Here is a 288,358-nt window from a genome sequence, read left to right as displayed (position 1 = left end):
CTTGGCTCCACAGTTTAGCTAGTGTGAATTGTGCTGCTATAAACATTGATGTGGCTGTGTCCCTGTAGTATGCTGTTTTTAGGTCCTTTGAGTATAGTCTGAGAAGAGGAATAGCTGGGTCAAATGGTGGTTCCATTCCCAACTTTCCAAGGAATCATCATACTGCTTTCCAAATTGGCTGAACTAGTTTGCAGTCCCACCAGCAGTGTATGAGTGTACCTTTTTACCCGCATCCTCACCAACACCTGTTGTTTGTCTTCATAATGGCTTCCATTCTTACTGGAGTGAGATGGTTTTGATTTGCTAGAGATGATGTGCATTTTTTTTTGTATATTTGTTGATTGATTGTATATCCTCTTCTGTGAAGTGTCTGTTCAGGTCCTTGGCCCATTTATTAATTGGATTATTTGTTTATTTTGGTGCTTGTCTTGTTGAGTTCTTTACATATTCTAGAGATTAGAGCTCTATTTGATGTGTGAGGGGTAAAAATTTGTTCCCAGGATGTAGGCTCCCTGTTCACCTCACAGATTATTTCTTTTGCTGAGAAAAAAAAACTTTTTAGTTTGAATCCATCCCATTTGTTGATTTTTGGTTTTAATTCTTGTGCATAGGCATCTTATTAAGGAAGTTGGAGCCTGGCCCCACGAGATGAAGATTAGGGCCTACTTTTTCTTCTATTAGAACAGAGTCTCTGGTTTAATTCCTAGATCCTTGATCCATTTTGATACCACTCTTCCTGCTTAGAATTGCTTTATCTATTCTGGGTCTCTTATTTTTCCAGATTAATTTCATGATTGCTTTTTCTATTTCTATGAGGAATGCCTTTGGGATTTTGATCGGAATTGCATTGAGCTTCTATAGTGCTTTTGGTAATATGGTCATTTTAATAATATTAATTCTGCCTATCCAAGAGCAAGGTAGATCTTTCCATCTTCTAAGGTCTTCTTCTATTTCTCTCTTTAGGGTTCTGTAGTTTTTATTGTATAGATCTTTCACTTCTTTTGTTAAGTTTATTCCCAAGTATTTTATTTTATTTTTTTTAGGATATTGTGAATGGGGTAATTTTCATCATTTCCCTTTCAGAGGATTAGTCACTGATATACAGAAAAGCCTTTGATTTATGGGTGTTGATCTTATATCCTGCCACTTTGCTGAATTCATTTACTAGTTCTAGAAGTTTCCTGATGGAGTTTTTTTTGGGTCTTCTAGGTATAGAATCATATCATCAGCAAATAGTGCTAGTTTAAGTTCTTCTTTTCCTATAGTTATCCTTTAATTTCTTTCATCTAATTGCTCTGGCCAGTGTCTCAAGAACTATGTTGAATAGAAGTGATGAGAGAGGGCATCCCTGTCTTGTTCCAGGTTTTAGAGGGAATGCCTTCAGTTTTTCTCCATTTAGAATGATGTTGGCCTGAGGCTTAGTGTAGATAGCCTTTACAATATTGAGATAAGTTCCAGATATCCCTAGTTTTTCTAGTGTTTTGAACATAAAAGGGTGCTGTATTTTGTCAAATGCTTTTTCTGCGTCTATTGAGATGATCATATGGTTCTTATCTTTAAGTCTATTGATGTAATGAATTACATTTATTGATTTCCGTATGTTGAACCAACCTTGCATCCCTGGGATGAATCCCACTTGATCATGGTGCATGATCTTTTTGATATGTTTTTATATTCGATCTGCCAGAATTTTATTGAGGATTTTTGCATCTATATTCATTAGAGATATTGGTCTGAAGTTTTACAAAGGAGCAGTGATACTACCATGCATTTTATCCAATCATAATGGAATGAAATTGGAAATCAATGATAAAATAAGGAAGAAAAATTCCTACATCACATGGAGAATGAACAATATGCTACTGAATGATCAATGGGTTACAGAAGACATCAAGGAGGAAATTAAAAAATTCTTAGAGGTAAATGAGAACACAGACACAACATATCTAAATCTCTGGGACACTATGAAAGCAGTACTGAGAGGAAAATTCATTGCATGGAGTTCATTCCTTAAAAGAAGAAAAAGCCAACAAATAAATGACCTCACACTACATCTCAACGCCCCAGAAAAAGAACAAACCAGCAGCAAAAGCAGTAGAAGGCAAGAAATAATTAAAATCAGAGCTGAAATCAATGAAATCGAAACAAAAGAAACAATTGAAAAAATTGACAAAACTAAAAGTTGGTTCTTTGAAAAAATAAATAAGATTGACAGACCCTTAGCCATGCTAACGAAGAAAAGAAAAGAGAGAACTCAAATTACTAGCATATGGGATGAAAAAGGCACTATCAAATAGACACTACAGAAATACAGGAGATAACTAGAAATTTCTTTGAAAACTTATACTCTAATAAAATAGAAGATAGTGAAGGCATCAATATATTCCTAGAGTCATATGATTTGCTCAGGTTGAGTCAGGAAGATATACACAACTTAAACAGACCAATATCAAATGAGGAAATAGAAAAAGCCATCAAAAGATTACCAATCAAGAAAAGCCCAGGACTGGATGAAAATAGAGCCAAGTTTTACAAGACCTTTAAGGAAAAACTAATACCAATACTCTACAATCTATTTCAGGAAATAGAAAAAGAGGGAGTACTTCCAAATTCATTCTATGAGGCCAATATCACCCTAATTCCAAAACCAGACAAAGACACCTCAAAGAAAGGAAACTTCAGACCAATGGTTTTTTATTTTATTTCTTGCATTATTCTTGCTCAGTTGGTAGAGTGCTTTCCTCAAATGCACAAGGCCTTGATTTCAATCCCCAGCACCACAAAAAAGGCTACCACGTTCAACAAGGTGCTAAACAACTCAGTGAGACCCTGCTTCTAAATAAAATGCAAAATTGGGCTGGGGATGTGGCTCAGTGGTTGAGTGCCACTGAGTTTAATTCCCAGTTACCCACCCCCCAAAAATTGTGGCTTACTTTTTCTTGTATTAGGTGTAGGGTCTCTGGTCTCATTCCTAGGACCTTGATCCACTTTGAGTTGAATTTTGTGCATGGTGAGAGAGAGGGGTCTAGTTTCATTTTGTTGCATATGGATTTCCAGTTTTCCCAGTACCATTTGTTGAAGAGGCTTTTCTCCAATGTATATTTTTTGCACCTTTGTCTAATATGAGGTAACTATATTTATGTGGGTTTGTCTTTGTGTACTCTATTCTGTACCATTGTCTCATATTTTTCCAAATGAATTTCAAGATTGCCTTTTCTATTTCTATAAAGGAAGACATTGAGATTTAACTGGAATCACATTGAATCTGTATAGTGCTTTGGGTAGTATGGCCATTTTGACAATATTAATTCTGCCTATCCAGGAGCATGGGAGATCTTTCAGTCTTCTAAGATCTTCTTCAATTTCTTTCTTTACTGTTCTATAGTTTTCATTGTATAGATCTTTCTTTTTTTAGAGAGAGAGAGAGAGAAAGAGAGAGAGAGAGAGAGAGAGAGAGAGAGAGAGAGAGAGCATTTTTTTAATATTTATTTTTTAGTTTTCGGCAGACACAACATCTTTTTTTTGTATGTGGTGCTGAGGATCGAACCTGGGCCGCACACATGCAGGTGAGCGTGCTACCGCTTGAGCCACATCCCCAGCCCCTGTATAGATCTTTCACTTCTTTTGTTAAATTGATTCCCAAGTATTTTTTTTTGAGGCCATTGTGAATGGGGTAGTTTTTCTAATTTCTCTTTCAGAGTATTCATCACTGATGTATAAATGCATTTTGATTTATGAGTATTGATTTTATATCCTGCTACTTTGCTGAATTCATTTATTAATTCTGTAAGTTTTCTGGTGGAATTTTTTGGTTCCTCTAAGTATAGAATCATGTCATCAGCAAATAATGATAGTGTAAGTTCTTCTTTTCCTATTTATATCCTTTTAATTTCTTTCATCTATCTAACTGCTCTGGCTACAGTTTCAAGAACTACCTAACAGTTTTCTTTCCTTTCCTGTTTTTTTTTTCTTTTTTTTTTTTTTTTTTTTTTTTGTGCAGTACAGGAGATGGAATCCAGAGTGCACTCTACCACTGAACTACATCCCTAGTCCTTTCTATTTTTTATTTTGAGAAAAGGTCTTGCTAAATTGCCCAGGCTGGCCTCAAATTTGCCATCATTCTGCCTCAGTCTCCAGAGTAACTGGAATTATATCCTCCTTATTCGATAATTATTTATGACAATTATTTTATAATATATTCTAGAAACCATACAAAGAATTCAATTGATTTCAGCTCTGTTTGATTGGCCAATTTTTTTTATTAGTAGTAGTTCAGGAAAGTTTCAACTTTGCAACTCATTATTAGCAAATTTTAAGATGATCATTAAATATTAGAAAATATCTAGTTTCTTTTACTTGTGAGCTATGAGTTCAGGATAGTTTAGTTTATTTCTGCAGTGACAGAGCTTAAATACTCTTCAAATTGACCACACTCAATAACCAGAGGCTTGGAAGTGACCTCTGTAAGCACCAGGCCCTGATGCTTAAGCTATATTCAATGATAAATCATTCAGTATGCAGTGCTAGAGAAGAAAGGGTGTAGATACTCATGGAAATGCAGCAGAAGGTTCCTGACCTGGCATTGGGGGTTATGGCAAGTTTCTGATAGGATATGATATCTGAGCTGATTCTTAAAGATTGAGCAGAATTTTGCTGAATGATAGGAGTTTGTGTGTATGGAAGTGGAGGTATGTTAATAAAAGCAGGGAAGAATCATCCCCGCAGAATCATCCCATTTGAATTTGTATGCAAATACAGAGATGAGAAACAACAAGGTGTGACAATTATTGGTATTCCCAGACTGCGAACTTCAGGAGGCATATAGGCTCCTCTGGAACTGTATAGACTCAGTAAGCCATATTGAGTTCAAAGAGGACTGAGCAAAACTACTGGGATTGAGCCCAGGGCTGGGGGTGTGGGTTGTTGGTAAAGCATTTGCGTAGCATACATGAGGCCCTGGATTTGATCCCCAGTCCCCACTGTTACACACAAAAGTCCTGTGCAATTAATTTGAGTTCCCAGGGTCTGAGGCCTCTAAAATACATATAGAAAGTAGGCCTGCTAGACATTCCCACGTGTGGAGTCCCATTCTGGGGTCTAACAAACTAAGGTCTCTGGATGAACCCTGAGACTTAGCCTGCAGACTGAAATTCAAGGCTGAGTATCCTGTGCAGCAGACTTGTTCATCTATTTTTGTGCCTTAGCAATCTTAGATGCCAGAATATTGTTTCTAAATGCATAAAATAAAATATAGGATTACAAAAGACATCAAGTATCTTAAAATACAGTTTGAGGTTGGGTTTGGTGGTACACATATACTCCCAGCTATTTGAGAGGCTGAGGCTGGAGGACCATCTGTGAAACCAAGGAAAAAACCTGAATAAACCCTCTAGCTTTATTTGCTTTTGGTCACCTGCTTTGATCACCAATTTTAGAGTTCACATAGCTCAGCAGTATACTCCCATTAGTTTTGTTATAGATAGATAGCTTTGCTACCTCTAAATATCATTCTAAGCAAAATAAGCCAAACCCCCAAAACCAAAGACTGAATGTTTTCTCTGATAAGCAGATGCTGATCCATAATGGGGGTGGTAGGGAAGAATGAAAGAGCTTTGGTTTGGGCAGAGGGGAGTGAGGGGAAGGGAGGGGTGTGGGGATGAGAAGGACGGTAGAATGAGACAGACATTACCCTATATACATGTATGATTACACTACCGGTGTGACTCTGCACCATGTACAGCTAGAGGAAGGAGAAGTTGTGCTCCATTTGTGTGCAATGTGTGAAAATGCATTCTACTGTCAATGTATAACTAATTAGAACAAATTTAAACATTTTGTAAGATATAAAGGTTTAAGGATGTAGCTCAGTGGTAGAATGCCCTTATGTTCAATCCCGCCATCACACACACACACACACACACACACACACACACGCACACACACACACATACACACAAACACACAAAATATTCATAATGGTGACAAAGTCATAGGTACTGTTAACACAAGTGTGATTGGTTGCTGATTATTAAAAGATGCGTTAAATTTCATTAGAGGTTAGAGCCTTAACAACTTAGTGAGGTCTTTAACAACATAGTGAGGTCCTATCTCAAAAACAAAAAAGAAAAAAGGGTTTTGGATGTAGCTCAGTGGTAAAGCATCCCTGGGTTCAATACCCAATACAAAAAAAAATCATTAGAGGTTAGTGAGAAAATATAAATTTTTTCACATCTAAATACACAGACACTCTGAATTCTATGCATAATACTTTGAGTGTTTGTATCTCAACTTAAGTGCCCTACTGAAGAGTGAATATTTCAGACTAGATTTTTGTCTTCAGATGGCCATATTGACGTGTCTAACACTGACTCACAAAGCCTAAGCACAATTTTGACCCCCATCATGACACCTCAGGATGAGCTCTAAGATTGAAATACAGATTGAATGGCCACACCAAACTGCTAGTGTGAGTCAGGAGGGAAATTTTTAGCTTAAGACCCAGCCTGAGACCCTAACACAAAGCCCACCTGACAGATCCCCAGGTGAGTTCATCACATGGAGATCCTCTAGGCTTGACCTCAGGCTAAAATATTATAGGACAAGTTCCCAATATCTAAGCCTCCCAAAACATTCCAAACTGAGCCACCCAGATTGAACCCTGAACTTGACACTCTATCAATGAGAGGCTTAGTTGCATCTCAGATCAAATATCAGACTCCAATATCTAATGCTCTAAGTGACTGGGATACTAGAATAAGTATCTCAAGAATGAACTGTCAACATCTAAACTGTCAAATTTATGTCTTCATAATAAGTCTCTAGGTAAAGTCATGGAACCAAGCACTTAAATTTAGCTGCTTGAAGAAGTGTGGGGACCAATATCCTGCAGTGGGCCCTGGCTGAGTTCCTATGAGAATTCCATACATACTGACACCACGGGCTCATTTCCAGACTGAGCCCATGTTCTGAAGCAGATTGCCTCAGACCTAAAATCTAATGTTCAAGTCCCCAAATAACATACCTAGAATGAGCCCTAGAGGAGATCCCCAGAGACAACTGCCAGTATGTACCCCATGAGACTACATGTCAGACTTCAAACTACAACTAAATATAACTGGTTAAAAGCCCTGGCTGCTGTCCTGAAATGCATCCCTGTATCTGCACAGACCATGCTTCCATAAACTACTCTCAGCTAATGACAGAGTACAGATTATTTTGGCTCAAGGAATCCCAGACAGCCTTGCCAAATCTCCCTTGCACTGAACAGCAGTCTAGAACCCTGTCACCCAACATCCCTCTGGCCTCACCTTAGTTTGGGTCAGACTGCATCACATTCTTATGGAAGTGATGTCATTTTCTTTCATGATAATTTCTCTAATAAAATCCCTGCACAATGGGGTATGGTGGTGCATGCCTGTAATCCCAGTGGCTTGGAAGGCTGAGGCAGGAAGATCTCAAGTTCAAAGCCAGCTTCAGCAATTTAGCAAGGCCCTAAGCAATTTAGTGAGATCCATTCTCAAAATAAAAAACTAAAACAAATGAAATAAGGGTTTGGGATGTGGTTCAGTGGGTAAGTACCTCTGGGGATCTCCTCTAGGGCTAGAGTACAAAGTAATGTATACTCTATCATTAGTTTATCCCTGGTACAAAAAAAAAAACCAAATATTTCACAATTAATATACCTTGTTGTCTGCTTCTGGAGACTAACACAAATTCCCAGATATAAGACCATGAGGCTAATTTCTTCAGACTGAGCTGCCAGTTTCTGAGCTCCTCAACTTCCATTTCCAGAATAAACCCACAAATTGGGATCATGAATCTGAGTCCTCTGAGATGATCCTGCAGAGTCTCAGCCCCAAACTAGTACCCTAGTCTGAGTTCTAAAATTTTTATGGAAGAGAGGTAGACCCCAACTGGGCCATCAACTTGAACCTCCACTCTCAAAACCTTGCTTAAGTTTGCAGAATTAGCCTCCAACACTAAATCCTAATCTAAATACCCCAGAATAAGTTCCAAGTTTATTAATTAAATTGATCCCCCTGAAGAAGATGCCATGTCAAGCTCCTACACTGAGTTCCCAATACCTAAACTCCCAAGTCCTGTCCCCAGAACGAATCCTCAGACAAGCATTTAGAGAGGGGAGGCCCATGACAATCCAGTCTGAGGACCTCACACTGAATCCCAAAACTAATGGCAGAGGCCTAATGCTCTAAAATAAGCTGGTTTCTTTAGACTGAACCTCCAAAATCTGGGCCCACAAACCCAAAGTTCAGAAGAAGTACTAGACTGGCAATATAGAGGCTGAAATATGCCGTGAACTGAGCCCTGAGGCCAGAATCACAAAAATCAGGATCTCAGAATGAATTCTCCTCCTCCTCCTCCTCCTCCTCCTCCTCCTCCTCCTCCTTCTCCTCCTCCTCCTTCTTTTGTACTGGGGAATGAACATAGAGGTGCTTAAGGTCTTGCTAAGTTGCTGAGACTGGTCTTGAACTTGTGATCCTCCTGCCTCAGCCTCCCAAGTCACTGACATTACAGGTACACACCATGAGCTCAGGCCAGAATAAATTATGTGTGTGTATGTGCGCATATGTGTGTGTGAACCCAGTGCCTCATGCATGCTAGGCAAGCACTGTACCTCTGAGCTACATCCTCAGTCCTATTTTTATTTTATTTTGAGACATGGTTGTCTTACTAAGTTGCCAAGGTGGCCTCAGACTTGTGATCCAAACTTGCTATCCTCCTGTTTCAGCCTCTTGAGTAGTTGGAATTACAGGCATGTGCCATTGTGCCCAGCTTCTTAGAATGAATTTTTATACTGAAATACTAGAATGATCCTCCAGTCCCACCCAGACCAAGCACAGACTGAGCCCCCAATAAACAGAATGTTAAGAATGGGAATCTGGCCAGGCACAGTGGCACATGCCTATAATCCCAGAGGCTCAGGAGGCTGAGGCAAGAGGATGGAGAGTTCAAAGCCAGCCTCAGCAGCAGCAAGGTGCTAAGCAACTCAATGAGACTCTGTTTCTAAATAAAATACAAAATAGGGCTGGTATGTGGCTCAGTGGTCAAGTGCCCCTGAGTTCAATCCCCGTACCTCCCCCCCAAAAAAGAATGGGAATCTGAGGGGTGAGGGGGTAGCTCAGTGCTAGGGTGATTGCCTAGCATGCAAAAGGCCCTGGGTTCCACCCCAGCACCCTCCCCCTACCTCCAAAAAAGAATGGGAATCTATATGCTCAATCAGCCAGACTGTCTACAGACTCAGAAACTGAACTGAGTCCTTTAGGGTAAAGTCCTTGATCATGAAATTGATTCCCTCAGATTGAGATTCCAATCCATCATTCTCTAAAACCATATTCCCTGAATTGAGTATTCAAAGTGGTATCCATAGAATCAGAGACCCAGACTGAGAATCTTAGGCTGAGACACCTTTTGGCAAGGCTGCTAGGTTTACACCCCAACATCCATTCTCCTTTCCTCCTTTGTAACAAAAATCTATATTTTTAGTTAGGTGAACATCTGTCTGCTAAAAGACTACATTTCCCAGCCTTCCTTGCAACAGAGTATAGCCATGTGATATAAGCTTTAGCCAATAAGATTAAAAGGATAGTTCCTTAGGACTGCTTTTACAAGAGAAATATAGAGGCTCCTATGTTGTTTGAATCAACTTTATTTGATAGATTATGGTTATATGAAATTGCATATGATGTCAACTAAGGCCTTTTGAGTGGGCTAAAATCTGAGCAACAATGACTCAGCATTCTATGTCTGAATCCCAATGCTGAACATCCAACAGTGAGTGATTCAGAAAGAGCTCCTGAATGACCAATACAGTGAGACTGATCCTGGGCACCAATGCCTGAGCCTCTAGACAGACTACAGTTGTCCAGTTTCTAGACCAAACCCCCACATTGATGTCCCCAGAAAAAGAAAAAAAAAACTCACTTGAGTTCCCTGAGGAAGCTCCCCAGAGTATGTACAAAAGATTCCGTTTGTAGAATTAAGTTTCATAGGCCATTTTCTTAGCTTTGCAAAATGAAAATCATACTACCAAACTCTGAGTGAAACCCTGGTCAGAGCACCAACCTGTCACATTCTGAGTGAGTCTTTTAACTGGACCAAGCAGACAAAATAACCCAGTCAGAGTACCCAAACTGAGTTCAGCAGAGTAAAATTCCTAGATAAGAGTTCACTGAAACTGATCTGCCAAACTGAGGTCCCAAGATTGAGTTCCTCAGTCAGGCCAAGATCTCAACCTGGCCAGGTACAGTGGCAGACACCCAGCAACTCAGGAGGCTGAGGCAGGATGATCACAAGTTCAAAGCCAGCCTGAGAAATTTAGCAAGATTAAGTCTCAAAAAATAAAATAAAAAGTGTTCTGGATGTAGTTCAGTGGCAGAACACCCCTGATTTCAATCCCTAGTACCACACAAAATATACAAAGAAAGAAAATAAGACCTCAGCCTGATTTACTTACAATAATTCAGACAAGAGACAATGGCATACTGATGTTAGGCTAGTGATAGAGGAGATGTTAAAGTAGATAGCTAGAATCCAGGCATGGTGGCACACATCTGTAAAGCCAGTTACTTGGGAGGCTGAAGCAGGAGGATTGCAAGTTCCAGGTCATCCTGGTTAATTTATCAATACGCTGTCTTAAAATAAGATTGAGAAAATATGAAGACTGAGTTAGCCAAGGGGACCGGGGGAGATGGAGAATGAATACAGCCTATGCTGGGGAGATTGCCAACATGGCGAAATTGGTGCAGGTGCACTCAATTTAGGCAGGACACAGCTATAACCACCCCAAATTCATATAGTTTGAGGACTCTAAACAGTCCATAAAAGTCCACAATGCTCTTGGGACAGCACATTATGCATCCTCTCGTGGAGTATAATTTCATTTTGCTAAATAAACCCTTTATGCTTATTTTATCTATGTCTCTCTTCTGAAATCTTTCTTTTGGGGAGACAAGAACTGAGGAACCTCTGCCCAGTAACAGATACAGAATGTGGACAGGTTTAATATAACTTTGAGAGGTAGAATCAATAGTACCCCATAACAAACTAAGTGTTGAAGGGATGATGGAAAGGAGTTATTTTCAGCTTTCTAGTTCAATAACTGCTGAGGGAAGGTGGGAGGAGGTATTTGGGGGGAACATGTCAAGATTTCTCTCTTAGAAAGGAAGCAGATTACATTTAGGGGTAAACCAATCAGGATAACAGCTGATCTCTCAACACAGACTCTGAAAGCTAGAAGATCCTGGAATAACATATTTCAAACACTGAAAGAAAATGGGTTCCAACCAAGAATCGTGTATCCGGCGAAATTAAGCTTCAGGATGGAAGATGAAATTAAAACCTTCCACGATAAACAAAAGTTAAAAGAATTCACAGCTAGAAAACCATCTCTTCAAAAAATCCTTGGCAAAACATTACAGGAAGAGGAAATGGAAAATAACATTGAAAACCAACAGTGGGAGGTAGGACAGTAAAGGGGGGGAAAGTAATCAAAGAGGAAAACAAATCAGGTTTAGTAACATTAATAAACAAATATGGCTGGAGGAACAAACCATATCTCAATAATAACCCTAAATGTTAATGGCTTAAACTCACCAATTAAGAGACACAGGCTAGTTGAATGGATCACAAAACAAGACCCAACAATATGCTGCCTACAGGAGACGCATTTGATAGGAAAAGATATACATAGACTGAAGGTGAAAGGTTGGGAAAAATCATTCCACTCATATGGACTGCGGAAACAAGCAGGAGTGTCTATACTCATATCAAATAAAATAGATTTCAAGCCAAAGTTAATCAAAAGGGATAAAGAGGGACACTGCATACTGCTCAAGGGAACCATACACCAACAAGACATAACAATCATAAATATATATGCCCCAAACAATGGTGCAGCTATGTTCATCAAGCAAACTCTTCTCAAGTTCAAGAGTCTAATAGACCACCATACAATAATCATGGGCGACTTCAACACACCTCTCTCACCACTGGACAGATATTCCAAACAAAAGTTAAATAAGGAAACTATAGAACTCAATAACACAATTAACAACCTAGACTTAATTGACATATATAGAATATACCACCCAACATCAAGTAGTTACACTTTTTTCTCAGCAGCACATGGATCCTTCTCAAAAATAGATCATATATTATGTCACAGGGCAACTCTTAGACAATATAAAGGAGTAGAGATAATACCATGCATCTTATCTGATCATAATGAAATGAAACTGAAAATCAACGATAAAAGAAGGAAGGAAAAATCATGCATCACTTGGAGAATGAACAATAGGTTACTGAATGATCAATGGGTTATAGAAGACATTAAGGAGGAAATGAAAAACTTCTTAGAGTTAAATGAAAACACAGACACAACATATCGGAATCTATGGGACACATTGAAAGCAGTTCTAAGAGGAAAATTCATTGCTTGGAGCTCATTCCTTAAAAAAAGAAAAAAACCAGCAAATAAATGATCTCATACTTCATCTCAAAATCCTAGCAAAAGAAGAGCAAAACAACAGCAAAAGAAGTAGAAGGCAATAAATAATTAAAATCAGAGCTGAAATTAATGAAATCGAAACAAAAGAAACAATTGAAAAAATTGACAAAACTAAAAGTTGGTTCTTTGAAAAAATAAATAAAATCGACAGACCCTTAGCCATGCTAACAAAGAGAAGAAGAGAGAGAACCCAAATTACTAGCATACGGGATGAAAAAGGCAATATCACAACAGACACTTCAGAAATACAGAAGATAATCAGAAATTATTTTGAATCCTTATACTCCAATAAAATAGAAGATAGTGAAGGCATCGATAAATTTCTTAAGTCATATGATCTGCCCAGATTGAGTCAGGAAGATATAGACAACCTAAACAGACCAATAACAATAGAGGAAATAGAAGAAACCATCAAAAGACTACCAACTAAGAAAAGCCCAGGACCGGATGGGTATACAGCAGAGTTTTACAAAACCTTTAAAGAGGAACTAACACCAATACTTTTCAAGCTATTTCAGGAAATAGAAAAAGAGGGAGAACTTCCAAATACATTCTACAAGGCCAACATCACCCTGATGCCTAAACCAGACAGAGACACTTCAAAGAAAGAAAACTACAGACCAATATCTCTAATGAACCTAGATGCAAAAATCCTCAATAAAATTCTGGCGAATCAGATTCAAAAACATATCAAAAAAATTATGCACCATGATCAAGTAGGATTCATCCCTGGGATGCAAGGCTGGTTCAATATACGGAAATCAATAAATGTTATTCACCACATCAATAGACTTAAAAATAAGAACCATATGATCATCTCTATAGATGCAGAAAAAGCATTCGACAAAGTACAGCATCCCTTTATGTTCAAAACACTAGAAAAATTAGGGATAACAGGATCATACCTCAACATTGTAAAAGCAATCTATGATAAGCCACAGGCCAGCATCATTCTGAATGGAGAAAAATTGAAGGCATTCCCTCGAAGATCTGGTACAAGACAGGGATGCCCTCTCTCACCACTTCTGTTCAACATAGTCCTCGAAACACTGGCCAGAGCAATTAGACACACGAAAGAAATTAAAGGCATAAAAATAGGAAAAGAAGAACTTAAATTATCACTATTTGCAGATGATATGATTCTATACCTAACAGACCCAAAAGGGTCTACAAAGAAACTATTAGAGCTAATAAATGAATTCAGCAAAGTGGCAGGATATAAAATCAACACGCATAAATCAAATGCATTCCTGTATATCAGCGACAAATCCTCTGAAAAGGAAATGAGGACAACTACTCCATTCACAGTATCCCCCCAAAAAATAAAATACTTGGGAATCAACCTAACAAAAGAGGTGAAAGACCTATACAATGAAAACTACAGAACCCTAAAGAGAGATATAGAAGAAGACCTCAGAAGATGGAAAAATATACCCTGTTCATGGATAGGCAGAACTAACATCATCAAAATGGCGATATTACCAAAAGTTCTCTATAAGTTCAATGCTATGCCAATCAAAATCCCAACAGCATTTCTTGTAGAAATAGATAAAACAATCATGAAATTCATATGGAATAATAAAAGACCCAGAATAGCAAAAACAATGCTAAGCAGGAAGTGTGAATCAGGCGGTATAGCGATACCAGACTTCAAACTATACTACAGAGCAATAGTAACAAAAACAGCATGGTACTGGTACCAAAACAGGCGGGTGGACCAATGGTACAGAATAGAGGACACAGAAACCAATCCACAAAACTACAACTATCTTATATTTGATAAAGGGGCTAAAAGCATGCAATGGAGGAAGGATAGCATCTTCAACAAATGGTGTTGGGAAAACTGGAAATCCATTTGCATCAAAATGAAACTGAATCCCTTTCTCTCGCCATGCACAAAACTTAACTCAAAATGGATCAAGGAGCTTGATATTAAATCAGAGATAAGGTGTCTGGTAGAAGAAAAAGTTGGCTATGATCTACATACTGTGGGGTCGGGCTCCAAATTCCTCAATAGGACACCCATAGCGCAAGAGTTAACAACTAGAATCAACAAATGGGACTTACTCAAACTAAAAAGTTTTTTCTCAGCAAAAGAAACAATAAGAGAGATAAAGAGGGAGCCTACATCCTGGGAACAAATCTTTACTCCACACACTTCAGATAGAGCCCTAATATCCAGAGTATACAAAGAACTCAAAAAATTAGACAATAAGATAACAAATAACCCAATCAACAAATGGGCCAAGGACCTGAACAGACACTTCTCAGAGGAGGACATACAATCAATCAATAAGTACATGAAAAAATGCTCACCATCGCTAGCAGTCAGAGAAATGCAAATCAAAACCACCCTAAGATACCATCTCACTCCAGTAAGATTGGCAGCCATTATGAAGTCCAACAACAACAAGTGCTGGAGAGGATGTGGGGAAAAGGGTACACTTGTTCATTGTTGGTGGGACTGCAAATTGGTGCAGCCAATTTGGAAAGCAGTATGGAGATTTCTTGGAAAGCTGGGAATGGAACCACCGTTTGACCCAGCTATTCCCCTTCTCGGTCTATTCCCTAAAGACCTAATAAGAGCATGCTACAGGGACACTGCTACATCAATGTTCATAGCAGCACAATTCACGATAGCAAGATTGTGGAACCAACCTAGATGCCCTTCAATAGATGAATGGATAAAAAAATGTGGCATTTATACACAATGGAGTATTACTCTGCTTTAAAAAATGACAAAATCATAGAATTTGGAGGGAAATGGATGGCATTAGAGCAGATTATGCTAAGTGAAGCTAGCCAATCCTTAAAAAACAAATGCCAAATGACTGCTTTGATATAAGGGGAGTAACCAAGGACAGGGTAGGGACGAAGAGCTTGAGAAGAAGATTAACATTAAACATGGATGCGAGGTGGGAGGGAAAGGGAGTGAGAAGGGAAATCGCATGGAAATGGAAGGTGATCCTCAGGGTTATACAAAATTACATATAAGAGGAAAGGAGGGGTAAGAGAAAAATAATACAAGTGAAAGAAATGATTTACAGTAGAGGGGGTAGAGAGAGAAAAGGGGAGGGGAGGGGAGGGGAAGGGGGATAGTAGAGAATAGGATAGACAGCAGAATACATCAGACACTAGAATGGCAATATGTAAATCAATGGAAGTGTAACTGATGTGATTCTGCAATCTGTATACGGGGTAAAAATGGGAGTTCATAACCCACTTGAATCAAACTGTGAAATATGATATATTAAGAACTATGTAATGTTTTGAACGACCAACAATAAAAAATAAATAAATAAATAAATAAAGTAAAAAAAAAAGATTTCTCTCTTAGACATGTTCAATTTGAGATTCCTGTGAGATATTCAAGTGGAAATGACAAGGAAGCAATTGTGTTTACAGTCTCAGAGAACTTAATATTTAGAGGTCAGCAAAGGAGACAGAGAAGAAGTAGACATGGTCCAAGGAAGAACTGTTGATTGTCAGGTGCTGCTGAAAAGACAATTAGGATGAGCAAAAAAAATTACCTGTTGACTTTGACAACATGAGATCATTGGTGACCGTGGAGAGCAAGTTCCATGGAGTAGTACAAAACTAGACTAGAGTGAGTTGAAGACTGAAGGGGAGGTAAAGTGGAGACAATAATGTATAACTTATATCTGGAAAAGTTCTACTATGACAGGAGCAGAAAAATAGGCAGTATTGAGAATAGCTTATGAAATTCAAGGCGGGGGGTCTTAAAGATGGGAAATAATAAATCATATGTATGTGCTGATGGGAATGGCCCCAAAGAGGAGAAACTGGTCATGCAGGAGAGACTTTGCTCATCTTTGAGTATGTGAGGTGTGGTCAAAAGCAGAAGTGGAAGGCCTGATCTTTGATATGAGGAGGGACAGCTCCTTCAAGAAAAGGAGGAAGTTAGGTGCAAAGAAGATTGTAGATTTGGTGATGAGATGAGAAACTCTCACTTTAATTTTTTTTCCAGTTCTTGGGGATCAAACCCAGGGCCTTGCACCTGCTGGGCAAGCACTCTATTTCTATATTTCTCAGAAATTAAAAAAAATAATAAGAAAGGACTGGAAAGAGTGGAAAAGGTATGAAATAGTTATCTCTGAATGACGGGAAGTGATCATAGCAGGATCGCTGTGCTATTAATAACTGTTTGAGGTCTGCAATCAATAGTTTAGAGAGAAATAAATAGACTTTTTAAATTTTCTCTAATAACATTCAGCTGCTTTCATGGAGATGTGGAGGAGGTGAAGTATTGACTATCCTGGATTGTTTGACCAAATCAGTATACAGACAGTTTCTATGCTGTGCAAAAAAAAAAAAAAAAAAAAAAAATCACAAATTTAGAGACTTAAAACAACACACATTTATTATCTCACTGTTTCTCTGTGTCAGGAGACTGATAACAAATTATCTGGGCCCTCTTCTTTCAGTCTAACAAGGCTGCAATGCAGATGTCAATTGGGGTTCTAGTTTCATCAGAGTATTGACTGGGAAAATGTTGCTTCCAAGCTCCCTCAGGCTTTTAGAAAAATTAGCCTTGAAGATGTAGAACTGAGGTCCTCATTATTATTGCTAATTTTTGGCCGGAGGTTGCTTTCTATTGCCAGTAGCCAAATTTCTTACCAAAGCCCTCTTACAACATGGCAGTTTACTTCTTCAAAGCTGGTAAAAAGCCTGCCTCAAAATAAAATAAAAAGGCCTGGGGTGGTAGGTCAGTGGTAAGTACCCCTGAGTTCAATCCCTAGTACCACCCAGAAAAAAATATCTAGTAAACAGTCTAACTGTAGTCTACCAAGATGGGGTCTTTTTTGTTTGTTCATTTGTTTTGATACAAGGGATTGAATTCAGAGGCTCTTAAACCACTGAGCCACATCCTCAGCACTTTTATAAAATTTTTTCAGATAGGGTATCGCTAAATTGCTTAGGGCCTCACTAAATTGCTGAAACAGGCCTTGAACTTGCAATCCTCCTGCCTTAGCCTCCCAAGGCACTGGGATTATAGGTGTGTGCCACCACACCTAGCCCAAGAAGGAGTCTAAGAGAAGTAACATCCCCATTACCTTTGCCACATACAATTGACTAGAATTGAGGCACAAGTTTTATACACACTCAAGAGAAGGAGGTTACACAGGACATGAAGACCATATAGTAGGGGTCACATTAGCATCTATCAGCCATGAGGGATAAAATAGCATGTTTGCAAGGTAAGGATTATAATGATGGATAATGAAAAATAAACTGGGTGTATTAAAGTTTTCTATTGCTGCATAGAACATTACCACACAGCAGCTTAAAACAACATAGATTTATTACCTCAGTTTACATGGGTTAGAAATTCAGGCACAGCCAGGTGTAATCGCACATGCTTATAATCCCAGCTACTCAGGATGTTGAAACTGGAGGATCACTTAAGCCCAGGAGTTGTAGACCAGCCTAGGCAACATAGTGAGATTTCACTTTCAAAATAGGGCTTGGGGTGCAGCTCAGTGTCAGAGCACTTGCCTGGCATATGCAAGCAAAAATATAATAAAATAATGAAGAAATTGAGGCACAGCTTAGGTGAGTTCTCTGCTCATGGCCTTAGAGGCTGTAATCAAGATGTTGACCAGGGCTCTTCTCTCATAAGATGTTTGGGTCCTCTTTCAAGCTGATGTGGCTGTGGCTGCTGTAGTAATTTAGTTCTTTGTGGTTGTAGAACTATACCCCTCAAATCCTAGGGCCTACATTCCACATACCCCTCTCCATAGATAGTATGCAACAGCATAATAGTTTCATGCCTTTTTAAAAAAAAAAAACAGGGATTAAATCCAGGTGCACTCAGCCACTGAGCTGCATACCCAATCCATTTTTATTTAATTTATTTGTTTATTTTTTGAGATAAGGTCTCACTAAATTGCTAAAGGCCTCACTAAGTTACTGAGGCTGACTTCGAACTTGTGATCCTCCTGCCTCAGCATCCTGAGTCTCTGGGATTACAGGCATGCACCACCACGCTGGGCAGCTCCTTGCCTCTTTAAGGCCAACAGTTGAGTTCTTTACATGCTAGCAAGAGAGAGTCCTACATATATATATATATATATATGGCTGGGGATGTGGTTCAAGTGGTAGCGTGCTCGCCTAGCATGCGTGCGGCCCGGGTTCGATCCTCAGCACCACATACCAACAAAGATGTTGTGTCCGCCGAGAACTAAAAAATAAATATTAAAAATTCAATATATATATATATATATATATATATATATATATATATATATATATATATTGAGAAGGGGCAAGAAACAATCAATGGAATGAAATCCCATCACATTGGCCATATACTACTGCTTAGAAGCAAGTCAGAACTTCCATCCACATTCAAGGAAAAGATTTTATACTAGGAATAATACCATAGGATAGAGATGATATTGCAGGGGGTTGAGGATGTAACTTGGTGGTGGAGTGCTTACCTAGCATGCAAGAGGCTCTGAGTTCAAGCTCCAGCGTCACACTCACACACAAGGCATGAGGACAGGCACAGCAGTGCATGGCTATAATCTCCACAACTTGGGAGGCTGAGGCAGGAAGATTTCAAGTTTGAGGCCAGCCTCAGAAACTTAGTGGGATTCTGTCTCAAATAAAAAGTAAAAAAGGGGGCTAGAAATGTAACTCAGTGGTAGAGTGCCCCTGGGTTCAATCCTTGATACCAAAACAAAAATCAAATAAAGGCAGGCGATGTTTTGGGGGCCATAACAGATTTTTTGCGTACCACACTGGGTAAGAAAGGAAGTGAAGACATGAGAGGAAAGAGGGACCATTAAAAGGTAGAAGGGTTAAAGAAATAAAGATGAGATTTGTTTGTTTGTTTGTTTGTTTGTTTGTTTGTTTGTTTGTTTTCTGTATTGTGGATTGAACCCAGGGCTTGACGAAACATGCTAGGCAAGCATTGTACCACTGAGCTTCCTTCCTAACCCTGAGGTTTAAGAAATATTTTTTTTTCCTTTGGTGGTACTGGGGATTGCATCCAGGGCCTTTCACATGCTAAGCATGTGCTCTAGCACTGACCTATACTCCAAAGATGGTTTAAGAATTGTTATATTGGGCAGTATGAGAGTAAATTAACCAGAGGACCAGGAAATGATGATTAGAGAGTGATATCTTCGAACTTGAAATTTGGGGAGGAAGTTCAGTTTTTGCTGATAATAATGACTAAGCTGTGACTGTGAAAATGGGAAAAAGAGGAGGCTGGAAGATAAATTTGGAGACAAGGAAGTCAGAGAAATAAGAGGTCAGGATGATGGATGGATCATCTACCTCCAAGTTTAACCAGCCCGGAGAACCTCATAAACTGACACCCCAATGAAGCTCTCAAAAGATCCTAAGCTACAGCCCCACGGATTCCATATCCTTCCAAATCAAGTCCTAGACTGAGCCTAAAAGTGTCCAGGGGCCTGAGTAAATTCTCATAAAGAGGCTATGTCCCTAGCTCATCAGAATCCTTTCCCCTATACAAGTTCCTACTCTGAGTATGCACCTGGGCCTCTTACAACATTTTACCTTGTTTCTATCAAGCTTTGTCAAACTAAGAGCCTCTCATCCTGTATTGTCTCATCATTATCCACTCACCCCAACCTACTCCTTTCACACACCTACCTACCCAGACAGATGCAGCAAGTAAGGCTGTTGCCAGCTCACACAGTGCAGTTGTCTGAATTAGAAAGAGGTACTCCACTGGGAGGACAAATTAGAAAAATGAGCTCCTTTCTCCAGATAGACACAGGTTCACAAAGAGGCAGTTGGAGTGGATCATAGGCTAGATGACAGTCCAGATCCTTCTCATCCTCTGGGCTGGGCACTTTGTGCAATGCATGAACTGTACAAAAACACGGCAGCCAAGGTAGCATGCATCAGAGAAATGACCACTACGAGGGAAGTCTCAGATCTGCCACCTTCCAGATAGACAACCTAGGGCAGGATACCCTCCTCTCTCTGAGCCTCAGTCTCCTTGTCAGACAAATGGAGGATGTTCACACCAACCTTACAGGATTTTTGTGAGGATTTAGAGAGTTAATTTGGAGGAATGTGGAAAGGAAGAAACTGCACAACAAAATTGACCAGATTATGTTATGGGAACGTATGTATATGTCACAATGAATTACACTTTTTTTTGCACTGGGGGTTGAACCCAGGGGTGCTTTACTACTGAGCTACATTCCCAACACTTTTTATTTTATTTTGAGACAGGCTTTTGCTGAGTTGCTGAGGCTAGCCTTAAACTTGTGGCCCTCCTTCCTCAGCCTCCAGAGTCAAGGGGACCATAGGCATGTGCCACTGTGCCTGGCTTGAATTTCATTTTTATGTATAACTATAATGTACCAACTGAAAAACAATAAATAAATAGAAGGAAGACCAGCAGAGTAGAGAAAGGAACTCCAGGGAGGGAGGAGGGGTGGGAAAGGGGAAGCACTGGGGATTGAAGTGGAGCAAATTATGTAAGATGAATTTATGGATGTCAAAATGAACCCACTTTTTCCACATTTTATTGGTTGATTATAATTTTACATGATGGTGGGATTCATTGTTACATATTTGTACATGCGCACACACTATAACAATATAAAATCCCACTATTATCTACAACTATAATGTTGTGATAAAAAAAAAAACACATTAAAAAGGAGCTATTCTATGCAAAACATATGATGGGGACTCCTGGGGAGAACAGTGGGACTGGGGCCCAGCCATAGAGAATACTGAGGCCTGAAAGTATGTGTGTCTCCCTATCAGGAACCACCTCTGTTTATCTAGTGTCCTTCACTGTATTTTGTTTTCTTTTCTGTGAATGGTCTGTCTATATCCCTTGCCATTTTTTCTTTTTTTTTTTTTTTTTTTTTTTTTGTGTGTGTGTGTGTGATGCTGGGGAGCAAACCAGAGAATCATGCATGGTAGGCCACAGAGTAACCACAGAGTTACACCACCAGCTCCCCTTCCCATTTTTTTATTCTGATGTTGAGACTGGAATCTTGGGTGATGCAAAGAGAGAAAAAAAAAACTGTCATCCATTCATTTTAAGAATGGGTCTGTGAAGCCAGCTGCAGTATTGCATGCCTGTAATTCCAGTGGCTCTGGAGGGTGAGACAGGAGGATAGCTGATATACCTAGCTTAGTTATCTCATTAGATCAGAAGCCAGCTTGTCACAAGTTATGAAGAATTCATTTCTGTTTTCTGTAAAAATATCAGGATGTCTGTATGGCCTGGCCATTAGTTGATGTTGTAAAGCTGATTGGAATACCTGCCCTGCCCTGAACTCACCCAGGTCCGGTTTTCCCTGACCATATAACAACCCTTTCCTAAACCTTAGTGACACCTCATAAATTCTGGCCTTCCCTGGCCAGATAACGACCCTCTCTGAGTCTCTAAGATCTCCATAAATTCTGATGCCGGGGCCAGCAAAAATGTAAACTTGTGTTATGCTCCTCAGAGTGTTGTTATCTGTAACCCCCCTTTGTGTAACTTTTTGGGCTATAAAACTGGGCCACAAAGAAGCCTCGGGGCTGTCCTTGGCTCCCACGATTTTGAGGGGCAAGGCAGCCCGGCCGGTTGAAATAATAAGCTTGCTCTAATTTGATTTTAATTGGAGTCAGTGGTCTTTTCTTGCGTCGTGGTCTAACATTTTGGAGTTCCCCAGCGAGATCAAACTGCAGGACCAGACTGCAATATCAGGCTGCTGGAAATTCTGAAGTCGGACCTTCGCTCCCGGGCTCCGGGCTGGAGAGCCACTCTAGGGGGTGCGCACCTTGAGACTTTCCAAGGCCCCAGGGTGAGCCTTTGGTCCTCGGAGAGCTGGAGTGAACTGCCGCACTAAAACAATTAGCAAGCATCTGGTGGAGGAGGCCTCCATAGGTAAGTGGCGCCTTTATAACATCTGATATCCGGTTAAGGGAGATCTCTTCTGACGACAGAGAGGTGGCCTGGCGAGGTTCACATATACTCCTGTCCAGACAGTAACGAGAAATCGTTCTGTCTTCTGTTCTGTTCTGTAGGGAATTCCTCTGGAAGGGTAGAGAGGTGCCGATGGGCACGCATGCGCTCCTACCCCGGAGCTTTGGCAAGACGTTGCATTGCTCCTCTGTTTTTCTGTTTCGGTGCCGGGTTTGTGTTTCCTTGTGTTTTGTTCTGTGTTCTATATGTTTTTTCTGTCTTTTGTTGTGTGACTTCTGTGGTGAAACTTAAGGAAAGTGGACGTCAAAATGGGTAATAAAGCAAGTAAGCCTGGTAGCCCTTTGAACTGTGTTTTAAGGAATTTTGATAAACTTTACCCCTCTTTTGTTAAGCAGAGCTATGATTATTCCATCACCAAGAATCACCTCCGAACTTTCTGTGAGGCAGAATGGCCCACTTTTGGAGTTGGCTGGCCCCCTGAGGGCACCTTTGATCCCCAGGTGGCATGGGCTGTAACTAATGCCACTCTTGGCAACCCTGGCCACCCAGATCAAATAGGATATATCCTACCCTGGGCAGAAGCAACAACTAATCCACCCCCTTGGATGAAGGTTTGTATGGTCCGGAATGGACAGGGAGGGCAGGCCCTGATTGTGACCAAAAAAACTTCCCAGGAGCCCTCAATTAAGAGCCCTGTTTTACAGGACGCTCAGGAGGATTTCCTCCTCCCCCCGCCCACACTGGGGCTCCTCTTTATCTCCCTGCTGCTGGTGCGGGAACAATGGAGACAGCTGCAAAAACTGCACCACCACCTCCCTCCCCCTCCCCTGAGCCGCTGCAACTACCTCATTCCACCACTCCTTCTGCTATCACTTCCCCAAATAAGCCAGCCCCTGTTCTATCCTCTCCCCATACCCGACAGGGTCGCCCCTATGGAAGGCCTGGTTCTATCCCCTCCCCAGGCAGACCTGCAGGCACTGTTTCTATTTCTATCCCAGAGGAAGAGGTGACTCCCGCCCCTGTCCTTCCTCTCCACCAGGTTCCAGAAGGTCGTTATATATATGTACCGTTTTCCACAACGGATCTCTACAATTGGAAAAACCAGAATCCCCCGTTTAGTGTGGATCCTAGTTCCCTGATTTCCCTGGTTGATTCTGTCTTTTTTAATCATCTCCCCACCTGGGATGACTGCCAACAGATTCTGCATACCCTTTTCACTACGGAGGAAAGGGAGCAAATCCTGGCAGAAGCAGCTAAAGTGCTGCCTGGAATAAACTCTCTTACGCATGACGAGAAAACGGAAGTAAGCAACTTGGCTTTACCTAAAAGAAGACCAGACTGGGGTTATGGAACGGCTGAAGGTAGGAGAGCACTCAGTGATTACCACCAGGCTCTATTAGAGGGTCTTAGGAGGGCAGCTCGCAAGCCCACCAATCTTTCTAAAGTAGCAGAGGTGAAACAAAACCCAGACGAATTGCCTTCAGCGTTTCTCCAACGGCTCCTAGAGGCATACCGTCTATATACTCCTATAGATCCTGAGGACCCGACTAATCTGAAGGCGATTAACCTGGCTTTTGTAGCTCAGTCAGCCCCAGACATCCGTAAAAAGATTCAAAAGATAGATGGCTTTGCAGGGAAGAATAGGTCAGAATTATTGGAAATAGCCCAAAAGGTGTTTGAAAACAGAGAGAGCCGGGATGATCTACTGATAAGGAAAGTAAATCGGGCCACAGTAGCTGCACTAAGGTCTCCCGAAGTTTTCAATTCCAGACAGATGCAGGCTGCACATGGCAGGGGCAAAAGACGGACTCCCCTCCAAATAGATCAGTGTGCTTATTGCCGGGAATATGGACACTGGAAAAATCAGTGCCCCCAACGAAATCGAAAAGACTTTCCCCTGCTGCAGACCGGAGCCCCTCAGCCAAAACCTGCTCTAACTTTAGAAGAATAGGGGGACCATGGCTCTTTCAAACTAGAGCCAATGGTAACCTTTACAATTGGGAGCCAACCTGTAAATTTCTTGGTGGATACAGGGGCTTCATATTCGGTGTTACAGAAGCCCCTAGGACCCCTCACTAATGAAACTATGGAAGTACAAGGGGCAACAGGAGAAATTAAAAATTATAGATGGACCACAGATCAGACTGTTGATGTAGGACAAGGAACAGTGACTCACTCTTTCATTGTTATCCCTGAATGCCCTTTCCCATTGTGGGGCGGGACCTTCTAAGCAAACTTCAGGCAACTATATCATTTTCAGGGGAGATGCCTACACTACAATTGGGGAGTCCTACAAGAGCCTTAGCTATAACATGCCCATTAAGTGAGGAATATCTGCTTTCTCAAAATCCTATCCAAGCTTCAGAGGGAAAATGGAAAAAACTATTAATCCAAGAAATTCCTGCAGTTTGGGCCACCAACATGTGCCACCAGTCGTAGTCCAACTTACCTCTGGGGCTATGCCCATTCGGGTTAGACAATACCCCATTAGCTCTGAAGCCAGAGAAGGCATCAAAATTCATATCAGACGTCTCCTAAAAGAGGGAATTAGATGCCAGTCAACCTGGAACACCCCTTTGCTGCCGGTCCAAAAGCCTGGGACTCATGATTACAGACCGGTACAGGACTTAAGAGAAGTAAACAAATGGGTGGAAACTGTACACCCAACAGTCCCAAACCCTTATACCTTGCTCAGTATGTTGCCACCAGAACATACAGTCTACACCATATTAGATCTGAAAGATGAATTTTTCTCCATTCCTTTGTCAAAACTGAGTCAGCCCATCTTTGCATTTGAATGGACTGACCTGGAACAGGGGATATCAGGACAACTAACCTGGACTCGACTACCTCAAGGATTTAAGAACTCCCCCACCATCTTTGATGAAGCACTCAACAAAGATTTGAGCCTCTTCCACAGTGAGTACCCCGAGATAACCTTGCTCCAATATGTGGATGATCTTTTACTAGCAGCAAGGGATGAAAGGGACTGTTTAAGGGCCACCCAGGGTTTATTGAGAACCTTGGCTCAATTGGGGTACCGAGCCTCCAAAAAGAAAGCACAAATCTGTTCTCCTCGAGTTACTTATCTAGGATATGAACTGAGGGAAGGGAAAAGGCTGCTATCTCAAGCCCGCATAGAGGCCATAATGAAGATCCCAATCCCAACTACTAAAAGGCAAGTTAGGGAGTTCCTGGGGGCAGTTGGGTACTGCCGTCTTTGGATACCTGGATTTGCTGAGATTGCCAAGCCTTTATATACTGCAACTGCAGGGGGCAACTCACCCTTAGTTTGGACTGAAGAAAATGAATTAGCTTTTAAAAATCTAAAAAAGGCCCTGGCACAGGCTCCAGCCCTAACCCTCCCTGATATCTCTAAGCCCTTCCATCTGTATGTTCATGAGAAAAAGGGCATTGCAAAAGGGGTTCTTACCAAAAATCTAGGGCCATGGAATGGGCCTATTGCCTACATTTCAAAAAGGCTGGATCCAGTAGCGTCAGGATGGCCCCCTTGTTTACGAGCGGCTACTGCACTTCTGATGAAGGAAACAGATAAGCTTACCCTAGGGCGGACTCTGTGACTGCCCCTCATGCAGTGGAAGCTCTATTGAGGGATGCCACAAATCATTGGATGTCAAATGCCCGCCTCACTCAATATCAAGCTCTACTCCTAGATAAAGACAGATTAACCTTCAGTAAATCCCTGGCCATCAATCCAGCAACTCTGCTGCCGGACAGCAATCCAGAGGAGCCAATTCATGACTGTTCAGAGATGCTGGATGTCATCCAAGGTACTCGACTAGACCTGACTGACATTCCTCTCACCGTCAGAGACGCAGACCTTTACACCGATGGCAGCAGCTATGTCCGGGATGGAATAAGGTATGCAGGGGCAGCTGTAGTCACAGGTCAAAAAGAAGTTATTTAAGCCCAGGCTCTGCCCAGGGGCTCATCAGCCCAGAAAGCAGAAATCATTGCTGTGACACAGGCATTGAGATGGGCAAAAGGAAAACGGGTGAATATCTACACAGACAGCCGTTATGCCTTTGCTATGGCACATGTGCATGGACAAATATATAAACAAAGGGAACTTCTAACCTCAGATGGCAAGACCATCAAAAATAAACAAGAAATTCTTGAACTACTGGCGGCAATTTGGTTACCAGACAAATTGGCTATTATCCACTGGCCTGGACACCGCAAAGACGATAGTCCTCAGACCCAGGGTAACAACCTGGCAGATCAAACAGCCAGGGAAATAGCCCTTGGAGAGCCAAAATACCAAGCTGTCCTAGAACTCTCCAATTATCCAAAATTCCCAGTTAAATTTTGGGAAGAGGCCCCGTCATATACTACAGAAGAAATAAACTCATACTCCTCAATGGGGGCCCAGCAAAACTGTCATGGCTGGTGGACCCTCCCAGATAAAAAAATCTGCATACCTAAGCTACTAGGGAGAAAATGGTTAACTAATCTTCATCAAGCCATGCATTTATCCCCCAAGAAGATGTCAGAATTGATCTCACCCTATGTCTGGCTACCAGGACATAGAGAGATGCTTCAAGATACCTCAAATCGATGCATGACATGTGCACAGGTAAACGCTAAAAGGAACCAACTTCCACAAGGAAACAGGAGTCAAGGTACTGTACCTGGTGAATTTTGGGAACTAGACTTCACTGAAATTAAACCTGGACTATATGGATATAAATACTTGTTAGTCTTTGTTGATACTGTCTCAGGCTGGGTAGAGGCTTTTCCAACCCGGACGGAAACAGCACAAATAGTAGTTAAAAAGCTAATAACTGAGATTGTTCCTAGATTTGGCCTCCCTCTAATTTTGGGGTCTGACAATGGCCTGGCCTTCACGGCCAAATTATCTCGATTGATTTCAAAGGCCCTTAATATAAACTGGAAATTACGCTGTATGTATCATCCTCAAAGCTCAGGGAAAGTAGAAAGGATGAATAGAACATTGAAGGAAACACTGACTAAATTAATTCTTGAGACTGGTGGTAACTGGGTTGATCTCCTGCCTTTTGCCCTGCTGAGGGCCCGTTGTACTCCTTATCGGGAAAAATTTACCCCTTATGAAATAATTTATGGGCGGCCACCGCCTATGGTTCCCAGAATACATCTAGATCTGCTGGGAGACATTCCAGTCTCAGAGGCACTTACAGGGTTACAACTAATCATGGATAAGATCTTTCCTCAGGTCCAGGCTGCTCAACCCATGGGACACAGATCGCCTGATCATTCATTCCAGCCTGGAGACGCTGTGCTGATAAGACGGTTAAAAACCAACAGTCTTGAACCCAGGTGGAAAGGCCTTTACATCGTGATTCTCCGCACTCCCACTGCCGTCAAAGTTGCTGGCATTCCTGAATGGATTCACCATTCACAGCTTAAGAAGGCACCTGCAGAACCCACTGGAGGAAAATCAAGCAACCAAAGGTGGAAAGTGACTAAACATGGACCCTTTAAAATTAAAATTTCTAAGGGTTAATGTTTTGTCATTAACTTCTCATTTTTTTCCTTGTCATTGTAAACATTATGCTAATGTGTTTCACTTGTTGTAATATATATGTATTCTTGGGTTTTAGCTATGCCAGTTTCAACAAACCTTGCACCCCTTCTGTAGCCCAGGTAGGACCTGCCATTGCAGGATCCCCACTAATATTAAATTGCACTTACTCCTGTCAGGATCCAATAATTGGCCCTATCAGATGGTATAAAGATAACCAAGAAGTTTTTAGTCAGGTGTTCAGGGAGGGACCATGGAAAAACCTCACAGATCAGTCCCAAAGAGGTAATATAAACTTTGGAATCTATAAATACTCAGCTCACCCACGAGATTCAGGGCAATATTCCTGTGTTAAGCTTAAAAAGGGAGCCCTGGTGGATACTGTCTATTCAAGTGCCACTTTAAATGTGGATGTTTCTGTGAGCCCCTTAGAGTCTGTAAATAACCAGAACTTCTGGCTACAATTACTATGAACAAAAGTTCCTTCTGCATACAAGAAGGAAGCTCAGTCCATCAATTGTTAGCTAATAATCTTATGGGCCTGTCTATAAAATATGATGACTATGTTAAGGTGACTGGGGATAGAGTTACACAGCAAAACTGGCCTGTGTCTCATACAGAGTCAGCCTTGCCGGCTTCACTAATTGTCCAGAAACATTGTCTATGCATAGACTGCACCCTTCCTCGATCCCCACCAAATTGTTCTATTGAACAATATATCTCCCTACCCAATGGCAAACGACTTCCTACAGGATGGGTTTTTCTCTGTAATAAGACAACTTCCAAGCGTTGCCTACCAATTTCTCTGGAATCTGCTCTGTTGGGAGGATTTTTCCTTTACTGCCATCCCTGGCATCTCCCCGAAGTCATCTCATCCGAAGTCTGCCCCCCAATTACAATGACAATGTAATCCTCCTGGATCCACTAGACGTTGCAATTGCAGCAGCTTTCATTCTACCAGTCCTGGGACTAATGGTAGGAATTCAAAGAGAAATCACTAAATTAGCCTGTAGTTTTAGCAAGACAGCTAACCTTACAACACAAGTTTTAGCAGAAATTAATCAAGAGATGAAAGAACTCCGAACCTCAGTACTACAAAATAGAGCAGCTACTGACTTTCTGCTACTGAAACATCATTTGGGCTGCCAACAATTCCCAGGCATGTGCTGTTTTAATATCACTGACTATTCTAATGTTATTCAACAACAGATAGATGAAATGAAAAAGGAAATAAACAAGATTCAAATGGACAACTTTTGGCCAGACCTAAAAAACTGGTTTCCATGGTTAACTTCTCTTGCAGGTCCTATAATTTGTATTCTTCTCCTATTAGTTACTGTCCCATGCATTATTAACTATGTGCTCAGGTTTATAGGGCTACAACTCAATTCTGTTATGTACCACTGACAGTATTAACATATGTTGCTGACATTACTGGTTGCACCCTATCAAAGATTTGAAAGGGACACATCAGAAAAGGGGGGAATGATATACCTAGCCTAGTTATCTCATTAGATCAGAAGCCAGCTTGTCACAAGTTATGAAGGATTCATTTCTGTTTTCTGTAAAAATATCAGGATGTCTGTATGGCCTGGCCATTAGTTGATGTTGTAAAGTTGATTGGAATGCCTGCCCTGCCCTGAACTCACCCAGGTCCGGTTTTCCCTGACCATATAACAACCCTTTCCTAAACCTTAGTGACACCTCATAAATTCTGGCCTTCCCTGGCCAGATAACGACCCTCTCTGAGTCTCTAAGATCTCCATAAATTCTGATGCCGGGGCCAGCAAAAATGTAAACTTGTGTTATGCTCCTCAGAGTGTTGTTATCTGTAACCCCCCTTTGTGTAACTTTTTGGGCTATAAAACTGGGCCACAAAGAAGCCTCGGGGCTGTCCTTGGCTCCCACGATTTTGAGGGGCAAGGCAGCCCAGCCGGTCGAAATAATAAGCTTGCTTTAATTTGATTTTAATTGGAGTCAGTGGTCTTTTCTTGCGTCATGGTCTAACAATAGCAAGTTCAAAGCCAGCCTCAGCAACTTAGTGAGGCCCTAAGTAACTTAGTGAGACCCTTTCTCTAAAGAAAATATAAAAAAGGGCTGAGGGGGCTGGGGTTGTACCTCAGCGGGAGAGCGCTCGCCTGGGATGTGCAAGGCCCTGGGTTTGATCCTCAGCACCACATAAAAATTAACAAATAAAGGTATTGTGTCCAACCACAACTAAAAAAATAAATATATTTTTAAAAAGGGCTGGGGATGTGGCTCAGTGGTTAATACCCCTGGGTTTAATTCCCGGTATCCTCCCAAAATAGGTCTGTGGGAACCTATTAATAAGTTTCAGCTACTATCAAGTTCCTTTGTAAATAAATGACTTCTGTCTGTCTAGCCTTCCTTTCAATACTGTGACTTCTTCCCTTATCCTTGAAATAATTCCCTTTTTGTTGAAGGTAGCAACCAAAACCTCCTGACCAAAACCCATAATTATAAATATGGAGATGAGGCTAGGCTGGACTTCTGCCAATCTTAATTTTGAGGGAAGCCCTCTGTGTTAATCATCTTTTCATTGCTGTGATCAAAAATACCTGACAAGAACAACTTAAAGGAGGGAAAGTTTATTTTGGCAGTTTCAGAGGATTAGTCCATCGTCGGCTGACTCCATTGTTCTGAGGTGAGGTAAATCATCATAACATAAGGGCAAAGTGGAGGAAAACTATTCACCTCACAGTGGCCAGGAAGCAGAAAGAGAGTGTGGGGCACTGGGGAAAAAAATAGACCACCCCAAAGACACACCCCTAGTGACTGACTTCTTCCTGCCATGCTCAGCCCGCCTGTAGTTACCATCCCATTAGTCCATTGAAATTATTAATCCAGTCAGGTTCTGTGGTATACACCTGTAATCCCAGTGATTCAGGAGGCTGAGGCAAGAAGATTCCAGGTTCTAATTCAGCCTCAGCAATTTAGCAAGACCCTGTCTCAGGATAAAAAGGGCTGGGGATGTAGCTCAGTGGTTCAATCCCCAGTACCAAAAAGATAATTAATCCAGGAAATGGATTAATCCACAGATTAGGTCACAGTTATCATAACCTAATCATTTTACCTCTGAACCTTGTCTCATGTTTTTTGGAGAGGATACCTCATATTCAGACCTTAATATCCTCCCCAGAATAACATTCTGGATTCCAATGAATGAAGTATTATAGATCTAAGTTTTGTTCTTTATGAATGAACACTATTCAATTTATATGTGGCATAAAATATTTATTATAGATTATTTGCTCATTCTATTTGCTGTCAGGAAATTTCTGGAGCCTTAGAGACAAATTTATTTGAATAAAATATTGGCCAGACTAGGCGCATCTCTTGTGACAACAGTAGACTTGATCAAAGCTCACTCTGATTTTTTTCTTTTTGTTTTTTATGATACTGGGGAAACCCAGGGGCAATTTACTACCGAACTACATTCCAAGTCCTTTCTATTTTATATATATATATATATAGTGTGTGTGTGTGTGTGTGTGGTGCTGGGGACTTAACCCAGTGCTTTGTGCATGCGAGGCAAGCATTCTACTGACTGAACTATACCCCTAGCTTCCCAAGTCCTTTCTATTTTCTGTCTTGTGATAAGGTCTTGCCACATTGCTGAGGCTGGCCTCAAACTTGTGATCCTCCTTCCTCAGCTTCCCAAATTGCTGGGGATACAGGTGGGCACCACTGTTCCCAGCTCACTCAAATTTTTGCTTCCTCCACTATGGAATCTGCTCCATACCACGAGTAGCCCCAGATGTAAATGCTATAAGAGTATTCACCCTGGAAGAAAACAAAGCTTAATAGTCCCTGGAATTCTCAACTTCTGGGCCTCATCCATAATGATGCCTGTGTTCCCAGGCATCTATTCTTTCTCTGAGAATCAGAGGCTTCACACAAGAACTTTAATCAAAGATCAGTTATGCTGGGCATGGTGACACACACCTGTAATCCCAGTGATTTAGGAGACTGAGACAGGAGAATCAAAAGTTCAAGACCAGCCATAGCAATTTAGCAAGTCCCTAAGCAACTTAGACCCTATTTAAAAAAAATTCACAGAGATGTTAATTTTTTTCATATTTTTATTTATTTCTAAGAGAAAGTTTCTGAAATGACCATATCAGTTGGTAGTAATCTGTCTCAGGTACACACTGAGAAATTCATAACTTGTATTAGAGTTGTGTCTTTGACTTTTTTTGGTGTGTGTTGCAATAAAACTTTATTTGCACAACAGGCAGAGGTCCACGCTGGGTCCCCAGGCTGGAGTTTTCTAGACCTTGAACAGTCTCATATAAAGGTCTTTATGGACATTGTTTTCATGTTCTTAGGCAAATACCTAGAACTCTGATTGCTCTGTAGAGAGGAGGTGTACTGCTAACTTTCTAGACCTCTGCATCTCTGGACATTTCCCACAGGGGTGGCACCATTGGACAGTACACATGCCAAGAGCTCAGGCTATTACTTCTTTTTTTTGTCTTAACCCTTCCAGCTTTGGGCAGGGATACCTCAGTGGGTTTTAGTTTGCAAGACCCTGATGACTGAAGGGGCTGCACAGATGCTCAGGAGAGGAGTGAGCACTTGATGTTGTAGTACAAAGACCTTAGTGCCTCTTTTGTGCAGGCTCAGTTATCCCATGGGGCTCCTGGGAGTCCTGCCCTGGTTGTGTGCAGTTTGGAAGTCAGCCCTGAGTTTCAGGAGATGTGTGCAGAGTTGGGAGGGAGGCCTCCCTCTGTAGCTCCCTCCATTTCAGAATCTCGCCTCTATTAGTAGCTGCTGGGGCCAACTCTGACCTCTGGCTCCTCATGTGGCTAGACTTGGCCTCCTTATGAAACTCTGAAACTCTCTCCTCCAGTGTAGTGATGCCAATTGGAGCATTCTGGGTAAAACCTGATTGTGGCTCACCTTTCTTTGTCTTGAAATGGTGTCCCTTTGGGCACTTGCAGGCTGTTGGCCCAAGTCCTCCAAATGATTGTTCATTTTTGTCCAAAGTTTTGTCCTTGACTTTTTTCTTTTTTTTGGTTACTGGGGATTGAACTCAGGGGCACTTAACCACTGAGCCACATCTCTAGCCCTATTTTGTATTTTATTTAGAGACAGGGTCTCACTGAGTTGCTTAGCACCTTGCTTTTGCTGAGGCTGGCTTTGAACTCGTGATCCTCCTTCCTCAGCCTCCTGAGCCTCTGGGATGCACCACCACACCTGGCTGTCTTTGACTTTTGAAGTTAAGAAGATCCAGTTTGTGAAAACAGTAAGTTTGGGACATTAAGCTCTGATCATCCGTTTATCATATCTCCCTGCAGCCACATAGCCTTTTATAAACCACTGTATTTGTACTGCCCAATTTTTAGAACATGGCCTTCAGCAACTTGATAAATCATAATAATTACTACGTGCGTGTATGTGTGTGTGTGTGTGTGTGTGTGTGGTGCTGGAGATTGAACCCAGGGACACTCTACCACTGAGCTACATCCAGCCCTTTTAAATTTTATTTTGAGACAGGATCTTGCTAAATTACCGGGACTGGTCTTGAATTTGTGATCTTCTTGCCTCAGTTTCCTCTATTATTTATTTATCTTTGTTCTTTCTTCCTTTCTTTTCTTTTCTTTCTTCTTTTTTTTTTTTTTTTTTGTGATCCTGCAAGTCAAGCCCAGGGCCATACGCATGATGGGCAAGTGCTCTACCACTGAGTTACACCGCCAGCCCCAGAACAATTATTAATGGAGATTTTGACATCAATGTGAAGAACCCCATTGATGTGCAGACCTTTTTCTTTTTACCCAAGCAGCAAAGCTAGAAGAACAAAACCAAGCACTTATATACATGGTACCCCAGAGTTTTCTTCCAATTGTTGTTAAACAAAGAAACTTCTACCAACTTTGAACACTTCCTAAGAGCCTTTACAGTGTCCCAAAGAGGATCACAAAATAGAATGATTTGATGACATTAGTCACACATAAAGGATGAAAATTAGGTGATGGCTATAGGAAAAGGCAATGGTACTTTTGCCAAGTCACATGGGTTGTGTGCTGAAGGGAAATCCCCTCTCCTCTTTCTCTCAATCCCTCCCTCTTTCCCATTCCTCCTTCCATCCTTCTGTTGTAAGCAATAAGGATCAATTCTATCACCCTACATATAAAAATAATTTACTGTAAGAATATAGGGGGTTGGAGACATAGCTCAATGGGAAAGGACTAGGGACTAGGGTTCACTCCCCAGCACAGCAAACGTCACACACACACACACACACACACACACACACACACACACACATACACACACACCCACCCACACACACACACACACACACACACACACACGAGCTTGTAAAATGGAAGAAATGGCTGAAGATTCAGGTTATAAAGGACAGGATCCAGAGCAGATTTGGATTGATTGTCTTTTAAGGTTGCTGCAACTGGATTAAGATACTACAGCTGTTCATTCACATTATTTCCCTTCTCCTCAAAGGATAATGTGTGGACCTGCAGCATTGGCCTCTCCTGGGAGCTTTGTACAGATGAAGGATCTTAGTCTCCCCTAACTCAGACTGCATGCAACACAACTCCCAGGTGATTTGTATGCTCATTAGAATTCAGAGAATCAATGCCTTATTTTTGACCCAGTTGATTTAGTTTGGATCATGTGCCATCCTTTGACTAGAGGGGGGCAGGATACCATGGCTGAGAGTCCTCCCAGACAATATCCAATGGGAGAAAGTGATCATTCAAATCTTCCAAATCAAAGCTGTGGGTATATCTCAGTGAATCCATTAAGTGGTAGAATGCTCACCCAGCATATAAGAGGCCCTGGGTGACCCACATCACCATAAAAGAAAAAAACTGAGAAACAAATTTCCTTAATCAGGGTTCTCCTAACAAAAGAATAGGGAGTGAATTCTGAATGGCCAAAAACCACATTAATGTCCACTTCATCCTTGGCTTTCTTTGAGAGATTTAGAAGGTATTTTCCCCCAGAAGAGTGTACAATCTCTTGTGCATTCATCAGATGTGGGCACTCCTTGGAGGCAATTAAGTTATTTTGCCAAAGAAAGGGAATGTCAGGTCAGGCATGGTGATGCACACCTATAATCCCAGAGGCTGAGGCAGGAGGACCACAAGTTAAGAGGCCAACCTCAGCAATTTAGCAAGATCTTGTCTCAAAATAAGAGGTAAAAAGGACTGGGGATATAGCTCAGTGAGAAAGTGCCCCTGGGTTTAATCCCTAGTACTCCCCCTGCAAAAAAAAAAAAAAGATGAAGGAGGGTAGGGATGTAGCTCAGTAGTAGAGCTCCCCTAAATTCAATCCCTAGCACTGCAAAGAAAGAAAGAAAGAAAGAAAGAAAGAAAGAAAGAAAGAAAGAAAGAAAGAAAGAAAGAAAGAAAGAAAGAAAAAGAAATTTCAGGGGCTTGAAAAGAAAGGCTGTAATGTTTTGAACAACCAATAAAAAAGAAAAGAAAAGAAAGGCCCCTCTACTCCTGGAGTGAATCCATTAAGGAATGCAAAGAGGGAAGGTCCATGATGAGCCAACACCTGACTCAATCTGAACCCAATTCCTCTAGACAGTGAGGTCTCTGAGGAGAAAAGCTGAGTGTATACCCAGAAAGACTGGTCACTTAGCTGCAACTTGGGGAACCTTTGAGGAATCACATTGACCTCTACTGGAAGGTGAGGTCAATGAAATTTTGCCCTGGAGTAGACCAAGAGCATCAGATGGAAGCAGACCAGTGTTCAATAGCGACACATTGTGGCAGTGAGGAACAATGACAAGCATGACAGGGGAGGCTTTCCCCCCTGAGGAACAGACATCTAGGCAGCCTCATTTGCGGACAGCATAAATTCCTGGATAAACCAGTGGCAAAGAAGAGCCAAAGAGGATGGTAATGAACTTCTTGCCAATCTAGCTCATAAAGGTTCAAACCAGTTTTCATTTAATTGTAGAAATACAAAAGATATGACTACTTCCATCTCAAGAGCTGTAGAGCTGTTCATACAGTACACATATATATTTATGTAATTGTTAGTTCAGTGTCTCTTTTCCCAACCAGAAAACACCAAGAGGACAGGGATTCTGCTTGTTTTATTCATCTCTGTCTCCTCACAACCTAGCTCATGGGAGGTATTCAGCAATTTCTTACTGAATGAATGAATGTGATAGGGGCTTCAATGTTAGAGGGAGATTTAGGTAAGTCATTGTGGGCCTAGGGGTGTGCTCCAGAAGCTGAGCACCTACTTAGCATGCATAAGGTTCTGGGTCAATTACCAGCATCAAAATAAAGATAGGGCATAGATATTGGACAAAACCAGAAATCACCTAAATGCCTTATGGCTGAATATACCGAAATAATTTACAGCCTGATGTTGTCTTCTCGTTCTTTAATGCTCTTGTAAAATGACTCAAATCCTAACCAACAAACTATGGAGGAAAACAAAACTTTCTCTAATACCTCTGATGATTCTAGTCAGAGTCTCACTTAATCTGGTCAGATTTGCTCTGTTTGGGCTCTCCTGCATACTTTGTACTTCCCTCGGTAGGTGCCATAACCACTCCTGTTTCTGCACACGTCAGAAGCAGTCTTCTTCCACTGGAGGGCTGTCCTGAGTGCCACCAACAGTGCTCAACACTGGTTTTGCCCATTCTGTGTTTCCCTCAGTAAATAATTAAAAAAAAATTAAACCTCTTCTAAGGTCACTGTCACTATTCCTTTCTCCACTTACCAGATCAAGTGACCCTCAAATAGTTTCTGGTAGGAGAACTCCAGAAAGTGTCCTCAATTTTTTTCTTTTCTCCTTCCAAATTTATTATCATGTGTTCTGCTCAAGTCGAGAATTTCTCTTTTGCACAAAGAACAGTTGGCTCCCCATATCTATAGGCTTCATTCACAGATTCAATCAACCACAGATCAAAAATATTCATGAAAAAATTCAGTTGTTTCTGATATGTAATATGCATTTAGACATAAGATGGTTGCATCTATACTGAACATGTACAGACTTTTTTCTTATTATTTCCTAACAATGGAGTATAACAACTATTACATAGCATTCACTTTTTTAAGGTATTTTAAGTAATCTAAAGATGATTTAAAGTGCTGGGCATGATGGCAGATGCATGTAATTCCAGATAATCTGGAGGCTGAGGAAAGATCACAAATTTGAGGTCAGCCTTGACAATTTAGTAAGACCCTGTTTCAAAATAAAAAAATAAAAAAGGACTAGGAATGCAGCTCAGTGGTAGAGCACCCCTGGGGTCAATCCCCAGAACCCACAAAATAAAATAAAATGGATTATTTAAAATAGGAGAGTATATGCAAAGGTTATGTGAAAATACTACACCACTTTTTATAAGGGACTGAACATCTGAGTATTTAGATATTCTCAGCAGGTCCTAAAACCAATCCATTAAAGATACCAGAAGAAGGCTATCCATTGCATTTGTTCAAAAGTCTAAATTAGAAAAAAAACAAAGCTGGTGCCATGGCACATGCCTGTAATCCCAGTGGCTTGGGAGGCTGAGGCAGGAGGATTGTGAGTTCAAAGCCAGCCTCAGCAATAGTGAGGCGCTAAGCAACTCAGTGAGACCCTTTCTCTAAGTAAAATACAAAATAGGGCTGGGGATGCAGCTCAGTGGTTGAGTGCCCCTGAGTTCAATACCCGGTTACCCCCCCAAAAAAGCTAAAGAAAGCCAAAAATTAAACATCATTTACATCTTTCAGTTTATGTTTCTTCTGTAGCAATCCTAATTCTCTTAGAAACAATAATGTATCACATTGAATAGTATCCTACCCATATTTATGTCCACCCAGAATCTGAAAATGTGACCTTATTTGAAAATATCTGATCAAGTTAAGAAAATGTCATACTGGATTAGAGTGGGCCCTAAATTAAATGATTGATATCCTTATAAGGAGAGGGAATTTTGAGGGGGTGGTACCTTACACATGCTAGACAAGTGCTTGACCACTAAGATTTTAAAAATTGTATCCCCAGTCTTTTTATTTTATCATCTTTTTTTTAAGACAGGGTCTCACTAAATTGCAGAACCTGGCCTCTGATTTGTAATCCTCCCACCTCAGGGGATTACAGGCATGCACCACAGTGCCCAGAAAAAGAGGGGATGTTTTAAGGGACAGGAGTATAGCTCAGTGGTATAGCAGTTATTTAGCATGTGGGAGTCTGAGTTCCATCATCCCAATGACTGAAAAAACAGCTAAATTTTATGTTATGTCTATTTTCCCACAATTTAAAGAGAAAAAATTTGGCAGCACTGGAGATTGAACCCAGGGGCACTCTACTGCTGATTCTACCACTGAGTTACATTCCCAACCTTTTCTTTCTTTGTTTTGAGACAAGATCTCCCTAAGTTGCTAAGATTGGCCTCAAAATTGCAATTCTTCTAGGCTAAGAGTAGGATTACAAATTCGAGGCCAGCCTCAGAAACTTACAGAGACTCACCTCAAAGAAAGGGGATGTAGCTCAGTGGAAAAGTGCCCCTGGGTTTAATCTTCAGTACAAAAACAAAGACAACAACAACAAAAACCTTGCCATCCTCCTGTCTCAGCTTCAGCTTCCCAAATCACTGGAATTAGAGGTATGTACCAACACATTTAGTTTTCCAAAATTTAAAAGAATGATTGGCTTACAAAGCCACCTTTTGTCCCTGTCCCATCCCTTGCTTTATTTGGCCCTATTCTCCCCCTTACTTTGTACCCTAACAATCACGAGTTTCTTTCTGTTCCCCTAGTGTATCACCTCTGGAGTTTGATAAGATGCTGTTCTCACTGCAGAATGTTCCTCCCACCCTTTTGTCTAACATTCAGTGTCCCTTTCTCAGGGCAACCTTCCCTGACACTAAAATCCAACTTGGATCCTACCAACTTACATTTTTTTTTTTTTTTGGTACTAGGCTACACCCCACCCCTTTTCTATTTTGAGACAGGGTCAAACTAAATTGCTTAGGCTGGCCTCAAACTTGACATCCTCCTGCCTTAGCCTCTTGAGTCATTGCAGGCCTGCATCATCTTGCATGGCTCTCCGACTGCACATCTTAAGTTTCCCTTAAGATGATAAGATATTTTTCTTCCTAATGTTTACTACTACTATTATCTTTTCTTTTTTGTGGTACTGGGGATTAAATCCAAGGGCACTCTACCACTGAGCTACATTCTCAGCCTTTTTGATTTTTTATTTTGAGACAGCATCTCATTAATCACCTAGGCTGGCCTCAAACTTGTGATCCTCTTTCCTCAGCCTCAGGAGGATCACAAGTTCAAAACAAACCTAGATGACTTAGCAAGATCCTATCTCAATATAAAAAGGGCTGGGGGTGTAGCTCAGTGGTAGTGGACCCTTGGTCCAATCCCTAGAGCTGCAAAATACTTATATACATATATAAGTTTTGGCCTCCAACTGGAATGTCAGTCCCACAAAGACACTGTGTCTATTTTTTTTTCAGTACTGGGGCTCAAACCCAGAGCCTAGTGTATACTAGATAAGCATCCTACCACTGAGTCACATCCCCAGCTCTATGTGTCTATTTTGCTTACTGCTATATCTTTATTTTAAAACAGATATGCTGTAAATATTGGCTGATTGAATGGATGACCTGATTTTTGCAGGTTCATTCCTGGGCTTGGTGTGTAGCTCAGTAGGAGAGTGTTTTCCTAACCTGCACCAAAAAAAAAGAAAAGAAAAAGAAAAAAAGAAAAAGAAAAGAAAAAGAAAACAAAGTCTTCATGTTCAATAATCCAGGGCTGATAAACCTCAAACTTAGTAGTCCAGAAACCTGGCTTTGAAGAACACAAAGCTGATCTAACTCAAAGCTGGATGATACAAGCAAACTGTACACTCAAATACTCCACCAAACCAAATGTCAATTAATTTATGGAGTGATTGCCTCACTGAGTAGAGAACCAGAGCCAAGTGAGATGGACAGTCTTGAGTGACATTTGCCTGATGAAACAAAATGAAACAGAATGCATTTATTAGTGACGGGAATATTCCTGTCTCTGACCCAGAATTCTTGTTGAGGTTATTGGTTATAAAGAACAGAAAACAACTCTGTCTTAACAATTATTGGACTGTTAAGTGTTTACACAACCCGTGTGTTGAGAGTCTGCACAGGAAATAAGGAAGCTTTAAAAATAGAGTGAACAATTTAAAACTCTTCCTTCCATCATTCTGTGTATTCTCTGCTCCTGATTCAAAGATATCATCCAGTTGGCTAGCCTTAGGTTTTAAGCCTGCTCCTCTCAACACACCAGAGAGAGCAGAGGTAATATGTAGCCTATTCAAGTTTTCATAGTGGGCTTTACTGCCCACTGAGACTGTAAAAAATGGGTATAACAACTTTTTTTGTGGTACTTGAGAGTGAACCTCAGAGAGGCACTCTTATCACTGAGCTACACCCAAGTCCTTTTTAAAAATTTTATTTTTTTGGGCTGGGGATGTGGCTCAAGCGGTAGCGCGCTCTCCTGTCATGCGTGCGGCCCGGGTTCGATCCTCAGCACCACATACCAACAAAGATGTTGTGTCTGCCGAGAACTAAAAAATAAATATTAAAAATTCTCTCTCTCTCTCTCCTCTCTCACTCTCTCTTTAAAAAAAAAAATAAAAATTTTATTTTGAAACAGGTCAGCATCAAATTCATCTCCTGCCTCAATCTCCCAAGTCATTGGGATTACAAATGTCACTGAGATTACAGACATGTGCCACCATGCCCAGCTACTATTAATTAAATAAGCTACACGTGACTTCCAACACCACTTAAGTGGCTTAAATAACAACCAAATACATTATCTCACACAGAAAGTTCCAAAGTAGGGGGACCTCAGGGTTGGTTAATTTACTACCTCAAGGACCCAGGCCTTTCCAAGTTGCACTTGTGTGAAACTCTGGCATGATGATGATCTTAGAGGCTCCCTTGCCTCACTGGCTGCCAAGTTGCAAACATAATTTCTAGAAACAAACATCACTTCTAGACCAGGGAATATCGGGAGACGTGTGTGTGTGTGTGTGTGTGTGTGTGTGTGTGTGTGTGTGTGTAAGATCAAGGATATATGAAAAAGAAAAGAAATCAAGGAAGCCTTTCACAGAACATGTTCCATAAAGACCTACTTTTCTCTCTCAGGTGTCAGGACAGTATCACATTGCCTTCCTCTAACCAATTCAATTTCTGGAAAGAAGAAAGGAATCTTATGATTGGCTTAAACCAATTTTCAAACGTTTTAGCCTCAGAACATCTTTACACTCTTAAAAATTATTGAGGATCACAAACAGCTTTTGTTTACATGAATAATAGCTGCAAATTTTTATAGTATTCGAAATTAAGAAAGAGATAGTTTAAAAATATAATCATAGAACAACAAAATGTACTTAATTATTGTGTTTCCACATCGACGCAAGGAAAACTTTGGAATTTAAATGTAATGATGTATCGTGTAATGGTTTAGATATGAGGTGTTCCCCAAAAGCTCATTATGAAAAGATGCAAGAATTTTCAGAGGTGAAATGATCAAATTATAAGAGGTGTGACCTAATCAGTGGATTAATCCACTCATATGGAATAACTGGGTAGTACCTGGGGGCATGTCTTTGGGGTTTATATTTTGTCTCTAATGATTAGTGCTCTCTCTCCTTCTGGTTGCCCTGCAGTGTCCTGAACTGCTTTCTTTTATCATGCTCTTCTGCAATGGTGTTCTGGCACACATTGGGTCCAGAGCTATGGAATTGGCCATCTATGGACTGAGACCTTTGAAATTGTAAGCCAAAATAAACTTTTCTTCCCCCAATTGTTCTTGTCATGTCTTATGGTCAGAGTGACAAAAATTTTGACTAAAACATATTATATGATAATAAAATTATAGCATTTATAGCAGGAATAACTGAAAATAGCTAGTGAGAGCACAATAAAAGTACCAAGATCAAACAGACTTAATCTCTAAAAATGCATATGCTATACCTTAGAAAATTCTAGAAAATACAATACATAGTTACATTCTATTAACTGTCAGAGTGTCAACATCCTATGTCACATAATATCAAGAAAACACCTCCACATCCGTGTGAAAGAATGAGAATGAAAAACACAAATAACATCATGAAAAGAGTTGCTGGCTAAACAGGTATTGGGGATCCCCAGGGATTCCCAGACCACATATGGATCCCTACTGGCTTAAACCAATAAGGACTTTGTCTTTGAGCCAGAGCAGAGTGATGACAGCCTGTGAAAGCGGGGAACTGCCAAGCACAGTGTCACATGCCTGTAGCCCAGCAACTTAGGAGTCTGAAGCAGGAGGATGGCAAGTTCTAGACCAGCCTCAGCAACTTAGTGAGACTCTATTTCAAAATAAAATTTGAAAAGGGCTGTGGTTGTAGCTCAGAGATATTGTCACAGGAGAAGGGATGTTTCCAGAGAAAGGTTTGAGGTGTTCCTAGAGAAAAGGAGAAATCAACACAAGACCTGCAGTTCTTGGCATACATGATAGAAAAGAATTTCAGCCTGTGTCAAAGGCATAGACAGAGATTTATTTAGGAACTAGATACACATTTAAGGGAGATTGTAGGCTATCTCCAAAAGGAGACAGCAAATCGTTGGTGTGGGATGTTGTCCTTGACATTTACAGAGGGCCAGTGGTTGGGGCTGAACTACAGGTGGAGCCAGGGCAGAGACACACAATTTCTCCCCAGTGTGTGCCAAGGGCATGCAGCTCAGGAGCTGCAAATTGTTCCTGGGCAATTTCTGTATTTCAATGGTTTATGGGCACTTTTGGGGGGACTCAGTATCTTTCTCTTTATCCTAAAGCCCACCTATCTCAGTAGAGTGCTCCTGGGTTTAATTTTCAATACCAAAAATGGGGGGGTTATTGACAAGGGCTCCTACAGCATGGCCAGACAAGTCCCCAAAGATAATCAGGGTGTGGTTAGGAATGGGGAGAAATGAGCCTGGGCAAGCAAAAATCAACAAGCAATATTGTGACACTCCAATTTTGTCCTTCATTTTCAAGGCTGGGCACACCTGTCCATTAGAACCATTCTTCCTTCATATGTGTTCCTAGTTCTGATGACTCTGTGCAGATATTTGACCCCCTCCCTATTACATTTTGATTTAATTAGATTAGTGTTTTTCCAAACAGCAGCCACTGGAGAACCACCTTAGAATGTTTGCCAGGACCAAGTGCCACCTTGGCTATTATTTAATCTTCATCTTTAAATCAACTTGATTTCAAAAAGAACATTTTATTCACTACCCCAGTGATTGAAAGTCTCTTTAAGCTTCTCCAAGGAGTCCCAGGAAAAATGATCCACCAGACTATTGATTCTTCATTAGAATTACATTTGTGTGTGGCTTAAATTGGTTTTAAAAGCCTCTTCTGTTTTCATTGTCTTATCAGATGCTGTGGTTCACATCAAACCAAGTGTTTAAACGATGTGGTTTCTTAGAAGAGCTTTCTTTCCTAGAAAGACAAACCAACAGCTTAGACCATCATTAATTGCATGGGGCAAGACAAAAGAGGAAGTTTTAAATTCCTCCTGTGTTTCACCATCTCTCTTGAAAATGAATATCAAAAAAGGAGGCTGGGAGGGCTAGGGATGTGGCTCATTGGTAGAGGTTTTGTTCTAGAGAAGTTTGCATTCTCTAGAGGAAAACTTACCCCCACCCTATGATCACTATAGTGAACTACACAGGCCCTAGGTTCAATCCCTGGCAAAAAAGAAAAAGAAAGAAATATCCTGGAGAGTACTATTGTAATGTCCCCGTTTTCTGCTACTTCTTCCCCCCTCAGCACCTCAACACAACTATGAGAGTTCCAGACTTTCAGAGAGTGCTCAGTCTTAAACCTGGGCTCTGGGAAGAGAGGCAGATTGGGGACAGAGAGGACACAAAGGAAAAGAGAGCTGGCGTGGGCTGGAGAGGTAGAAAGATTCTAAGAGCCACAATTGAAGGGAAGAAGAAAAAGAGAAAAAATAGAAAAGCATTAATCTGAATTCCAGAAAAAAATAAAAGGACACAACACAGTGGAAGGCCAGAAAGAAGAAAAGGTCAGAAAAAGTCCAAGTGAGGGAGACACAGGAATAAAGTAAGAAAGAACAAGGAAAAGTAGGGGAACCAGTTTCCTCTAACTGACCCCTCCTCAATAATCACTGTAGTAGTCTTAGTACCACTCAACAAAATAATCTGTGGGGTTTTTTGTTTGTTTGTTTGTTTTTGGTATCAGGATTGAACCCAGGGGTGCTTAACCACTGAGCCACATCCTAGCCCTTTTTATATTTTCAGATAGGGTCTTACTACATTGCTTAGGGCCTTGCTAAATTGCTGAGGTTGACTTTGAACTTGCAATCCTCCTGCTTCAGCCTCCCAAGCCAGTGGGATTATAAGGCATGTGCCACTGTCCTCTGACTAAACAGTCTTAGGGCAATAACAATTCTGTCCTATTCAAGTCAGTGCAGGGTACCTGGCTGTCACTTCCCTCTACAGAGTCAGTGGGCTCTAGGGTAACTATGCATGTGTGTGTGTGTGTGTGTGTGTGTGTGTGTGTGTGTGTGTGTGTTTGAATGTGGTACTGAGGGTCAATCATGTATGCTATTTATTTTTTAACATTAAAATGGATTATTGTTTATTTTTTCTTTTTTATTAGTTACACATGACAGTACAATGATCTTGACAATTCATACATTTGAATCAAATGTATAATTGAATCAAATGTGTAATTGGGGTATAATTTCTCATTTTTCTGATTGTTCAGGTTGCAGAATCACATTGGTCATACAGTCACCTATATACATACAGCAATAATAATGTCTATTTTATTCTGCTTTATATTTTATTTTGAGACACGTTCTCACTAAATTGCCAAGTTGGTGCCTCTGTGCCTGGCTCATGCCCCAGCTTATTTATTTGTTTGTTTGTTTATTTATTTATTTTGCAGTTCTGGGGATGGAATCTAGAGCCTTGCACAGGCGAGGCAAGTGCTCTACCACTGAGCTATATCTCCAATTCCTCTTTTTAGGGAATGTTACCGTGCACAAATGAAAAAAAAAAAATGTATCTTAGAAAGGTGAAGTGTTTTGTCTAAGAAACCTCAGTGAGTCTATGGAGGAACTAGGACTAGGGCTGAGTCTGAGTGCTCAGTAGGTGCCAAGCTGTCTAGTTACTTTGGAACATTTAATTGATACTTACAATATTAGGTAGGGATTAATCATTTCATTTTGCACAATTTGCATAGAACCACAACTGCTCCTCAACTCCCTTAGGAAGGCAGCTTATTAGCTGTTTTCCTTCCTGAGGAGTAAAGCTTCCTGGACAGGAAGAGAAACTTCTCCCTTGATTCCAGGAAAAAATAAGTCCTCCTAGGGCTCCCACCTCACTCAGAGTCAAAACCAAAACCAAAGTCCAGGCTGGGGATGTAGCTCAGTGGTAGAATAAGACCCTAGTATCAATCCTCATCACAAAAGAAAAGTATTTAGAGTGGCCTACAAGGCCATACCTGAGCTGACCTTGCGAAACCTCTCACATCTTATCTCCCCTCACCCAATCTCCACTAGGTGTACTGGCCTTCTGGGTTTTTGCAGTGCTCGGCTTCAGGAGCTTGTGCATGCTAGTCAGGTGTTCCACCACTGAACTACATCCACAGCCCTAGATTTTCATTCTTTCAGGTTCTTAAATACACCAAACACATCCTATCTCAGAGTTGTTTTGTTTTGTTTGTTTAGTGGTATTGGGTAGTGGAGATAAAACTCAGGGCCTCCCACATGCTAGGCATCCACTCTACCACTAAGCTACATCATCCCCACCCTGATTCAGAGTGAGGTAGGAGCCATAGGAGGTTTTTTTTTTGTTTTTTTTTGTTTTTTTTTTTTTGATACAGGGTCTCACTAAGTTTCTGAGTCTGACTTTGAACTTGCAATCCTCCTGCCCCATGCCCTGAGCCATTGAGATTACAGACATGTGCCATTGCACCTGCCCTGCCATGGGAGGTTTTTAAAATTATTATTATTATTATTATTATTTTGAGAGAGAGAGAGAGAATGAGGGAGAGAGAGAGAGAGAGGAGAGGGGGGATTTTTAAAATATTTATTTAGTTTTTGGTGGACACAACATCTTTATTTTATTTTTATGTGGTGCTGAGGATGGAACCCAGCGCGCCACACATGCCAGGCGAGCGTGTTACCGCTTGAGCCACATCTCCAGCCCTTAAATTATTTTTTTTTCTGAATTACAGGAAGCTACATCTCCAGCCCTTATTTCAAATTTTATTTTGAAACAGGATCTCCCTAAGTTTCCAAGGCTGGCCTCAAGCTTGTGATTCTCCTGCCTCAGCCTCCCAATTATCTGGGTTTACAGGTATGTGTTACCATGTCTCACCCATTCAGAATCCTCACACTTGCTTTTCTTTCTTCCTGACCTTTTCCTCTAGATACCCACATCACTGATTCTTTATCTTTCCAGTCTCAGCTCAAATGCCACCTTTTTTAAAAGGACTTTTCCCTATATATCTTATTTAATTTTCTCTCCTATACTCCACCTGCAAGTTCCACTGGATTACACTTTTCCCATTATATTTTCTTCATATAATTTTTACTATCTAAACTCGTGTGTTTATTAAGTATCTGTCTTGCTCAATGGAACATATGCTATTCAGAGCCAACACCATCTCTTTTTATATTGAATTTTTTTTGTTGTCATTGGACTTTATTTTATTTATTTATATGCAGTATTGAGAATTGAACCAAGTGCCTCACACATGCTAGGCAAGTGCTGTACCACTGAGTCACATCCCCAGCCCTCATATCTGTCTTTTAAATATTATTTCACCAGGGGTTGGGGATGTGGCTCAAGTGGTAGCATGCTCCTCTAGCATGCATGAGGCACTAGGTTCCATTCTCAGCACCACATAAAGATATTGTGTCCACCTAAAACTAAAAAATAAATATTTTTTAAAAAATATTATATCGGGGCTGGGGATGTGGCTCAAGCGGTAGCGCGCTCGCCTCGCAAGCGTGCGGCCCGGGTTCGAGCCTCAGCACCACATACCAACAAAGATGTTGTGTCCGCCGAGAACTAAAAATAAATATTAAAAAATTCTCTCTCTCTCTCTCTCTCTCTCTCTCTCTCTCTCTCTCTCTCTCTCTCCTCTCTCACTCTCTCTTTAAAAAAAAAATATTATATCACCTAGAAGAGTAATTTCCCCAAATCTGAATAAACTTGTGCTGAATAAATTTTTGTTGAATGAATCTATGACTTTTCTTTAATAATCAGAAGTGCAGTCTCAGTTAAAGGGTGCCATGTAATAGACTCAAACCTACTGGGGAAGAAAATTCATATTTAGGGGGCAGACTTAGGATATCTTCTCTGTGTGCTACATTCAAGCATAGAACACAAGTTATTTTCATTCTTGATCTGGAAGGGAAGGAAAAAAGGAAATTTTTTGATGGCATTGAAATTGCAATGGACAATCTCACTTCTAAAGTTTCTTTTATCATTGCATCATTCAGTAAGAATTCAAAGTCCTAAGAGTGAGTCAAATTTCGGAAAAGTATCTATAAAGACAGGTAAAGAAAAGATCTGGCCCCTCTGCTTTTGTAATAGGATCCACTAGTGGTGAGCAGGGGTTAGGAATTCCCCTCTTGCCAACACTACACACTGTGGAAAATATGAAATTGGATAGCTCAAAAAAAAAAAAAACAACTGTTGAGTTTTTAGGCAATGAAGTGGGTGCCTCAGTCTGAAGCAATCACTTGACAATTTCTATGATGAAGTGAAAGGGACTGGTGAGGTCCTTAAAGGTACTGACTAGTATGCCCATCTTTACAGGATATGCAAAGCCAAAGCCAGATCAAAAGTCAAAACTTGTCAAGTAATATTTACATCCATTTGTGGGAAGCAAGAAGTCTAGAGTTGCCAGGCTTGCTGGCACATACCTGTAATCCCAGTGGCTTGGGAGGGTGAGGCAGAGAGATCACAAGTTCAAAGCCAGCCTCAGCAACTTAAAGAGGCCCTAAGCAATTTAGCAAGACCCTGTCTCAAAATAAAAATTAACAAGGGCTGGGGATTTGGCTCAGTGTTAAATTCCCCTGGGTTCAATTCCCAGCACAAAAAAAAAAAAAAAAGAAAGAAAGAAAGAAAGAAAAGTGCACAGAGTTGTACAAAGTTGAAGATGGAGCTCATCTGTGTTTTTTTTTAATTAAAAAAACAATTTGTTTTGGGTTGGGACTGTAGCTCAGTGGCAGAGCACTTGCCTAGCATATGTGAGGCACTGGGTTTAATCCTCAGCACTGCATAAAAATAAACAAATCAAATAAAGGCATTCTGTCCCTCCACAACTACAAAAAAAATTTTAAAAACACAGTTTGTTTTAAAAATTATTTAAGCTAGGAGCAGTGTCACACACTTCTAATCTCAGTGACTCTGAGGTTGAAGCAGGAGGATTGCAAGTTCAAGGCCAGCCTGGGCAATATATTGAGAACCTGTCTCAAAAAAAAAAAAAAAAAAAAAAGAAAAGGATGAGGGATATAGCACAGTGGTAAAACATCCCTGGATTCAATCTCCAGTAAAATTATTATTTAAAATCCTGAATCTCAGGCTACGTGGTATAACTCAATGATAGACCACTTGACCTAGCATAGGCAAGGCTCTGGGTTTGGTACCCAGCACTGCATAGGATAGAAGTAGAAGGAGGAGGGTGGGGAGGAGGAGGAGAAGGAAGAGAAGGAGAAGAGGAGGAGGAAGAAGAGGAAGAAGGAGGAGGAGGAGGAGGAGGAGGAGGAGGAGAAGGAGAAGGAGGAGGAGAAGGAGAAGAAAGGAAAGAATGAAAGAGGGAAAGGTAGAAAAAAATCCCTGAACTCCAAAGACCCAGATTTGAATTGATTTGTTCAATTATTGTGCCAGACAGACCCTAGGATGAATCCTAAACTCCTGATATCCATGCATTTGTAATGATCTCCTCTTGCTTCTAACCAATAGAATATGACAAACCTATCACTTACTTCTAACCAACAGAATATGGCAAAGGTGATGAGTTATGAATGGTTTTTGAAATTTATTCAATTATATGATGATGATGAAGAGGAGGAGGATTAAATGGAGGGTCTCAATCATACTAGGCCAGTGCTCCATCACTGAACTATACCTTTATTGTGTTTTTTTTTTTTTTGGTATACTGGAAGGATCAAACCTAGTGGCACTCTACAACCGAGCTACATCTTCAACACTTTTATTTATTTATTTATTTGGTAGAGTTAAAAAACCTGTTCTTATGGCTGGGGGTGTAGCTCAGTGGTAGAGCACTTGCCTAGCATGTTTAAGGCCCTGGGTTTCATCCCCAGCACTGAAAACAAAAGCTTTTGTTTTTCCCATTAAAAGGTCCTGGAACTGGGGCTGGGGATGTGGCTCAAGTGGTAGCGCGCTCGCCTGGCATGCGTGCGGCCCGGGTTTGATCCTCAGCACCACATACCAACAAAGATGTTGTGTCCGCTGAGAACTAAAAAAATAAATATTAAAAAAATTCTCTCTCTCTCTCTCCTCTCTCACTCTCTCAAAAAAAAAAAAAAAAAAAAAAAGGTCCTGGAACTGCTGTTAAAAATCAAATGATCATGGATACATGGTTTTATTTCTGAATTTTAATTCTATTTCACTAATTTAGTTGTATTTTTTAAACATATTCTCTTGATTACTGAATCTCTGTAGTAATTTTGAAATCAGGGAGTTTGAGTCCTTTTACATTCCTTTTCCAAATCGTTTTGGCTATTTGTCAGACCCTTTTATTTTTTATTTTTTTTTGTACCAGGGATAGAACCAAGATGCACTTAACCACCATGTCACATCCCCAGCCCAGCCATTTATTTTTTTTTCAAAACAGGGTCTTGCTGAGTTGCTTAGGGCCTCACTAAATTGCTGAGGCTGACCTCCTGCCTCAACCTCCAGAGCCACTGGGATTACAGGTATGTGCAACCATGCCCAGGTAGACCCTTTTAATTTTTAACATCCACAGCTTACATCACTCTCAGTAACCTGGAATTAGTTTGGACTTTTAGTAAGAACAATATGGCTCCCATTATCTTAAAGCAGCTTGAGAAATATAATCATGTTAATTTCTTGTTACTGGAGATTAAACCCAGGGGTGCTTTACCACTGAGCTATACCCCAAGTCCTTCATTTTATGTTTTTTTTTTTTAATTTTGAAGCAGTGTTTCATTAATTGCTGAGGCTGTCCTTGAAGATGCAATCCTCCTGCCTCAGCCTCCCAAGTAGTTGAGATTACAGGCAGGTACCATTCCTGGTATAAGTGGCCTGTCAATTTCTATGAGTTCAAAAGTCTTCAGTTGCCTAGAAATACTAGCAAAGTGTTTTTAAAAGTCATTTCTTCCTTATAGTTTTACAAATTGAAACATGAGGTTGCAATTTTTTTTTCTGAAGACAACAGGATCAGTGTTTCAGATTTCATTTGCTTAAGGCTGCAGGGCGTTCAACCTGAATTCAATCAAAAGGTTTTGTATAAGCTACTTTGTTTTGAGGTAGCATTCTCATCTAGCAATGTAAACTACAGTGAGACTTACATACACAGTTCAGCTTACATTTTTCTACCTGTTTCCATAAAATGAAAATGGAATTGTCATGTTAAAAATCAGTCCATATTTCTCTTTTTTGGGGTACCAGGTATTGAACTCAGGGGCACTTGACCTCTGAGCCACATCCCCAGCCCTATCTTGAATGTTATTTAGAGACAGGGTCTCAGTGAATTGCTTAGCACCTTGTTTTTGCTGAGGCTGGCTTTGAACTCATGATCCTCTTGCCTCAACCTCCCAAGCGATTGGGATTACAGGTGTGCACCATCACGCTCAGCAATCAGGATCAGTCCATACTTTATGACACAATAATAAGAATAGCATTGCTATTAAATTTAGTTTTTAATTTTTTTTTAGCAATGCTGGAGATTGAGCCCAGGGATTTGATGCTAAGCACGTTTTACCACTGAGCTACTCCACCCAGTTCATTTTTTTAAAATTTCTAATTGAAAAATGTTTTCAAATAATTATAGCTTAACATGCAATTATAAGAAATAATATAGACAAATCTCTTGTACACTTTGCCTAATTCCCCCTAATAGTACCATTTGCAACACTATAGTATGACTACAAGTTGGAGCCAGCTTGGGCAATTTAACAAGAACCTATCACAAAATAAAATTTTAAAAAGGGCTGGAGATACAGCATAGTAATAGGGACCCTGGTGTTCACTCAAAAAGGAAAAGAAAGAAATTGATTAATTGGATTCCACTGAAATAAAGAACTACTGTTTACTTTTTGCAGTATTAAGACAGTAAAAAGGTAAGGAAGATATTTTTATACACTTTTCTGGGGGGTGCTGGGGATTGAACTCAGTCTTCTGCAAATTAGGCAAGTGCTATCTATACTACTAAGTTGCATCCCCAGCCAAGAAATAATAATAATAATAATAGAAATAATAATAATAATAATTATTATTATATTATTTTGCTGTATTGGCGATTGAACCCAGAAACATCCTCAGCCACTTCTGTTGATTTTTGAAGAGTTCTTCATCACATTCTAGATGCTAGTTCTTTGTTGGATATATGGATGGGAAATATTTCTTTCCAGTTTGTAGCTTATCTTTTCATCCTCCAAATAGCAACTTTCAGAGGTCAAAGTTTTTAGTTTTGTTGCTATTCTTGCTTTGTTTTGTTTTTGCAGAGATAGACAAGCACTCTGAGACTAAGATACATCTCCAGTGCAATTTTTCAGTTTTTATTCAAATGTAGCAATTTTTTTCTTTTTTGTATTGTGCTTTTGGTGTCACCTAAGATCTCTGCCAAGCCATAGGTCCCAAATATTTTCTACTGATTTTTTCTAAAAGTGTTACTGTTTTATGTTTTAAATTTAAATCTATGGGATTTAATATCAATTCCAAGTTAAATTTTCATATAAGGTTTAGGTTGAGGCTCATATTTTGTCTATGGGTGTCCAATTGTTCTTTTGTTGAAGAACTATCCTCACTCCATTGAATTGGCTTTTGCTTCTTTTTCAAAAATAAATTGGGGAGGGGCTGGGGCTGTAGCTCAGTGGTAAAGCACTTGCCTAGCACATGAGAGGCACTGGGTTCGATACTAGGCACCACATAAAAATAAATAAATAAAATAAAGGCTTCCAGTCTATCTACAACTACAAAAAAAAAAAAAAACTTTAAAAAAATCAATTAAGCCTCGTTTGGTAGTGCATGCCTGTAATCCCAGTGACTTGGGAAGCTGAGGCAGGAGGATTTCAAGTTTGAGATTAAGTGATTAGATTCAGCCTCAGCAATTTAGTGAAAACTTGTCTCAAAATAAAAAGGGCTGAGGCTGAGGATATATAACCCAGTTGGGACTGTCAGGGTACAACCCAGTTTGAGAACCCTTGCCCAGTATTTCCAAGCCCATGGGCTCCATCCCCAGCATCAAAATAAAAATAAATTAGGCATGTTTTTATGGATCTCTATTCTGTTCCATTGATCTGTGTGCTTAGCCATCTGCCAGTACCACAGAATCCTGATTACTGTAGCTACACAATAGATATTGAATTTGGGTAGGCCAATTCCTTCCACATTATTATTATTCTTTGTCCAGATTGTTTAGCTCTTCTATGGTGTGTGCCATTTCACTTATACTTTGTTTTTATTTTTATTTTTCCATATTTTTATTGGTGCATTATAGTTGTATATATGGTGAGATTTATTATTACATATTTGTACATGCACACAATATGACAATATAATTTGGCCAATATCTTTGTCCAGAATTTCTCTTTTCCCTTCCTTCCTCCCTCCCCCAGTCCCTTTCCTCTATTCTACTATTCTACCTTAGATCTTCATGGAATCCACCCCCACAACTTTCTTTTCCTTCTTCCTCACTACCTTCCACATAGGAGAGAAAACATTCAACCTTTGGCTTTCTGGGTCTGGCTTATTTCACTTAGCATGATAGTCTTCAGTTCTATACATTTATCAGCAAATGCCATAATTTCATTCTTAATTGTGGCTGTAAAATTCCATTGTGTATGTAGACCACATTTTCTTTATTCACTCATCCATTGACGGATACCTAGGTTGGTTCCATAGTTTGGCCATTGTGAATTGTGCTGCTATAACATGGATATGCATTTATTACTATCGTATGATGGCTTTAGGATAAATACTGAGGAGCAGTACATAGCTGGGTCTTATGGTAGTTTCACACCTAGCCTTTTGAGGAACCTCTATACTGATTTCCATAGTGGTTATACTAATTTACATTCCTACCAACAGTGTAAAAGTGTTCCTTTTTCTCCACATCCTCTCCAGAATTTATTATTGTTTGTATTCTTGATGGCTATCATTCTGAGTGGAATGAGATGAAATCTCGGAATAATTTTGAATTGCATTTCCCTAATTGCTAATGATTTTGAACATTTTTTCATATATTTCACGTACATTTTGTAATAAACTAGTTTTTGTCTATGCTGGGAGTTTGATAGGAATTGCATTATACCTATAATTAATTTTGGGAGATTTGACATCTTTACTTTGTTGAGTCTTCCAATCCATGAACATAGTAAAATGTTAGGATATCTATTATACACGTGTGTGTGTGTGTGTGTGTGTGTGTGTGTGTGTGTTTGGTACTGGGGATTGAACCCAGATCTCTAATGTTAGTCAAATGTTCTACCACTGAGCTAAGTCCCAAATCCTTTTAAATTTAAGACAGGTCCTCACTAAATTACCAAGGCTGGTCTCGAATTTTCAATCCTCCTTCCTCAGCCTCCTGATTAGCTGAGGTTACAGGAGTACCACCACAACCAGCTTCATCACCATTTCATAATTCCTAGCATACAAATCCTGTGCACAGGCCAGGCATAGTCACACACTCCATAATCCCAGCAACTCTGGAGGCTGAGGCAAGAGGATTGTAAGCTTAAGGCCATCCTCAGAAATTTTGAGACCCTGTCTCAAAAAAATTAAAAAAGAGCTGGGGCTGAGTATGTAACTCAGTGGTAGTGCACCCCTGAGTTCAATACCCAGTATGACCACCCCCTACATACACACACACACACAATCTTTTACACACTTTGGAAGTGTAAACCTATTTAATTTTCCTTGGAATGATTATATTTAATATTGGATTTAATATTAGGTTTCTGTGTGTTTATTGTTAGTATATAGAAATGTGATTTTTTATTTGTTTTGGTTTAGCTTTTGTGTAGTTTCTGTGAGACTTTCTATGATAGGTGACTGTATCATCAATAAAATGGCAGGGGGCGGGTAGTTTCTCTTTATCAAGTTGAAGTAATTCTGCTCTATTTCTGGATTTTGTGAGTTTTTTAAATAAAGGGATGTTGCATTTTGTCTATTGCTTTTTCTGTGATAATTGATATGTTCATATTATTTTTTCTTTATCTTGTTGACTTGGTGAGTTATATCAATTTACTTTATTTATTTATTTGGGGGTACTGGGGATTGAACCCAGGGGCACTTAACTACTGGACCTCATCCCCAGCCCTTTTTTTATGTTTTATTTAGACACAGGGTCTCACTGAGTTCCTTAGCACCTCACTTTTGCTGAGGCTGGCTTTGAAGTCACAATCCTCCTACCTCAGCCTCCTGAGCCACTGGGATTACAGGTGTGAGTCACCATGCCCAGATGATTTATTATCTTATTTTGAACCAACTTTGCATGCCTAGAAAAAGTTCCACTGGGTCATGGTGTATAAATCTTTTTCATTCACAGTTGGTATAAGTTTATATTTGAGTAGAACTAGAGGACTTTTTAAATTTTTTTGCCTTTTTGTGTTTGTTTTAATTCCCCAATTTGACTTCTTTCTTTCTTCCTTCCTTCCTTTGTTTTAACCCTCAGACTCTGGTCTCAACACTTTTTGATTATTGTGCTTCTCTCACTTCAATTTTCTTATTCTAGTCCACCTGTATCCTAGTAAAGTTTAACAATGGCTCTCTAGAAAAAAAGCTCTGATTTGCAGCATTTGCTGATTTATCTGATGTAAATATCTCCATCGTAATTAATTTCAAGCTAACAAGATGTCAATTAGCTTGCAAAATTCCTAACCTCTTAACAGTCATCTTTCTTAAGAGCTGATTGGAGCCAGCTCCAGAAAACCACTGGCACAATTAAATCTTTGTACCATCCAGTTTGACCAGATCAGTTCTCTGATAAAACTTTTGAGGTATGCTGAAGATGGCTGCGCCGGAAGGAACGGAGTAAAGGTTGTGTCGTGTCTTAAGCCCCGGCGTGTTAGAAAAACTGGGGAGGTACCAGCTATTGGGAGGAGAGCAGCAGGGTCAAGATGGAAAACCATAAACCACATGATACTATAAAGGAAAACTCAGTTTTTGATATCATAGCCAGAAAAATTGAACTACTACTAGGAGCAGAAAGGAATCTTCTTGAACATGGATCCATGTATATTGGATTTAATGCTGCTTTCTGTGGCCTAATAAAATAACAAGCAGTCTTTCTCGGTGTGTCTTGCATGTAACACAGGCCAGAATAGCTGCTGGCTTACCAATGGCAGTGCTCCCATTTTTGGCAGTGACTGCATCTTTCAAAGGTTTTGTAAGTTTACCTTTGAGTACAGGTGATTTGAATTGTGAAACCTGCACCGTGGCACGGGGTGGACTTGTTGGTTTTGTTTTAGGAGGTCTGTACCCTGTTTTCCTGGCTATACCTGTAAATGGTGGCCTAGCAGCCAGGTATCAGTCAGCCCTGTTACCAGAGAAAGGAAACACCTCAACTTACTGGATTAAAGTCTCTAAGCCTATCTTCAGAAAGATGTTATTTCCCATTTTATTTCAGACTATGTTTGCAGCATACCTTGGGTCTAGACAATATAAAGTACTTATAAAGGCCCTTCAGTTACCTGAACCTGGCCTAGAAAGTCACTGATTTTGAGCAAATGTGTATACAAAATAAATTGTTAAGATAACCTATCTCTCTAATGTTAAAAATAAACATAGACTTGTAATCAAAAAAACTTTTGAATACTTCTCCTTCACCAACCAGGATAAAAAAGTTCTCAGCTGGTCTGAGTTGGGGGTATAGCCCAGTGGTAGAGCCATTATTTAGCTTTGCAGGCTCTGGATTCCATCCCCAGAAATGAAAGGGCGGGGAGAGGGAAGGAGGGGAGGAGAGAGGAGGGGGAATGGAGGGAGAGGGAGAAAAGGAAAAACAACTGAAATTCTTTTTTTTTTTTTTTAAAGAGGAGAGAGAGAGAGAGAGAGAGAGAGAGAGAGAGAGAGAGAGAGAGAGAGAGAGAGAGAGAGAGAGAGAATTTTTTTAATATTTATCATTTTTTAGCTCTCGGCGGACACAACATCTTTGTTGGTATGTGGTGCTGAGGATCGAACCCGGGCCGCACGCATCCCAGGCGAGCGCGCTACCGCTTGAGCCACATCCCCAGCCCCAACTGAAATTCTTTAACCTAGTATTCCCTTTTCTTTATGATTTAGCCCACTACAGATTTCATCTGCCTCATTTCTCAACCTGCCATCCTAATGTCCCATTCATTTTCAGTGGTCCAACATTCTTCCACACTTACCAGGTTGTTTCACTTATTTAGATCTTTTCTTTTGCTTCCCTCTGCAGCTGGTGAACACCTATTTATCTTTTCAAGGCTTGGCTGATGCCCTCAGGTAGAACTAGACATGCCTGTATTGATAGCCACTGAGACCACTATCTTGGCACCTGTAAGTCCTTGTCATATCTGTTCTTTTATCTTCCTTTCTCAGCTACCAACCTGTTAAGCTACTTGAGAATGGACAGAATCTCATTGTTATTTATCTCCCTAATGCCTCAGAGCACAGCCTGGTCTATAGATACCATTTAATAAATAGTTATTAGAGGAAAAATAGATTTGGACTAAGCCTTGAGGAGGAGATAAGAGTTGGCTAGACCATCAAGAGAGAATTGTAGGTGAGAGAACAATGTGTGCAAATATACAAAGATATAAGCTCTCCAGCTCCTTAGAGGGCAAAGGGTGTGTATGCTCCTGGGAAGTTTTTAAATCTTCCTTTGATTAAATAGATGAAAAGGCTAATAGTGAACATATTAGCCTTTTCATTGTGGACTTCAATTATGATTAATGGCAAAAAGCACTATAATGCTTTTCACTCCCTACTCCTGGGCTTATTTGCCCAAGGTACAAGAAGCATGCTGCTCTCTGATTAGACAAAGTACAAATTCCCCTTCCCTTCTTCCTTTTTTTTTTTTTTTAATCAATGATCCAAAAAGAAAGAAGGGGAAAAAATGGGAAAAAAAAGCAGACAGAAAATAGAAAAAACATGGGCTGGGGATGTGGCTCAAGCGGTAGCACGCTTGCCTGGCATGTGTGCGGCCCGGGTTCAATCCTCAGCACCACATACAAACAAAGATGTTGTGTCTGCCAAAAACTAAAAAATAAATATTAAAAAAAGAAAATAGAAAAAACAAACATAAATAAACAAAAAAGAAAAGAAAATCAATGATCCCCCAACCAAGATTCCTTTTTATTTTTTGGTGTTGCTGGGAGTTGAATTCAGCGCTAGGCAAGCATTCTACCACTGAATAACATCCCCAGGCCCCTTCCCAATATTTCTTAATGTAGATAGTGAGAAGTGGAAAGATTTAGGATATATTTTGAAAATGGATCTGAAAAGATTTGATGGATGTGACATAGAGTGCAAAGGAAAGTGAGATATCAAAGATGACACTTAAGCTTTTAATATGAACAACTGGAAGGATGGAGTTGTCATTAACCCAGCTGAATAAGACTGCAACTTAGTGAGGCCCTAAAGCAACTTAGTGAGAATCTGTCTCAAAATGAAAAAGGAGGGGGAGTTGGGATTGTGGCTCAGTAGTAGAGCACTTACCTAGCATGTGTGGAGGCACTGGGTTTGATTCTCAGCACCACATATAAAGAAATAAAATAAATGTCCATCAACAACTAAAATTTTTTTTTAAAAAAATGAAAAAGGGGAGGGGCTTGCAAATTTGCTGAGGCTGACCTCAAATTTGTGATCCTCCTGCCATAGGCTCATGAGTTGCTGGTATTACAGCAACTATCTTCAGAAAGATGTTATTGCCCATTTTACTTCAGATTATTTATTTATTTATTTATTTAATTTTGGTATCAGGAATTGAATCCAGGGACACTTAACCACTGAGCCACATCACCAGCCTTTTTTGTGTTTTATTTTGAGACCAGGTCTTGCTAAATTGCTTAGGGCCTCACTAAGTAGCTGAGACTGACTTTGAACTTGCCATCCTCCTGCCTCAGCCTCCTGAGCTGCTGGTATTACAGGTGTGTACCACCATATTCAGCTATTTATTTTTGAAACAGAGTCTCAGCAATTTGCCCAGATTGGCCTAGAACTTGCAATCTTCCACTCTGAAGTATCTGGAATTGTAGGCATGCACTACCACATCTGATTTACTAAATTTTCAAATCAAGAGGTTAGTGACTAGAGATTTGGCAGCAAATATGACAATTGCTTGTACACAAATTTTAAAAAAAAGTGAATTTTGAGACTTATGCTGTATCACATACAAAGTCCAACCTCTGGCTTATTAATAACTTATAAACAAAGACAAAATTTTGAAAGAGAAATAAAAAAATATCTGGAAGGAGAGACACACACTTGTAATCCCAGTAATTTCGGAGGCTGAGGCAGGAGGACGAAAGTTCAAGGCCAGCCTCAACAATTTGGCAAGACCTATGTCAAAATAAAGTAAAAAGGGCTGGGGATGTATCTCAGTGGAAAAGTAACCTTGGGTTTAATGAAAGAAAGAAAGGAAGGAACAAAGGAACGAAACCCTTGTATTCAGAAGCTAGCTCGACACTCAACAACTAGGCTATGATATTCTCCAATTTATATGTAAAAAAATCTCACAAAATGCCAACTTCAAACAAGTTTACTCTGAGACCATAATAAAATGGGACAAAGCAAGGTCATTTCATAATTTTGTCTAAGCATCTTGCCACTCACAAAATACCAAACACCCCCTTTCTTGGCCAAAATAAATGACTGCTACTTCTTTAACAATTACAGATCTATCCTCTTGATATTCCTCCTTCCTATTGACAAGATTTATTGAAAAAAATTCAATTTAGAATTGTCCCCCACTTCCTGCTAGTATTCAATCTAAATCAAACAAACATTTTCTTAGACACTGCAAATCACCAAACTGAAATCCAGTAAAAGGTTATTTCTGACAGGATCTTACTGACACACTCCTTGATTCTTCATGGTGGGTATTCTCCCCTTGCTGCAATGAATAAGAAACTCAACTTGTTCAATTACACCTGTTACTGTTAGTCACTGGCTGGAAGGTCCTGACAAATTTTAAATATTTATTTATTTATTTATTTTTATTTGGGGGCCTTGGGGTTGAACTCAAGGGCACTTGAACACTGAGTTACTCTCCCAGTCCTTTTTTTTTTTCTTTTTCTATTTTGAGACAGAATCTCACTAAGTTGCTGAGGGTATCTCTAAACCACTGAGGCTGGCCTGAGACATCTATCTAGAATATCCTCTCTCTCTCTCTCTCTCTCTCTCTCTCTCTCTCTCTCTTTCTCTCTCTCATTTCTTTCTCTGGATTGCTCACCCCAGAAGAAGTTGATTGTGTGCCATGAGGCAAATCTATGGATAGATATTCATGACAAGACACCAACGTCATCAACTGCCACATAAGCAAGTTTGTAAGTGGATTTTTCCCTCATTCAAGCCTTCAGATAAGACCCCAGCCTCAACCAACACTTTAATTGCAATTGCATGACAGATTCTGAATCAGAAGCTAAAAGACATTTGGAATTCTGATCCACAGACACTGCGAAATAAAAGTTTGTTTTCTTGGGGCTGGGAAATAGTTCAGTAGAGCATTTCCTAACATGTGTGAGGCCTGTGTAAGGCCCATCTCCATCACTGCCCTGCCCCAAATTCTCTAATATGTGGATGCTAATTCACAATAAGGCAGGGGGCACTAGGGAAGAACAGATTAGGTAGAGGGTCACAATGGAATATTACTCAGCATTAAAAGAGAATACAAGTATGACATGTGTAGGTTACGGATGAAGTTGGAAACTATCAGGCTAAGTGAAATAAGCCAGTCCCAAAAAACCAAAGGCCAAATGTTTTCTCTTATATGTGGATGCTGATCCATAATGGAGTAGGAAATGCAAGGGAAGAATGGAGAAACTTTGAACTGGGCAGCGGGTAGTGAGGGGAAGGGACGAGGAATGGGGGTAGAAAAGACGGACATCATTATCCTAGGTACATGTGTGATTGGCACCCTGATCTCAGATTTCCTACTTCCAGAACTTTAAGAAATAAATTTATGTTGTTTAAGTTAAAAAAAAAAAAAGATTAGGTAGAGGGAAGTGATGGGAGTGGAGGGGAGGGGATGATGTGGGGATAGGAAAGATAGTAGAATAAGATAGCAGAATGAAACAGACATTATTACTGTATGTATATATGTGACTGCATGACCAATATGATTCTGCAACATGTACACTCAGAAAAATGAGAAATTATAACCCATCTATGTATGATATATCAAAGTGTATAAATGATTATACTGTCATATATAACTAATTAAAACAGATTTAAAAATTTAAAAAGAAATTTTTTGTCTTAAACCACTAAATCTTTAGGTAGTTACTTATTGTTAAATATTCATTAAAAGATATGTAATTAGGGCTGGGGTTGTGGCTCAGTGGCAGAGTACTTGCCTCATACATGTGAGGCACTGGGTTTGATCCTTAGCACCACATAAAAATAAATAAAAACAAAGATATTGTGTCCATTTATAACTAAAATATTTTTTTTAAAAAAGACATGTAATTACCAGTGACTTGGGAGGCTGAGGCAGGAGTATCACAAGTTTGAGGCCAACCTTGGCAACTTAGTGAGACCCTGTCTCAAAATAAAAAGGGCAAAGGGCTGGTGATGTAGCTCAGTGGTTAAGTGCCCCTTGTTTCAATCATCCCTGGTATCAAAAAATAAAGTCTTATAATTAAAGTTAAATCATAAGGCTCTAATCTGGGAGATAATATTTTAAATACACATGTTGACAAAAAGATTGATATCCAGAATATAAATCAAGAACTCTCACAAATCAAAATGGGAAAAAAATGACTGAACAGAAAACTGGCAAAGGATAAGAACAGGCATTTCACAGAGTAGAAAACACAAATGTCATATAAACATATGAAAAGATATCATCTGCATTAGTAATAAGAACTATGAAAAATAAGACCTAAATGAGGCACTACATTTTTACTCATTAGAATGCCAAAGGCTTGAAAGTCTGCTTGTGCAAAAGGATAGAAAGCACATTATTTAAATACTGCTGGTGGGAATGTAAATTAGCACAAATTTCAGAAGCATTTTGACATTATTTAAGTAATATAGGTGGTCATTCCCATATTCTTAACCTACTACTCCAATCTTAGGTATAAGTTCTGGAAAATGTCTTTCATTTGTGCCCTATGAGACATGTTCATAATAATAGTATTTGTGATATAAAAAAATACAAACAATCTAAATATCCATTGAGAGAAAAATAAATTGTTATATGTGCACATTCTTTTAAAAAGAATGGACTAAGTTCCATATAACAAAATGGATGAATCTTGGGAACATATTAAGAGTAAGATGCAAAAGGCTACATAGATGAGTCAAGTGTGGCAGTACACACCTATATTCCCAAAAACTCGGGAGGCAAAGACAAGAGGATCACAAGTTTGAGGCAGGCCTCAACAAATTAGGCCCTGTGTCAAAATACAAAATAAAAAGGACTAGGGCTGAAGCTCAGTGACAGAGTGGCCCTGGGATTAGAGTTATTAACCACTATTCCCAGGGGCAATATAACTTTTTTTGGTAGTGTGGATTGAACACAAGGGGTACTTTACCACTGAGCTATATCCCCAGCCCTTTTTATCTTATTATTTTTTAAATTTTGGGACAGGTTTTTGCTAAATTGCTTAGGGCTTCACTAAGTTGTTGAGGCTGGCCACAATTTTGCCATCCTCCTGCTTCAGCCTCCCCAGTTACTGGGATTACAGGCATGTACCACCATGCCCAGTGGCAATATAACTTAAAAAATGATAAGCATACAATTTAAATTAGTGGTTAGCTATATGGGAAGTAGTAGCCAATACTTTCAAACAAATATAAGTTAATGGTCATGTTCTGGTTTTAAAATTTAGCTGTAGGATCATGGGTTTTTATTTTATTATTAAGCTTTATAACTTAAATATAAGTTAGAAATATTTTTCTGTGTGTATTACTTGATTTTAAAATTTAAACTTTTTAAATTTTTTTTATTTTTTTAACTTTTAAAATTTGTTCTAATTAGTTATACATGATAGTAGAATTCATTTTGACACATTATACATAAATGAGGTACAATTTCTTATTCTTCTGGTTGTACATGATGTATAATCACACTGGTCATGTATTCATATATGCACATAGGGTAATAATGTCTATTCATTTTACCTTTCTTCCTACCCCCACACCCCTCCCTTCCCTTCATTCCCCTCTTCTTAGTCCAAAGTACCTCTATTATTCCCTAGCCCTCCCCCCACCTTATTTTAAACTTAAAAAATATGTGGGGCTGGGACTGTAGTTCGTGGTATAGCACTTGCCTAGAATTTATGAAGTCCTGGGTTGGATCCCACAAAAAAAGAGGAGTACTTATAACTTTTTAATTATGGAAATTAAGAGCATTTTTTACATCTAAAGAAAGCAATTAAATTCATTTTGTATTAATAGAAAGGAAAAATACAGGAGGAAGAAATATTTGATGAGCTCCTTAGAGGATCAACAGAAGGAGTACAATTCAGGGAAAAAGAAAAAAAAAACCCTTCCATTTTAAACCTTGTTATTATTTTAATCCTAGATCATTCAGGAAGCTATGCTGGATAAAACTAGAATTTATTAAGAAGATTATACTTTCACCTGCAGTTCACATCAAGTAATTTCCATCAATGTTTGCTGTCCACATCTTTAAATAGTGTTTAATGCTCCCCTTTCTCAGTTGGACCTCAAACTTCAGAAAAGAAAAGAGAAGCCCCAACAAGGCCTTGTGGTGAAGGCCTGTAAATCCCAGGTACACAGGAGGCTCAGGCAGGAGGATCACAAGATCAAGGCCAGCCTGGGCAATTTAGGGAGACCCTGTCTCAAAACTTACAAAAATTTTAAAAATTAAAAAGGACTGGGAGGGGGTTGCAGTTGTAAATTGCTTGCCTAGCATGTGTGAGGCACTAGGTTCCATCCTCAGTGCCATATAAAAATAAATAAATAAAGATATCATGTCCATCTATAACTAAATTTTTTTTTTAAAAAAGGGCTGGGAGGGTAGTTTAGTGGTAGAGTATTTAGCTAGCATGCATGAGGCCCTGGGCTCAATATCCCCAGCAACACAAAGATACAGAGAAACAGAGAGGGTGGCACTAATTTAAGTATCTTGCAGGCTAGCCTGCTTTCATCTTAGTGAGACCCCGTCTTCCTAGAAGGCAATGAAGCACAGAGTTTGCTATCTGGTAGAAAAGTAGAAAAGGAAAACAGTAAAATACAGGAAAGAAAAAAACCTAATATTTCAAAATATTACCTCAAGATAAGCAAAGATATTTTTTAAATGGAACACCAAAAAATGCAAACCATAAGAGTAAAGAAATTGATATATTAAGCCGAGCACAGTGGCACATGAATGCAACCCATGCAGCTGGGGAGGCTGAGGCAGGAGGATCACAAGTTTGAAGACAACCTAGACAACTTAGTGAGAATTTATATCAAAATAAAAAATAAAAAGGGCTTGGAATATAGCTCAGTGGTAGAACACCATTCTGGGTTCAATCTTTGGAAAAAAAAGAGAAGAAAAATTGAAAAAATAAAATAAATAGATGAGTTGGATTCCACTAAAAGAACTGCTGTTTACCAAAACTCTGTTAAACTGGTCATAGTGACACATGCCTATAACCCCAGCAATATGGGAGTTTAATTTATAAGGATCACAAGTTCAAGGCCAACCTCAGCAATTTATTGAGATCCTCAGCAACTTAGCCAGACCCTGTCTCAAAATAAAAAAGGACAGGAGATGTAGTGACCCTGGGTTCAATCTCCACTACTAAAACCAAAACCAAACCAAGACAGTAAAAAAGCAAGGAAGTTATTTTCTAGACTTCTTTTTTGGTGCTGAAGATCGAACTCAGTGTCTTCTGCATGCTAAAAAAATGCTCTACCATTGAGGTACACTACTAGCTAAGAGTATATATATATATATCCACCAGTATGGCTGAGATGGAAAAGACTTAGAAAATCCTGATGGGAGGAACATAAAATGGTTCAACCATTTTGGATTTGATTTGTTTTTCTTTGTACTGGGATTGAACCCAGGGTTGCTCTACCACTGAGCTATATCCCTAGCCCTTAATTTTTTGAGACAGGGCCTTGGTAAATTGTCCAGGCTGGCCTTGAACTTGTGATCACTCCTGCCTTAGCTTCCTGAGTCACTGGAATTACAGACATACACCACCACATCTAGCATTACAACTACTTAGAAAACTGACAATAAACACTAAACATATATGTGTACTCTGTGGCCCAGCAATTCTACTTGGACATATATAGCCAAGAGAAATGTACAATATGTTCATTAATAGATACATAAAAGAATATTTATGACAACACTACCTATAATAGAACAAAATGGAAACTACCCAAATGCTCAATTACAATAAAACAGATAAAGTGTAATACATTCATACAATGGAATAACATACAATGAGAATGAATAATCTATTTCTACATGAAACAGCGTGGAAGATGCAATGTTGAATGAAAGAATCCAGGCATGAGTACATTCTGTAGAATTCAATTTATATAAAGTTTTAAAAGAGGCAAATTTAACCTTTGGTCTTAGAAATTAAGATATAGGGGATACCTTTAAGATGAGTAGTGACTGGGATGACACAGGATGAGGTTTTCTGGGGGACCAATCTTATTCTGTTTTGGGATTGTTGCCAAAAGCTCTATCCTTGTCCCTGAGGCCAATCCAATAATGAGGACACAGTTTTGAGAAAAATGAATAAGAAGTTTTGTTGCTTTGCTAGCAAAGGAGAAACACAGAGGAATCCTGTCCCAAAGGCTGTGATTCTGCCCATCAGCAGGAACGTAGGGGGTGGGGGTAGAAGGGGTTAAAGAGGTGACTCAAAGGCCTCATTCCACATGTTCTGTGTGGAGTTGTAATTCACTTATTTGGGAGATAGTCCTTTCTGAGGTCTTTGGTACCATCCCCAAAGTCTGAATTACTTTATTCCTATGGTGGATGTGTACTCAGGGACAGATAAATCTGCTTAGCTGGGTGCGGTGGTACACGCCTATAATACCAGTGACTCAGGGGGCTGAGGCAGGAGGATTGCAAGTTCAAAGCCAGCCTCAGCAAAAGCAAGGCACTAAGCAACTCAGTGAGACCCTGTCTCTATATAAAATACCAAATAATGCTAGGGATGTGGCTTAGTGGTTAAGTGCCCCTGGGTTCAATCCCTAGTACCCCCAAAAACCAACAACAAAAAATCAACTTCCTAGGATGGGGAAGAAAGGTAATCCTGTTTCCCCTAAGACTGCAGAGGGGCTGAAATTAGAGAGGATCAGGGAGAGAGGAAGAGAAAGAAATATGTCCATTTTAAAAATAAGTTCCAGTGGCAGAGCAGTAAGGGTTATATTCAAAGTATAAAGTGGACCACTGTTACAGGATCTGGGTTCTGCTTACATAAGTATGCTCTCTTAATATTCATTGAGCTCCACAATTGAGATTTGTGCACTTTTCTATATGTATATAATAGTTCATAAAAACTTTTTCTAGGGACTAGAGGTGTAGCTCAGTGGTAGAGTGTAGGCCTCCATCGTGAGTTGAATCGTGTCTCCAAAAGGAAAGCGAGTAACCAGGAGACAGGCTAGGAAGAAATGAAAGACGGAAACCAGGCAGAGATACACATAAGAGTTTTTCAAAGCTGACAAATAAAGGCTATCTCTTCATAGACAGAGAGAGGCAATACAGGCTTGAGTTCTGTGACTTTTATGGGGGGAGGCTCAGGGATTAGAGCTGGGTGGGTCCTAATGCAGCAGTTAAGGGTTGGGTTGGTATGAGGGAGTGGTGAGCCTTTCTCAGAAATGCCCTTGGGCAGGAAAGCTAAACTTTTTCTTAAGATGATGTCTGTCACTTAAGATGGCCATCCAGATGCTAAGCAAGAACCTCATAGTCCCCCATTTTTTTGTTTGCTGTTGGGCCCATTAAGGGACAGGGGCATAGACCAATTTTCTGTAGCTTCTTCCTGCTGGGAAGGGGTGGCATCTGGACCCTTGTTAGGGGTGCGGGGTGTCATTGAGGCAATGGTGATGGTCAGGAGGTGCCGGGCAATGCTGACTCCAGATGGCCCAGTTTTGGTGAGGGGTTGGGAGTCCTGTAACAAAAGCTTGTTCGTGGTTTGGTTAGAGATCCTTTGAATCTGATCTTGAATAAATCTAATGATGCAGGGGGCAAGCATTAACAGAAGGCCTATGACTAGGAGAGAGGTCAGGAAAGGAAGTACCCGCTGGAGAAGGGGGGGTTACTTAGCTGCCATCCCTTCAGTTCCAATGGCAGTGGGAAGCTTTGAGGCCTGAAGGAGATTGGAGATAAAGGGAGATTGGAGATAAGTAATTGAAGTCCCCTTGGTGGTAAGGAATCTGTGCTCCTTCCAAATAGCAGAGTGGGAGAGAAGTATGTGGAAAGCGTATTTAGAGTCAGTGTAGACATTGAGAAAGGCTCCCTTTGCCAAAGTGAAGGCTCTGATGAGGACAACAAGTTCAGCCTGCGGATTGGATGTATTATTGGGGAGGGGAGCCACTTCCACAACCGAGGTTAGAGAGACTATAGCATGCCCTGCCTGAGGAACTCCCTCCTGAAGGAAGGAGGAGCCATCTGTGAACCATGTGTATGTTGTCTGGAGCAAGGGCCTTCCTGGGTGTAGGAGGGATGTGGAAGAAGTTCCTCCAGAATTTCAGTGCATGACTGGGTAAGAGGAGAGGTGGAGAGTCCTGAGGAGCAGGGAGGAGAGTAGCAGGGTTTAAAGGTGAGCTCATGTGGAAAGTAAGACTAGGATCTTCCCACCAAGGAAACCTGTGGAGATAAAGGATTGGAAACCCTTGTAGGTGAGAGTTCCTTTAGGGGATGGGGAGCCAGGATGGTGAGTGGGGCCCAGAGGGAGTTTCTTTGACTCGGTAATGAGTAGAGAGGCTGTGGCCAACATTCTTCATAGGCAAGGGGACCATCCCTGAGCAGTAGGGTCAAGACCCTTCGATAGATAAGCCACAGGGGCAAAGGTTGGCCCCAGCATGTGTTTGAGGATCCCTAGAGTAAATCCCTGCTTTTCAGTCATGTTAAGGTGAAATGGGCATGTGAGATCAGGGAGATGGAGAGCAGGGGCCTGGAGGAGGGCCTGCTGGAGCCTGGTGACAGAGTGCAATAAGGGGTTCAGAGAGTGGGCCCCAGGCCACATCATATAGAGGCTTAGCCAATATACAGTAGTTAGAAATCCAAGCTCTAAGGAATCCTGCCATACCTAGAAAGGAGAGAATTTCTACTTTAGTAGAGGATGTTGGTATATTAGCAATAAGACCCTTTCTATCAACCGTAATGGCTTTGTGCGTAGGGGTCAGGAGGAGGCCTAGGTATGTTACCATTGCCAAGGAAAGCTGTACCTTGGATGGAGAAACCCTATAGCCATGCGCAGAAAGGAAGTTAAGAAGTTTATAGGTGTCCTGATGACTGACCTCAAAGGAGGGACTGCAAAGAAGGAGGTCATCAACATACTGTAGCACCATAGACTGAGTGAGATGTATGGATGCTAAGTCCTTAGCCAAGGCCTATCTGAAGATATGAGGGCTGTCTCGCAACCCTTGGGGGAGAACTGTCCATGTCATCTGAGTGGAGTTATAAGACTCAGGGTCTGTCCATGTAAAAGGCAAAAATGTCTTGAGAGTCAGAATGGAGGAGAGTAGAGAAGAAGGCATCGTTCAGGTTTAGTACTGAGAAGTAAGAGGTCCTGGAAGGAATGGTGGAGAGAAGGGTATAAGGATTGGTTACCATGGGATAGATTGGGACGACTGCAGAGTTGATGGGATGGAGGTCTTGGATCAAGTGGTAGGAACCATTAGTCTTTTTTACTGCCAAGATGGGGGTGTTGTAAGGGGAATGAGTAGGTCTAAGGAATCTCTTTTGTAAGAGGCTATAAGTCTAGGAGTTTTTGTTGGGAGAGCAGGTATTATGATTGGGCCAGAAAATGGAGGGGGATCTTTGAAATGGATGTGAGTGGGCTCATGGTGTGAGGTGATAGAAGGACTTGAAACATCCCAGACAGTAGGGTCCACCTCAGAAAGGGTTAATGGGAAGGCACTGGCAGACAGAATAAGGGATGGTCCTAAGGTAAGTAAAGGTGAGGATCAAAGGAGTGGCAGGGGAGTCTGGATGGAAGCGTATATGAGGGGAGAAGGAAAGCATAGCCCCCAACTTTGTAAGGATGTCCCTTCCCATAGGGGGGACAGGGCACTGTGGAATGACCAAAAGGAAAGTGAGCAAAAATTAGGGAGTCAAAAGCCCAATCAAGGCTGGGTGTCTGTAAGGGTTGGTAAGGTTTACCCTCTACCCCAACAATAGAGGTCATAGAATGAGTAGTAGGCCCCCAGAACTCCTTGAGGACTGAATTTGTAGCCCCAGTGTCTAGGAGGAAGGAGACAGGCTTATCTGAAGTACACAGAGTTACCCTGGGTTCCCACGGAGTGATGGTAGTGATGGGGATCTGGGCCTTGTCAGTTCTCTGCAGCCAGTCCTAGGAGTTGAAAAGGGGAACCAGAAGGGCAGGATGGCTGGGGGCCACTATAGGCTCGGGGGACAGTCAACTGCTCAGTGTCCCATTTGATGGCATTCAGGACAAGGTCCCAGAGGCTTGCAAGACTTAGGACATGCACAAGCCTAGTGACCCATCTGACCCCATTTAAAACAGGATCTGGGTGTTCCCGAGGGACCCTTCTGTGGGCTAGTGGGATCATGGACAGATGCTAAGGCCGGATGGACAGCTTGAGTGAGCATATGATGTTTCTGCTTCCAGGCCTTCTGGTCTCTCTCGTTATACACCTTAAAGGCCAATTTCAGAACCTCAGCTTGGGGAATTAGGGGCCCCCTCTCAAGGTGCCTTAGTTTGTCCTTAATATTGGGGAAACTCTGGGAGAAAAAGTAGGTCTTTAGTAGTTGTCTCCCATCTGGAGTGTCAGGGTCCAGATTAGTATATTGTAATATAGCCTTGGTCAAGCAGTTTAGAAATGTTGAAGGGTTTTCATTCTTATCTTGGAAGATTTCCTGGAGTCTTTCATAATTGATAGTCTAATGGGCTGCCTTTCTAAGTCCTGCCATGAGGCAAGTACCGAATTGGTTTCTACTAGTTACTCCTCCAGGCTAATTACAATCCAAATTGGGGTCCTGATCAGGGACCACTTCAATGCCAATCGGATGGGCAGGGAGGTCTGATGTACCTCATCAGCATAATTTCTAGCTTGCTCCCACACTTGCCTGTGCTCCTCAGGCAGGAGGGTGTTAGACAAAATCATATGGATATGGACATCGTGGAAGATCAAATTATATGACTGAGTCAGATATAGAAACTCTTTGATCTTATGTGGTGGGACTTAAAGTATAGGACCCAAGCCACTTTTCTATCTGTGAAAGATCTGACAAAGAGAAAGACACATGAACCTGGATTACACCATCAACCCCAGCCAACTCGCATAGAGGACACAGAGATATGGATTGGGCAGTGGCAGCCCGTGAGCGTGTGGCAGGAGGAGAAAAGGGTGGAGGGGACAGTTGCTGCAGTGGCTTCATTAGAAAGAGAATTGTGGTGTGGTAGGGGCTCATCTGCTGGGTCAAAGGAGAAGGAGTCCTGGGTAGGATCTTCTGTCCCTTTGGAAGCAGGTGTAGGGGAGGTGAGAGCTAAGAGGACTTGTGCAGGAGAGCAAGAGTTGCAGAGAGAGGGCTTAGAATGTAGAAAGGAGAAGGCCTGAACATATGATGTCTCTTTCCATTTTCCTGAATGCTCACAATAGTTGAAAAGATCCCTGATAATATTGGGATCAAGTGTTGTTAAGCAGCCATTTAGAGTCATTATCCAAAGGATATTGAGGCCAGATATGATTGCACAAGTGAATAAGTTTTGGGGGGTTTAAATTCAGGGTGAGAGAGAGACCCTAGGTTATCCAGGAGGCAGCCTAGGGGACTATGGGAAGGAATTGATAAGAAGCTGCCCATGGTGAGACGTAGGAGGTGAGTTTAGAGGTGGGGCATCCCCCAGTCTCTAGTATCACCTAGTCGAGAGGACGGTTATGCTCAGGGGGTCATCACTACCGCTGGGTAAGCATTGGTGCAGGAGTCCATAGAGGTACTTGGGCACACGGCAGGGACTACATAGTAGGGGCAGAAGCCCATAAAAGGGACAGAAGCCATAGAGATTAACCCAAGGCAGAGAGGTCTCACCAGGAGCAACATCCCAACCATCCTCCGTGGTTTATTTCTCAAAACCCAGGACCCAAATAAAAGACCATCTACAGACTCAGTTGACAGTAGGGATCAGCCATCACTGTCAAAGCTGTGGCCGTGGCTGCCTCCGACCACATGGTAACCCTGGGAGTGCCAAACGATCAACAGTCCTTCCTGGGGCCCATAGGTCGCTTAGGTCAACCAGAGACAGGGGTCTTACCTGAAATGTCCAGTGGTGGATGCAGAGAGGGCATTCGGCAGAATGGAGAGCCTGGTCCCATAATAGAATCCATATCAGGGCCCAGAGGTGCTCAGTGATCCTTGAAGAGAGGAGCGGGCACACCTGGGAACCTGATCTCTGGTTTTGGCACCAAAATGAAGGGAAAGCAAGGAAGGAGAAATGGGTAATCGAGAATGAAAGAGGGAGACCAGGCAGAGATACACACGAGAGTTTATTTGTCAGAGCTGACAAATAAAGGCCATGTCTCTATAGGAGAGAAAGGCAATACAGGTTTGAGTTCTGGGACTTTTATGAGGCAGGCTTAGGAATCAGAGCCGGGCAGGTCCTAATGCAGGTTGTTAAGGGTTGGGTTGGTATGAGGGACTGGTGAGCCTTTCTCAGAAAGGCCCTTGGGTGGGAAAGCAAAACTTTTTCCTTAAAATGGGGACTGTCACTTAAGATGGCCATCCAGATGCTAAGCAAGGACCTTATAGAAGGTCCTCAGTTTAATCCCTAGTACCAAAACTAAATAAATGAATAAATAAATGCCAATGTGTGTTTAAACAATTAATAAGAAAAAGAAGTAAAATAGGGGCTGGGGATCATTGGTAGAGCTCTCGCCTAGCACCTGCAAGGCACTGGGTTCAATCCTCAGCACCACATAAAAATAAATAAATAAAATATTGTGTCCAACTACAACTAAAAAATATTTTTTAAAAAGAAGTAAAATAGCCACTATTTATAGATTTAAGTGGTGAAGCTGGTCATAACTTCATTCAATGAATATTATTGTTGTTTTTCTTATTATTATTCTGTGATACCAGGGATCAAATCCAGGGGTGTTCTTCTACTGAGCGTTGTCCCCAGCCCTTTTCATTTTTTTTTTTATCTTGAGACAGGTTCTTGCTAAATTTACAAGGCTGGCCTTGAATATGTGATCCTCTTGCCTCAGCCTTCAGGGTAGTTGAAATTATAGGCATGCACTAGCATGCCTGGACAATAAATATTGTTGAGTGCCTATTATGTACCAGGCATAATGGTGTACTAGACTACAATGGTGCATAAAAGAAGTATGGTTCCTATCTCTCTGAGATTATAATCTTGTGTGTGTGTGTGTGTGTGTGTGTGTGTGTGTGTGTGTGTGCGCGTGTGCAGTAATGGTGATCAAACCCAGGGCCTCATGCATACTAGGCAAGCACTCTACCACTGGAGTTTATAATATTATATGGGATACAGATATTAAATAGATGAAGACTTGGTTTCTCTGCTAGCTAAGTGCTCATGTGGCCTAAACATGACCCCCATCCCCATCCCCCAAAACAATACTCCAATTTTTTAAATTAATTAACTTATTTTAATTAGGTATATAAGACTCCAACTTTTTATCTTTATTAGCCTAGCACCTGTATGTAGCTAACTTAATTGTCTGATTACCCATCAAAATTCTTAGAGAAGAGAAGCTAATTAGCGCAGTTTAGGTTAGGTGTCTACCCTGGTCCAATCAGCTGTGGCCTGAGAATGAGGTAGCAATGGCCCATTGCCCACTTAGTGGGACTTCTGGAAGGCTCTGTAGAAGTGAACATGAGGGCAGGGCTATTAAAAATAATGGATATCTTATTCACCCATCTCTATATATTGGATTTCACACTATGTACAGTAAACTACATACAATAAGTATAATATAATAGTAATAGCAAGTTCTTTCATGAGCAAGTGAATCTTTTCTTCTTAAGAAAAAGTGGAAGCTCCAAATAAATCCAAGCATTCCCTCACCTCTCATTTTTCCTCACCTGAGTGGCTGGCAGGGGGCCTGAATTCCTCTTCTGTTCTTATGGGTAGGCTGGGTTTTTTGTTTTTTTTTTTAATCACTGCTGTTTGTTTGACCTTGGGAAAAAATTCTCAGGAAGGGGAGAGACATGGCTCCACCTCCCCACATCCCAAGGAGCTGGGAATGGAATCTAGCACTTGTCAGGAAAGTGCTCTAGCAGCCCCTAAAATTCCTTTCCCACCATGTTGGTCTATCTAAATCTTTGTGTGTGTGTGTGTGTGTGTGTGTGTGTGTGTGTGTAGTGGGGATTGAACCCAGGGCCTTGTGCATGCAAAGCAAATACTTTACCAACTGAGCTATATCCCCAGCACCAAGGCTTATCTAAATCTTATGAATCATTCAAAGGCCACAACAATGTTGCCCCTACTCAATCCCTCATAACTCCTTTAGCTGTTCTAAGTTCAATTTCTTTTTATAGCACACATTATTTTCTATTAATGTTATTTGAATTCATGGAAGGTTGTCAGATTTCATACATTTGACTTTTATAAAATCTGTATAGTCATAAATTATACATTAACATACCTGAACCATCTTCTTTATGCTGAATTTGGACTGAATATAACAGGTGACAGACATTTCAAGCTATTGCCTGTGAGCCAACACTCCGGTTTCTACAATAAAGCCATCTTGGTAGAGCAGATTTCACACAGCATTTCAAATATCTTATTAAGTTTTCTCTTATGAAAATACAAGTGGAAAGCAAAAATAAGAGAAAGGATTACAAGGCTGGGATGTAGCTTAGTGCTACAGCACTTTCCTAGCCTACATGTGGCCTTGGGTTTGATGCCCAGCTCCACCAAAACAAAAAAAAAAGTGAGGGGAATAATACTATTGATATTATTAATAATTGAAAAGAATACTATTAAACATGTCAAAATCAATGAATTTCAGTGAAGCATATTAGATTAGCTGGTCAATTGGACATTTGATTATGAAGAAAAAGAACAAGGTAAAATATGTACACATGACTGAAAATACCTAATTGAAAGTAGAGTCAAAATGGTACAGTGTTATAAAGCAAATACAGAATTTTTTAAAATTTTGGACAGAGAATCAGTAGATTACTGATGTATACAGGCTTCCAGAATCAGAAGAATTCACAGCTCCACAGAGCTATTGATTAGGGCACAACTTATACACAATTTTATCATATGAAAAAGAAGGGTTGTTTAAATTGATTTGGACAAATTTGACAAGGGATTTTAAAAGATATGTCAACATCAGCATAAAAAATTTCCTGCTCAGTCTTTTAAAAATCATTATCAACAATTCATTCTTCCTGACATTAAAACAGAAAAAAATGTTTGAAGAACTAATAGGTGAACATTTTCAAAATTTACTGAAGATTTTAAAACCACAAATCTTTTTCTGGACTCCCAGAGAAACTGTGAGTTCAAATGCTGGGACTTGGCCTAACCCTCTGTCCTGGTTCCCATCTCACATTCACAAATTAATGAGTTTAGTGAATAAATGAACCTCATTGTTTTCCCACGAATGTTTGCTGAGGTCCATAGAAAAGATGACACAGTTCTTGAAAGTAGAATGCTTTCAAGTGTAAGGCTTTCTTATAAAGGGAGCTTCTGTTCCCAATAGATTACATTATTGTTTCCAACAAGAGGTCTATAATTCTTATCATTGTTCTGTACAGACTTCTTCACAAGCTGCTTTTATGATTTTCTCTTTATCATTGGTTTTAAGCAATTTGATTATGACATGCCTTAATGTAATTTTATGTTTCTTTCTTTCTTTCTTTCTTTTTTATAGTCCTGGGGTTGGGCCTAGGGATGCTTTACCACTGAGCTACATTTTCAACCCTTTTATTATGTATTTTGAGACAGGTTCTCATGAAGTAGCCACATCTGGCTTAAACTTGGCATCTTTCTGCCTCAGTCCACCAGGTATCTGAGATTACGGTATGGATCACCATGCCCTATTTGTAAATTTTGTATGTGGTGGTGGGTTACTGGATTACTTGGGCATGACAAGGCAAAAGCATTCTACCACTGAGCTACTTAGCTATATACCCCCAACCCTCTGTGTGTATGTTTTGCTTTGCTTCCCCCTCCCCCATCTTCTTGAATCTGTAGTTTTCTGGTTTACAACAAATTTGGAAAAATTTCAGCCATTAGTTCTTTGTTTGTTTGTTTTTGTGGTACAGAGTAAGGGGTGGTCTTGCACATGCTAGACAATTGCTGTACCAATGAGCTACATACTCAGTCCTAGTTCTTCAAATAATTTTTATAATCTCTCTCTTTTTCTCCTCGGAATCGCTTAACAGTTTATTAATGCTCTGTTCATTTGTCAGTCTTCTTTTTCTTCTGTGTGTTTCATTTTGGATAGTTTCTATCACTAGTTCTTCAAATTCACTTATCTTTTCTGTACTAACATATGTTAATCCCCAGTAGTGTCTGTTTCATTTCAGACAATGCATTTCATTTGAGTCTTTTAAAAATATATTCCATGCTTGTCTTTAACATGCTCGCTCTTCCTTCTATTTTCTTCAACTTACAAAATGCATTTATAATCACTATTTAAATGTCCTTTTCAATGAATTTTATCATCCATGTGATTTCTGGGGTCTCCTTCTGTGGATTGATTTTTCTTTTTGGTATTGGTTGCATTTTTATGCTATTGTATGTACCTGATAAAATTTATTTTTGAAGAGCTGGAGATTGAACCCAGGGCCTATAGCATGCTAGGTAAGTGCTCTATGACTGAGCTACACCTCCATCCCTTGATAATTTTTGATTGGACACCAGACATTGTTAATTTTACCATGTTGGGTTTGGATTTTATTTATTTTTTAAAAATCCATTTTAATGATTTTTAGCTGTTTTAGGAAGATAAGTTACTTGAAAAATCATTCTTACATTTTTGGGGGTTGCTTTCAAGGCATTGTGGATGGGATAAGGAAAGTCTTAGTCTAGGGATAATTTCACCTTATATCCGATACAATACCTCTGAGTATTTTTCCTTATGTCTCTGTTATTGCAAGGTTTCCTCACTGTTAAGAATGAGATTGTCTCAGCTCTAGGCAACCTCCAAGAATTTTTACCTCTGCTTTGGACAGTATCCTCACATGCATGTGCTGTTCAGAACTGGGCTGAAGACTCTAGGGGAACCTTCTGAAGGCTTCTGGAATTCTTCCTCTAGGCAGCTCTCTACTTCCCATACTTCTTTCTCTGGTATTCTGCTTTATGAATTCTAGCCATTGTGGCTTCTCTGAATCCTCAGCTTCATCTCCTCATCTAAGAGAACTCCATTAGGATTTCCCTTCTCTGTACTGTGGCCTGAAAATTCTCTTAAAGGGTAAGATGTAGGTCGGGCACGGTGGCACATGCCTGTAATCTCAGCCACTTGAGGCACTGAGGCAGGAAGACCGTGAGTTCAAAGTCAGCCTCAGCAATTTAGCGAGGCACAAAGCAACTTAGTGAGACCCTGTCTCAAAATAAAAAATAAAATGGTCTGGGGACATGGCTCAGTGGTTAAGCATCCCTGGGTTTAATCCCTGGGATTAAAAACCTAAGATGGGGCAATCATAGAACAATGTTTCCTGTGTCTCAGGGCTCGCTTCTCTGCACTGCTTGATAACAAATATCTGAACACTTTCCTTAAATATATTTTGTCTTTTGTTTTTCAAATTATTTAAGGCAGAGGATAAATCTGGTCCTTGTTATTACATTGTGGCTGGAAGCCCATTGAAGGGTTTTAAGCAGGTGAGTGACATGAATGGATCTGTGGGTTGGGAAGGTCACTGATGGTTGATGTGAGAGAGAGATTGGTGGTACTGGACCATAGGCAGAGAGACTGGCAAGGTTATAGTTTGGATCCACATGAGCAGCATCGAGGAAATCTGGCAGCAAGAAGCACAAGCTTATCTAGTTCAAGAACAGATTTCAGGACCAATTTCGTGGGAAGGAGAAGGACAGGTGAAGGAAAGGCTGGACTCCAAACCCAATGCACAGGACAGATTATGTAGATGATAACAAACCAGCATATCAATCACCTAAACTGCAGAATCAGATGAGAAATAAGCTTCAGGAACCTATTTTGAGAAAGGCATAATGCAGAGACAGTTACCCGGTCAGGGTCTAACTGCTTGTGCATTAAAATACTATGAATGAATGAATGAATGAATTCCTGTAGGACTTATTGTAAGCAACATGTGCATGAGAATTAGTTGTTCAATATCCTGTGATAATTCTTGAATTATTATTTTCCTCTCACTTGTTTATGACTTTTCTCTTCATCTGCAATCTAAGTCCACCGCAGGCATGGAAATAATTGCAGGCTTCCCTTTCTTCCAAGTAGCAGCATTAGTGTAATTATTTTTCCCAGGTTTCATGACTCTCAGTCCAATAATTGTTTTTTTGTTGTTGTTGTTGTTTTTTGTTTTGTGGTTTTAGGTACTGAGGATTGAGCCCAGGACCTCCTACATGCTAGGTAAGCATTCTACTACTGAACTAAATCACCAGCCCTTTTTATTTTTTATTTTGGGACAGGGTATCCTAAATTGCTTAGGGACTTGCTAAATTGCTGAGACTGGCCTCTAACTTTCAGTCCTCCTTCCTCAGCCTCCTAAATTTCTGGGATTATAGGCACACAGCATGCCACCTTGGCTCTTTAAAAATTTTTTTGGACTGGGGATTGAACCCAGGGGCATTTTACCAGTGAGCTATATTTCTAGTCTTTTTTATTTATTGTAATTAATTAATTAATTTTGCTGTACTGAGGATTGAACCCAGAGGTGCTCTACCACTGAGATACATTCCCAGCCCTTTTTACTTTTTATTTTGAGACAAGGTCTCACTAAGTTGTCCAGGCTGGTCTTGAACTTGTGATCCTCCTGCTTCATTTTCTTGAGTTGCTGGGATTACAGGCATGCACTGCTTTTCCCAGCCAGACCTTTTTATTTTATTTTAAGACAGTGTCTCACTAAGTTACCCCCAGCTGGTCTTGGACTTGCAATTCTCCTGCCCTAGCCTGCTAAGTAGTTGGAGTTTTCTTGATGTTTTTATTTCTATGGGATATATTCCAAACAGCTACATCAAAGTGTAAATGTATATAGCAATATGGTGGTTGCCTAATTAGCTAGTATTCTCCCCCTTCTTTCTTGTTAACAGAATGCTAATTTTGTTCAGGTATTAGAGTACCCTGATCTCAAGGAACTTTGTAGGCTGGGGATGTAGCTCAATAGTAGACCTCTTGCCTAGCATTGCCTAGGTTTGATCCTCAGCACCACACACACACACACACACACACACACACACACACACAAAACAAAAACAAAACAAAACAACAACAACAAAAAACTACTCAAGGAAGATGGTCCTATGCTTTGGTCTATAAGTAGCATGTGATACAGTTAATGGCAAAGAAGAGATATGGGTAGGTTGTCTCTTCCTCTGAAGATTGCATACATTCTCTCTTGAATGTGCCTCTACTTTCTTAAATAAACATTTATCTGTTAAAAAAACAGATTAATTTATATTGATAAATTTGCTGGGAGTGTGTCTGGAAAACAATTGACTTCCTTGAAAAAAGGAGAGTGATCTTTCTTTTGCTTCCCTGGTCACTGCTATCCCTTTACTCCTATTTCTTCCTTTTAATGTGGTTGTATTATCCAGATTTAGCAGCCCATCTTGTGAGAATGAATTAAAACCCTAGGGACAAAAAGCCAATATGTCAAAGATGGTGGAGTAGAAGAATGGAAAAATCCTAGGTTTGTTTTCTTTCCTCCTCCTCCTCCAACTCCAAAAATTACTGTCAGGCACAGTAATCCCAAAGGCTCAGGAGCTCGATGTAGGAGGATTGCAAGTTCAAAGCCAGCCTCAGCAATTTAGCAAGGCTCTAAGCAACAAGACCCTATCTGAAAATAAATTATTAAAAGGGCTGAGGATGTGGCTCATGGTCAAGTGACCTGGGTTCAATCCTTGGTACCAAAAAAAAAAAAAAACACCTTATTTTATTATTTATTTATTTAGGCACCAGAGATTGAACTTGGGGGTGTTTAACAACTGAATCACGATTCCCAGAACTTTTTATTTTTTAAGACAGGGTCTCACTAAGGTAATGAGGGTCTCACTAAATTGCTGAGGCCGACCTTAAACTAATGATCCCCCTCCCTCAGCCTCCCAAGTAGCTGGGGTTACAGGTGTGTGCCACTCTGCCCAGGTATTATTTACTTTTTTTTTTTTTTTTTTTGGTACCAGGGATTGAACTCAGGGGGCACTCAACCACTGAGCCACATCCCTAGCCCTATTTTGTATTTTATTTAAAGATGGGGTCTCACTGAGTTGGTTAGCACCTCACTTTTACTGAGGCTGGATTAGAACTTGCTATCCTCCTGCCTCAGCCTCCCAAGCTGCTGGGTATTATTTACTTTTTAATTGACAGATGAATATTATGTGTGTGTATTGTGTGCAACATATTTTGAAATATTTATACATTGTGGGATGGCTAAATCAAACTAATTAACATATATGTTACCCCTTATACTTATCATATTTTGTGGTGAGAACACTTAAAATCTTCTCTTAGAAATCAAGAACACAATACATTCTTATTAACTATAGTCAGCTTGTTATACAATAGATCTCTTGCACCTATTTTTCCTGTCTAGCTGAAATTTTGTATCCCTCAACTTACATTTCATCAATCTCCTTCCCCCCACCCCTGGTAACCACCATTCTACTTCTATGAACTTTTTCTGTGCTGAGGTTGGAACTCAGGGCTTCATGCATGCTAGGCAAGTGCCCTATCCCTGAGCTACACTCCAATGGGCCCTTCAAGACTTTTTAAGACTAAATATTATCCACTGTATTTTTATACCATATTGTCTTTATCCATTCATCATTGATGGACACTTAGTTTGATTCCATACTTTGGCCATTGTGTTTTGTGACTAGTGCTACAATGAACATGGGAATGCAAGTGATTCTTCAATATACTGATTTCATTTTCTTTGGCTATATATCCAGTAGTGGGATTGCTAGATCATATGGTAGTTCTATTTTTAAATTTTTAAGAAATCTCCATATTATTTTCTACAATGTGTGCACTAATTTACATTCCCAACAACACTTTTCTCCTCATCCTCATCAGTACTTTTTTTTTGTACTAGAGATTTAACCCAGAGGCGCTTTACCACTGAACTACATCCCCACCCTAGCCTTTTTTTTTTTTTTTTTTTTTTAAGACAGGGTCTCACTAAGTTGCTTAGGGCCTTGCTAAATTGCTGAAGCTGGTCTTAAGTTTTCAGTCCTCCTGTCTGTGCCTCCCAAACTGCTGGGATTACAGGCATGCATTACCAAGTCTTACAATACTTATTTTTCTTTTTTATATATAATATACTTTATAACACGTGTGAGGTAAAGCTTAGGGTTTTTGTTGTTGTTGCTATTGCAGCACTGGGGATCATCAAACCCAAGGCCTTGTGTTTGCTAGGCAAGTGATCTGCCACTGAGCTACATGTCCAGACCATTTTATTATTTTTTATTTATATATTTATAATATTTAAAAATATTTTTTATTTTGATACAGTTGTCTAGAGTGGCCTTAACTTGGGATCCTCCTGCCTCAGCCTCCTGAGTCATTGGGATTACAGGCATGCACCACTACACCTAGTCAAGCCTAGGTTCTTGATTACCTCGTTGAGCAGCCAATCTAATACTGGCATCTGTATCCCTCCAGATTTCTCATTATGTGAGATTTCTTGTTATGTGTTATATATATATAAAACATTATATATATATATATATATATAACATTTTATATATACATACATATACTTTATATATATATATTCAGGGATGGGATCAAAATCTATTTGTTTAAGTCACTATTAATCACATTTTCTGTTACTTGGGACCCAGTCTAAATCGTTCTGAACTGATACTGTAGATTTTTAATTGGATTACATTTTTTTCCAGATTACTTTGGAAAAAAATTGGTAGTAATGATTCATATTTCTATCATCAATGGATGGATATAGGGAAATGGACATTCATCTAAAATTTATTTTTGTATATGGCACAAGATAAGGATCTAGCTTTGATTTCTTTTTGCTGGGTTTTTGTTTTGTTTTTGCAGTATTGAGGAATGAATCCAGGGCCTGCTGCATGCTAGGCTAGTGCTCTGCTACTGAGCTATACCCTCAGCCTTTGGTTAATTAATTTTGAAAGTATCATTTGTTAAAATATGTACTTTTGCCACAGAAATGAAATTTAGAAACTTAGATATATTTATATTTTCTGAAGTTATTGCTTTTATTTATTTTAAATTAAAAATTTTTGGTACCAGGGATTGAACCCAGGGGCTCTTATCCACTGAGCCACATTCCCATCCCTTTTTATTTTTTATTTTGAGACAGGGCCTCACAAAGTTGCTTATGGCCTCCCTAAATTGCTAAGGCTGTCTTTGAAATTGTTATCCTCCATTCTCTGCCTCATGAGCCTCTGGGATTACAGGCATGTGCCACAGTGCCCCGCTGTAGTTATTGCTTTTAATTTTTATATATCCTCTTTACTCTACCCTGGTTTCTATCATTTTAGGGGAAGGAATCTGGCAAGACAAAAAACAAACAAACAAACCTGAAAGACTTTACTTTCCCATCTCTGGAGTCCTTAGGGGAAAGGGATTAGGGACATAGATAAACTGTTTAGGGCAGGAAATATAAAGGCAGAAGTACTTTATGCAACCTAAAGACAGATTCTGGCCATTCCTGCTCTTTAGGGCTGAGCATAATGAAATGCTATTAGGGAGATCCTTGAGTCCTTGGTAGAGTCCAATCTATGTCCTGCTTCCTGGCACCATCCTTGGGTAGACAGCAAAACCTGAGAGAAAAGGGGCTGTTCTAGGCAGGCTTAACAAAAATTCTCACATCACTGGCATAGCCCCAATGTAACAAGGACCTACATACAGGAACACTGTAGACAGAGGCAATGGACCTCTGACTGTTAACATGTATAGTCTGATGATCAAGAACTTAATGGACCTTTCCTCCTCAGCTTCAGCCCAGAGTTATGGCTTGAGCCTGGAAGGGAGGAGCATCAAGAATTAAGAGGTTATTTTGAGGGCTGGGGTTGTGGCTCAGTGGTAGAGCACTTGCCTAGCATGTGTGAGGCACTGGGTTCGATTCTCAGCACCACACAAAATATAAATAAAATAAAGGCATTGTGTCCGTCTATAACTAATAAAAATATTTTTTAAAAAAGGAGTTATTTTCCACTGGGTGTGGTGGCACAAGCCTGTAATCCCTGAGGCTCGGTAGGCTGAGGCAGGAGGATAGCAATTTCAAAGCTAGCCTCAGCAAGACCCTATCTCAAAAAAAAAAAAAAAAAAAGAGGGTTGGGGATGTGGCTCAGTGGTAAAGCACCCCTGGGTTCATTCCCTGGTACCAAAAAAATGAAGTTATTTTCCAGTCTCAAAGTAATGGAGCCCAATGTTAAATGGAATCAGATAATAAAGACAGACAGAACAAAATGTTTAGGAGTATAGACTTTGAACTAAACTAACTGCGTCCAAATTCTAGTTCTGTCACTTAATTGATGAGTTACCCTGGGCAAGTTATTTTACCACCTGTGTCTTGGTTTATTCATTTCAAAAATAATATTAATAATAATCTCATAGGATATACTGGGTTTGTAATAAGCACACAGTCTTAATTATTAGCTTCCATTATTATTAGCATTATTATACAACTTAGTGGTTAGACTTAGTGGTCATACTTGCTTTGTGAGATTTCTGACAAGGCTATTTTGTTTTGTTTTGTTTTATGGTGCTGGGGATAGAATCCAGGGCCTTATACATGCTAGGCAAGTTCTCAACCACTGAACTCTATCTCCAGCCCCAGATAAAACTGTTTTGAAAGACTTACAGAATGCTTGGGTAGATAAAAAGGGGTCAGGGGAAGGGACAGAAGAAGAGCAGAAGGAAGGGAAGGCAGGCAGACAAATGAAGCCTAGTTAGTTAGCAAAGGAGACTGAATTTTCTGATTCCCAAAAGATTATACTATGTTAGTCTATATATTTTTTCTTTCCTTTTCCTTCCTTCCTTCCTTTCTTTTTTGTATTGGGGATTGAATCCAGGGATACTTTACCATTGAGCCACGTCTCCAGTCCTTTTTACTTTTTTTTTTTTTAAAGACAGGGGACAGGGTCTCAATAATAAGTCTCTGTGGCTGGCCTTGATCTTCCTACCTCAGTCTCCTGAGTTGCTGGGATTATAGGTGTGTGCCACCGCCCCCAGCTAGATTGTGCATTTCTAAAAGAACTGATATTCTTCTGGAGAGGAAAGGGGTGTTTCTAGCAATCCTAACTTAGGCTTTATAGCCTAGCACTATATGGATTTTACAGAAGAGTTTAGATCCAGGACACTTCACAAGTTTTATAGAAATGATATGGATTTAACAATTTTAAGGTTCTCTAAGAGTCAATTACCGAGGCAACTTGCTCCTGATATATGCCCTGGGCACATAAGGAAAGACTGTCTAAGAAGAGGAGACCAGACTCCATAGAAAAGCTAGAGAAATTGCATTGTCTAGTCAGCGAGGTGGGGAGTGTTTTCAAGTTAGTCACTAAACCAAAGAGAGCTATTCACTTCTAAGGTTGGCAATGATCACCTTTACTCAGAGGATATTCCTTATACTGGGAGGAAGGAGAGAGGACAACAGTAACCCCTTGATGATCCATGTGAGAAATTCTCCCAGTGCTAAAGCTTGCTTAGGGAAAAGACCACCCAGACATTTAAGCTCTGAGAGTTACTGTCTTGAGCAGGGATCACCTGGATAACAAATACATTTTCTTCATTAGGATATTAAAATGTAATATAGGAAGAATGTTGCTTAGTATTATTTTGAGATATAAATGAACTTTTTTCTTTCCTGTATTTTTCTCCTCCACCTTCCTTTCCACATAGTCAGTTTTGTGGTATATCTCAAGGGAGGGGGGTACCAAGGCAGGAAAACACTCTGCTAGTCTTTCTAGGTTCTTTTTTTGTTTGGCTTTTTACTCTACTGGAAACTAAACCCAGGGCACTCTACCACTGAGTCACATCCCTAGTCCTTTGTAATTTATTTTTATTTTTATTTTGAGAAAAGATCTCACTGATTTTCCCAGTCTGGGCTTGAACTTGTGATCCTCTGGCCTCAGCTTCTGAAGTAGCTTGAAGGTGTGTGCCCCCACACCTGGCTGTCTTTCTAGTTTTTGTGTTCCAAAAGCACAAACTTTCAGATAAGGGGGATTAGGATGCAGGGGCAGAGACCAAGTATTTGGCCAAGAGAACTTGAAAGAAGAAATATTTGCACAAAAGAGACAGACATTATTACCCTATATACACGTGTGATTATATACTGGAGTAACTCTGAACCATGTACAGCCAGAGGAATGAGAAATTGTGCTCTATTTGTCTACTATATGTCAAAATGCATTCTACTGTAAAATAAATAAATAAATAAATAAAATATTTGCATGAACCCTAAAAAGCAATTATTCTCTTCCTCATTCCACTCTCATTGGGGAGAAGAACAGAGAGAGAACTGTGGGAGCAATGCAGACTGGGCTCAGCTTCCCCAGAGAAATACCTGGTTGGTGGGAAGATTCAAGAGAGGAAGAACTTTGTGGAATGTCTTGAAAGACAGATCAATAAATGACTTCAGTAAATTATTTTGTGCCTCAAGTATGTGAAAGACTTGGAGAGGACCTTAGCACTTGAAAGGACTCACATGGGCAGAGGGCTTAGCAGTAATTGCCAGTATCTAAGGAATTCGATGCAGGTACACTTATTCTACCTTCACTTTCCACACTCATGTCTGTGTACCTCCTAAGATCCCCAAATTGTGCTATCACCTGGGTTAAGGGAAATAAATGTGAACAATTATTGATACTGTTCTCCTAATAACTTGGTAAAAGGAGGGCACAGAACCATAAATTGAGTTTCAGAAGAAGTCACAACTTTACCCACGGCTGCAGTAGTCAGCTCTGAATTCTGAGGTTCACCTTGTTGATGGAAGATGTTACCATCCCATGTGGAAGAAAGGAGACCAATAGCTAGTAGGATCATAAAACTAATCCCTTGCTCCCACCCCTGTGGGATGCTGGGTTCTAAAAATAATTCCAGTGAAAGCTTTTGTGCTTTCTTGGCACCAGAGCCTCCAAAAATGATGAACTATATTATTGAAAGATGTTTTCCTGGAATAATGTAAAGCCAAACTACAAGTGGTTAATGCAAGTCAAATTTTTTCTGTTTGATGGGTAGGAACACCACAAATACCACTTGAGAGACAGTGGAAGCCAGTGGGTAAGGAAGAGAATGTTCCCTGATGTATACTGGTGATTAGCTATAATTGCCCACTCCCCTTTCTGCATACAGTGGCATTTGTGCTGAGTTCTGGATTAGAGCGTCTCAAACAGAAGAGTACATATGCCAATAAGAGGTCTAAATTGAGAAGGGCCTGTACTTGGAGGAGAGCAGACTTATTTGATTTTCAAATTTCTAAAGCTTGTAAAAGTCACACTACTTAACCCATTTTGTCCCATTGTCCAAAATGTGGCACAGCTATAAGAACTTAAATTGAGGAATAAATATACCCCTTATGGTAACATTTAAATAGTATTTGAGGGTTCATGGATGTAGCTCAGTGGTAGAGCTTGCCTGGCATGTGTGAGGCCCTAGGGTTCAATTTCTAGCACTGCAAAGACAAACAAACAAAAAACCCCACAAAATAATACAAAATCAAAAACTTGGGACATAATGGGTTAACAGACATTTTTATTATAATTATTATTGCATATTTATTGTACAAATTAATGTGTTTTGCTGTGACATTTCCATCCATGCATATATCATGCTTTGATCATATTCAACCTCTCTTCTACTTACCATCTTTCTGCTTCCCTGTTCTCCTTCCCTTTCTCTAATAGGCCCTCTTATGCTTCCAAGTGATTTTTTTTCTTTTTGGTTTTCACATATGAAAGAAAACATATCATAATTGTCTTTTTGTGTCTGGCTTATTTTGCTTATATTTAAAAGAGGCTGTCAAAGAGGGACTTCTCTCAGAAGAGTTCACCTCTGAGCAGGTTGAAGGGCTAACATTTCTATGTATCCTTGTATTGATTACATCATTAGGCTGAGAGACAAAGGTGAGAGGGACAGAGCCATAACTGAGCTAGGTGCCTTGCTTTTCATAAAGGAATGTATGTAGGAGTTTTATGATTTGGTCAACATTGAGAAACAAAAAAGGTGGCCACACATTTCTTACCCTGTGAGAGTCAGGACCTACAAAGACTTGGAACGTATTGGTAATCTTTGAAACTGCCCCCTTGGTGGTTAGTTAATCTTCCAGAGTTTCCCTCCACAGTAGTCAATAGCTCAACAGAGAATAAGGACTATATTTAGGAGCATTGAGGAAAGAAAGAGTACAGGAGAATCCATCCATTCTTCAACTAACTGGGAATGCAGAGAACTTTAAGAGACAAGTCTGGTATTATTTAGAGAATACATACTCTGTTCTTCCAAATCTGCCAGAAAGGAACATCTCTACAGGTGGAGTGTCTGGACTTCTTATCCCTGATTATTGTTCACTGTCTCCCTCCATGGTCAAAATTGAAGATAGGAGTTTAAATTTATTAAGTTCATGGTCTTGTTACCTTACAAGTTCTGGCAATACTGGGAATAATAAGTGAACTTTGGCTGGGTACAGTGGTGCACACTTATAAACCCAGCTATGTGGAAGGCTGAGGCAAAAGGATCACAAGTTGGAGGCCAGCCTGGGTAATTTAGCAATACCTTGCCTCAAAATAAAATGAAAAGGTCTGGGGATGTAGCTCAGTGGTAGAAGAGTTGCCTAGCATATCTGACCCTGAGTTCAATCTCTCTCTCTCTCTCTCTCTCTCTCTCTCTCTCTCTCTCTCTCTCTCTCACACACACACACACACACACACACACACACAGCGATCCTCAAAAAAAAAAAAAAAAGGTTGTAGATACAAGAGACAGAGCTACAAGGCCTCCTTCTGATACATTCCATTTGGACCTTGGAAACTGCAGTTAACTTCATTGATAGTCATATTTATTTATTTGGTGCTGAACCCAGGGGGCTTTTCTTTTCTTTTCTTTTTCTTTTTTCTTTTTTTTTTTTTTTTACCAACAAGCTGCATCCCCTGCCTTTTTAAAAATTCGAGACAGGGTATGTCTAAATTTCCCAGTCTGGCCTCAAATTTGTAATTCTCCTGCTTCAGCCTTCTGAGTCCTTTGTGCCACTGTATCCAGCTGATAGTTCTTTTGTGGTGTTGTTTTTGTTCCAGGGACTGAACCCAGGGGTGCTTAATCACTGAACCACTGAGCCACATCCCCAGCCATTTTTATTTTATTATTATTATTTTCTTAATTTGCCAAGTTGCTTAGAACCTCACTAATTTGTGGAGGCTGGTCTTGAATTTGTGATCCTCCTGTCTCAGATTCCGGAGTCTCTGAGACTACAGGTATGCGGGGGGTGGGGTGGGGGGTGGTACCAGGGATTGAACTCAGGGGCACTCAACTACTGAGCTACATCCCCAGCCTTATTTTCTATTTTATTTAGAGACAGGGTCTCAGTTGTTTAGCTCACCTCCTAGTTGCTGAGGCTGGCTTGCAACTTGCGATCCTCCTGGCTCAGCCTCCGGAGCCGCTGGTATTACAGGCGTGAGCCACCACGCCCGGCTGATAGATTCTTTTTAAAGAGCTGAAAAAGGCTAAGGTTCTGGGAAAAGTTTTTTTTTTTTTTAAAAGTTGGGTAGAGAGGAGAGGTGTGTATAACTCAGAGAATAGGCTCTGAGGGTGGGCAGTTGTAAAGAGTAGCTTGGTATTTTCCATATTGCCTCCTACCCTCAAGACATCCTGTTTGAGGGGCATTGCTAAAGAAATCCTGCCCTTTAAGAGTTTTCATTCAGGTGCTGATACCAGATGCATCCTGGGGGACTGAAAATGCCTAAACTCTGGAGAAAGCACACCTAAGCCCAAGTTTCACTCTTCCATATATAGTTATGTGAACTTGAGCAAGTCAAGTCCATTTTCCCCTCATGATCCTCAGTTTCCTCTTCTGTCAAGTCAGGATCGTTGATGTGAGCATGACAGAAATAATTCTGCACTGTCTCATACAGCACAGGAAGCACTTCTTAAATAAAGCTGCTGGGCTGAGGTTAACATGTAGGGAAAGCTGGAAGAAGGCAGCATCCACTACCAGCAAGAGGACCTGGGAATTTTTCAGGAAGGTGGACAGTGGGAGACAGCCAGCCCCAGGGGGTGGCCTCTTCGCATGCGCGCAGTCCAGGAGCCCATAGAGCAGCGAGGAGGCGGGGCCAGGCTTCTGAAGGGGTTGCTATGGCACCGAGGGGCCAGGGGAGGTTAACTGAACCCTTAAAACATTGCTCCCTCCCCCTACCGCCATCGCCAGGGCCTAGGGCCATTGTTCCCGGCAAAATGGCGTCGGTAATCCCCCTCCCGGTCAGAGGCCTAAGTAAAGCTGAGGGTGGGAGTGGGACTGAAGGTGGGAGCAAAAACTACAATTCCCAGGATACACTACACCCGCCTGTGAGGCGCAGGGCACGTGCCCAGGCCTAGCGGTTACATGCCGTCAAAAATCCGTTTCATAGCTTCCCTTTCCCATCCCTGCTTTGGTTGTTGCCCAGCCCCCGCGCGCGCGCACTGCGGTCCTGGGGGGTGGGGGGGACATGCCGTGGCCGTTGCCCTCGCAACGTAACCGGGAGACCGGTATTTGTAAATCTGTGCTTCGACTTCTAATCCCGAAGCCAGCAGGTACGGGTCTCGCGAGAAAAACTGGGAGTTGGAAAAAGGGAGTTAGGGGTGGTGGGTGAAAAGGTACTGGCGGGTACCACTTCTCCACACAGCTACCGCATTTAAAGGCTTGCGGAGAACTGATAGTGGGCGATGGGTGGCTAGGAAGTAGTGTGTGCTTAAATTTTTTTTTTTTCTTTTTTGAGGGGAGAGGGTATAGAATTTGTGGAAAGAGCGAGAGCTTCACAACACTCTGTGGGTGTCGCGTGTGGCTCCTCAAAGAGATTTCTTTTTGGAAGGGGGAGAAGCCTTTCTCCTCGACGCGCATCCCTCTCCCGCTGCGTTGAAGAGGGCGGGGGAGGCGTGCGCACGCTCTAGTTGGCTAGCCACTCGGCACCTCGCTGCGATAGGGGCCGTTCGGAGTTGGGGCTGCTCCGTTGGCTTTCTCCGCCCCTCCCCCTTTCCTTTCCTCCCCTCCCTTCCCCGCCCCCCTCCGCCCCTCTCTCCTATCCATCTGAATTCCCTGGCTGGAGTACGCGTGCGCCTGGTCAGCTCCCGGGCGAGCGCGAGCTCGGGCTCGTACCCCGCTCCCCTAACCCCGCCCGCTCTTTACCTACCGGCCGTAGTTGGCCCGGTGGGCTCGCGGGGAGACGCTCACGCGCGCACGCGCACACGACGGGGAGCAAAGCCCAAGACATCGAGGAGGGGAGTAAGAAGCATCCGAGGAGGCGATAGAGGAGGAGACGGTGTGTGTGTATGTCGCTATTCTACAGTGTGGCTCGTCGGGGGGCTGGAGAAGGCTTGAGAGAGGGCAAGGGAGAAGCGAAAAGAGTCAGTCTCCCTCCGTGAGAGTCTCTAGTCTGGTGAGGGTCCCGGGCCGGCCGGGCTGTGGGAGAGAGGGAGGAGGCCGGGGGGCGTGTCTGGGATCGGGCTGAGAGATGAATGGGCCAGGGATGAATGGAGGGAGGCAGTGGCGGCCAAGAGTCTGTTCGGAGTAAGCGCCCTAGTGGGGGGCAGCTTGACCCAGGCAGGATGAGTGCCGTCACCAATAGGTACTGGATGAGGCCAGACCAGGGTCTAAGGGGTTGTCGGAGCTGCTGTCGAAGTGAACCGATAGGCGGGGAGGAAAATTAAGAGGGGAAAGTGGGAAAAGGCAGATTTGAGATTGAGGTGTGTTTTTTGTTTTCTTATCTTTTTTGTTTCGGGGAGGGGGGTTTGGTTTGATAGTGGCAACTTTTGAAACTGATGGAAAACCCTGGGACAGGGAAGGTGAGGAGGATACAGGAGAAGAACCAGGAGACGGTTGACAAAGGACTGAATGATCATTTAAAGTGAGATTACGACTGAAGATCGCTTCGGGTGTGGGAAGTTGAGTAAGGTTTCTGTTGGTTGTGTTGATGGAAATGGGATGGGGGAAAGAGGGCATAATTTAGAGATTCAGTTGATTTGTGAGGGTCAATAGCACTGGGTAAGGGTGAAGGATATTGCAGGCTATTTGTGTAAATGTGTTTGTTTCAAGGGAATAGACATGTGTAACTTGCAAAGGGGTGTTGTGTGTTCTGTGACTGACATGATGGGAATGAGATGGTATGATAGGGTTAGGATAAAAGTGGTGAGGTGGCCTCATTGTATTGAAAGAGATTTTGTTTGACTAGAGTGGTGAAACATTTAGGTAGTGGAGTGTGGGTGGAAATACTGCACGTGTGTATCTCCGTATCTTGGGAGTTGATAGACATTCTTAAAATGAGACTGAAGTCTTAAAATAGATGCGAGTGGTATGGCTATTCCTTCCTAAGAGTTACTCTTGAGGCAGTTATATGAATAAAGAGCCTTTGAGTTGTGAGTCTTATGTGTAGTGGTGATTGCATCCAATTTTTGGATGCTTTGTTATCTGTTTTTCATCTATAGTAAGTTTTAATACCAAGAGAACTTTCAAAGAGGTCTTAGTATATGACACAGAGCCGCAGGTGTCTTCTAGACAGTATCTAAAAATTGTTTAAACTCAACAGTCCCAGGAAAAGATACCTTGGTTAAAAGATAGCTAAGATGCACTAAAGCTGATTTTGAATGCTTAAATAATTATGTGATTTTTTTTGGTCATTCTGAATTTATCTTATTTGAAAATTGGCATTTGCTTTTTGGTGTGAGTTTAAATTATAACCATTACTTAGACATTTTGTTCTCTGAATACATTTCGTATCTTCTGGTAAGGATGTCTTGTCATGGTTTCATTCTGTTCTGGATCAAGATTAATGGTTACAGATTTTTAACTTTTCATGATAATTTTTACAAATTTTACTGACATGTATTGTGTTCTTTTGGAAATGTTGCAAATTTGAGAACATTTCTTGTATTCTATTTAGATACTGGAAGGAGTGTAATCTTTTTTTGGCTCCCCACAGTTTGAATACAAAAGTTAATACTGTGTTCACAGTCTCTCAGATTGAGATGAATACTTAGTATATACAGTAAATACAGTAGAAGTGTAATGGCAACTTTAGAGCCTGGAAATGTTACAACAACTGGGACAAGGTAGTCTCCCAGTTTTGAACTAGATGTTCCTAGATTGTAAGAACATTGAAGTATGGAGGATTGAAAGTGTAAGCATGATGTATTTGGGAGCAGAATGAGATAAGACTGGAATCTTAGGTTGAGGCTGAGGTGAAGGATTTACTTCTGCCTTCATCTATTCCTGAAAGCCTATCTTGGACCCAACTTTCTTCTTTGTGCAGACGTCTTCCAAGAAGCTAGATTAGGGTGCCCCTCTTTAGAGTTCCCATTGTGCATAATTTTATTACTGTATTTCTGTTGGGAGGCAGGCAGGAAATATATTTTCCACATTTTATCTGAAAGAGAAAACAAAGCTCAGAAAAATAAGACTTGCCCTAATAAGTGGTAGATCCTGGAGTTTTGATTTCTAGAACAATGTTAATTCTTATATCACAATCTGCATTATTATTGCTCTAATTATTCTAGACTGTTTCAGGATTTAGATTTCTGTAGTGTTAACTTGACTGTCTTCCTTAAAATAGAGGAGTTTGTGTTTTTACCATGCTGTCCATTGCTTAGCCAAGTCAATGATAAAACCAGTGGCTGCAAAGAACCATAGTAGATAGAAATTTTTTAAAAAAGGTGTGTGTGTGGGGGGGGGGACTGTTACTTTACCAACAGACTTCTAGTCAGGTAATTGAATCAAAAATAATTAATGGAGTATGTTTGTGAGTATGTTTTTATGCTGGGGGAGGATTGTGTGAAAGAAAAAACAATCTTTCGTCTCTCAACATAAGTAGACCGGCTTTATTTGCAGGTATACTTGATTACATCTCTTGGCTAAAAGCAGGAATTCTTTCAAAGGAGTTTGTCTTTTTTTTGTTGTTTGAGATATCATAAAATTTGTGATATTGTTAGGAGACATTCTATAACTATAAAGGACATCTATAAAGGTATTTATTGAGAAATCCCTTAATCTTCAAAAATAGAATTGATGCCCCCTCCCTTTTTGGTACTGGGGATTGAATCCAGGGCTGCTTAATCACTGAGCCACATCTCAGTCCTTTTTCATATTTTATTTAGAGACAGGGTCTCACTGAGTTGCTGAATTGCTGAGGCTGGCTGGACATCACAATCCTTCTGCCTCAGCTTCCCAAGATGCTGGAATTACAGGCATATGCCACTGTGCTCAGCAATTTATGCCACTTTATATTGTTTTGGTAGAATTTGTTATGAGATATTTGGTTTGAAAAACGTTGAGATTGACTTATTGCAGAAATGAGCCTTTAATGTTCTTTTTATTTTTTATATATTTTATATTTTTCCTGTTTTCTTCTTTTCTTTATTTTTTTTATGGTGCTAGGATCAAACCCAGGGCCTCACACATGCTAGGCAAACACTCTACCACTCAGCTATGTCCCCAGCTCTTTTTTAAAAATCTTTTTTTTTTAATATTTGTTCTTTTAGTTGTAGTTGGACACAATACCTTTATTCCATTTATTTATTTTTATGTGGTGCTGAGGATCGAACTCAGGGCCCCTCCCGCGCATGCTAGGTGAGTGCTCTACCGCTGAGCCACAATCCCAACCCATTTTTTTAAAAAAAAATCTTAATGGAAATGAAGTACATTGATTTCTGCCTTTTAGCATGGTAACTATTAAAATTGTGATACAATTCCTTAACAATTTACCATTTGAACCGTTTTAAAGTATACAATTCAAGTTACAAAAAGCTGACAAAAACACAGGGAAAGTTAAAGAGGGATATCTTCTTTTGTTTCCCTTTTCATCCTCTTGGTACTATTTAACGTCTTAAATCATGTTCATGTAGCAATTTTATGATAATCGAACGGGCTGGGGATATGGCTCAAGTGGTAGCACGCTTGCCTCACATACGTGAGGCATTAGGTTCGATCCTCAGCACCACATAAAAATAAATAAGTGAAATAAAGGCATGCTGTCCATCTACAACTAAAAAATAAATATTTTAAAAAATAATAGAAATGAAGTCAGAGAAATAAAGTGTACAATCAGAGGCATTAGGTAACTTTATGTTATGTAAAGCAGAACCACTGTCTGGTACCCAGTAAACAGTCACTCCCCTTTCTTCCTTCCCTCTAGTCCCTGGTGACTTTTTTTTTTTTTTTTTTTTTTTTTTGGTGTGCTGGGGATTGTACCCAGGGTCTTGTGCATGGAAGGCAAGCACTCTACCAACTGAGCTATATTCCCAGTCCTGTCCTTGTAATTTTAATCCTCCTTCCTGGGCCTCACAACTAGCTGAGATTGTAGGAGTCTGTCACCACACTCATCTCACTTAGCATGTTTTTGAGATCCACCCATGTTGAGGCATAGTATTAGTATATAATTCCCTTTTAAGACTGAGTAATATTCCATTGTATGGCTTTACCACATTTTGTTTATCTATTCATCTGTCTATGGGTATTTGGGATATTTCCACCTTTTATGTGGAGTGCTGTTGTGAACGTTCATGTACATGTTTTTGTTTGAATCCTTGTTTTTAATTCTTCTGGGTGTGTACCTAGAAGTAGAATTTCTGGGTCATATAGTAATCCTGTGTCAAACTTGTCAAGGAACCACCAGTTTTTCCATGGTGACAGCACCATTTTATATTTGTACCAGCAGTGCACGAAGATTCCAATTTCTTCACATCCTCATTAACACTTGTTGCTTTTTTTAAAAAAATGGCTGTTCTGGTATGTGTGTAAGTATCATTGTGTTTTTAATTTGTATTTCTCTAATGATTAATGATGTTGGGCATCTTCCCCTGTGCTCCAGGACTATTTATTTGTATTTCTTCTTTGGAGAGAGATCTATTTAAGTCCTTTGCTTAATTTTAAAATTTGGGGCTGGGTATGGTGTGGGGCATGCCTATAATACCAGCAGCTCAGGAGGTTGAGGCAGGAGGATCAAAGCCAGCCCCAGTGCCTTCAAGGTGCTAAGAACTCAGTGAGATCCTGTCTCTAAATAAAATGCAAAATAGGGCTGAGGATATGGCTCATTGGCCAAGTGCCCCTGAGTTCAATCCCCAGTAACAACAACAACAAAAAATTCAGTTCTCTTTTTATTCAGTTGTTCTCTTTTTATATTCTAGATACTAGATTCTGATTAGATATGTGATTTGAAAATAGCTTCTTCCATTCCGTGAGTTGTCTTTTTAGTTACTTTCTTCTCTCTCTCCCTCTCTCCTTTTTGTTTGGGGGGGTGGGAACTGGCAATTGAACCCAAGGTTGCTTTACCACTTAGTTAAGTCCCCAGCCTTTTTTTTTTTTTTTTTTTTTTTTTTTTTTGTTAAATTGCTTAGGCCGGCCTTAAATTGCAGTCCTCCTGCCTCAGCCTCTGGAGTAGTTTGGATCACAGGTGTTTTCCACCATACCTGACTTCATTTTCCCTCTCTTTTTTTTTTGGTATTGGGGATTGAACCAAGGAGTGCTTAAACACAGGGCCATATCCCCAGCCCTTTTTATTTATTTATTTTTTTTAACTTTTGAGACAGGGTCTCACTAAGTTCCTTAGGACCTCACTAAATTGCTGAGGCTATCTTTGAATTAGCAGTCCTCCTGTCTCAGCCTCCCACTGGGATTACATGGATGTGCCACTGTGCCTGGCTTTTTTTTTTTTTTACTTATAGTGTATTTTAGGCACAAAATTTTTGAAATTTGATGAAGTCCAGTTTATCTATTTTTTTCTTTTGTTCTTGTGCTTTTGGTTTATATCTAAGAAATCACTGCCTTCAATGTCATGTCAATTTAAAATTTGACTCTACTATTTAGGTCTTCAATAAATTGTGAGCTCATTTTTGTATATGGTATGAGATAAGGATCCAGCTAGGTACAGGGAATTTAACACAGGGACTTACACATGCAAGGCAGGTACTCTACCACTAAGCAACATCCTCATCCATTTTTACTTATTTTGATTTGAGGCAGAATATAAGTTGTTGAGGCTGACCTCAAATTTGTGATCCTTCTGTCTCAACCTCCAGTTAGTTGTGAGTATTGGCTAGCTTCATTCTTTTGCAGGTGGATTAACTTGATGTTTTTCAACTATAAAATACATAGCACACAATACTATTTATATTTGTTAAATGAAGCTATTTATGGTGATATCCAATCACTTTTGGGGTAGTTGTTGGGGAGAAAAATATTCTGTCTTTGAGCTACATCACCAACTTTATTTTAAAATTTTATTTTGAGATATCATCTCACTAAATTGTCAAGCCTGGCCTTGAACTTGGGATCCTCCTACTTCAGTCTTCTGTATTACTGGGATTACTGGTGTGGGCTAATGCACTTGACTGGAGGAGAAATATTTCTAAATGCATCCTTTTGTCAGTTTGGGGTTGGAACCACAGGTCTTGTACATACTAGGCAAGTGCTATACCACTCACCTACTTCCGTAGCCCTCTAAATGCATTTTTGAAGGTCGTGCCCTATATTGCAGTGTGGTGATATTCCAAAGCTTATGAGTCACTGAGACTTTTATGATAAAGAAACTTTAATATGATGAACTAAATAATTCTTATGCTAAAGTTAGTTATATAAGTGATTTTGTATTGAGTATTTTGTTTTCAAATTGTTTGTGTGGGGTGAAATCTTTGCTTAAAACTAAGGAAAAAACATATTTGGCCTACAATCTGTTATTTAACCAGAAATGGGTATTAGATATATCTTATAAAGCAATATGTGTTATGTATTATATAGTTTATGAATGTTCAGATCTGGAGCCTATCCAAACGTCTTCAGCCAGTGTCTTAACTAAAATGTATATCAATCAATATCGTGTGGAGACTTTTCATTTGTAGCTTAGGCTATAATCACCCATGTATTTTCTTGTTTAGGAATAATGTAAGACTTTATTATTTGATTACTTGTATAAATCAGAACTAAATTTAGGATAGCACAATTGGTTGATAAATCTCAGCCTTTAGTTAAACATAATTAAAATAGGGACATTAATTTGAATTGCTTTTAAAACTAGGAGATGTGTTTTAAAACAAGAGTAAGAAATCTGTGCTTAATCAGCCCCAAGAGTTATGAGGTGATTGTTTAGCTCTGATTATATCCACTGCTGTCCAGAGAATTATATTTTGCAATATAATTATATTTTGCAATATAATTTGCAATATAGTGCTAGGCAAGCACCCACTGAGCTACACCCCAGTCCCAAGAGAATAATTTTTGATATGTTGGGCTACTGTGACAAAGGTTTCTAGCAGAAGATAAAAACCCTTGAAGACATGTAGTTCATATATTAAGGAGTCTTTCAAAAGTACTGATAAGTTACTCTGAAGCTGTTAGCTTAAGTGAACCACAGTGTATGACTTACCCGACCCGAAGTATTTGTAGGTTCTATTATTCATTCAACAAGTACTCATTGCATTTCTACAATGTGTCAGAGTAGGTGTGTTGGGAGTAGATGAAAAAGAAGCAAAGAAGGTAGTGATCCCTGCCCTCTTGGAGCTTTCGTTACAGTGAAGGAAGACAGTTGGTTAGCAAACAAATCATTCATAATATAAATACCAAGAAGAATTTTTTTTTTTTTTGGTACCAGGGATTGAAGTCAGGGCACTCGACCACTGAGCCACATCTCCAGCCCTATTTTGTATTTTATTTAGAGACAGGGTCTCACTGAGTTGCTTAGTGTCTCACCATTGCTGAGGCTGGCTTTGAACTCTCAATCCTCTTGCCTAAGCCTCCTGAGCCACTGGAATTATAGGCGTGTGCAAGAAGAAAACTTTCATGAGTGTTAGGATGTTGGGGAAAAGCTTCTTTAGCTCAGCTAGGTAGGGAAGGCTTCTTTTAGGAGGTATTTCAATGTTAAGAGTCCTGTTAATGTCTCTTAGTGGAGGCTCTAGGGAATGAAGGGAAAGACCCTGATTTGAACTTCCTCTTTTTACCCTTTTCTCCTTCCCAAGTGCCCAATATATTCTTTAAACTGACTTTATTATTGAATGAAAATTCTTAGTATCTTTTGTTGATTGAATTACATCTTAGATTTTTTTTTTTAAATTTAAAATGGAGAATTGGGCCGGGGATGTAGTGCAGTGGTAGAGTGCTTGTCTAGCGATTGTGAGCCCCTGGGTTTAATACCTAGTACTGCACCCCCTCCACACAAAGGTGAATTACTGCTTTTTTCCCCTAAAACAACAAAACAGAAATAGATACATTCCTGTTTTCCCCAGTATACATGTTACTGGAGGGGAAGTAGGTTCTAGCCTTGCCTGTGTGACTATAATTTTGTGGATCTGTTAGCACCTACTTCCTGTTTTCTTATTAGGTAAAACAAAAACCCTAACTACTTTGCAGGGTTCCTTTCTTTATCAAATTAGAAGTTAGATTTTGTGTAATACATATGAAATGAAATGTATTCTATTATTATACTTTTGGAATCAAAGAATCTCAATTGAGAAGTGTTTTCCTACCAATTTAAAGCTTTTATGTTTCTACCCATCTGGTAAATTTTAGCACCAAATGTCTAAACTCATTGATTAATCCAGAGAGGTTGGATTCTTAGAAAGTGGTAGTATGGTAGAAGGGATTTCAAGCTAGAAAACAGGTGCCAGAATTCTCCCCTTTTACTTACTAGCTCTGTGACTTGGAAAAGCTGTTAAATTTCTCTGAGCCTTCCTGATTTTCACAATTCAGGTTAATACCAACTAGCTCACAGGGTTGTTGTTAAAAGTAATTGAGTTAAACAGATGAAAAATTTTTTCCCGTGGTACTGGGGCCTCACATGTATGCTCTATCACTGCACTATGTACTATATCCCCAGTCCCTCAGTCCCTGATGAAATTCTTCTCTCCCGCCCCCAGTGCTGGGGATTGAATTCCTATCTTTGTGCTTGAGGCAAGTATACATCCCCAGTCCTGAGGTTCTTTTGAAAACTACAAAGCAAGGGTCAACAAACTTTTCTGTATTAAGAGCCAGATAATAAATATTTTAGGCTTTGTGGGCCTTAAAGTATCTGGTAGAACAACTCAGCTCTGCTGTTGTGGCAGCCATAGATAGTATGTAAATGAATGAATTTCAAATAATTTTCATTGATCACAAAATACTATATTCTTCTTTTGATTTTTTAACCATTTAAAAATATAAAAACCTGTCTTAGCTGTCTGGCTTCACAAAAACAGGCAGTGAGGTAGATTTGGCCTGAGGGCAGTATGTAGTTTGGCTATAGCCATTATAAAGGGTTAAGCAGAGTAAGGTGTTAATTATGGATGAAAGGATAGGTGATTGATACATAGAAATTATTATTATTTTTTTTGGTACCAAGGATTGAACCCAGGGGTGTTTAAACCCACTGAGCCACATCCCCAGCCTTTTAAAATATTTTATTTAGTATGGGTCTTGCTGAGTTGCTAAGTACCTCACTAATCTGTTGAGGTTGGCTTTGAACTCTGGATCCTCCTGCCTCAGCCTCCCGAGTTGCTAGGATTATAGGCATGCACCAGTGTGCCCAGCTCTGAAATTATTTAATTTTGATGACAAAAGAAAATGGGGATGATTTCAACCCCTCTTCTAATTTGGACCCAGAACTTTTTCACATAAAATGGGCATTTTTAATTGAGGAAATGATTTTACCAAAACAAAACTAGAAGGTGGAAGCAAGGAAGGAAATATTTTTACTGTTATAAATTCCCATGAACTGTGTGGTTTTACAGTATATATATCTGTGCAGTTCAGGGTTGTATATAGTGTGTGCATAAGGGTGCACATAATATGCTGCCCCTTACTAGGAGTAGTTACAAATTGTCTTGGGAATGAGATTCCTGGGTTGAATTTGGGCTCTTCACACTCCCTCTTCTTTTTGCTGGGGATCTAACCCAGGGCCTTACATATGCTAGGCAAGCCCTCTGTTCTACCACTGAGCTACAATAGTCCTATCCCTGTGGCTCTGGGTTTGAACCCAGGAGCACTTGGCCACTGAGCCACATCCCCAGCCTTATTTTGTATATTATTTAGATACAGAGTCTCACTGAGTTACTTAGTATCTCACTTTTGCTGAGGCTGGCTTTGAACTTGTGGTCCTCCTATCTCAGCCTCCCTAGCCATTGGGATTACAGGTGTGCACCACTGCTGGCTCTGGTTTTTACTAGCTAGTGTGATCTTGGTCAAGTACTAAATTTTTTCTTTCTCTTCTCTTTTCTTCTTCCCTCCCTCCTCCCCCTCCCTTCAACCCCAGCCCATCTTCCTTTTTTAAAAAAACTTTTATACATTTATTTATTTATTTATATTTATGTGGTGCTGAGGATCAAACCCAGGGCCTCGCATGTGCTAGGCGAACGCTCTATTGCTTAGCCACAATCCCAACCCTTCCTTTTTGGTTTTTAAAGACTTTTTTTTTTTTTTTGCTATGTTGCCCATGCTGGCCCCAAACTCTTTGGCTCAAAGGATCCTTCTACTTCAGCTTCCCAAGTCTTAGCTGGGACTATCGGTGCCCACACAGTGCCTGGCAAGCTACTTCATTTTTTGTGCCTTAGGTTCCACATTTGTAAAATGAGAATAACAATATTACTTAACTCAAGATTCTAGTTATGATTATATGGGAAAATGCATGAAAAGGTTTTCTAGTGCTTGGCACATACACTTAAGTGTGAACTGGTAATATTCATCTGAGTATAGGCTGTACATACCTTGTGTTTTACTTCCTTGTGCTATTTTAAGAGTATTTCTGGGCTGGGGTTGTGGCTCAGTGATAGAGCACTTGTCTTTCATGCATGGGGCACTGGGTTTGATCCTCAGCACCACATAAATAAATAAAGGTATTGTGTCCATCTATGACTAAAAAAAATTAAAAAAGAAATAGTATTCTTAACTGGTTCTTTGTGCAGGTTGTTAGTGGATAATTTTGTTTTAAATGATTAAATAATCTAGAAATAGATTAAAATCTGAAGGTTAAGCTGCCATAGTGGCTCATACATATAATTCCAGCAACTCGGAAGGCTGAGGTAGGTGGATTGCAAATTTGAGCAGAGCCTAGGCAAATTAGTGAGACTGTCTCAAAAAATAAAATAAAAAGGACTGGGGATGTGGCTCAGAGGTAAACCACTTCTATGTTAAATCCCTAGTATTAGACAAAAGAAAAAAAGAAGCCTTTCTCCAAGGATATGTTATGCCATGTTTTCCTTTAATAGTTTTGTAGTTTTTTTTTAATGTTTAGCTCTTTGATCCACATGGAATGTGTTCATTTTTTAGTAGTGCTGGGGATTGAACCCAGGGCCTCACATGTAGCCCTGGAATTTTTGGGGGTGTGTCTGGTTTCAGGTAAGGCTTTAACTTTTCATCTCCAAATGGTATCCATTTATCCCAGCACAATTTATTTTACTATTTGTTCTTCACAAATTTGAAGTCATCTTTACCATGAACTGTATTTCTATATATAAATGTTTCTGTTCTGTGCTGGTTCTTCTATTCCATGAGTTCATTTGTCTGTATCTATGATGAAACCATACTATTTACATTACTGTACTTATATGTTAATAAGGCAGATTCACATTGTTCTTCTTTTTCAAGATAGTCTTGGTTTTCCTTGTGTTCTTTTGAACAAAAACCTGTTGGTTTGGGATAAAATTCTGTCTTTAGGATTTTGAGTTGTTTTGCAGTGGTTTTTGAATAATCTGAGAGGGTATGTGTTCGAGATTGTAAAAATGTTGATATTGGGTCTTTCCACCAAGGAACATGGTGTAGTTTATGTATTTCAGTAAAATTCAGTTTTCTTTTTCTTTCTTTCTTTCCTTGCTGTACCAGGAATTGAACTCAGGACTTTGCACATGCTAGACAAGTGTTCTACCACTGAGCTACATCCCCTGGCCTTTTTATTTTTTTCAAGACAAGGTCTGACTGCTGAAATTGGCCTTGAACTTGTGATCCTTCTCCCTCAGCTTCATTATTAGCTGGGATTATAGAAATGCATGCACCACTGCACCTGGCTGGATAGTTGTATTTTTATGTATTTTTCTAATGATTATTACTGATGTATATAGGAGAATATGTTTATATATGTTGATTTTGACTGGCATTTCTGCTGAACTCTTTTGTTAGTTACTATTACCATTTTTAGTGATTTGTTTGGATTTTTCTAGATAACAATATTGTACACAAATTTTGGGTTTTGTCGCCTACTTTCTAACTTTTGTACATATTGTTTTATTTCCTTCATCGGTAGCAGTAGTAATAGGAATTTTTGGCTTTTTTTTTTTTTTTTTTTTTTTGGTAGTGGGGATTGAACCCAGGGGTGCTTTGCCACTGAACTACGTCCCCAGTCCTTTTTATTTTTTTGAGACAGGGCCTTGTGAATTTGCTGAGGATGGCCTTGTACTTGGAATCCTCCTTACTCAGTTTCCTGAGTCTCTGGGATTATAGGTGTGCCACAGCTGGCTATGCTTGACTTTAATGCTTATTTATTTATGTGAAAGATTCTTAACCTCACTCATAAAGAACATGTTAATTGAAAACATATTGAGACTCTTTTTAGAACTTATCAGAGGCCAGGCATGGTGGTGCATGCCTGTAATCCCAGCAACTCAGGAGGCTGAGGCAGGAGGATGGCAAATTCAAAGCCAGCCTCAGCAACGGCAAGGTGCTAAGCAACTCAGTGAAACCCTGTCTCTAAATAAAATACAAAAATAGTGTTGGGGATGTGGCTCAGTAGTCAAGTACCCCTAAGTTCAATCCACAGTACTAAAAAAGAAAAAGAAAAACTAATAGAGTGTTAAAAATGTTTGGGGCTGGGGCTGTGGCTTAGTGGTAGAGCGCTTGCCTAATATGCATGAGGCACTGGGTTCGAGTCTCAGCATCACATAAAAATAGACAAATAAAATAAAGGCATTCTGTCCATCTACAACTACAAAAAAAGTAAAAAATAAATAAAAATGTTGGATAACATTTTTTGTTGTAAAGGATATGGGATGAAAGACCCTCTTGCATTTTGGATGAGAATAACCAACTTCCGCTGCCCCATACTGGGCATGGTGGCTGCCTGTAGACCAGGTATTTGGGAGGCTGAGGCAGGAGGATTGCTTAAGCCCAGGAGATTTTGGCCATCCATTCCAGGCAACATAGAGAGGACACCCCTCAGTGATGCTTTACCATTCAGCTATACACCCAGCCCTTTTTATTTTTTATTTTATTTTTATTTTTTAAAACATTTATTTTTTAGTTGTAGTTGGACACCTTTATTTTGTTTGTTTTATGTGGTGTTGAGGATCGAACCCAGGGCCTTGCACATGCTGGGTAAGTGCTCTATCACTGAGCCACAACACCAGCCCCCTGTTTATTTTGAGAAAGAGTCTCAGTTAAGTGAGTTGCTGAGACTGACCTCGAATTTGGTGATCCTCTTGGGACAGCCTTCCAAGTAGCTAGGAGTACAGGTGTGTACTACCGTGCCTGGCCAAATGAAAGTTGTTATAATGTCCATGAAAGGCAATTAGGCAACACTGTATTGAGTTACATATGTGTTGTGCATTATTTTGTATATATTGGTATACTTTAATACAAGTTAAAAATGTATTATTTTGTTTGATCCAGCAGTCCTAGTTGAGGTGTGTGTGTGTGTGTGTGTTAGTATGCAATATCTGTAACAGAAACCAATTTAATGCTACAAATAAGAATGAGACTTCTGTGTACATCTCAAAAATAAACACAATAAATAAATAAAACAATAAAAGCTTACTATACACTGTATTATTTTTGTGTAGAAAGGGGAGGAGAGGCTGGGCATCATGGTGCATGCCTATATTCCCAGCTACTTGGGAGACTGAAGCAGGATTGCAAGTTCAAAGCCAATGTCAGCAACTTAGCAATACCCTAAGCAATTTAGTGAGACTCTGTCTCAAAATAAAAAATAAAAAGAACTGGGGATGTGGCTCAGTGGTTGAGCATCCCTGGGTTCAATCTCCAGTAACAACAACAACAACAACAAAGAGAACATATTTGTCTAAAGAGACTCTGAAGGGGTCTGGGGGTGTAAGACAGTTTCCTAGCACATGTAAAGCCATGGCTTGGATCACTAGTACTGCAAAAAATAAACAAAGGACATGATCTGATTAGATAGTACACAGGATGAAAAAAAAGATTGAATAAAAACGAAAGGATGGTAAATTTACTAGTAATCAGGAGCGTTAAAATTAAAAGAAGAGAGACACAGAACAAAGGAGATTGGACTTATTCCCACTTCTGTGCAATCACGTTAGTAATATTTCATAGCCATAAAGCTTGGCAAAATTAATTATACTTTAAATATAGTTGTCTATTAATACAAAGTGTTGGTAAGAAATCAAAGAAAAGGGAACTCAGAAGTTGATGGGGGGAGTATGAATCAGTATAAACACTTTGAAGATTAATTCAGCAGAACTTAGTAAAGTGAAAGGTTGATATAGTGGCTCAATCCTGTAGTCCTAGGTACTGGACTACTTGTGGGGCTGAAACAAGAGGATAATTTGAGCTCAGGAGTTTGGGGACAGCTTAGGCAACATAGTGAGGCCCCACCTCTTAAAAAATGATAAAAAAGTAGGGTGAGGGTATAGGTCAGTGAAAGAGTGCTTACCTATAATGCCCAAGGCCTTGCATTCAATCCCAGCACTGCAAAATAGACAACACACACACAAATAATAGTAATAAAATAAAAGGAATACACAAGAATCTAATGAGTGGTTATTTTTTTTTATGGTTCTGGAGTTTGGACACACAGGGGTGTTCTACCACTGAGTTATATCACCATCCCTTTTTATTTTATTTATTTTTATTCTTTTGGTACTGGAGATTAAACCCAGAGGTGCTTTACCCTGAGCTGTATTCACAGCCTTTTTGTTTTATTTTTAAAATTTTGAGATAGGGTCTTGCTTAAGTTGCTTAGAGCCTCTCTAAGTTGCTGAGGCTGGTATGGAATTTGTGATCCTCCTGCCTCTGCCTCTTGAGCCACTGGAGTTACAAGTATACACTAGGCTGCCTACAATTGGTTACCTTTTGAGGGAGTGGTGGGGTCAAATGGGAGACCGGTTTGTACGTGAGTCTGTTTATACATGTCTTTTTTTTTTTCACTTTTTCATGCAGTTCAGCTTTTATTTTATTTTAGATTTTTATGGTTACATGTAGTAGTAGGTTTATATATCTTTGATTTTTGAGCCATAGGATTGTATTATATTTTTACGTATGAATTTAATTTTGCAGTACATGCTAGGCAAGTGCTCCACTGAGCTATAACCCTATCCCCATATATTATGTTTAAATTTTTTTTAATTAAAAATTGTTCCTTGCTGGGTGTGGTGGCACATGCCTATAATTCCAGCAACTCTAGCTTGGGAAGCTGAGGCAGGTGGATCTTAAGTTTGAACCGAGCTTCAGGAATTTAGTGAGGCCCTAAGCAACTTAATGAGACTTTATGTCTCAAAATAAAAAAGTGTGGAGATGTTGCACCCCTGGGTTCAATCCTCAGTACCTCCCCTCCAAAAAAAAGTTCCTTGAATTATTTCAGCTCCAGAAAGGATTTTTTTCTTTCTCTTCTGTGTTGTACATTTCTTCATATGGTTGTCTCCTGAGTCTGTTCATATTTAAGAATGAGCTAGTGTAGGGCTGCCTAAAAATTCTGTGTACCTGGGTAGTGTTGGTAGTAGGCTTTGTATTGGGGTGTGTGGGTGGGCATCTGGTGATTATTAGGAGTGCCCAGATGCCAGAAGGTAGAGGTTTGTTCATTTTCAGCCTTTTTTTTCATTTTGTTCTTCTGTGGGATCAATCTTCTCTGGTATATGGAGACACTCTGGGATTTTGCCCTCAAGTCTTCTTCCTCCTGTGTTGGAACCCTTTTTGTTAAAAAATTTAGGTTGTATCATCCTTTGATTTGTGTTATCAGACCATTCTTTCTGCCTATGCTTTGTCAGAAATTGTTAAAATCTTTTGTATGTCATGCTGTTTTCTATTTGTATCACTGATTTGTGATTTATATTTTGGAGTTTTTTAACATCATTTTTGGGGGGTCTTTGAAAAGGTGAGATATAGATGTTCAGTTCACCTTCTTGAACTAGAAGTCTACAATAGTGTATCTTTTTTGCCTTTGTTGCAGGGGAGTACCAGGAATTAAACTCAGGGGCACTTTACAACTGATCCACATTCCCAACCCTATTTTGTATTTTATTTAGAGACAGGGTCCTACTGAGTTGCTTAGCGCCTCCCTTTTGCTGAGGCTGGCTTTGAACTTGTGATCCTTCTGCCTCAGCCTCCTGAGCCACAAGGATTAAAGGCATGCACTACCGTGCACAGCTCTTTTTTTTGCTTTTTTCAATCTTGGGGATCTGACTCAGGCCCTTGAGCATGCTAGGCAGACACTCTTTAACACCCTCAGCCATAGTAGTGTATCTTAAGCTTGGAATAAACTATAGGCACTTTGAGGATAAGGAGTTCTTTCTTTTTATTTCTAGATATTTTCTTTCTTTCTTTTTTGGTAGTACTGGGGATTGAACCCAGAGCCTTGTGATTCCACTTGCTAGGCAGATAGTCTTATTACTGAGCTACACCTCCAGCCCACAGTAGTATATCTTAAGCTTGGAATAACCTATAGGTGCCTTGAGAACAAAGACTAATTTTTGTTTTCTTATTCCTAGATATATCTCTTTCTTTCTGTACTGGGGACTGAACCCATGGCCTCATGATCCCACTTACTAGGTGGGCACTCTGATACTAAGCTATATCCCCAGCCATTATTCCTAAATCTTGACACAATATTTGTAGTGTGGTATTTGGTAAATGTTTATTGGCATGAATGTACGTATATTAGAATTGAAGAAGATTGTTAATGGAGAATTTGCAGTGTAATGTTGACTTTTTTCTGTATGGGAGATTGAACCCAGGGTACTTTACCACCAAACTACATTTCCAGCTGTTTTAATTTTTTTTCTTTTTTAGTTTTGAGACAAGATCTCACTAAGTTGCTGAGACTGTCCTCAGAAGTGGGATTCTTCTGCCTCAGCCTTCTCAGTCACTAGGAAGATATGTATGTGCCATCATACCCAGCTATCATTTTAACAGTTTATGCATTCTTTCAATTGTTGGTTATAAAAGTTGAAGAAATTGGGCCAGGATTGTGGCTCAGTGGTAGAGTGCTTGCCTAGCACATGTGAGGCACTGGGTTTGATTTTCAGCATAAAAATAAACAAAATAAAGTCCATGGACATCTAAAAATATTTTTTAAAAAGTTGAAGAAATTACTTTTATTTATTTTTTAGTTGTAGATAGGCACAATGCCTTTATTTTATTTATTTATTTTCACGTGGTGCTGAGGAATGAACCTACTGCCTTACACATTCTAGGCAAGCACTCTCACTGAGCTACAACCCCAGCCCTGAAGAAGTTATTTGAGTAATTGGTTGACAAAGCACTGGTGTTTTTTTTTTTTTTCTGTAATTGTTGTTTGTTTTGAGATGATTTCTCACCACGTTGCCCAGGCTGATCTTGAACTCCTGGGCTCAACTGATCCTCCTACCTCATCCTCCCAAGTAGCTGGAGGTACAGGTGTGCACCACCATGCCTGGATTGACTAAGTACTCATTTTATGTTGGATTTTCTATAGGTAGAACCAAAATAAGCTACAGGAGGAAATTATTTTGAACTTTCAACTCAAGTGCTCCAAGCTTATATAGCAAGCTTGTTGAAGAAGAAGAGATAGGGCATGGGTGTGTAAGATTTTCACTGTAATTTGAATGTAATAGAAGTGCTTTGTGGTTGTCTTTATGCATAATTCTTAGCCTTAGATCAATGTATTTGCCATTTTATAACAGTAAAATGGTCACACAGAGGTTATGATATATGAACTTAATAGGAGACTTTAAGTTTGAGGCTTATTTTTTTAAACTGAGCCATGATTCTATGTTGCTTAATGTAAAAGAGATATTATCCTTGTCACTGGGGCATATCCCTTTAGCAATGCCAACATAGTTATTATTGGAAAGTTTTTAAAAATGTATTATATACTTTTCTGCCTTCCCAAACAGAGTCTCCTGAAAATTGCTTAATGTTTTTGAGTATTGTTAAATAGTGCTTTTAATATAGTGCTTCCCCCAGGAGTTCTTATGAGGTTGAAAATAATAGCTTTTATTTATTGATTATTATGTTGTGCCAGGCACTGTGCTAAGTATTTTATATATATTTTGCCATAAGTCTTATGAGATTTCACAAATGAAATGAACAAGTGAGGTTAAATTATTTGACCCAAGTGCTGGGTGCATTGGTGCATGTCCATAATCCCAGCAACTCTCTAGGCTGAAGCTGAGGCAGGAAGATAGCACATTCCTGACCTGCCTTGGCAATTTAGCAAGACCCTGTACCAGAATAAAAATATGAGTTCCCAAACACCTTAACCACTGATGATGGCAAAGTGTACTGCTGGGGACAAGCCTTACATAAATACCATCCAGGAGCTATAGCACAATCGGGTGTCTGACCAATGACAAAGCAGAAACTGTTGATGGCCTTTTGCCTCTGGTCCTCTGTTTCTCCAGGTCAAGGTCAGTAATGCTGCCTTGGTTTTCTTAACTTACTTCCTGGGGTGCTGAAGTAACAGTGGCCCTTGTGGGGACAGGCCATGCTGGCATTGATGATCACAGTGCCTATATTGTGATTGTCCATCAGTCACCCTGAGTTTTGCAACTTGGGGTTTAGCTGCAATGCAGAGCCTACCTTGTAGCTGGATGATGTTGGTATCCTAACAAGGAAGTGAGTCTTCTGTACCTCTTGTACCACTGGGTCTGTCATAGTAACCTGCTTCTGTGTCCAAGTGCATATATGCACCCCTGCAGTGAGTGTTTGCTGGGGTGATACCGCAGTGCTGGGCCCTGTTTCCCTGTCACTGTTCAAAGACATCCTGATGTGTGTGTGTGATTTCGTTGTGGCATGTTCATTCACTTAAGTGTTTCTGAGGAAAACAGCTCCATGTGCTTCATGTTCTTTTATTTAAATTTTTAAAGAGTACTTTAAACTTTTGGAAACACACAGCTTGTTTGTACATAGAACTATTTTTTAATGAATAAATCAAGCATCACCAACAAATAAAAAGAATTAAAAATGTGAAGAGGGCTGGAGTTGTAGCTCAGTGATAGAACACCCCTGGTTTCAATCCCAAGTACTCCCTAAGAATTAGGAAAAAAAATTATTTGCCTGAAGGTAGAACCAAGATTTGATTCCAGATTTCTTCCACTTTAGAGCCTGTGTTCTTTAACTTTGTTTTATGGTAAAAAACCTATTGAATCCACAATGAAAAGGCCTTAAATAGAAGATGCTTAGTGAAGTTCTTGGCCTAATTTTTTAAAATTTAATACTATTATTTTTTTATGGTTCTGGGAGTTGGACCCAAGGCCTCACTCATGCTAGGCCGGTGCTCCACCACTGAACTTGCAGTAGTTATTACATTTTATTATTGTCAGAACTTCTCCCTCTAAGTCAAGGATTTTTTTTTTTTATTACTAAAGGGATATTTTATACAAATAGAGAAAAAGCACCACGATGCTGAGGGCAGGTCAGGCTAAAGATGAGAGTGGAAAACTGAGGGTTGACAGGGCAGTACAGTTTTAAAAGGACATATTTGATATTATGATAGCTTTAATTTTAATCCAAGTCAATATTTTTTAAGATTCTTAAAGAGGTACCTCATATTTTATGGAGATATGATTTACACAACATAAAATTCAACAATACAAATCTGGACATGATAGCACATGCTGGAGTCCCCAACTACTTGGAATACTGAGGCAGGAGGAGTTAGAGGCCATACTGGGCAACACAGTAAGATCATATCTAAAAAAAAGTCAGTGGCATAATTTTATTAATTAAAATTTTTTTTTAGTTGGAGATGGAAACAATACCTTATTTTATTTATTTTTATGTGATGCTGAGGATCAAACCCAGTGCTTCACACATGTTAGGCAAGTGCTCTACCATGTTGTAACCCCAGCTCTATAATTTATTTTTGTGGTACTGGACATGGTGCTATACCAGTGAACTACATCCCCAACCCTTTTTTTTTAAACTTTTATTTATTACTTTTTTTTTTAAATTGAGACAGTGTCTTGCTAAGTTTCCCAGGCCAGCCTTGAATTTCAGATACTTTGAGATACTCTTGCATCAGCCTCTTGAGTCCTCAACCATTTTTTCTTTATGAAATATCCCTCTTTGTCTCTAGTAATGTTTTTGTCACAGAGTGTTAGTTTTTTGCTTGCTTTCTGTACTGGGGAATCATATTGAGGGCCTCCAGCCTGTGCTATACTACTGAGGTATACTCCTAGCTCTAACCTAGGGTACTGGGTTTTAAAAGACTAAGGAAACACTCCTTTCCCCACCCCTCTTATTTGCTGCTGCTTATTATGTAGCTTGGGAAACCACATATCAAAATTGTCATGCCAGAGCACCATTACTTGCCACTCTTTTTAGTATTAGGTTTTGATTTTGAACCCAGGGGCACTTTACCACTGAGCTACATCCCCAGCCCCTTTTATTTTTTTTTTATTTTGGGACAGTGTCTCACTAAGTTGCTTAGGGTTTTGCTAAGTTGCTGAGGCTGGAATCAAAGTTTGTATCCTCCAAGTTGCTAGGATTATAGGCATACATCACTGTGCCCTCCTAGCATTAGGGTTCTGAGTAAGATTTCTTTCTTACTCTTTGTCTCTTGACTAGGCTGGACTCAAACTTCTTAGCTTCAGTGAGCCTTCCACTACAGCCTTCCTCTTGAGTAGCTGGGACTACAGGTATATGCTAGTGCACCTGGTTAAGACTTCATTTTTAGGACTGGTTTTGTAGCTCAACAGTAGAGCACTTGCCTAGCAATCACAAGGCCCTGAGTTTGATCCCCAGCACTGCCAAAGCGGGGGTGGTGGTGGGGAGATATTTCATTTTTAAAAAAGTGTTCTGCAGTAAATTAAGTTTGAAGACTTTTCCAAAAATTCTCTGACTTTACCTATTTTTGGCCATTAAAAAATCTTTTTGTCTCACTTTTGGATTTCTGCTCTTGAGGTTTCTGGATAATTGACCTTTAGCTAAGTGAAGTGAATAACTATCATTATTCTTACTTAAAAATATCTTACCTAAAATGTTAACATTTAGGGAATTTGGGTGAAAGGTATACTGGATTCTTTGTATACTCTTGCAGGTTTTTTTCCTAGTCAAAAATTATTTCACAGTGGCACACACCTGTAATCCCAGTTACTCTGGAGGCTGAGGTAAGAGGTTCTAAGTTTGAGGCCAGCATAGGCAATTTATTGAGACTCTGACTTAATAAAAACAAAACAAAAAAAAAAGGGTGTGGATGTATCCCAGTGGTAGAGTGCCCATGTGTTCAATACCCATTACCACAAGAAAAAAATTAAAACAAATAAAATGTTAAAGAAAAAAATCACCCAAGTAAGGCTTTTCTAGGCATTTTTTTTTTCTTGCAGGCAGTAAGTGACATTGGAAGTATATTGATTTGACAACATTCTGGAGTATTTTATGAGTCTTTAGTTCAATTCTGGTATTAACATAGATATATCCTAGTAGTGCCGCCATCTGGTTGACAAAATTTCTGGGAGTTTTCATAAGACTTCATTTTCCCTTGCAGCCATATTCATCCAAGTAGTAAATCTTGCATTTAGTACTTCCTTAATGTATCTTGAATGTATCCCTCCTGCCACTATTTTCATTCAAGCCTCATAATTTTTTATTGCAGTAGCTTTTTAATTGGTCTCCTTATTTTACATCATATGGATAAAAATGTCCTTAGTGACTATCTGCCTCTCTGTCCTCAGTTGCCTGCTTCTAATATGCCAGTAACTGCTCATGGTACCAGTCATGTACTTATTCCATGCCGTTTCATGTTTTTGTTTTTGATCTTCCCTTTGCCAGGATCAGTTAATTTTCTTCCTTTGAGATTCAGCTCAGGGATCTTTTCTAGGAAACCTTGCTAGAGAGTCCAACTTCGTATCTTTCATATGGATATCCAGTTTTCTTAGCACCAATTGTTATTGCCTCTCCCCATTGAGTTTACTTGGCACCCTTGTTAAAAATCAGTTGACCACAAACACATGGGTTTATTTCTGAATTCTTTACATGTATCCTTATGCCACTATGCTTTATTAATATTATAGCTTTGTAGTAGGGATGGGGGACAGTTCAGGGATTGAACCCAGGAGCGCTTAATCACTGAGCCACATCTCTAGATTTTTTAATTTTTTAAATTTTGTGACAGGGTCCCACTGAGTTTCTTATGGACTTGCTAAATTGCCAAGGCTGGCTTTGATCTTGCTATCCTCCTGCTTCAGCCTCCTGAGTTGCTGGGATTACAGGTGTGTGCCACCCACCTGGCTTGTTTTTAAAACAGGAAGTATGAGTCCTCCAACTTTGTTCTTTTTCAAGATTCTTATTGGCTTTGGCTATTATGGGTCCCTTGAAACTCTATGTATTTTATAATTAACTTGATATTTTCTGCAGAGAAACCAGCTGGAATTTTGACAGGAAATTAGTTGAATGTATAGAATAATTTAGGGTATTTCTCTTTGTTTTTTTGTTGTAGTTCAGGTTTTTCTCTTTAGTTTTTCAAAATTGATTGTTCTTGTTGCTTTTGGTTTGGTGTAATTCCTTTTTTTAATTTTTTAATTTAAATATTTTAAGATAAACTCCATCTAAGGTTAAGTTTGGTGTAATTCTTTTTTTAATATTTATTTTTTAGTTGTAGTTGGACACAATACCTTTATTCATTTATTTATATGTGGTGCTGAGGATCGAACCCAGGGCCTCGTACGTGCTAGGTGATCGCTTTACTGCTGAGCCACAACCCCAGCCCCGAGTTTGGTGTAATTCTAATAAATCTTTATGATAAATTGTGACTTTCAAGTTATATGACAGTAATAGTTGTAAAGGCACTACTCTGTGTTACATAATTGTAGTAAGAATGGGGACTATTTGTGTGTGTGTGTGTGTGTGTGTGTGTGTGTTGTATTTTTTATTTATTTATTTTTGTGGAGCTGGGGATTGAACGTAGGGCCTCATGCATGCTAGGCAAACACTTTACTACCAAGCTTCATCTCCAGCTCTTTTTTGGTGTTTTGACCATTCACTTGGAATACTTTTCTTCCCTTTTATGTTCTGTGTATTTTCACATATTAATTGGAGGAAGTTTTAGAAAATGTAAAAAGGCAGAAAAAAATCATAATTCCATAATTCAGTAAGTATTATTTATGTATTTGTTTTTCTGGTTTTCATGGTCCTGGAGATGGAAGCCAGGGCCTTGCAAATGATAGGCAAGTGCTCTACTGCTGGACTACATTCCCAGCCCTTTTCCAAAAGATTTATTTTGAGGCTTTCCCAGACTAGCCTCGAACTTGCAATCCTCCTGCCTTAGCTTCCTGAGTAGCTGGAATTACAAGAGATTATTTGTGTATTTGGAAACTTGCATAAATTTGTTTTTTTTTTTCATTGACCCATATAATATGTAGGGAACATCTTTTTTATCTCACTGAAAACTACAGTGTTGGGCTGGGGATGTATTTCAGTGTTAAGGAATTTGCAAAGTTTAATGCACGGCCCTTGGTTTAATCCCTGCACTGGAGAAAAAGAAATTTTGTTTTTGTGGTACCGGTGACTGAACCTGGGGTGTTCTACCTCTGAGCTATATCCTCAGTCCTTTTTGTTAGGGTCTCACTGAGTTGTCCAGGTTGATTTGGAAATTGCTGTTGTCCTGCCTCAGCCTCCCAGGTAGCTGGGATTACAGGTGCGTACCACTGTACCCAGTTGGATAGGGAAGTTTGGTTTAATAGGTACAGAGTTTCACTTGGGAATAAGGAAAAAGTTTTGGGAATGGATAGAAATGATGATTGCACACCATTCTGAATGTTGTGAATTAATAAATTCTACTTACTTACACACTTAATCGTGTTAAATGGCAAATTTGATGTTATGTATCTACATCTGTTATTTAACTCAGGGTTTGGACACTTGTTTTGAATTTGCTGAATAGACATATAGGGCTAAGAACTAACCAATATTCATGTAATATGAAGATAGGTTGAGCTACACAAAGTGGTCTGCTAGGCACTGTGGGCTACCCTGGTAAACAAGAGAAGAGTCCCTGGAGGCTATTGGTTGCTAAGGTTAGACAGAAAAAAAGAATAAACTTGTTAAGAATAAAGGGATTAAAATCAGGTGATTGTTTTCTCCTTAATGATTTCCTTTGTGGGATGATTTAAAAATATCCTTTTTCCCCCTTCAGGTTGCTATGGAAATATATGACCACATAAAAGGAAGTCCATTCTGATAATTCTGATACCTGAGATGTAACTGGATTGAAGAGTTGAACAGGAAAGATTTTAGTGCCAACCTAGTTACAATGGCCACTGATTCAGGGGAGCCAGCCAGCACGGAAGATTCTGAGAAACCTGATGGAGTTTCCTTCGAAACCAGGGTTCCTCAAGTTGCTGCAACTTTGACAGTAGAAGCTAAACTAAAGGAAAAAAACAGTACCTTTTCTGCTACTGGGGAAACCATAGAAAGAAAGAGATTTTTCCGTAAGAGCGTTGAGATGACAGAAGAAGACAAAGTTGCCGAATCTTCCCCCAAAGATGAGAGAATAAAGGCTGCAACAAATATTCCTCGAGTAGATAAGCTTCCTACAAATGTGCTAAGAGGTGGACAAGAAGTCAAATATGAACAGTGTTCAAAGGCAACATTGGAATCCTCAAAAGATTGTTTGAAGGAGAAAAATGAAAAGGAAATAGAAGAAGAAGCAGAAATGAAGGCTGTTGCAACTTCTCCTAGTGGCAGGTTCCTGAAGTTTGACATAGAGCTGGGAAGAGGAGCATTTAAAACAGTATATAAAGGATTGGACACTGAAACATGGGTTGAGGTTGCTTGGTGTGAGCTGCAGGTAGGTATATACTCTTCTTGGTTTTAATAAATTCCAGTTTTATCTGGCCTGACCTTCTGAGTGATCCAAATTGAAATATATCATGGATTTTAAAAAATGAAGGGTTTGTCCTTCACTGATCAGAAATTATGCTTGTTTCCTAGATCTTTCTAGGAGCTTATGCCAGACTTTTTCTCCTATTATTTCCCCTCTGTTTTTAAAATTAATTAATTAATTAATTGGTATTTGAATTGAACTCATGGACACTTAACCACTATGCTACATGCCCAGTTCTTTTTATTTTTTTATTTTGAGATAGGGTCTTGCTAAGTTACTTAGGGCCCCACTAAGTTGCTGATGCTGGACTTGAACTTGTGATCCTCCTGCTGCAGCTTCCCAAGTTACTTGTATTATAGACATGCACCACCACACCCAGCTCCCCTTGTTTTTTTTTTTTTTTTTTTTTTTTGGTACCAGGGATTGAACTCAGGGGTGCTTAACTACTGAGCCACATCCCCAGCCTTCCCATCTGTTTTTAATTTAATTTAATTTTTTTGTGATGCTGGGGCACTGGGATATACTATCATCCCCTCCTGTCGTTTAAAAAAGAAAATGTCTGTGATGGCTTTTTTTTGGGTAAAGTTATCTTTATTTTTTATCCTTAGGAAATTGCTGAAATTCTTGTTAATATCTCCTTTTGAAAACTTTTAGTAAATATTTGCCTTATTGGTTGATCATTGTACTAAATACTTGAGTATGATTGAAATATGTGCATTGTGATATCTAGCCTTTCTCTCTTTGTTAACAAAATGGAACAGTTCATGTGCTTTTCATAGCAGAAAAGGTTTTTCCTGATTTTTTTTTTCTTGTGGTATTAGGGATTGAATCCAGGGCCACTGTACCACTGAGCTATATATCCCCAAGCCATTCTATTTTTCATTTTAAGACAGGGTCTCATTACATTGCCCAGGCTGGCCTGGAACTTGGGATCCTTTTGTTTCAGCCTCCCAAATTGCTGGGGATTATGGATATGTGCCTCTGTGCCTGGCTTTCTTGATTCTTTGAGGACATCTGTTGATAAACATTCCCCATGCCTTTGAGTTTACTGCAGTGAGATAATCACCAGATTCTGTTTGTTAATCAGCTGAAATGTGTTTTAAGGGGAGAAATGAAAACAATGGAAGAATTATTAAATTACCTAGATATTTGGCTCCATGATAAATGTTTATGTGGCACTATTAACTAGTGAAAGACTAAATGGGTGGAGGGGACAACATCATAAAGGAGGTTATAATGAGAGTAATTTCAGACAGGGCTGGCTGGCATTGTAACTCAGTGGTAAAACATTTGAACACGAGGCCCTTGATTTAATCCCAACACTGAAAAAAAGTTTCAGATAAATGTAGAACCTTTGTGACCTCAATCAGCTCATGAGAAATAATCAGTGTTTACCTGAGATGCTTAAAATTAAGATAAAATCAATCACTAAGTATAGGTAGGTTTTTGTTCAAATTCTAATGGTCTCTGTGGTTTTGTATGTATTAAAGCACCATGATTCTATCTATTCTGAATTTGTTGTAGGTTGCCATCAGATAAGTTAGAACTTTGTCCAGATACTTGGATTTCTAGGAAACTCTTTTAAAAATTTTTCTTTGAGACAGGGTCTCTCTGTGTTGCCTAGGGGTGACCTTGATCTCCTGGCCTCTTGTGATCCTCCTGTCTCAACCTCCCAAGTAGCTGGAACTAAACCATCTACTAAGCTGCTGCTTCCACCCCCCACCCCAGTGTTTGGGATCAAATGCAGGCACAGGATTTCTCATAAATTAGGCAAGTGCTCTACCACTAAGCTACATCCCACTCTGAGTATTGAGTATGTTTTAAGCATTTTTCATTATATATATATCTTTTCATAAGGTTCTGTAATCTTTATTTTTACTTACCTTGAACATCTTTTCATTATTATTATGTGTACCTTTAGATAACTATTTTTTTTACAGTACTGGGGATTGAATCCAGAGTTCATGCATGCTGGGCAAGTACTCTGCCACCAAGCCTCATCCCTAGCACTGTCTCCCTGCTTTTGAGATAGGGTCTCATTAAATTGCTAAGGCTGGCTTTGAACTTGCAATTCTCCAGCCTTACCCTCCCAAGTTACTGAAATTGTAAGTGTGTGCCACCATGAGAAACACACATAAGTATTTCTAATAGATGCTTAGGATTTCATTGTAAGTTTCATTTACATTATTTAATTAGTTCTCTGTTAGATATGTAGTGTTTTTCCAATATTTCACTAAGATAACCATGGCTATGATGAATATCCTTCAGTATATTATTGAAAATTATGTACATTTATATTTCATCTCTATTATATCAGTAGCACTCACCTTTTAGTGGTACTCTCTCTGTACATGGGACGGATAATTTCCATTCACTTGGTAGTAGAGTACCTAAAGATCAAGTATTTTATAAATTATATATTCTAGCTGTGTTAATGGATGTTTAGGTAAAACTTGAAAAAATATTCCAGTGGTAGAAATTGCCTAGGGGAATGTCTATTATCATTCACCTGTGGAAATGTTCAAATAGCCCATGAGATCTTACTACACAAAGTTTTATCCTCAGCTTAGTGGTAGAGTACTTTCCTAGTGTGCGTGAGGCCCCTGGGTTCAAGCCCCAGCACTGCCAAAAAAAGAGTAGTGGTGGTGGTGGGGGAAAGCATCCCTATGCCAATAGTATAGATGGACATCACCTGGGAGCTTGTTGGAACTGCTGAGTCCCAGGATCCATCTCAGACCTACTGAATCAGAATCTGTCGCTGCATAACACCTGCAGGTGATTTGTATATGGAGCAAGTCAAGTTTGAAAAGCACTGAAATATAGAACCAATCCCAAGAACTTGCTGAACCATATAGAAATTCCCTTAATACACTAACATAAGAGTTATATTTTATCAAATATAATAATTCCTGGCTTCACTTTACACTTTTCAAATTCAAATCTCTAGATGATGGGTCCCAGGAATTTATTTAAAAATTTCCCAATTGATAGGATATACAACCGGTATGGGGAATCTCTGTGTGGAGCAAATCTATATAAAGTAAATAAAGTACATTTTTCCCTGTGTACTGGGGATTGAACCAGGGAAACTCTACCATGGAGCTATATCCCCAGCCCTTTTTGTTTTTAATTTTGAGGCAAAGTCTCACTAAGTTGCTGAGGCTGGTCTGGAATTTGTGATCCTCCTGCGTCAGCCTACTGAGTTGCTAGGTTTACAAGGGTGCACCACCATCCCTGGATATAAACTACATTTTTATTTATACAGAGAATGACAATTTCAATTTTCTATTCTGAAAGAAATGTCAGAATTAGTGGATTTATTTACTTAGATTTTGGATATGCTTCATTTTCTGCATATTTAGAATTAAGGAAAACTAGTTTATTTTGAATCCCAGGAGGATAAGAGACTTTTTTTTTTTTTGGTACTTTGGGGTGATTTACCACTGAGCTACATTCCTAGTCCTTTATATTTTTTATTTTTATTTATTTTTTTGGTACTAGGGATTGAACCCAGAGGCTCTTTATCAATGAGCCATACCCCCAGCCCTTTAAAACATTTTTTGTTGTTGTTGTAAATGGACAGAATACTTTTACATTATTTATTTATGTTTATGTGGTGCTGCTGAGGATCAAATCCAGGGCCTTACATGTGCTAGGCAAGTGCTCTGCCACTGAGCTATAGCTCCGCCCCCCCCAAGCCCTTTTTTTTTTCTTTTGAGACAGGGTCTTGCTGTGTTTGTAAGGGCCTCACTAAGTTGCTGAGGCTGGCCTTGAACTTATGATCCTCCTACCTCCACCTCTTGAGAAACTGTGGGTATGTGCCACTGCACCTGGCTGGGGCATCAGTTTTTAATTACTTTCTTGAGTACTATGCAGTTTATAATGTATAATTTCTCATTCGTCTATGAAATCTTATTCTATAAATAATTTTATGGAAAAACTGCAGTGAGCAATTTAAATCTTTAAATTCTAGATTTTTTCTCAAAATTTCTGTGTATATATATGTGTGTGTGTGTGTGTGTGTGTGTGTGATTTTATACACACATACAATTGATATGTCCTTTTATCAATTTGATATGTATTTTCTATTAACATTATTAAAATATGTAAACTGTTTTATTGTATTCATACTGTCTCTTGCTTCTTCTTCCCTAGTATCATGCAGCTCTTTTCAAATTTTTTATTTATTTAATTTTATTTTGTTCTATTTACTTTTAAATTTTATTTTTATTTTTGTGGTGCTGGGAATTGAACACAGGGCCTGGATACTTCATACCTATTAGGCAAGTACTCTACCACTGAGCTATGTCACCAGGAGATTTTTTTTAAAATTTATTTTGAGATGGAGTCTCCCTAAATTGCCCAGGCTGTCCTTGAATTGGAGATCCTTCTACTTCAGGAAAGTACCTGGGATTGTTGGTGCAAACCACCATATCTGCTTTTTAAATTTTAATTTTGTATATTGGGTTTGAAATTCATAGCTCAATAATAAACTTGATTTCATTGTTTTTCTTTTCGGTGTTTGGGATTGAACCCAGAGCCTCCCCCATGCTAATAAGTAGTTGCTACCTCGCTGGCTCAACAATAGTTGTTTTTTTTTGGGGGGGGGTACTGGGGATTGAACTCTGGGATACTGGACTACTAAGCCACATCCCCACCTATTTTGTATTTTATTTAGAGACAGTGTCTCAATGAGTTGCTTAGGGCCTTGGGATTGCTGAGGCTGGCTTTGAGCTCTTGATCTTCTTGTCTCACACTCCAGAGCCACACCACTGCACCCAGTTCAACAATAGGTTTAATACCATCCTATACAGGCATCCCCCTTCTCCCATTGTGAATATTTGAACTTGTGTAACAATTCTTTTCAACTCACATCTATTTATTTTAGCATATATTGACCTATGATAGAGATTTTACTTCCAATATTTAACTTTGAGAATGTTAAAAACTCTTTGATTTCAGGATTTGGCTATAAACACCTGCATTTCAATACTTTGTCATAATTTATGGTTTCCATAAGTTGATTTGTATGCATTAGTGGAAAAACTTTGACCTGTTATTCTTTCTAAAGGACTTGGGGGTTTGGGATGTAGCTCCATGGTAGATTGATGATCTATCATGTGCATGTCCCTGGGTTCTATTCCCAGCACCACAAATAAAATAAAAGAACTTGGTAAATTGGTAAATTACTGTGAATAAGGGTTAGTCATGAGTGGTATTTAGAAGCCTATTTTATTTTATTTACTATTTTAAGAGACAGGATGTTGATATGTTACTCAGGCTGATCTTGAATTACTGGGCTCAAGTGATCTTCCTTCCTTGGTCTTACAATTAGCTGAGACTACAGGCAGGTGCTGTGTTGCCTGGTTTTAGAAGACTATTTTACTGTTGAAAGACTTAGTTAGATGTTACTGAAAGATATGTTCAGTAACTCTCAGAAGGAGTCAGTCACAGGTGTTTGTAATTATTTCCTTCTCCATTTAAAACTCAAGAATCAGTAGCACTCTATTTCTATGTGTGGAAACACCAGTTTTTACTTTACTATAACTAGGACTTTCTTTTTTTTAAGTTGAACATGGACACAATACACAATACCTTTGTTTTATTAATTTATTTGTTTTATATGGTGCTGAGGATCAAACCAGTGCCTCATGTGTGCAAGGCAAGAGCTCTACCACTGAGCCACAACCCCAGCCCCTAGGACATTCTTAATGGAACTGAATTTTCAAATAATGTGGCTATTTTCCAAATGAAGAAACATCATAGATACCTGAATTTTTTTTGTTGTTCCTAAAATGTATTTAAATGTTTGTCATAAGCTTTACTGTGGGGCCAGGTATATGATTGTGTTCTTCTCAGGGTAAACAGGAATCCTTTAATAGCACCTAGACATCTAGCAACTCTAGTTGGTGAACTAAACCAAAGATGGTACTGGGAAAAGAAAAAAAAAAAAAAAAAACTACCAGAAGTCGGGGGTGTAGCTCAGTGGTAAAGTGCTTGCCTTGTGTCTGTGAGGCCCTGAGTTTGATCCTCAGCATACATATGCATGTGCACCCGCACACACACACATACCCCAACACCATCAAGAAAAGAAAAATACATAATAGACCATAACAGGTTGACATGTTGAGTAATGCTAATACACTTTCATTATGGTATTCTGAGCAATACAGTAAAGGTAACAGCTTAAAAATCCATTATTAACGTCTGTGCCTGAAGTATCTATCAAAATTGTGATTAAACTTGTTTCTATTTTATTTTGCCTCATCATCTAAGAATACCTTGGGGAAATTTAATTTTTATTTAAAAATTTTTATTTACTTATTGGGATGGTATCTTACTGTATTGCCCAGGCTGGTCCCCAGAACTTCTGGGCTCAAGTGATCCTTTTACCTTAGCTGCCCAAGTATCTAGAACTATAGGCACATGCCACTGTGGTCTGGTGAAAAAAAAAAGCACTCATTAATTTTTTTTTATATATACTGGGTATTGAACCCAGGAACTTGCACATGCTAGGCAAGTGCTCTGTCACTGAGTTATACCACATCCCTTATTTACTTTATTTATTTAGTGGTACTGGGGATTGAACTCCAGCCCTCAAACATACCAGGCACTCTACCATTAAGTTATATCCCCAGCACTATTTATTTATTTATTTTGAAACTGATTTTGCTAAGTTGCCAAGGCTGGCCTCAAATTTGTGATTGTCCTGTCTCAGACTCCCAGGTAGCTGGGATTTACAGATGTGCTCTATTATGTATGGCTGAAAGTCTTATTTTTAGGTATCAGTCCTGCATTTAATTTTGAAATTAGAACTAGATATGAAAACAGTTGAATTTCTAATAAAGGAAAAAAATAATTTAAAAAAGAGATGGCAGCTGGGTACAGTGACCCACACCTGTAATCCCAGCGACTTGGGAGGCTGAGGCAGGAGGATCATAAGTTCAAAGCCAACTTCAGCAATTTAGCAAGGTGCTAAGAAACAGCAAGACCCTGTCTCAAACTAAAACACAAAAAAGGGCTGGGGATGTGGCTCAGTGGTTAAGAGCCCCTGAGTTCAATCTCTGGTACAAAAAACAAACAAAAAACAACCAAGAACAGATGGCAAAATTTCTGTTTCTGAATAAATGTAGTTGTTCAAAGTATTCACTCTGAGACACTTAATTTTTTGTGGTGTTTTGAATTGAATTAATTTTGTTCTTAAAATATTTTTATGACTCTTGGAAATGTTTCTAGATTCTGTTTGAGCTACACAAGAAAATGCTTTATTAAATAAATTATAGACACACCCCAAGTAGTAGTATTCAGTTTAATTTCCCATTGTCATCAACAGATTCAGCCCTAGAAGTAGAATACACTCATGGATAAAGTGTTATTATGTTGAAGGGGGGATGGATAAAACTTAAGTATTTATGTTCTAGTTTTTGTTTAAAAGCTATTCATATTGGGCTGGGGATGTGGCTCAAGCGGTAGCGTGCTTGCCTGGCATGCGTGCAGCCCGGGTTCGATCCTCAGCACCACATACAAACAAAGATGTTGTGTCCGCCGAAAACTAGAAAATAAATATTAAAAATCCTTTCTCTCTCTCTCTCTCTCTCTCTCTCTCTCTCTCTCTCTCTTAAAAAAAGAAAGAAAATTTTAAAAAAGCTATTCATATAATTTAAGTCTAAACCAAAGGCAAATACTTCTACAAAATGATAAAGGATGGGAGTGGCAGGAAGTAGCTCTAGTCCTGGAAGTAGCATTAATTTTCCAAATTGGTTCAATGAATTAGTTTTGACCTATTTACTGGATAGATTTTAAAAATATAACAAATTGATATATGTAGTAGGCTGAATAATAATATCCCAAATATGTACATGATTTTCTCACAAGAACCTGTGACTGTGTAACCTTATATTACCAAAAGGACTTTGCAGATGAGATTAAGAGATCTGGAGATGAGGATATTATCCTGAATTATCTGGGTAGACCCAGTATAATCACAAGGGTTTGTAAAAGAGGGAGGATAGAAGGCTGTAGTCAGAGATCTGAGAATGGAAACAGGTTGAAGTGATGCTGTTGCTGGGCAGTGACAACAAGCCAAAGAATGCAGACAGCCTCTAGAATACTGGAAAGGCAAGGAAACACATTGTTCCATATAGCCTCCAAAAGGCGCATAGCCCTGCTAACACCTTGTTTTTATTCTATGGAAGCTCTTTGTGGAATTCTGATCTCTATAACTGGAAGATAATACATTTGTGTTTGGGGGAGTGGTACTGGGAATTGAACCCAGGGGCCCTTTATATGGCGCTACATCTCCAGCTCTTTTATTTTATATTTTGAGACAGGATCTCACTAAGTTGCTTAGGGCCTTGCTAAGTTGCTGAGTCTGGCCTCGAACTTGAGATCCTCCTGCCTCAGTGTCCTGAGTTGCTGGGATTAAAGGCATGTGCCACCATGCCTGGCTGCATTTCTGTTTAAGCTACTAAATTTATGGTAATTTGTTGCTGTAGTAGTAGGAAATGAATAAAATAATATAGTTGCCATTCATTTGTTCATTCAACAAATAAATAATTCCTGCAATGTGGCAAATCATTGATTGCTAAGTGCTAGGGACACAATGGGGAGAAAAAGCAGACATGGACCACATTTTCATAAAGCTTAAAGTAGAAGTAGTTTATAGTCGGTAATAAGGAGGCTTAGAGTTTGGAGTTAGTGAAAAGATGAAAGGGCTGTTAAATATATGTTATTTAAAGGAAATGGTAGGATTGGAAGTAGGGAACAAGGACACCACTCCTTTACTACTTAGTTTTCTTTTTTTATTTGGAGATAATTTTCTACTTACAGAAGAGTTAGGAAGATAGTGTGGAAAATTCCTGTGTACCTTTCACCCAATCTCTTGTATGTTCATATCTTAACCAGAGGACATTTATCAAAACTCAAAATTAACATTAGTATGATACTATTAACCTAAGGTATAGAACTTAATTCAGAATTCATCACTTTTGCTACTGGTCAGCATTTTTCAGTTCTGTAATCCAGTTAATGATTCCACATTGCATTGACTTGTTGTATCACCCTTGTCTCCTCAAATCTATGACAGGTTTTTAGTCTTGAGCTTTTGAAGGGTATTATTAGTTATTTTGAAGACTATTCCTCAATTTGAATTTGTCTTACCTTTTCTCATGATTAGATTTGGCCTGTGAATTTTTGGCAAGGATACCACAGAAGTGGTATGTACTTTGTGCAATATAGTAGAAGTTACTTGTTATTAATATGAATTATTGGCAATAATAGATTTAATCAGTTGAAAGTGTTGTCTGCCAGAGTTTTTCTACTTTAAAATTATTATTTTACCCTTTGTAAATTAGTAAATATCTTGGGGTAGATACTTTGAGACTATGAAAATATATTATTTATCCTCAGATATTGATATGCTTTGGTATATCTTACCTGTAATATCTGTAACGGTAGTGTTCTAATTGTATTTCTGTATTTCCCACATTTTTCTGCATTTATTAATTGAATTACCTCTTAGGTTTTTTGGTGTGTGTGTGTGTGTGTGTGTGTTGCTGAGGATCAAACTCAGGACCACATGCATGTGAGAAAATGTTGTACTAGTGAGTTATACCCCAGGCTTTACCTCTTACTTTTATGTGGTCTTTCCCCAGTACGTCTGAAGTTTCTGAAAACAACAGAGGAATTTGTGCTTGAGGTGCTTTAGTATATTTAGCAATAATGGATACTATGTATTTTTCATTTATCATAATTAACATTATTTTGGTACCAGGGATTGAACCAAGGGATGCTTAACCACTGAGTCACCGTCCCAGTTCTCTTTTATTTTTTTTATTTTGAGACAGGGTCTTTCTAAGTTGCTTAGGACCTCACTAAGTTGCTGAGGCTGTCTTTGAACTTACAGTTCTCCTATCTTTGCCTACTGAGCCACTAGGATTATAGGTGTGAGCCTCCATGACTGGCTTATCATAATTAACATTGAGCATTTATACGGGTATTTAATTTGAATATCTTATTTAATCTTGGCAATAGTTATATGAGGTAAGGATTATTAATTTTCAGGTGGTGCAGTTGAAGTGTAGATACATTAAATAACTTGCACAAAGAAGTCAGATAAGGATTTATATTTTATCATTTATATATACAAAAATTTATTTTTGATTGGTTATGGTGGTGAATGCCTATAATCCCACTGAATCAGGAGGATCCCAAGTTTGTAAGCAATGCCTTCAGCAACTTAGTGAGACCCTGTCTCAAACTAAAAAGGACTGGGGATATAGCTCAGTGGTAAAGGGCACCTGGGCTCAATCATTTTTTGAAATGGGAACCTGCTATGTTGCCAAGGCTACGCTTCAATTCATGGGTTCAAGTAATCCTCTTGCCTCAGCCTCTCAAGTTGCTGGGACTACAAGCATGTGCAACTGTGTCTGTATTATAAAAATTTGCATAGATCACTTAAGAATTTTCTTCTTACTAGTTATTTGAACATAACATTTTTTTTATGGTACTCAGCATGGAATACATGGCTTCCTGCATGCTAGGCAAGTTTTCTTTTGAGACTGGGTCTGAGTGTGTTACCTAGGCTGGACTTCAATTTCTGGACTTAAATGATCCTCTGACCTCAGCCTCTTGAGTGTCAGGGCATGTACTACCATGTTCATCTTCTCAGCACTTTGTTATGTTTTGAACTATTGTGAAACAAATGAGTTCAGCATACTGGGCTTTCAGTGTTGCCTGTATCAGTTAGGTTTCTTGGGCAAGCCAAGTAACTTAACATTCTGGAGCCTTAGCTTTTTACTTTACTTTTAAAAAACACAATAACCTTTTTGGATGTACAAAAAGTAATAAATTACAAGAATGGTAATTGTGTATCTGTTGTTCAGCTTAAAAAGCAAAATTTTGACAGCTAGAGATAATGCTTGTAAAGCGTGTGACACATGAGTGCTTAGTAAGTGGTAGTAATAAAATACCAAACAGTCTCAAGTTCTTCAAGAATATTCATTGATAGTGCTTTGTAAGAGAAGAACCATTTTGAAGCTTTTGTAGCAGTATTCATCCTTACTGAACAAGGTTTTTCTTCTTTCTCTTTTTTAAATTTAAATTTATCTTTTTGCAGTACTGGGGATTGAACCCAGGGACACTTTACACTGTTAACCCATTTTATTTTATTTTATTTTATTTTATTTTGAGACATTGTCTCAAAAAGCTCCCTGGAATAGCCTGGAATTTGTGATCTTTCTCCCTCAGCCTTGTGAGTTGCTGGGATCATAGGTGTGCACCACCATGACAGCAAGCAAGTTGTTTTATAATACAGCTTTTATATCACAGTTGTTGATGCCTTCTTTCTTTAACATTTGTAGAAATAGATCCATGCAGCCTCTGACCTGGTTATGTAGATCATTTTTGGTGTTTGCATTAAGAGACATAGCTGATAAGACCATAGTTTACCTTTTGGAAATGAAATGTTTCTTATCTTGAGTAAATACATATGCTGGTTAGTCATGTTGGAATTGTGCCATGACTCAAGAAAGGTTTTGTTTGCATTTTTACTATTCCATTTACTAAGCTAATATTCATGAAAGGACTCTTTTTAAAAAGTGGTGTGGAGTAGCAGAGATTTATTTGATAATTTGTACTTGACTTCTATTTATTAGTCATAAATTAATATTTATAACATTAAAAAATTTGATGCTTTTTTGTAATCTTTCATTGACATAGCAAGATTTAGAGATTGTTTTCTTTATTTTTCCCACTTTTTTATTGGTGAATTATAGTTGTATAAAATGGTAGGATTTGTTGTTACATATTTATACATGCATACAATATAATTTGGCCAACATCATTCCCCAGTGTTTCTCCTTTCTCTCTCTCCTCTTCCCTACTCCTAGTCTCTTTCTTGCATTCTTTCTTGATTTTCATGAGATCCTCCTCTACCTTTCTTTTTAGGGATCATTTTCATATACTAGAATTTTCATGGCTTCTTTTCAACTCCAAAAGCTATCACTTCTCTCTAGTTTGACTTTTGTGCCTCATCTTTTCCTTCTTGTGGAAGAATTCTTCTCACTGATTATATGTGGAAGTTAGTCTATAAAATAGTATCATACGTAAAATGTGTGTATGTGTGTGGGGGGGTTGTGTGTGATTAAAGAAGGATTACAGGATTACAACAGTAGCAGAAAGTTCTACTTTGGATGATTTTGGTGCTCCTTTGAGTTTTACTACTTTTCATTTTGCTGAATTCACAGTTGTTTTTTTTGTTTTTGGTTTTTTTTTTTTTTTTTTTTTTTTTTTTTTCAGTGCTGGGGATTGAACTCAGGGCCTTGCATATGCTGGGCAAGTGCTCTACCATTGAAGTACACCCCCAGTCCAGAAGTAGAGTGTTTTTTTTTTTTAAGTACTGAGGATTGAACCCAGGAGTGCTTAACCACTGAGCCATATCCCCAGTCCTTTTTATATTTTATTTAGAGACAGGGTCTTGCTGAGTTGCTTAGGACCCTGCTAAGTTGCTGAGGCTGTCTTGAACTCCTGATCCTTCTGCCTCAGCCTCCTGAGCTGCTGGGATTATAGGTGTGCCCTCCCACGCCTGGCCCCAGAAGCGGAGTTTTAAAAGTCTTGGCACTAGCTTTTTAGTGGACCTTACCCCTAGCAATATGTCTAGATATAGTTGTAGTAATTTTGTAAAGTTGTTTACTCTTAATGCTGACTACTTTTGATCTGTACGATCAAAGGATGAAGTGGGGGTAGTTTAGTTTGACACATGGAAGACTTGTATTGTACCAAATTAATAATCAGAAGGCATCAAATTTTATTCATTATTCTTCAGAGTAGATCTGCTGATCTATCATGAGTGGATGAATGACCTCTAGCTAATTATAAGGGTATTTAGGACTTATTAGTCATCTTAGTGAGACAGAAAAGCATAAATGCTTTACTGGTTTCCAGGTGTCTTCTAACTTTAGCATTCCTTGGGTTTGTTCTTTGAGCTCCTTAACTTTTTTGAATATTTTTATTATGTGTATATAATAAAACTTTATCACTTTAACCATGTTTTAATTTTTTATTGGTTCTTTTTAGTTATATATAACATTACGATTCATTTTGACCTAATTTTAAAAGCATGGAATATAATTTTTAATTGTTTTTTTTAAAGAGAGAGAGAGAGAGAGAGAGAGAGAGAATTTTAATATTTATTTTTTAGTTTTTGGCGGACACAACATCTTTGTTTGAATGTGGTGCTGAGGATCGAACTCGGACTGCACGCATGCCAGGCGAGCGCGCTACCGCTTGAGCCACATCACCAGCCCAAGGAATATAATTTTTTAATTCAGTCTTCAGTACTTCCCCTTTTCCTCCCCTCCTCCCTTCTTTCTTCCCTTCCTTCTACTCTGCTGATCTTCCTGCTATCTACTTACAGTTTTTTTTTAAAATCAGCATCTTGTGGATACACATGATGGTGAAATACACTGTGGCATTCATATTCGTACATAGGAAAGTTAGGTCAGATTCATTCTATTGTCTTTCTCACATCCTTCTTCCCTTTCGTTCATTTCCCTTTGTCTACTCCACTGATTTTTCTTCTATTTTTTGACCTTCACCCTATATTGTGGATTAGCTTCCCTATATCAGAGAAAACATTCAATATTTGTTTTTTTGGGACTGGCTTTTTTTCACTTAGTATGATAGTCTCCAGGCCCATCCATTTACTTGCAAATATAATAATTCATTTTTTATGGCTGAGTAATACTCCATTGTGTATTTATACCACAATTTCTTTCTCCATTCATCTGTTGAAAGGCATCTAGATTGGTTCCCTAGCTTAGCTATTGTGTATTAAGCTGCTATAAACATTGATGTGGCTCTGTCACTGAAGCATGCTGATTTTAAATCTTTTGGATATAAACTGAGTAGGGCTGTATCAAATGGTGGTCCTGTTCCTAGTTTTGAGAAATCTCCATACTGCTTTCCAGAGTAGTTGCACTAATTTGCAGTCTTACCAATAATGCACAAGTGTACCTTTTTCCTCACATCTTTACCAACATTTATGGTCATTTGTATTCTTTTTTAAAAATATTTTTAGTTGTAGATGGACACAATATCTTCATTTTATTTATTTATTTGTTTATGTGGTGCTGAGGATTGAACCCAGTGCCTCATGCATTTGAGGCAAGCGCTCAACCACTGGGCTACAACCCCAGCCTTCATTTGTATTCTTAATAATTGCCATTCCAACTAGAGAGATGAAATCTCAAGGTAGTTTTAATTTGTGTTTCTCTAATTGCTAGAGATGTTGAACATTTTTTCATGCATTTGTTTAATATTTGTATTTTTTCCTTTTGAGAAGTGTCTGTTTAGTTCTTCTGCCCATTTATTGATTTTTTTTGCTGTTTTTTTTTTTTTTTTTTTTTTTTTTTTTTTTTTTTTTTTAGTTCTTTGTACATCCTGGCTATTAATACCCTATCTGAGGGGCAGGTGGCAAAGACTTTCTCCTATCCTGTAGGCTCTCTCTTCACACTCTTAATTGATTTCTTTCCTGTGAAGAAGCTTTTTAATTTGATGCCATCCCACTTATTGATATTTGATTTTACTTCTTGTGCTTTAGGACTCTTGTTAAGGAGTCAGTTTCTGTGCTGACATGTTGGAGTGTCTGGCCTACATTTTCTTCTGGCAGGTGAAGTGTTTCTGGTCTAATTCTTAGGTCTTCATTCCACTTTGAGTTGACTTTTTGGGTACTGGGGATTGAACTCAGGGGCACTTGACCACTGAGCCACATCCCCAGCCCTATTTTGTATTTTATTTAGAGACAGGGTCTCACTGAGTTGTTTAGCACCTCACTTTTGCTGATGCTGGCTTTAAACTCGTGATCCTCCTGCCTCAGCCTTCTGAGAAGCTGGGATTATAGGCATGCACCACTGCACCCAGCTTGAGTTTACTTTTATGCAGGATGAGTGATAGGGGTTAAATTTCATTCTATTACATATGGATTTCCAGTTTTCCCAGCACCATTTGTTTAAAAGGCTATCTTTCTCCAATGTATGTTTTTGGCACATTTGTCTAGTATCAGATAACTGTATTTATGTGGGTTTGTCTCCATGCCTTCTATTTCATTAGTCTTCATCCCTGTTTTGGTGCCAATACCATGCTGTTTTTGTTACTTTAGCTCTGAAATGTAATCTAAGGTCTGGTATTGTGATGCCTCTGGTATCACTTTTCTCACTAAGGATTGTTTTGGTTATTCTGGGCCTCTTATTTTTCCAAATGAATTTCATGATTGCTTTTTCTATTTCAATGAAGAATGTCATTGGGATTTTGATAGGAGGAAGTACATTAAATATAGTGCTTTTGGTAATATAGCTATATTGACAATATTAATTCTGCCTATTCAAGAACATAGGAGTTCTTTCCATCCTCAAAGGTTCTTTTCAATTTCTTTATTTAGTGTTCTATAGTTTCATTGTAGAGGACTTTTACCTTTTACAGTAACTCCCCATTCCTCACCCTACTTCCTTGTAACTTTCTCCTTTCTTTCTCTATGAATTTGTCTCTTCTAGGTATTTTACAGATGTGGAATCAACAATGGTAGTTATTTGTGTCCATGCTATTTCACTTAGCATGATGTTTTCAGTATTCCTCCTTATTGTAGCACATAGCAGAAATACATTTCCTTTTTAAGGTTGAACAGTATTCTCTTGTATGTCTACACTACATTTTCTTTATCCATATCTGTTGATGGGCATTTGAGTTTTTCTACCTTTTGGCTATTATGAATAATGCTATTGTGAACATACTGTACAACTATCTATATGAGTCCTAGGTTTCAGTTCTTTTGAGTTATATACCTAGAAGTAGAATTGCTGGAGATATGGTAATTTTGTGACATTATTTCAAAGAAGTGCCATACTGCTTTCCATAGTGGTTGCACCAGTTTCCAATTTCTCTCCACCATTGCCAACTTGTGTTATTTATTTTATTAGTTTATTAATAGTCATCCTAATAAGTGTGAAGCAGTATCTCATGGTTTTGAATGGACATTTCCCTAATGACTAGGGATTTTGAACATCTTATCTCCAGGTTCTGGAGCCTATAATTTCTGATCAATTTCAGGAAAAGAGGCAAACAATTAGTAAAAAGAAAAATAGAATATGCTCTTAATAGAAAAGAAACAAAGTTAAAAAATTAGAACATAGAATAAGATAAAGGGGGTAAAATTAAGTATAAAAATTTGCTATATCAAATGTGGACATGTTGCATTTGCTTATTAAAAAAAAATCAAGACTGCCAGGTGTGGTAGTGCACTCTTGTAATTCCAGTGACTCACCTGTAATTCCAGCACTTCAGGGGGCTCAGCAGATTAGTGAGAATCTGTCTCAAAAATTAAAAAGGGCCAGGTACAGTGGCATACACCTGTAATCCCAGCAGCTTGGGAGGCTGAGGCAGGAGGATCATGAGTTCAAAGCCAGCCTCAGCAAATTAACCAGTTCCTAAGCAACTTAGTGAGACCTTGTCATTAAATAAAATATTAACAGGGTTGGGAATGTGGCTCAGTGGTTGAGCCCACCCCTGAGTTTAATCCCTGGTACCAAAAATAAATTTAAAAATAAATAAATAAATAAGTAAATAAGGTCTGGGGATGTAAATCAGTGGTAAAGTACCCCTGGGTTCAATCTCCAATATAAAAAAAATAAAATGAAATATAAAACTCAGAACTGTGAGAGGTTAAGAGAAAAACAAACCCAGCGGTGTTGTTCACTGTAAACATTATTAGAGAAAGGTTAAGATAAATGGTGATGTTAATGTTTGTCAAAGGAGGAGGAAAGTATGGCTAGAACATTAGACATGAGCTGGATGTGGAGATACAACTCTGTAATCCCAGCTACATGGGAGCATCCCAAGTTTGAGGCCAGCTAGGGCAATTTAGCAAGACCCTGTCTCAAAAAAAAAAAAAAAAACCCACTGGGGATGTAGCTCAGTGGTTCAACACTTGCCTAGCATGTTTGAGGGCCTGGATTCAATCACCAGTACTCAAAACAAAACATTAGACATGAGATTATGAAATTATACTTCATTGTTTAAGAAGATATATCAGGCTGTGTGTGGTGGTGCATGCCTGTGATCCCAGCAACTTGTGAGGCTGAGGCGGGAGAATCACAATTTCAAAGCCAGTCTCAGCAACTTAGCAAGGCCCTAAGCAATTTAGTGAGACCCTGCCTCAACATAAATACAAAAAGGTCTAGGTATGTGGCTTAGTGGTTAAGCATCCCTGGGTTCAATCCCTGCCCCCCCCAATTTATATATATATGTGTATGTGTATATATACACATACACATATATATACATACACACACACATACACACATTTATATATGTATATCAGAAATATATAGACATCAAAAATACTTCAGCTAATAATGTCAACCAAGAATATCTAGTTCTAGTATATTTTTGTGGGGGAGTACTGGGGATTAAATTTAGGGACATTTTACCACTGAGTTACATCCCCAGACTGTTCTATGTTTTATTTATGAGGGAGGGTGTCACTAAGTCACTGAGGGCCTTGCTAAGTTTCTGAGGCTGGCCTTGAATTTGTGATCCTCCTGCCTCAGCTTCCCAAGTCCCTGGGATTATTGGCATGTTCCATTGCACCTTGCTTCACCTGGTAGATATTTTCAAAGGATAAACACAATTAAAGTAACAAATTTCAGTTGTACTTCTTTCAGAATAGTACACAAAAAGTAAATAAATATAGAGCAATTGAAAAATCCACATACTCCATTTGATGGATGTATAGAACTTTATATCCTTCAAACAGGAAAATATACATTTTTATGTCTGTAATTCACTAAAAAATTCATTATATATGTGGCCCAAAGAAATCCTTGAGTTAAAGATTTTATATTCTACATTACTCTGTAAAATTAGAAATAATAATGAAATAAATAACTAAAAGGCTTAACTAATTGGAGAGTAAAATCATCACTATGTAAATTTTTAATCAAGGAGCAAATCAAAATTGAAATTATAGACTTGAAATCAATGAAAAAGGGAAGACATTACAATAAAACCTGGGGGCCATTGTAAGAGTTGCTCCTGGAAGAAAACTTACAGCCTAAACTCTTCACTATTAATGAACAATAAGTAAATTTAGTGCTTTAATATACTAGAAAAATAACAGCAAAAGAGAGGAATAGGGTCAAATAAAAATAAAAAGGAAGAGAGAATTATCAAAGATAACTGAAATTAATTTAAAAATATAAATATAAAAATAGTAGGATCATTAGGTTATACTATTTTTGGTTATCTGGGAAATGATTAATGAGCCTTGTGAAGAAACCCAGGAGGGGTTGGGGATGTAGCTCAGTAGTAGAGTGATTGCTTAGCATGTGTGAGACTCAGGGTTCAATTCCTAGTACTGAAAAAAAATCAGTTCTATATCAGGAAACCAATCAACAAACCATATGATCATATCAGTAGGTGCTGAAAAAATATTTGATAAAATTCAGCAGCCAGTCCTAATTAAAAAATAAAAGTAAGGTAGGAATATAAGGAAATTACTTCATTTTTAAACTATTTGTGAAACAAAACCAAAACTCAATAAATAATCTAAGCTATGAGATGATAAAGCTGTTTTTTATGAAAATCCAGTGTAAGGCAGTAATGATTGTTATCACACTTTGAAAAAAATGTTGTGGCTGTTTTAGCAAAATCAATAAGATAAGAAAATAGAACAGTACAAATATGGGAAAGAGATAACTTTATCTCTTCCTGCTGATTGTAGAATGTATTCCTGGAAAATGTGAGTCTCTGCTGCAGGGTGGCAAAGTGGAGGCCTAAATCTTCCTTTATGACAGTACTGTCTTGTCCAGAGCAATAATTGCCTCAAGACAGCAGTATAAGAGTCAAATCAGAGTCCTGCACCCATGTGATACCAAAAGCAGATAAAGATATTACATTATAAGAAAACTATAGACTAATATTCCTCACAAATATAGATGAAAATATTCAATGTAACATTGAACATTGATTATTGAATATTGAATAATCATATTGAATCCAGCAATATGTAAAAAAGGACATGATGATTACATATGGTTTTCCCAGGAATTCAAGTATTCTTTAACATTTGAAAGTCAATTCAATTTGTATATTAACAGACTGAAAAAAAGAAAAACACATGATCATTTCAATAGATGCAGGAAAAAAACATTTGATGAAATTCAGTATTTATTTATGATAGAACCTCTCAGCAAAATTGCAATAAAGGGAAACCTTAACCTGATAAAGCGCATCTACAAAACGCTATAGTAATTAAGACATTTATGGTATTGGCAAAGAGATAGACACCTAGGTCAGTGCAACATCACAGAGTTCAGAAATAGACCTAAACAAATGTGATTGATGATTTGAAAAAAATGTGCTGTGGCAATTCAATATAGAAAGGATGGTCTTTTCAACAAAAGGTGGTAGAACAATTGGACATGCATATTCCAAAAAATGAACCTTAATCTAAATTTCATATTTTTTTGGTACTGAGGATTGAACCCAGGGTACTGAGCCATATCCTCAGCCCTTTTTTATAGTTTGAAACAGGGTCTCATTGAGTTGCTAAATGCCTCACTAAATTGCTGAGGCTGGCTTTGAACTCATGATCCTCTGCCTCAGCCTCCTGAGCTGCTGGGATTACAGGCATGCACCACTGTGCTGGCTAAATCTCATATCTTATACAAAAATTTACTCAAAATGAATCATAGGCTAAAAGTAAACCATAAAACTGTAAAACTTCAAGAAGAAAACATGAGAAAACCTTTGTGACCTTTGGTTAGTCAAAGTTCTTGAATATATTAACAAAACTGTGATCCATAAAAGAAAAAAATAGCAACTTGACTTCATCAAAATTAATATTTTTAACTCTGTGAAAGACACTATTTATAGAATGAAAAGACAATCCACAGTTAGCAGAGGATATTTTGAACCCAATATTTTGAAATTGAATGACAAAAGCCTTGTATGTAGAATAAAAAACTCTCAATACTCAACAACAAAATCAGACAACCCAATTAACAAATGAATTCAAGATGTGAATAGACATTTCACCAAAGAAGATATTTGTATGACCCAATATCATTCATCATTAATGAATATTGAAACCATAATCAAATACTTCCAATACACCTGTTGGAATAGCTAAACACCAATCCTTGTACCACCTGCTGATGAGGATGGTGCATGCAGATGAACTTTCACATATTGACCTTATGTATTGCTGGTGGGAATACAAATGGCAGAAATACTTTGGCACATTGTTATTTCTTGTAAAGTTAAATGTACTTACCAGGTCTGTGCATATATCTTAATAGTAGAGTGCTCAATAGGATGTATGAGTTCCTGCATTCAATCCTCAGTATTGCGAAATAAATTAAAAACCAGATAAACAAACAGAAAAGCAAAAACATACTGACTATGCAACCCATCAATCTCACTTGAGGTATTTATCCAAGCAAACCTGTATTCACATGAAAACCTCTATGGGTTTATTTAAAGTAGCTTTATTTGTAATTGTCCTAAACTGGAAACCACCCAAATGCCCTTCATCTGGGGAATGGAGAAACAGACTGTGGTACATTCACAGATGTTTCCAACATTCAACAATTAAAAGCAATATCTACTGGTACTTACAACGGTATGCATCAATTAAAATACATTATAAAAATGAAAGAAGTCAGATCAAAGAGTATATATATACTGTCTTTTTACATTTATAAGATTTCTGGAAGGAGCTGGGGTTGTGGCTCAGCGGTAGAGCTCTTGCCTCACATGTATGAGGCCCTGGGTTCGATCCTCAGCACCACATAAAAATAAATAAATAAAGGTATTGTTTCCAACTACAACTAAAAAATAAATATTAAATATTAAATAATTAAATTATTAAATATTATTATTATTAAATATTAACTATTAAAAATATTTCTGGAAAAGAAAGGGGGATAACAAATAGGTAAGTGATTTCCAGAGTATGAGTAAAGAGATGGCTTAACTGTAAATGGACAACACAGGGGAATTTTTTAAGGGTGATGGAACTGCTTTGTATTTTGATTGTGACAGTGTACATGATCATGCATTTGCTTAAACTCATGGAACTGTCTATCAAAAAAGTCAGTTTTACTGAAGGTAAATTTTAAAATCATTAAATATGTGACTCAGGAAGAAAAGCCAAGAGAGTTAACACTCCCCTCCCCTCCCAAAAAAAGAAGTCTTATTGAAGTTCTAATCAAATGGGAAAAATGTATACTATGTTCTTCAATAGCATTTATTTTTACTTTAATTTTTGAGACAGGGTCTCACTGTGTTGTCCAGGCTGACCTCTAACGTGTTGTTTTTTGTGTGTGTATGGGGGGGGTGTGGTGCTGGGGATCGAACCCAGAGGGCCTTGTGCATGTGAGTCAAGCACTCTACCTACTGAGCTATATCTCCACCCCAGTGTTTTGTTTTGTTTTGTGTGTGTGGATTGTGGATTGAACCCAGGAGGGCTTAACCACTGAGCCACATCCCCAGCCCTTTTTATTTTTTATTTTGAGATAGGGTCTCACTAAGTTGCTTAGGGCCTTGCTAAATTGCTGAGGCTGGCTTTGAAATTGTAATCTTCCAGCCTCAGCCTCCCAGTTAGGATTACAGGTTTGTGCCACTGCACGTGGCCAGCGTTGCTTTTTTTGCTCAGGATTGCTTTGGGTATTCTGGGTCTTTGTTCTTCTGTATGAATTTTAGGATTGTTTTTTCTAGTTCTGTGAAAAGTATCATTGGCATTTTGGTGGAAATCGTATTGAATAACTTTGATAATATGGTCATTTTCACAATACTAATTCTGCCTGTCCATGAACATTGGAGATCTTTCATCTTCTGGTGTCTTCTTTGATTTCTTTCTTTAGTGGTCTATAATTTTCATTAGAGATGTCTTTTAACTCCTTGGTTAGGTTTATTGCTATGTTTTTTCCCTTTTGGTTCTGAGTTTTGAGCTCAGGAGTGTTTTGCCACTGAAGCTACATCCCCAGCCCCCGCCCCTTTTAATTGAGACAGATCTTGCTGAGTTTCCAAGGTCAGCCTGGAACTTGTGATCCTCCTCCTTAGCCTCCCAGGTTGCTAGGATTACAGGTATGCATCACTACACCTGGCTCCTAGATATCTTTTTTTGAAACTATTGTGAATGGAATTGTTTTCCTGCTTTCTTTTTCAGTGGATTCATTATTGGTGTGTAGAAAAGCTATTGATTTTTTGTGTGTGTGTGTGTGGTCTAGGGATTGAACCCAGGGCCTTGTGCGTGCGAGGCAAGCACTCTACCAACTTAACCCCTAGTCCCTAGCTATTGATTTTTGTATGTTGATTTTTGTGTTCTGCTTCTTTTCTTAATTTTTCAAAATCGGCTCTAAAAGTCTTTGGTAGAACCAGTAGGATATTCTAAGTATAGGAACTTATCATCTGCAAATAGGGATAAGTTGATTTCTTCCTTTCCTATTTCTATCTCTTTTTATTTCTTTCTCGTATCTAATTGCTCACGTTAAGATTTCAACTACTATTTGAATAGGAGTGGTAAGAGTGGATGTCCTCATCATGCTTCTGAGTTTGGAGGAAATGCTTTCAGTTTTTTCACATTCAGTATGATATTGGCTTTGGATTTGTCATATATATCCTTTATGATATTGATGTGAGTTCCTTCTATCCCTAGTTTTTCCAGGGATTTTATCATGAAAGGATACTGCATTGTCCTTGGTTCTGTTTATGTGGTGTATAACATTTATTAACTTGCATATATTGAACCAGCCTTGCATCCCTGGGATGAAACCAGTCATGGTGTCTGATGATCATGTATCATTGAATTCAATTTGCTAATAATTTTCAGTCTATGTTCAATGATACTGGTCTGTAGTTTTCTTGAAGTGTGCTTTTTCAGTTTTGGTATCAGGGTGATATAGGCGTTGTTTGGGGTGTGGAAGCATTCCTTCCCTTTCACTTTCATGGAGTAACTTGATGAGTATTGGTATTTGTTCTACTTTAAAAAATGGTAAAATTCAGCTGTAAATCCATCTGGTTTTGTGTTTTTCTACATCAGAAGACTTTATTACAGTTTCAGTTTTCATAGTTATTGATCTGTTTAGGTTTTCTATATCCTCTTGGTTTAATTTTGATAGATTATAGGTGTCTAGAAATTTGTCCATTTTTTCCTAAATTTTCCAATTTATTGAAATATAAATTTTCAAAATAGTCCCTAATAATTCTGTGGATTACTGTTGTGTCTGTGTGATATCCCCATTTTGTCTCTAATTTTATTAATTTGGGACTTTTCTGTCTTTCTTTGTGTTAGTTTGGCTAGGGTTTTATCAATCTTGTTTTTTCAGAGAACCAATTCTTTGTTTCATTGATCCTTTGTATTGTTGTTAATTTCTAGTTCTGTTAATTTCAGTTCTAATCTTTATTATTTCTTTTTTTCTTCTAGTTTAAGATTCATTTGGTCCTGTTTCCCAGGACCTTAAGATGCAGCATTAGATTGTTTGTTTGAAATATTTTATTTTTCTTTGCAGTGTTGAGCTTGAACGTAGGGACACTCTACCACTGATCTATAGCCCCAGCCCTTTTTATTTTTTATTTGTTCTAATTTGTTATACCTGACAGTAGAATGAATTTTGACACATTGTACAAAAATGGAGCACAAGGTCTCATTCCTCTGACTGTATCTGTTTTTTTATCTTGTTCTTAACTAAGTTTCTAAGGCTGGCTTGGAACTTGGAATCTTCCTGCTCAGCCTTTTGAATTGTAGGCGTTACAAATGTATATCACCAAGCCTGGCTGGATTTTTAAATGTAGGCACTCAAGTGTAAAACTTCCTTCTTAGAACTGCTTTCACTGTTATGTTAGAGCTTCTGATATGTTGTTTTTCCATCTTCATTTGATTCTAAGAATGTTTAAAATTCTTAATTACAAAACCTCTTTAATGGAGAGGTTTTCCAGTTTATGTTTATGGAGTTGCCATTTCCTAGACTGTCTTGAATTTTATTAAAATATATTTCTATCAAGGTATGGATTTTTATCTTAAATTTTTTATCTTAAAATTTTTTTGAATCCTTCTCACATTTCTATCACTGCTCTGGGTTTATTTATATATTTCCTTTGTCATTTTGTGGGTTTTAGGAAGGGGGGGGGAAATAATTTAATATGTTGTCTACCATCTTGAAATGGAAATTATACATTATACCTAAATGTTAAATAGATACACTTGAATTTATTTCTCTAAAAACATCAAAACTTAAAAAATTGTTCTATCACTCCCTTCTCTACTGCTCTCCTTTGAAAAAGACAAAAATTGTTTTTATTATTTCTTCTCTATTAATTAGCTTTTAATGAAGTAATCTGGAATTTTAATTCCAGGTTGTTCCTTTTGCATTGTGTTACTTCAATTTTAATTAATGCTGAGAAAACTTATTCAGTTTTACCAATTACTTTAGTCATTACTACTTAGGCTTAACTCTAAACTCTAAATTTTGGAAATTTCTGACTTTATTGTAAGCCAGCTTATCTGTTTTTCCCCTGAGATGAGGTTTCACCTTGTTGCCCAGACTGGTCTCAAACTCGTGGACTCATGTGATCTTTCTGCCTCAGAGGACTATAGACATGGACCACCACACTTGGCTGGCTGCAGTTTTTTTTTCCCTTCCCCTTGTACTGGGGGATTAAATTCATGGGTACTCTATCACTGAGCTAAATCACTAGCCCTTTTTATTTTTTTATTTTGTGTCAGGATCTCACTGAGTTACTCAGACTGGCCTCAAACTTGGAATCCTCCTACCTCAGCCTCCCAAATTGCTAGCATTATAGGCATGTGCCACTGCTCTGGCCCTGGCCATGCTTTTATTGAAGCATGTTTAAATAATATTTTCAGAAATAGTGTAAGGGATGGTTTATTTCAGTGTTCCTGCTGTCTAGAAATGTAGGTTTTTTCCCCCTTTAAACTTGATTGATAACTTGTCTGAGTTTAGAAATATAGGATCACAGTCCTTCCTCAGAATTCTATAAAGGTTTTTCCTTTAATTTATATCATTTAATGAAATAGATTAGAGGTTGAGTGCCTATTTGAAGTTTTTTCATTGGTTGGTAACCTGATACTTTGGAAACCTAGAATATTTTGTTAATTCAGAAATTAAGCCAGAGTAAATGTTTAGGTGTCTGACATTTTGATTATTCTCACCCTGACATTATAGAGCTTTTAGATATGAAAACTCAGGGATTTCTTGGGGGTGGGATTCTTGTATTCTTTTTTTATTAAACTTTTGCATTCAGTTTCAGATACTGCTTTTCAAGATACTGATATTGTGTGTGTGTGTGTGTGTGTGTGTGTGTGTGTGTGTGTGTGTATGCTGGGAATCAAGCCCAGGGTCTTAATACATGCTAGTTAAGCACTTTATCTCTGAGCTACATCCCCAGTCCATATTTTGTAGGGGGGTTTATAATGTAGTTACAAAACGTAATAACTGCTGCATTGCCTGTGGAAAGAGTCAAAGTAACTATTTAGAAAGAACTGACTGGTGAAAATACATTCATACACATGTACGAACAATAAAGCACTCAATTTGAGTGGTGTTAGAAATATGCATAAAGCGAGGCATGGTAGCTCATGCCTGTAATCCCAGTGGCTTGGGAGGCTGAGACAGGAGGATCAAAAGTTCACAGCCAGCCTCAGCACCTTGGCAAGGCCCTGAGCAACTTGGCAAGACCCTGTCTCAAATCAAAATACAAAAAGTGTTAGGGATGTAGTTCAGTGGTTAACTGTTCCTGGGTTCAAACCCTGGTATCCCCCCAAATTTTTTTCTATGGCTTTAATTTGGAACTTGTTCTTCTATTTCAGGACCGGAAGTTAACCAAAGCTGAGCAGCAGCGGTTTAAGGAAGAAGCAGAGATGCTAAAAGGTCTCCAGCACCCCAATATAGTTCGATTTTATGATTCCTGGGAATCTATATTAAAAGGAAAGAAATGTATTGTATTAGTAACTGAACTAATGACATCAGGAACCTTAAAGACGTAAGTTGACATTGATAGTGACAATGGAGTTTTATTTGAAAATAATTTCAAGGGTCATAACAGTTATTTTTATACTATTGATTAAAATTTTTCTTAAATGTGTTTTCTGGTAAGTAAAAAAATCAGGATGTTAATGAAGTATGTTAGAAAGTATGCATTACTGATAAATTAATATTTGTGGGATATCATAGAAGTTTAGCATTGGAAATTGTTATAGAAAAAAATATAATTCCATTTTGTAAAGGAAAATAAATGATTGACAGCTTAGCCATATTCACAAGTATAGTGAGTAATAAATAATACTATGTAATTGTAGTCTTACCTTTCTAATAATAATTTTTGTTTTGTAGTATAATCAGTTATACATAATTAAATGTAAGGTTTACTTTTAGTTTACTTTCTTAACATTTTTGTACTAAAATTTTATGTAATCAAACCTGCTGGTGAGTCTATATTTAATAATTATTAGGAAGAAGAGATAGACAATCCATTTAAAATTGTGCTTCCACTCCAGAAAGGCCACTCTGGCATGCTTCTTATTTTGAAGTAAAAATGCTACACTTGGTAGGATATCTTTTTTTTGGGAGAGTCAGACCATTTTATTGAGGGGCAGGGAGGGGTTGAGCATTGCAGTCACTTGAAAGTCAGTTTTCTTACATAAGAATGAGTTCTTACATTAAAATTTTTTATAATATTGGACAAAACAAAACAACACAGGGATGGCAATCATAATGCATAAATGATCGTCTTGCTTATGTAATGTCCCCTAATAGTGTTTTTACAATAAGTTGTGGCTATTTCTTTACATGTGGCCTTCTATTTCTTCATATAGGTACTTAAAACGATTCAAAGTCATGAAACCAAAGGTCTTAAGAAGCTGGTGCAGACAAATTTTAAAAGGGTTGCAGTTCTTGCACACTAGGACTCCTCCTATTATTCACCGGGATCTGAAGTGTGACAACATTTTTATCACAGGACCCACTGGGTCTGTGAAGATTGGTGATCTGGGACTGGCCACCTTAATGCGTACATCATTTGCTAAGAGTGTCATTGGTGAGTAACATTTTTATAGTTTACTAGTCGGGATAGGGAGCTTTCTCAATTGTATAGTTCTATTCCAGGAATGAGTTAACTATGGGCCGGCCATAGGCCAAATTTGGCCCACCGCCTGTTTTTGTAAATCAAATTTTATTGGAACACAGCCATACCTGCTAATATATGGACTCTCTATGGGTGCTTTTGCACTGCAGAGTTGAATAATTATGTGACAGAGACCATGTAAACTGCAAAGTCCAATATATTTACTATCTGGTCCTTCACAGAAAAATGTACTAACTCTGGCCTACACTGTAAATGTGCTTTGAAATATCTATTATATATATATTAACTTATTTCAGAAATGTCTTTGTGTATTTCTTTTGTAGCATATATTTAGGATTATTGAAAGTTTCTGAAGACTTATGAAAGTTTATTAAGTGAATCCAGAAAATTTTGAACTAAAAAGAATAGAAATAAAAACAAATTTTATTAACCATAATCTAATCTTAAGCATTATAAATTTTAATTTATCAGTATGGAAAGTTAAGGAAATTCTGTAGGTGCTTTGTTTATATAATACAAATTTTATACTTTTAGATTTGCTTTTTGAGAGCAGAAATTAACATGGATAATCTTTAAGGAAATGGGTACCTTGGTGGATACAGTTTCTCTTTAATCAAAATATGGCTATGGTGTTATTTTGTAGGAACACCTGAGTTTATGGCTCCAGAAATGTATGAAGAGCACTATGATGAATCCGTAGATGTCTATGCTTTTGGAATGTGTATGCTGGAAATGGCTACTTCTGAGTACCCTTATTCTGAGTGCCAGAATGCAGCTCAAATATACCGTAAAGTTACCAGTGTAGGTATAACTTTATTCTTTTTACTTTACAAATTCCCATATTTCATGTTGAAGTTGGTAAAATTGACTTAGTCAAGCCTAATTTTGGGACTACAGTTGTTGCTCAGTGGTCAAGCACTTGCCTAGCATGCATGAGTCCTGGTTGTAATCTCAAGATGTGTGTGTGTGAGAAACATCTAATTTTGGTTTAGTTTTGTATGACAGTGTTACATTAACAATTGTGCTGTGTTTTGGTTTAGATGTGATGTCCCCCAAAAGCTCATGTGTGAGACAATGCAAGAAGGTTTGGAGGAGAAATGATTGGGTTATATCCTTAACCTAATCAGTGAATTAATCCCTGGAGGCAGGTAGGGTGTGACTGGAGGAAGTGGTTCATTGAGGGTGTAGCTATGGGGTAGATATTTTGTATCTGGAGAGTGGACTCTCTGCTTTCTGATGGACCTGTGAGCCACTTCCCTCTGCCACACTCTTTTTTAAAAATGTTTTTTAGTTGTAGATGGACACAATACCTTCATATTATTGTTTTTTTTTTTTAATGTAATGCCGAAGATCAAACCCAGTGCCTCATGCGTGCAAGCACTCTACCACTGAGCCACAACCCCAGCCCCAAGTATTTTTTTTTTCTTTTTGTGGTGCTGGGGATTGAACCCAGGGCTTTGTGCATGTGAGGCAAACACTCTACCAACTGAGCTTTATCTCCCCCCACCCTCTGCCATACTCTTCCGCCATGAAGTTTTGCTTCAACTCAAGCCCTGAGGAATGGAGCTTGCCTTCTGTGAACTGAGATCTCTGAAACCTTGAGCCCTCAAATAAACTTTTCCTCCTTTACAATTGTGCTGGTCAGGTCCTTTAGCCACAGCAGCAAAAAATCTGACTAAAACAGACTTGAGATAATCTTTAGATTTATAATACATACCTGTACCCTATTGGGGTCATCTAAAATGCTCTATATTAGTGTCTTTGATAAAATGTACAGGTATATCATCTGTATTCTTTCATTTATAATGAATTTTTAGATATTTATTAGATGGATATTATTCTTCAAATCTGAATAATATTGACAAGAAGGATTTGAAGGTTTCTTATAGTTTTACAAGCCTGATTATGAAAGGCAGTTTAAATATAATTCAACAGATACAGTATTTGAGTCCTAGGTATATGTAATTTTTCTGTTAGAGATTGTAAGGAATGAAAAGATGAGGAAGAGGTGATTTCTACCCTCAAATATCTTGTATTCCTAGTAGGGGAATAATATAAATTCACAAGCAACTATAAAATAAGAGGAGGAGAATATAATTAAAATATAAGGAAATAGCAACAGGAGTTTTATGATTGTTCAGAGGACGACTACTTCATATATAGTCGAGTGGCTCAAGATAGGCCATGGAAGAGATTATTAAGTGTGAAATAGCTAATACTAATAGATAATGCTTTTTTAAAATTTTAATTTGTTATATATGACAGCAAAGTGCTTTACAACTCATATTACACATATAGAGCACAATTTTTTCATCTCTGGTTGTATACAAAGTAGAGTCACACCATTTATGTCTTCATACATGTACTTAGGGTTAGATAATGCTTTTTAGCCCCTTAAAATTAATATTATTTTTAATAGAAAAAACATAATTGTGTACATTTATGGAATACAATATGATGTTTTGATATATGTATATGATATGTAATGATCAAATCAAGCTTGTTAACATATACATCACATTTCTTGCTCATATTTTTTGTGATGAGACATTTGAAATTTACTGTAAGTTATTTTGAAATATGCACTATATTATTATTGACTGTAGTTACTCTGTTGAACAAAAGATCTCAAAACTTATTCCTGTGGTATAATTGCAACTTGTACCCTTTGACTATCAACTCCCCATTATCTCCTTTCCAACCTTTGGTAACCACCATTCTATTCTTTATTTCCATGAATTTTATTCTTTTCAATTTCACATATAATATGATTATGTTATATTTGTCTTTCTTTGCCTGTCTTATTTTATTTAGTATAATGTTCTTTAGGTTCATCCATGTTATTACAAATGACAGAATTTCTTTTTTAAGGGTTAATAGTATTCCATTTGATGGGCATTTAAGAGACTTAAGAGTAGTATTGAGCTGGTAAATGTTTAGCAGTTGATTCCATGAAAAAAAAAAAGAAAAGCACTGATTTCTAGTATTTGCTAATTTTTGTGGTGTGAATACTTCCACCTTGGCTGATTTCAAGTTATTGGTGTGGCCTCAATGAATGCAAACTTGGGAAGAGATGCATACTGGCACTCATTGTATGATATTTCCACTACACATATACAATAGCTATCAACAATCTCAAATGCATAAGTAATGACAAAATGTGGTAAAATATGGAATGGCGTTTTCAATATTTATTACCTTGGCTTTTAATATAATTTATTTAATTGTGAATTTATTTAATTCCGTTTTTTTAATTGGCTGTGTTTAAATTGCTTGCAAATTTCTTGAAAATGTAATAGCTCTTATGAGTTTATATGACAGCTCCAGCACACCATACACGTGATATATAGACTTTGGATCTTGACTTGAACAAACCAACTATAAAAGAAACTTCACTTGAACAATTTTGAAAATTTAAAAGTGGACTGGGTTTTAAATAACATTAAGAATGATTATTTGAGGAGGGATAATGACTTTTTTTTTTTTTGGCAGTGCTGGGGATTGAACCCAGGGCCTTGTGCATGTGAGGCAAGCACTCTATCAACTGAGCTATATCTCCAGCCTTGGGATAATGACATATTTTAAAAAAGAATCTTATCTATTAGAGATATAAACTGAAAAATTGTGGATCAAATTATATGATGCCTTAGATCTCCTTTAATGTACTCTAATATATGAAAGTTATGTAGGTAGATAGATGAAACAAAGTTTACAAAATAACAATTGTTTTTGAAGCAAATGATAGTTATGTGGAGCTTCAATATTCTATTCTTTTTAGTATGTTTGAAATTTTCTTTAAGAGCACAGTAAAAGAGAATATCATTTTAGTTGTGGCTCACATTTTGGAAATCTCTAAGTAGAAAAGTATTTTGTACTTGATTTGTAAATTATAGTTCCGCAACTATTTTCACTTAGAAACAGAGAAAGGCAATAATTACTCAGGGCTGGGAAATGGATAATAGGCTAGTGGAAAGGTCAAAGAGGACTGTTTCTATAAATAGAATAACACAAGTTCATTTTTAATGACTGTTATTTTACCTTAAACTCACAGAATTCATATTTTCACAATTCATATTTTCGTTTTTCTTAAAATGTGTTGAATTTGGGTTCAAATTAACTCCTTATCTTACCAGATTTGTCAGTATATGATACTGGATTTTCTGATTCTGTGGTGTGTAGGGTAGTGTGACAGGCATAGAAGTAGATCCCCCCCCCTTTTTTTGGTACTGGGGATTGAACCCAGGGGCACTTAACCACTGAGCCACATCCCAAGCCCTTTTTTAAAATTATTTTTTTATTTTGAGACAGCATCTCGCTGAGTTGCTTAGGGCCTTGCACATAGTTGCTGAGGCTGGCTTTGAACTTGGAATCCTCCTGCCATAGCCTCCAAAGCCACTGGGGTTACAGGTGTGCACCACTATGCCCACCTAGAAGTAGATCTTGAATTGCCTCCATTCATGATAATTTTTATTTCTATTATATTATTCTGTTACTAATTTAATTTGGAATATTGTATCAAATGATTGCAGTAATATATTGATTTGAAAAAATCTAAAACTCAAATAAAAGGTAATATAAAGTATAAAATAAGCAGATTCAGGCAGCTAATACAGTTATCATAGGAATATTTAATACATTTTCTGGACCTATTGAACATTATGAATTATGAATTTTTGTGGAACCTGTTAATTACCATGTAGGATTCTGTTGGTATTACAGTATTGCTTAAGTAGAAAAATATATATATTTCTCAAATTTTCATACATAGGCATATATATTTCATGCATGCACATATATATATGTGTGTATATACATACACACACTGCTTGTTTATTGATTTTTGCCATTGTAGAAGACTTTGAATTATATTGAATTGGAGTATTTGAAATAAAAATACTTTATTTGAAATTTTCAAAAGTTTTTAAAATAATAGTTCTCTGATTCCAAAAAGTAGTTATTATAGGTTTGGGATTGTGGCTCAGTGGTAGAGCATTTGCCTGGCATGTGTGGGCATTGTGTTTGATCCTCAGCACCACATAAAAAAAATAAATAAATAAAATAAAGGGATTATGTCCATCTACAACTAAAAAAATAAAAAAATAGTTATTATAATTTTTCTAATTGGTTTTATACTATATGTACATATTTGGGTCCTTCTTTTTCCCTATTTGATATTAAATCATGAGGATTTTCCATATCATTAATTATTTTTACCCCCTTTTTTTCATTACTAGAAATTGAACACAGGAGTATTCTACCATTGAGCTTTATTATCTGAACTCTTTTTAGTTTTTATTTTGAGATAGGATCTTAGTTGCCTAGATTGGCCTTAAATTTGAGATTCTCCTGCCTAATCCATCTGAGTTGCTAGAACTACAGTCATGCATCGGCTACTTTGAGAACATTTTTAGTTTTTGTGTACCCTCATATAATATAAAACATAATATATAAGTTTGTCTTTATTGTTGGTTATTTAGATTTACAATTTTCACAGTTATTTGTAGAGTTATGGCAAAATTTTAGTTAAAAAAGTTATTAAAGTTTTGCCATATAAATATATTTATATATATTTATCTCATCTTAAACTGGAATGTGATTTAATGATAAAAATGATGTTAAAACGATCATGTTGATTGGATTTTCAATTGCTTAATTTGTGAAAAAAAATGTTTGTTCTTCCAGGGCATTAAACCAGCCAGCTTTAATAAAGTCACTGATCCTGAAGTGAAAGAAATCATTGAAGGATGTATTCGTCAAAACAAATCTGAAAGGTGGGTGCAAGTCTAGTGAAATGACATAACTGATGGATGTATTTTTTTCTAATCATACACTGGGTCATTTTTTTGTCCTTTTATTCATGCTAGGTATGACTTTTGAGTGGAAGCCAAACCATATGGTATAGAGTGAAGTGTATCAATGCATGTTGTTTGACATTTTAGACTTTAATATTATGTGCTGAATTTTCCTTGAGCTGACATTTGGGTTGTTTGTGTGTATATATTCTTTACCACGTGGCCTGCGCAATGGTTTCATTAATGAGGTTTTAGGCATAAAGTTAGTTAGAAGAGATCGAAATAAAACACACAGACTCAGTTACCTTAGTTATATTGTTAGGTCCGAGACGGCTCCCCTCTCTGGTTCCCTCCTCTAACCGCCCAGCAGGGCAGCAAGGATTACTCAGGGCTAGCAGGAGAGAGAGAGAGTGAACACGCTGGGGAGTAGCCTTTTATTGGGGAACAAGAGATTAAGGGGAGAATTCCATCCAATGAAGGTTGAGGGGGGGCTGCACTCCAAGGTCAGGGTCAGTGATTGGGTTCCCAGGGTCAGTGGTCAGGCACACCCCCACACGGATGGGCTCACTCATCAGGAAAGGGTCAGGAAAGCTTCGACATAGCCAAGGCGCCTCAGGCTTTTAACGGGAGTCACCCAATCACGTGTCAGAATGGCTTTCCACATATCGCCCCTTTTTTTTCTTAACAATGAGGCAGCGGTTCACTCTCTGGAGTTTCTGGATCCTTGATTGGAAGACTCACCATCCTATGATTACAACACAAAAGAGAATTAACAGCAAGGAGGATAATCCAATAATGTACCAAGCGGAGTGTTTAAGAATATTTCCAGGGTTGAATCCATTTAACTCCTTTAATATTTGGTTAGCCAAAGAAGAAGGATCTGAAAAATCAGCTCTATTATTTTGAATGTCTTGGATGTGGTGATGAAGTTCCAGAATATCCAAGCTATTATTACTATTTTGCCAAATACCTAATAAATGGTTTTTAACCTTCTCCCAATCCCAGAGAGAAGCATTGTACTTGGCAGCTGTAACACATACATACTTATAATTAGCATGGCATTTAAGCCTTTCCTTAAATTTTAAGGCTGAAAGTTCATTACCTATGTCTATAACAGTCGCCTCTAAGGTGTTTAATTTAGTTTCAATCCTCTCATCAATATTTACTTGATTACACAGAGCCTTGGAAGTATTTTGAGCTAAATTATTAAGAAATTTTGCGTGCTGAATATTCTGAGACAATGTCAGAGACACAGAGACAATTGAGGCAATGAATGAGACCAGCGCTAAAACACCAACAATTATGACTCCAATAGCACGTTTAGGTCTTGTTAGCTGGGCATGAATTTGCTGTAAGACTTGTAAACCAGCATCAGCATACCATGGCTCTGAAATATTAGCAGGTAATAAAACAAAAGAGGGCTGATGAAGTATCAGCACTCCTTTTCCTCCATTATACCTAGTAATACAATTGGTTAGGTTGCACTTATTACAAGTAACAATGTATCTGTCATCTATCCATTTAACTTTTACATTTCCAATAATTAAAACATAAGGAGATTGGACACAAGCTCTTAAGCCATAGCAAGATCCCTCTTTACAGTTCTTGCCAACAAATTTTGGTAAAGGTTTATCTGTAAAATGTAAATATTCTGAGGCAGCAATTAAATGCCAAATATCTTTTTGAACACCTCCTTCACTATAAGTCAAAATATTACTGACAAATCCTGCAGGTGTCATAGCAGAATTTCTTCGTAATTGTCTCTTATCAATTTTTGGAGACCAGTCTAAAATATACCCACTAGCTTTAGACACCTTATGTTGTACAGGAAAGGTATTTACACAATCCATCCATCTAGGAAAGGTGCCGATCTCAATTATAGAACTATTTGGACAGTGGGGTATCAGTGGAGGTTTTGCAGAAATGACTGGCTTGTTATGGAAAAGTCCCATCTTAATTACTGATCTAGTATTAGGTTTAAAGTCCCCATAAATAGAATTATTTGTCAGTCTAGGTCTACCAATCGCTGTCTTTTCTTCGAATGATACTTTCAGACAGCCAGCATGTTTATCATGTGACCAACACAAAGGTAATTGGGCACTGTAGCCAGAATAATTAAATCTAGTCACATGATTGGGAGTAATATGAGTATCTGTAAATCCTCCCATCATGAATGAGTCATTAGTAAATACTGGAATAGATTCTCCAGTCCACACAGCTGGGTGTACCAGGGGTGGATCTGGGAAATATGTCCAATAAGTGTCTACTTGATTCCCTTTTGCCTGACAGCCCAGTAGGGCAATTACTGTTGTTACCATCATCACTGGGGTCCTGTTCCTTCCTAGGCGTCGAAGTATTCGGGAAGCCTGGGTTGTTAGCTTCTTCACGTCTTTACATGAAATCAGCTTTTCGGCTGGTTCAATCTGGTCTTTCTTCATCTTTTTCTGATATCTCCTCTTTCTGGGTAGTGGCTCCTCCGGGTCGACCCTCAATCGCTTGAGTCTGGGTTCTATCTCTTCCATGTCTGATAGCACGTTCCGGCACCCAAATAGGACGGAAAGAGCCTTCTGGGAAGATACAAGCATGGTCTTTTCCCCACATTATTACTGGGTCCGGACCCTTCCACTGACCAGTCTGTAAATCTTTCCACAGAACTCTGCCTAAAGGGCCTGTTACTGAGGGAGACATTTGCCTCTCAGCAGCAGTGTGACCTTCTGTGTCACAGTTTAAAAAATTTAAAACAAACAAGGCATGATTAAGGCTATTTTGGGGAGTCAAAATCCTATTCCCATCGGAATCTTCCCAACGGAGATAGTTGGCACTTTGAGCAGGCTGTGAAACCTGTCCTATTCCCTCTAGGTTAGCTGGTGCTACATGCAAAGGCCAGTTCTTAGGCCAAAACCTACTAGACAATACCGAGATATCAGCCCCTGTGTCTATTATTCCTAGGAAATTTTTGTTATTAATTCTAAGTTTCAATAAAGGGAGTTCTTGCTGTACTAACTGGGACCAGTATACTCTGTCCGGCGGTTTAGAAACTGAATCTACCGGCAGGTGCCTTTCTGAGACACAAGGCAGTAATATTAATTGAGCAATAGTATCCTTTGGGGTGAGCCTTAGGGCATAATTGGATTTTACAGTAACATATAACTGTCCTTTAAATTTTGAATCTATCACACCAGGTATTACCTCAATGGCTCCCTTTAAATTATTACGTCCCAAAATTAAACCTACAGTATTATCAGGAAGCGGCCCGAAAATCCCAGTAGGGATTTGTTTTGGCCCCGTTTCAGGATTTAATTCAACTGTCTTTGAAGGTCCTAAGAAAACTGTCTGCGATCTCTGTCCTGGTAAAAATCGCGGACTGTCCTTGTCGGCGCCAGTGACGTCACACTCTGCGACCTCCCTTGGAATTCCCCGTATTGTTGCTCAGCTCCCGCTAGGAGGAAATGATGGCGGCGAGAAGGCGGGCTGATCCGCGCCATCTGAATCCTCTGCATGGGGCTGCGAGTTTAAGTTCACATTTCTAACCTTTGGCTTGGCCCCTAATGCCTTTGTTTTTAAACGGCTTAAGGGAAAGGGAATTAACTTAGCCTCAGGCTGATTTTCCATTTGAATAGACTTAACAGCTCATTGAATGCCTTTTAAAAGGTCCTCAGGGGGCCACGAACTCTGGCCCATATATTCAAAAAGACAAACTTCTAGGGCCGTCCAAGTTTTCTGTGTATTTTCTATGCCTCCAGGTAGTTCATTAGAAAGACAGACTCTCTGTAACTTTTTTCCTAATTTCTCCCAAGTAAGTAAATTTGGAGATTCCTGTTCGCAAAACCAAGGACAATATTCACCTACAATCTTTAAGAATTGTAATAACTGAGTTTTCTTTATCTTTTTTCCTTTCTGATTAATTATACTGTCTAAAACAGATACATTTCCTTATCCGTAGAAGTTGAATTTCCCATTTTAATTAATTTAACGTCTCTTTCCTTCAATATCTCCAGGTACTTTTGTGACTCAAATTGTCACCTCTTCCTTTATCTTTATTTTTTCCTTATCTTTATTTTTTTCCTTATCTTTATAGCGCGCTCCCACTCAATCTAACTAATCTAGAATGCCCCACGTTGGGCGCCAATTCTACCACGCGGCCTGCCCACTGGTTTCATTAATGAGGTTCTAGGCATAAAGTTAGTTAGAAGAGATCGAAATAAAACACACAGACTCAGTTACCTTAGTTATATTGCTAGGTCTGAGACGGCTCCCCTCTCTGCTTCCCTCCTCTAACCGCCCAGCAGGGCACCAAGGATTACTCAGGGCTAGCAGGAGAGAGAGAGAGTGAACACGCCGGGGAGTAGCCTTTTATTGGGGAACAAGAGATTCAGGGGAGAATTCCATCCAATGAAGGTTGAGGGGGGGCTGCACTCCAAGGTCAGGGTCAGTGATTGGGTCCCCGGGGTCAGTGGTCAGGCACACCCCCACACGGATGGGCTCTCTCATCAGGAAAGGGTCGGGAAAGCTTCGACATAGCCAAGGCGCCTCAGGCCCTTAACGGGAGTCACCCAGTCACGTGTCAGAATGGCTTCCCACAATATTCTGACAAGTTTTCATCACCTTTAACCATCAGCTTAATAGGCAGTAAGCCTACACAGGTTACCTTGCTTCTACCAGTTGAGGGTAGATAGATATATTTTATTTAATCCTATATCCCTGTGTCACAATAATGATAATGTTGATATAGTTGCTTTTATTTCAGAAGTAATATTGTAGATTTATTATTTGTATCCCAGTGTGTGTTTTCTTATGAACAAGTCATTTTAGTCTTATCTTTTACTTCTCTTTAATTTGAGCCTTGGAAAATTACTGACTTAAATTAATGGGTATATCTTTTAATTTTTACTACCTTATCAATGATATATACTTTAAACAAACAAATAATCTGCATCAGTGTTTCATTGACCCTCCACATTTTTATTAGTTTTCTAACTTGATTCAGTATTGTATATCTGAGAATACAATAGACCTTACCTTAGCCATTAAGGTAAGGTCTGTTGAATTATGGCTTTATTATAGAACACTTAATAAAAGCTAGGTGTGGTGGGACAGGCCTGTATAGCTACTCTGAGTGGCTGAGGTGGGAGAATAGCTTGAACTCACAAGTTCAAGAAGACTATATCTTGAGCAACATAATGAGACCCTGTCACAAACAAAAAATTTAAATGGACTTGACAGGCCTGGTGGTTAATGCCTGTAATGCTAAGTAAGGCAGAGGTAGGAGGATTGCAAGTTCAAGGCCAACTAGGGCAACTTAGCAAGACCCTGTCTCAAAAAGAGTTGGGGATGTTGCTGAGTGGTACAGTGCCACTGGGTTCAATCCCCTGTACCAAAGTAATAATAACAGTAGTAATAATAATAATAGTAAAAATGTAGAGGGTTGAAAATCCTCCATTTATAGGACACCAAGCTGTCCACATGATTCTTTTCTGTTTTAAGTGGTACAGGAGGGGCTCTCTACATAGACATTAGGCAGTATATTAGTTTCAGCACCCACTGGCCTGTAATACAGATTGATTAAATATTATATGTCTTTTAAACATTGGTTGAAGAAGAAACAATTGTCCTTCTTTGCAAAAGAATCTTTTGAAGTCTTATGTTTTATTTTCTTCTCAGTGATGGTTAATCCTTGATATTAAGCTAGAGTTGATTCCATTATACGTATACTGTGGCCTAGAACCAGAGTTAAATACTTTAAGAAAACCACTGGACTTTGCTGAACCACATTAGCTACACCACAACGTTCTTCTAAAGAGTGAAGCACACCATTGCTAATGAAGTCAATGACATAAATATTTGTGAAACAGTTTTAATTTCTAATTTACTTTAGAATTTATATTGCTGGGGGAGTTTTTAGTTTCATTTGCTGAGATTCTATTATTGGAGTTGTAGTAACTTAAGCTGATGGTTTAAGGAAAATCAATCCACCCAACATGTACTTGTCTAATTCTTTCTATGAATACTTTTATATATGTTAAAGTTCATTATATAGTAGGTGTGGTGGCACACTCCTGTAATCCCAACAACTGGGAGACTGAGGCAGGAAAATTGAATGTTTGAGGCCAGCCTGGGCAATTTAGCAAAAGCTTGTCTCAAAATACAATGAAATGGACTAGGAATGTAGTGCTATCACCTGGGTTCAATCCCCACTACAGAGAAAAAAAGCAAAGTTTGTTGTCTAGATGCTTTACTGGTAATAACTAATCTTTTTATTTATTTTTTTTCCGTGTTACTGGGGATTGAATAGAAGGGTACACTACTACTGAGCTATATCCACAGCCCTTTTTTTTCAGTTTTTGTTGATGCTGGCCTAAAATTTAAGATCCTCTTGCCTCAGCCTTCCAAGTCAATGGAATTATAGGCCTGCACCACTATGCCTGGCATAATTAATCTTTAATTAAAGTTACTATATATGCATGTTATTTGGGATTTCTTTGTATCCTTTACAAGATTTGGTTTTATAACAAAGCAGATTAATGGTTTAATTTCTAGAAAATTTAAATAAGGTTGTTGCTTTGTTATAAATAATTTTGACTTATTATTGGAAGAATTTATAATGAGATATGTATTTTGCTTATTAGGTTGTCTATCAGGAACCTACTAAACCACGCATTTTTTGCTGAGGATACAGGACTGAGGGTAGAGCTAGCAGAGGAAGATGATTGCTCAAATTCATCCCTGGCTTTAAGACTCTGGGTTGAAGACCCTAAAAAATTAAAAGGCAAACACAAAGACAATGAAGCTATTGAATTCAGTTTCAATTTAGAAACAGATACACCTGAGGAAGTAGCATATGAAATGGTAAGTTTTACCACTGTTTTCCCCTGCCATATATGGTATCAGGTTTGATTACTTTCTTGTATTCATTGCTTTCTTTTCTCTCACTTTCTCCTGGTTTTTGTTTGTTTGTTTGGTTTGCTTGTATATTTTCAGAATAGGGAATTGAACCCAGGGGCACTTTACTACTGAACTATATCCCAGACCTTTTTATTTTTTATTTTGAGACAGAGTCTCATTAATCATGCAGGCTGGTCTCAAAGTTGTGATCCTCCTACTTCAGCCTCCCAAGTCACTGATATGACAGGCTTGTATTACCATGCCCAGCCTTTCACTGTCTCCTGTTTTCTTTATTTAAATTGTTGTGTTATTGTGAAATGTATCTCAATAGCAGAGTATACAGAATTTGTATGTACACTGTAAAGAACAATAAAACACTACATTTGTTAAGAAATAGAACATTGTCATTGCCTTTGAAGCCACCAGTGTGTTGCTCCCAGCTACATTCCCCTTTCTCAGCTCCTTAGGCAATATCTATCCTGACTTTTCTGTTACTTATTCCTTTGCTTTTCATTATAGTTTACCTAAGTAATATATTGTTTTATTTTGTAAACCTAATAGCAAACACACACCTAGCTGGCTACACAGGAGCATTATTAGTATAATTAGATGAAAAACCCCAGGAGAGGATAAACTGAAGAGAGTCTCTGGATCAACATCTGGTTTCAGCTTCCCTAAGAGCATACAAGAGCTGCTTCTGGGGAAATCAGAGTATGCGGTTAAGAGTAAGTTCAGGGAAATAAACCCATGGATCAGCACAGTCAGAATACTGGCAAAGGCTGTTGTACAGACCAGAAATTAGTTTGGTAACCATACAGTTGGACAGGAAGTGGACCACTCTGATTTTTCCATTTCTAATTTCTCTGTGACCAGCCCCCACCCTCAGTAGATCATAGCCTGTAACTAACTGCTAGGAGGTGTAATGCATGTCTACACCTGCTCCAAGCAGCTGCTAATACTGATAGGAGGGGCATGCATAAGTTTTAGCAGAATGTAGTCAAGACTGGCTGGATATTTTGACCTCAGGTGAAAAAGGATGGGACAGTGACAGTGGGGATCTTGGAGATGATAGCCCTTTACATTACTGAATTAAGGTTATGCTGTTCTAATCTGAAGTGTTTTCCTTGGACATCTGGTGTACAACTGGCATCTGGATACTTATCTTTACTATCTTCCTAGATTTTTCTTTGCCTCACTCTTGTACTGGGTTTTATGTTTCCTAAATCCCATGTTTTTTTTCTTACCTGGCCTGTCCTTTTGTTTTAGTGGAACACTTTTCTGCTAGCTTCTTTTCTTAAAGTTTTGGGGTATTTTTGCAGTACTGGGGACTGAACCGAGTGGCACTCTACCACTAAACCACATCCCCAGCCCTTTTTATTTTTCATTTTGAGACAAAGAGTCTTGCTAAGTTGTTGGGTCTTGCCTCAAACTTGTGATCCTCCTAAGTTTCCTCAATTGCTGGAATTATAGACATGTGCCACTGAGCCTGACTTTCAAACATATTTTATATATCTTTGTATTGTTTTAATATTTACAATGAGCACATGATATTTTAGAATGAGTAAAACAATGTAAAATGACTTAAATTTTAAAAAATCTATAAAACTAAAAATCAGTATTCCTTTGATTCTGCCAACATGCAGAGGTGTAAAAATTCAATATATCCTGTCTATACTGTAGTATAGTGTTTTAAGTTTTCTGCTAGCTTGTTAAGAAAGGGGTACATAGGAGATAAATTCTTTGAGACTTGGAAATACAAAAATTCCTTTTTCCATCTTTGTATTTAATTGATCATTTTGTCTGACCAAGGCATTTTTGGTTGACAGTTGTTTGCTTTTTTAAAATTTGAAGTCATTGCTACTTGCTCATCTAGCTTTTAGTATCATTGTTAAAATGTCCAGAGTTGTTGTGATACTTGATTGTTTACATGTGATGCATTTTTTCCCACTCTGGAAGATCTTTTTCTTCTCAGTGATCTAAAATTTCACAGTAATGTATCTTGATTTGAGTCTGTTTTCATCCACTGTTGCATACTCTGTGGATCCTTTCAATCTGTGAAAACATATCCTTTAGTTTCTGGAAAGTTTCTTGAAATATTTTGATTTCTTGTTTGTTTCTCCTTCTGGAATTGCCAGTTATTTGGATGTTGGGCCTCTTAGAACTGGTTTTCTAATATTCTCATCATTTCTATTTTCCATCTCTTTATCTTTTTATTCTCCTCTGGTAGATGTTAGCAACTCTGTTTTCTAACTCTTCTATTGAATTTTTCATGTTTACTAATGTGTTTTTAATTTTAAGTGTCCTTTTTCATTTTTTTATCTGTTCCTTTTTAGGGTAAATATCTTGCACTTTGTTTTGTGAATGCACTATTGTCACACCTCTCTATAAAATTAGTGTTTTTTGACTCCTCTTTTGAATAAAGAATTTATTGTTACATTATAAATTACTACAAATTTAGTAGCTTAAAACACCACCTGTTTACTATCTCTCAGTTATATAGGTCAGAATTCCTGGTAAGCCTTGCTGGATTCTCTGCATAGGATCTCACAAGCCTCAAATCAAGGTGTTGTCTAGCCTGTTCTTATCTGGGAGTTCTGTTGTGAGATCCTTGTTTCCTTGCTGGATGTTAGCTGAAGACTGTTTTCAGTTTCTTGAAGCTGCTTTTTAGTCCTTTCATGTGCCCAATCATGTCTTCAAAAAACAGGGTTGGCTTGGTGAATCCTTCTAGTGTCATCTGCTTGTAAAATATCACTCAGATAATCTCCCTAGTTTAAGGTCATCTGTGCTATATATACAGATACAATAATGATGGGAGTGATATCTCATCATGTTCACAGGTTTGGCCATCAGGTGAGGGCGTCCTTTAGGGGCCATAATTTTACCTGCTACAGGAACTAACAAACGATCTGGATGGTATTATTGCTTGCATAATGAGACTTGTTAACTTTGACTACTATAGAGTACTTGAGTGGGCCATTATTATGGGAATCTCAGATTGTTATTTATAAATCTTTCATTTTCCTTTGGTAAGATTCTCTAGAGAAGCATTTTTCAGTCTCCTTCCTGGAGAATAAGGGTATTAATACCAGTATTTTGGTAACCAAAAAGGAAAAGGTCTGAGCATTTCTGCATTTGATATCCAGCTGTATATGGTCGCTTAATAGTTTTGTTTTTAACATGGTAGCCATAATATCAACTGTGTTTGATGTTCTGAAAACCAGAGATACTTTCTTTTGCCCTCTTCAGAGAACAAAACCCTAGATTAATGGTTAGGGAGAAGCAATCATACAAAGGTGTGGAAGGAAGGGTGAGATGCTGGGACCTAAATAATTGCTTCACAAAACCTTATAACTGAGTCTTCCTTATTTTCACTTTACCTTCAGTTATGAAAGTACCTAGTACCATCAGTTCCTGTGGTTTATGATTATTCTTCAGTATAAATGGTTCTTAGTTTTCTGTAGTTCACCTTTCCCAGTTTTTTTTGCACGTGTGTGTGTGTGTGTGTGTGTGTGTGTGTGTCGTGCTGGAGCTTGAACTCAGGGCCTTGTGCATGCAAGACAACAAGCACTCTACCAATTGAGCTATATCCCCAGCTTCACTAGGTTTGTTTTTATTGTCTGTTTGTTTTCTATATTCCAAAGTATTCAAAAGGTTGTTACCATTGCTGTTCTCTTATATACCCTGTTCTTGTGTGTTTTTAACTTAATCCATTTATTATGGGGTAGTTTTTCTTTTTAGAATTTTGGGAGGGAGCATAATTGGGTTACGTGTGTTTCACCTAACTTTTGGTTTTTTTGTACTGGGGATTTGACCCAGGGGTCCTTTACCAGTTAGCTACCTCCCCACCCCCTTTTATTTTTTTATTTTGAGACAGGATCTTGGTAAGTTGCTTAGGGCTTTGCTAGGTTGCTAAAGCTGGCTTTGAACTTGTTGTCTTGCCTCAGCCTGCCAAGTCACTGGGATTATAGGCATGCACCACCATGCCCGGCTGTTTCAACTAACATTTTATTCATCTTTCAACTACTGTGACATATTTCAAGAGTCTGCAGACCCCCAAGACTTGCTTTAAAAAGCAGACTATAGCATTGAGAAAGATGTGCCATGGTACCTTCTCAAATCATTTTCTCTGCTGCTCACCTTTGTTGCTCTGAGACAATAAGGCAGAACTGTTTCCTCTCCTCTGATACTTCTAATGCCTAGTAAGATGTAATATTTTGTGGTAAATATACTTCTTTTGCCTAGAATGTTGATCTCCACTCCAGACTTCATTTGTACTTTCTTCAATAGCCTGTTCATTCCTTTGTTTGCCTTTTACCCAGGTCCAAATTTACCTTCCACTGTAACCGTTTCCCTATTTCCTCGGGCTCTTTTAGCAGCTCATTTCTACTTCATTTCATTTTAAGTTTGTATCTATTTTTTTTAAAGACAGAGTGATAGAGGGAGAGAGAGAGAGAGAGAATTTTTTAATATTTATTTTTTAGTTATCGGCAGACACAACATCTTTGTTGGTATGTGGTGCTGAGGATCGAACCCGGGCCGCACGCATGCCAGGCGAGCGCGCTACCGCTTGAGCCACATCCCCAGCCCCCTGTATCTATTTTATACCTTCAAATTTTGTGTTCACATAGGACAAAAGATCGACTTAGTTACTTGTATCTCTCTCTCTTGTCCCCAGTACTGGGCATATTGTAGACATTTAATGCTGCTGAATGAAGAAACCCTTTTAATTTTTTACAATTCTTAATGGCAGTCATAAATTATCAGTAACAAGGCTGCACGTAATGAAACATCAGAGTTTTTATTTTTATTTAAAGTCCAAACTGTTTCAATAATGCTTGGTAATACTGTTGTTTTTTTGTATTTATTAAAAATATTTTCTTATATTTTTGCATGTATGTATGTCTTTGATTAAGAAAGAATATAGAGATCAGGCATGGTGATGCATGCCTTTAATCCCAGTAACTTGGGAGGCTGAGTCAGGAGGATCGCAATTCGAGCCTACCTCCACAATTTAGCAACGCTCTATGCAACTTAGCAAGATCCCATTTTGAAATAAAAAGTAAAAAACCTATGTGGCTTTTATATGGCTCAGTGTTTGAGTGCCCCTGGGTTCAATCCCCAGTACCAGGGGCAAAAAACGAACAAAAGAATGAATGAATGAATATATAAGCAAATTGACTGTTGTTTAATAGAGTTTGGAGTTTGGGGTATAAATTAATGATGTTAGTTGGGCTGGGGTTTTATGTAGCTCAGTGGTAGAGCACTTGCCCTGCTTGTGTGAGGCACTGGGTTTGATCTTCAGCACCACATAACAATAAATAAATAAAATAAATATATTTTTAAAAATAATGGTGTTAAAAATAGCCAAAATCTTAAATGTTAAGGAAGTGCCTTGCTTACTATGTTTTGTTTGTAGGTCAAGTCTGGATTCTTTCATGAAAGTGATTCCAAAGCTGTGGCTAAATCCATTAGAGATCGGGTGACCCTGATAAAAAAGACAAGGGAGAAGAAGCCTGCTGGCTGTTTGGAAGAACGCAGGGATTCACAGTGTAAGTCTATGGGGAATGTACTTCCTCAGCAGCAAACTACAACTTTGCCTCCTACTTCTGCTCAGCATACTGGGGCTGAATGTGAAGAAACTGAAGTTGATCGACATGCTCGACAGCAGCTTCTACACAGAAAACCACAACAGCACTGCTCCTCCATTAGAGGTAAAGCAATTAAAATTTATAAAACACATACAAATGTCCAATCATATTTCCTTATTTTTTTTAAATTTTAAATTTTTTTTGAGAGAGAGAGAGAGATAGAATTTTTAACATTTATTTTTTAGTTTTCGGTGGACACAACATCTTTATTTTATTTTTATGTGGTGCTGAGGATCAAACCCAGCGCCCCGTGCATGCCAGGCGAGCACGCTACTGCTTGAGCCACATCCCCAGCCCCAATATTTCCTTATTTTTAAATAGTACTTTTGTGTTTTTTAGGTGATTCTATTATCTGTTATTTATTTCATCAAGCCTTTTACAAAACCCCTAAAACAGGCCAGCTAGTTTCCTTATTTTAAAATTTAAGAAACTATTGTTAACTGACTTGTCCAAAGTGCTTGCTGCAGTAGAGTTAAAATCTAGCAACTAGTCTTATTCAGAGAAAAAGTCAAATGACCATACTAATGTTTTTAAGGGTTTAACATAAATCATTTAATAAAGAAAATTTGGAACTAAAGATACAATGCATTCCTCAGGAAGGAATTTTATAGATGTTAAGACCCTTTGTGTTTTAGGCTAAATTATAAACAGAAGCCCTTTAATTTTTATGCTGTCATATTCTCTTTTCCAAAAGGACACAATATTTGCATAGTAATAACCAATTGTTCTACAGAGGCAGTATTTTTTCCTATCCAGTTTCTAGGAGAAAGAAACTATGACTCTTTGTTTTACTGAAATCCTAATGGCAAGTATAATTCAGTTAGGTATGGATATACATGAAACAGCCAGTAAGTGGAGTTGATTTTTTGTGTGTGATTGTTTTCAGGTTTGTTTTATTAAGAAAATTTTATGGGTAGGGATGTAGCTCAGTGATAGAGCATGTGCTTAACATTAGCAAGACCATGGATTTAATCTTCAGAACTGTGGAAGAAAAGAAAATTTTAGTATATATCACAGTGCCAACATTTCATTGCTTAATGGAGAATTTAAATGATGATTTTGATTAATTCTGCAGTGTAAATATTTTACTTGTTTGTGTTTTCAGAATAAAAAAGAAAGAAAAGAAACACTACTACCTATACTATTTCAATTTTATGCTTTTTATTTTCCCTTCTACCCTTCCTTCCTTCCTTCCTTCCTTCCTTCCTTCCTTCCTTCCTTCCTTCCTTCCTTCCTTCCTTCCTATTGTTGTTTTAGGATAGACATGACAGTTGGGTATATTTTGACAGTTTATACATACATTTTGTGCAACCCATTATAATTCTGATCCAATTCTTGGGTCTGATGCTTCTTTGTTATAGGTGACAATTTGTCTGAAGCAGGAGCTGGATCAGTTACACATTCAGATACTTCAAGTCAGCCCAGTGCAGCTTATTCCTCAAACCAGACGATGGGCTCTCAAATGGTTTCTAGTGTCCCACAGGCTGATATAAATGTTCCAGGGCAAATTTATCCATCTCAGCAACTGGTAGGACATTGCCAGCAAGTTTCAGGGGTGAGATGAACTGTTACTTTTTTTAAATATAGAACATCATATTTACTATAAATGGGAGAGTTTATCTTTAATTTTTTTTTCTTTTTTAACAGTTACAAAAGCAGCCAAATCTGACTCAGCCCCAAATTTTGCCTGTGGTTCAAGGTCAGTCCACTGTTTTGCCTGTACGTGTCCTTGGACCTACAGTTGTTTCACAGTCCCAAGTTTCCCCATTAACTGTGCAGAAGGTCTCACAGATAAAGGTAAGATATCATTTTAGAGACTCTGTATTCACTGAGACAAATTTAACACTGCCTAGATTTTTCTAACAAGCAAAGATTCTTTTTTATAAATTCATCATAGTTTAGATAAAGGTCACTGAAAACTAAAAGTTGTTTATGCTTTCCTTCACCCAAGACATTCCTCTTGAGGATATACCTAACATTGTGCAACTAGAATCTTGAAACACTGTTTGCATAATTGGGGAAGAAACAGAGGACTCAATGTATGGACAAAAATCTATTTAGGACTTTGATCTCTTTTTCTTGGTAATACTAGTTTCTTCTTGGTATTGAACTTTTCCAGCCTGGTTTGAGTGTGGAGTGATATCTGTTGCAGTTTATTATAAATAGTATTTCATTGCTGGGTGCAATGGTACCTATAATCCCAGTGACTTGGGAGGCTGAGGCAGGAGAATTGCAAGCTTAGGGTAGCCTTGGCAATGAAGTGAGACCCTATATTAAAATTTTAAGGGTAGGAAATGTAGGTCAGGAATAAAGTGCCCCTGTGTTCTATCCCCAGTACCACAAAAAAAGATTTCATAGACTTTAATAATTTTTGGCACATCCATCTAAATTCTTGACTTGTTTTTGGTTCATGTTTATTTCTGTAGGAGAATAAGAAGTATTTTTGTCTTTCGGACCAGTAAAGTCAGCATTATGTGTTTCCAACAATAATTAAACAGTCTTTGAGTTAATTCATATATTCAAATTATATCCTGTTTACCTAGGTTATGGACTCTGGACCCATGGTTGGCCTTTTCTTTGCCATCACCCTGCTTTCTCCCTTCACTACCCACCATTCCCTGCATGTGCCTTCTAAACTCCTGGGCATTCTCTACTTAGATAGCAGCTGATGTATCTGTTTAAGAGATTGGTGTACAATCAAACCCAGTTCATTGACAAACTTAATGACTACCATCTTCTAGGAATATAAAGTAAAAAACAACATGGTCTTTAGCCTCCTCAAGGAGCTCACAGTCTTGTAAGGGGAAAGCATACACGTACTTGACAAATGCCAGATACATTTAAAATCTGCAGCGGGCAGATTTAGTCTGATATAGTTGAGCTGTCCTAGTATTTGGCTAGTGTTTATAAGTGATACAGTACATATTTGTAATTGAGCTCATGTTGTGGTTTGGTTTGTTTCTTTCTAAGACTATAATGCAAAGTATGTTGAATGGATTCTTACATTTAACTTAGATTCAACCACATAAGTATACAGGTATGTGAATTTAAAATGTGTTTCCAAGTTTTTTTTAAAGTTAAAATTTTGTGGAGAAAAAAAGCTAAATATTGTTATGAAAGTGTTATGTGCTTATTTTAAAAAGTTAAAGGTCATAAAATTATATAGAAGAAATTGAAAATTTTGTTATCCCTCCAGCTGGAGACACTTATATTCGGGGTATATAGCTCTATGTTTGTCTGTTTTTCTATGTACCCATGTACAGTTTTGTTTATAGATGCATATGTATATTACATGCATATTATCTTTGTAATCTGTTCTTTTCACCTACTATATAAAATCCATGTAAGCAAGATTTTGATCATTTGGGTCTTTTTATGAGCCTGGTGGCCCAAGTTCTTGGAATTATTATAGCCAACCTATATTAATTCCAGCGAATTTTAGGTTCATTTTAGCTGTGATAATGAAATCAGTTTTGTTTTCCCTTGGGACTTCCACTATCTGGTGTGTGAAGGTGTCAGATTCATTTACTCTGAATCTGCCAAGGTTCAAATGAGTTATGTGGTAAGTGCAATAAATGGGAAACCATGAGCAGTATATTGCTGGGACTAATCTCAGCTCTTTGTATATTTAACTAGCATTTACTCATGGTATTAGGATTTTTATGGAACTAATGCCATACCTAGCACCTTTTTGATAATTTGATAACTTTTTTTAGAATATAGCATTATTTTATCAATCATCTGGAACAGTCCCATTAAAATGGGCATGGTATATACATTTATAATTTGAATTTTCCTTGCACCAGCACCAGGAACTGCAGCTGGCTCTTGGAACAGATGGACAAACTTCAGCCCAACCCATGATTTTAGACTTGTCAGTTTCTGGAGTTCCACAACCAGTCCTTTCTGCCGTTTCTCCTCAGACATTGCCTGCTTCACAGATGACTTCCCAGCATCCAACAATTGGTCTTCAACTTGAGCCTGGCCCCCAAAATGGGAATCAGGCATTAACCAAAGCACCAGATGCCAATCAGACTTCTAGTTTCTTACTGGTTAATCACCCTCAAGCTTTGTTGAATCATTCTTCTGCCCAATATGTGAGCAGTGCACAGAATGCTGCTGATACAGCTCAGCTCCCTTCTAATTCCATCAGGGGTCATTCAGGGGCCCATCATCCTTCACAAAAGATACAGTCAGTATCACAGCCCTGCCCAGTGGTACATCAGGAGTCTATAACTCCAACTTCTTCAGTGCCACAAAGCCAGACTGTGCATTTGAAGGAAACCGTGCCTTGTTTCCAAGCCTCTATTCAGCAGCAGCCATTATTTTTACAACCTAAGATTATGGCATCACCACAGAAAAATGTTCAGCAGGATTGTATTCTGCAAGAGTCTGAAGCTCTTGCAAGTCAGCAGCAGCCAAAGGGTGGTATTGAAAGTGTGATTCAGCCGCTGGAACGGCCATCTTATTCTGTTCAACACACTTATCCAGGTCCACCTGCAGAACTACCACCTTTCCCACTGAAGGCTCCTGAGCAGCTGCCCTTTGCGATACATCCCCAGGAACAAACTTCTTACTCATCACAGCCAACTTGCCCAGTCCAGGCTCCAGCACAACCTATTTATTCACTGCCAGCCCTGGAGCATCCACTTTACACTGTACAACCACCGGGATCACAGCCAGCCTATTCCATGCAGACTTCTTATCCAGTCCCACCTACAGCACAGTCCTCTTATTTGGCACCGGCCCAAGGGCAGTCTGCTTACCTAGTGCAACCTCCAGTTCGGTCACCATTTGCAGACCAGACAGCATATGCGATCCAGGCAGCTTATCCTGTACAACCTATGGAACAGCCTGCTTATCAGGCACTGCCTCTTGAACATGTCTCTTACTCAGGACAGACTGCTTACACCATCCAGACTACTGAACAGGCAACCTTCATAACCCAGCAAGTATACACAATAAACCCTCCTGATAGCCAGCAAGTACCCATTATAAACTCTACAGATCAAAAGTTATACTCTGTACCACCTTGTATAGCACAGACATCTGAGCAACAAACCTATTTAACACAACCACAAGGTAGTACTTCTTTAACATTGAAGCAAAAGATGTACTTAACACCAAGCTTAGATACACAGTTACGTTCTACTGAACCTTTATTTAGTGTCCAGCATTCAGTGGCTCCATCCCAAGCAGATGTCAGTTTTGGACACCAGCAGCTAAACACTCAGGTGCAGTCAACTAGTATTACATCTCAGAGGGCAGCAGAAGGACAACTTCAACACCCTGAGCAGATGTCCTTCATTCAGCGGGCCTCTTCACAGTCCCAGATCCAGCCCACTCATTTCTCAGCACAGATTTCCCAATCACATCTAACACCAAGCCAGGTTTCTCACTCAGCTTTCATTCAGCATCAGCAGATGACTCATTCATCTCGTAGACAAACACAGAAAATCCATCATTTGTCTACTCAAGACGGTTCCATAAATCAACAGCAGTCTTTGTGTAGCCAAAATACTGCTTCTCTACAGCAGAAGGTACCTGATTCACAGACACCTAACCAAATTCAGCCATTACCAGGTATTCCAAAGACCGTTCCAAACATGGTCCAGATTTTACCTTCTTTGCAAGAACAGTTGCAACTGGCGGCAGTGGAACAACAACATGTAATACAGCCTTTAGAGCAGCCTCAAGTGTTTCAGGCATTAGACAATAGTCAAATTTTTCCCCATGGCATCCAGCGACAGTCTGCTGGCCAGCCACAGTGGCAGCCATCTTGTAGCTTAGCAGCCATTTCTGGGTCATCAGAACCACAATTACAACAGCAGACCCTCTATCAAAACTCTGGGATAGCCCTTCCAAATCAGCCGTCTTCTTCTGTTCATCTCCTGACACTTAGCATTCCAATACAGGCTTCCACTGCCTGTCAGAGCATTTCTGTATTACAGACACAGCAGCATTTGCAAGGCCAAGAAATTACAAAGGTAAATCTTCCTGTGGGGGGAATGTGGATGATTGTGATTTTTTTTTTCTATAATGTTCAAGAATCAGGGAAGTAGTAGCTATAGTCGAAAAGACACTGAACTGGGTGGGAATCACAGTCCCCATTTCTTGTTCTTTCCTTATTCACTGGGTAACCTTGATTCAGGTCTCCCCTGGGTTTCTTCATCTGTAAGGTGAAGTGAGCAGAACAGGTTACAACAACAACAACAAAAATATATTAGAACACTTACTTGGGATCTATCAGTGAATAAAATACAAGTATCCCTTCTGTCATTGACTTTTGTTCTCTATACGAAAGACACTTAACAACCATTGTAAAAATTAAGTTATATAATACAATATAAGGTTCTCTAGAGAAAGCATAGAGCAGGTTAAGTTGGAAAGTGGGTTGCAGGTTTAAAGAAGGTGGCCATCAGAGTAGGCCTCATTGGAAAGGTGTGATATTTGAGCAAATATTGGAAGTAGATGAGGGAGTCAGCAATGCAAATTCGAGGTGCAAAGGCCCTAAGGCAGTAATGTGGGCGTGTTTGAAGAACAACAAGGAAGCCAATGTAGCTTTCTAAGATTTCCTGGGCCTAAAATATTAGGAGCCTATGCTTCTCTTCTAGTTCTACATTTATAATAAAGTATTTGCCCATATGAGAGATAATTAAACAATATTCAGTTATTCTTATGTGCCAAACACTATCCTTTTTTTGTTTTGTTTTGTTTTGTGGTGCTAGGAATGGAATGCAGGGCCTTGCACATGCTAAGGAAGCATTCCACCACTGAGATACATTCCCAGCCACCCAGATACTATTCTAAAGGCATTACATGTATTGTCCTCACTCTAGCTCTAGGAATCCTATCATTGTCCTTGTTTTACAGGTGAGGAAGGTAAGGTTCAGAGAGGTTAAATAACTTTCCAAGGGTCATACAAGAGGGCCAGCATTTGAACCAAGACTACCTGGCTCCAGAGGCTATGAACTCAATCATATACTACATGGCCCCTTTGTAAGATACCTACCTTCCAGGTCAGTATTGGAGAAAAAGGGTATGATAACTTCAGTGACAGTTAATGAGGGAATTGATTGAATTAATTAAAGGAAAGAACAGAATATGATCCATTCTTTTTTTTTTCTCTTCTGTTCTGTTTTAGATATACCTGAAAAACTCCAAAATTTTGAGCTTGGCTAATGAAATGCCTTGAGATCCATATAGATAAAAGGTGTGCTGTGTTGTAGCAGTTTTCTAGTGATTATATATTACTATTCCAAACAGCTGTTACTTTATGTATTATGTGTTTTAAAATTTCCTCTTCAGGGGCTGGGGCTGTGGCTCAGCCGTAGCGCACTTGCCTGGCATGTGTGAGGCACTGGGTTTGATTCTCAGTATTGCATATAAATAAATAAAAATAAAGGTCTATCAACAACTAAAAAAATCTTTTAAAAATTCCTTCTTCATCAGCAATATAAATTATAATGAACACTGATATGTATATGTTGAATCCTAACAGGATTGAGGAAAGATAAATATATTTGCTATTGAGGTTTAATCAGACAGGGCATACAATTCTAGGATTTATTTCATTAGAATAAAGGGTTTCACAAAGTATTTGAGATTGATTGGAATGCTTATTTCTGCATGTGATATATACTTTCCTTACCTAATTAAAATTTTTCCCCAACATCTTATTTGAAAAATATCAAAGGTACAGAATAGTTGAAAAATATTGTAGCATGAACACCCTTATACCTACCCTATTGATTGTACAGTTAACTTTTGCTGTATTTGCTCTATCACATACCTGTTTATTAATTTCTTTAGTCCTTTATTAATCCACCTTATTTTGTGATGCGTTTCCAAGTTAAAATAAGTTGCAAACATCAGTGTACTTCTGCATAAAGACTTTAGCATACATATCATTTATTAGAAATTGGTATTTATGTTTTTTCTTTAAATTTTAATGTAGAATAAAATGCACAGATCATAATTAATTAGATTTTGACAAATGCTTACACCTGTCTAACCCAAATCATAATCAAGATATAGGATAGGTGTTGACAAACATTTTCTGTAAATGTCTATGCAGTATTTTAGGATTTCAAGGTGGTACAGTCTCTGTTGCAACTACTTAGCACACTGTTGTATGCATGAAAACACCCATAGACTATATAAGCATGGCTGTGTTCCTTTTTAGAACACAGGTTTATTATCCTTGTTTGAAAATGTATAGTGCAACAGATTTTGCCCACAAGTGGTACCTTGCCTGCCTGATACAGAATATTTCTATTACTCCAGAAAGTTCTGTTGTGCTTTTCCCTAGTCAGACCTCTCTATACCATGCTATTGATTTTTTTTATCATCAGTTTAGCCCATTCTAAACATTCATAAAAATGAAATCATATTATACCTACTTTTTTGGGGTACTGGAGATTGAACTCAGGGGCACTCAACCACTGAGCCACATCCCCAACTGTATTTTATATTTTATTTAGAGACAGGGTCTCACTGAGTTGTTTAATGCCTCACCATTGCTGAAGCTGGCTTTGAACTTGCGATCCTCTTGCCTCAGCCTTGAGTCTGTGGGATTAAAGAAATTGCTTATTTTTTTTGAATTCACTGCACTATTCTATATTAACACAAGCAGTATATGAGAGTTCCACACCCTCACCAATGTTTGGTGTTGTCTTTTTAATTTAAACTATTCTGATGGATGTATGGTAGTGTCTCATTCTGGTTTTGATTTGTATTTCCCTGATGACTATGATGTTGAACATCTTTTCATGTGCATTTGTTGGTCTTTGTGTGCTTCTTTGTGAAGTCATTTGCCAATTTTATTTTGCCTTGTTTTTCTTTTTTAAGTTGACTTATGTAGGAGTTCTTTATATATTCTGGATGATATCAATCCTTTGTCACATGCATGTTTTACAAATATATTCTTCAATCTGTGGATTGCCCATCCATTTTTATAATGTTCTCATTCATAGACACAAAGTGTTTAAAATTTTCTGTTATGGTTACTGCTTTCTATGGTCTATGAAATCTTTGCCTGCACACAACTTCTAAGATAAAATCCTATGCTTTATGGTTTTTTCTGTCCTATATTCATGTCCGTGGTTCATCTTGAATTAATTTTTTTTTAGAGAGAGAGAGAGAGAGAGAGAGAGAGAGAGAGAGAGAGAGAGAGAATGAATTTCTTAATATTTATTTTTTAGTTTTCGGCGGACACAACATCTTTGTATGTGGTGTTGAGGATCGAACCCAGGCCGCACGCATGCCAGGCGAGCGCGCTACCGCTTGAGCCACATCCCCAGCCTTGTATTAATTTTTATGAATGATGTGAAATAAGGGTTCAAGGTTCTTTTTTTTCCTTATATGAGTATCCCATTGATTCAGCTACATTTGTTGAAAATACTTTCATATCTTCACATTCTTTCCAAGATTATTTCTTTTTGATTGTAGCCATCTAGATAGGTGTGAACTGATATATCCTTATGGTTTTGATTCGCATTTCCCTGAAGCCTAGTGATGTTGAGGATCTTTTCATATGTTTTTTAGGTCCTTCTTGTATCTTCTTTTAATTTCCTCTTAGAAATACCAATTGAAATAATTTGCTCACCTTTAATTGTTTTTGGAATTGTTGGCTAGTAAGAATTCTTTATATATCCTGGATACTAGACCCTTATCAGATATATGATTTACAAATACTCTTTCCCATTCTGTCAGTCTTTTCAGTTTCCTGGTGGTCCTTTGTGAGATATATATATATATATATATATATATATATATATATATATATATATATACATACATACATATATATATATACATATATATATATAAAATTTGATAAAGTCTTATTTATATTTTTCTCTGATTGCTTTATGCTTTTGGATCATATCTAAGAAACTATTACCTAATCCAGGATCATACAGGTTTTCCTGTTTTCTTCTAAGATTAAATCTTAACTCTTAAATTTAGGCCTTTGATCCATTTTGGGTTAATTTTTGCATATAGTTTGAGGTAGGAGTTCAGTTTCATTCTTTTCATGTGCATATCCAGTTTTCCTAGCACCATTTATTGAAAAGACTATTCTTTAACCATTGAATAGGTTTGGCACCCTTATTTAGAATCAGTTGACCATAAACATAGGAGTCCTCCAGCTTCGTTTTTCTTTTTCAAGATTATTTTTGGCTCTTCTGGCCTCCTTGCATTTCCATATGAATTTTAGGATCAGCTTGTCAAGTTTTGCAAAATAGCTGACTGGGATTTTGATAGAAATTATGTAAACTCTGTATTACTTTGGTTAGTATTATTAATGTCAAGTTTTGCAGTCCCAATTATGGAGTTCCTTTTCATTAAATTAGTTCCTTTTCATTAAATTCTTTAAGTGTGTTGATGAGGGTATGGAGAAAAGAAGTCTTTTATATTGTTGATGGGAATGGAAATTGGGACAGTCATGGAAAACAGTATGGAGGTTCCTCAAAAAATAAAAAAATAGAATTACCATGTAATCCAGTCATTTCATTATCATATAGTTCAGCCATCTCGTTTCTGGACATAATATCCAAAGGAAATGAAATTCGTATCTCATAGAAATAGCTGTACCTTCGTGTTCATTGCAGCATTATTCATAATAACCAAAATATAGAAAGAGTTTAAGAGACTTTTGACTAATGAATGAATAAAGAAAATTCTGTGTGTGTGTGTGTGTGTGTGTGTGTGTGTGTACAGTAAAATATTATTCAGCCATAAAAGAAGGAAATACTTCTGTTTGTGGCAGCATGGGTGAATGTGGATGATATTATGCTAAAGTGAAATAAACCAGACACAGACAATCCTATATGCTCTCACATGTGTAATCTAAAATGAAGGTCAAACTCATAGAGGCAGAGGGTAGAGCAGAGGTTTGGTTGCTAAGGACTGAGGAAGAGGGGAAATGGGAGATGTTGTCAAATGTATAAACTTTCAGTTACAAGATGAACATGTTCTGAGGATCTAATATATGGCATGATGATTATGTAGTTAAGAATATCGTATTGTTTATTTGAAATTAGCCAGAAGAGTCAATATTCAGTGTCTTCAGTCCACACCCCCCCCGCACTGTGTGTGGATTGATGTATTAGTTAATTTGATTGAAATAATCGTTTTACAATGAATCTGTATATCATCAAATCATCACATTGTACATCCTGGATATATATAACTTTTTGTCAATTATACCTCAGTAAATCTGGGAAAGAATTAGATATTCTTGAATTTCATCAATATTTTGTAATTTTCAGCATGTAAATCTTAAACCTCCTTGTTAAGTTTCTCTAAAGTTATTCTTTTTGATATTATTATAAATGAAATTGCTTTCTTAATTTCGTCTTGTGATTGTTCATTACTTATACATACATATACAACTAACATTTGTCTAATGCTTTTGTATCTTCAACTTTGCTCAATTTATTTATTAGCTCTATTAGCTTTTTGTGGATTATGTAGGATTTTCTATACATTTATGTCATCTGGGAATTGAAATAGTTTTAATTTTTTTCCAATTTGAATATCATTTGTTTATTTTTCTTTATAATTGCTCTTTTTATTTTCTTCTGGTACTGATGATTGAACCCAGAGGCCCATAACCACTGAGCCGCATCCTCAGCTCGTTTTTTTTATTTTATTTAGAGACAGGGTCATGATGAGTTGCTTAGGACCTTGCTAAGTTATTGAGGCTGGCTTTGAACTCATGGTTCTCCTGGCTCAGCCTCCCAAGATGCTGTAGTTACAGGCATGCGCCACTGCACCCAGCTTCTAACTGCTTTTGATGGAATATATATATACACACATATAGACACACACACAAAACTATTTTGTTTATTTATTTTTATGTGTTACTGAGGATTGAACCCCAGTGCCTCACACATACTAGGCAAGCACTCTACCACTGAACTACACCCCCAATACTGCTCTAAAGATTTCAATGTTACTTTTTAATTTACATCCTTAATTCTCCACAGTTTATATATAGATTTAATGTCACATTTATTTTATCGTAAAATGTAAGAACCATGAAACCAGTCATTCCCTCTAGGATGTCACATATACATAAATTATAAATCACAAAATATAATGTTATTATTTTTGCTTTTATATAAACGTATACATTTTTCAAGAAATTAGGGTGAAAAAAACATTTAAAAATTTGTCAATGTTCTAGATCCATTCATTCTGTCTCTTTTTCTCCCACTGCTGAGCCCCTGCTTCTCTCTGTAATTGTGCTTTTTTTTTGGGGGGGGGGTGGATGTATAAGAATACTTTGCCAAGCCTTAGATCTTAGAAACTTTCCTCTATTTTTTCCTAAAAGTTTTATATTTCAGATTGTGATCTATATGTTATCTATGTTAATTTTTGTATAAGGTTCTGAGGTCTAGGTTGAGGGGTTTTCATTATTTTCCCTATAGATTTTCACTTGCTTTGGCAACGTTTGTTTATGATACTGTCCTTCCACTGAATTGCACTTTTTAAAATTTGTTTTAATTAGTTACACATGACAGTACAATGATCTTGACATATCATACATACATTTAAATCAGATGGGATATAATTTCTCATTTTTCTGAGTGTACAGGTTGCAGAATCACATTGGTCATACAGTCACGTATATACATACAGCAATAATAATGTCTATTTTATTCTGCTGTCCTTCCATTCCTCCCTTTTAAATGTTTATAAAAAATCAGTTGGGCTGGATGCAGTGGTGCACACTAGTAATCCCAGCAGCTCAGAAGGCTGAGGCAGGAGAATCTCAAGTTCAAGGCCAGATTCAGCAATTTATCCAGGCCCTAAGCCACTCAGCGAGACCCTGTCTCTAAATAAAATACAAACAAAAACAAAAACAGGACTGAGGATGTGGCTCAGTGATTAAATACCCCTGGGTTCAATCCCCAGTACAAAAAAAAAAAAGTTGGACATTTTGGGGGGTTTTTATTCTGGGTTTTCTATTCTGTAATTTATGTATCTATTCCTTTGTTAATTAGACACTAATGACTACTGAACCTAAATAGAAAGCCTTATCAGTAAATAGAGTGATTCCTCCCACCTCATGTTTTTAAAGTATTGGTTTAGCTATTCTAGGACTTCTATCTTTCCTTCTAAATTTTAAAATAAGCTTTTCTTTGTCTATTAATAATCTTGGTGGGATTTTGATAGGAATTGCACTAATTCTGTATATAAAATTGGGGAGAAGAGGCATGTTCACTTTCATGGGTTTTCAAGTTTATGAGCATGTTACATTTGTTTATTTGGGTCTTTGATTTCATCAACATTTTATAATTTTCAGCATATAGATTCTGAACATTGTTTTTATTTGGCACTCAGGATTGAACCCAGGGGTACTTTACTACTGAGCTACATCCTGAGTATTTTTTAATGTTTCTTTTTATTTTTTATTTTGAGTCAGGGTCTTGCTAAGTTGCTGAGGATCTCACTGAATTGCTTAGGCTATCCTCAAACTGCGATCCTCCTGCCTCAGCCTCCCAAATTACTGGGATTAGAGGTGTGCATCACCATACCCAGCCTAGATCCTGAACATCTTTTGTAAAGTTTATGACCAAGAATTTAATTTTCCTTGGAAGAATTATAAAAACATTATATTTTATATCAGTTTTCATGAACTCTTTATTAGTATATAGAAATGTGATTGTGTGTGTGTGTGTGTGTGTGTGTGTGTGTGTGTATTGGTATTGAATTCTGTGACATTGGTGAACTTATTGTTAGATCTAGTTTTTATTTTGTTAAATTCTTGGGAAATATTTTTATGTAGACATTCATGTAATCTCCTGTGTAGAGACAGTTTTATTGAGTCCTTTCAATCGGAAAGCTTTATATTTCTAATTTTTCCTGTATTACACTAGCTAGAATATCTAGTACTGTGATAAATAAGAATGGTAGGAGGGGCTAGGGATGTGACTCAAGGGGCTTGGCTCAAGCGGTAGCGCACTCACCTGGCATGTGCCGGGCGCTGGGTTCGATCCTCAGCACCACATAAAAATAAAATAAAGATGTTGTGTCCATCGAAAACTAAAAAATAAATATTAAAAAATTCTCTCTCTCTCTCTCTCTCTCTCTCTCTCTCTCTCTCTCTCTCTCTCTCTCTCTTTCTTTCTCTTAAAAGAATGGTAGGAGACAACAGCAAATGTTTCACCATTAGATATGGTATAAACTATATATTTTTCATAGATGACCTTTATAAAGTTGAGATAGTTCCCTTCTTTTCCTTAGTGAGAATTTTTTTCTTTTACTTTTTTTCCTTATCCTTGGGGTTGAATCCAGGGCTTCATGCGTGCTAGGTGAGTGCTGTAGAATTGAGCTACATGCCCTGCCCTTTTTATTTTTTATTTTGAGACGGGCTCTTACTTAGTTGCCCAGGCTGACTTTGAACTTGTTATTTTCTTGCCTCACCCTCCTGAGTAGATGGAATTAGAGGCATGTGCCACCATGCCCAGATCAGTAAGAGTTTTTATCATAAATAGATGTTGACTTTTTTAAGAAAATGAAATATTTTTATAGACACAATAACTGTATTTATTGATTAATTTTTATGTGGTGCTGAGGACTGAACCCAGTGCCCCTCACATTTTACCATCAAGTATTCTACCACTGAGCTACAACTATAGCTCAGATGTTGTCTTTTTTCAAATACCTCTTCTGCATTAATTGTTATGATCATACTGAGTTTTTTTCATTTGTTGACATATGATGGTCTACATTGCTTTCAAATACCAAAATAGGCCTGTATCCTTGGGATAAACTAATGTGGTTATGTAACTGGTATATAATTCTTGTATATGTTGTTGGACTTAATTTACTAATATTTTGTTGAAGATTTTAAAATCTTAAGTTCATGAGAGCTCTTAGTCTATAGTTCCATACTTTTTTATCTTGCTAATTTTCTATCTAGAGGTTCTGTCAATCCTTAAGTAAAGTTGTAGATTTCTGTATTTCTGCTTTTAGCTCAGTGTTTTTTTCCTTCTGTTTGGAGGCTCTGTTGTTTGGTGCATCCATAAAATGGTGGATTGATTTTTTTTTATCTTTATATTTTGTCCCTTTTCATCTCTAGTAATTTTCTTTCCTGTGAAGTCTACTTTATCTGTTATTATGTACCCAATCTTACTTTCTTTTGATTAAAGTCATCATGATGCATCTTTTCCATCCTACTTTCAACCTATCTTGTGTTTGAAGTGATTTTTTTGTGGAAAGCATAATTTGTTTTTATCCATTTTTTTTCATTCTGCCAGTGTCTCTTAATTTGTATATTTAGAACAATTGCATTCAAAGTAAGTATTGATATGCCATTTTAGTATTTGGTTTTTGTTTCTCATGTTTCTCTCTTCTTTGTTTCTCTTTTCTTGCCTGCTTGCAGATTACTTGGAAAGGTTTTAGGACTCTTTCTTGTTTTATTTATATTGTTATAATTGTGCTGTTTAGTTTCCTTAGTGGTTGCTCTAAAGTACCGATAATATAAATATTCATGTGCATGCATGTGTGTGTGTGTGTGTGTGTGTGTGTGTGTCTTATCATCCCCTTTTTGATACTGGCATTTTATTACTTGAAGTGAAGCATTGAAACATTATATCAATTTATGTCCCTTTACCACTTCCACTTTTTCAATATAATTGTCTTAGTATTCACTCTATATAGTTTGTGCATCATAATATGTATCATATAAGTTTCATCTCAACCATTAAATATGACTTAAGATACACATGAGAAGAATAGAATATTTATCTTTTTATTTTACCCATTGCATTGTTCTTTTCTTTCTGAAGTTCCAAGCCTTTAATTTCTTTTTTCTTTGGAGAGGTTCCCTTAGTCATTCTCTAAGGATATGTCTGATAGAGACAAACTCTTCAAGTTTTCTTTCATCTATCTTTTTTATTCTTCAGTACTTGAAAAATGCTATGCTTCATTCTGGCTTCCATATTTTCATATGAGAAATTTACTTTCACTAAAACTGATATTTCCTTATCAGGAATGTGTCATTTCTTCTTTGTTGCTGTTAAATTTTTTCCTTGTTTTCACTTTCCATAAATTTAATTTTGATATGGACTTCTTTGGGCTTCCTCATTTAGAGTTCATTGAGCTTCATGGCTCTGTTTTATGATTTTATCCAAATTTGGGAAGTTTTTCCATTAATCTTTTGAATATTTTTTCAGTACCACAATATTTCTCATATATTTCCAGTGCTCTGATTATATGCATTTTTTTGGACAGTGTTGGAGATTGAGGCTAGCATCTTAATGGATGCTGGGCAAGTATTTTGCCATTGAACTATATCCCCATCCAGTGTACATGCTTTTTTTTTTTTTTTTTTTTTTTTTTTTAATCAGTACTGGGGATTGAGTCCAGGGATGCTTTACTACTGAGTAACACACCTAGTTCTTTTTTCTTTTTTCTTTTTTGAGACAGGGTCTTGCTTAGTTGCTTAAGCTGGCCTTAAACCTGCAATCCTCCTGCCTCAGTTTCCAGGTCACTGGGATTTCAGGTGTGTGCCATAGTGCCCCCTTTGGACTTTTTTTTGTACCAGGGATTGAATTTGGGGGCACGCAACCACTGAGCCACATCCTCAGCCCTATTTTGTATTTTATTTACAGACGGGGACTCACTAAGTTGCTTAGTGCCTCACCATTGCTGAACTCTCTATCCACCTGTCTCAGCCTCCCTAGCCAGTGGGATTACAGGCATGCACCATCATGCCTGAATTCTATTTTCTTTTATTTCCATTCTATTACTAAGCCCATTCTGTTAGTTTTTAAATTTAGGTCATTAAAATTTTCAGTTTCATAATTTCCACATGGTGTTTTTGTTTGTTTGCTTGCTTTGGTATTGGAGATTGGACCCAGAGGCGTTTTGCCACTGAACTGCATCCCAGCCCTTTTTAAATTTTTGTTTTAATTTTGAGACAGAGCCTTGCTAAGTTGCTGAAGCTGGCTTTGAACTTGTAATCCTCCTGCCTCAGCCTCTCTAAGAACCTAATCACTGGGTTTACAGGCATGTGCCACTGTGTCCAGCTCCGTGTGCTTCTATCTTACGGTTCTATTTATTTCCTGAAGTTTGCTAATTTTTTCAGAGAAATTACGATTTCTATCGATGCTCCTTTTTGATGGCTGCTTAAAATCCTTTTTAGTTAAGTCCAACATCTGATTCATCTTGGTATTAGTGTGAGTGGATTGTCTTTTCTCATTTGAGTTGTGATTTTTTTCTGGTGTGACTTTTTAATTGTATCCTGGACATTTTGGATATTATATTTGAAGGATCTTGATCATATTGCAATCTTCTATTTTAGCTTTATCTATTTCTGCTTCATTTTGTGGGTCTAGTTTAGTCCTCACTGGCTCTTTGCTGATACTACCTTCAGAAGTAAGTTATCTCTCTCTCCTGTCAGAGGTTGTTAGATGGGAATAGTGGATGTTGATGCTCTTTACTCTATATTTCTGTTGAAGCTACTAGGGCATGGAAATACTTATGTGGCCATTGCCTACTGTTGAGAAGGAGGCCAAGCGTTGCGGAGTGTGCATGGCTTTCTGCCACTGGGTAGAGGGTAAGAACCTAATGCCCTGGATCACCTTCTTTAGAGAAGTGTCAGAAGATGCCTGGCTTGTATCTTTTCTTTCTGCTTGGTGAAACAACAGAAGTTTCCTAGGTCTGGGAGGCTCTGTGCTGTTGCTTGGTGGGCTGGCAGATGCTGACTCTTTATCACTGTCTGCTGCTAAGAGCCAAGAAATAGCAGGTCTGCTGATACTGGTACCCTTTGCATGTATGGGAACCTATACCTGTTCCTGCCCAGTATTGGGTGGAGAATATATCCCAACCTGCCTTGGTTCCCTTCTTGCCATTATGTAGGAAGATCAACCCTGCAACTGTTGGCAGTTGTTAGCCTTGGCAGGTTGGACTGCTGCTCACATGGGCAGATTAAGTTCATTGTTATTTTGTGTGAGGGGAGTGGTGAGTCAAGAGTGCTGCACAGTGTGTATATCAGGCCTGCTTGGCCATCTTTTATTGTAACCATTGTTGCATTGCTGATATGTCCTGCTGCGAGTGTGTGGGCTGTCTGGTGGCTAGGTTGCTGCTGCTATAGAAAGATCATGCTAATTGCTGCCACCAGATGTGAGGTGGGATAGTGCACCTGTATTCTGCTTTTGCCACTATAGTGGGCAGATAAGACCTAGTGTTGACCTGGTATGGTTTGGCATGCGGCATTCTACTGTTGCTACTGCCATGGGCAGATTAGATCCTCTGCTACCAGCAGAAGTAGGGTGTTATATGGTTCTGGCTGCCTGGGTTCTGCTGCATTTCCTATTTCTTTATTCATTATGAACATATTTTTCTTTATTTCCATGAATTGCTTTGAAGTCCTTCTCTACTGATTCTGTCCAGATCATTTTAGGGGTTAGTCTTAATTAAGTATGGGTCTTATTTTTCTTGTTCTTCATATTTGTAATAACTTTATGTTTTATTCCAAGCATTGTGAATGATATAGATACTCTAGATCATGTTATATTCTTCTAGTGAATATCCATATTTTTGTTTGTAGATAGTTTACTTGACCAAACTCCAAACTTTGTTTTCCCCCATAAATGGACAGTAGTTCTACTATTTGTTCAGTTCTTTTAGCTTTAGTTGGGCTCTTTGTGGTGTTTCTCTGTGGCATGCCTGGTTCTGGGGTTTGGCAAAGATTTAGGTAGCATTTATATGCATAATTTGGGACCCTTACAGATATTTTTCCTTTCAGTTTCCTTATGCTGTGGTATTACTAAACTAATTTTTATTTCTTCAGTCTTATAAGAATGTGGGTTTTCTCCTTTATTTTAACTTGACCATCAGGTTAAAAGCCATAAAAATACACCCACTTCTTTTCTTACAAGTATTCATTTCTACTAGTTTCTGTCTACTTTTGATTGCTCTCCCATATGTCCAGGTAGTTGGGTTTTGTTTTTTATACCGGACCAGCACTTTTAGTTGATATCTATGGGAGAGTTGGTCTTATGGAACCATTGCAGAAGTTGAACTTCTCTTTCCTAATTTTAATCATTGCAAAATATCATCTTTTATCTTCTTGATATAACCATTACAAGACTATCAACAAACTCTGAAGCATTGATAATAAAGTGGTAAGTGAATTTCTGATTTTTCTTATGTGAAGAAAGGAGGATATTCAACCTTTTCAAAGATGATCCTGTGCTTATAGTTTGTATCTGTGACCCCAATAAAACTAAAAATTCTTTGGGAACTAAACCTGTACTCCATTCATCTCTGTATTCTCTGTATCTGATTCATCTCTGTATTCCTAGTACTAGCATAGTGTTTGATACAAATACTTGCTTGTTTCATGTTTGTAGAATAAAATAAATAAAAATGGCTGTATGATATGTTGATGGAACAAATTAATAGTAAGTAATAATTGTAGGGATATGAACCTTCCTTCAGTGAAAGAGGGATTTTTTTGAGTATTTCTCATTCTTATTGCCTATTAAGGGTTTCTAGAGTGATAAATGGATTTGTTTGGCAGGCAACCTAAAATCTATTTGTATTTCTCTTTTCTATTTCTATATGGCAATGAACTTGAACAAATAAGAGACAGGAAGTATATCAGAGTTTAGATGTGGTTATGATTACTTTATCAAATATTTTGGAAAACCACTGATTCTGACTTTTTAGCTATTGCTGCTGAGGTCATTATTTTTCACCTTCAGGAGTGTATTATTAGTTCCTAGTGCATTAGTACTTTTGGTGGTTGATACTGGTTCCTTTTTAGTTGACATTGTTGTCTAATCAAACATCCATTTAGATGGTTTCATTTTTAACTGTTGGAGAGAAATCTTAAGTCTGAGGATTCTGTATGAAAATGCATCTCTGGGGCTGGGGATGTGGCTCAAGCGGTAGCGCACTCGCCTGGCATGTGTGCGGCCCGGGTTCGATCCTCAGCACCACATACCAACAAAGATGTTGTGTCCTCCGAGAACTAAAAAATAAATATTAAAAATTCTCTCCCTCCCTCCCTCCCTCTCCCTCTCTCCCTCCCTCCCTCTCCCTCTCTTTCTCTCTCTTTCTCTCTCTCTCTCTCTCTCTCTCTCTTCTCTCACTCTGTCTTTAAAAAAAAAAGAAAATGCATCTCTACTCAGTACATTACTTGACTATCACTTTGATTCTCTACTATAGTATTTACATTATATTTTGTTTAAAATATTTTTCTAGTTATTTTAATTATGTAAGTTATTTGTTAATCTATTTTCCTGATAAAAATTTAAAAGAATGAAGGGAAGCTTCATTTGACCCTATGTCTTTGTCCCTTTTGTTATCATTTTGATATATACCCTTCTAGATCTTTTTCACTATAGTTAGATACATAGACATATAGAGCATATATAGTACTGTTTTGTGGTTTGCTTTTTGTCTTTAGGAATATAAAAGAGTTCCTACTGTTTGTGTCTCTCTGTACTTTATTTAATTCATGTATGAGTTCACATGGAGATATACTTGATTTTATTTAGTTGCCCCGTAGTATTCATTGTAAGACTGCACTACCTTTTATTTAGATATTCTTTTTACTGTTGGACATTTTGCTGTTTCCACTATTTTACTTTGAGATGTTTCTCATAAAACTTTATAACTCAGTGTTGAAAGCCATTGAAGATACTTGCATATGACTATTATAATATGGTGGTGGCCAAATGGTGATTTTCTAATTCTCTTTTTTTTGGGTTAGAATGTTCTCTTCCTCCCATTTTTGAAAATTTAATTCTGTGGATTTACATTTATTCTATGTATTCTAATTCATTACCATTTTTTATTTACTTATTTTTGTGGTACTAGGGATTGAACTCAGGGATACTTATCACTGACTTACATTCCCAGCAATTTTTTTTTAAAAAATCGAGATAGGCTCTCACTGAATTGCCCAGGATGGCCTCAGACTTGGAATCCTCATGCCTCAGCTACTGGAGTAGCTGGGATTACAAGTGTGCACCATTGTACTGGGTTTATTATTTGTTTTGACATATAATTTATCATCAGATTTGGCTAGTAGGGTCCTTTTAAGGTGAGTCCTGTGCCATTCTGACATGTTCCTATCATTCTTTGAACTTACCTTTGTACAACAAGATATTTTAGATCTCTACTGTTCTTCCCTGATGTATCTCAGAAGAGATGACATTTAATTTCTAAGTACAGGAGTTGGGAGAGTCCAAGTTGCCAGTGGCAAGAGTCATAGTTATGCAAGCATTTAGCAAGTTTCTTTCACTCTTTGACCAAGTATTGATTGAAAGGAATGTACCTAAAACTATCCAAATGATGCAGGATGCTTAAGATGAGATCATGTGCATTCAGGGTAGTATGGCCATAGACAAGAATGTAGGATGCTTTCAGAAAAATCTGAAGGAAAATTATTACAAGCAAGAGTACTCTCTGATGGATTAGGCTATAAAGGGAGGGGTGGGAAGAGTCAACCAGTTATTATGAAAGTTTGATCTAAAGGTCTTCCAGAATCTGGAGTCATCAAAATAATTCTATACAATGATTATTTCTTTTTTCTTTCTATTATTATTATTATTATTATTATTATTATTATTATTATTTTGTACTGGGGGGTTGAACCCAGTGGCATATTACACTAGCTATATATTCCCAGTCCTTTTCACTTTTTAATTTTGAGACAGAGTCTTGGTAAGTTGCTGAGAGTCTTATTAAGTAAGTTGCTGAAACTGACTTCAAATGTGCTATCCTCTTACCTCAGCCTCCCAAATTACTGGGATTACAGGCACACAGCAAAGATTATTTCCTTCTTCTTTTTCTTTTTTTGTGGTGCAGGAGGTTCAGTTCAGGACCTTGTGCAGTCTAGCCAAGTGCTGTGCCACTGAACTACATCCCTAGTCCTGGATTCTTTCTTTCTTTTTAAAATTAATTTATTTTAATTAGGTATATATGACAGCAGAATGCATTTTGATTGTACACAATTGCAGCACAACTTTTCATTTCTCTGGTTGTATACAATGTAGCATTGCACCATATGTGCAGTCATAAATGTACCTAGGGGAATAATGTTCATCTCATTTCACCATCTTTCCTGCCCCCATACCCCCTCCCCACCGCCCTCTTCTTTGTCCCATCAAAGTTCCTCCATTCCTTCCATTCTCCCCCCACCCCCATTATGGATCAGCATCCACATGTCAGAGAGAACATTTGGCCTTTGGTCTTTTGGGGATTGCCTTACTTCACTTAGCATAATATTCTCCAACTCCATCCATTTACCTGTGAATGCCATAGTTTTATTCTCTTTTAATGCTGAGTAATATTCCACTGTGTGTATATACCACATTTTCTTTATCCATTCATCTATTGAAGGGCATCTAGGTTGGTTCCACAATAGTTTAGCTATTGTGAATTGTGCTGCTGTAAACATTGATATGGCTGTGTTCCTGTAGTATGCTGATTTAAAGACCTTTGGATATAGACCAAGGAGTGGGATAGCTGGGTCAAATGGTGGTTCCATTCCAAGTTTTCTAAGGAATCTCTGTACTGCTTTCCATATTGGCTGCACCAATTTGCAGTCCCACCAGCAATGTATGAGTGTGCCTTTTCTCCCACATCCTTGCCAACATTTATTGTCTATATTCTTTTTAAAATTTTTTTTAGTTGTAGATGAACACAATACCTTTATTTATTTACTTAGTTTTATGTGGTGCTGAGGGTTGGACCCAGTGCCTCACATATGCTAGGCAAGTGCTCTACTACTGAGCTACAACCCCAGCCCTTATTGTCTGAATTCTTGATAACAGCCATTCCGACTAGAGTGAGATGAAATCTTAGAGTTGTTTATTTTTTATTTTTTTACAATTTATTTATTTATTCTAATTTGTTATACATCACAGCAGAATGCATTTCAATTCATAGTACACATATAAAACACAGTTTTTTTAAAAAATTAGATGTATATAGACACAATCCCTGAATTTATTCATTCCCATGTGTGCTGAGAATTGAACCCAGTGTCTCACACATAAAGCACAATTTTTCATATCTCTGGTTGTATACAAGGTAGAGTCACAACATTTGCTTCTTTATACATGTACTTAGGGTAATGATGTCCATCTCATTTCACCATCTTTTTTACCCCCGTTCCCCCTCCCTTTTCCTCCCTCCCCATTTGCCCTATCTAAAGTTCCTCCCATGCTCTCCTGCCCAGAATCCCATTAAGGATCAGCATCCACATATCAGAGAAAACATTTGGCCTTTGGTTTTTTGGGATTGGCTTACTTCACTTAGCATGATACTCTCCAATTCCACCCATTTACCTGCAAATGACATGACCCTAACCCTAACCCTAACCCTAATTACTCTTTTAATACTAATATTCCACTGTGTATATATACCACATTTTCTTTATTCATTCATCTGTAGGGCATCTAGGTTGGTTCCACAATTTAGCTATTGTGAATTGGGCTGCTATAAACATTGATGTGGCTGCATCACTGTAGTATGCTGTTTTTAAGTCCTTTGGGAATAAACCGAGGAGTGGGAAAACTGGGTCAAATGGTGGTTTCATTCTGAGTTTTCCAAGGAATCTCCATACTGCTTTCCATGTTAGTTTTCAGTCCCACCAGCAATGTATGAGTGTGCCTTTTCCCCCACGTCCTCACCAACACTATTGTTTGTATTCTTTTTTTAAAAAAATATTTTTTAGTTGTAGTTGGACACAATATCTTTATTTATTTATTTTTATGTGGTGCTGAGGATTGAACCCAGGGCCTTGCATGCTCTAGGTGAGTGCTCTACCACTGAGCCACAATCCCAGCCTCTGTTTGTATTCTTAATAGCTGCTGTTCTGATTGGAGTGAGATGAAATCTTAGAGTAGTTTTGATTTGCATTTCTCTAATTACTAGAGATATTGAACATTTTTTCATGCATTTTTTGATTGATTGTATATCATCTTCTGAGAAGTATCTGTTCAGTTCCTTGACCTGTTTATTGATTGGGTTATTTGTTTCTTTGGTGTTAATATTTTTGAGTTCTTTATATATCCTGGAGATTAGTAATCTGTCTGACATGTGTGTGACAAAAATGTTCTTTCAAAATGTAGGCTCTCTCTTTACCTCATTGATTGTTTCTTTTGCTGAGAAGCTTTTTAGTTTGAGTCCATCACATTTATTAATTTTCTGTTTTATTTCTTGCATTTTAGGAGTCTTGTTAAGGAAGTCATGGCCTAATCCGATATGATGAAGATTTGTGCCTACTTTTTTTCTCTATTAGGTGCAGGGTCTCAGATTTAATGCCTAGGTCCTTGATCCACTTTGAGTTGAGTTTTGTGCATGGTGAAAGATAGGGATTTATTTTTATTTTGCTGCATATGGATTTCCAGTTTTCCCAGTGCCATTTGTTGAAGAGGCTGTCTTTTCTCCAATGTATGTTTTTGACGCCTTTGTGTAGTATGAGGTAACTGCATTTATGTGGTTTTGTCTCTGTGTCTTCTGTTTTGTACCACTGTTCTACTTCTCTATTTTGGTGCTAATGCCATGCTGTTTTTGTTAGTATAGCTTTGTAGTATAGTTTAAGGTCTGGTACTGTGTTGCCTCCTACTTCACTCTTCTTGCTAAGGATTGCTTTGGCTATTTTGGGTCTCTTATTTTTCTAAATGAATTTCAAGATTGCTTTTTCTATTTGTATAAGGAAGGACATTGGGATTTAATTGGAATCACATTGAATTTGTATAGCACTGTGGGTAGTATGGCCATTTTGACAATATTAATTCTGCCCATCCAGGAGCATGGAAGATCTTTCTATCTTCTAAAGTCTTCTTTCATTTATTTCTTTATTGTTCTGTAGTTTTCATTGTAGAAGTCTTTCACCTCTTTTGTTGATTCCCAAGAAGCTTTTTTTTTTTTTGAGGCTATTGTGGATGGGATAGTTTTCCTAATTTCTCTTTCAGAGGATTCATCACTGATGTATGGAAATGCATTTGATTTATCAGTATTGGTTTTATATCCTGCTACTTTGCTGAATTCATTAATTAATTCTAGGAGTTTTTTTGGCTCCTCTAAGTATAGAATCATGTTGTCAGCTTTCTTATTTAGAAATGGTGATGTCCTTGGAAGGTATGTAGACTGAAATAAATCACTATTGAAATGAGGTCATGTGAAGGGTCCCATGCAACTGAAAGTCTGAAATCTCTTGTCAGTAAATAATTTCCATATCTTTATTTTATAGTAAACTAATAATATATAAAATAGATAAGTAGATCTATGGGGAGTATTAGCCTTAGTATAGAAGTCCAGGCAAAATAATATGGAACAAATCAGATTAGGTGGGTAAGTGGTGTTGTGGAAATTCCCTTCTTGTTGCTTTTAGAATTTTTTTAGTGAAATAAAAGTAAAGTCATCAAGGAAGCATGAAGTTGGGTAAGGCCATGTTCATTAAAAGTTTAATGACAGAAGAGAGGATATAAAATAGTTGTCTAGAAGAATGGTAGATAAATGGACAAAGGAAGTATAGTGAGGTTGCCAGCAGCAATAAGGACCCTCTTGAAGTTCTGAGAATTGATGTTTTTTGTTGAGTTTGGTGCTTCTGTTTTTTTGAAGCTTAGGTGTTTCTCAAGGGTTTTATGATTCTTGGTTTTCTTTTCTATTTAAGGATCCTGTTCACTTGTCTGATTAATTGAAATAGCCTGCCTGCCTTGCTCAGGTCATTATACAGGAAGGTCAGATTGTAAAGAAAGCTTATTTACTTAGTAGTCATCTGTAGATTTACCCCTACTGCTAGGCTCTGATTTCAGTTTGGGGGTAAACATTGCCATTTACTACTTAGCACAACAGGGGTTGGAGGGGGATAGGATTGCTTGGCCTAAACTACTCTAATTCGCGTTCCCATTTAATCTTTCATATTATTTTCCCTAGGTCACACAGTCTTCCGGTATTCATTGAATAGATTTGAAGCATCCCCAAATTACTTCTAAGTATACAGTAATTTTTTCATATATATGTTTGTGAAGTTTTGGTTTCCATAGATTTTATGTCCCTATGGACTTGATCTATTGGTCTCTTTTCTTTTTGTGTGTGTTTGGAGGTGGGTTGGGATTGAACCCAGAGACCCCTTACCACTGATCCACAACCCCAGACCCCTTTATTATATGTTTTATTTAGATATATGGTCTTGCTGAGTTGCTCAGGGCCTCCCTAAATTACTGAGGCTGGCTTTGAACTCATGATCTTCCTGACTCAGCCTCCTGAGCTGGTAGGATTACAGATGTGTGCTACTGTGCCCAGCTTAGTTTTCATTTTTTTCAGGTGTCCCTTACCATTTATGGCCTGTGGATGGTACTCTTCTTAGTATTTCTTGGAAGTTGTGACTTTATTCTAGTTTTTTTTTTCTTTTGTTAGTGCTGGGCCTTGTATATTCTAGTTTTTAAAATAAGTATTGGGTGGCTGATAGGACAGATGCATATGTTCATTGTTACCATACTGACTTTAGTCTCTTACGAGTTGTTTTAACTGCATGAATGTGACTTAACATTATCAGAGAAAGATAACTATTTTGTTATCGTTGTTGTTGTTACATACATTTATCATTCACAACTAAGAGCCAGAGTTTCATTCAGGTTTTTAATTTTAATTTTTCATACAATGCTGGGGATCAAGCCCAGGGCCTTTTGCATGCTAAGCAAGTACTTTACCACTGAACTACATCCCCAGCCCATTGATACTTTGAAAAGCACGGACAGAAAATCACTATTAATATTAGCCAGATTTCAGAGTTTGAATGCATAAGGGTCAATAAAATGTTGTATATTTTAATTATTTCCACATTTTACAAATTAACATCTGAATTGTGCATTTGTGAGATCACACTAGAAGTTGTAGTTTTTACTAGCATTTTCTATTTTACTACTGTTTCATAACTAACTAAACGGAATTATTTATTTATTTTATTGGTCCATTAAAGTTATGTGTAATAGATGATTTCATTTTGAGAAAATCATACATACATGGAATTTGATTTACTCCATTTCAGTCCATGGTATCTCCTCCCCTTTTCCTTCCCTCCCTCTATTCTTCCTGTATTTTACTGGTCTTTCTTTTCCTGCCTTCATCCCTCCTTCCCTCTTTCCCTCCCTCCCTCCCCCAGGATTGAACCTAGAGGCATTTTGCCCCTGAGCCACATACTCAGCCCTTTTTATTTTTTATTTTGAGACAGGGTCTCACTAGGGGCCTTGCTAAATTGCTGAGGATTGTCTGGAATGTTTCATCTTCCCGCGTCAGCTTCCAGAGTTGTTGGGATTATAGGCAGATAATTTTTTTTGATTAGTGCTTTGTAGATGGATATAAAGAGGGAATTCACTGTGGCATATTTATACGTGCACATAGTGTAATATTGTCAATTTCTTCCTCTTTTCTGTCCTTCATCCCTACCTCTTGATCTCTTTCTTCTATACTACTCATCTTCACTATAATTTTTATGACATCTGATCCCCACCATTCCCCTTATTTTGCTCTAACTTCTGTATATGAGAGAAGACATTCAACCTGTGTCTTATTCTGAGTCTGGCTTATTTCACTTAGCATGATAGTCTCCAGTTTCATCCATTTACCAACATATGCTGTAATTTCATTCTTTATGGCTAAGTAAAACTCCATTGCATATTTTCTTAATCCATTCATCTATCAATGGGCATCTGAGCTGGTTCCATAACTTGCCTATTGTGAGTTGTTCTGCTGTAAACATTGATGTAACTGTATCACTGTAGTGTGCTGTGAATCATTTATTTTTCAGTATTGATTTTTTTTTCTCTTTTGGGTGCTGGGCCTTGTGCATTCTACCACTCAGCTAAATCCATAACCCCCAACACTAGTTTGTTAATCAGTGATTTAATATCTTTACACTTCAAGCTTGATTATTTGAATTCTAGCCATAGTATGTTTTAGACTCATAAAGACAGGTACTGTATTAGTGCATTTAATATATTTGCTTTGTCTGTGATCATAGTTCTGTTCCTCTAGTGTATTCAAGATAGTATAGAAACTATATGAATACACTCTCGTGATATGTATAATGCTATTGTTAGTTTGCCAAAGATCAGACATGTTCAATTTGTTCAGAAACATCTATGGGCCTACTATGAGTGAAAATGATTAAAATAATCTCCAACTTTGTTTTGGTAAAGATTATTTTTATATACCTTATAACCAATTTTTGAGGCATTCTAAGGGAATTCATAGTTAGGGAGTTGACATTTTTGGGGGACCTACTGTTTATTAAGCTATATAATCTCATTTAAACTTTCTTGTAACTTTTTCTATAAATAGCTAATTCTATTAAATGAAAATATTTGTATAAATGGTGAAAATTAAGGTTACATCTGACTTCTCTATAAAGGGATTCTGGTTTCTAGGGACTTAGGCCATTTATGTAAAAATGCTATTTATCACAGTATTGTATTTATGTGAAATTCCATTATTCTAATTGAATGGAAATTGGTCTAAATGTAGGCGTGTTTGCTGAATATTGTCAAAACATGTTCCTAAAAGGCATATAATGTTTATGTCTTTCATAATGTTGAAATTGGCACTGTAAAGGACATTACTCATTTGGATTGATATCCAGTGATGATATTCAGCTTTCTCTGTTAAAAGATTATAGATGTTGAAAGAGGAACCTTTCAGTTTGATCTCATTTTCCAAGAAGGAGCCAGCTTCTTAAATAGCAGCATAGTTGAAATCCTCAATTTGGGATTGGTAGAATTAGTTTAAGAAGTATCAATATATTTCCATTATAAAATATTTGAACAAAATACAAACTATTGTTTTGGGAGGACAACAGTCAGGAAAGCTTTTAAAAATATTTTTATCATACTGAGTATGTTATATTCTCAATTTTATGTATATGTTCAATTTTGAAACCAACATTCTAACAATTTTTGCTTACTATTGATATCGGGTTTTAGTATATACCACCAGTTTTTCTACCATGACTTCCTTATTCTATTTTTTTTTCATACTGGGGGTTGAACCCAGGGATACTTAACCATTATTTAGAGACAAGGTGTCACTGAGTTGCCTAGGGACTCACTATGTTGCTGAGGCTAGCTTTGAACTTGAGATCCTCCTGCCTCTGCCTCTCCAGCTGCTGGGATTACAGGCATGCACCACAACACCTGGCTGACTTCCTTATTCTTTTTTTTTTTCATATTTGAGATTTTATCAGCTGTATTGAGAATCAGTACACAGACATTTCATTTTGTACACAATTCTTTTTTTTTTAAAGAGAGAGAGAGAATTATATATATATATATATATATATATATATATATATATATGTATTTTTTTTTTCCGGTGGACACAACATCTTTATTTGTATGTGGTGCTGAGGATCGAACCCGGGCCGCATGCATGCCAGGGGAGCGCACTACCGCTTGAGCCACATCCTCAGCCCTGTACACAATTCTTAACACGTGTGCTGTAAATCTACAAAGCCTTATACTGTTGATTCTTTTTCAGTTATTCCAGTGACTTTCTAACTTTGAATTTGGAGGCAAATTTTTCTTAATAGAATATCAAGTATAAGTATCTTTTTTTTTTTTAAAGAGAGAGAGAGAGAGAGAGAGAGAGAGAGAGAGAGAATTTTTTTAATATTTATTTTTTAGTTTTCGGCGGACACAACATCTTTGTTTGTATGTGGTGCTGAGGATCGAACCCGGGCCGCACGCATGCCAGGCGAGCACGCTACCACTTGAGCCACATCCCCAGCCCAAGTATAAGTATCTTTGAGTGTTGTTGTTACTTAGGTCCCCCTAATTCAAAACTTTGTCACACATACTACATACTCAAATTTACCATCTTTCACAGCACATCAATAATATTAGGAAAAGTACACTTCCATGACCAAAGATGTTACAGAATACATACAATTTTGACAGTAATGATCCAGTAGTGGTCTTTTTTTTCAATTTATATATAACAGCAGAATGCATTACAATTTGTATTACACATATAGAACACAATTTTTCATATCTCTGGTTGTATACAAAGTACATTCACACCAATTTGTGTCTTCATACCTGTACTTTGGATAATAATGATTGTCACATTCTACCATCATTAATAAACACATGCCCCCTCCCTTCCCCTCCAACCCCTCTGCCCTATCTAGAGTTTGTCTATTCCTCCCATGCTCCCTCTCCCTATCCCACTATATTTTTTGCCTTCTTAATCCCTATCCCACTATTAATCAGCCTCCTATATCAAAGAAAACATTCGGCATTTGGTTTTTTGGGATTGACTAACTTCACTTAGCATTATCTTCTCTAACTCCATCTATTTACCTGCAAATGCCATGATTTTATTCTCTTTTATTGCTGAGTAATATTCCATTGTGTATATATGTCACATTTTTTAATCCATTCATCTACTGAAGGACATCTTGGTTGGTTCCACAGTTTAGCTATTGTGAATTGTGCTGCTATAAACATTGATGTGGCTGTGTTCCTGAAGTATGCTGTTTTTAAGTCCTTTGGGTGTAGTCCTAGGAGAGGGATAGCTGGGTCAAATGGTGGTTCCATTCCCAATTTTCCAAGAAATCTCCATACTGCTTTCCATATTGGCTGCATCAATTTGCAGCCCCACCAGCAGTGTATGAGTGTACCTTTTCCCCCACATCCTCACCAACACATATTGTTGTTTATCTTCATAATAGCTGCCATTCTGACTAGAGTGAGATCTTAGATCTTAGAGTAGTTTTGATTTGCATTTCTCTAATTGCTAGTGATGATGAACATTTTTTCATATATTTGTTGATTGATTGTCTATCATCTTCTGAAAAGTGTCTGTTCAGGTCCTTGGCCCATTTATTGATTGGGTTATTTGTTTTTTTTGGTGCTTAGCTTTTTGAGTTCTTTATATACCCTAGAGATTAGTGCTCTATCTGATGTGTGAGGGGTAAAGATTTGCTCCCAAGATGTAGGCTCTCTATTCACCTCACAGGTTATTTCTTTTGCCAAGAAGAAACTTTTTAGTTTGAGTCCATCCCATTTATTGATTCTTGATTTTAATTGTTGCGCCACAGGAATCTTATTAAGGAAGTTGGGGCCTAATCCCACATGATGGAGATTAGGGCCTACTTTTTCTTCTATTAGATGCAACGTCTCTGTTTTTATTCCTAAGTCCTTGATCCATTTTGAATTGTTTTGTGCATGGTAAGAGGGGTTTAATTTCATTTTGTTGCATGTGGATTTCCCATTTCCCCAGCATCATTTGTTGAAGAGGCTATATTTTCTCCAATGCATGTTCTTGGCACCTTTGTCTAATAGAAGATAATTGTAGTTTTGTGGGTTAGTCTCTGCGTCCTCTATTCTGTACCATTGGTCTACCAGTCTGTTTTGATGCCAGTACCATGCTGTTTTTGTTACTATTGCTCTGTAGTATAGTCGATAAGTTCTGGTATAATGATGGCATCTGCTTCACTCTTCTTGCTAAAGGATTGCTTTAGCTATTCTGGGTCTCTTATTTTTCCAGGTGAATTTCATGATTGCTTGTTATATTTCTATGAGGAATGTCATTGAAATTTTGTTTGGTCTTTAGAAAACAATTCAACTAAAAAACACAGGAATAGAAGTAATTTAAAATATTCAAGACGTTAAATGGAAGACCAATGACTCCAAACGGCCATTTAATATTCTTTGTATTATAGCATTTTAAACTAATCCCCCACCTATGTATGGAATGTTAAGTGGACACGCAAGACAATCCAAGCCTCCCATAATTTAATATCCCACTATTTTCTGATTATATCCCAAAATAAACAAACAACAAATGATTTCACTTAAAAAATCATTTATACTTAAAAAATGGGATGAGGTGGGATTCCCTCCTTTTTAAAAATGTTTTTAGAGCTACTGAAATTTTTGCATTTACAAAATAGTTGATAAAATATTCCTCTGGGCTGTACAACAAGGGAGCGGGGACCATTGATAAGACATGGTGTATGATTAATCAATCTTGACTTCTTTCTCTTCTGCTTCATCAGAGGCTGGACTCTCTTCGTTTTTCGTTTCTCCGTTTTCTGCAGGTAAATCTTCTTTAGTTTCTTGGTTACCACTTCAGCCTGTTTTTCCTTTGCTCCTCTTTTCCCTTTTGTTTGAACTTTTTTGTCTGAAGATTTATCCTTACCCACTGCCTTCCTTAACTTGGTGTCTGCCTTGCTAGGAGTAGGTTTGTCCTCCTCTGGGCCTTTGGCCAAGCTGACCTTCTTCTTGAGTATCCTGGGGGCTCATGGGAGCCTTCTGAAACTGTGCTGCCTGGCTGCTGCTGCTGCTGCTCCTACCACCTGAGCTGCTGCCTGACTTCCTTATTCTTATCCTTCTATGGTGTCAAATGCCCATGTAGTTTGGAGAATGCCTTTGTTATTTTTCAAGGTTACTTGGGTATGCAATTTTTGATTCTTTGGGTACTTGAAACTGATTTTTCATTTACATTCACAAATGAAAAATAACTTGGCTGGGTACAAAAAAATTATAACCTTTTCTTTCCTTCTGCACATTTGTTATTTTTGTCTCCTTCCAGTTAGAACTTAAGTCCAAGGCCAGTTTGATTTTTTTTTTCCCTTTCCCCTCTTATGTGCTTATAGATAGTATTCTTTTTTTCTTTTTTGTACTTGGTATTGAACCCAGGGATGATTTTGCCACTGAATTACATCTCCAGGCCTTTTGATTTTTCTGTTTTGTTTTAATTTTTTATTAAAATGCTTAGGATGCAGATTGATTTTCTTTTGTAAATGAATGTTTTACTTTTCCTAAAGTAGGACATATATGCATTCTGATAAAACAGAATGAAAGATCTCCGCTCACAGAGTTTGTGTATAAGGCTCTGCTCTGAGCTGAAATCCTCACAGTAGCTTTTTAAACTATCATTATAAAGCCCATTTAATATTGAGACAGTGTCTCACTAAGTTGCTTAGAATCTCACCAAGTTGCTGAGGCTGGCCTCCAAATTGTGATCTTGCTGCCTCAGCCTCCTGAATCTCTGGGATTGCAGGTATGTGCCACCATGCCCAATTTAGGTGATATTCTTTATTCTTATAAGTGAAATATTTGGTGTACAGGTTTGTATGTCTTATTGTAGGTCTTTTGTTTCCTTATATGAAAATAGCTTTTAAAAATAAATTTTCCAGCTAGGCACGGTGGTACATGCCTGTAATCCCAGGGGCTCCAGAGGCTGAGGCAGGAGGATCACAAGTTCAAATCCAGCCTCAACAAAAGTGAGGTGTTAAGCCACTCAGTGAGACCCTGTCTGTAAATAAAATACAAAATAGGGCTGGGGATGTGCCTCAGTGGTCAAGTGCCCCTGTGTTCAATTCCCTGTAATCAATCAATAAATAAATGAATGAATGAACGAATAAACAAATAAGTTTCCCCCCTCAAATACTTTATTTTAACATGCAGAAAATATTAAGAAAGTTGAAGTTATCTGTTTTTCTGTTTCTCAAAAATAAAACTCTTGCCAATGCAGTGGCGCATGCCTATAATCACAGTGCCTTGGGAGGCTGAGGCAGGAGGATCATGAGTTCAAAGCCATCCTCAACAAAAGCAAGGTGCTAAGCAACTCAGTGAGACCCTGTCTCTAAATAAAATACAAAATAGGGCTGGGGATGTGTTTCAGGGGTCGAGTGCCCCTGAGATCAATATCCAGTACCAAAAATAAATAAATAAACGCCCTTAAAGTTGTCCAGGTAGTTTTCTTCATGTCTATATTTATATCTAAACATATAGATATAAACATAGATAAAAGATGAACACAATACCTTTATTTTATTTATTTATTTTCTATGTAATGCTGAGGATTGAATCCAGTGCCTCACATGTTCTATGCAAGCTCTCTGCCACTGAGCTACAGTTCTAGCACTGTCCAGTTATTTTTCTATGTAAACATGTACGTGAGCCCAGTTGTTAGTGTTTTATAAGAACTCGAGCATATCTTTTTAAAAACATTCTTTTTATGGAGATAAATAGGGTATATATACATCAATGCACTCTAATTATAAATATACAACTTGATGAGTTTTCACATGTGTATCCTATTTTGTTGCATAACTGTCATAGATTTTAATGCCTTCCCCCCCCCCCCCAAAATGTGGGATGCAACCATCATGTGAAGCTTGTTTTTTTTTTTAAATTGTGCCAGTATTGCTTAAAATCACTTATTTCTAAACTGTCTTTGGTGAAAGATTAAGATGCATGGAATACTTGTGAATATAAACTAATATGGTGGTGATGATTATGTGGTGAAATATGGTGTCTTCATGAAATGCAAGTGAATATGGAGAACACTTCCAGCACCCAAAAAGATAAACTGAGTTTTATCTACATTTTTGCATATATCAGTAGTTTTCCTCATTTCTGAGTTGTTCCACTGTAGAATATATCATAATTCAGTTATATGTTTTCCTATTATTTTACATTAGGTTTAGTTCTGATTTGTTCCTCTTATAGATAAAGCTGTTGTGAGTTTTCCTGTATATTTTCTGATGAACATAGGTACTCCTTTCTCTTAGGTTTATACCTAATTGTGGGATTGCTGAGTCATAGGATAAGGACACATGTATCTATGTAAGATAATGCTGAATCGTTTTTCAAAGTAGTTGTATGTGAATATTCACATTAGCAATATATGAGACTTTCAGTTACTCCACATCCATATCAATATTTAATATTGTCATTCTTTTACATTTTAGCTGATGGTATATATTGTGTTTTTTAACCCACATCTCCCTGATTAGTAGTGATGTTGAACAGCTGCTCACATAATTATTAGAGATGCATATACTTTTTTGTAACATGTCTATTCAAGACTTCCTTTTTATTGGGTTATCTTTTTAGGTTTTAAGTCTCTTTTCAATCCTGAATAGTTCTTAAGCCTTTCTTTGTATTTCTTTTCTTTTTTGAGTGTGTGCATGCACGCATGCATGTGCTGGAGTTTGAACCTTGGGCCTCTTGTGGCTAGGCGTGTACTCTACTACTTCCCCAGAAACTCTTTGTTTCTCTTGTCAATGTTGAAAAGCAGAGGCCAGGTGTTTCTTTGTTTTTGTAGAATGGCTCTCATCTTGGGTCTGTCTGAAGATTTTTTTCATTATTAAATTTAGAGCATTCATTTTTAGCATGAATACCATGTAAATAATGTTGTATTCTTTTCAGTGTATTATATCAGGAGAAAATGTCAGTGTATCCCAGTATTGCTGCGTTTAACTTTTATTATGTGGCTCACGTAGGTCTTGTCAGTCTTTTTTATTATGAAGTTGCCATTTCTTCTTTTAGAGTTTTATAAGTTATTTGGGGGCAGTATTTCGAGATCATGTAAATCTTCCTTTCCTCATCAAACTTTCACTCAGTAGTTTCAGCATCCATTTATTATTTTCTAACCCTGTCATTCTTCTGTATATTAATTAGTGGCCCTTTTCCTTCATTTATTTATCTCATTATGCAATGCTATTTTGTTACTAGGTCACAATATACTATTACTGTTTATTTGGATAGTTAAAATGACCCATATTTGGGGGGTATATCCAATGTGTCCCTTAATGTCCTTTTGTCATGTCTTCATCATTCTTTGAGCATTCATTAAATTCTAAGATATTCCAGGCTAATTTTCTACTTTGCCTGCCCCAGACCAGGATTTAAGTTATATCTCTATGGAGCTCTGATTCCTTTTAGTGGGTAATATAATTTAGAAGAAAACCCTTGGAAAGCCAGACATGCCTGTAATCCCAGCAGCTCAGGAGGCTGGGGCAGAAGGATCACGAGTTCAAAGCCAGCCCCAGCAACAGCGAGGCACTAAGCAACTCGGTAAGACCCTGTCTCTAAATAAAATACAAAATACTGTTGGGGATGTGGTTCAGTGTTTAAGTGCCACTGAGTTCAATCCTTGGTACCAAAAAATAAAAAATAAATCTTGGTATTGGGTATGTTAGCTCTACTTGCCAGTCATTATTCTAGGGTTCTAAGCAAACAGGACAGGAAATGTGTGCAAGTGTGTATGTGTACATGTGTACATGTGCATGCATGTGCATATATACACAGCTTCATACTTATAACTTATCTTTATGTTCCAGAAGATGATTTTGGGGGGGAATAGATCTAATATTTATTAATTTACTTTTCATTCTAAGTAGTTATATATGACAGCAGAATGCATTTTGATTCATTGTACACAGTTGCAGCACAACTTTTCTTTTCTCTGATTATACATAATGTAGCATCACACCATATGTGCAGTCATACATGTACCTAGGGTAATGATTTCTATCTCATTCCACCATCTTTCCTGCCCCTATGTCCCCTCCCCACCCCCCTTTGTCTAATCAGTGTTTCTCCATTTTTCTAGTGGCCGCCGCCCCCATTATGGATCAGCATCCACTTATCAGAGAGAACATTCAGCCGTTGGTGTTTTGGGATTGGCTTACTTCAGTTAGCATGATATTCTCCAACTCCATCCATTTACCTGCAAATGCCATAATTTTATTCTCTTTTAATGCTGAGTAGTATTCCATTGTGTATATACGAGTTTCTTTATCCATTCATCTACTGAAGGGCATATAGGTTGCTTCCACAGTTTAGCTATTTTGAATTGAGCTGCTATAAAATAGCTGGGTCAAATGATGGTTCCATTCAAAGTTTTCTAAGGGATCTCCATAATGCTTTCCAGAATGGTTGCACCAATTTGTAGTCCCACCAGCAATGTATGAATGTGCCTTTTCCCCCACATCCTCACCAACACTTATTGTTCTTTGTGTTCTTGATTACTGCCATTCTGAATGCATGAGATGAAATGTTAGGGTAGTTTTGATTTGTATTTGTCAAATTACTAGAGATATTGAACATTTTTTCATGTAGTTGTTGAACGCTTCTATATCTTTTTCTGACAAATGATGATTTTTTTGTCATTTATCTCCAGTGTGCATCCAACATCTCCACTTGGTTGTACAATGCCATTTCAAAATTAGTATTTTACAAATCAAATACTTTTTTTTTCCATTTCCTACCACTGGATATCTGCTCTTTCCATGTCATCCCCATCTGAAGAAATGACAACTCTTTATTTCCTGTTGCTCAAGCCATGTATCTATAGTTATGTTCTGTTCTTTTTTTCTCATAATCCCCTTCAAACCATCAAGAAGTCTTTTAATTTTTATATTAACAGTATATCTTTAGCCTACCTTCTCACATTTCCACCATTTTTTTTTTGTTGTTGTTGTTGGTGTGGTCCATCTCTTACTTGAATAATTCCAGGGGCCTCCCAATTGTTCTTCTTTCTGCCTTTGGTCCTTTATAGCATCTTTCTCATTATATGAAGCAGAATGGTCCTTTTAAAATGTCTCAGCTCTATGCAAAACCATCTCATGCAAAAAAAAAAAAAAAAAAAAGAGTTACAATGCTGTACCTAATTACCTGTAAAGCTCTATCAAATCTAGACTACCCTGCCCGACCCTCTGACTTTATAAAGATTTTCTTTGACTTCCATCATCCTCTTCAGAAATGTTTAAATCCTTTTTACAGATTTACAGATTGAAGACAAGGAGATGTGTATTTTCTTTGTATTAGTAGGGATTGCTCTGTTGTCATTATTCTGTACTGAGATGAGGTATACTTTTATCTCTGTAATGATTTCTCTAATGCTGTGAAATGATCACATATATTAAAGACTATGATCTCCAACATGCATAAGTACCCCAATTTTTCCTTTTGATATCCTTCCCACTTTGGCTTTATATGAAAGAGCTTTACCCTCCAGAATGCCAAATGGCTCTGTCAGTCCTCTCCTTTTCCATCTATAATTCTCATTGTCCTGCCTTTTTTTCTGTACTGGGAATTCAACCCAGAGACTTGCACATGCTATGTAAGCATTCTATCACTGAGTTGCACCCCAGCCCTGTCTTTAAATTTTATTTTGAGACCTAGTTTCAATAAATTCATAAATAAATGAATCTACTCTCTTCAAACTTGTGATCCTCCTCTTTCACTCTGCTAAGCAGCTGGGATGTGCCACTGTACTTAGCCAACACCTGTCATTAAAACAAAACAACCAAACAATTTTAATTGTTCTTTTAAATATCTGTTAAAAGCTTGGAGGGCTAAGACAATACTAATTCCTGATCAGTTTGCTAGTTGGTACAGATTCTTGGGTTAATCAAGTGGGGGCAGATATTAGGGTTAAAGTATGAACTTTAACTCTCTGTACAGTTAGGTTCTCCTTAATCTAGTTCTTATAAGCCTCAAAATTAATGAAACATCTTCCTAACTTCTTTTAATTTTTTAAAAAATCTTTCGGTCTTTGTGGCACTGATATGTTTTTATCTTTTTGGATAAAAACTTGGTGTTAATTTAATAACATGGGTGTTATTGTGTGAATTACTTCTAAGGAACTGTGCTTTGGAACAGTTATTTTAAAAAATATTTTTAGTTGTAGGTGGACACAATACCTTTATTTATTTATCTTTATGTGGTGCTGAGGATCGAACCCAGGGCCTCACACATGCCAGGTGAGCACTCTACCACTGAGCCACAACCACATCCCCTGGAACAGTTATTTTTTAGGGTAAATTTCATTATTTAAAATTTTAGCTTTACCAAGAATGGGGCTTAGATAATCCATAACTTTATAGATGGATTCTATATAAATACAAAAAATATGGAAATGGGACATCATTTACAGTGATAATTTAACTCAATTAAATTAACAAAAATTCTCCTGCGAAGAAGATACATACCATGTATATATAACAGAGTAGTCTAGATACATATTGACTTTAGTCTGTTTGTATTAGACCTGAGTTTGAACTCTAACTCTTGAATTATTCAGTGCATGATTTGAGGAAAGTTATTTAATCTCTCTCATGTTTGATTCTTTTCGTTTGTAAAATGAAGTTTAAAACTATCTCTTATTTGCAACTTAAATTTGAAATGTGTAATAATAAAATGGATTGCTTGATAGTGAATTGCTTGATAATGAACTTATAGTAAAATGCTATGGACTGTGTTTGATGTATATATGGGCTTTCGGTGTACAAGTCATTGAACTTTTCTGTTTGTTGGAAATATGTTAGAAAAACTCATGTCTTCTAGGGGTTTGAGGATTAGATAAGCTAAAATGTGAAAAGTTCCTGGCATGTAATAAATGCTCAATAAATAAGGGGTGCTAAAATGTACTGAAAGGGAGTGCTAGTAATACCATGAGGCAGTTTATAAAATGTTTAAAATTATCTCCCAGTTTTACTGTTGTCCTTCACTCCAGAATAGCTAAATAAGAATCTCTGGGATGTTGTCCATGTGCTTAGCTTTTCTTCTTCTCCTCTTTCCTTTCTGTTCTCCTTTTCTTCTTCACTGGGTATTTTCTAAAGTGTAGGTGGGACTGAGATCTACTGATGGAGGGAGAGGAGGCTTGGTGAATGTCTAAAAGAGAAAGAACCAGTTTGCACCTAGTAGAGGGCCTCTATGAGGTAGATAAATTGTCTTTGTATTAGGTATTCCTTGGAATTATTTATTGATTCTTCTTTTGCTTATAGTAGCTTGGGGCAGAAAAATCTTGAAGCAAGTTTATGAAGAGTATCTTAAGTGCCAAGATAGAAAGAAGAGAATGGTGTGGCCCATAGAAATCCAGACCTGCTTTTGCTTCTCATTTTAGCCTTGTCCTCATTCTGCAGGAGAGTATCCAGGGATGCGTTGGGTTTATTGGACGTTGCTAGCAGGTTATCAAGGTCTCAGATATCCAGCTATCAAAGTTTCATTAGGAAAAGGGATTGGTATTCGGACTTACATTTGGACTTCAAGTTGGGGGATGGAGGGAAAGATGATGACTCTGTACCATTTTGTGCCTTCCTCTCCCCTCTAATCTAGTCAACCCACATTAAGGGATTGTTTCTTTCCTGGATAAATTAGACATTAAATAATTAGCTCTTTAACATAATCACTGTTTAGAAATTGACAGTAAATACCTTAGCAAGTAGATATTTTTGTACATATAAGATTCAACAAAATGTATCCAAATTGACAAATGTTTGTATTTAAAAAAATTCACCTAGGCACTGTGGGATACAGCTGTAATCCCAGATATTCAGGAGATAGGCAATAGGATTGCAAGTTCAAAGCAACCTTGGAAATTTAGCAAGACCTGTCTCAAAAAGTAAAAAAAAAAAAAAAAAGGCTAGGGATGTTGCTCAGTAGCAGCCTGCCCCTTGTTAAATCCCCAATACCACAAAACAAACAAACAACAACAACAAAAAAAGAAACTTCATAAGAATGAAGGTGAGTCCCAGCAAGATGGAACAGTAACATGGTGTCCTAATGCATAAGTCCAGAGGCAAAGCTTGTGTTTTAAGAGAAACAAAATATAGTTACTATGACAATTATTTGGAATTATATTTAATTATATTTTATTACCACTTATAGTTATTAATAGGATTATTAATGTTGCTTTGTGTTAGTCCTCAGAATCATGGGATTTTGGCTTATCTGTCTTTTTATCTGATAGCTTCAAATTAAGTTCTATTATAATATTTATAATACTTCCAAAATTACTGTTTACTAATAGGTGCTGAGTCATTTTTGTAGCTGTCTTTTTTTTTTTTATTCAATGGTATGTTTTACTGTTACATAGAACATTTAATCAAGTGGAATACTGTGATGTCTGTCATTTAATGACAGGATGCCATACATGAGTGTTAACATATAAACAAATATTCAGTTATAAGAACATATTGCATACATCAGGTAAATATAGGTAAAAAATGCACTGTAAACTGGGCATGATGGTCCATGCTTGTAATCCAAGCAAATTGGGAAGCTGAGTAGTTTCAGAAGTTTAAAGTCAGCCTCAGTAACTTAGTGTGGTTTCAAACGACTTAGAAAGACGAGTTTCAAATTTCACAAAAGAGGGAGAGGGCTTAGAAATGTGACTCAGTGTTTTAAAATCCCTAAATTTAAGCTGCAATAAAAAAATAAAGTTTAAAATATTACAATTCAGTGTTAAACATCAAAAAATAGATTTCTTATAATTGTTTTCTCCAGTATTCAAAAGTGAAAATAGTTAGTAATCTTTGATTTAGAAAAAAATTTATATGCTTTCAAAGATGCGGTTTCTACACTATGCATGTATGATATTTAAGATTGATATTTCTACAAATAACTGGATAATGTTTAATAAATTTAAGCAAAAGTTAAAGACAGTGACTCATTTTCTATATTTAAATGAGTTCTGTCTTTTACTGATCCCCATACACATCAAGGTGTAATGTATAGTTAATGACTTTACATTTGTCAAGGTATTTATTGTAAATGTTTTGTTGTTATATAAGGCATACATTTTTGACAAAATCTGTTCAATGTTCACTACTGGTATGAGTTTTCAGATGTTTGATGAATTTAAAATTTGAATAAGTTTTGGAAATATTATTTAACTTCTTAGGGTCTCTGGGAACAATGAATTCTCCAAAAATCAGTAGTGTTTAATAAACATGTGGATTTGAAAAGTTTTTTTTTTCCCATTTGTATTCTCTCTAACCAGTATGTATCCTCACGTGCTGAGTATTGGTGAATAAATTTTGGAGGCATTGTCACATTGTCAGTTTTCACATTTCAAAAATTTATCTCTGCTATGATTATTGTGGTGAGGATTAAATGTTGACCCATTCTCAATGGTCTCATTTGTAGAGCTTCTCTCCAGTGTGTTTTCTCTGATGTCTAGTAATATATGATATATAATTTAAAATGTTTCTACATTCTCTACAATTGTAGGTCTTCTTTCCAGAATAAATAGCCTAGTGGTGAAAAGGTTTTGATTTCTTATTAAAAGCTTTGCTACGTTGTTTCCATTTGTAGGGGTTCTTTTCTGTATAAATTCTGTTGTTAATAAGGTTTAATTCTTCTTTAAAAGTATTATAACTTTATTCACATTTTGATGTTTTCTAACCAGGTGACTTCTACTGTGGTGAATATAGTTTTATTTTTGATTAGAATCTTTATCACATCCTTCACATTTGTAGGGCTATTCTCCAGTGTGAGTTCTGCTGTGGTGAATAAGGCCTGTTTTTCTACTAAAAGCTTTGCCACATTCCTTACATTTGTAGGGCTTCTCTCCAGTGTGAGTTCTTTTGTGGCAAATAAGGGTTGATATTTGAGTAAAAACTTTGCATTTGTAGGGCTTCTCCTCAGTGTGAGTTCTCCTGTGGCAAATAAGGCCTGTTTTTCGAATGAAAGCTTTGCCACATTCTTTACAATTGTAGGGATTCTCTCCAGTGTGAGTTCTCCTGTGGCAAATAAGGATTTATATTTGAGCATATACTTTACATTTGTAGGGCTTCTCTCCAGTGTGAGTTCGGCTGTGGCAAATAAGGCCTGTTTTTCTACTAAAAGCTTTGCCACATTCTTTACATTTGTAGGGCTTTTCTCCAGTGTGAATTCTTTTTTGCTAAATGAGGTTTGATTTTTGACTAAATACTTTACGATATTTTTTCAAATTTGTAGAATTTCTTTTCAGAGTAAATCCTGCTTTGCTTAATATAGATTGATTTTTTTCTTTAAAAACGTTATCACATTCTCCAGTGTGTGTTCTTCTGTGGTAAGTATGATCTTTTTTTTTTTTTTTTAAAAAGCTTTGCCACATTTTTTTATATTTGTAGGGCTTCTCTCCAGTATAAATTCTCTGATGGTGAACAAAGCCTGATTTTTGATATGATTTGTGGTGTTTTCTCTCACTTGTAGTTTTCCATATTTTCTTTTTTTGTAAATGGTCAAGATAACAATTTCTATATTTTCCACTTATAACTTTGTGAAATATATGTTTTATGCCCTTCTCTGGTGAATATTCTCGGGTATGATAAGGAGTCATGGCCAGGAAGGCCAATTTTTTATAGTTCTCTAACATCACATCTCTTTATAAAGTTTTCTGAGCAGGCTGAAGGCATTCACACTCCTCTTCAGTAAAATCAATGGCTACATCCCTGAATGTTAACAGTTTCAATATGAAAGTTGGTGCTTTTAAAAAGCAAATGAGCCAGGTCTTGTGATGGACAACTGTATTCCAGTGACTGAGGAGGATGAGGCAGGAGGATCATAAATTCCAAGACAGTCTGAGCAACTTAGTAAGGCACTTAGCAACTCAGCAAGATTCTGTGTCATTGCCTGGAGCTTAGGAGTTGGGCCTGCTTGGGATCTTCAGCTTCTGCACAGCAGAGCAACCTGAGACTCTGAAGCATGAGACCAAAGTCCAGCCAAATGGCAAAAACAGAGAACTCAGGAGATAAGAAGTAATAGTGAAAGCCCACCCTCCTCCTTCATGATGACATACAGGATTGGACAGTTCTCACTAAATGCTCTTGATTGGAAATGACTTTAGAATATGTGCATTGAATCTGAGACCAGTGAGCCTTCTTTTTGGGTGACAGGAAATATCATCCAATCCAGGCATGAATGGGGCTAGAATTTCAGGTTGTTGAGTGCTATATTTTTTTCTTTTCTTAGATCTGGGAAATGTACCCCAAATTTTAAGGCAATGTTTTCTTCCATAAGTGGGATCTAGTGAAAAACCAGCCTCTACCTCAGAGCAAAGCTGTATAGATGTCTTTTCAATTTAATGTTTCATTTTTTACTTTTGTTTAAAACTACTAAAATATTATATATGGAAATAATGGGGACCTGCCCTAAGATTATCATATTTGAGGGTTGATAAGTCTCTTTATACAAAGTTGAATTCATTTTTCTTATTACCAATTCAGGATTAATATAGAAAAACTTATTTAATGTCTTGGGATATACTCCTCCAGACCATTTAGTATACACCTACACAGATGTATTTTTAAGGTAATCATAACATATTTACTCTTTTATGGCATTTTTCACATAAAACATTATCTTACAGTGCTGGGGGTCTAGTTCAGTGATAGAGCACTTACCTAGCATGTGTGAGGCCCTGGGTTTAATTCCCAGCACAGCAAAAAAAAGTATGTTTAAATATATTTTTAAAGAGCTACATAACATCCCTGAGGATGGCTATACCATTATTTATTTAGTGGAGTAAGTAAAGGAGATAAATATCAATATTTTGCTGTTTATAACTATATTCCATGTTGTGATATATTTTTATAGCTATGTATTTTTAAAATTCGTTTTATTTGTTCTTTTTAGATATACATGATAATAGAGTGCATTTTGGCATATTATGCATACATGAATTATAATTTATTGTAATTAGGACCCCATTGTGGTTGTACAAGATATTGTATATATTATTAACTGTTTCTTTAGGAGAAATTTTTCAAATTACAAGTGTGAGAAATTTTTAAGACTTCCTTTATTGCCATCCCATCAGTTATGTATTTGCTATCCTTAACAATTTTCATTTTTTTTTAAAAAAAAAGTCTCTATTCTGGGCGATTTAAGTGAGTATCTCAGCTTCTGATAAAGTTGTCGCCCAAAATTTTGCCCATAAGTCTCAGGCATGTAAAGTCCATGGCCACTGTGGTGCTAATACAAAGATGGCATGTAAAGACAGGTACCCAGTATTCATAAAAATTCTAAATTATAGAATGTATATAGTAACATAAAAATTGGGGAAATGGAGGGTTGCCTAAAATGCTGTTTCTATAACATGGCTATGATTGTAAAATTTGTGAAAATACTCTAGACTTTTTCATAAGTGGTTTTAATTTTCCATCAGTTTTGTTTTCTGCTTTGTTTTTTATTCATTGTTGTGTATTTTCCCCTGCCTTTACTTGGCCTTCATGATTCCTTTCCCCCTACCTTTTTTTTTTTTTTTTTTTTGAGGTACTAGGGATTGAACCATGGGTACTTTACCACTGCTATATCCCCAGCCCTTGTTTTTTTTTTTTTTAAATTTTGACAGGGTCTTGCTAAGTTGCTGAGGCTGACCTTGAACTTTTAATCTTCCTGCCTCAGCTTCCTGAGTTGCTGAGATTACAGGCAGACATGATGGCACCTGGCATGATTTCATGATTTCACTTTTTAATAGCCATGTGGTAGTATGATAAACACTCCTATTTACCTAATCCTTCCCTTATTCCTAGACAACTAACTTGCTGCTAGTTTGTATTACATATAATACTATAATAAAATACAGGTATAGCTAACATTTTATTGAACATTTACTGTGAAACAAGCTTTATACCATGTTGTTTTCTTTCCTTGTGTTATTTTTTAATGATTGATTTTCAGGAATCCTAATATCAGTTCACAAACATTTTTGTGGCACGGCCTTTATTTCCATGTCAAACTTTCCTTCCCTATTTCTTTCTAAGTTCAGATATTTATTGGAACCCTAAAATGTGCCAGGTACTATGCTAAGAGGCACCAAGAAGGCAAAATAAATCAGTGAGTCCTTGGAGTTTGATATTAAACATGCATGATAAAGAGGGCTATGATAAAAGGCACTATTAGATTACGGGTCTGTCTGTCCATTCCCTTGTCCAATAATCCACCCATCTACCTATGCTTTTCCCCATGAATCATATGAGATAGCTAGTTGCAAACATGATGCCATTTTACCTCTGAATATTTCAGTACAAGAATAAGGACATTGGCTGGGAGTATAGTTCAATAGTAGATCACTTGTCTAGCGTGAGTGAGGCCATAGATTCAATCCCCACTGCCAGCACGTGTGTATATGCATACAGACACATACAGAAATATAGACATTTTCTTAAATAACTACAATATAGTGACCAATTTAGAGAATGTTAACATTGACAGATAATAATATAATATTATTATCTATTATCCACCTCAACATTTTCATTAATTATTATGATGTCCTTTATGGCAACTTCACCCTGCTCGATCCATGATATAATTAAAGGTCATGTATTACCTTTAGTTGTTTTATCTTTTTTGCTTTCTTTAATATTTATTTATTCAGAATATTTATTCAGTCTTTATTTTTCATAACATTGATATTTTTGAAGAATGAAGGCCAGTTATGCTGCAGAATGCCCTTCAATTTGAATCAATGTGAAGTTTCCTTTTCTTTAGATTCAGATTATACATTTTTTTTCAGGAAAATCATGTACATTAAATGTGTTTTTATTTGCACATAGTAGTAGAACGCATGTGATGTTGCTTTGTTCCAGTGTTGGGGAAGTTAAGTTAACTTTGTTAAGGTTAGGCCTTCCAAATTCTTCCAGTGTAAATTTACCTTTTTTTTTTTTGCCTTTGTACTTAAAAAGCAATCTGTAGGAAACTTTGAAACTAGTAAATATCCTGTTCTTTATTCAACCTTCACCTTCTGGTTTTGTCATCCATTTATGATTTTCTAACTCCATCATCCCTCTTTATTTATTAGTTCTCTTTTACTGTAAATAAGAGCTTTTCCTTTTCTATTTGTTCATTTGTTCTTATGAGTATGAAGTCATGGATTCTTATTTTATTAAATGGGTTATATTATTTTACTATTATTATTTTGATGCCCAAATTGTCCCAGATTTTGACAGTAGGAGCTCCTTCAATTTGGTCCTCTCTGTTTTTGATATGTCCTCATCATTTTTTTAAGTATTGTTTTACTTTTTGGCAGAGTAAAGCTCTTCTACTTTCTTGTCCCATTGATGGAAAATCATCCATTTCTACATGGAACCTTCTTCCTTTCTAGTTTAGAAATCAGAATATGAGCTAAGATATATGTTTTTTTTTAATTCTCCAAGAAAATTTTGCTGATCTATTTCTGAAACCTCATAGAGGTTTCTTATATGTAGAAGTTCTGTCCACATATTTGCTAAATGGACAAGATAGAGGAGGGCTTGAAATAAATAGCCTGGGGAGGTAGAGAAACATAAGTAGAGTTATAGCATATATGGAAGGATCCAACTCATGCAGAGAACTCCAGCTTAGTGTGGCTTCAAGCAGAGATGAAGCTAGAGAATCAGACATGGACCAGTTCATTGTGGACTTTCATCATCTGAAAAACTTAATCTTTTGGAAGATGAGATGCAATCACAGAGTGGTTAACCGAGTAGGGAAATTATTGTTTTTATTAAATTTACATTCTAAGATTTCTCTCTGTTCTCACCAGTGAGTAGTATGTAGAGTATTGATTAGGTAAATATTTAAAATTATTTTCCAGCAGGATTGGTATTTTTCTTTCTAAGAGGAAGTTTGAGACATTGATTCATCTTTTTGTGTAATGGCAACAATTCTTTTAAGTAGTAGTTTTACAACCAGGACTACAAGTTCAATAGTAGTGTTCTTTGTTGAAAAATGACAAACAAAAGTACATAAAAATGCTAATTTTTAACAAAAATATTGATGAATAAGATGTACTTGATTTATTGCTACATTTATTTTTCTTTATCTTTAGTAAAAATGTCAATAACAGGATTGATATAGACTTTCAATAACAAAGACATTCTACCTGGTTTGCAAGGTAACCAAAATAGGAAATGTAACAATCAAAATTTCTGAAATAACAACAGATTGCCTCCTTAGCTTGAATTTTGCTGTTGTAACAATCTTTATTTTTATTACTTACAGACCATACCCCAACCAGTTGGAGTTGAACAACAAGCAGCTCTTCAAAAACCAGATTTAGTTAGAAGGTAAGTATCATCAGATTCATACCTTGGAAATAATGAGGGTGAGCAGAAGTATGTGCAGTAACTAGGGAAGCTTCTGTGTTCTTATATTTATGTGTAGGTTTAATAAACATATTGGGCACTATTTTTACTTTTTAAAAATTTTCTTTAATTTTTATTTTGCTTATTTATTTTTATGTGGTGCTCAGGATAGAACCCAGGGTCTTACACGTGCGAGGCGAGCGTTCTATTGATGAGCCACGACTCCAGCCCCATTATTTTTACTTTTTAAAAAAAATATTTTTTTAGTTATAGATGGACACAATACCTTTATTTATTTATTTATTTTTATGTGATGCTGGAGATCAAATCCAGTGCCTCACACATGCAAGGCAAGCTCTCTACCACTGAGCCCCAACCCCAGCCCTATTTTTTACTTTTTTAACATCAATAATATTGACCATTACCTTATTTTCTTTACTTATAGTGTTCTAAGAAGAGCATAAAAGAGTTTAAAAGGAAATAATAATGTAATTTATAGTCAAATGTCATAGTTATATTAGTAGTCATAAATTTGCATTTTTCTGTATTTGTTCAGATTGGATAATTTCTATTGTTCTGTTTTTACATTCATTGTTTCTTTCCTATATATTTCGTTATTGTGCCCATTGTCCTTTCATTAAGTTTTTATTTCTGTGATTTTATGTTTAGTTCTATAATTTCATTTGTTTCTGTTTTTAACATCTTCTACTCCTTTGACAAGCTCGTTTTTTGTTTTTTTTGTTGTTTGTTTGTTTTATTTTGGTGATGCTGGGGATTGAACCCAGGGCCTTGCACATGCTAGGGAAAAACTCTCCAACTGAACCACACTCCTAACCTTCATTTTGATAAATGCTTTTAAAATCTTTTCAGATAAAATCTTTTCCTGATTCATCTCGATGTTGACACTTGCTGATTGTTGATTTTGCACTTGTTGATGCAAAAAGATTTAAGTTGTAATTTTCCTGGTTTTTGGTATGACAGGGATTTTATTTTTGTCTCCTGGATATTTTGGGTATTATGTAAGGACACTTTGGATTCTACATTTAAATCCTCTATTTAGCTGTCATTCTGCCTGTTTAGATACATTAGGTACATTGGTCCTGGCCTACTTCTAGGGGCTGTGGTTCTAGTGACGATGTAGTTTTGAGAGTTCATGCTTTGCTATTCTGGTCTGCTTCATTCACCTGGCACCTTGGTGTCCATGGTGGAGCTGCAGCGTGGAGATTTGAACTTCTCTAGGTCCACCATACAGATCACATTTTACTGCCACTGCCACTGGGGAAGCAAAGGGCCTACGTAAGCCATCTTTTGTTGAAGGGTTAAGTATCAGGAGACACTAGGTCTGGGCTGTCTTTATGCCTGACCTGTCTTCTGCCATTGTGTTAGTATTAGAAGATGGTTAGTTGCTTTATTTTTTAAGTCCTCAGAGTTCCTGATCAATCTTTTATCTTTTCATTCTTTAGTGCTATCCTGATTTTTTACTGTATTATTTCCAGATTTTATTTTTTTAGCTCTTCTTAGTGGGGACAAGCAGGCAGAGTTGAGTTTTTGCTATGTTGTCCCAAACCCTAAGCTAGTGTTTTTTAAGGTTACTTTGGAATATGAATGATATAGCCCCATTGGCTAAAATTAATGTCTCTATTACCCTATGAAAATGTTATTTATTACTGACAATTCTCTGTATGTTTTAGAACTCTAGGGGCATTATTATTATTTTTAATTAAAATGTTTTCTTTATGGTGCTGGGATTAAACCCAGGGACTCAGGCATGTGAGGCAAGTTCTCTACCATTCAGCTATGCTGAAAGAACTTAGGAACAGTATTAATATGTCTTCTTTTTCATACAGACATAGAAGAATTAGGAATTATTTTTATCATTTTTGTGCATCTCTATAGCAATATTTTATGAATAGTTTTTAGCAAAAGGACTTAATCTAAAAATTAATATCTGAAAAAGGTTGTCTGATACTTATTGTTCTTTTTATTTGAATTTCAGATATATTGGAAGATATTTACTCAAATATTCAAATATCTTCACTTTTATTAAAGAAAAATATGAAAAATTTCACACAGATAAACTAAGTTAACCTGCCCTTTCATAATCATACTGATTTGAACCTATAAAATATAATCAGTTAGAATTAGTTATATTGATCTGGGTACAGTGGCACATGCCTCTATTCCCAGTAATCCAGGAGACTGAGGCAGTCTGTCAAAAAAAAAAGCTACCCAAGAACTATAAAATGTTAATCATTTTGAACCATTTTATTGATTGATTGATTGATTGATTGTACTTGATATTGAACACAGGGGCACTTTACCACTAAGCTACATTCCTAGCCCTTTCTATGTTTTATTTTGAGATAGGATCTCACTACATTGCCCAGACTGAACTCAAATGTACAATTTTTCTGCCTCATTCTCCTGAGTACTTGGGATTACAGACATGAGCCACCATGTCTAGCTTGAAGAATTTTTTTTCAGGGGATGGAACTCAGTGCCTCTGTATACTAGGCACATGCTCTATTTCTGAGCTACATCTCCAGGTGTTCCACCATTGTTATATGATTCCTTTTTATTTATTTTTCTGCCTCTTGCATTATTTTTGTCTCTCACATTCGGTCTGTCTATCCTTATTGAGGTCTCTCCCTTATTTTGAGTGAGATTTTTCAGATTAGAAGTTTTATTTGAACATGTTAATGAAGTAACCCCAAAACAAACAAGATAAAATTTATCAAGAGCATTCTCTTTTAAAAGGTTTCACAAAGGTCTATAACTGGCAATGTTTTCTTTAATTTCATTTTTGCCAAATATATATGATATAATCACATTTTTCATAACTTTAAAAGATAGCTTTATTTATATATAATTTGCATACAATTCAATTTATCTTTAAAGTGTATGATTCAGTAACTTTTAGTATATTCACAGAATTCAGCAATTATAACTTTTTAAAAGATATTATATTATTTATTGATTTTCCTTAAACATTATTTACAATTAAATAATCAAAAGCTTTTTTGTTAGATTTTTTATTATCAGGATTGGAATGAGTTACTGGTTTTTTTTTTTTTTTTTTTTAACTAGCTTGAATCAAGATGTGGCAGCTGTGAAGGAAAACACCAATAACTCTGATAACCCAGGTGGAAATGGCAAACAGGATCGGATCAAACAGAGAAGAGCTTCCTGTCCCCGACCAGAGAAGGGGACTAAATTTCAACTTACTGTCCTTCAGGTCAGTGTGTGGATATGGTTTGGTTGTAGTGCATGTAGAGGTCTTCGAGAGTCAGGGGGGATGATACTGTGATAAGTGTAGAATATTATGAAACCCTCTGTAAGCTGACTTTTCCTCCATTAAAAATTTTCTGATAGGAATGTTTTGTGTTAATTTTTAAAGGGGAATAAAGAGAATAAAAGGCAGAAAATAAATCACTTATAACTACCACTGAGAGCTAGCTTCTACCATTTTTTAATTTGTTTTCATTTCTTTATTCTACATGTACATTTAGCATTTTACATTAAGATTGTGATAGTACTAGTAATTATAGCAAAACTATTGAATTTTTTTGTGATAGACACCCCAAATGTTACGTATTAATTTTTTTTGTGTGTACTGGGGATTGAACCAAGAGGCACCTTACCACATAGCCACATCCCCAGACCTTTATTTTATTATAATTTTGAGACAGCATCTCACTAAGTTGCTTAGGGCCTCACTAAATTGCCGAGGCTGGTCTTGAACTTGCAGTCTTCTTGTGTCAGCCTACTGTGTCACTGGGATTATAGGCTTGTGTCACTGTGCCCAGTTTTATGCATAAATTTGTCATGCAATGCAAACACTCTATATAATAGGTGATAATATACTCTTAAGAAATGAGAATGTCAAGAGAGATAATTTGCTTAAGGTCATACAACTAGCAAGTGATAAAGTCAGATCTTAACCCAGATTAGACTTCAAAGTCTGTATCTGTAACCAGTACAATATATATTTCAGTTGGTTGCTGAAGCCTACATACAAATTTATATCCCCTCTCTTTTTTGGAAGCACTGGGGATCAAGCCTGGGTTGCTGAAGCCTACATACAAATTTATATCCCCTCTCTTTTTTGGAAGCACTGGGGATCAAGCCTGGGGCCTCATGCATGCTTGGCAATACCCTACCACTTAACTTATCATGTATATTTTCCTATATCACTAAGTAATTTTTCAATAACATTTTAAATGGCTACATTAGATAGGCCCTTGTATGCAAATATAATTTTAGCATTCCTTTCGTTGTCGTACTTTTAAAATTTGTTCTGTTTTTGCCAGTCTTTTTCCCTAACTTTGTCTTCATTCTCTGCAGCAAATATCCTAGAACATAAATCTTTGTATCTGTCCCCGATTATTTCCTTAGAATAAATAGATCCCTAGAAATAGATTAGTGGTTTAAAAAGTGAAAATTTGAGGCTTGAGGGTGTAGCTCAGTGATAGAGCATGTGCTTAGCATATGCAAGGCCCTGGGTTCAATTTCTAGCATATGCACATAAAAACATTTCTAAAATTTCTAAATACATGTTGCTACATTAAGAGAATTTTGGAAATTAGTGACTGGATTTAGATATTGCATTGCATATAGCTATAGTGACTATTATAACCTTTTTTTTTTTTTGCTTTTCTGTAAGAGTTTTGTTCCATTTTCTTTCCTACTTGATCACGTTTCTATTTATTTATTTATTGTAACTGTGGGGATTGAACCCAGGGCCTTGCACATACTAGGTAAATGCTCTACCACCTAGCTACAACCTAGCCCTTTAAATTAAAAAAAAAAAAATTGAGACTATTGTCTCAAATATCTTGCTAACTTGCTCAGGCTGACCTCAAACTTGCATTCTTGCTAACTTAACCTCTCAAGTAGCTGGGATTATGGAGGTGAACCACTGCATCCCACTCTCATTTAAGATTTTACTGAGTAATTTGTACCTGTTATATTTGTCATAGGATGGCTCTTTATGTAGTATTTCACAAAGGGAAAACAGAATGTTTTTAGAGTGTTAATGTATAAGTCATTTTCAGCATTTATTATATGTGAACTCATCTTAGATAGTCTGTGTATAATTTACAAAGTGAAGACAGTGAATCTTAAACTGGTGAAATATGTATTCATAGGTGTCAACCTCTGGAGACAACATGGTAGAGTGCCAGCTGGAAACACACAACAATAAGATGGTCACCTTCAAGTTTGATGTTGATGGTGATGCACCAGAAGATATTGCAGACTATATGGTAAGTATCGTAAATACAAATTATTTTCCCTTCAACATTATCTGTCTCTTATTTTCTCTATATTTATTTGGAGCCATCTCTCTTTAAAGGGCATGGTTAGTTTTAAAATTTATACAGAGGTTCTGATCAGGGATAAGCTGCTGCATCTTATTTAGTTTCAGCATATTCATTTGAAAAATATGAAAGAGTTTTATTGTGGATCAATATTTTTTCCCTTTGCCTGTATGTTGAGATAATCTAATAAACTTTATAAAAATAATTCCATTGTGTGGGTTACTGATTAAATCAGAATCTTTGAAGTTGAGGACTAAACATCAATAGTTTGTCAAGTTACCAAGGTAATTTCTAATGTGCAAACTACTCATCTAACATCTTCCCTGTAAATGTTCAAGTTATTTTCTTCATTTCATTTAGTTTTTTAATATTTTCTTTGAATTAGTAGGCTTAAGTTAGTATTTTTCCCCTTTATTGGATAGGTTTGGGATCTGGGTAGTAAGAGAGTGCATAATGCATTTGTTTCTGCTTTTCTGGTGAAGTGGAAATAAATTTGGGGGGGAGTGTTATCAGAGATTGAACCTGGGGTACTTAACCCCTGAGTCACATCCCTAGCCCTTTTTAAAAATGTTTTATTTAGAGACAGGATCTCACTGAGTTGCTTAATGCCTTGCCATTGCTGAGGCTGGCTTTGAACTCACAATCCTCCTGCCTCAGCCTCCTGAGCTACTGGGATTACAGGCATGCACCACTGCACCCGGGCAAAATAAACATTTTAAAAGTTAATTTTGTTAGTTATGCCTCTTAGCAGAGTATCTTTTGAGATGACTATACTTTCATAATTCCCGTGTACACTTAGCCCAACTAAAGGTCTTTGGGCTGTTATGAAACATCTCCAAAGATGATGAATTTTATGATTTGTGATTGAAAACCTTTTACTTTGGACATCTTTGTTGTAAACACATAAAAAATAAATGAGTAAATAAATAAAGGTCCACTGACAACTAAATAAAAATTAAATAAAAAGAATAATTGAATGTATTATGTGGTGTTTTATTGCTGGTCTTTATTCTGTTTTGACACTTGGATTTAGATACTCCATATTTATGTTTTTCTTTATGGTAACCACCATTAATACAGTATTATAATTTTGAAGAAACTAAATTCATTCTCATGAATAGACTGACTTTTGTTGTGGGGCAGGTTGAAGATAACTTTGTGCTGGAAAATGAGAAGGAAAAATTTGTAGAAGAATTGAGGGCTATTGTAGGTCAAGCCCAGGAGATCCTTCATATCCACTCTGCTGCAGAAAAAGTCATTGGACTTGACTCTGTTACCTTGGAATCTAACAGTAACCAAGTAAGAACGATTATTTAGCAAATGGGTCTTTTTGAATACGTGTCAGGAACTTCTTTATTTATCTATTCATTTTTAATTCAGACAGGATCATCTGAACAAGTCCAGATAAATTCTGCTTCTACCCAAACCAGCAGTAAGTATATTTAATTACATTTACCATTTGGCTTTTGAAATAAGACATTTGGGAACTTTAAATTATATCCCTTCTTGGAGAAAAATGTTAGCCAATAAAGTAATTTGATAAATTGTTATTTTCTAACACTTTGAAAGAACCTTGTATCTCAGAGATAAAAATTCATTCACCAAATTTCCTCCAAGTTTTGGTTCTTTATCTGATTAATTTATTTCTGAGTTGTCACATGGTATGTTACCAGAAAAGCAGTCACAGTATGATGACTTTTAATGGCCTGTTTGAAACAAAACTGGTCAATTGATTTTTCAGATATAAGATGGACAGAAAGTTTCTTAACTAAAATCATTGTATTCTAAGTTTGCCTCATGTTTTAATAGTCATATTTTATCTTGATATTATTCCACTAATGACACACTTATACAGCTATGATAAGCACTACTATTATACTTATCCTATTACTATTGGGAATATAGGTATAAGACAGATAATTTTTTTAAAAAATATATTTTTATTTTAGTTGTAGTTGGACACAATACCTTTATTTATTTATTCGTTTGTTTGTTTTGTTTATTTATTTATTTTTATGTGGTACTGAGGATCAAACCCAGTGCCTCGCATGTGGGCACTCTACTGCTGAACCATAACCCCAGCCCCAAGACAGATTCGTTTTTGAAATTAGTTTTATTAAGTCAATAAGATAAATGAACTGACATTTGCTTGGCACATTGATTTCTTGCTAATTATTTCTACAGATGAATCTGCTCCTCAGTCATCTCCAGTTGGTCGGTGGCGATTCTGTATCAATCAGACAATAAGAAACCGAGAGGCTCAGTCTCCTCCTTCTCTTCAGCCTTCAATGGCTGCAGTCACTGGGCTACATCCATTTCCTAGTAAGCTCTCATTCACTGCCAGGTTTTCCCAGATTTGGAGGATATGAATGTAAAACATATACCATATTTTAACTTATTTCTTAAATATTTTCCAACAATTTTCATAAGCATATTTGAAGACAGTGTATAACTTAAAATATTTTTATTTAACATTTATAAAAAAGCAAAGTTGTTTTTTTTTCATTCCAGCTTGGATTGTTTGATATTTTGAGTCTTGTTTATAAGCATATTCTCTCTCATATCAGTTCTCATTTGTCCCTTGCTTTTCCTGTCACTTTTGAACTTTTGTATTAGTCTATGCTTTGCATTCATCAGCATGTAATTAACTGTTACTTTGTTATTGTTCCAGGTTCACGAAGTAAAAATAATAAGGAAATATCACAGGACACACTGCTCAGTATAGAAAATAATCCATGCCAACATGCACTTTTTACCTCCAAATCAGAAAACAAGGATGTAGTTGATGGTAAGATTTCTGAATGTGCTGGTGTAAAAAGTGAACAGCCAGCTATACTTTTTCAAGTGGAAGATAACAGGCAGATAATGACACCAGTTACCAGTAGTTCCACTTATTCCACTACTTCAGTTCCAATTGAATGTGAGGGACTCATTGGCCAAACAGGCATGTTCATACCTGTATATTCATGTCACCCACCTGCCAGTCAGGCTGATGTGCTTGTAGCTCATGGTGGCAAATCAACTCAGATTGCTGGTAATGCTGTTACAACCTCAACATTTGTATCTGATCAAAAACCTCAGTTCTTACCAGGACAGCAGCCAACTATGGATGCAGAGTTTATTTCCCAAGAAGGAGAAAACATAGTGAACACTGAAGCAAATTCTCCAAAAGGAGTCGTTTCCACTCAGACTCCTGGCCTTGAATCTACTACCCTTTTACCCACTACTGTTCTAGAATCAGATGGGGAAAGACCTCCAAAAATGGAGTTTGCAGACAACCGAATTAAAACTCTGGATGAAAAATTAAGAAACTTGCTCTATCAGGAACACAGCATCTCTAGCATCTATCCTGAGAGCCAGAAGGACACCCAAAGCATAGACTCTCCTTTTTCTTCCTCTGCTGAAGATACACTCTCCTGTCCAATGCCAGAAGTCATAGCCATCAGTCACTGTGGAATTCAAGATAGCCCTGCACAATCCCCTAATTTCCAACATATGGGCTCTAAGATTCTGTCCAATGTGGCTGCAAGTCAGCCTGCTAACATATCAGTGTTCAAAAGGGACCTGAATGTGATAACTTCTGTACCCAGCGAATTGTGTTTACATGTAAGTATCAGTCTTTTTGTTTCCTTATGATTTTAAAGAAATGCCTTCTCTTCTAAAATTCTGTGTTTTGAAATGAGATTTTAAGGACACAGGTATTTAAGGATGCCATGACCTATGCTACAGGTGCTCAGAAATTCTCAGTAGACCTGGTAGACTATGGGTAAGAGAGCCCTCTAGTGAAGTAACTAGGAACTTGCAAGCAGTGTCTATATTTGTTTTAATGATGGGGGGGGGGGGAACCCTGATTTATAGAAGATTCTAATAGAAAGAACTTACTTTTTGATTTCTACTTCATAGTTTAATTTAAACGTGATTTGATAGGTTTAATTTATTTGAAAAAAAGTAAAAGTCATCCATAGTCCCATGACTTTTTTTTTTTTTTTTGGTGGGGGGGGGTACTAGAGACTAAACCCAGGGGTGTTCTACCACTGAGCTACATCCCCAGCCATTTTGGGACAGGGTCTCCCTGAGTTGCTGAGGCTGGCCTTGAACTTGTGATCCTCCTTCTTCAGCCTCCTAACTTACTGAAATTATAGGTTTGTACCACCATGCCAGGCCTATACTTAAAGTATATATAAACACATACATACAGGTTGAGTATCCTGTATCCAAAAGGCCTTGGTTTAAAAAAGTGTTTCAGATTTTGGAGTTTTTTAGATTTTAGAATATTTGCTTAATGAGATACCTTGTGGGTGAGACCCAAATCTAAACACAGAATTCATTTATGTTTCATGTATACCATATACACAGAGCCCACAGACAATTTTTTTCCAGTATGTAGTGTAAAAAAACATGGATTGAGCCACATTATATAAAATCATATGTGAAATTGTCTACTTGTGATATCATGCTGGGGCTCAGAAAGTTTAAGACTTTTTTTTGAGCATTTTGAATTTTAGATTTACAAATTAGGGGTACTCACCTATGTAATGTAGGAACACTAATTTTCCTTTTTTTCTTTCCTTATTTCAATTTTATATTATTTTGTGTTACTTGTGATTGTACCTAAGGCAAGCACTCTACCATTGAGCCATACCCCCAGCCCTAGTTTCCCTTTCCTAGCCCTTCAAATCACAGAGGTAACCACTAGTAATTTGGTGCTTATCCTTATTGACTTTTCTTAAGCTTACACAAATATGTTTACATATATATCATAATATTTTTTTCAGAAATATATCATGCTCTGCAACTTATTTTAAATATTTATGTACAAATACTTCACATATGTTGCTCTGCATTATCTTTAATTATGGACATGCATCAGTGTCATTACATATAGTTCTACCTTTTTAACTATTAAAAGTAACTGCATAATAAATTATTGAATAGATATAATTAGTTTTATTGATAAACTAGTAATTTTAAACTTAAAAGGTAACAAGTAAACACAAAAGTCATTCATAAAGATTATAGATTTAAAGTAACTGTTGGCTGGGGATGTAGCGTTCTTGCTTAGTATATATGAAACCCTGTGTTTGATCCACAGCACTACATTCAAATAAATAGTTAACTGTTGTATTGCTACCTCTTATTCCCTGAACCCTTTGATGTTCCCAATTCTAATTCTGTGGTCATCACCATTAGTAACTTGTATTTTTGTGTGTGTGTGTGTGTGTGTGTATGGTAAATATTTCTTGATTTGGTAATTTTAGACAATACCCATCTACTTGCTGCTACAGAGAGTGAGGGTTTGACTCTATGAATAAAAACCAAAGCCAGTTGCCATGGTACATGCCTGTAATCCCAGCTCCTCAGGAGGCTAAAGCTGAGGAGGATTGCAAGTTCGAGGTCATCCTCATCAACTTAGTGAGACTATATATCAGATGAAAATAAAAAGGAATAGGGATGTAGCTCAGTGGTAGAGCACCCCTGGATTCAACCCCAGTACCAAAAAACTGAAAATCAATAAATATGCATTTATATTATGATCATGTGCATGATACAATAACAACAAATGACTAGAACCATAAGAAATGAAATGTTTTTCTCTATCATTTAAATTTTGTTGCTCAGAGGAGATTATTTTAAGCATCAAGGTCAAATGGATTATTCTATTTGTTTCAGTGTCCATTGCTATATCTGAATCATATTTAGTTGTCACTGTTTCTGTTGTCCTCGAATTATTCTTTTTTCCCCTGAAATACTTCTGTGAGTAATGTTTTCAGATATGTTACATGGTTATCTAATTTGTCTTTGCTGTTGTTTTTGCATGTCCTAACATATCTTAATTTTGCTTCACAATTGATTAAGAGTGAACGGTAGGATCAAAATCTTTTCCTCTCAGAACTTAGAAGACATTGTTTTACTGTCTTTTAGCCTCCTGTGTTGCTGATGAAAGTGATGTTAATTTGATTATCATTCATTTGTAGGTGGCTTGTTTTTATTCTAGACCACTTTCCACAATGTGGAAATGTTCTATATCTATGCGGTCCAATATGATAATCACTAAACCACACATGACTATTCAGCACATAAAATGTTACTAGTGTAACTTAGGGCTTAAAGTTTTAATTTAATTTAAATTAAATTTGAACAGCTACATGTGGTTAGTGACTTATAAAACACAGGATATGAAACTATTTTTTTCTATTCATTGTGAACATAACTTTGATGGCCTTTTGATTTTGAAGATTAGTGTCTTTTTTATTTCTAGTAAACTTTATTATTATCTTATTTTTCCTTCCATTGTCTTTCTGGCTTCAATTTAGAAGTGTTATAGATATCCAGTCTCCTGGATATATCCTCCATATCTCTTAACAGTGTGTTCTCATTTTTAATTTATGTTCTCAGGCATAACTTCATTTTCAAAAGTATGTCAGATTACTATCCTGCTACTTAGCCTTTTCCAGTTAATTTTTCATTTGACAATCATGAATCTGAGTTTTGAAATCACTCTTATTCTTGGCTTCTTTTCCACAGCAGTCTATTTTTGCACATATTTTTTCCCAAAATTTAAAAAAAAATGTTTTGGGGGGAGGTGGGTACTGGGGATTGAACTCAAGGGCACTCAACTATTGAGTACCATCCCCAGCCCTATTTTGTATTTTTATTTAGAGACAGGGTCTCACAAGTTGCTTAGCACCTCACCATTGCTGAGAATGGCTTTGAACTCTTAATCCTCCTGCCTCAGTCTCCAGAGCTGCTGAGATTACAGGGATACACCACCACTCAGCCAAGTTTTGTTTTTTTCCTTAGAAAATATACTAAAGATTAATAGTTGAATATATAAATCATGTTTACAAATCAGAAAGAAAAGATCAGACCACTCAGTAAAAGAATAGTCAAATCATTTAGACATATGTCTCACAGAAGTGGAAATACAGATATCTATATAATGCTTAGCATTTGGTCAGAACCTTTCTGCTGAATCATGATATGGCAGATAGCATCACATGGTGAGGCAGAGCAAGCCAGAGAGAACTTGCTTTTATAATGAAGCATGTTTCACATAACCCATCAATTCTCAAATCCATTAATCTATGAATAGACTAATCCATCTAAGAGGGTAGACCCCTCATGATTCAATCACATGTTAAAAGCCCTACATTTTCTACCTCCACATATGACACAATGGGAATGAATTTTCAACATGAATTTTTTTTGTTTGTTTTGAGACAGGGTCTCACTAACTTTCTCTGGCTGGCCTTGAACTCGTAGTCCTCCTGCGTCAGCTTCCAGAGTATCTCCATTATACAGGACCACTGTCATATATGTTATCCATTCTTGACCTAAATGTTGTATAGTTCATGACTGTATATTCACACATCTCTCTGACAATATGAAGGTTTTACCCAATGTTATTAATGCCATTTCCTTGGCTTTTCCTCTATTTCAATTTAGTCTTTCTTATAGTGTTAGATTTCCATAGTGGTGATTCTTAGTATGTGTGCATTTTTTTCTTTTTCTCTCTCAAGATTCCTTATTCATCTGTCTATAAACGCTATGCATAATCACCAAATGCTAGCCTTCCTCCAATAATTGGAGGAAAAACATGGGATGTCCTTTCTGGCATTGGATATTATCACTTGACTCTAATGCTACCTGGAGGATAGCCCAGTAGCTACTCTCTGAAGGCAGGAGAGTTTACCCTCCTCCAAAATATTGTCTCCTTTTGACCTTTCTCTTGGCCACATACCATTTCCATTTTCTACTCTTATTTGAAGGGTAGATGTTCTGCTGTCTTTTGTTTGTTGTCGAGATGGGAAGGGAAGGGGCAGAGCTGAGTGTCTGTTCCTCTTTGGTATCCCAACAAATGCACTCTTCAATACAGTGAGTATCTTTTGAGCAGCGAATAAATAAAAACCTCTATTTTTGTGGAGTTCACATTCTAGTGGGGGAAACAGCCCCTAGACAAATAAAATTTTTATAAAAAAGGGTAGTGATAGCTTAGAGGATTACTCTACACAGAGTGGCCAGGGAAGTACTTGTATATAGTAATAACATTAACAGATAGATATTTGTTCAAGCAAAAGAAGGCCACTTAAGTAGAAGGATGTTGAGAGATAATTTTGATGAGACAAATAGGTGATAGGTTTTGTAGAGTTTTATAAACATTTTAGCCAAGCACTCATCCTTTTGGTGAACCACAGCTCATTCTTGCAGCTCATATATGTCACTGGAGTTTGCAGCATTTTGAAACAGTTCCTACATAGGACATGATCTGTTTTTTCTTCCTTCAGTCATATATGTTTGTGTCTATATCTATTTTTCCTGTTTTATCTAGGTATTTGGATTGATATGGGAGGCCAGAACATATATTAAATATGCCATCTTGTTCTAGTTACTATACATTAAAAATCTGTAATTTCAGTGGAATCAATGCAACATGTCTAAATTGTAATATTGAGAGTTATTTCACTTCCTCATTGAAGTAACATTATTACCATTCCAAACTGGGACTTTGGATAATAAAAGCTGATTATTCAGAATTCATTATAATCTGCCCTAAGTCAAATAATGCTTATCTAAGACAGTATGCTTACTGTCATATAGAACATCTTCCTGCAGGCAAATGCTAAATCCCATTTTTTTTATTTGTTTGTTTTGTTTTTGGTACTGGAAATTGAACCCACTCAGAAGTACTCTATCACAGAGCTACATCCCCAGCCTTTTGTATTTTTAATTTTGGAACAGGGTCTCACTAATTTCTTGGGGCTGGCCTTGAATTTGTGATTCTCCTATCTCAGTCTCCTGAGTCACTGGGATTACAGGTGTGTGCCACTGTGCCCTGCCCATTCTTTGTGCTTTTATGTTTGCCTTTAATCCTCTAGATTTATAGTGACCATTCTTATGTTTCCCAAAGTATTTGTTGTTGTGTCTATTAATTTTGTATTAATTATTATAGGAAATATATTTTTAAGATAATTGGATACAACAGTTAATTCTGGTTTTAGGGGGCAGTATATAGGAAGACAAGAAGAGTGATTTTCATAGCTAGCATGGCCTAATGTTAACAACAATTTTTAGAGGATGAATTTAAAGTAATTTTGTGTTTCTTTGTAAATTTCTGTGTGCTTACATAAAGTAAAAAGCTTGATTCATTGATATTTCTCTGTTACTCTAAGTGCCTTAGATATTTTGTTTTTCTGTTATATGTCAGGTATTTTTTAAAATATATTTTTAGTTGTCAATGGACCTTTATTTAATTTATTTATTTGGTGCTGACAATCAAACCCAGTGTCTCACAAATGCTAGGCAAGCACTCCACCACTGAACTGCAACCCCAGCCCATATATCAGGTATTTTTAACTCTTAAATAATATGATAACAAATGAACATTTCATTTTAATTGCATGGGATTTCAGTAATCTTTTTAGTAAATTGGTACATACAAAGGAAATAATTTAATTTTCAGTTTTCAAAGGTGACATAATGATAAAAAATATTCTGTGGAAGATTAATAGTCTTCTCTTATATTCATCTGAAGTTTAAATGATGTTTTCAAAGAAATGGTGGCAACTGGGAATGCAGCTTAGTAGTATTATGATTGCCTAGTATGCACAAGGCCCTGAGTACCATCCCCAATACCTCAAAAAATGGAGAAAGAAATGAAAGGATTAATTTCTATAAATTGAGTACTTCAGGTTCAGTCTGATATAGTACTATAATATAATTATATACAGTATCCTATTTTTTTTCCATTACTGGGAAGTGAACCCAGGGACACTTTGCTACTGATCTACATTCCCAGCACCTCTTTTTTTTTTTTTTTTTTTTTTTTTTTTTGTATTTTGAGATAGGGTCTCACTAAGTTGTTGAGACTGACTTCAAATTTGCAGTCTTCCTGTTTTAGTCTCCTGCGTAACTGGGAAGTATCCTATTTATGATTAATGATTAGTTCACATAAGAAATTGCACTAGGCAAAAAAAAAAAAATTCTCCAACTTAACTAAATTACTGCTACTTTGTGTTTTCTTATTTTTTGTCTCCATTAGGAGATGTCCCCAGATGCTTCACTTCCAGGGGATCCAGAGGCCTATCCTGCTGCTGTGTCAAGCGGTGGAGCCATTCATCTGCAGACAGGAGGTGGATATTTTGGCCTAAGCTTTACTTGTCCTAGTCTCAAAAATCCTATTAGCAAGAAATCCTGGACTCGCAAATTAAAAAGCTGGGCATACAGGCTACGGCAGTCAACCAGCTTTTTCAAGAGATCAAAAGTCCATCAAGGTAGTGTGCTTACAGTCAGGGACATAGACTAGGTAACATCACTTTTCATTTACTTATGGTTTTTTTTGGTTGTTCATACACAAATCTTGTCACTTTTTCCACATAGCCCATGTATGTGACATGTCCCATTAATGTCATTGCCATTTTATTTTTTCCTTTAGTAATTAATTTGGTTTTCTGGTTATTCATTTCATATAGATACTAAGTCTTGGGATAAATCTTGCAATGTATGATTAGAGTTAGGGACTTATACAATTTTGCTTATTACATTAACACCTTTTAATTGTCTAGCAGGAGTTAAACTTTTTCTGCTTTTCTTCATTTTTTGATAATGTAAACAAATTTAGTCTTAACAATTTTCTCTTTTCTGCTTACAATTTGACAAAACTTACAGTGGAAACAGAAGATATAAGATCAGCAATTGCTCCTGATCCCATTCCACTGACACGGGAGTCCACGGCTGATACTAGGGCTTTGAGTAGATGTAAAACGATGCGTGGATCATTTCAGCGGGGTCGGTTTCAGGTCTGTGTCTTTGGTTGAATCCTTAATCTACAAAGGCCTTATGAAAGGTAACAGCAGGACTGTGAACGTAGGTAGCTCAGTGATAGAGCACTTGCCTCAAATAAGTGAGACCCTGGATTTGATCTCCAGCACTGCAGAAAAAAAAAAAACAACATTTGCAGATTGGTCTTTAGATCATACTTTTTTGGTCATGTTACACATATCCTCTCACCTTTTGAAGCCATCAGTAAAGGTGAGTCTAATGAAGTGGGGATTTTAGTAATTGGACTGGATCACAGAAATGAGTCATCGGTTTTGGTGAGCGGTTGTGTCATCTATTTTATGAATTTAATCTCATGCCCTTTAGAATCTCAGCAGTTTTAATTGTGGAATTTTATTTGAATAATATGAAATCAACTGTCTTTACACAAGGTGTCCAATTAAAAGATGATATGGGGAATAGAGAGGGACTTTCAGATTTTGGTAATAGCAATACATGTGCATTGTAGCATTTGTCTATGCTGTGTATTGATGAATTTTTTTCATGTAGTTACCCTTTACTTAGGTGGAGCTAGACACTTATACCTTTTTATATCTCAGGTGATTACGGTTCCTCAGCAGCAATCATTGAAAGTGACATCTTTTGGAATAGAACACAGATCAGCATTCAAGGAAATATCGAATCAGTCCAGTGAAGAAGCTCTGGCCTTTAGTGAAACTGCAAAGTCTCAGTTAGTAGAAGTGGAACCTGCCGTGCACAATCCTCAGACTTCAGTCTCTTCTCAGAAGTTACAAACTCTTCATGAAACCTTTAAAGAAGATAAAGGGATTTCCAAACAATTAGACAACTTCCTGTCTTTCAGCACAGCTTGTGAGACTGATGTATCTTCAGTGACCCCAGAAAAAGAATTAGAAGAAACTTCAGCCACGGGAAGTAGCATGCGATCTGGATCTGAACTGTTGCTTAAACAGAGAGAGATACTGCCTGCTGAGAAACAGCCTAGTTCTGCTAGTGAATTTTCAGCCACTCTTGCTGATAATGGGAAGACAGTGGCAAAAACTGGTCCAGAAAGTGATCAGGGCTTACCCCTTCATGAAGAACAAGCCTATGCTCAAACGCAGAGTTCACTCTTCTATTCTCCATCTTCCCCAATGAGCAGTGATGATGAGTCAGAAATAGAGGATGAAGACTTGAAAGTGGAACTTCAAAGATTACGAGAAAAGTAAGGACTCTGTTCTGTCACAAATCCGATTGTCTTGGGTTTTATAGAGCTTAAAATTTGATTTGTGGCTAATTTAGTATTGGTGACATTTTAATGATTATCTTTTTATGATTAAAAACTATAAAGAATGGTAATGTAAGACCTTTATGAATGTTAAAATGCTTGCATACAAAATATTTTCATAGTTTGGAGACTAATTTTAATTGGCTGTTTATTCTTTTTGCTTACTTTCTAAATCCTTATCCATCAGGACTATTGGATTAAGATTTTATAATTATTCTTGTATAATTACATATTTGGTAAGTAAGGTCAAGTTTGTTATTTGGTAAATGAGGTTATCAACCTTCACTAATGATATTGTGATAATGTTTTGTCAATGTTTTGCATTTAGAGTTATAAACTAGGTTATATATTTTCAAAAATTAATATAAAGTTGCCATATTCTTACTCTGTTCACATGTTTCAAAATTCAAAAGGTTTAATCAGTTGGGTCTCCCTCCTACCACTGTACCCAAACTACCCAATTTTTCTCCTTAGAGGAAACAAATATTACCTGTTTCTGGTATATCTAGAGTTTGTCTATGGATGCACAAACAAATGTATACATATTTTGTTCTTCATTTTCCCCAAAAGAGTAAATTATAATACAAACTATTTTATCTTGCTTTCTCACCATTTCACTGTGTTTTAGAACTATTTCTGCATTATTAAATTTTTTCAGTTCCATAGTAACCCACTATATATACATTCTCAAATTAATTACTTGCCTCTTATTGATGGCTTGATGCCATTACTTTGAAAAATTGAAAACAATTTGGGGGATGGGCAGTACTGGGGATTGAACCCATAGCTCTGTATCATTGAGCTCTATCCCCAGTACTTTTATTTTTTATTTTGAGACAGGGTCTTGATAAGTTGCCCAGGTTAGCCTCAAATTTGGGATCCTCCTGCCTCAGCTTCCTGAGTTGCTAGGATTATAGGCCTGCACTAGCATACCCCGTTAACAAGCAATTTTCAGTGTATCTTTTGCTTTAGTAAATTTCTGTTCTGTTATGGGACATAAAACTTGAAAGCAGGGAGAATCAGAGTGGAGAGAAAAATAAAGGTATGGAAAAAACTTAGATTTTAGCCAGATTCTTACATATTTGATTAATGGTTCAATTGAGTACTATGTTTTAGTGCTTTAAGAACTAAAGCTGGTTAAAATCCTTGGAATTTTCCCAGTTTTTAAGCCCTTGCCCAAAAGAAAAAAAAAAAAACCCCAAACCTCAAATTCCATTTTCTGTTCAACTAATTTCTGTGGTTGTGTTGTGTTTTGTTTTTGACTGGAGCCTAGAAGGAATTTGAGAATGTTTTAAACATTCATCAATGGAAGATTGTTGTTCTATTTTTAAACTATATATACAGAGATATACAGAGCCAGGCTCAGTGGTGCATACCTATAATGCTGGTGACTTGGTAGTTTCAGGCAGCAGGATGATAAGACCAGCATGAACAACTTAGTGAAACCCTATCTCAAAATAAAAGGCTAAGGATGTAGCTCAGTCGTAGAGTACTTGCCTAGTATGTATGAAGCCTTACATTTACTCCCTATTACCACACGCACACAAAATATACTTACATAGGTTTGACTTTACTACACATTATGTATATATCAACTTTACTATACAATAAGTATTATGCAGTACATGTACACCTATACTTTTATAATAAAATAGTTCTTTTTAAAGTGGTTTAATACTTGTGATATCAGTACTATATTGCTGGGAGTTTTTTGTTTTGTTTTTTGGTGCTGGGGGTCAAACTCAAGGCCCAACAAATGCCAGACAAGTACTCTGCCACTGAACTACATCCCCAGCCCTTCAATGCTGTTTTTATGATTATTTTAAACCATTCTTAAACTGTTGGGTTTTTTTAGCTGACTATAATGCTTATGAGTACTTTATTTATTTTTTAAGTATTTTTTTTAATTGTAGGTGGACATAATACCTTTATTTAATTTATTTATTTTTATGTGGTGCTTACATGTACTGGGTAAGCACTCTACCACTGATCTACACCTCAGCCCCTTATGAGTACATTAGTTTAGTATGAGACATGGGTTCTCCTAACCTTATAGAACCCAAGACCTGGAAGGGACCTTAAGACATAATATATTTTCTACTTTTTCTTCAATATGCTTTTGGCATTACATTTGTTCACAAATATTTTAGACCCCAGGATGTTGTCTCCAAGGTATATTATCCTCTAGGCCCACAATGGTAAGCTTAGTTTTTAGATTGAAATTATTTTAAATAAACTATAGTTATGGGTTTTATGCATTAACGGTGATAAATGGAAACATTTTCAAACAACAGTTAAAAAAAAACAGTTTTCCATTTCTCATGCCACAGTCTCATTTTTCAAAGACAACTACTGTGAATTATTTAGTATATCTTTTGGTTCTTTTTCTGTGGATTTACAGATATAGGTTTTGTTTTTTACAGAAGTGGGATCATAACATACACATTATTTCACAATTTTTGAATTAACATTGTTGCCTGTAGATATTCATATCTGCATCATATCTAATTGTTTTTAAAAAGTTGTTGTATCCTATTATGATACATGGGTATAATATATGGGTATATAATTTTTAATCCCTCCTTTGCACTATTTCAGTGTTATCTGAAGTCTGTTTTGTTTTTTAATAATTTAAAAAACTGGGCTACATCTCTAGTCCTTTTTTAATTTTTTTTTTGAGACAGGGTCTCACTAAGTTGCTAAGGCTGGCCTTGAACTTGAATCTTCCTGCCTCAGTCTCCCAAAGTGCTGTGATGAACAATATGCATCACTGAGTCTGCCTTAAGTTCTACTTATATAGGCAATGCTGAAATAAATATATTTTGTATTTTTTACATAGCTATACAATTATTTTTATGATAGATATGTAGGCAGTCCTTGGTGTCCCTTGGCTTGCAGCCAGGCCAGGCCACTGTCCCTCCATCAGCACATGGCCTTTCCTATGGGTCTCTGTCCTCACATCACCTTCTTATGAGGACACTGGCCATTGGCTTAGGGCCCACTCACCCTAACCCAGTAGATCTCATCTCAGCTACACACATCTATTTCCAAATAAGGTGCATCCCGAGGTTCTGTAGAACATGAATTTGGGGGAAACAGCAGTGAAGACCCCAAGGTGCAACTGAACAGGCCAGAGCCATGTACATCCCACATGAAGGTCAGCAACTCCACAGTCCCTCACCTGCTCCAGGTGACATCGGGGCTCTGGACTCTCCCTCAGAAGCTCCTGAAATTTACTCCACCACTGCTTCATGATGCCACTGAGGAGTTTTTACTGGGAAGCCAGCAGAGCTACTGGTCCTTACAGGCCAGAATGCCCTCATTGTAGTGAGGTGGCACCCCTGAAAGTGGCCCTCATTCCAGGTAGCATTGGTAGGGATCTAGCAAATGCCCCCACAGGCTATATTCATCACCCATTGCTTCCCTTCAATCAAACTCGGTCCACGGCTGCTGTTCATCTGAATGGCACAACCCTGAGCACTTCTATGACTCCCAGCTCTTGGAGGCCAAACCACAGACAGTACCTGGAATGGGCTTCAAGCAGAGGGAAAATGTTCCAGGAGAAGGAGCTCTGTGAAGGCAGGATACAGGAGAGTGTGGGGCACACAGGAAGCCCTAAGGAGCAGTGAGGATGGAGGCAGGCGAGACAAGAGTGGGGTGCAGGGACACCACGTGGAAAGACACTAAATCAGGCCTGCAAACACATCACCTCTCATTGGCCAGGCAGGCCTGTGGACAAGGCTTTAGGTCACACCTGCTTCTTCCCTGTTTAAAAACAAAACACAGCTAATAAACTATTTTCATATTTAGCATAAATGTCATTATAAGCTAAAAAATGTAATTGCTAAATTAAAATGTTATAAATTTTAAAGTGATAGTGTTAAAACTGTGTTCCAATGTAGCTATACCATTTTGTACTCAAAAAAATATCTGAAAGTATCTGTTTACCCACATCTTAACAACTGTAGACTGGATATTATGAATTTTTAAACTCATATTCAGATGAATTAAAAATATTTTATTAGCTGGGTGCAGTGTCATGTGCCTATAATCCCAGGCTTTTGTGAGGCTGAGGCAGAAGGATTATAATTTCAAAGCCATTCTGGGCTTTATAGCAAGACCCTGCCTCCCAAACTATGTATGTTTTCCCCCCAGTTATATTTTGTGCCTTTGATTAATAGCAAGTTTGAACATAATCTCATACTTATTGTTATTTGTATTTCCTCTTCATTGGAATCACCTTTTCATATTCTTTGCCCGTTTTTCTATCAATTTGTTTTTTTTTTCTTACTGATGTTTAGGATCTATTTATAAATTCTGAATATTAACTCTTCTTTTAACATTATAAATATTTTCTTCCTATTTATACTTTCAACATTTAATAATGAAACGGTTGATGTTATCAAACTGTTAACATTTAAATTTTGTTTTATCTCTATTGAAATTTTAGACATTTGTTCTTGTCAATTTGTTCATCTTTTTCTTTAGGACTAATTAGTTTAAGGTTATGCTTCAGAAAGCAGTTCCCATTCTAAAATAGTGAAAATACTCTATATTTTGCCATTCTTAATCTAAAATTTTGTTAACCTTTACTTTTATTAGTATAAAATCATTAAATTACTTTCTGCATGGTTTGCATTCAGACACATTCAGGAGGTGGTAAATCTTCAAACCCAGCAGAATAAAGAGCTTCAGGAGCTCTATGAACGTCTTCGGTCAATTAAAGATAGCAAAGCACAATCTTCAGAGATTCCTTTGCCACCTGCATCACCACGTCGACCAAGATCTTTCAAAAGTAAACTTCGCAGCCGCCCCCAATCCTTGACACACGCAGACAATTCCTTGGTTGCAACAGGTAAATCAATCATGAAAGTAAATGTTTAAAAAAACCTGGTCAAAAGTTAAGCAAAAATAGAAAGGAATGAAATTTTAGTTTGTTTTTTATTAAGATAAAATTATTTAAATAAGTGCAAATTATTCCAAAATTCTTTACTCTATTTTTATGTTAAATGTTCTTTTGTGTAGGAATGATGAGGATAATTGACAGATATTGAGAACTGCTGAGTTTGTTTTATGTTTTCATTCGGAAAACAAACAGCTAGAAACCCAATATTGTTTTCCAGAATTTTCCTTGAAATGTTATCAGTCAATGAGAAACACTGGTCTTGCATTTAGAGTTTCTTGGTGAGTTCATTGATCACAAAGATAACCTTTAAAATAGTCTCATACTTTATCTGAAGTAATAGATCTTTATTATTCATAAGAATATTAGTAAAATACATATATTCAGTTTGGAAAAAAGAGGGTCACTGTCAACTATTAAAGAAGTACTAATCAGATCAGGCTTCTTTGGTTACATGTACCAAGTCAAAGTTGAGCTTGAAGAGTATATTGTAAAGACATAGACATGTGCAAAATCTCAATAGAATTTGCAGTGGGAAGAATAATGGTCATTTAGAGATGTCCATATTCAGAGACCTAAAACATATGACTGGATTTGATTATATAACAAAGGGAAATTAAGATCGAAGATGGAATGAAAGTTGTTAATCAGGTGACTTTAAGATAGGGAGATCATTGTGCATCCAGTGTAAGAAAAAAGGAAGAGGGAGGGCTGGGGATGTGGCTCAGTGGGAGAGTACTTTCCTAGCATGCATGAGACCTTGGTTCCATTCCCAGCACTGAACAACAATAACAAAGTGGAAAAGGGAGACAGAAAAGGAGACCAGAGAAAATATATGATAAGGGAAACAGTATTAGAGAGATGTAACACTGCTGTCTTTAAAGACGAAGGAAGAAGGCCACAAACCAAGAAATACAGGCAGTTTTTTTTTGGGGGGGGGGTTTTGTTTTTGTTTTTGTTTTTGTTTGGTACCTAGTATTGAACTCAGGGGCACTTGGCCCGTGAGCCACATCCCCAGCCTTATTTTGTATTTTATTTACAGACAGGGTCTCACTGAGTTGCTTAGTGCCTCGCTAAGTTGCTGAAGCTGGCTTTGAACTCATGATCCTACTGCCTCAGCCTCCCAAGCTGCTGGGATTACAGGCATGCACCATCATGCCCAGACCAGGCAGCTTTTAGAAGCTAGAAAATCTAGGAAACAGATTTCTCCTGCTGCCTCCCAAAAGAGTGCAGCCCTGCCATCACCCACATTTTATGACCTGAGACCCATGTTAGACTTTTTTTAAATATTTATTTTTTAGTTATAGGTGAACACAATATCTTTATTTTATTTTTATGTGGTGCTGAGGATCAAACCTAGTGCCTCATGCATACTAGGCAAGTGCTCTACCTCTTAGCCACAACCGCAGCCCCCATGCTAGACTTTTAATATATAGAACTTTAAGATAATAAATTTATGTTGTTTTAAGCCACTAAATTTTTGGTAATTAGTTATAGCAACAACAAACAGCTAATACAGAATTCAAGGGTGGGAACTAGACTTCTTTTTTCCTTTGATTCTAGGGATTGAATCCAGAGCGTCATGCTTGCTAGGCAAGTACTCTACCACTGATCTATACTTCCAGCCCTGGAACTGTTTTTGTATTGTCCTCATAAAGGTAGACTTAGATTGAAAGTAGCTTTGGGGATTTAATAGCAGATGTATGATGACCTTCAGTCTGATGCTATTCCATTAATAGCTCTACTTCATTTTATTCTTTTTTGTCCCCAGATGGCTGGCTGGCTGGCTTTCCTTCTGTCTGTCTGTATTTCTTTCTTTCTCTCTCATCACTTTCTTTCTGACTTTTTATATTTCTCCTTCCTTCCTTTCTTCCTTCTTTCCTTCCTTTCTTCCTTCTTTCCTTCCTTCCTCCCTCCCTTCCTCTTTCCCTCCCTCCCTCCCTCCATATGTTGGCCAGGCTTTTGCTTTTTCCCTTGCCTCCTCTCCCACCACTACCCTCCCCTCTCCTCCTCTCTCTTCCTTTTCCTTCTCGTTTTCCTCTCTCCCTTTCCCTCCACCCACCTCCATTTCTTTTTGCAGTGCTGGAGATTGAACCCAGGACCTATGCATGCTAGTTAAGTGCTCTACTACTGAGTCACACCCCCAACCCACCCACATGACTTATTTTTAATCTGTTTTCTGATTCACCAAAACTTTGGCTTTAAGATGGCTTTGGATTATTATTGTGTTGATCACTGAAGTAGATTATAAAGCTTGGTGTAGTGGCCCTTGCCATCTACTTAAGAGGCTGAGGCAGGAAGAGTTTAAGGCCACCCTGGGCTATAGAGTAAGACCCTGTCTAAAAAGGGAGGAAATGAAAGGAGAGGCAAGGGGAAAGAGGGTTTTTGTTGTCTCCAACCATTATTAAATTTCTCCTTTCAGTTCTGTTCATTTTTGCTTCATATATTTTGAAATTTAGTTGTTATATCCATATATTTATAACTGTTGTCTTCCTGATATTCGCAAATATTTCTGATATTAATATAGCAAATACAGCTCTCTATTTTTACTGCTATATCTTTGGGGTTGGAAGTATCAGGGATTGAACTCAGGGATCTCAACCACTGAGCCACATCCCCAACCCTATTTTGTACTTTATTCAGAGACAGGGTCTCACTGAGTTGCTTAGGGCCTCACCAATGCTGTTCATGAGGCTGGCTTTGAACTCATTATCCTCCTGCCTCAGCCTCCCAAGCCACTGAAATTAAAGGTTTGTGCTAGGCTTTTCTTTTTTACTGCTATATCTTTTTATCCATTCTTTTATGTATTTATGTTTTTTTAATCCAAATAGTGTTTATTATGGTTATCCTATCCTGTTTTTTTAATCAAGTCTGTGACAATCTGTCTTTTGATTTGGGTATTGAAACCATTTCCATGTAATGTAATTATAAATAAGATAGGATTTATACCTGCTATTTTACTGTTTGTTTTGCATGTGCTAAGCTTTTTTTGTTACCTTCTTCCTTACTTGTTGCCTCCTTTTGTGTTAAGCAGATATTTTGTAGTTTAACTTTAAAATTCCTTTGTTCATTTTATTTTTTTACCAATTTTCTTTTGATATGGGATTATAATTAGGTTCTTAATTTAAAGCAATCTAGTTCTGATTCAAACCAACAATTTTAATGGATTACAAAACTTTTCTCTGCAAGTATGTTCCCTCCCAACTTCTCTATACGTTTATTGTTATACACGTTATCTATTTATACATTTTATAAGCCTATCAACATTTTTATAATTATTGCATGTGCAGTCATCATTGAAATCAGATGGGAGAAGAAAAAAGTCATAAACACAAAATAAATTTATGCTGAATTTTATATTTACCTATATATTTCCTTTCAACAGTGTACTTTGTTTCTTAATGTGGACTTTTATTTCATACTAAAGAACATCCTTCAGTATTGTAAGTTAGGTTAGCTGCAATAAATTTCAATGTTTTTTCATGATATATGCTTTCATTTTTATTCATTTTTTTTTTAATTTGTGGAATTTATTTTGAAAACAATGAGATAGAAAACTATCTTTTTCAATGAAGGCTGTACAAAGGGCCTAGTATAAACACAACTTGTAATAATTTTTCTTTCCACAAAACATAAGATATAGAAAAAATGTGTTTGTGTTTTGTTTGGTGGCTAGGGAATTAGAATAAAATTTTGGTGATTATTTTAAATTCAAGCTCTATGACCACATTACAGCTTCTAGCTCACAGAAATATGTTACTCTTCACACCTCTTCTTCTAGACAGTGTGAAATTCTTTAATGATGTAAATAGAATGCTAAAATAGCTAGCTATTTGAAACTCTTCTAAATGAAAAGATATATCACTTTCTGCCATGGAAGTGATAGAAAAGCAAACCAAAAGTACAAAATTGAATGAAATAAAACATTTTTCTTAATAATTGTTGGTTGATAAACTTTTGTTTTATGCTCTAAGACACTTGAAAATACAAAAAAGCAAAATCACTTTTGTAAAAGACATCAAACTATTTGGACTTAGTTTTCAGAATTCTAGAAAATAATGTAAAATAATATAGACTCCATTCCATTCTTTTTTGCCCGTACATGGGCTGGAATTCAGGGCCTTGTGCAAGGTAGGCCAATGCTCAACAACTGAGTTACATTCCCAGCCCCCGCTTTTAAATTTTTATTAATTAATTAATTTATTTTAGTAGTACTAAGAATTGAACCCATGTGCACACTACCATTGAGATATAAGCTTAGCCCTTTTAATTTTGATTTTGAAACATGCTTTCACAAAATTGCCGAAGTTGCCTCAGCCTCCCAAGTAGCTGGGATTATGACATACACTACCATACCCTTCCTCTACTGCATTCTTATTAAAAATAGAAATCAAAATAATGGAATATTCAGAGGAAAGGCCTATTCCAAAAACAATAAATTCAGTTGAAATTTGGATGTTTTAAATATGTTTATTGTAGATGGACACAATACCTTTATTTATTTATTTGTTCATTTATTTATTTATAGTTGTGGATGGACAATACTTTTATTTGTTTATTTATTTTTATGTGACAAGCACTCTACCACTGAACCACAACCTCAGCCCTTATTTTACTTATTTTTATGTGGTGTCGAGAATTGAACCCAATGTCTCACACATGTGAGACAAGCACTGAGCCACAAACCCAGCCAAGATTTTTGTATCTAATTTGTATGCCAGTCATCGAGAAAAACTAGTTATCAGAATGAGCACAGAAAATATACAGTTCATTCAGCATGTTTCCAAGAATTATCCATCTTCCCCTTTTCACATTTTTTTTTCACAACAAAATTTTTGTTTTTAGTATTTCACGTTATTACTGAACACAAGTCAATTTACTCATTGCTCTAAAGGGGGCTCAGTGAATCCAGGACAAGTTGTTGGGGTAAAGAAGATGATTTATTTGGAATGCCAATGCAGTGAGAAATTGATAGGCTAGTCCCTGGGCAGGGGATCTTATCTCAGCATAAGTTTTAAGATCAAGACATTGTGACCATCTGTACAACTACAAAAAAATTTTAAAAAGGAAACTACACTGAGATTTCATCTCACCCCAGTGAGAATGGCATTATCAAGAATACATAACAATAAATGTTGGCAAGGATGTGGGTTTGAAAAAGGTACACTCATATATTGCTGGTGGAACTGCAAATTGGTGAAACCACTCTGGAAAGCAGTATGGAGATTACTCAGAAAACTTGGAATGGAACCACCATTTAACCCAGCTGTAACACTCCTTGGTATATACCCAAAGCACTTAAAATCAGCATACTATATTGACGTAGCCACATCAATATTTATAGTACCTCAATACACAATAGCTAAGCTATGGAACCAACCTAGGTGCCTATCAACAGATGAATGTATAAAGAAAATGTGGTATATGTACACAATGGAATACTACTCAGCCATAACAAAGAATGAAATTATGACATTTGCTGGTAAATGATGGAACTGGAGAATATCATGCCAAGTGAAGTAAGCCAGTCCCAAAGAACCAAAGGCTGAATGTTCTCTCTGATATGCAGATGCTAAGATACTAAAAGAGTACTTTGGATAAGACAAATGGGAATGAGGGGAGGGAAGGAAGGAGGGATTGGAATAGGAAAGACAGTAGAATGAGTCAGACATAACTTTCCTATGTTCCTGTATGAATAAACAATCAGTGTCACTCCATATCATGTACAACCACAAGAATGGGAAGTTATATTCCATGTATATATGTTAAAATACATTCTACTGTCATGTATAACTAAAAAGAACTAATAAAAAACATTTTTAAAGAGTCAATGCTTTCAACAAAGCAACCTTCATGTCTCTGAAAAGTAACCTAGTCTGCTGTTACCATAACCCATTCACCAGAAGTATCATCTACAGCAAAGGTAGTGGGGGACTAATCTACATTGGACAACTGTGTAAACTACAAATCAGTGATTTTTAAAGTGAACTAAAAACAAATGAAGCTAGAGGGTTTGTTTAGGTTTCAGTTGTTACACCATTAGTTTCTCGAAATACAGAAATATAAGCAAAGTAAATATGGAGGCATGATAGTTTTGTCATTGTAACTGGTTATTTCCAAATTTCATTTGTAGTGTTTGTATTACCCATCCTGTCTTGATGCATAGATAGGATTTTATCCACCTTTTATCAATTCTTAAAACTGAACAGTTGGCTCCAAAAATATGGTACACTCTTTGGTATCCTTAACTCTGTTGCACAGATTTCCCCTAAGACATTCATATATCTTTTTCAATAGATTAAAATTTGCCTGCAGAAAACTAGTATTCATTTCTACAAAACAAGAATCTCCATCTACATGTAGTTCATGGTGTCTGTCACTATGAAAAGGTCATCTCCTTAAAGAAACATATAGTATAGTGTTTTGTGGGTCTCCTTCATTTTTGAAAGAGGGTATGGCAGGCTTCTTGTTTGAGAGGTTTTCACTTTCAGCATTTTGGTAATGCTATCCCATTGTCTTCTGGACAGCATGAATTCTGATAAGTCAGCTCTTCATTTTAATGGGGATTGCTTATATATGATAAATCTATTTTTGTCTTTGAAGATTTTCTTTATATCTTTGACTTTCATCAATTTAATTTTGAATGTCAATGTACAGATGTGATGGAGCTTAATCTAGTTGTAATTCATTGAGCTTCTTCAATGTGTAGACTAATACCTGTCATCCAGGTTTAAAAGATTATGGATGTTGTTTTTTCTTTTAATTGGTTCTTTTTAGTTATTCATGATAGTAGAATCCATTTTGGTATAATTATACAAGCATAGAATATATCTTATTCTAATTAGGACCCCATTCTTGTGGATGTATACAATGGTGGGATTCACTGTGGTATATTCATATATTTACATAGGAAAATTATGACAAATTAACTCCTCTTACCTCTTCCTGTCCCCCTCCCCTTCCCTTCATCCCGCTTTGTCTAATCTACTGAATTTTCTGTTCTTTCTCCCTCTCCCCTTAGTGTGGGTTAGATTCCATATATCAATGAAAATATCTGACCTTTGGCTTTTAGGAACTGGCTTATTTGACTTAGTCTCAGATCCACCTATTTACTGGCAAATATCATAAAGTCATTCTTCTTTATGGCTGAGTAGTACTCCATTGTGTATATATAACACATTTTCTTTATCCATTCATTTGTTGAAGGGTGCCTTGGTTGGTTCCATAGCTTAGCTATTATGAATTGAGGTGCTATAAATATTGATGTGGCTACATCACTGTAGTATGCTGAGTTTAAGTCTTTTGGATATGTACTGAGGAGTGGGAAAGCTAGGTAAAATGGTGGTTCCATTCTTAGTTTTTTGAGGAATCTCCATATTGCTTTCCAGAGTGGTTGCACCAATTTTCAGCCACACCAGCAATATATGAGTGTACACTTTTCAAACCTGCATCCTTGTCAATATTTATTATTATGTATTCTTAATAATTGCCATTCTCACTGGGGTGAGATGAAATCTCAGTGTAGTATTAATTTTCACTTCTCTAATTGCTAGAGATGTTGAATATTTTTTTTTATATATTTGCTGACCATTTGTATTTCTTCATTTGAGAAGTGTCTGTTCAGTTCCTTTGCCCACTTATTGATTTATTTGTTTTCTGGTGTTGTTTTTTGAGTTCTTTATATATCCTGGAAATTAGTACCCTACCAGAGGTGCTCATGGCAAAGATATTCTCCCATTCTGTAGGCTCTCTCTTCATGCTCTTTTTTTTTATTGTTGGTTGTTCAAAACATTACATAGTTCTTGACATATCATATTTCACACTTTGATTCAACTGGGTTATGAACTCCCATTTTTACCCCGTATACAGATTGCAGAATCACATCAGTTACACTTCCATTGATTTACATATTGCCATACTAGTGTCTGTTGTATTCTGCTGCCTTTCCTATCCTCTACTATCCCCCCTCCTCTCCCCTCCCCTCCCCTCTTCTCTCTCTACCCCCTCTACTGTAATTCATTTCTCCCCCTTGTATTATTTTTCCTTTTCCCCTCACTTCCTCTTGTATGTAATTTTGTATAACCCTGAGGGTCTCCTTCCATTTCCATGCAATTTCCCTTCTCTCTCGCTTTCCCTCCCACCTCTCATCCCTGTTTAATGTTAATCTTCTTCTCATGCTCTTCGTCCCTACTCTGTTCTTAGTTACTCTCCTTATATCAAAGAAGACATTTGGCATTTGTTTTTTAGGGATTGGCTGGCTTCACTTAGCATAATCTGCTCTAATGCCATCCATTTCCCTCCAAATTCTATGATTTTGTCATTTTTTAATGCAGAGTAATACTCCATTGTGTATAAATGCCATATTTTTTTTATCCATTCATCTATTGAAGGGCATCTAGGTTGGTTCCACAGTCTTGCTATTGTGAATTGTGCTGCTATGAACATCGATGTAGCAGTGTCCCTGTAGCATGCTCTTTTTAGGTCTTTAGGGAATAGACCGAGAAGGGGAATAGCTGGGTCAAATGGTGGTTCCATTCCCAGCTTTCCAAGAAATCTCCATACTGCTTTCCAAATTGGTTGCACCAATTTGCAGTCCCACCAACAATGAACAAGTGTACCCTTTTCCCCACATCCTCGCCAGCACTTGTTGTTGTTTGACTTCCTAATGGCTGCCAATCTTACTGGAGTGAGATGGTATCTTAGGGTGGTTTTGATTTGCATATCTCTGGCTGCTAGCGATGTTGAGCATTTTTTCATGCTCTTGATAGTTTCCTTTGTTATGATGAAGCTTTTTAGTTTGATACCATCCCACTTATTGATATTTGATTTTACTTCTTGTGCTTTAGGAGTCCTGTTGAAGAAGTTGGTTCCTGAGCCCATATGTTGGATTGTTGTGCCTATATTTTATTCTAGTAGGTATGGGGTTTCTGATCTAATTTCTAGTTCTTTGATCTACTTTGAGTTGAGTTTTTTTGCAGGGTGAGAGATAAGAGTTAAATTTCATTATACTGCATATGGATTTCAAGTTTTTTGAGCACCATTTGTTGAAGAGGCCATCTTTCTCCAGTGTATGATTTTGGAATCTTTGTCTAGTGTGAGGTAACATCATTTTTGTGGGTTTGACTCTGTGTGTTCTATTCTGTTTCATTGCTCTTCTTGCCTATTTTGGTGCCAATACCATGCTGTTTTTTGTTATTATAGCCCTGAGTATAATTTAAGGTCCAGTATTGTGATGCCTCCATCTTCTATTTTCTTGCTAAGGATTGCTTTGACTATTCTGGGCCTCTTATTTTTCCAAATGAATTTCATGACTGCTATTTTTTTCTATGAAGAACGTCATTGGAATTTTGATAGGAATTACATAGAATCTTTGTACTGGTTTTGGTAGTATGGCCATTTTGACAATATTAATTCTTCTTATCCAAGAACATTGGAGGTCTTCCTATCTCTTAAGGTCATCCTCAATTTCTTTCTTTAGTGTTCTGTAGTTTTTTTAGTTTGATTCTCAAGTATTTTATTTTTTTGATGCTACTGTGAATGTGATGATTTTCCTAATTTCTCTTTCAGCTTATTCATCTAGGCATACAGTTGAATCTTGGGTGTTAATTTTCTATCCTACGATTTTGCTTAATTCATTTATGATTCTTAGAAATTTTCTGGTGGAGTTTTTTGCATCTTCTAAGTACTGAATCATGCCATTGGCAATAGTTTGAGCTATTCTGTTTCTGTTTGTATCCCCTTTTTTTTCATTCTTTTACCTAATTGCTCAGGATAGAGTTTTAAGGACTGTGTTGAGTAGATGTGGTAGGTGTGGGCATCCCTATCTGTTCCTTGTCATTTAAAGGCACTTACTACCACAACAAGCTAGACTAGGTTATTGTTTGTGCCAGCTGAAATCACAGCTTTAGGCAGTTGTATTATTCCCAGCATCCATTTTCTTTCAGTAATGCTTTGCAGATATCCCCCTATTCTCCACCCCATTATGTTACTCCACTGCTAGCTGAGCTGAGCTTTGAATGAAATCAAATATCCTCCACATTCTGAATATAGAGATTTTCCAAGTTGCTGCAAAATATTGTTGTTCTCTGGGGTGTGTTTCTTTGAAGGGAGCTCAAAAAGAGGTCTGATCTATCCATTGTCTTTATTGTTATTGGCTTTTGGCTACAATAACACTCTACTGGGGATAAAGGGGGAATTGCCCCAAATTAAAATATCACAGGCACCAGTAGCTTGTTTTATATAGACAATTTTCATTTTATACTATGTCTTTGGATAATTATCAAAGATCTGTTACGATTGATTTGGGTTGTTTTTGCCCATATTTTGATTATTTTAGAAGACAAATAAGCTCACCTAGGCCCTTATTTTGCACTTGTAGAAATAGATCTCTTCCCTTCATTTATACTTTGAAAAACAGTGTGGTTGAATTGTTATTATTTCTTCTTTAAATATATGGAAGAATTTCTTTTTGGGAGGTTTTAAATATAACTAAATTTTTTGTGTGTTTGGGGGGGGGGGTACCAGGGATTGAACCCAGGGTGATCAACCACATACTTAGTCCTTTTTTATATTTTTTTAAATTTTGAGACAGGCACTTGCTAAGTTGCTGAGGCTGGCTTCAAACTTCCCATTCTCTCACCTGAGCCACTGGGCAAATTTGAATTTTTTTATAGTAGTTTATAGGATTCTTGAAGTTATATTTCATTGTGTTGAGTTTTGGTAATTTGTGCTTTGGGAGGACTTGTTCCATTTCATCTGTGTTGAGATTTTTGCATTTAGGAGTGTTCATTATCTGTTTAGAATCTGACAAATCTGCATTAACATTATCTTTTCATTCCTGGTATTTATAATTTGTATCTTCTTCCTCTATTGTTTTTCTATGTCGATTTTGATAGAGGTTTATCAGTTTTACTGATTTTTTTTATAAGGATATAGTTTTTAGCTTGGAGGTGTGAGTATTGGGGATTGAACCCATTGGTGCACTTCCATTGAGCTAGATCCCCAGCCTTTTTTTTTTTCTTTTTTTAAAATTTCTTTCTTTGTTTTTATTTATTTATTTGTTTGTTTGTTTGTTTTTTGGTGCCAGGGATTAGAACTCAGGGTCTTGTGCATACAAGGCAAGCACTCTACCAACTGAGCTATATCCCCAGCCTCCCTCCCTTTTTTTGAGACGGCATCTCATTAAGTTCCTTAGGGCCTCACTCAGTGGCTGAGGCTAGTCTTGAACTTGGCAATCTTTGTGTCTGCGCCTCCGAAGTCACTGGACAAGAATAGAGTTTTTGCTTTTATTAAATTTTTATTTTTTAAAACATTTTTTTCTTTGGTTCTGGGATTGAACCCAGGGGCACTTTACCAATGAACTACATCCTAGCCCTTAATATTTTTTATTTTATTTCAAGACAAGTTTTCACTAAATTGCTGAAGGTCTCACTGAGTTTCTGAGGGTTTCCTGGGACTTGTGATCTTCCTGCCTCAGCCTCCCTAGTTACTTGGAGGACAGGCAAGCACCACCAGACCCAGATCTTACATTAAATTTCATAGGGCTAGGAGTATACCTCTGTAATAAAGCATCTTATATATTTCTTACCCTAATCCTAGAAGCAGTCTTTTCCATAAGGAACCCTAATTCCTTTCATAGGAGAATGGCATTAGGGTTCTTGAGCTATCATTGCTTCTAGGGCCTCTTAGCTGACATATAAGGGTACACAGATATACACCTACATATATACATGTATATATACCCCCATATGTGAATATTTCTATGTATAGCCATATATATCTATATTAAGGTAAACTTCAATTCATATTGATATCTCCAGTTCTACTCCATTATGACATGGACCATGCTACCCTTCTGTGCTTGTCTATCTGTAACATCCCCTTCCAGCAGAGAGAAACTCGGCCCCCACCGTCCTTTATCAATGTACTGAATTGTTCAGTTACAGTATATAGGTATAGCACTTTCAAAATTGTTAACTCAAATCCTAGTTGTAAACACCTTTATCAGCTAAAATACAGTGCTTATGAAAAATTCTGGGGTTTTTATTTTTGCCTTTAGGTGCCACTAATTTCCAAAGTTAAATCATTTAGCACTTGTTCCCAAGACCTGTTAAATCAGGTTGCTTCATACTTGGGCAATATGGTTAGATTCTTTTGTCAAAATCTACAGTCCATTCTTAGATTTCTGACTTGCTAAATGACTTTTTTTTAAGTCACATAGAGTACAGTTTACTCTTTGTTTTCTAGCATCCCCATAGTATTATTTTCTGGTGAGGGTAGGGTCAAGGAGAAGCCTGGGATTCATGAACCTATCATACCTAAGAAATTTTTAAAATTATACTACTTTAAATTGATATAGTATAATCATATTTATGGGGTACAGTGTGACAATTCAATATATGTATACAATGGGTAATGATCAGATCAAGGTAATTGGCATACCATCACCTCAGACATTTATCTTATTTTTGAGACCATTAAAAATCCCTCTACTACTTCAACCAGTTATCCAATTGTCCTATAAAACAGTAGAGGTTATTCCTCAGATCCAACTTCATTCTTATAAACATTAATGATCTTGTCTCTGTCCCTCCCTCACCTACACCCTTCCCATGTTGCCTAACTTTTTTTTTAAATATTTTTTTTAGTTGTTGATGGGCATTTATTTATTTATTGTGTTGAGAATCGAACCCAGTGCCTCACACATGCTAGGCAGGCGCTCTAACACTGAGCCACAACCCCAGTCCAAGTTGCCTAACTTTTGATTATTTAAGTTCCAAATATTTTCTAATTTCCTTGAGACTATTCTTTGATACATGAATTATTTGGTAGTGTTATTTAATATTCAAGTGCTTAGAAAATTATCTCACCTATTATTAATTATGATGGAGGACATATTTTCAACATGTTTAATTCTTCTCTATTTAAGGTTGTGCCTTTTTTAAAACTGAAATTGACCTTTATTTGTTGAACTAAAACTTTTTGTTAAGTTGATTTTATGGCATACGATCTATCTTGATGAATATTCTATATGCAATTGAAAATAATGCATGTTCTGCTATTGTTCAGTAGATTATTCTTTTTTTTTTTTTTTTTTTTTTGGTACTGGGGATTGAACTCAAGGGCACTCATCCACTGAGCCACATCCCCTAGCCCTATTTTGTATTTTTAGAGATAGGATCTCACTGAGTTGCTTAGCACCTCACTATTGCTGAAGCTGACATTGAACTAGTTCTTGGTGTTTGGTGATATTGTTCAATTCTATATACTTGCTCACTTACTACCCACTGATTTTGTTGTTTATTGATAAAAAACTAGAGATGACCCGTCTATACTTGCCAATTTGTTTTTCCTTTTAGTTCTGTGACGTTTTTTAATTGATTCATTATAATTATGTATAATACTGGGATTCATTATGTCATATTTGTACATGTACATAATTTGATCAATTTCATTCTCCTGTACTTACCTTCCTCCCTCCCTGATCCATGTGGCATATTTTACTGAGCTCCCTTCTATTATTTTTACTTTAATTACATTTAATTATTTCATTGTATTAAATTGTCATATATAATTATTTCATTGTAGTATATTCATACATATGCATAGCACAATTTAGTAGATTTCATTCCCTAGTATTTTCCTATGCCCTCCCTTCCTCTCTCCCTCTTTATCCCTTTCCTCTATTCTATTGGTCTTCTATTTTCATGAGATTTTTTTCCCCCCGCCTTTCCTTTGGGAAATATTCATTTTCCCTCCTTCTCTTTCTACCTTACATGTATGAGAGAAAACATTAGATCCTTGACTTTCTGAGTCTGACTTATTTCACTTAACATCATGTTTTCCAATTCCATCCATTTACCACAAATGACATAATTTAATTCTTCTTTATGGCCAACTAAACCTCTATTGTGTATATATACCACATTTGCTTTATGTATTCATCTGTTGATGGACATCTAGGCTGGTTCTATAGCTAGGCTATTGTGGATTATGCTGCCAAAAAACATTAGTATTCATGTATTACTATAATGCTGAGTTTAGATCTTTTTGATGAATGCCAAAGAGTGGGAGAGCTGGGTCATATAGTGGTTTCATTACTAATCTTTTGAGGACTCTCGTACTGCTTATCAAAGTGGTTAAACTAATTTGCAGTCCCACCAACAAAGTATAACTGTACCCCATTCTCACCAACAAATATTGTTATTTGTATTGTTGATGATTGCTATTCTAACTGTAGGGAGATGAATTGTTAATATACTTTTGTTGCTGTTATTGTTGTTGTAGTACCAGGGATTGAACTCAGGGGACTCAACCTCTGAGCCACATCCCAAGCCCTGTTTTTTTATTTTATTCTTTTTAGTTGTAGGTGAACACAATACCTTTGTTTTATTTATTTATTTTATGTGGTGCTGAAGATTGAATCCAGTGCCTCACACATGCAAGACAAACACCAACCACTAAACTACAACCAGCCCACCCAGCCCTATTTTGTATTTTATTTAGAGACAGGGTCTCACTGAGTTGCTTAGTGTCCTACCCTTGCTGAGTCTGGCTTTGAACTCGAGATCCTCCTGCCTCGGTCCTGAGCTGCTGGGATAACAGGCCTGTGCCACCATGCCTAGATTTAATATAGTTTTGATTGGCCTCTCCCAGATGGCTAAGCATGTTGAACATTTTTGCAAATATTTGTTGGCCATTTGTGTTTTTTCTTTTGAAAAATGTCTAATTAGTTCTATGGCCCATTTATTGGTTGGATTATTAGTTTTCTGGTGTTAAATTTTTTGAATTCTTTACTATTCTAGATATTCTTCCTCTGTCAGAGCAGTAGCTGACAAAGATTTTTTTTCCCATTCTGCAGGTTCACTTTTCATGTTCTTAATTATTTTGTTTGCTGTGCAGAAGCTTTTTACTTTGATGCCATCTCACTTATTGATTCTTTATTTCTTGAGATTCAAGAGTCTTGTTAAACAAATTGGTTCCTCTGCCAATATGTTGGAATGTTGCCCCTATATTTTCTTCTAGTAGTTGTGGTGTTTCTGGTATAATGTCTAGGTCTTTCTTCCATTTTAAGTTGATTTTTGTGCAGAGTGAGAGGGGTCTAGTTTTAGCCTCATACATAAGAATATACAGTTATCCTAGCACCATTTAATAAAAAGACTACCTTTTCTCCCATGCATGTTTTTTTGCACCTTTTTCAAGGATCAGATAACTATATGTGTGGGGTTTATTTGTTTCTTCCATATCATTCTACTGGTCTTCCTATCTGTTTTTATGCCAATACCATGATGTTTTTGTAGTATAGCTCTGTATTATAACTCAGGATCAGGTATTATGATGCCTTCAGGGTCACTCTTACTGCTTAGGATTTCTTTGGCTATTCTGGGTCTTTTATTCTTCCAAATGAATTATTCTTCCAAATGACTGTTTTATCTAGCTCTGTGAAGAACGTCACTAGTATTGTGATGGGGATTGCATTTAGCCATTTACACAATATTAAATCTGGACATAGACATTGGAGGTCTTTCCAATGTTCCAATGTTCCTCTTCAATTTTTTTTATACTTTTCATTGTAGAGTTCTTACACCTCCTTATTTAGATTGATTCCTCTGTGTTTTTTGTTTGTTTGTTTGTTTGTTTTTGGCTATTGTAACAACATAGTTCTCTTGACTTCTTTCTCAGCAGATTTATTATTGGATTATAGGAAAGCTATTGATTTTCATATGATGATTTTGCATCTTCAACCTTACTGAATTTGCTTATCAGATCTAGAAGTCTTCTGGTGGAGTTTTTGGGTCTTCTATGTATTTGGCCATGTCATAAGCAAATAAAGTTTGATTTCTTCTTTTACTAATTGTATCCCTATAATTCCCTCCTCCTGCCTGATTGCTCTTCTTAGAGTTCCAAGAACTATATTGCATAGGGTTGGTGATAATAGATGGACATCCTTATCTTATTTCTTCTTTCAGAGAAAATGCTTTCAATTTTTCTTTGTTCAGTGAGGTTTTCCTACACAACCTTTAAAATATTGAGGTCAGTTCCTTCTATCTCTGGTTTCTTCGCTGTTTTTTAACATGAATGGTTCTTGGGTTTTGTCAAAGACTTCTTCTGCATCTATTGAGATGATTGTGTGAATTTTTTTTTAAGAGAGAATGTGAGAGAGAGAGAGAGAGAGAGAGAGAGAATTTTTTTTAATATATATTTTTTTTTAGTTCTCGGCGGACACAACATCTTTGTATGTGGTGCTGAGGATTGAGCCCGGGCTGCACGTATGCCAGGCGAGCGCGCTACCGCTTGAGCCACATCCCCAGCCCCTGATTATGTGAATTTTGTGCTTGATTCTGTTTATGTGATGAGATTGATTGATTGATTGATTGATTGATTTATGTTGAATCAGCCTTGTATCCCTGGGATAAAACCAACTTGATTATGTTGTACAATCATCTTAGTGTTTTTGAATTTGGATTGCTAATATTAAGGATTTTTGCAGCTATGTTCAACTGGGATATTGAGCTATAGTTTACTTTCTTTGATGTGTCTTTAATGTGTTTTTGGTATCAGGGTGATACTGGATGCTTAGAATGTATTTGGAAGTGTTTGATTCTCTTCTGTTTCATAGAATCATTTGAGGAGTATGGGCATTAGTTCTTTATTAATGGTCTGGTAGAATTCAATTGAGAATCCAAGCTTTTGTTTGTTGGAAGGCTTTTAATTGTTGCTTCAATCTTATTTCTCATTATTAGTCTGTTTAGGTTTTCTGTATCCTCTAAATTCAATTTGGGTAGGTCATATTGTCAAGATCTTCTATATTTTCCAATTTATTGGAATATAAATTTTTTAAATATCCCCTAATGATTCTCTTTCAGAAATGTCTGTGGTGATATTGCCTTTTTAATATCTTAATTTCATTACTGAGGCTTGGAAAATTTTCTGTTATTTCACTGAATAGGTTCTAAATGCCATTAACCTCTCTCTCCATTCCCTCTTCTACTCCCAGTGATTCTATGTAAAGTGATTCTATGTAAAGTGTTTTCAGTGTTGTCCCAGAGTTCTTATATATTTTGCTTGTGGACTTTTATTTATTTATTCTTTAGTGTATACTGATTATTTAAGTTTCATATACCCTGTCTTCAAGGCCTTTGAAGTTCTGTTTTCTGTATAATCTTTTGGTGATCCTTTCAAATAAATTTCTAGTTGACTTATTATGTCTTTCCTAGAGGTTTATTCAGTTCTTCTTAGAGTGTCTATCTCTTTAGTGAAATGGTCTTTTACCTCCTATATTTACTCTCTTAATTTGTTCCTTAGATCTTCTTTTATCTCATTAATCTTTTTTATAAACAATTTTTGTACTCTTCTTCTGGAATTCCATTCCCTCAATATTTTTGGTTTCCTTTTTGAGGGAATTGCAATTTCTCCAGGGAGACTTATTTGCCTGCTCCCTCATATTTGCAGAAGTATTTAGATTAACCCATGTGTTAATCTAAATCCTCTTCCTCTTTCATGAGGGTGTCCTTTGGTATGCAGTTATCTATTTTATAATACATCCTGTGTTTTTGATATATCTTACCTTCAACACCCAAACTCGGTGTAATCCAAGTGTTAATTTCATTTGCCAGTGACTCTCAGTTTCCTGCTCCAGAATTGCTGATTTAATTCACTCTTGGAGAGTTGTTACAACAACTTCCTTTGATTTAGCAACTTGGAATCTCCATTTTGCTGAGGATCAGATACCCAAGAGTGGTACCTGAGGTGCCCCCAAGCCATCCTATCTGGGGCCTTGTGGGTTTCTGATTTTTATCTTCCCTATTCTATGTAAAGTATTGTTGAGCTTGAACAGGATTAATTTGTATGTGGAACATGGTATGCTGTCATGATGAGTTGTAGGTAATGATGTAGGTATAGCTCAGTAGTAGAATTACTTATAATGTCAGAGTTGCAGGGATGGAGTTGTGGCTCAGTGGTATAGCACATGCCTGGCATGTGTGAGGCACTGGGTTCAATCCTCAGCACCCCCAAAAAAGGAGTAAATTAAATAAAGGTATTGCGTCTATCTGCAACTAAAATTTTTTAAAAAGTCACAGTTGCTTCCCAGCCACTTTCAGAAAAAGGGGAAATAAGCAATAACTATAATAGCATTAAAATAAATATCTGGTACCTACTATGATATATATAACACAAATTAGTCCAAACCTAGGAATGACAGGGTCAGCAGTTAAGAAGAGCAACAATAAACAGCTCTGAATTAGATCTAGCATTAAAGAGCAAGTGTCAACTGTGCCATTTACAGTATTAATAACCACAACAAAATGAATGGTGGGAGCAGATAGGTATAAATGTAAACTAAATAGTCATAAAAGATATTATAATTAGAATTAAGAGGAAAGAATGAGTAAGAAGGCAAAAGAAAATTCAAAATATTCAAAAAGTGAACAGAGGGAAAGCAGAATAGAGGTAGCAAGTGATGGCTATAAAGAAGTAGTTTAAAAAATCTAAATAGAGAAAGAGAATTTGACTTTTCAGGGGGGAGGGAGGAAGGGTAACAAGAAAGACAAAAATAAAAGCAATAACAAACAAAAAAGCAAACCAAAACAAATGAAAAAAAACTAATCTCCCAAAAACAAAGAGAAAATAATGAACTGTTGAACAAAAATAATAAAAATGGAAGTGTATATATATCCATATATGATTCAGTGCAGCAAAAGTGCATGCATATGCATGTGCGCATGCACGCGCGCGCACACACACACACACACACAGAGAAAAATATTTCACAAACAATGAGGGGATCGTCTCCTCCAAGGTGGTCAAGGATGGATGTTCCCTGCCTATGCCATTCTGTGCTACTTTCTATTTCTTGTTGGCCTGCATATCCTTTATAATAAGGGCTGTGTTTTTAAAACCTGTCTTCTCTTTTGGTGATCTGCCAGCTTGCATGGCCTGGAGTTGAATCTTGTTGTAATAGCTCTCAGCTTCCCTTCTCACCTGTATAAGGTTGGACAAAATGTGAAGTACTGACAATTCTGTCAATTAATGATCTCCTAAATATTTGTAATCTTTTTACAGTCACTGGTTCCATGCTTATTTCCCCCCCTTGTTTTCCCTTTTAAGCCTGGCTTCCTAGGAGCTCCCCCTTTGTCTACATTTCTTAGTGTTCAGCCAGAATTTAAATATCTTAACCCAGAAGGGCTTCTATTCTGAGCTGATGGTTCTGTTTTGAGCTTAGAGATCCATTCATATATCAGGCTATTTTCTAGTATGACCAAGATCATCCAAGATCCATCATGCCTATTCTTTGCATGGCCTTGTTCCTTAAGTCAGTGGTATGTATGTGGTTTGGGCCATCTAGTCTCTGCTATATATGGGATGCTTTTCTAGTCAACCCATGAGACATGTAGAGAATTTGTCAAACCCACTGTGGCTATCTCACTTCTCAGATCTCAGGCTAATGGAGTCCCTGCTTCTAAAGTTCTAAATCAAGAGAGTCATTTCATCAGCTGCAAAGTTAATTTTTTCTCATCCTGTCCTATCTTGGTAGAAATGGTGGACAACAGATCTGAGCAAGGGTGATATGAACAGCCCTGTGCAAAAAGGCTACAGATTGCACAGTTTTTGACTTGAATTTCATTAATTTTCATGAGTAAACACTTATCAATTTGTTGCATGCCTTTAAACAAATTCTGGAATGCTAAAATATATATTTTAAAATTTTATCCAATTTAATTTCTTTTAAGGGAGCCTACTCATTTTGTCATTATAGAAGTCAGAAATTATTTTCAGCAAATAGGAAGCAAAGTATCTGACTACTATACTTTCTTTAATTCATTTATTCAAATATTTAGATGGGTTACAAATCATGCTCTAAATTGTCTTCATGTACATTTCCCAAAGAATTTTGTCAGAGAACCCATTTTTATTCTATTTTTTTTCCTTTAGTTTATGTCTGACACTAGAGTCCATTTTGATATAATTACACAAGCGTGGAATATATCTTATTCTAATTAGGACCCAAGTCTTGTGGATGTACATTATATTGAGGATGAACACAATGAGATTCACTGTAGTATATTCATATATGTACATGGGAAAGATTCATTCCACTGTTTTTCCTTTTCCTATTCCCCTCCCTTCCCTTCATTCCCCTTTGTTTAATCCACTGAATTAATCCCATGTGTGTTAGCTTCCACATATCAGAGAAATCATTAATCTTTTGGATTTTTCACTTAGCATGATAGTCTCTAGATCCATCCATTTATTGGCAAATGTCATAAAGTCATTTTTTTATGGCTGTGTTATACTCTGTTGTGTATATATATCACAATTTCTTTATCCATTCATCTGTTGAAGGGCACCTAGTTTGGCTCCATAACTTGCCAAGTGTGACTTGTGCTACTGTAAACATTGATGTGGCTTTATCATTGTAGTATGCAGATTTAAAATCCTTTGGGTATATACTGAGGAGGGGGATAGCTAGGTCAAATGGTAGTTCCATTCCTAGTTTTTTGAGGAATCTTCATACTGCTTTCCAGAGTGGTTGCACCAAGTTGCAGTCACACCAATGATGCATGAGTGTACCCCTTTCCTCACATCCTAGCCAACATATATTGTTACTTGTATTATTGGTAATAGCCATTCTGGTTGGAGTGAGATGAAATCTCAGTGTGGTTTTTGTTTTTGCTTTGTTGGGGGAGAGGGTACCGGGGTTTGAACTCAGGGGCACTTGACCACTAAGCCACATCCCCAGCCCTATTTTGTATTGTATTTAGAGATAGGGTCTCACTGAGTTGCCCAGTACCTTGCTTTTGTTGAGGCTGGCTTTGAACTCACAATCCTCCTGCCTCAGCCTCCTGAGCTACTAGGATTACAGGCTTGCGCCACTGTGCCCAGCTTCAGTGTGGTTTTAATTGGCATTTCTCTAATTGCTAGAGATGTTAAACACTTTTTTCGTATATTTATTGACCGTTCATATTTCTTCATTTGACAAGTATCTATTTGGTTCCTTTGCCCAGTTATTGATTGGGTTGTTTTTAATGGTGTTAAGTTTTTTGAGTTCTTTGTATACCCTGGAAATTAACACCCTGTCTGAGGTGTAGATAGCAAAGATTTTCCCCCGTTTTATAGGCTCTCTCTTCATACTCAGTGAACCCATTTTTATAGAACACGTCTTAAGTGGCACTGCCTTAAAACATGCGCATGCACACACACACACACACACACACACAAATACACACCGCTACTGTCTTCCTTTTCTATCCATAACTTCACTCGTTCTGTGGGACACATGAGTGGATGCATGGTATTGTAATCTAATGTTATCCACAGTGTACATGCATATTTAACTCATAACATTAGCACTGTGCTAAACTGCAGAATAGAGTTAATATAACAGGCATCACACTGCTATGTTTAGAAAGACACTTGCAACATTGGCCCTTGATTGGTGTGTGGGAACTTGGTTTTCCTCTGTTACCTAACTGGGAAATTGTTCACTTTGAGGGTAATAATTTGGGGGTACAAATATCAAAATAATGTTATTTATACTGAAGACCTGTTTTGCATTGGGATGTCAGGAAATTTGGGTATTTGCCTCTAATACCACTCACTAATGAAAATCTTGGGCACGAAATCCCTGATGGGCATCTTGTTAAGCAAAATAAACTAGATTCAAAAAGTTAAGATTCGTATGTTTTCTGTCCTATGTAGAAAATAGAACAGCTGGGCAGAAACTTGCATACTTGTTCCTGCATTTTTTTGTTGTTGAAGAAAGGAGAATGCTCATGTTGGCCCTTTACAAAAGAAGAGAGAGTATAAGGAAGTTTGTACATAATTTTCTCAAGACTTTTGTCTTTCCCCTAATCCTATTGTGTATCTTTTCATGGAAAACAAAACCTTAGCCAACTATACATTGACACCTGTGAGAACTTCTATTTAATCACAGAATATGTGGGTAATATTAGAGGGATACTGGAAGATAATCATATTACATATATTATCTTAATCCTCAAAAAAACTCTGTTAAGGTGGGTAGCTATCAATGTTTTCTCTCATTGATATGGAGTCTAAGATTAGTGAGGTTAAGCAACTTCCCTAGGATCTTACTTAATATATGAGAGAATCCAAACCTGTGTGACTCCAAAGTCTTAGCTTTTTACTACATACTGCATTGCATCCTTATACCACAAATTGCATCTGCAGTGATAGTCAAGTTGTGGAACCAGGCTAAGTGTCAACAGATGAATGGATGAAAAAATGTGGTATATATACACAATTGAGTTTTATTCATCCTTAAGAACAAAGTTATGTCATTTGCAGGAAAAATTATGGGACTGGAGAGCATCTTGTTAAGCGAAATAAACCAGATTCAAAAAGTTAAGATTCGTATGTTTTCTATCCTATGTAGAAAATAGAACAGCTGGGCATGGTGGTGCATGCCTATAATCCCAGCAGCTTAGGAGGCTGAAACAGGAGAATCTTGAATTCAAAGCCAGCCTCAGCAACAGCGAGGTGCTAAGCAACTCAGTGAGATTCTGTCTCTAAATAAAACATAAAATCGGGCTGGGGATGTGGCTCAGTGGCCAAGTGCCCCTGAGTTCAGTCCCTAGTACCACATCACCCCCTCAAAAAAAAAAGAAAATAGAACAAAAGGGGGGAAAATAATCTTATGAAAATAGAAGGAAGACTGGTAGCATAAATCAAAGAGATCAAGGGGAGGAAGGAAGAACAAGGGGAGATACTGGGGAAAGAATTTGATCAATTTATGTTATGTGCATGTTTGAATATACCATAGTGAAACCCACTATACTGTATAATTATTATGCACCAATAATTTTTTTAAAATTTGTATCTGTAGTGGGTTGGGAGGAGTGAATTATCAAGGGTGATAGTGGTCTGAGAATGTTTCATGCAGGAGGGTAGGATATGGGTTGATCTTAAGGATAAATGGTCAGGATTAAAATTAAGTGGCGTAGGGGCTGGGGTTGTGGCTCAGCAGTAGAGCACTCACCTAGCATTTGTGAGGCCCTGGGTTTAATCCTCAGCACCACATAAAAATAAATAAATAAAATGAAGGTATTGTGTCCAACTACAACTAAAAAATAAATATTTTTTAAAAATTAAGTGGATTAGGAAAGAATATTTTGAGTAGGTAAATCTGCATGCTATTAAGGCATGCAAATGATAAAATACAAGATTTATTTGGGAGAAAGACTATATTGGGCGAAATGGAGTGTTGACACTAGACAGGTTTTCTTCCATACTTAAAAAAAAAGAACTTTGACAGCTGCCACTATATGTCCATTCTAGTGTTTGGTAATAAGATAATTTGTCTGATTTAACATAAAATTATATATTTAAATTTAATAAGTGAGATGTGTTTATTTAAGAATAATAAATGACAGGGTCTGGGAACGTGGCTCAGTGGTACAGCACTTGCTTAGCAAGCATGAGGACCTGGGTTCAACCCAGCAAAGCCAAAGAAGAAGAAGAAGAAATTTTAAAAAAATGGAGTAATATATTTGTTCAAAAAGTCAAGCATGATTTCCAAAGGACATTGCCATGTACACAATTTGAGAACCACTGTTAGCATAAAGGTACTATTCCCCCCACCCCCGAGCATACAAGTAGAATACTGAAAACCACATTTAACTAATGCTAATCTGGTGGCAGTGTGAAGAATATATTGACTAGAACCAGGAAGTTAGTTCATTTACATCATTGTAATCATAGTACAACATACATGAAATGATTAAGAGTTTAGAGAATTATGGAAATGAAACTAGAAGAGATGTTATATAGGATGAATTGCTATACTGTAGTGGTGGAGTAGATATGTGTGTGGGTGTTTAGGAGATCCAAAGGATCTCTGTCTGGGTTATTTGAAGAAAATTTGGTATCTTTAACAGAAATGTGACATATTGGTGAAGTGTCATATCCACGACCATGAGAATTTTGATTCTAGGTATATTGAATTATTCCTTAAATTCCAGGTAGGAGTTGGGTGTGAACTTGGGATTGCAGAGAGTATAGGCATTGTCTTAGGAGAAGTTCTAAAAAAAAGCAACAAAGACTGAACTCTTGTTTTATTCATTTCATCAATAAGAAATGAATATTAAAGAGTACCTTTGGAGTTCATAAGTAATGTTGCTACCACCTACCATAAACTATTTGCAGAAAACTTGTTTTACTGTGCATTGATCAGGTATTTCCTGGCTTTTAAAGTTTAAGTGGTCTTTTATAGTATGATATGAATAGTAAAATCAATAAATAAATGTTCCTACCATATGGAAAGCATAGCTAGACACCAAATAACATTCAGATAGAAGTTTTTTCTTATATAATAATGGTTCTTGGTGTGTGTGTGTGTGCTTGCAGATGTATGTATAGAGATTTCAGTTGCCTATTTAGGAGTGGTATTACCCCAGCTCTTTCCACTTAAATACTTGTTTTGATTTATTAGTTTTTCCTATACATGTTGGCTATTGTGCTCCAAGTGCAGTAGCTATCACTGACAGCCAATCTAGTTGTATATGAGAAGAATTCCTATATTGTATTTTCTTTTAGTACAGAAATGGTCTTAAAATTTTTTAAGAAAAAAAAGATCATAACAAATGTGTAGGAAATGCTCATGTGCTTGCTTAATTAAACCCATTGTTGTCTCATTCATTCATTTATTCATTTCATTCATTTGGTACTGGGGATTGAACCCAGGTGCACTTAACTGCTGTGCTCCATCTCCACCCCTTTTTAAATTTTTTTCAACTATTAATGTTTTTTTTTTTAAATTTGTAGTTGTAGATGGACAGAATGCCTTTATTTTATTTGTTTATTTTTATGTGGTGCTCGGGTTGAACCCAGTGCCTCATGCATGCTAGGTAAGTGCTCTGCCACTGAGCTGCAGGCCCAGCCCAATTTTATTTTCTGTTTTCAAAAAACAAAAATGATATACAATATGCACTACTCCACACTTTCTTTCACTTATCAATTTATCTTGGTGACCTTTCCATACTAGACTCAGTGTTATATTTTTGTCTTTTTAACTAGTAATTAGTCAATCTGCATTGACAATAAATGCATTTTGATCATTGTACACAATTGCAGCACAACTTTTCATTTCTCTGGCTGTACACAATATAGCATCACTAAGTTTTTGAGAAAAGGTCTTGCTAGGTTGCTGAGTATGGCCTTAAACTTGCAATCCTCCTGCCTCAGCCTTCTGAGTCTCTGGGATTATAGGTGTGCACCACTGGGCCTGGACCTAGAAATATTATTGCCCTGAAATTTCTCAACTTCTTAAAATTGATTTTGGACTCACTCTATAAGCCATTGGCTTGCAAATCACTCAAAGCAGTTGGAACTCTATGAATCTTTTCTATGAGGATGATTTAGTAAGCATGAATAATATTACTAAATTATGAAGACTTAGTGTGATGTTCACATTAGGAAACTGCACTGATGCAGTCATCTGTAATTGATTGATTTCATTTATTTGAACATCTTATACTCCAGAACTGATGTGGTTCATTAAAACATCTTTGTCCTCGTTTCTGCTATTCTAGATATTCTTTTAAAATTTTAATCATAAACAGAAATATTGGCAAAAATGAAATGTGATTCTAGTTTTCTGAAGCTTGTTGAAAGTCAGTATGGTATATTGAAAAGATATATTTTTCTTTCCCAGGCTTTAGAGTTCCGAGGCCTATCTCTGCTGGGTATTGCTTGGAAAACCTTAGGCTTTTCACTTAACTTCATCAGGGTCTATTTTCCCCATTATAAAATAAGTTGCTTTGGCTGTACATTTAAGGTTCCTTAATTTTTTTTTTTCCTGGTAATGAGGAGTGAACCCAGGGTGCTTTACCACTGATATACATACCCACTTGCTATCTTCATTCCTCACCCTCCTGAGCAAGTGGGATTGGATCATAGGGCATGTGCCACCGTGCACAGCTTAGTTTTTGTTTGTTTTATAGTGCTGGGAATCTAATCCAGGGCCTGAGGCATGCCAGACAAGTACTCTACCACTGAGCTATATCCCCAGCTCTTAAGGTTACTTTTTAAATTTTTTTTTATTTGGGGTGGGGGGTACTGGGGATTGATATCAGGGGCACTCTACCACTGAGCCATATCCCCAGCCCTATTTTGTATTTTATTTAGAGAAAGGGTCTCACTGAGTTGCTTACTGCCTCAGTGTTGCTGAGGCTGGCTTTGAATTCGTGATCCTCCTGTCTCAGTCTCCTTAGCTACTGGAATTATAGGTGTGTGCCACTGTACCTGTCGAGGTTCATTTTTTAATGTTATGTGATTCTCCTCCTTCTCCTCTTCAACCCTTCCCCTATTCAATGGGTTGAAATCAGGGTCTGGCACATGTTAGCAAGCATTCTCCCACTGAGCTATACTCCTAGCTCTGTGATTCTTTTTTAACTCTTCTACCTGAGGAAGTATCTACCTGAGGAAGCTGATAAAAAGATTAAAGTTAAAGGAGATTCTTTATATTATACTTGAAGTACACTTAAGGTAATCTTCTAATTCAGGATCCAAACAATAAGAAATTTTGGAGAGTGAAAAGGGGTATTGTTAGTGAATTACTGCAGGACAACATGTTTAAATCAGAACTGTCTCAGGTAAACTAAAATGTCTGTTCATTTGGTATGTTCCACGTATTGTTCTGTTAGCACTTATCTATATCAATCATAATTCCTTTACATGGTTTCCCTGTTTTATCTTATAGATCCACTATGTGTAGAGAGTAATACAGCATCGTGCCAGCAATCTCCAGCCAGTAAAAAAGGGATGTTCACAGATGACTTACATAAGCTGGTGGATGACTGGACAAAGGAAACAGTGGGAAATTCTCTTATTAAGCCAAGTTTAAACCAACTTAAACAGAGTCAACAAAAAATAGAGGCAGAAAACTGGAACAAGGCATATGAAGTAAGTTTTTTCTACTTAATCCTCTTTATTTATGAGAACTAAAATCATAAATGTGGATATACTTAGGCCTATGATTATAGATACTGTGAAAAAGAGATATGACTTAAAAACATAGATAGTTTTAACCTTGTCTAGATTTTTCATATCTTTGAGCAAATTATCTTTTAGATCCAGGGTCAGCAAGCTTTTATAAGGGGAATAGCTAGTCAATATTTTAGGTTTTGCAAGCCATGCTGTTCCAATTAGTCCAGTTTGTTGTAGTGCAAAAACAGCCTTATACAACATGTAAAAAATGGGTTTGGCTTTTTCCATTAAATTGTGCTGTATGAAAAGCAGTGGCAGGCCACGCTTTGCTGATCCTTTTAGGCTGTTCTATGTTAAAATAAACCAAATAAACATCAAAAAAGAAAGCATCTGGAATGAGTGTTAATTCAATCTGGTGCCACAAGAAGAGTTTGCATTTTGAGGGCAAGCTATCCTATGTTGCATGTCAATATTCGTAAAGCTCATTAAGTTAACTATCTTTGTCTAGTATTAGAATTAATTTTAAAGCTGCTTAAGCTAAAATATTATAAGAGGTTTGTTGAGTTTATGGAATGGAAACCCAGTGGCCTTAGGTGTACATGCAATTAAAATGGAGAAATATGTCTATAATGTATTCTGCAGTGGGAAGAATACATGCTTATAAAAGAGCATATATAGTATAATTTATTTAAAAAATCATACACATTTGATATGTTTACATGCATAGAAAAATATGAAAACCCATGAGGAATATGCTAGATGGTAGAATATTGGCCTTATTTTGAATTTTTCTGTTTGAATTTTTAAGGTAACTTTTTTTTTTTCAAAATAAGTGAATCTGTTAAAATATGAATCAAGGCTTAGAATCTCATCCCTCATAATTAAAAGAGATATATGTGGGTGTTATTTTTGTGTACATGCATATGTGTGCATATATAATCATTAAACAGTTCAGTAAAGAAAGTATGAAAATGTATTTATTGTTAATTTTGAAAAAACTATTTTAAAATCCTTTATTTTGCAAACTAGTAGGCAATGTATTGCTTGTGGGCTCTGTGTTTTCATCTTATTCCTGGCTCCTGTTGACACACAGATAGTATCACCATTATAAAATTTGTAAGCCTTTAGAGGCAAATCAAGACATAAATGCATTTGTACTGCCAGTGAGAGACCCTCTGAATACTTTGTGAATGGAGGCTTTTTATTACTTATAAAATAATACTTACCATAGAAAAGTACAAGTTTTAAAATATCACCATCATATCTTACCACCTAGAAATAGTTGTCATCAACTTTAAAACATCATTTCAGATTTCTTTCTGTCTAAATATGGATACATGGAAACAACTTTATAAAAAATGTGATCATACTGTTGGGGTTGGGGTCATAGCTAAGTGGTAGAGTGCTTGCCTACCACATGTGAGGCACTGGGATTGATACTCAGCACCACATAAAAAATAAATAAATAAAATAAAGTTATTGTATCCATCTACAACTAAAAAATATTTTTAAAAATGTGATCATACAGTATATGCTGTTTTGAAGCATAACCATTAAATTTACTTTAACAGAAGGAAAACACTGATATAAACAAGGGATGGCTGAACTTCAAATCAATGGTTTTTCACTTCAAAAGATGAATTTTATTTTTTTAAATTTCTTTTTTATTACACAATACCTTTATTTTCTTTATTTATTTTTATGTGGTGCTGAGGATCAAACCCAGGGCCCCCGCACATGCTAGGCAAGTGCTCTACCACTGAGCCACAACCCCAGCCCCTCATTTTTTTACCTTTATTTATTTATTTTTATGTGTTGCTAAGGATTGAACCCAGCGCCTTGCACATGCTAGGCGAGCACTCTACTGCTGAGCCACAACCCCATCCCCTGTCAATCATTTTTGAGTTAAACTAATACCCTTTAATACCCTTTACCCTAAGTTGAAAGTTTTGTTTTAGATTGATAATTCAGTATACAAGATCTAAGCATGAGACTGTTAAGAGAATTGCTTACATCCAATAGAATTATTATTTCCATGTGCATGAGATTTCTGTAATCTCTATACTTGTGAATAGTCACAATACAGTATAAGAAGAATCAGGCAGGAATATATTTATTAATACTGCCAAAAATATAATTATTTCATTGTCGTCTATAACAAAAATGTCAGACTTTAAGATAGAGAATAGAGGGCTGGGGTTGTAGTGCAGTGGTAGAGCACCTGCCTAACATGTGCGAGGCACTGGATTGGATCCTCAGCACCACATATAAATAAATAAAATAAAGGTCCATTGATGACTAAAAAATATTTCTTTAAAAAAGATAGTGAATAGAAGTGGGTAGGAAGACATTTATTGAGCACCCACTATATGCTAGGTTTTTCTTCTATGTTATACTAAACCATGCTCCTGTCTCCAGAGAATTATATAGTAAGATGGGCTATTCTCGCCTATAGCACTATATGAAGTCATGCTGAGGACTGACAAAAGGAAGTAAGAATTGAAGGATAGTGCTAACTTGAGGAAAGGAGGAAACTGAATGGGAATTTAGTATGGGCCTTGCAGTTAGTTGGAACTGAGTTCCAATCACCACTTCACTATTAACGTGCTTAGTGCTGTTGCTTGGAGTTACCAGTTTTGAGATTCTGTTTCCTCATCTGAAAATGCCTACCCTGCAAAAGCTGGGCAGTTATGAAGATGAACCGAAATAAGGTATGTAACTATGCGTAACATGAAGAAAAGTTGCTCCCAAAATGGTACCACTCAAAGTATTAACAGGAGTAGTAAGCCAAAAAGAATAGGAAGGAATATAGATTGATAAAAGCATATAAACAAATAAACTGATCTTTTGTTTTTACTTTTGTTTTTTCTTAGAATACTCCATCTACTATGGGCTACACATCAACATGGATTTCTTCTCTGTCCCAAATTCGTGGAGCTGTCCCAACCTCCTTGCCCCAAGGACTGCCACTCCCTTCATTTCCTGGGCCATTATCATCATATGGAATGCCCCATGTTTGTCAGTATAATGCTGTGGGGGGTGCAGGGTATCCAGTACAGTGGGTAGGAATTTCAGGGACAACACAACAGTCTATAGTAATTCCTACCCAATCTGGGGTACCGTTTCAGCCGGGGATGAATTTGCAGGCATTTCCAGCTCCACCAGTGCAGAATCCTGCTACAATCCCTCCTGGTCCCAAGTGAATCAGAGTAGATGATGAAGAAAAGGGAGATTTTTTCAGAATTATTTTCAGGACACCTAAGATACAAAAGTTTCTTCTCCTTGGGTTCTGCCATATTTTCCCTCATTTGAGTTTACTTTCAACTGTATTTTTTGTTGTTACAATGTAGTATTTGATATAGCTCATCATTCTGTAGAAATGTGCAATGTGCACAAAGTACACTGCACACAGAAATGTTTTTCACTTCAATCCTATCCTCTTTGATACTTGATTTTTAAAAAAAATACTGTTCAGAATGCTTTAATAAGCTCAGCCTGAGCATTACCATTTCCAGGACACTTTCCACGCATTGCTGAGAAGCCCCCATTTTTTACTGCTGCTATCTGCAGCTGGATATTTTACTTTAAAATGTATAAAAATTACCTAGATTGATTATCCCCAAGCATGGGTGAAGTGAGACCCTCCAATAGCCAGAGTCTTGTGGGTTTCTTCACATGTTTATCTTAGGTTTACCTTTCACAGAAGGCAGGGTAACTTGCTGCAGGAAATGTTTTGGTATTTAAATTTATGATAACTTTATCAACCAGTACAGAACATGAGCCCTTTTTAATGTGATTTTCTTCCCGTCATCACAGCAGTAGGAGTGAAGCCTTGTTTTGAGTGAGGCGGAGGGAAAGGAAAAAAACAGAACTGTAACAGTTCCTAGATTCTACAGATATTATAGCTGCTTTAGGATTTCGGTAATAATTCAAAGCAGCTATCTCTTTGTTTCTCATGTGCACACTATATTGGTTTTGAGCATCTGAGAGGCATTGGTTTGGCTTGCATTCTTTTGCAAGGGATATATTGCAGCTGATATGAATCTCATTTAGGGAGAATCCTTGTATTCCTAACAGGGGATTCAAGGTACACCTCTATCGATCCATTCTTCTGAAGTGAAATTTACTTGACACAGTAGGTTTTGTAGGTTTTGAGACTTACACATGAAACACTGGCTTTACAGGGTTCTAAGAGATGTGGGGTATACACTGTCCTGCAGTGAGACAATAGACCCTAGAAGAATACTATTTAATTTGCCCTTAGATTTTTTGGATTCCATTTTTAGTTGTTATAATTTCTTATTAGTATCTATAGCGTCTTAGATGATTTTAGATCTTAGATGAGTTTGGCAGCCTCTTTAGAATCTGAGAGAGATCACTGTCAAGTTGCACTTTACTGGGTTTTATCCAGTTTTAGGAGGAAGGGAGGCAATGTCAAAATGTACACCTTTGGTTTTTAAGAAGGTTAAATATAATAATTTTAAAGGCTGGTCACAGGGTTACCTAATGCTCAGTCTGTGAAACCCAAATAAAATTCTTAAATGGTATTTTCAACTCCTAATTATACATGTTCAAACTATTTACCTTCCACTCCAAAGATTTCAAGGTCATTTCTAGTACATCTTTACCTAATTAGGAGTTCCGTCTACTGGTAAACATTCCAAAATTTCACTCAAGATCTCTATTAAGATTTTCCACCATAATCCTCTAAAAATTGTACCCCATGGGCTTGCCAGGTAATGAGAAAAACAATGGGTGTACGTCTCTCTTTTTTTTTTTTTTTTTGGCACAGTCTACTTTGTAACATTTAGTATCCTTTATAAAATAAAAATGTGTCTTATTTGGTTACCTGAGGATCACACCCACTACCACAAAGATTCTGTCATTATTACTTGGGGCATCTAAGGCAGCATTTTAAGAATTGCTGTTGATAAGAGTGAGTTTCTTTTCATTAAACATCCTGTTTTGGATAAGGATGTTTTATGAAACGATTTCTTTCCAAATCTTACGTACAGAGTCTACAAATTTCTTCTACAGTATTGGTTTGCAATTTGAAGTGATTTTAGGACATTAGTGCACTGCAAATGCTTACACTGCAGTGTTTTCCATTTGTACAAAAACAATGATCCTAAAGTCCATAATTCTTTAAAACTATTTGTTTTATTATAAAAGTTGGCATTGTGTAATTACATTGAGACATACAACCTATGAAGTGAAAGTACTATAGATTTTAAGACCTCTTCTTCTCTAGTTCTCTTTTTAAACAATGTACCCCAGGATTAAAAAAAAAAAAAAAAGATCCGTGGATGACATGTACAATTACATTTATTAATGGCTGCTCTATATCATATGTCCTGCATTTTTGTCACCACCTCTGTTTTATGTATAATTCATCATTCTTGTTTGCCTGCAGACTTTTGCAGTGCCTTGTAATATTTAGAATCTTTTCAGGTTTTGCTGGAAAGAAATGTAGTCTTCTAAAGTTTGAAGATGGTGAATAGTGTACTGCTGTCTCCATGCTGACTGCAGTAGCTGGATTAACATATATGTTATATATACGTTGTGTATATATAACATGAGTGTAAATTTAAAACTACAGAAAAAAGTGAGTTTGTGCAGAAATGAAGAAAACAATGTTATTCACATCGCTGTGGGTTTTTATTTACTATTTCCCATTACTTAAATGAGATTATAGTCACTTTGACTGTAAATATTGGCTAATTTTCTATCTAGGGGTTTTGCATTATTTCATAATTTTACTAAGTCATATAATAGTGCTGTTTTCATCCTTGCCTGAGGTACTTTTCCTTCCTAGAAATAATTAATTCTTGAGGTAAAGCTCAGAAATTCCCTTCTTACTTAACAAAGAGCCTACTATATAAAAAAGGCCTTCTACTCATTTCCAAAAACACACAAACCTATCCTTTTCATTTTCTTTCTTGTAGAAGAGAAAAAGGTTGTGCTTAACCATTGTGCTTGTAAAGTTTATTTGGGGGGATAGTCTGTATGTCCAGCCACCATGTTTACTTCTCAAAGTGCAAGTCTGATGAACAGTACTGTATCTCCATATGTGGCAATGTGAGTATTTCATCATGAAGTACCTGCTGCTATGTTTGTGAAGTTGGGTGTAAGATCATAAGAATATGAAACCAGTATTGGTGTAAATCTAAAGTAAATAACCCTATGTATATTTGTAGCAGTCTTGAATCTCTATTTAAGGTAATTTGCTGTAATATAACAAATATCCATTCTGTTTTTCATCCCTTCCTTGTCAGTTTTATATCAAGCATGAAATCTCATGGTTTGACAGCAAAATTATCTGTGAAAGTTTAAAAGGCACTTTTCCGCTGTGATTTTTGGATTGAGTTTAGAGTGTTATGTACAGTATGATGGATGTATCATCTTAGAACCCCAAATTTAATTCTAATCCAGTTACTTTTGTTTATCTACCTCGTTTCAGTGCTGTTTTGGGTGCACAAGTAAACACTGCCTGTGAAACTTGCATTTTTGCCTTGATTCTCAGTATTCTTTCAGATTATAAATCTGGCTTGCCTCTTTGTCCCAGCACTAACCATGAGTTTGAGATGAGAGAGATCATCACTCAGCCACCAATCTGTGTTTAAGTGATGAGAGCCATGTGCCTATGTGAAATAAGCTTAGGGGATTTGGGGATGGAGAGCAGAAAACTAAATCTAAGTGGTGGTGATAATAGGACTTAGTTGTAGGAATTAGTTTAAAAATAAACAAATGGTTTAAAAGTACCTAAATTAGTCCAGTGCCTGTAACTTTGCATTTTTTACTAGAGATTCATTTCTCATCTCTGTGCCTAAAGGGCTATGGGTTGAAATTGCTTTAACTACCACAGTGAAATATTTGACAAATCCTACAGCAATGACCTGTCATTTAACGTATTAGTGTACTGCCAAGTATTTGCGTGATATTTTGTTACTTTACAATGGTTGAATGCATTTGAGTTGAATTATAATTGGTGGTAAGGGTTGTATATAACTATCCAATCTCTAAAGTTTATGGAGGCATTGACTTTATTCCTTGCTGTATTTTCTGAGTGATAAAAATGATGCATTCCTTTTTCCCCAAAAAACTCAGCAAATGTTTGTAACCAGGTTTTCCTTGTTTCACATGTTTACTGTGTAACACTACAGCATATTTAATATTAGTAAAAATTGTAATTTCAGTCATCATGCATAACTACATTCCTGAGGTATATTTACCATCAGTTTGAGATTTCAGTTACTTCATCTTCTGTTTGGTTCAGAAAAACTTGGGCCATGAGGTGGTATGCAGGCCATTTTTTAGAATAGATTATTTTTTGAATCTGTTATTTTATTGGGGATTTGTTTTCCCTCCCCATGTTTAGAAGACTAGAAAAGGGTGTGTGTGTGCACAGAAAAGGCCTTTGATTTAGTGAATGTAATTTCTAGGATTCAATTTTTTTTTAAAATCCAGATTATAAAATGATAACACTCAAACTTGGTAAGATCCTTTAAAGTGGAATAAGTATGAAATTTTTATGGAGCCAAGTGCTTGCAAGTCACCCTGGAAATAGTCTTTTTATGAGAAGGATGAACACAAACATTGGTCAGGAACATTGACAACCAACATATGAAAAGGCCTGGGGTAGTAACTAGGTTACACTAAAGTTATTTTCAAGTGAGATAGCTGGAAAAGTGTGCAAACCACCAGCTCCAATTCTAGAAGGTTTTCTTTTAATTAAAAAAAAACTCAAATAGAAAGGCTAAAAGTCAAGCAAGAAGGGAAGATAGAAACTCGGCTCTGAGAAAAAAAAAAAATGTGCCAGTGTAAAATAAACTTCTAAATGTGTACTTGTCATCCTTCTAGTTTTTTAAGTTGCATTTCTTTTTCCACTATAACTTAAGGTTTGAGGTTGAGATTTGTGGTCCAGAACATACCCTCAGCAGATATAGTGACTAATCGGAAAGTGCAGTTGTTCAAGGTCTGTCATGCTCAATCACTTAAAGCTGTAATTTGTTTGATATGAATATTAAGCATGTAGACCTAGTGCAGCATGGGAGCCACTCAGGAAGTTTATGCAATTAATAAACTTTCATGCATAATTTACTATGAAGTATGCAGAATTTCCGCCACTTCTCTACACTTAACATTTAGTTGTATTTGTGAATTCTCCTTTCTTAATTGGGGAATGTAGCATTATATAGAATGTTGTTAAACTTAATTTTAATCCTTTATGACATTAACTTTTTTTTGGGTGAACCAAGTGATCGGCCTTTCAGCAGTTGTCTGACTTTGGTTCTTTGAAACTGTGATTTTTATTTCATTTGTACCCAACCATTGTTAAGTATTTTGTTTTGTTTCCTGGAAATTTTGTTTTGAAACAGAAAATAAAGGCTGTGTTAAATGAGTATGTTATCTTATCAAAATGCTGTCATAGTCACTGCTATTACCTGTTTAAAATGATTATTTATTTATCAAATATAATTTAGCAGATTTAGGAAATTAAATCCTATGGACTATTCTGGCCTAAAACAAACAAAACTAAGCCATGTGTTACATTTTGATTTACAGGTCCAACAGATTTCCAGTTTGACTCCTCTACACTTGCAAATGAATCATAATTGTAACCTACTGTGAAATTTTTAACACACACGATAGTCTGTAAGATAGGTCTATTACTATCTCCACTTTACAGAGAAAATTTGAGGATCAGGATGATTATAAAGAGTTTACTAGGGTCACATAGCTAGTAAATTATGAATCTTAGATCCAAACCTAGGTCTGCTTTACTCTGCAGCTCATGGGGGAAAATTCCAGGCCATATTGACTATCATATGTACTGTCTGCATAATAGTCCAAATATATCTAGAAAAATTCATCATTTTGATTTATATGTATACTTTTTACATATCATACGTGAAATTGAACCCAGTGCTTCTTTCATAATCTCCCAGGTATACAAACTTATGAAGCAGTATTTCCTTTCATATTATGGTTCTCCTTAGAAAAATGTACATTTGGAAATTTCCCTCCCTCACTTCTCATTCATCAGTCTGCAATGACTTGTCATTTGACTGTGTCAAATCACATGCTTATTTGATAATTATATATAAGTATGTATATGCATATGCAAAAAGCCCTTAAGGAAGAGTAATAGGCCTGTCAGAAATATTCAAGTTTCAGGGTGTGGTGGAACATGTCTGTAGTTCCATCTATTTAGACGGCTAAGGCAGGAGGCTTTCTGGAATTCTATGCCAGCCTGGGAAACACAGTGAAAACTTGTCTCAGAAAAAATAATAGAGGGCCAGGGTCATGGCTCAGTGGTAACATTTGTCTAGCATGTGTGAGGCACTGGGTTCAATCTTCAGCACCACATAAAATAAATAAAGTAAAGGTATTGTGTCCATCTACAACTAAAAATAATATTTAAAAAACTAGAGGCTAGGTCAGGAGGATCACAAGTTTCAGGCAAGCCTCAGCAACTTAGTGAGATTGTGTCTCAAAACATAAAAAGGATTAGGGATGTACTCAGTGTTAAAGTCCCCCTGGATTCAATCCCCAGGAAAGAAAAGAAAAGTAAGGAGAGATATGGGGGAGAAGAAAAGAAAATAGAAAGGAAGGAGATAGGGGGAGAGATTCAAAACTAGATGAGTTTTAAATACTTCTCAAATTGAGAGTTTTTAATAACTTCTCAATTTTTGACCAGTGACTTGGAGGCATTTTACCTTAGGTGAACCCTAATGGGAGGCAACAAGGTACCTAGTGAAACAAGCTGTGGTTTTGTGACTCACAGACCCTTTGACACTACATTTTCTTATTTGTAATATGAGTGGTTATATTAATTCAGATGAAAAAGCAGTTAACTCTGCCCCTAATTTGATAATTGTGCTTATTATTCAATATTGATCGTGGCTTTCACACTAAACTTGCACTTGGGAGGTCAAACTGGTTTGGAAATAGCCCACTATGTTGTCCAGGTTGGGCTTGAACTCCTTGGCTCAAGAGATCCTCCCAGTAGTTGGGACTAAAAGTACTTGTGACCATGCCTCACTCGGCCCTGATTCATTTCAGTTAATATGTATAACATTTGGAGTCCAATAGACCTGGATTTGTATTCTAACTTGTTAACTTGGGGATACTGCTTAATTTATAAGTTTCAGTTTCCTTCTCTAAAGAAGATAACTGTCTTCAGTGGCATTGTATTGAGAATGAATGGATAAACATAAATGGCTTAACATCATGCCTGCTACACAGTATGCTACTGAAATTAATAGTAACAAATACTCAAGGAACCTTATATATCATTATTTTAAAAGAGGAGAAAATAGAGGCGACAGAACAATTTGATTGTATTAGTCTGTTTTGTGTTGCTATAACAAAATTATCGGCACTGCGTACTTAATAAAAGAGGTTCATTTACCTAACATTTTTGCATAGTGAAAGTCCAAGATTGATTGGGTAGCCCTATCTGTTCAGACTATGGTAAGCCCTCCTCAACCTGCCCTGCAACCCCAGCTACATTCATAACATGGCAAAGAAGTTGGAAGGGAAATTATTGGGTGAAGAAGGGGCCACGTATGTATGGTAGCTTCATCCTGCAAGACCAAGAATATACTCCCATGAGAAAAGCATCAATCCCTTCACAAGGGCAGTACTCCCATCTTCTAATTAGCACCTACCAGTCCCCACCATTCAAAGATTCTACCAACTCCCAAAACTGCCACATTGGGACCAAGCTTCCAGCACATGAAACTTTGGGGGACACTCAAACTACATCCAAACTATAGCATTCAACCCCTGGCCCCCAAGATTAATGCCCCTCTCATAATGTAAAATATATTCATTCCATGTAAACAGTACCAAAATTTAATTTCATTCTGACATCAAATTCAAAGTTTCATCTAAGACAAGGGGAAATCACTTGTGAGCCTGTAAAGTCAAAAACAAGATATCAGAATTGGGGTGTAGCTCAGTATAGAGCATTTGCCTAGCTAGCAAGATTGAGGTCCTGGGGTCAGTGCCCATATCTGCAACATATATAAACTACTTCCAAGACACAATGACAAGGATAAGATAAAAATTCCCATTCCAAAAAGGAGGAATGAGGAAGTAGGAAGGAGTAATGGTCCCAAAGCAAGAGTAAAACCCAGCAGGACAGACAATAAATCCTAAAACTCTTCTCTGGTATCCTATATACATTATGGAAGGAGGTAGGTTCCCAAGACCTTGGGTAACCCTGCTTCCTTGGCTTTGCTAAGTTGCAGTATGCATGGCTGTGATGCAACTGGTACTGGTGGTTTTCCCACACAGGCATTGTGTGCTGCTGGTGACACTAACTTTCTGGGGTCTCAAGTGGCAGTCCCACTCCCACAGCTCTAGGCATTCTAGTGGAGAATCTATAGCAGTTCAGCCCCTGCCACTGGCCTCTGCCTTGTCCACCAGATTCCCTTTGAAATCTTGGTAGAAGCCACAATGACCACATAATGCTATTCCTGTTTCAGCATCTATATAGATACCACTAAGGTTAGCCACTTGCTTCCTTTGGAGCAGTGGCAAAAGTTATGCCTGGGCCTGCTTAAACCATGGCTGCAGGGTCTATGGAGCACTCCACTAGAAAGCAGGGAGCAGAATGCCATGGTATCCCTGGGCAGCAAGCCTGTGGAGATCACACTGTGCCTGTTTCCCAAAAATATCCTGCCCTTTTACACATCTGGGCTGTGATGAGAAAGGGCAGCCTCAAAAATTTCTGAGATATCCTTGAGGCCTTTTTCCCATTGTCTTGAATATTAGCACCTGACTCCCTGTGCTAATCTTTAGAAAGCGGTTGTTCATTCCCACCCTCATTTGTTTCCCTGAACATTTTCTCCAGGCTATAAATTTTCCATATAGTCTCATTATAAATCTCACTGAAAATGGCCAATAATAACCATGCAGCAGCCTGTATACTTTGTTGTCCAGCTAACCCTTCTGCCAAAGATTCAATTTCACCACTCTTAAATTTAGCCTTCCACAAAGTCATAGGCATAGAGACACTTTGGCTAAGGTTTTCTCTGCAAGTTTGACATGTATGTCCTTTTTTTCAAATTTAAATAGAATATTACTTATTTTCATCAGCATTCTGGTCGTAATCACTTTTCTAATCTCTAAAATGTTTTAGCTCCTTTCTTCTTGTCTTCTGAGCCCTTCCCAGAATCACCCATAATACTCTTGGCATTGTAGTCTCTTTCTAGTCAGTTCTTCCAATCTTTTCCAACCTCTGTTACCCAGCTTCAAGGCAGCTTCTATATTTTCAAGTTTTATGATAGCAACTACCCTAACTCCTTGGTGTCAATTTTCTGTATTAGTCCATTTTGTGTTGCTATAACAAAATAACTAACATTGGGTAATTTATTTAAGACCAGGGTATAAAATAAACCCTCAAAATGAGGAAAGACTAATAATAGATGCACTATAATTTTCTTATGAAGCAATTTTTCTCTCTATAATCACCTCCCTTTCTAACAAAGATAATCAGAATAAGACTGATTTGTTTTCAAAATAATTTTTAGTTTCAATAAAATGGACCTGATTATTTATGTAAGTTTGGCAAGAATTATGATTATCTTTAAATTTGTGTTGCTGAAACTTTTTATAAGGAATCTCACATTAAGACTTTTAAAGGACTCTTAAGACTAAGAAGCCAAGACAAGGAGTCATCATCAAATTTCACTTGGGTGAATTCCTGATAACTGAGATTCCCCTAAATAGTCTGCAATTATTGGGCCTGACAGGAAGTGACATTATTTAGCCACCTATAAGACAACCACCTGAACCATATATTCAAGGTTCCAAGCCAGTTTTTCCAACTGGGGTTTGATTGGCTCTGTAATATTCACCTCAGTTCCTTAAAGCCATCTGGTCATATCTGAAAATATGACATTCTAGTCAAATCCTTCGTAATATAACCAGTGTTTCTGATTGTGTCCTGTTTTAAAGAACAATTTTTATTGAACTAATGAAAAAAGACTAAATTGCCATAAACACCTGTAATCCCAGCAACTCAGGATGCAGGAGGATTACAAGTTTGAGAGCAACCTCAAGGACTTAGCAAGACCCTGTCTAAAAGCATTAAAAAAAGTGCTGGAGAGGTGACTCAGTGGTTAAGCAACTCTGCCTTCAATCCCTGGTACCAAAAACAAAAAACGATATTACTATAAAAATAAAAATATTCACAAATAGTTTCTGAATGGATTGCAGAGGTGTTAAAGTAAATGTTCCCACTGTTGTTCACAAAAGTGTCTACCATAAGTTGCTGTAAAGCATAGAAAGCGTAAAAGGGGAAAAAAAATGCTTCCTATACATCTGGGAAACAAAACACTAAAGAAAACAAAAATTATCCTCATTAGTTCATTCAGTCTTATGTATTAATTCTTGTTCTGTTTGATCTTGGTTAGCAGTTTCATGTGCTATCAGCTTCTTCATCACAGTTATGGGAATTCTTATCCAAACCAGGATATTAAAGTTACTAGAAACCTGTATTTGTCAGTCTTTTCCATTATCTCCTTGAAGAAGAAAAAATTTTGGATTACAGTTGATTGTAAATGCTGTAATAGAAGAAATAAAACAATAAAGGTGCCAGGTATGGTAGTGCACACTTATTGTCCAAACAAATCAGGAGGCTGAGTCTGGAGGACCCCAAGTTTGAGGGCAGTCTCAGCAACTAAGCAAGGCCCTAACAAACTTAGCAAGACCCTGTCTCAAAATAAAAAATAAAAAGGGCTAGGGATGGGGCTGGGGATGTGGCTCAAGGGTAGCGCGCTCGCCTGGCATGCATGCGGCCTGGGTTCCATCCTCCGCACCACATACAAAGATGTTGTGTCTGCCGAAAACTATAAATAAATAAATAAATAAATAAACTTCTCTCTCTCTCTCTCTCTCTCTCTCTCTCTCTCTCTCTCTCTCTCTCTCTCTCTCTAAAAAAAAGGGGGGGCTAGGGATGTAACTCAGTAGTGAAGCACCCCTGGTTTTAATCCTTGGTACAAAAATACAACTGAAAAGGGCCAGGGATGTAGCACCACTGGGTTTAATCCTCATTATATTAAAACAACAACAACAATAAATGTCTGTGAATGGCCATAGTAATAAATCTTATGATAGTTAATTATAACGAGCAATTAGCAAGGATGTTTGGTTATTTCTGAGACATGCAACACTTTAACATAATGACCAAAATTATGACTGATAACATGAAATTTGTAAGAATATCATATAATTTTAAGGATAGTCCTATCAATAGCATACCCATAAATATAAATGAAAAAAGACTGAGTACCTTACTATTTAACAGTGTTTCCTATATAATTTGTAATATTGAATAAGCCTAATTAGTTTAAACCCTCTCTCTTTTTTCACTCATACACACACACACATACATACACACAAGATGATAGACATACTCTTTGGACATTTCAGGGATTCAACTGGAAAACCCTAAAATTGATTTTAGGTTAAAAATCAATTTATAATTTGATTTTGATAAGTTTTTTAAAAAAGATACTTCAGAAGGCTTAAAACAAATATAATCTTGGTTATCTGTTAAATGAAAACAACAAAGGCTGGGGATATAATTCAGTTGGTAGAATGCTTGCCTTGGAGGCAACAAGGCCCTGGGTTCTACACCTAGCACCACAAAAAAAAAAAAAATTTTTTTTAAAGATTTTATTTTAGCTGGGCACAGTGGTACCAGCCTCAACAACTTAGTAAGACCTTGTCTCAATATAAAAACAAAATATTAAAGAAGACTGGGGATGAAGCTCCATGGTAAAGTACTCCTGGGTTCAAATTCCCAGTACAAAAAAAAAAAAGGTTTTTTTTTCTATTCTCACCCCATTTTGAATTTTACAAAAGTAAAATTTTAAAGGTAAATACAAAATATTATTTAGTTGTGAGCAAACCTCAACTCTTTCAATATTGAGAATACTTGCTTTTTTAAGCAATCAAAGGCTTAAAAGACAAAATCTAACTTCAGAAATTATAGAACACAAAATCTTTGTTTCATAAACTAGTCATTTAAAAGGAAAGAAAAATAACTGCATACTCTCAGACCACGAAAATTTTGTCATTTTAACAGAGATGACTAGATTCTACCTTTGCATCAGCGTACTTTAATATTAAACTAATTTGAAAATATTCTAATAAAATCTTACAAATTTATCCCATCTCAGCCATATTTGATCTCACAAGATATTTCTACAGAACTTTTATAAGCTTTTGGAAATACCCATTAGCTGGGTGCAGTTTGACACACACCTGTAATCCCAGCAACTCTGGAGAAAGGCAGATAGGTCACAAGTTTGAGGCCAAAATGGGAAACTTAGCAAGATGCTGTCTCAAAATATAAAATAAAAAGGCTGGTGATGTAGCTTACTGGTAGATCATGCCTGGGTTCATCCCCAGTACTGCAAAAATTAATTAAATGAAATACCCATTAACTTTTTTGTTGTTGTTAACAAAAATAAAGCAAAATAAGCTAATCCTAAAAAAAAAAAGTTGAACATTTTCGGTGATATGTGGTAGTAAACCTCAATAAAGGCCAGTGGGGGAAGGAAAGTTTAGTACATTAGACAAAAGGGAATGAATGGAAGGGAGGGGAGAGAGGAATAGGAAAGACAGTAGAATACATCTAACGATTTTCCTATGTATACATATGAAAATACCTAAGTGAACCCCACCAGCATGCCCACAAAAGAATGGGATCCTAATTAAAACAAGAGATATCCTATGCTTATATAACATTATCAAAATTGATTCTACTATTGTGTATAACTAAGAACAAAATAAAATTTTAAAAAAACCTTCATATCTTTCCTTATGAAACCCATATTATTTTCCTTACATACAGTTGCTTTCTTTAAAATTTCTTGTAGTTACAAATATTAATTATAATTTTAACCCTAAGTCACCTTAATTTCTCATGAAAACTGGCAAATACTGTGAACTACTTTATGTCATTCACTATAACATAATTCCTAGAAATGATTTTTCATTTTTATTAACAGACCTAAATATATTTAGCTCCTCTATACCATATAAAAGAACAAGATGTCAAAGTATACGAAGTTAAACTTAATACTTGATGCAGTGGCACATGTCAGTAATCCCAGCCACTTAGGAGGTTGAGACAGGAGGATTGCAAGTTTGAGGCCAGCCTTAGCAATTTAACAAGACCTTGTCTCAAAATAAAAAAACAAAAAGCTCTGGGGATGTAGCTCAGTGGTAAAGTGCCCCTACATTCAAGCTCTAATACCAAAATTTTTAAAAAGTTAAACTTATGCTTAATAATTATCTCAACATTTATGAGTCATTAAACAAAATTAATATTTTACTTTACTTTTATTGTTGTCAAGTCAAGCACACATTGAAAATGTCACAGAAATAAAGAAACTAAAAGTTAAACATCATTCTTCCTCATCACTTTTCCCTTTTTCTTTTTTCTAATAGTATTCTCTCTCTTAAGTTTTTCTTATTTCCAAATGATAACTATCATGTTCTAAAAAAGATATACATACATCTCAAATGCACAGAGAAATAATAAAAGTTTTTCCAAGAAAGATTTAGGGTATGGCAAGTGAGACACAGAGGATTCAAAATTAATGTCCAGGCAATATAAACTTAGAGGAATTCACCATAGGATTCACAAAGAAGTATGCAGATGGTCCTAGGATAAGATTCAGAAACATAACTATAATTTGGCCATGGAAAACTGCATCCTTTGTTTCCTCAGTAATTTTTCATCCTCTGACCACTACAGAGAAAATAGGGGCTTGAAGGACAAGATATAAAAGATTCAAGGGAATGGGACAGAAGATCACAGATGGCAAAAATAGGGAAGAAGGAAAAGTAAATGGAAAGAACAGGTCTGCAAGGAGCCAGTTTTGGGAGATCTTAAGTTTGCAAAAAAGCCAATGAAGTTTCACATTATCCTCAGCAAAAGTCAAGCCAACAAGAAAGGAAGCATACTGAGGGATAGAACATATTGTAAACGGGTTCAAGAAGACAGGTTTTAATTGACTAAATTTTAATTGACTATTAACTTCCTAAAGTTCCCATGGGAGAAGCAGGACCCAATAGAACAGGAAAACCTATTTAAAAAAAAAAAGTTTAGCCTGAATATCGGCTTCCAAATTAAGCTGAATTTTGAACATATGGCTCTTAAAAACAAACTACTTCATCCAGGAAACAGCAAATATTCCTGGCTTCTATTACTATTATTATTATTTTCTTTTAAATAAAAGGTACCTAACAAATGACTCAGAACTAAAACCAGTAAGTTTTATAGCACACATGGCATATCCCCTCTTGAGATCCAGCAGCATATCAAAGAAGAAAGACTTGGATAATTCCTGGAGAGCTGGGAATATTCAGCACACTAACTGCAAACAGGATGTGACCCTCTTTTTTTTTTTCCTACCCATATTCTTAGGGACTCTAACCTTTTGATTGACAATCTATATACATACAAGTCCAATAATCTGCATGTTCCTGACAAGTGGAAAGCTACTATCCTAAATTGTCAGGGCAAAAATGAGTCAAATAGGAAAACAATAGCTGTCTACAGGAGGGAAAGAATAACAAATGGGTACCCTAAGACCAAAAGTCACAATTAAAACTTATTTTTACAGGTCTGGGGATGTAGCTCAGTGGTAGAGCATTTGTTTTGTATGAGCAAGGCCCTGGATTTGAGCCCCAGAACTGCAAAAAATAAAAACAAAATCCCCCAAACAAAAACAAAAGACAAAAATTTAACAATAATGTTAGTCAATTTATTTATTCTCAAAGCGACTCAAACTAGTAATACCATGGGCACAAGTAGTATTCTCAATGTAGGCAAATGAGATTCAATCCCCTTAAGCCCAAAATTTTACTCCTAAAGAGATAGAGGAAGGTTTTGAACAACCAATAAAAAAATAAAATAAAATAAAAATTAGAAAAAAAAAAAGATAGAGGAAGGAAGCAAATTTCTTTGTTGCCACAGCTAGTGTTTTGTGAAAATGGCTTCTCATGCCTCCCCACTGAAACATGAGACCACTCCCCCACCCCCACATTCACAGACCCTTGTGACAGGGTAGGGGATACTAACATGAGTGATTCCTAGTATGAATTCAAGCACTGAAGGTTGGCATAACAAAAGCCATAGCTATTAAAACCCCTTAGAGCTGGCATGAATAGGTTCCCAGCCTATTCAACAAGTAACCTGATGCATACTGACACTTGTGTCCCCTGCTGGTAGAGACTAGAGAAAGTGTTCTCAGTGGTCAGAAAGCCAACTCTGGACACAAAACACAGGAGAACCTCATCCAGATTTTTGACTCAGGGACCCACAGCAAAGTTTGTATAAACAATCCGGGGATAACCGGGAACACACCCATCTCTGACTCTGGCTTGAATAAAAAGCTTAAAGGATTTATGCCTGTGTTCTATCTAACCTTATGATTCTCCTCTTTATGACAAACTATACAAAAGACAGACAAAGGAAAACAAAGACCACCTCTGGGAGGGCAGAAATCAGAAAATGAGCATTCATACCAAAAAGATCACCAAAGTCCTTTTACACAAGAAATGGTACATATAAATGATTTCTCCTGCTAATATAAATTTTGAAAGAAAGTGATTAAGAAAAAAAATTCCTCCTATTTCTTTTTTTTTTATTTTGGTACTGGGTATTTAACCCAGGCACACTTTAGTACTGAGCTACATCCCCTTTTTATTTTACACAGGTTCTTGCTAAGTTGCTTAGGACCTTCTAAATTGCTGAGACTGGCCTTGAATTTGCAACTGTCCTGCCTCAGCCTCCAGAGTCACTGGGATTACAGGCATGTGCCTCCGTTTCTGGCCCTTCAATTATTAACCAAACACCACAGGCAGAGATTTGGGAGATTGGTTTTTAAAAATCTCAATTTTTCTTTGCTAGTTCCTTATCAGTTTTCCCAGGATCTCATCTGCAGGCTCTAGAGAAAGTCATATCTCAGCTGCCAGAAACTATAAAAGAAAAGTATGATACCTTTCCTAACCTATCATAAGTGTCACATGTGCCTCAGTGGCAGAGCACTTGCTTAGCATGCAGGAGGCCCTGGGTTTGATCTCCAACACTGCATAAAGCAAGCAAGCAAATAAACAACCACAGAAAAAAAAGCAGGTTAACAAGTTAATCAAAATTTTAAGTGACATAAAAGCTTTCAAAAACAAAGACCCAAATTTCATGCTTAAGTTTAGTGAAAAATGGACAGCCATGTAAAACTGAGGAGGGGAGACCCAGCAAGTCCCCTCCAGATTATTTTTGAACTCTCCGTGTAGCATTCCTTTGCAGAGTATAGGGCAAGACCCCTTTGGAATGAATGTCTCCAAAAAGAGGAGAAGGGAGGGAGTGACCTTTCTTTTTTCTTTTTCTTTCTTTTTTTTTTTTTTTTGGTACCAGGGATTGAACTCAGGGGCACTCAACCAAGGGAACCACATCCCCAGCCCTATTTTGTATTTAATTTAGAGACAGGGTCTCACTGAGGTGCTTAGCACCTCACTTTTGCTGAAGCTGGCTTTGAACTCACAATCCTCCTACCTCAGCCTCCTTTGCCACTGGGATTATAGGCATGTGCCACCACACCTGGCAAACTTTCTATCTGTTTTGGCTTCATTTGGAAGAGAAGGGTTCTAATTTCTATGATCCACCTTTGGAAAGAGGAATTCTGGTTTCTATGACTGGGGGTGGGGGAAGAGTGGGAAGAAGAAGAGCAGAACAAGATCTGAAGTCAAATTTACTTCTGAGGATGCTTTTAAGGCCTTTCAATAGCCTTTAGTTCAAGGTAGTCAGCATGCCAAAGTGCTGTATTTGGGGGCATCATTTTTCTGAGCCCCAACGCCTCAATGGTGTTAGATGATGTAATAAAGTGGACTTCAGATGTGAAAGTGACTAAGTTGGGAGACAATACCAACATAGAACTCATTTAAAAATGTGTCATCATGGTGGGGCACAGCAGCACTTGCCTGTAATCCCAGCAACTCAGGTGGTTGAAGCAGAAGGACTGAAAGTTCCAGTCCAGCCTGAGCAATTTTATAAGGCTCTGTCTCTAAATTAAAAATAAAAAGAGCTGGGTAAAGCAACCCTGTATTTAATCCCCCATACCACTAAAAATTCCTCCCCACATGATACTGATATGTGACTGGGCCAAGAACCACTTCATTATTTCTTTTACTAATCTAATAAACTCCCTGCTATAAGCCAGTTGCTAATTCAAGAAACACAAGCAAAGCTGAGCATGGTGGTGCACACTTGTCATCCCAGCGACTACGGAGGTTGAGGAAACAGGATCAAAAGTTCAAGGCCAGCCTTAGCAACTTAGTGAGACCCTGTTATAAAATAAAAAATAAAAATAACTTTCGAGATGTAGTTCAGTGGTAGAGTGCACGTGGGTTCAGTTCCTAATACCATAAAAAAAGAGTCTGACGATAAGTCTCCATACCACCCCTTATCCTTCATAAGACTTAACATTTGTTAACTGTTTATTGTGTCAGTTATTATGCTAAGTGTTCTACAATGTCATTTAATTTTCACAAGCTTCTGACATTACTAAATTTGCCTTCTAAGTCTCTTGACTGTCTTAAAACCTACTTTCTTTATTCCTGGCATGTACTGGGTATGAAATAAGCCCATTAAATAAATTAGTGAGTCCCTATTTCATAGATAAATTAAGAGTTCAAGAGGTTACATAACTTGTTAAAGTCGTACAGTTAATAAGGTGTTGAACTGGTATTGGAACCAAGATAGTGGTTCCAAAGCACACAATTTGAACAACTACTCTATGACATTTACTATTCTCTTCTACTTTCAGGGCTTTGTCCTCTGTCATCCCTATCCTCTCCATGGCCTACAATCTCCTGGACAACATGTTAGGACTGTTGTGTTTAAGTAAAGACACCCAATTTAAACATGTGTAAGCAAGACAGGAAAAATAGAAAGACGGGAGGGTCTCACAAAACCCAGGGATAATAAAGCTGGGCCTTGGGAACAAATGAACCAGGTGCTTGATTGCAGCCAGGAGTTTTCATCTTTCTTCTTCTAATACCCAATTCTCTGGGAAGGTTCACAAAGGATGGCTCCTATGCAACCATAAGGATTAGAGCAGGTGGTAGAAAAGGGGTGCCACAGAGACAATCTGATAGATGTGTATGTACAGTCCTCCTGTTGTCTGCCCCATAAATATGTGTGCCAGTTTCTTATACAAAAAAAAAAAAAATCCCACACCTAACAATCCACAGACGCTTGTGAATCTTACAGAACTATAGCATTCAGAAATAATGGCATGGCATGGACACACTTCTTCCACGTCTAAATGTGGCTTCATTTATCTTGTAACCTCTGATGAACTTAACTGCTACCAATAGATTGTAACATGCAATAGTAGAGAAATAATTAAATGACCACAATCAAAATTCCCTTTTAGGAAAGGAAAAGTGACACTATTAGTCAGTCACCAGGTCTAAGGATAAACTCTTTTCACCTGGACAGGAATAATGGAAATGAATTACAGGCATAGAAAAACTATTACGAGTCAATAAATTGATGCACTTCCTTGCTTAACCTGTTTCTACATAGGCTTATGGTGTGCTCTAGAAAAGTAATGCTTATCAGGCTGAGGTTGTGGCTCAGAGGTAGAGCGCTTGCCTAGCACGTGCGGGGCCCTGGATTCGATCCTAAGCACCACATAAAAATAAATAAATAAAATAAAGGTATTGTGTACAACTACAACTAAAAAACAAATATTAAAAAAAGAAAAGTAGGGCTGGGGATGTGGCTCAAGCAGTAGCACGCTCGCCTGGCATGCGTGTGGCCCGGGTTCGATCCTCAGCACCACATATAAACAAAGATGTTGTGTCCGCCAAATACTAAAAAATAAATATTAAAATTCTCTCTCTCTCCCTCTTTCTCACTCTTTCTTTAAAAAAAAAAAAGTAATGATTCTCAAACTTGAGAATATTAGAATTACCTGGAGGGCTAGTGAGACCAGCAAAAACTGTAGGTATACTCCTTTCAGACACCTATGATAAGAAACTTGACCAAGGTAACAGGACTTCTAGTAGCCTAAGGTCAAATCTCTGAGGAGACCCAGCCCGCTCCCGGATTCCTGTCAGGAAAATCACAGGGCTAGAAAAAGAATTTACAGCTTGTTCTAGCACACACCTGACGGGCCATCAGCCTCACTTGATTATTTATTTAAAAGGCTTACAGTTGTGAATCCTTCCTCTGTACTTTTGGGTTATGTATGTCTCTCCTAAACCCAGGAGTGATATCAAAGGATCTGAAAGCAATTCCTTAGAAATGTAATTATCAGGAAGGATAGGGCCTCTGTCTCTGTTTCTGGGAGGAATAGAAATCTAACTTCAGTAATTGCCAGCCACCATACACAGCTGGCCCAATCACATTTACACTGACCAATACTCACTAATTTTTTACTTCCCTGACACTACTGAGCCCCCACTTAATCCTATCCCCTATTCCCTCATTCTCTCTTTAAAATGCCCAGTCATAGCCCGGTGTGAGGGTGCATGCCTGTAATCCCAGAGTCAACAGGCTAAGTGGCAAGAGGATTGCAAGTTCGAGGCCAGCCTCTGCAACTTGAATGCTCAGCAATTGAGACCCTTTTTGTTGTTGTTTTAAAGGACTGGAGCTATAATTCAGCGGTATAGAGCCTCTGGTTCAATCTGTAGTGCTGAAAAATAAATACATAAAGTAAAACACCCAGTCATCTATGTGCAAATCAGAGCAAAGTTCAGCCCTTTCCCCTACTGTCAGTAGTTACTGAATAAAATCTGTTCTCACTGCTTTGCTTTAACTAATGTCAGGACTTTTTTTATGTTTGTCACCACTTAAACCCCACACCCAGTGTTTCTGATCCTGGAGGTCTGGAGTGAGGCCCAAGAATGTTAAATTTGTAACAATTCACAGGTATTGCTGGTGTGCTAGTACAGAGACATACTGGGTTTGTTGTTGTTGTTTGTTGGCAGTGCTGTTTCACTGTCATATAACATGGAAAGCCAAGCTCCCTTCCCAGCAACACATGAAAGAGACCTTCTATCTCTGTCCACATTTTAGGGCCTGCAATGTACCACATCCCATTTTGGTACCAGTTCTTGAATTAGTTAACATTTTCTTCATGATAAGCAGTTTCTTTCTTTTTTTGTACCAGGGATTGAACTCAGGGGCTCTTGACTACTGAGTCACATCCTCAGCCCTATTTTGTGTTTTATTTAGAGAATAATAAACAGTTTTTAAACCAACTCTAACTTAAACAAAAATAGTAATAGTAAGGATATGGGGTTGTCTGAGAAAAACCAAGGAATGCCTTAAGAATGATATGGAACCTGGACTACCATGAAGATTTCTAATCTCTCATCTCTGCCCATTTTCATCTTATGACTTTTATTTTTAAAATTGGGGGGGGGGTACTGGGAATTGAATCTCGGAGTGCTTTACTACTTAGCTACATCCCCAGTCCTTTCCAGCTTTTGAGACATGGTCATGTTAAATTGCTAAGGGTCTAAGTTGCCTCAGCCTCCTAAATTGCTGGCATTTACAGGTGTGCTCGAAGGGTGCTGGCTATTTTTCAAATATTTTTATTGGTGAACCATAATTATACATAATAGGAGCCTTCATCGTCATATATTGGTACCTCCATATAGCATAGTTTGGTCTATTTTATCCCCCATAACTACTCTTTTCCTCCTCTCTTTCTTCCCCTAATCTCCATCCTCTACAAGTCTTCCTTCCATTGTCATGAGGTCTCTTCCCGCACTTTTTTTTTTTCTTTCTAGCTCCCACATATGACCTTTGACTTTCTCAGTCTATGGCTTATATCATGGAGCGTGATGTCTCCAGTTCCATCCATTTTGATACAAATAACATAATTTCTTTCTTATTTATGGCTGAGTAAAATGCCATTTATATATATATAAAAAACACTTAACCACTTAACCACCATGTTTTCCTTAACCTAACTCCGCTCTTTTCTGAGTCTGCATGGTTTTCTTTTTTTTCTTCCTTTGTTTCTTTCTATAATAGGAATTTAACCCAGGGACCTTTTACCACTAAGCTACATCCCCAGCCCTTTTTATTTTTTATTTTGAGACAGGCTCTCGTGGGAGTTGCTTTAGGGCATTGCTAAGTTACTGAGGCTGGTCTTGAACTTGCAATCTTCCTGCTTCAGCTTCCCAAGTCACTGGGATTACAGGCATGCACCCCCACACATGGCTATATATACAGTTTTCTTTGTCTGCTAACCAACATTGTTTACTTATATCTCTCCAGTGGAAAGTTGCTGATATCTTCCAAGATTACACTTAAGAGAAAAGCAGATATCTCTGATCTAATTCTAAATTTCCTTTTTTTATAAATTTATTTTATTTACTTATTTTTATGTGTGCTGAGGATGAAACCCACTGCCTCACAAGTGCCAGGCAAGCACTCTACCACTGAGCCACAATCCCAGCCCCTAATTCTAAATTTCTAGGGAATGAGATTCTGATTGATCCAGGTTGGATTAGGTGTCCGATTCTGTTTAATTATCTAGAGATAGGAACATGGCAGTTTTTTTCCCCCTATAAATTGGGAAAGGAGAGGGCTAATTCCTAGAAAAGGGCGGATGGGCAAACAATCCAATAGTGTCCAGTTTACTAGAAAACCTCTAGTCCTTCCATTCTTTATCCCTTTAAGCCACTACCCTCTCACATTCACTGCATGTTTTCAATTTACCTATGTGCACTGTCTCACCATCTACTTATTCTTTGCCATCTGGGCCTTACCCTCTTGTGATATATTCTTTTATTGAGCATGGAGCTTTTATTTGCTTTTGCATTCTAATAGACTTGTCTCAGACATTGTTCATCTTGCTCACTCTTGGGTTGTACAGTTTTGAATTAGTACCAAGGCTAATTCACAATGACATTTGGAAACAAGGGCCCTAAAATGTAAGATATTTAATATAAATACTAAAAATGGGACACAGTAGTTCAGTGAGTACCAAAACGGTACAACCTGTAGTTCGTGTTGGCCCACATCTCCTTGCTCAAAGAGATCCTTCCATTCAATTTCGCTTTGTCCCACATTGTCCTGGACAAATTTGTTTCACCATTGCTAACTCGGGGAAAAAAATTCTTAAGCAAGCAAGTTGCCGTAGAAATTGTAGTGGTTATTTTTATGTTTCATATGTGCTCTTTCTCACATAAGTAAGGCATATTAATTTCCGCATCAAAGTGAAAATTCTCCCTCCTGGGGAATTTTAGCTCACTTTGGTTAAATTCAATCAATACACTCAATTTCCTTTCCCATGATGCATCACTCCTCGCCCCCACAAACTCCTTATGCTGGGAATGGCAGTAAAAAGCCTAAGGCAGTTCAGTGGGATGCAAGGAATTGAGAGTGCAAATCCTAAACACAAATCTTCATGCCCCGCCTCTTTGACCCTGTGAACCACAAGGCAGGAGCTGAGTGATAGTTACGTTAGCCCACTACATCCTGAGGCTATTTGCTAGAAGACTACAACTCCCAGGATGCCCATCCGCCCCGCCCCATTCCCCCTCCTCCAGCTAAAAAGCGTGTATCATAGAGAAGACGAGGCAACATGGCTCCCGGAGGTGGAAGGAAGAGGCTTTACCCTCTTTGAAGCGGTAAAGAAGAGCAGCGGGAGAGGAGAAAAAAGAGAAGCGACTAGGGACTGTCATCGCTTTTATCCTCCCAACCTCTCCTGAGTCCGGTCGGCCTCACCCCTCCTGTCCACCCGTATCCAATCTGCGGTCTCCTCCCCTCCCCGCCCTGGTTTCCTCACCCCTCCCCTCGGGAATCCTTTTCCCGCCCCCTCGCCCCCCGCGGAGTGCGCACGCGCCTGCCCCCAGCTTCGCGCCCAGATCGCCGCCTAGCTTGCTCGCGCAGCCGCTGTCTCATCTCGTCTGCCCACCGACGAAGCATGGGCGTCCAGGGCTTCCAAGAGTTCCTGGAGAAGCGTTGTCCTGGGGCCGTGGTGCCTGTGGACCTCCTCAAACTCGCGCGCACTGTATCGCGCCAGCAGCAGCAGCAGCAGCACCTGCACCGCCAGCTGCCACCGACGGCAGCCTTAGCACCTGGAGCTCCACGCGCCGCCAGGGGCTCTGCTCCTCTGCAACCACCGCTCCCGCCCGCAGCTTTAGGTGCCTACTCCGGGGGCGCGGGCCCGAATCGGCACCATCACCCTGCTCACCACTTCCACCACCACGGCCCAGCGCAGCCCGGGCTGCACCCGCCACTGCCGCCGCCGCCCCCTCCTCTGCCCGGGGCTCGAGTGCTTGTAGACGCGGGCTCGGCGCTTCCACGGCTCTATGGCGGTTACCAGACGGATTGGGTGTGTGGCGGCCAGTGGAACGCCATGCTGGGCTACTTGTCAGCGCTGTGCCAGGCTTGTGCCTACCCCGGCGGCGACGGCTTGGAGCTCGTGGTCATGTTCCCCGGGGGCCTGGGCAAGGACCGACTGGCAGAGTGGGGCCGTCGGTGCCAGGCCGAGCGGCAGACAGCGCAACTGATCGTGGGACACGTGGGCAACAAGGGCACCCCTCCACCGCGGGCCTGGTTCCTGCCACCGGCCTGCCTGAGCCACTGCGTGAGGCTAGCACTCATCCGCTTCCGGGTCAAGGTGAGGGAGGGGCCGGATTTTAAATAACACACCCTACACCTATTTCCTCCCAACTAAACACCTAGCCACCTAACCATTAACCCACTTATCACCCATCCACCTACTTACCCACTCAATCCGCTAGCCGTGGATCATTTTATCCATCTACCCCACCACACTTCATACCATCTCTACGGATTTGCTTACCTACCAGACCACATGTCTATCCGTGTAATCCCAATAGCTCCATTTACCTTCACTTATCTAATTGGCCTACCTCCAGGTTTTAACACAATCGAGTCAGAATTTCTTTTGCAGCCTCACCTTTCTCCAGCTGTCTTTTACCTCAAACTGAAATACATTTTCCTTGCTTTTCCTAGTTAACATCTACTCCTATAGTTTTTTCCAATCTCACAGCAAGTCAGTTGAGCAGATGTTAATTCAACACCTCCAATATTTTTCCCATCTTGACAGGGTGCTGCTTTTTTTACCCATCTATCCATTCAACCTTTCTCATTTATCCATACTTCTATTTCCTCCTGTGTTAGCCTAAATGAACAAACAAAAACCCACTGATTCACTGTTCAACAAGTATTAACGCACTGAATATAAGGGGTTTGCAAGACACCGTTCCTGCTCTTGGAAAATTAATCATGTACACATGGAACATTTATTTAATCGTGTAAATGTGTACGGCAACTATGGTTTATCATACAGACAGTAAGTATAGTACCTGTTTGTGTATGTGTGGGGGGAGGATATTTGTGAACTGAGATAGTCTTCCCTGAAGAAAGACCTTGCCTGGGTCTGCAAGGATGAGTTGGATTTGAATGTGACACAGATTTGGGAGGAGGATACTTTCAGTGAGAGGAAGAAAATGAGCAGAAACAAAAAGGAATACCAACTGTGTGAGGCCCCATGAGCAGTTAAGTCCAATCTGCATGTAGTTGGGTCACTCACTGCATATGGGGCCTGGGGAATAGCTTGGCAGCATCCCCAGTTCTTGGCACCACTGCTGTTGCTCTGTTGCTTTCCCATACTCTTAGGTTTCAAGTTCCTACGTGTAGGGAATAATAAGGCTTGAGAAGTAAGGAGGTGGGCAGGAGGAAGAAAAAAAAAACAGTACAAGGTTGGGTAGGATGAAATTGCCAAAAAAAGAAGAAAAAAACTGTGTATGCCCATTCCCCAACCAAGGTTCTTGGGGATGTCCTCACAGGACAGGGAATAGTGAGATTCACACAATAAAGAAGTGGTGTCTGCTGAAGTACTGAAGAAAGAAATTTCAGCTGAGAGACTGAAAGACTTATATAGAGAAGCTTGCAGTAGTTACTAGAATCCAGTTTATGCTACACTACTGGTGTTCAGCATCAAATCTGTCTAGAGTGGATAGGTTATATCTGTCTAAATTTAAAAATACAGTTGTAGGCTGGAGATGTGGCTCAGTGGTAGAACTTGGGTTTACCATGCACAAGGCCCTGGGGTTTGATTTCCCAGCACTACACACAAAATCCAGTCATGACTAACTTAAACATACAAAGGGAATAGTATAAAAGAAATCCACTTGCTTGCCCTTCTAACTGAACATTTTCAAATAGATTCTTTATTCATGGCTATTCTTCCTACTGCTACCCACTAGACTTTCAAGATTTTTCTTACTTCGTTATTAACCTGGTTGCTGGCAATAGTGACCATATTGATGGAACACCCTACTGCATGTGTGCCCTTTTTGTTTTCAGTGCTGGGAACCTAACCCAGGGTCTTGTGCTCTATCACCAAGCTACACCCCAGTCCTGTATAATTCCTTTTAAAAATTATTGTCTCATTGGATCATCACAATTACCCATGAAGCAATATTATCCCTGTTTTCCAAGTGAGAAAACTTGGGCACAGGAGCTTTAGAAACTTGCCCAAAGTCATCCGCACTAAGTGGCAGAGCTGGGATTCTGGGATTCATGCCCATGCAGTTTGGCTTCAAAGCCCATGCTCTTAACAGTATTCTAAGCCAAATCTTTCTAAAGTGCCACTGTGATTAGATCATTTCCATAATCGACTACTCTTCCCTGGCTCCTGGGTAAAGACAGGTTCAGATCATTCATTTATTATTACTTTACTGAGTGCTTGCTGGCAAAGTACTAGGCTGGTTGCTGAAGATTCAGAAGTGATAAGAGGATTCCTACCCTCAACGAGATCCAGAGTTCGTAAAAAAAGAGACATACTGAAGACAAAATTTCAGATTCTGTGTGCTAATTGTAAATTATAAAAAAAAATAATAATAGGGGCATGGTTTCTTTGGGGTGAGTAAAAATTGGGAGGGGCATCACAAATGGGTGCTGAGCCATGAAGTATGCTAAGGATAGTACAGATAGTGGACAAGGGTGTGGAGACCTAAAATGACCATTTGTGAGCTCTGAATAGATTTTGATTGGAGGTTGGCAGGAGAGATGAACACTAAGTATGAGTTTGTGGTTTCCAGACATTTTTTGTTCACATACTCCATCAGTCAAAAATTTTGAGAAGTGACTAAATACATTTTGTCATGCTTTACACAAATTCTCATTTTTAAAATCTCAGCAGTAGCTGGGTGTGGTGGTGCACATCTATACTCCCAGCTACTCTGGAGATTGAGGTGGGAGGATAGTTTGAGATCAGACCAAGCAACATAGCCAGACACCCATGTCTTAAAAAATAAAAACAACTCCAGCAGTTAATAAAAATTAAGATGGATTATATAGATGTATGGATATGTGATGAGTCAAGTGTAGTAAAAATTGATAGAATCTCAGTGGTATTTGGATGTTCATTGTAAAATTATTTCAACTTGGCTATGTGTTTTAACTTTTTCATAATGTTGGTGGGGGGATTCTCAGTAGTTTTTTTCAGCCTTGAGAACCACTGTTTGGGGAATGTATAAATTTTATTCTCCATGCTAGATTATAAACACTCTGATCTTTTTATATTTTTCATAATAGCTTGTATACTTTGGGCACAGGATTTCTTTTTTTCCCTAAGTAAATTGGTCAGTGAACCTAAGGGAATGGGTTGTGAGAGTGACTTTTGAAAAAGTGTATGGTGGAACACTTAATATAGTGGATTTAAGACCTGCTTCAGAATTGCATATGTAAATTACTTGTTGATGTTATCAGTGAGTAAAGTTCTCTCTCCTGGTTCTGATTGGTGACTGTTGGAGTGAAGAATTTCCTTGATTGTAACTTGAAAGACATTGATTAATAATGGATAACAATTTCCCCTTTCAGAGGTGTTCTGTCATCTTGAAGGGGCAGTTTTTTTGCTTGGATGATTTGCCTGTCTAGCATTTCTTCTGACTGAATATAAAACCAACTACTTGATTCTTTCCCTCCTTGGTTTTATTCTTCAGACTAGACCACAAGATGGGCTTTTTTTGGTGCTGGGGATTGAATCCAGGGCCTCATGCATGGAGAGGGTGCTGGGGATTTAATTCAGGGGCACTCAACCAATGAACCACATCCCATCCCCAACCCTATTTTCTATTTTCTATTTTATTTAGAGACAGGGTCTCCTGAGTTGCTTAGTGCCTTGGTGTTGCTGAGGCTGGCTTTGAACTCTGGATCCTCCTGCCTCGGCCTCCTGAGCCACTGGAATTATAAGCATGTGCCAGCATGCCTAGCCAGGGAGATGGTCTTTTATTCTCAGTATCATTTTCACTTGTGGTAGAGAATGTAAAGGTGGTAGAATTAAATAATAAATTGCTGGGTTGTATGTTTAGCTTTAAACAGTTTAGGATTGCCCACAAATCAATTCAGTGTATATTGTTGAGATAAATTTTGTTGTTTGGTTGGTTTCAGTTATGCATTCTGCAGGCCTTTGTAAATGAAAGTCCCTAGTAGCAGGTAAATTGAGTAAACCCACAAGTTGCTTATCTGATACCTTCCAAAGGATCTCAGAAGTAGAGGAACCTAAAGCAGTTTTAGATAGTGATTTGGGGGATAATGTAGTATGATGAAGAGGATGAGTGCTTTATTTAATAGTTAATGTATATGAGAAAAAAAGGATAAGGTAGCATATCAAATTCACCATTCCACAGGTATAGTTTTTTCACATATGGCCAATTAAAGAAAATGAGTTGGTTTAAAGAAAAATATTAAGTTGTAATACTTAGTTGTGGCAGAAATCATAGTGGTAATATGTGAATAACTAGACTTTGAGGAGTCTGACCAGGAGCTGATGGTCATTTTATGCTTTGCTTCTTCAGAATACAATAGAATAATGGCTGATGTGCTTCCTGACTGTTTAGTTATATAGTCATAGACAACTTGAAAAGTCAGTGAGTCTTCTAGATGCTCTTATTTTGGAAAAATGATCATAATAGTAATTGCTGCTACTTCTTGAGTACCAAGTTATATATAAAGTGCTTTTTAAATATCTTTTTTAGTCCTCACAAGCTTGTTTTGTATTGTTTCCCTTTTTACAGTTAAATAACCAAGGTACAAAAAGGTAAATAGGGACTAGCTCAACGGTAGATTGAGACCCTAGATTCTATTGCCACCAAACTTTTTTGGTGCTGGTGATTGAATCCAGGGCCTCATGCATGGTAAGTACATGTTCTACCACTGAGCAATAACCCCAGCTCCAATAATTTTTCTTTGGTGTGAGTGCTGGTAAGTGATGGACAAAAATCCTTATTTGAGGTCTCTTTTGCTTAAAATCTCCTTTCAGAATGCCACGAGACTTTTTCCTTCTTTTTGTACATTTTTTTTTGTGAGATGGTATAATTTTATTGTCTAATTGCATAGATGTGTGAAGAAAAAATTAAGCTGATTTATTAAGCACTTAGTTTGTGCCAACATTGTTAAATATACTATACTGCCAGTACAAAGCAAATGTGTAAGCTAATTGCCGAATGAGTGAGTTTCACAGTGATGTTAGAGGAATTCAAAAGTAGCATTTCCTTTTTCTGCATTTTCAGTCTCTGATTTCTTTCACTTACAGCACATACAGATTATTATTATTATTAGTAGTAGTAGTAGTAGTAGTAGTAATAGTAGTGGTGGTAATGGAAATTTAACTCAGGGCCTGAGATAGGGCACTTGCATGCTAGGAAAGCGCACTGAGTTATACCCCCCAGTCCCATGCAGAAATAATTTTAACAGAAAAAGTATTCCCCTTTATCATTATTGTTATCTTTTTTCCCTTTTACCATTGTTCTTGAAAAAGAAAGGTGAATTAGTTATCATTCCCTAGCATATTGTTACTTTATATATGGCTTCACCTCTCTGAGCTGCCACATTCATTTCCATTCTTATCATTCTTGGCCTTCTTTGATCCATTCTATCCTTGAACTACCTCCCTTGGATTCCATAATGTTACTTATGATTTATTTATTATTGTTATTAATTTTTTTGAGATAGGCCTTGCTATGTTACCCTGGCTGGCCCAGAACTCCTAGCATCAAGCAATCCGTCCTCTTGCCTTAGCCTCCAGAGTAGCAGGGACTATCAACATGTGCCACTGTGCCCCGTTGTCCTAGTCACATTTTTTTCTTATTCTTTTTAGTTATACAAGACTGTAGAATC

At 37.6% G+C, this 288,358-nt stretch overlaps 2 protein-coding genes and 1 pseudogene across 13 annotated transcripts in view; all 3 read left to right on the top strand.

Annotated features, from left to right (window-relative positions):
• Nucleotides 1-55,284: 55,284 nt before the first annotated feature.
• Nucleotides 55,285-55,922, top strand: LOC308639788 (transmembrane protein 126A-like; annotated as a pseudogene). The gene has a single exon. The product of its transcript is annotated as a transmembrane protein 126A-like (transcript).
• Nucleotides 55,923-113,207: 57,285 nt separating this feature from the next.
• WNK3 (WNK lysine deficient protein kinase 3) lies at nucleotides 113,208-259,693 on the top strand. Of its 4 annotated transcripts, none has more exons than XM_081278270.1 (22): nucleotides 113,208-113,787; nucleotides 139,706-139,878; nucleotides 140,711-140,931; nucleotides 141,623-141,780; nucleotides 146,662-146,750; nucleotides 153,398-153,617; nucleotides 159,070-159,364; nucleotides 160,663-160,766; nucleotides 160,958-161,098; nucleotides 206,836-206,900; nucleotides 210,006-210,153; nucleotides 212,066-212,182; nucleotides 213,380-213,535; nucleotides 213,617-213,668; nucleotides 214,421-214,558; nucleotides 214,908-215,842; nucleotides 222,276-222,366; nucleotides 222,902-223,032; nucleotides 223,612-224,234; nucleotides 228,941-229,152; nucleotides 255,920-256,122; nucleotides 259,020-259,693. In XM_081278270.1, exons 1-22 carry the CDS (start codon nucleotides 113,251-113,253, stop codon nucleotides 259,347-259,349), a joined length of 5,139 nt encoding a protein of 1,712 aa, XP_081134396.1. In that variant the 5' UTR covers nucleotides 113,208-113,250; the 3' UTR covers nucleotides 259,350-259,693. The 4 variants fall into 4 exon arrangements, with proteins under 4 accessions (XP_081134396.1, XP_081134394.1, XP_081134395.1 ...); XM_081278268.1 differs by having other exon boundaries at nucleotides 222,276-222,507; XM_081278269.1 differs by having other exon boundaries at nucleotides 160,663-160,856; nucleotides 160,949-161,098.
• A 22,059-nt stretch (nucleotides 259,694-281,752) lies between these two features.
• Nucleotides 281,753-288,358, top strand: part of FAM120C (family with sequence similarity 120 member C) — a 144,013-nt gene continuing 137,407 nt past the window's right edge. For 5 of the 8 annotated variants that reach the window (XR_014019988.1, XM_081277241.1, XM_081277242.1 and 2 more), the window contains exon 1: nucleotides 281,755-282,827. Coding sequence is in view for 7 of the 8 variants with exons in the window: in XM_081277241.1 (XP_081133367.1) it covers nucleotides 282,129-282,827 (699 nt within the window). In the remaining variant the exon portion in view is untranslated. Of the gene's footprint in view, nucleotides 282,828-288,358 lie in introns of all 8 variants that reach the window. The other 3 variants (XM_081277246.1, XM_081277244.1, XM_081277243.1) reach the window with 2 other exon arrangements.

This window comes from Spermophilus citellus, assembly GCF_964194105.1.
Source record: "Spermophilus citellus genome assembly, chromosome: X".
NCBI classification, from domain to species: domain Eukaryota; kingdom Metazoa; phylum Chordata; class Mammalia; order Rodentia; family Sciuridae; genus Spermophilus; species Spermophilus citellus.
This window is presented reverse-complemented; position numbering and strand designations above follow the sequence as displayed.

Coding starts and splice junctions, on each gene's coding strand:
- WNK3 (XM_081278267.1), top strand. CDS start 113,251: ATGGCCACTGATTCAGGGGAGCCAGCCAGCACGGAAGATTCTGAGAAA. Junction 140,932..141,622: donor ATTTGCTAAGAGTGTCATTG/GTGAGTAACATT, acceptor GTTATTTTGTAG/GAACACCTGAGTTTATGGCT. Junction 229,153..255,919: donor CAATTCCTTGGTTGCAACAG/GTAAATCAATCA, acceptor TTTATCTTATAG/ATCCACTATGTGTAGAGAGT.